Source organism: Rhipicephalus microplus, chromosome 5 (assembly GCF_043290135.1).
Source record: "Rhipicephalus microplus isolate Deutch F79 chromosome 5, USDA_Rmic, whole genome shotgun sequence".
Taxonomy (NCBI): Eukaryota; Metazoa; Arthropoda; class Arachnida; order Ixodida; family Ixodidae; genus Rhipicephalus; species Rhipicephalus microplus.
Genome location: NC_134704.1, coordinates 51,583,677 through 51,823,665, shown reverse-complemented (window position 1 = coordinate 51,823,665; position 239,989 = coordinate 51,583,677). Strand labels below are relative to the sequence as shown.

At 44.9% G+C, this 239,989-nt stretch overlaps 8 protein-coding genes across 27 annotated transcripts; 4 read left to right on the top strand and 4 right to left on the bottom strand.

Moving 5' to 3' along the window:
- Positions 1-7,610: 7,610 nt before the first annotated feature.
- LOC119174557 (uncharacterized) lies at positions 7,611-28,553 on the top strand. Of its 2 annotated transcripts, none has more exons than XM_075895440.1 (3): positions 7,611-8,335; positions 19,389-20,177; positions 21,603-28,553. In XM_075895440.1, exons 2-3 carry the CDS (start codon positions 19,454-19,456, stop codon positions 22,121-22,123), a joined length of 1,245 nt encoding a protein of 414 aa, XP_075751555.1. In that variant the 5' UTR covers positions 7,611-8,335; positions 19,389-19,453; the 3' UTR covers positions 22,124-28,553. The 2 variants fall into 2 exon arrangements, with proteins under 2 accessions (XP_075751555.1, XP_037281406.1); XM_037425509.2 differs by lacking the exon at positions 7,611-8,335 and adding an exon at positions 13,811-14,193.
- On the bottom strand, positions 28,311-32,852 carry Bet3 (blocked early in transport 3). Its single transcript, XM_037425531.2, has 5 exons — positions 32,536-32,852; positions 32,264-32,361; positions 31,900-31,996; positions 30,409-30,591; positions 28,311-28,522 (listed from the first exon to the last, which is right to left on the bottom strand). Exons 1-5 carry the CDS (start codon positions 32,575-32,577, stop codon positions 28,403-28,405), a joined length of 540 nt encoding a protein of 179 aa, XP_037281428.1. The 5' UTR covers positions 32,578-32,852; the 3' UTR covers positions 28,311-28,402.
- Positions 32,853-33,010: 158 nt separating this feature from the next.
- LOC119174562 (RWD domain-containing protein 1) lies at positions 33,011-38,703 on the top strand. Its single transcript, XM_037425527.2, has 6 exons — positions 33,011-33,170; positions 33,382-33,459; positions 33,528-33,655; positions 36,141-36,284; positions 37,284-37,470; positions 38,465-38,703. Exons 1-6 carry the CDS (start codon positions 33,098-33,100, stop codon positions 38,557-38,559), a joined length of 705 nt encoding a protein of 234 aa, XP_037281424.1. The 5' UTR covers positions 33,011-33,097; the 3' UTR covers positions 38,560-38,703.
- Positions 38,704-39,830: 1,127 nt separating this feature from the next.
- Positions 39,831-73,004, bottom strand: LOC119174559 (uncharacterized). Of its 10 annotated transcripts, XM_037425512.2 has the most exons (19): positions 72,668-73,002; positions 72,027-72,192; positions 63,597-63,681; positions 61,591-61,653; positions 60,729-60,814; positions 58,381-58,544; positions 57,686-57,763; positions 56,937-56,981; positions 55,579-55,608; positions 55,421-55,450; positions 52,015-52,044; positions 51,858-51,887; positions 49,426-49,497; positions 49,316-49,345; positions 49,153-49,182; positions 49,003-49,032; positions 48,099-48,137; positions 46,822-46,860; positions 39,831-39,883 (listed from the first exon to the last, which is right to left on the bottom strand). In XM_037425512.2, exons 1-19 carry the CDS (start codon positions 72,839-72,841, stop codon positions 39,860-39,862), a joined length of 1,245 nt encoding a protein of 414 aa, XP_037281409.1. In that variant the 5' UTR covers positions 72,842-73,002; the 3' UTR covers positions 39,831-39,859. The 10 variants fall into 10 exon arrangements, with proteins under 10 accessions (XP_037281409.1, XP_037281410.1, XP_037281417.1 ...); XM_037425513.2 differs by lacking the exon at positions 49,426-49,497 and having other exon boundaries at positions 49,316-49,396; positions 72,668-73,004; XM_037425520.2 differs by lacking the exon at positions 49,426-49,497 and having other exon boundaries at positions 72,668-73,003.
- On the top strand, positions 40,110-41,257 carry LOC119174563 (26S proteasome non-ATPase regulatory subunit 9). Its single transcript, XM_037425529.2, has one exon. It carries the CDS (start codon positions 40,242-40,244, stop codon positions 40,854-40,856), a length of 615 nt encoding a protein of 204 aa, XP_037281426.1. The 5' UTR covers positions 40,110-40,241; the 3' UTR covers positions 40,857-41,257.
- Positions 73,005-73,071: 67 nt separating the features above from the next.
- Positions 73,072-99,438, top strand: LOC119174560 (androgen-induced gene 1 protein). 4 transcript variants are annotated; one of them, XM_037425525.2, is made up of 8 exons: positions 73,072-73,169; positions 75,188-75,356; positions 76,985-77,107; positions 80,207-80,308; positions 80,681-80,796; positions 96,798-96,949; positions 97,692-97,757; positions 98,509-99,438. In XM_037425525.2, exons 2-7 carry the CDS (start codon positions 75,192-75,194, stop codon positions 97,748-97,750), a joined length of 717 nt encoding a protein of 238 aa, XP_037281422.1. In that variant the 5' UTR covers positions 73,072-73,169; positions 75,188-75,191; the 3' UTR covers positions 97,751-97,757; positions 98,509-99,438. The 4 variants fall into 4 exon arrangements, with proteins under 4 accessions (XP_037281422.1, XP_037281423.1, XP_037281421.1 ...); XM_037425524.2 differs by lacking the exon at positions 73,072-73,169 and adding an exon at positions 73,199-73,472 and having other exon boundaries at positions 97,692-97,793; XM_037425523.2 differs by lacking the exon at positions 73,072-73,169 and adding an exon at positions 73,200-73,472.
- On the bottom strand, positions 82,198-156,881 carry LOC119174558 (uncharacterized). 7 transcript variants are annotated; one of them, XM_075895437.1, is made up of 13 exons: positions 156,618-156,868; positions 142,488-147,883; positions 135,439-135,495; positions 130,649-130,787; positions 126,274-126,484; positions 124,654-124,808; positions 120,262-120,630; positions 117,807-117,920; positions 117,098-117,211; positions 114,547-114,694; positions 111,930-111,989; positions 109,997-110,112; positions 100,997-103,997 (listed from the first exon to the last, which is right to left on the bottom strand). In XM_075895437.1, exons 1-13 carry the CDS (start codon positions 156,816-156,818, stop codon positions 103,815-103,817), a joined length of 7,263 nt encoding a protein of 2,420 aa, XP_075751552.1. In that variant the 5' UTR covers positions 156,819-156,868; the 3' UTR covers positions 100,997-103,814. The 7 variants fall into 7 exon arrangements, 6 of the variants coding, with proteins under 6 accessions (XP_037281407.1, XP_037281408.1, XP_075751550.1 ...); XM_075895438.1 differs by lacking the exon at positions 109,997-110,112; XM_037425510.2 differs by lacking the exons at positions 100,997-103,997; positions 109,997-110,112; positions 111,930-111,989; ... (1 more) ...; positions 117,098-117,211; positions 117,807-117,920 and adding an exon at positions 82,198-94,092 and having other exon boundaries at positions 156,618-156,881.
- Positions 156,882-189,173: 32,292 nt separating this feature from the next.
- On the bottom strand, positions 189,174-239,567 carry LOC119174566 (transmembrane protein 135). The gene is made up of 11 exons (XM_037425532.2): positions 239,269-239,567; positions 209,251-209,378; positions 207,541-207,633; positions 205,958-205,991; positions 204,925-204,990; positions 195,882-196,271; positions 195,014-195,181; positions 192,429-192,569; positions 191,793-191,891; positions 190,844-190,911; positions 189,174-189,554 (listed from the first exon to the last, which is right to left on the bottom strand). The coding sequence occupies exons 1-11, from the start codon at positions 239,428-239,430 to the stop codon at positions 189,413-189,415; spliced, it is 1,491 nt and encodes a 496-aa protein (XP_037281429.2). The 5' UTR covers positions 239,431-239,567; the 3' UTR covers positions 189,174-189,412.
- Between the last annotated feature and the right edge of the window lie 422 nt (positions 239,568-239,989).

Genomic DNA, 239,989 nt, shown 5'->3' with positions numbered 1-239,989 from the left:
CTCCTCTATTCTTTATCCTCGTGCAACTCAGCATACCCGTCCACGGCGGCGTTTGCGATGAAAGCGCTTACCGGATTCGCGGTCTATTCAATAGGTCACAATCGACGAGTAAATTGAAGGTACGCCTCCAAGTATGCACAGGCTCAACGTACAGGACGAAGGTCGAACGCAGCCGAGAAAAAGATGCGCGAAATGGTGCGAGCTTCCACCCGACAGGTCATGCTAGTATGTCTCCTTCGATTTAGTAAACTGAAGAACTACAGCAGTTATTATGGAAAGTTCTGTGAGCACCAGTCAACCCCAGACAAAAAGTTATTACGGGACAATCTCGACAGCGCAATCATATGTCATTGAAATCATTTCAAGAGTGACTCTCAAAAATAGCCACTTTCTCGTAAAGGAATTTGTAGGTGGCTATTGTCTTGAAAGGAAACATGCAATTGTCCACTGAAGAGAAGATACCAAGCGAGAGATAAGTACATTCATTACAAGTAGAAGCGCAGAGAAGTTGGCCAGCGTGAGTCTATAGTCAACAGCTCGATGTTGGTGATTAAGAAGAGAGACATCTAATATCAAACTGAAAGCAACACTATTACTACGATTAATGCTTAAACTTACCCCTTTGTTATGGCCACCTATATGTTTTATCCTTGCGGACGTATCTGAGCTCTTGGAAATGCAAAAAAAGCTACGAGAGGTGCAGAGGCACCGCGTCGAGTGACTCGGCACTTCTTTGTGAAGCAGTCACGAGTCAACTTTCAAGAAATATTCGCATGCATGCCCCGAGTAAAATAGATGCGGCGAGTTACTATTTTTGCATTGAATAACCATTTCTTAGACATGCCTCTTTCAAGACATAAACCTCAGATCAAGCGACGAAAATTGACCAGCGTCACGCGTCAGAGGTGTCAACACGAGCGATTCAAAAGATTATCATCACGTCGCGACCTTATACCACATAACGTCATCACGCCGTCATACATAACCAGTGTGTGACGCTTGATCACATTAGAGTGACGTCACGTGACATGACGACGACATCGCGTGACGTCGTCCGGGCCGATCACAGAGGCAATGCAAAACCATGCATGACGGACCCTGGAAGTTTATTTAGCGTCTACGCGACCATGTGGAGCATTACTTTCAATGCCTACAATTAGCATGCGCCGTTGTTCAGCAACGCGCATCATTTAGAACGACGTAAGTATTGCCATGGGGGCGTGACGTTAACGAAGGCCGTAGTCAGCGCGTCCATAATGAAACTCTTTATTTGGCCGAACTTGCGGCCGGGAAACAAACTCAAACTACAGCATGGCAATGCGCGCTGTATCCTGATTGCGGCGAACACGGAGTCGGCTGTCGGTAATCTGTCCAGCGATAAAGCGTTTCCGCATTTACACATGTCCCAGACAACACAACCTCAGGACGTCCTCAGTATGCCTCCGTGAGGACAATATGACGCCCTCAGAATGTCCTCTTATGGTACTAGAATGGCGCTAATCCCGTCCACTTGTCCATACACATAAAAACCTCAGCACATCCTCAAGACAGCACTTCAGGACTTTCTCAGTATCTTTTCAGAACAACGATTGCGTGGCTGGTTCGGTACTGTGGGCAGTGATGCTACTTAGGATTTACTTGTTTTCATGATATTTCCATACGTCAAAAGAAAAACACCTGCGAGGTCTCGTGTATATATACTGTATCAATCAAGAGAGGTGACAAAACAAGCAAAGCTTGTTGACTGAAATTTATTTAACAGTAATTAATCACAACTGACAACTTTGTCAGGCATTCGAGCCCACATATAGTCTGAAAAAAGAAAAGCAGTATCAAGGCAGTCAACACAGCCCAATAAACCACGTGTGTAACCTTCCTCAAAAGTTTGACACAGTGTCCTCATCACCACGTGTGTCATGCTCAATGCACTCACTAGTGTTAGAGACTATGCTATGACAGCCTACCAGTACACTCTACATAGGCTTTGACTTGACGTGCCCGAGGTCGGGCCATGTGTCAGATGCCGAAGTCAATCCTTTCACGTTGGAACCAGGCTGCTTCGAAGCACAATTGATCGCGATTCGCTGGTGTTCCAGGCTGCTTCGTACCACACCTCACCGCGGTCGGCTGGTGACAATACATCCATGATCAGTCTGAACGTTGAGCAGCCCAGTGCACCCATCAACACGGCAGTTCACCTCCTGTCATCACCTACGACTTAGACTCTCACACATATCTCACTTTCAATCATGCACACAAACAACAAAGGACACGAACCTTCACTAGTACACAGCACCTTTTCGGACAGACCCCATTTTGACAGTCAGTTGGCTTGGAGTAGCTTGGCTACTTGACTATTCAGAATGATCACTGGTTGCCAGCTGCTAGTTCGTTATTACGCGGTACAGCGGCGTATAATGACTAATTTAAGGCTGTGGCTTTAAGAACACACTGTTTCGAATGGACATTTTGCAATACCAGGTTCAATATCTAAGACGATTAATTACGCTAGTCTCATCAAGCGGAACGCATAATTTGAAAATTTTCTGCCAAAAAAAGAAACAAACAAGGCGAAAATATATATTAACTTTATGACTGTATGAAACGAACGTGTGGAGAAAGTTTTTGCATATGAAATGCATCTACTTGGTGCGCAAAGGCTTTGGGGAATGATATCTAAGTGCTCAGTCCAATATTTTTGTCATCCCCAAAAGGTTCTTGACAGGACTTTTTCCGGACCAATTGTTGTCCTCAGAAAGCACTCGAAAAGATGTTTCCGGGTCAAGCCAGCTTGTGTCGTCCTCAGTAAGTACTGAGGTCAATGAGAACTGTGCGAGGACGATTGTACCATATGAGGACGACCTCAGGACATCGTGTGTTGTCTGGGGTGCCATCGAATATCATCATTAGCATTATCACCAGCAGCCGCGTTAGTTCCAGAACAAGCTGTAATGTTCGCGTCGTGCACGTAACCTAAGATTGCATGCACTGCTGCCAGTCATTCGGGTGTGGTTTGCGCAAGGCAGCACTTAGTTACACGTGTGATTGGGTGGTAAAATAAATATAGAAAGAAAGGGGCACGTGTGGCTGCATTATGGAACTCTCTGGCACTACAGGAAGATTTCGAGCTTTGTTCTCCGAAAAACAAACAAATAAAAAAGAATGGGTTACGTAACGACGTCTGTCCGTGACATTAATGCGTCCTTATAAAGTACTTCTTGCATCCTTGAGCAATCCAGTAGTCCTTGCGCGGTGTCGTAACGCGAAAATCAAAGTTCTCGGTGAAGAGGAGTTGAGTGAAACAAAACTGATTTGCCCCCTCTCGCCCTTCTTAAGTTGTTTTCACAAGCGCACCGTGGAAAGTTGGCTCACCACTCTCAGCACACTCAGCTGGGGTTTACTACAAGTTTTTATTTTATTCGCCTTCCTTTTTTTGTTTGTTTTCCTACAATATGTAGCACGTACGTATACCCGCTTTGGGGGATCGGTCAAGAATGCGACATTCAGACTTTTATATGTTATTTTAAGAATGGTAGATATCGATGCCGTGCCCCCCCCCCCCCCCCCCCCCTTAAACTTAAACTTGCGCAGGGCCGGTCTGACGATATCACCATTCTGTCAATTCTGCGGAGAACTATAGAAAATATTGAACATTACTTTTTTGTCATGTCGAATATATCCTCGTATTAGAACTCTACTTCTTATTACTCCTATTTCGAAAAAAGGCTTAACCATATCGAGGGATCATGTTTTAAGCTTCGGTGCCTCAGGCTTAGGATACTGCCATAGGGGTGTCTTTGTGTGTAATTTCATTATAGCTATTCAGCGAGTACCATTTTAATCTGGTCTTTAAAATTCTTCGTCATTTCAACAAGGTAAAACCTTACTAAGTTGCTCAAAATTGTTCCCATCAGGTTTATATGGCAGTCTTGAATACAAGCTTTAAAGCATAATATTTGTATATAGTTTAAATTTAATGTATTACGTATTACTTCCGTTTCATTTCATTTTTTGTTTTTTTTTGTTTCTTTGCCTACAATATATGACACGCACCCACTTCAAGGAATTGGCCAAGAATGCGACGTTGATACTTTTAAATGTTATTTTAAGAATGATGGGTGATTTTAAAAAAAAAAATCACCTGCTTCCTCTTCTTTTTCTTACCACAAGCATGATTTACTGCCACCTTCTTGAGTGAGATGTTCATTGCATGGTCATCAAAGAACAAACGCATTTAAAATTGCATTAGCAGACTCAAGTATATATTTGACTGAGGAAGGAGCACATACGAAAAAGGTATACTTTTGCTTCGTGATTGAATCTCGGACCCTCATTGTTTGACGTAAAAATATCAAACACGTTACGCAAGAACGATTTCATAAGCATCGCTATTGCCACGGGTTGTGACGTGGACGGAGGAAGCAGACCGTAATTACAAGATGAAAGTGTTTATTTAGCCAAACTTGAGGCCCGTAAACTGAAGGTCCAATTACAGCGATGCCCGCCGGCACTTATAGCGGTGTGATGTGTGGTGCGCGTTCAAAGTGCGCGCCTTCGAAAAGTGCGCGTCACGGAACAAAAAAAAAAAAAAAAAAAACAAAAGGAGAAATACCAGAGTGCACGTGCGGTGCTGCTTAAACAAGAATGACGACGTTAAAGAGCGTCAAGCACGAGGATGCGTGGCAGGACGTGAAGTAAACAAAAGGTAAAACATCCAATGGGCAGCGAACACGGAGATTTCAAGGCCCAATGGCTTGACACCACGAAACAGCAGTATCTCCAATGAGAACGAGACAAGTGGGCCAGAGCTGAAGCAGGAGCCTGAGGAGACCAGAGCAAGGGGAATTCGAGGCAGGAGTGCAAGCGGAAGGTCGTCACCGGACCGGGCGCTGAAGATGGGCCGTTGGGTTCCGGACCCGAGCCTACAGGACTTCCCCCGGCCGGGGCCTCCTGCTGTCGGGTTCCCGCTCCAAAGGACCGTGGCCATCCGGTCCTGAACTCCTTTCCAGGGCCTGCGGACTTTGGTTCCGGCAGGCGAGCTACAGCCGTCGGGCTCCGGGCCCGAGCTGTGCGCCCAACTGCTTGACTAGGTCGACCCTAGTTCTCTGACGCGTCACCACCAGCCTGCGTTCTCTCGTCACAGACGGGTCCACACTCCTAAAGCCAGAGCCACCACGTTCCGGCCTGGTTTCTCGACGTGTCGTCAGCAGCCAGCGTTCCTTCATCCCCGTCCTGCCCGCGTCCTGAAGCCGGAATCACCGCGTTCCCAACCTCGAAATCACAAGCATACACGCTGGAATGTCTGTATGCCAGTCGGAGGCGTTGCCTCCAGGCGCACCAGTACAACCACGCCTGAATCATTTCATCCTTCCCACGAACGCCTTGCTTGAGCTCGTAAGCCGCTAATCGTTGAGACATCTTAACAGAAGCGACCTCTTCAACCGAAGATGCCAAAGAGCACCAGTCGGCGTCCTTCCTCGTACAATAACCTGCTGGACCATTACTGCCTTCTGGTTCACTTTCCATCCCTTCAGCTTTCTGTATTGCTTGTTCATCAATACTTTCAACCCTTCTGCCTGGGTCATCGTGATTACCCTCATTGTCACATATAGCTGACCTACATCGCAACTCTACTCTCTGTTCTTCAACAAGTGCTTTTGCATTTTGCTCCAATATTCTTCTAAAAGCATCATCTACAATTTCCCGAGAACACAAGCCATCTCTCTGTATGGGCAAGTTATAATCATGGTGAAAAACCATGTCCGTAGCGTCTGTTGCTATCTCCAGTGGCCCAAAACAATAGGTAGCTGCTACATCAGAGCTTTCATTATGGCATTCGCCGGCATTACCTAGGAGACCTTTTATTGCTCCTTCAGCGGAGCTATTCAGAGGCAATCCTACCTCTGAATAAAGTGCGCTTGACCTCTCACAGGTTTCAAAATACCCTTTACTCTGAATGGAACGTTCTTGTTCCATGCTCACGAAGCATTCCTGCGCTTCAATAAGCTTATCGAGTCTCCTAGTCTTTTGACTGTTTACCTCCCTGTCATACTCTTTCAGAGTTTCTTTCTCTAGCGAAAGGTCATGACGAGGTACAGGGTCAGTCTCACGTAAATTCAAATCGCTCCCGATGTAACTGCTTTCAGAGCACACCTCATCCACTGGTTGACTACTCTGGCTCTCAGACCACGTATATTCAGCGTTTTCCCTCTCAAGCCACTGCTGCAAATCCTCATATTCTAGTTCCAACAGTCTCTTCTTTTCGCGCATCTCTATCTCGAGCAGCCTTTTCTTTTCACGCATTTCTAGCTCAAGCTGCTCCTTCTTAGCGCGTGTCTCTCGCTCGAGCTTCTCTCTCCTAGCCCGTGTTTCTCGCTCGAACTCCTCTCTCTTAGCGTGTGTTTGCAATGCAATCTGCTGCTTTTTAGCGTCACATATCGCAGCCCGTTCCTCATACCATACTCTAAACTCCGCTCCCGTCAGTCCCATTTTATCCGCCAACTCAATTAACTCCCACGTGTTCGTCATCGTGTTAACCGCGTCAAAAAAATCTACTGGAAAAACAAACGACTTTGTCCTGTCGCTGCGGACGCCAATTTGTGATGCGGGTTCTTGTTGCTGATTTGTTTTTCTCCCGGGCTGAGCCTCAGAGAGTTTTGTTAATAAGGACAAAGCCGTTCGGTTTCCAAGAAACACACAAAAAGTTTAATTGAAAAGTAAAAAGGCAAAGATTCCTCACAAAACAAAACACTTAATAAACAGTTGACTGGACATGACGAAACACATCTGTAAACACCCAACAAGAACGTTCAAAGTCAGTAACTAAACCTAACGTTCGAAAGGGGCTGAGTGATGGGAGTAGCGCAAGAGTATCGGTGCAGTCTCACCCACAAGTTGGTTTTCGGCGGTGATGAGAAACCGGAACGCCGTGACTCCTGCGTCAATGCGTGGGCTGGACGAGGACGAGGGAACGCTGGCTGCTGGCGACACGTCGAAAAGCCCTACCAAATCGTGATGGTTTCGGCTTGAGGAGCGTGGACACGTCGGAGACGGGAGAACGCAGGCTGGTGGCGACGCGCCCGGTCCGGTGACGACCTTCCGCTTGCACTCCTGCCTCGAATTCCCCTTGCTCTGGTCTCCTCAGGCTCCTGCTTCAGCTCTGGCCCACTTGTCTCGTTCTCATTGGAGATACTGCTGTTTCGTGGTGTCAAGCCATTGGGCCTTGAAATCTCCGTGTTCGCTGCCCATTGGATGTTTTACCTTTTGTTTACTTCACGTCCTGCCACGCATCCTCGTGCTTGACGCTCTTTAACGTCGTCATTCTTGTTTAAGCAGCACCGCACGTGCACTCTGGTATTTCTCCTTTTGTTTTTTTTTTTTTTTTTTTTTTGTTCCGTGACGCGCACTTTTCGAAGGCGCGCACTTTGAACGCGCACCACACATCACATACGGTGCAAATATGTGGTTTAATTGTGACGTAGTGCAGAACGCGCACTCATCGGCAGTTTTTTTTTTCCTAAAAAAAAAAACTTGAATAAAAGGGGGGCGTATGTGATGTGTGGTGCGCGTTCAAAGTGCGCGCCTTCGAAAAGTGCGCGTCACGGAACAAAAAAAAAAAAAAAAAAAAAAAAACAAAAGGAGAAATACCAGAGTGCACGTGCGGTGCTGCTTAAACAAGAATGACGACGTTAAAGAGCGTCAAGCACGAGGATGCGTGGCAGGACGTGAAGTAAACAAAAGGTAAAACATCCAATGGGCAGCGAACACGGAGATTTCAAGGCCCAATGGCTTGACACCACGAAACAGCAGTATCTCCAATGAGAACGAGACAAGTGGGCCAGAGCTGAAGCAGGAGCCTGAGGAGACCAGAGCAAGGGGAATTCGAGGCAGGAGTGCAAGCGGAAGGTCGTCACCGGACCGGGCGCTGAAGATGGGCCGTTGGGTTCCGGACCCGAGCCTACAGGACTTCCACCGGCCGGGGCCTCCTGCTGTCGGGTTCCCGCTCCAAAGGACCGTGGCCATCCGGTCCTGAACTCCTTTCCAGGGCCTGCGGACTTTGGTTCCGGCAGGCGAGCTACAGCCGTCGGGCTCCGGGCCCGAGCTGTGCGCCCAACTGCTTGACTAGGTCGACCCTAGTTCCCGGACGCGTCGCCACCAGCCTGCGTTCTCCCGTCTCCGACGTGTCCACGCTCCTCAAGCCGAAACCATCACGATTTGGTAGGGCTTTTCGACGTGTCGCCAGCAGCCAGCGTTCCCTCGTCCTCGTCCAGCCCACGCATTGACGCAGGAGTCACGGCGTTCCGGTTTCTCATCACCGCCGAAAACCAACTTGTGGGTGAGACTGCACCGATACTCTTGCGCTACTCCCATCACTCAGCCCCTTTCGAACGTTAGGTTTAGTTACTGACTTTGAACGTTCTTGTTGGGTGTTTACAGATGTGTTTCGTCATGTCCAGTCAACTGTTTATTAAGTGTTTTGTTTTGTGAGGAATCTTTGCCTTTTTACTTTTCAATTAAACTTTTTGTGTGTTTCTTGGAAACCGAACGGCTTTGTCCTTATTAACAAAACTCTCTGAGGCTCAGCCCGGGAGAAAAACAAATCAGCAACAAGAACCCGCATCACAAGCGGCAAACAGAGCATCGGCTGTCAATCAACTGACAAGCGGCGAAGCGCGTCGGCATTTATATACGAGTCGTCGAATATTCTAGCGTTATCGCTAGCGGCCACGCAGGTTCCAGAATAATCTGTAATGTTTGCGAAGTGGGCGTGATCGTAACGAAATGATCTACTACAGTCCCGAAGCTTCTTCTAACACTGCAGGCGCGGTTTGCACTGAGCATCGCGTATTGACGGGGCGATCACAAAACTTGGTGAATGAGCGTGGCGATATAGCGATGGAGAAAGATGTGATATAGTCCCCTTCGCCGTTCGCTGCATGTTGATGTTGTCACACCTAGTTTTGTCCTGATACAGAGCGACAGCATATAAAATAGAAAACTGATTGATTTGCGGGGTTTAACGTCCCAAAACCACTATATGATTATGAGAGACGCCGTAGCGGAGGGCTCCGGAAATTTTGACCACCTGGGGTAAAATAGAAAACTTCAGCCACATGTTCGTATTCAGGCCACAATGAAGCGTCGCAACGTTAAATGACAAGAAATTTCGGTAACCTTAATAAAAGATCGAATTTTTTGTATCACAGAAATCTTGTTTCCGGCAAGCACAGAATTAAGAATGCATCAGTGGTTGTAATAACGCGCATACAAGTCAGCAAGCGGCTTGCGCACCCTTGCAGGCCGCATTTGTTTTGTATTTGGCGGTGCCGATGTGTTTAGAATAAGCTCATTAACCATGAAGTCGTGTTCATCTATATGATGCCCGCGGGACGGCTCCAAGCTTTACCCGCAAGGTCCGTGTTGGCCCCTTCTGTAGGCTCGGCTACTTTACTCGTCGAGGCGGATGGTGGTTCCCTTCTTCGAGAAGGACTAAGCCGGCTTTCAGCCGTGCCGGTTTCCGTGGGTACGTTTGGTTTGCGTGCAGCGGCACTGGCCTCTGCACCAAATAGTAGTCCCGTAGACCCCACAGGACGGATTGTGTCTCACTGCGCCCTTGTGGTGAGGAGACGGGCCATGACCGCAAAGCGCCTCGCGCCGAGCGATAGCCCATCCGCCCTGAGGGGGTGTTGTCGCAGGCTCTCAGCCGCGCGACAGTGTGAGGGCACGGGCACTTTGGTTGTGGTGACTTAAGTTACCGCGACCGAAGGCAGCACCGCTGCCACGTTTTTGGGTACGTCCGCTTTGCGTGTGGTGGCGAGAGCTACCGTGCCGAAGGGTAGCCCCTGTGTCAAGTCCCGCTGGGCCCTAGCGGTCAGGAGACGGGCCATGACCGCAGCGCACCCTACGCGCTGCGATAGCCCACCCTGCCAGGGTACGTTTACTTTGCGCGTTGCGACTGAAGTTGCTTCGCCGGAGGATAGTCCCTTTGTCGGGCCTCCCTGGCTTGTATGCCGGGAGGCAGGCCGCGTCTGTTTGGCGCCTGGCGCCGAACGGTGGCCCCCTTGCCAGGGCATGGCCGTCTGCCCGAAACAAATCTTCCCCCCACACAACCCTGGGGGGAGGTGGAGCCGGGACAGACGTAGGATGATGATGGGTTGATGAGTTAAGTGTGACTCTGGGACAAAGCGTTTCGGCGCCGCGTCTCCTTCCTATCTGACAACGGCTCCAAGCTCTCCCATAGTAGAGTACCCTGTACTCTAAATCGTTACCCACTTTTTCTAACCCCCCCCCCCCCCAATCCACATTTCACTTGATTCATGCACGGTGAAGTAGGGCCTTGATATGCAGGCCTACGGAACGGCTTTAAGCTCTCCCATAATAGTAGAGTACTTAGTGCTCTAAATCGTTAACCATTTTTTCAGAACATCCACAGTGTGAGGCCCGTGGGACGGCTATGTTTCCCATCGTTCTAGTACCAAGTGCTCTAATTTACCTTCATCCCACCACCTCATTGTCGTAGGGACAGTTGCTTACACCTCTCCCATAGTGAGGTACGGAGTGCGGCGAGTCATCGAATAATTTCCTTCAATCAAATTATTCTTCTGCGAAATGAAAACAAAAACTGGTGGCGGAGAAAGAAGCTTTATTTTAAAAAAACACTAAAAAGTAAATGCAGGCTGTAATGTTAGCGCCGTCAGTCCAGGGCAGCGCTGTCACGGGCGGCTCGCTGGGCCTGGTCAAGCAAGGCTATTTTACTTAGCTTGTCGTCGTCCACAAGCCATGCCTCCCATTGCCGGTGAAACAAGGGCGGTTGCTTAGTAATGCGTGGGCTGCAGGCGCGTAGCCAAAATTTTTTTTTTCCAAGTGGAGGGGACCTCCTTGATTTCGAGAGGGGCACCCCCTTGGAATGGTCATTTTCAGCTCTAAATGCAACGGCGAAAAAATGTTTGAGGGTGGGGGGGCACGGACCCGCTGAGCCACTCTCTGGCTGTGACCCTGGTGGGCTCTCTCTATGTGTGTGAGCCTCTCGGTGTACTCTCATATCGTATGGCTGAGTGTTAATGCGCCTGAACACCACTGACATGTTTATCTAAATCGTCTGGTATATATATATATTACACAAATGAAACTAACTGAGAAAGTTATTGGTTTGTATGCGCCTCCAGTCCCTGCTTGGTTGGCTATCCAAATCTTTACGTGGAAGGCCGCATTCTCTTCGTTGCTCCCTTTGTTCGACAAGGACGTCCCGCGATTTGGGAATTGGTTCTACGTCCGGGCCGACTAACGCCCCGCATTGGTGCAGCCTCGAGACATGGTGTTCACAAGACAAAGGGAAGCTATTGAGCGCTTTATTGAGAGTACGCGCGAGATCATCCCAGTCGTGCGAACAACACGCGGTCGACCAGTGAGGCAGTGGTCCGTTATACTATTCTGAGATTGTGACTTCGGCCTCGATTTGCGGCAGCGTAAATCGGGATTCGCAATGCGCTTATAAGCACCGAGATATTCACCTCGCGCGATCCCTGCTATACACCTTCTCATTGCTAGTAAGATAACACTTGGTCCGCCTGCACACCCATCCGTAGCGACGTGTAATTTCAGCAGATGTCCTTCAGGCGGTGCAGGTAACGGGGGTTTACCCCGAAGGAAGTCGTTATATATAGCCACGTTAAACACTGCTACTTAATCCCGCATGATTCAGGGGTACCAGCACGACTTCTTAAGACAAAGGCAAAGACAAAGGGACATTTGTCCTCGTTTGTTTTGTTTCTTTGTTTTTTTTTTGTTCTCGCCTTCAACTGTTTCCTTTGAAGTGATACAGAGAGTGGGCGGGGGAGGAGAGAGGAAGAGGTTGAAACATTGTGAAAGCAGGGGCACCCACACCCGCTACCCTCCTTGCCCCCACTCCTCCCCCATCCTGACATTCTAAACACAAAAGATAATGAGTGTGTGTGCTTAATAAGTACTTTTACTCTACTTACATAGTTGGATGCAAACGACCATGAGATTATTAGTCCTGATTTAAACGGTGTGGTCACCTGCATGCCCTTCAAAGTGCCAGAGCTTGGAGACTCATGTAGCTGAAATTTAGAAATGAACCGTAACGTTTTTTTTTTTTTAAACAAAATTAAGCTCCTCCGGCTCTAAGTAGCCCAACGCTGGTCACAGCCTATCTGGTGGGCACTTCGCATGCCCTGGATTGGCCTGGCTTTTACCCTCTCACTTCTCTTCCCCCCCTTCCTTCTTGCTGTACTGTATATACGTGAATATGCTAGCTCTCTTTTTCTTTCTACCTTCCTTTTGCGTCTTTTTTTTTTCTCTTTCAGCCTGTTGATTTCTCTGTCTTTCTCTCTTTTACACTATGTACTTCTCTTGCCTTTAAATTTTTTCTCTTTTTATTCATCCTCTCTCTCTATCTCTGCGTACTCGTTCTTCCTCCTTACCACCTTTGCATCAGTCCTCCTCATCCTCACATCACTTTCCCACCACCTTGCTATACTTTACGCTATACTCGGCTGGCGTGCCAATACATATCCAAATGGCTACGACACTAGTCTTCGTGTTGCGAATGTGCGGGTTTGAATCTCGCCTCGCCAAGATTTTTTTTTTTTTTCGCCAGCCGTTCTCCTTCCTTTCTTTCTTTGTACTCGTTTTCTTGTAAATAAAAAGTTATTGCATTCCACGCCAGCCGAAAAATTGACGCATATGTTCCGGGAGCCAAGCAGATGAGGAAAAAGATTTGTTTTTTTTTTCTTGTTTTAAAGTCACAGCATATATTTAAGCGGATGTTGACTATTATGTTGACAGTTACGTCAACATAATATGAGTGTTATGTGAGTGTTGATCATATGTGACGGTTGCCCTTCCATTTGTATAACACCACCGTATGTTCGCATATGTGTGATTGTCGAATACGTCGTTTTGAATTATCATGTCTGATTGTCGAATACGTCGTTTTGAATTCTCATGTCTTAACTGTTATGCTAACTGCACTTCTTACGCCTGGAGTCTTGCACCCTGCAAGCTCTATGCTAAATACCTCTAAGGGATAAGAAGTAGCCGACGCCCTATTTGCCGCCCCACCGCGCGGTGGTCTAGTGACTAAGGTATACTCGGCTGCTGACCTGCAGGTCGCGGGATCAAATCCCGGCTGCGGCGGCTGCATTTCCGATGGAGGCGGAAATGTTGTAGGCCCGTGTGCTCAGATTTGGGTGCACGTTAAAGAACCACACGAGGTCGAAATTCCGGAGTTCTCCACTACCGAGTCTCTGATAATCATATGGTGTTTTTGGGACGTTAAACCCCACGTATATAAATCAATAGCCCTATTTGCCAGCATCTCCTTGCACCCCGCAATAATAATAATAATAATAATAATAATAATAATAATAATAATAATAATAATAATAATAATAATAATAATAATAATAATAATAATAATAATAATAAAACATGGAGAACACGAAGAGTGCGTGCATGTTCATGACGACGATAATTTTCTTGCTACGACACTTACAAAAACTCCGGTATAACAGCTCTGTGTTCATATGGGCAGGATTAACGTGCTCTGCTTGATCACTGTATATATTGGCTACATGATGTATTCCCCAGTATTGAAACTGCAACAGTTTCAGTATCTGCACAGCCCTGGTGCTTTATTCAAACTCCCCACGGACCTTTGACCCGTAATGACACCTCTTTTGTTTGTGTTTGTGGATTCCTGTAAACTTTTCATTTCGTTTTGTGCCTCAACAAACTTTAATCATTTCCGTTTCTTCGGAACCACGCAGCTGTACACTGCCTTCATACACCGCGCATCAGACAACGCAGCTGTTGCGTTAGTAGGCGCGCCGTCGCAACATTCGTCGCGTTCTTTCTCTCGTTCGCGTCAGTTTCTGTCAAACGGCGCCAGGGTGGAACGTTTACAATGTGCGCAACGCTGTTCCGATAATAGCTTCGAGCGTGGTATTCAGCCGGTTGCACGAACAACCGTTCGGACTTCATGAATCCTGTCTTCGTATTCACGTTTGTTTTTCATTCTCCCAAATATTTAGCTTAGGTCGCAAACTGCGTATCCTTACGAAAATAGATCGAAAACAACGAACGTCCCAGAAGTTTGCTCGAACACCCACTACAGTGCATTCTGTGTTTTCGAAAAGCTTTTTGAACTGGACAACATGGCGGGACCCGAAGGTAAGTGGCATCGCACTGTGGTGGTAATTGTGCATATGTAGTGAAAAATTAAATGCCACAAAGCTACGTTGAGCTCCTGCATATTTTTTTATAATGAGCTAAAAGGATAGCAGCAGATCTTTAGTACAAGAAAGAAAAAGTGTTAACCTGTCAAGTCTATCGGTCGTGAAAGAAAAACATGTGGACAAATCTGAGTGTCAGTCACATCGATCACTTGACTTGCTTGTGTATTCTTCGTTTTCAAAATGTTGGGCCTTCCTACTCGCGCCCGTCCACAATATTTTTTTTAGTTCTCCATATGTTGGAAAAGTTTCCCTTGCATGTCTCACGACCATTGGTCTTCGAACTTTGGTCTTCGTTCTCCATTAGCTTGCAGCATCTGTGATATTAACTTATTATTACGTAAATGCTCTTGTCACACTAATGGTTGCTGTATTTCTAGTTTTCGATATTCTTGCACCTGCTTTTACGCTGCATCTCTGTAGGCTAAGTATTACATAGCTCAATCACAACGCCGCTTTGTAAAATTAGATTTATTAGTTCCACAGATAGTGATGTTGTAGTAGTGGGCCGAACCATCACAAAAACAATTATATATATATATATATATATATATATATATATATATATATATATATATATATATATATATATATATATATATATATATATATATATATATATATATATATATATATATATATATATGAATAGGGGTATTTCAGCAGCTACTCTTATTAGATACGAAAAAGTCTAGTGGTCGCGATGATATACCAACTGTGTTCCTCAAGCGATACGCAGAATTAATGTCACATTATCTAACTATTATATTTAAGAAATCTTATATAACGCACTCACTGCCATGAGATTGATGCACTGCATTCGTCATTCCTGTATTTACAGGCGGTAATCGCAAACTGGCAACAAATTACCGCCCAGTATCACTCACTTCCGTTGCTTGCAAAATGTTTGAACACATAATTGCAAAACACGTACTCGCATTTTTGGATCAGAACACCTTGCTGCGCCCTTACCAACATGGCTTCAGGACTGGGTTAACAACCATGACCCAGTTAATTGAAACAATTCATGATTTTGCGAGTGCCATAGATATAAGACAACAGGTTGATGTGATATGGGTGGATTTCGCGAAAGCGTTTGATAAAGTATCCCATGTACAATTAATCGTCAAATTATGTCATGCAGGAATAAATGAACTCGTAATAAAATGGATTAAAGCTTATTTAACACATCGTGTGCAGGTAGTGAAACTAGATGGTCACTTATCACAACCCTTGGCGGTACTTTCGGGAGTGCCCCAAGGCTCTGTGTTGGGACCACTATTGTTTCTCATGTACATCAATGATATGAGTAGTGTGGCAGAGGAGGGTGTTCATGTTAAACTTTTCGCAGATGACTGCTTAATCTATGCCGTAATTACTAAACTAGACGACCAAATCAAAATTCAGAACTCTTTGCAATACTTAGATAACTGGTGTAAAAAATGGAAAATGGCAATAAATTATTCTAAATCTACATTTACACACATCAGCAAAAAGAAAACAATCCATTCCTTTGTGTACAGCATTGGTGAACGCTTGTTGGTAAATACGACCCAATTCAAGTACCTTGGTGTTACAATTAAGCAAAAATTAACATTGAATGAGCATATAAATAACGTTTGCACGAAAGCCTATCAAAAGTTGTATTTATTGAGGCAGAAGTTGTAGGATGCATTGCGCGACATAAAACATATTGCATATACCACCTTCATTAGGACAGTACTAGAATATTCATCCATTGTTTGGAGTCTCCACCAAGTTACTCTTAAGAAGCTAGAAAGAATACAGAGACTAGCGGCGCGCTCTATTTGTTCAACGTACCGAAGGAACGAATCAGTCACACTGATGTTACGGAGATGCAACCTAGATCCTCTTGAACTACACTGAAATAAATATAGGCTGAAAGTATTGTTTCAAATAACGCACGATCAATTGAAGATAGATAAGCTCAAATATTTACATTCCCCAGACAAAAGAAATCCGCAAACTAACCACGATTGCATCTTAAAACCATACCGTACAAATACTGACACATTTCGATGTTCTTTTTTTCCAGATCTCATAGAAATGTAGAACAAATTGCCGAACGAAATTGTTGTTTTGAAAGCTGTCACTGATTTCGGAAATGCTGTAGAAGGGGATTTACGTGATTGCTAAATTATTTTTTTTTCAGTGCCAAGTGATGTAAGCGACTTCATGTTCATAGCAAATACTTTGAAAAATGACTGAATTTTGAATTTTTATTTGAATGCTGAGTTGTTAATTAAGAAAATACCGATTTTCATTGTGAGTTGTAAACGTATTAACAAACTTTATGAACATTGTACATTCTTTATGTATGTCCGTCTCTGTTATGACCCACCATGAGGGTTGACAATATTAGCATATATATATATATATATATATATTAGTACTGTATCTATAGGTTTCATCCGCCAAAAACTGCATAACGATACGTTAGTTGCATGGAACAAGTGACAGAAATCAATGCATAAAAGCTGCGTGATAAAACTTTCCACGAAATATACAGCCTTTTTATCAGGTCCCGCTTTTCGTAAACATCTGAGCCCGCCGGCGGTTCTCGATCCATAAGAGCTCTTGGGACGCAAACATATTTAAATATCTGCTTTTCTTAGGAATTGCTCGCTCTAGAAGGAGCCGGAGATGGGAACAAACGAAACAGGGGTGCGTGAGCATTCCAAACATTTCAATGGCGTTTCGAATGTTGTCCTAATTGTTTATAGGTATTTTATCGAATTGAGTAGTCCACATGCGAGTATTCTTAAAATATGTTTCGAATGCACGATGCGCTGTTGACAGCATACGATGAAACAAGCTATGAAAGCAAAATTGGGCCCCACCTCGGTGGTCTAGTGGCAAAGGTACTCGGCTGCTGACTCGCAGGTGGCAGGATCGAATCTGGGCTGCGGCGGCTGCATTTCCGATAGAGGCGGAAATGTTGTAGGCCCGTGTGCTCAGATTTGGGAGAACCCCAGGTGGTCGAAATTTCCGGAGCTCTCCATTCGGGGTCTCTCATAATCACATGATGGTTTTGGGACGTCAAAGCAATCAATAAACCAATAGAAAATGAAATCTCCGTTATCTCGCATGCAGCTACCATTTTATACTATATAGAGCGCTCTCCATCACTCCGGCAGCGTGACTTTCATATCTAAACCCGATCACTCGCAACGAAATTTTATCCAGAAACGGCATGCGGTGATCGTTATAGTTTGTTTCTCTTATAAATACTGTACCTGCGACTTCAAAAATGCAAAAAAGTGAATACCTTCAAGTGACAGAATACACTTACCGGATGCAGTCTGCTATGCGACCATTCAAACTAAAAAATTTTCGCTTTTTTTTTCTATGTCATCCCTGCAGACGTCCAGCACCAGTGATTTATTGAAAAATATATTTAGCCTCGAAAGAAGAGCACATACACCGAGAAAAGGAACACAGATCCACAGGTCAGGCGGAGTGTTTCTTAGCTCTGTGTATGTGCTATTCTGTGGCTAAACATACCATTGAGCAAGTACCAAGTAGACAAACAAATAGTCTTGTCAAAACCAGTGATTTGGTCGCAAAGGAGCAGACAGAAAGGGAGAAGAGAGGAGGGGGGGGATAACTAGAAAGACTTCTGGTTGGCCTTCCTACAATGAAGGATTAGAGAAAGAGAATAAAAAGATGAGAAAGAGAGAGGAGGGAACAGAGGGGAAGAGAGAGAGGCAGCGAATTCACTGCACCATGTGAAACTGCCCTGCAAGTCAGAGGCGTCCACACAAGCCCCGTCATCCTCAAAAAGCACAAGAGAGCTTTCCCTGCCTTGTCACGAGCGAGAAGGGGGAGAACTATTTTAATGGAGAGCTGGAGAAGTTTGGCTCTCTTTTCACCTGACATGCTACTCGAGGCACCGGGTGATGACTGTGATAGATGCAGTGATACATATCATTAGGCAACAGAGCTACCTTTCTAAACATTATATATAGTAATAAATGACAGCGAATGTTCTGAAAAGCTATTTCTTAAATGCTTAGTTCATTCTTCCCAATGGTCCCTTCATGCTATTATTAAAACGTATTCGTCATTGGCACTAATATAACGAAAAGTTGATGTTTAATTTGATGTCAGTGTGATTACTACGTGAAAATCGTGTAGAAAATTATCAGCATTTAAGTCGATTTGTTGTTGGCACTGTTCGATTTGCATTTGATTCAGTTCCAAAAAACACAAGAAGTTCTACTAAGAATACAATGCGAACTTGTACATAAGTAAATCAATGAGTACAAGCGGTAATGAACCTGCGCAAGCCTTACTATTGTGCCTCCTTTAGAGAAAATAATTTAAAACTCCTGTCTCACAAACTCTAGACAATGCCACCAACAGAATGAAGAAGAGCACATTTAAGGGCTCGTTTTTTTTTTGTTATACACAATGTTAATAAGATCTAATAGACAATCGTGTCATGGAAAGTATTGGGGACGTTATTAAAAGTAATTGTGTTGCCCAGCCGCGGTGGTCTAGTGGCTAAGGTACTCTGCTGCTGACCTGCAGGTCGGGAAATCAAATCCCGACTGTGGTGGTTGCATTTTCGAAAGGGACGAAAATGCTGAAGGCCTTTGTGGTCAGATATAAATGCACGTTAAAAAACCCCAGGTGGTCGAAATTTCCAGAGTCCTCCACTACGGCGTCTCTCATAATCATATGGTGGTTTTGGGACGTTAAACCTTACATATCATTTCATCATTAGAAGTAATTGTAATTTAAATGCAAAGAAAGAAAAGTGGACGAAAAAATAACTTGCCATTGGCAGGGAATTAACATGTGACCTTCAAATAACGCACTCGATGCGGCAACCTTCGAATAAAGCGTTCGATGCTACACATCGGGCGCATTTCGATGGTCGCAGGTTCGGTCCCTGTTCATGGCAAGTTTTCTTTTCTTTCTTCACATTTACATTATAATTACGTCTAATAACATCCTCAATACTTTCCTTGGCATGATTGTCTGTTAGGTCTTATTAATATTGTGCATAACAGAATGAATCTAATTCTACTACGTAACAACAGAATGAATTGTAACCCAACTACATATAGCACTGTTCAGTGACAATTTACGCCTCTTTTCCCGTAGGTGCCAGCCCGGTGACTAAAGCACAGCCGCCAAGTTTCTTGTGGTCCACGGTTGCACCACTCTTTATGATTTTGGGCATGCCCTGTACGCTCATGTGCGCCGTCTCCCTTGCCATCACGCTCAAGTCGTCTTCCACCCTCGCCTTCAAATGGGGATTCGATCGATTCGTTTACAATGCCTGCACGTGCTACGGCTTCGGCACATTGGAGGCCTGGACGTTCGCGGTCGCCTTCATCCTCTACAGCGCCCTCTCGATTCTGCTGCTCGACGGCAAGGCGTACCGCGGCCCACCGACGTCCTCGGGATACAGGCCCGTCTACCGAAACTCCGGATTCACTTACTACGTCCTGTCGTTGTTGATCACTGGCTACCTTCTTCTAGAGAATGACTTTCCGGGATACGCGATTTACAGGAGCATACCGTCCCTGGTCGCGGTCCTCGCCATCGTGGGCTTCGCCATTTCGACGCTCCTGTACATCAAGGGACTGACCAGTCCTTCTCCCGGGGAACACGGTTCTTCCGGAAATGTCGTGTTCGACTTCTTCTGGGGACTCGAGCTATACCCTCGCATCGGCAAGAGGTTCGACATCAAGCTGTGGACGAACAGCCGATTCGGAATGATGCTATGGCAACTGCTCGTGCTCATCTGCTGGAAGGCCCGCGTGGAGATCGCTGGTTGGAGCTGGGCGATGGCGGCCACGTCTTTCCTGCAGACTGCGCACGCGGCTAAGTTCTTTTGGCGCGAGGATCGTTACGTGCAGTTTACGGGCGTCGTTGTGGACAGGTCAGGTGAGTGGCAATGCTGTGGGGGGATTCACGAATTCACGTATATAAAACCATGGCAAGAAAGGGAAATCTATAACAGAGTGGAGCATATCGATCAGTTCTACTGGCTTCTGAAGAAAAAAGGTTTCTAAACGCTCCCTACTAGCGCTCTTTTCTCATCGCCCCTTATTTCATCATGAAACACGTACGCGGACAGCGTCAGAACCAAACATTGAGCCTATCAATATTTCGTGCTTTTTGGCTACACGCTTGGCTTTCTGACTGCACGTTTGCAGAGTCGAAAGAAGTACAAAACGAAGTAAATTTAACTGACCATGCATCGATGGTCACGGGATGCAAGGCAGAACGGACGTGAGACTTCATGGCGAAGCAGTATAAAGGCGACAATGATGCACAACTGATATCGCTCGTATATGAACCAATCCAGAGCTTATTTTTTAACGACGTCATGTGAACAGACTGCTAGCATCACGAATTGTAGCGAAAAGACTGGAAACGCCAGGAGAGAAGAGCACGCTTATTCTTTGTTTTTCAGAGGTTGTTTAGAGGCTCTCCATTACGGATGATAACGACGACTTTCTCAATTAGGGCAACGTACCACGTCTGTGCTCATTTCCTTAATGTTCACACTGTGAGAAAGAGTTTGTTGCATCATGAGTTCGTCACAGCATTTACCATAGGCCAGCATACTAAAAAACGGAAGGGGGAGCTAGGGCATCCGGATTTCTTGCCTTTGTTCCGTATCTTAAGCACACATGGAAGAGATTTGGCTGTTAAGTCGTTCATAGTTTCTCAGGAGCAAGAAAGACAGTGGCATAAAGCATAAAGGTATTATAGGCAGCAAATAATAATGTGAGAAGAGGGATGTTTTGCTATTAAAACACTGATATGAATCTCAGTACACTTGAGCAGAGTTTCCAATCGAGCTGTTTGGTACAAAGTTGTCAACGAAGCATAGTACTCCGGCGTCTTCGGAATGCTAGCGCATGTCGCGGGCATCGGGTTTCAGTGGCGTCAGTATAAAGCACTGACTATTTTCCCAGGAAATACTCAAACTACAGCGCATGCCAAGGCAGCCAGGCTAAAACGTGGAACCTGAGGCGGCAAAGTCAGCTCCGATCAAAATCTCTTTCTTCATGTGGTCATCATCGTCATAGTCGTCATCATCACCACCAACAACAAAAACACCACACTACCATTAGCTTATGTTATTCTAGTACATGGCCAAGGCAATGATCGCTAATTTACACTGCCTTAGAAGAAATGATATTTCATACCAGCGAATTTCTTTATTTCAATGCATTACCAGATATAAGAACATCAGAACTTTCTTAAGCAAAAGCGCGAGTTCCAGTTATTGCAATACCGTTTTCACATGACCCTTACATGGCTTTTGTGATTTTTTGAATTATTATTTTGTCTACACAGGATTCTACCTATCCTTCGGTTACATGGCCTTCATGGGCCCGATATACGCCATTCCGAACTTCTACATGGTGGAACACTGCCCCGACATGAGTCCAGTGGTGGCAATTCTAGTAACGTCCTTAGGACTGGTTCTCAGCATCTTGCACACCTGGTGCGACCGCCAGAGGCAGTTGGTCAAGGACACTCAGGGCGACTGCATCCCGTGGCAATCTCCGGCGAAAGTGATTAGGGCATCGTACCGGGACAGTGCTGAACACGAAACAACAGACCTGCTGCCACTGTTGGGATTCTGGTCGATTTGCCGCAGGCCCGACTACGTACTCGAGATCCTCATTCACCTATGCTGGGCGCTACCAGCAGGAGGGAAAAGCGTGGTGCCCTACATGAGCGCAATTTTGCACGCTTGCATTTTGGCTTTCGAGGCGTACCGCTTTGAAGACCTGTGCACCAAGAAGTACGGTCAGAAATGGAAGCAGTACTGTTCCATCGTCAAGTATAAGATGATACCTTACGTATACTGAATCGTCGAAGGTCATAAAGACCTGTATTAATAGGTTTCTTTATGTTCAGCTGGTTTCATGAAGATAAAAAGAATAGGAATTGAGGGCCTCTTTAACAGTATATGAACATGAGCTTATTGGAGCATAATTATAGTAGAAAACGGTGCAATACGGTGGACAGAAAAAAGACCAAACAGGAACAGCGCTGACTACCAACAGGTGTGTTTACAATTGCTGCACAAATATAAACATTTTCTGGAACGGCAATGACGGAGAAGAGAGAAGAATTAGTTCTAACTCATGTGCAGATACCCTGATTTGTTAAATATGGTGGAACTCTCAACTACAAAGATATGATAGAAGGGGAGCTGATACATAGGAGAGTAGCTCTGTATTATTATTCTGTAGTTCATTCGAAACTATACCTCCAACTTCGCAAGTCTTCTCTCATTCGGTCAAGGATGACACTTTATAATTACGTTAAAGGCTATGAAGGTGAGCGCCAGTACTTTTACCCACCTAACACAGAAAAATGAAGCAGGGAAGGTCTGTTTATTATTTTTGTTTTAGTAATTTTCACCTGTTAGAAACAGTTCAATGCTAATCTGTTTCCTTCACATTAAGCTTCGTAGAATCAACGTTTTGGTTTCATTTTGAATTGACTCGTACAGTGCAAAATACGAGACGGAAGATAAACATACGCGCAAAGCACACTTTTGCTATCTGCAATGTTTTGACATTGTTTTTTTCTTTGCACCCAACATTTTGTGTCATAAATGTTTGTTTGTTGGAAACATGACCCTGCTTTGTCGAATATTTGCAGAGATTGTGCGAAGGCAGTTTTAGCGAACATGCTTGACGTTTTGTCTTATATCTGTGGTGAGCCAAGCCTTAGTACGGACTTCGAATGCTTTCAAGGCTCTTCATTGTCATGTTCAACTGAGATATATAAGCTACGGTGCTGCTTGCAGATTAAGTTATAAAAAAAGAATGTGTACCTTCCTACCCAACACATTAGAGGAGACCATGCCATGTCCCCGATGGTTTTGACACACCGCATCATTTGGAAATCTGAAGATCACTCATTTCTTGCGTGTCCATGTGTGTCTACTGTTATCAACAGGTGCAGCCAAACGCGAAGCATCTTGTAATATAGAGGTGCCCTGGTCGTCACACAGTCAAATACACTAAGATGCCGCTCCGTCTAGCAACAACGGCATTTACTATAATCTCACTAGCTTCATTAATGGAAAATAAATGTTGTCTTAGAAAGCAGTAGATTGCGCACGAAACCAGCAATCGCATGCACTTGCTACTTATACACACCTTAAGGAATGTGTGTCATGACACTCGAATAAGTACACAAAGCTGGCCTGCTGCTTCAACTTGTAATATTTTGAGTGCCCACACTTTTCGCTTAATGCGATGGCCTACACACTATGACTGCTGTATTTCCTAGCGAGCAGCAGACCAACGAAAGGACGCAACTGCTTCCAGTGTTCCTGATGCATTGCGATTAAGCATGATTTACACATACGTACATCCAGATGTAGTAGAATAAGTGCGGAAAGTATAAAAAATATCAAAACATGTTTTTTTTAACATCATCAGAAGTTTTCCATGCATGCTCTTTTCTTGAAGTTAGCATGATTATATCTTTTTATTGAAAAGTGATATTATTATAAGCCCTGGCAGTTTTATAAGTAAGCGTGTTGAAAAAGCGATGTGCAATTTTGCCGCTCTCCCGTAGGCGCTTTTGTGAAATAAAAGCCTGAAATCTAGGCAGGAAAACGTGTTTTAGGTAGAGTTTGAGAATTTTTATAAAGAAATCTACACCACGCAGAATGGAATGAAAAACTTTATTTTGGTCCTGCAGGACGCGCTTAGCGCGTAGCGGGCGTCTCCCACGTAGGGACCGACAGGGAGTACCTGGCGGCCGCTTCGTGGGCCTGCTGGACGGCCCATCGCTGGTCGGCGAGAAGTGAGCTCCTGAGGGACCTCTCCCACTTGCTTGAGGTAGAGTCGGGAGGAGTTGTTCTACACTCCCAGAGCATGTGTTCGAGTGTCGCTGTGTGTCCACATGATGGGCATGTGTCGCTGGGGTATGCATCGGGATAATAAACGTGAAGCATGGCAAGGTTTGGATACGTGTGTGTCTGTAATAGGCGTAGGGTTAATGCCTGCGGTCGGTTAAGTTTCGGATGTGGGGGTGGAAAAATGCGGCGTTCCAAGTAAAAGTGCTTTGTAATTTCATTGTACGTAATTGGTGCATCCCGATTGGTATCCAACCCAGCAAGATGAGGTTGCCCTGTGGCAGTGCGGTCGTTAAGTGCGCGCGCTGCATCATGGGCGATCTCGTTGAGGTTGGATAGGGCACCCGGCACCTGGCCGAGATGGGCGGGGAACCAGATGACAGTGTGGTGCTTCAGGGCACTCGGGTCCGCATTGCGCAGGATACGTAACGCCTGGTCGGAGATGACTCCGCGTTCGAAGGCTTTGATGGCCGGCCTGGAGTCGCTGTAGATGAATTCCCGTTTGCTGTCGAGCATAGCTATAGCTATAGCTACTTGCTCCGCTACTTCGGGGTTTCGGGTGAGGATTGTGGCTGAGTTAAGAGTCTGCTGCGCGGATGATACCGCGACCGCGGCGAAGGCTTGGTTGTTGCGATAGGCAGTGGCGTCCACGAACGAGACGTTGTCCGCTTCCATGTCTATGCGCTTGAGAATGGCGGTCGCCCGCGCAAGGCGCCTGCCTCTGTTATATTCGGAGTGTACATTTCGTGGTATGGGAGTGATCGTAATAAGGTCGCGGATTTCACGGGGAATTAGAGTCAACTCTGGGGGGTCCCTGGCCCTCGAGGAGAAGAAGCCGAGCTCGCGCAGAATATGGCGGCCCGCCTTGGTTGTAGTGAGTCGGGTCAATTGCACACGTTCCTGAGCTTCGGCGATCTCTTCTAGCGTGTTATGTACGCCAAGCTCGAGGAGTTTGTACGTTGGAGTGGTGATAGGGAGGCCAAGGGCTCGTTTGACCACCTTGCGAATAAGCGCATTGAGTTGATCGCGCTCAGCACGTAGCCACTTGTGTATAGCGGCAATGTACGTAAAATGGCACAAAACAAACGCGTGTACGAGACGCAGCAGGTTGTCTTCTTTGAGGCCATGGTGCCTGTTGGCTACTCTACGTACGAGTCGTATGGCATTCTCAGTCTTAGTCCTGAGCTTGTGTACTGTTTGGGTGTTGGTTCCGCGGGACTCGATGATCATGCCGAGGACCTTGATGGTGTCTAGCCTGGGTATAGTACGACCATTTCTGGTGTGGAGGGTGATACTGCGTTCCGCCGGAGGTATCCACCCTTTGGGCTTGGCACCCCGGCGTTTGGGCAAATATATCAACAGCTCCGACTTCGCAGGTGAGCACCTGAGACCGGTGTGGTCGAGGTAAGACTCGGTGGTGTCGATAGCCTCTTGCAGGGCGGACTCAATGAAGCCATCCAGCCCTGTGGAGCACCATATGGTTACATCATCCGCATAGATAGTGTGGTTTAGCCCGTGTATTTTTGAAAGTCGTTCGGAAAGCCCAATCATCACGAGGTTGAAGAGCGTGGGTGAGAGGACGGATCCCTGAGGAGTGCCCCGCTGTCCGAGCTCCACTTCTTCCGACACTAGGTCTCCTACGCGGAGGACGGCTCTGCGCCGAGTGAGAAAAGAGCGGATAAAGTAGTAAAATCGACGACCTAGGCCGAGGGCTGCGATCGCTTTCAAGATTGACAAGTGCGTTATGGTATCGAAGGCCTTTTCTAAATCGAGACCGAGTATTGCACGAGTGTCCCGAGTGTTTCCGCCATCTAGAATTTGATGCTTTAGGAGTAACATGGAGTCTTGAGTGGATAACCCTGGTCGGAAGCCAATCATGTGGTGCGGGATGTAGTCGTTATCTTCGAGGTATCGACCAACCCTGTTGAGGACGACGTGCTCAGCCACTTTGCCCACGCACGACGTGAGAGATATGGGGCGCAGGTTATCTAGGCTCGGCGCCTTTCCCGGTTTGGGTATGAGAACTGTGTGAGCTAGTTTCCAAGCATCGGGTATCTCACCCTTTTTCCATATCTCGTTGATAGTGTCAGTGAGGTAAGTGACGGAAGAATCGTCCAGGTTGCGCAGGAGCTTGTTGGTGATGCCATCGGGGCCAGGGGCTGAGCAGACTATCACTACGCACTACGCAGACAATCGAAATATAAATGAACGTAAGCACCTGTACGTCTATATGTAGCCAAACAAATTCGAGGCATGTAGCTTCAATATATCTCGTTTAATTCATCGACAAATTGAAAAAAGCAGCAGAGCAGGTAAGCCTGGCACTCCACCTCTGTATCTTTATTGATTTACTGTGCTTCGAAAAAATTTTTTACCACAAAACCAATTCTTTCCACTGATCAGGCAACAATACATAAAATTTTGAAAGAAATTTAAGAGGTCGACCAGCCATGCTTTGTTCGATCTTACGTGGAATCACCCGAGTATTAGAGTAGCTGAGGAGTCCCTCAAGGAGGAGTGCTAAGCTGTACGCTTTTAGTCTAATCACTGGACCAGTGAAACACTTATAAAGCACAGTAGACCTCTCTATTTACGCTGCCGACATCTGCATTTGAACGCCAAGCGTGAGAAGGCTTCCACTCCACGCCCGCCTTCAGAAGGCTGCCACAAAGACGTCATGCTACCTTCGTAAAGTGGGTCTGGAAGTATCCTGAGGAAAAAGCGCATTGGTACCATCTATCCCGCAAGCGTGCCGTAAAAAGGTGAAATGCCAGACTGAACGCCGTTTGCTCTTCATCTAAAGGGCGCACGTCCCAACATAGAGATGATGTATACAACAAGGAATGGTCCTGCGTATGCCGAAGTAGCACGTGACACTGCGAGAATTATTCAAGGCTTCTTGTGTAACTTCTGCAATATGTTGCTTGAATAAAAGTATGAACCGTTGACAGAAGTATTAGAATATACAAACAGAATCTGTGTGCATTATTATTATTTTTGTTAACTTCATATAGAGCGAGATGTGAGACTAAGCTGCCTGCATTTCATTTGCGACGATGTTCTCGCCAGTCTCGCATTGTGTCGCAGTGCCAGTCATAACAATGCTTGGCATGTTTTTGGTGCATCGTTCCTTAGAGCAGTTCTATCAGTGTGATGCAGTATATCGTGGTAAGGATACATGATCCATGCCACCTTCTCCAGGCGTGCATGCGTAGAGGGATCCATATGCCGCAGAAACGGCAGTGTGTACAATACAGAGAACGCCCAAACGGCACAACACCGCTGGCATGCACATGACGTGTTGATGCGTCTGTGTCGTGTGATCTTCCTGCCCCCGAGTTGCTCCGATACTGAAGAGGGCAGGAAAGGGATTTGACTTGTGAAGTCTACACTGGGCGAGTGTCAAAGGTTTAAAGCTCACCTCCTGGCATCATGCTGTCGCAGCTCGTAATGAACCAATTAAAAAATGTTTGTGGTACGAAGATGTAGCACGCAACAACTTCCAGTGTCTAACCAAAATTTCTCCGTCAACATATTTTTTTTGTTCTACACTCTACTTTCTCCTGATGACACTCCACAGTTTCTAATTTGTTTTCCATCGTCCTGCGGCTGCACAGAAGCATCTGCTGTTCCTTACGCATGCGAGCTGACGCTGAGGAGATGCCGAGCAGACGACGCGGTGCATATGAATATATGTGTAAAGGCTAACCTGCTTTTCTATTGGCTAAGAAACCTTGTAGCGCTGGCAGTGCTGAAAGAAACTACCGAGATGGAGTATAGGTTGCGCCCCATAAAGTTCGGAAAGCTCAATTTTGCTCGGTAACATGAATACCGGTCTCCAACAGTGCTCAAAATCAAAGTTTGGCATTTAATAGGATTCATAAATGCTTACATTTCGAAAATAGGCACTTATAGGAATTGAAACACAAACATCCAAAATGGGCATTTATATGCTATAAAAACACTATACAAATCTTGACCTCTAATTCATGCTCATATATGAAAGTGGCACTATGAGAACGCAAGAACCAAAATAGGCATTTGCCTACAATCCGGTCTTTAGTTATCCCTGATTGCTGACAACGATGCTGTCACAATAGCAGAAAAATGTGACAAGAGCTGACACAAGGTCAACCTTTCTGGATCTTCTCTAAATAAAAGAAAATAAAAGAGACTTATCTCAAGGAATGTGTGGCTGCTTTATTATAAACAGTTGAGGCAATGATGCACCATTACGGAAACAAAAGGGCAGTGTCTCTTTTTCTATTCAGTCCTCGCCCGCAGGAATGGCATCTTCCAGCCGTCTCACAAACTTCACTCGCAGCTCAGAAGTAGAGTCACCTTTCAGTTGGTCATGGACAAAACAGGCAACCACTTCTGTCTGAACCTGAAGCACAGATGACAAGGATTGCACACTTGCACACAAGAAGACAAACTAGAACCAGAGCCCCACTTTACATTGCAGAACAAGGTTGATGTTTTTATAATAAAGCTCTAAAAAATGCCCACAATACAACAGCACATCTAGTTTTTTTTTTATTCATTATCTTTATTTTCCAGAATTAAAGAAATATTAAATTCTGGATGGTCCCCTGGGCTAAAAGCTGTAATCGAATGGCTTCACTGGGGCACAAGAGACCAATTACATGGCAAACAAATGACAGCTGGGAAATATTTTCAACACATAAAGTGCCAAAAAAATGCTTACATAAGCAAACATATTAAAATACCCATAGAAAGCATGATAGGAAAACATTTTTTTTTCTTTTCTCATAAAACACTGTTGAACATCAAAAAATACTGACCGAATACTCAAAAGCTTCCTATTTATTGAAAAGAAATGGCAATGCTACGATTGAGAAAAATGAACTGATAGAATAAACGACACCCACAATTTCGACCGTAAACTACCCAAAACAATAGCATCATCACAATATAATAAAAGACCAAAAATTGGTGATTTGTCATACACAGCTATATACAGAAAGAAATAAGGTACAGGTTTGTGAAGTAATTGAAATGTATAACATTAGTAATTCAAAAAATATTTCATATAAAGTACTAAGTGCAGGTTTAAATAGAAGTTTATGCTTATTTAGAATACGTGGGATGTTATATTTCAGGGACTGTACAAGATGAGTTCAAAAATGTGGTATAAGCCAGTATGCTATATTATGAGCATTAATAACATGATTGTCGTACTGCAGAAGAGCAGTTGACTGAATAAATTGTTTAAATGTAGAAGAACACAAATAAAATGATCGCAGAGTGTGAAACTCATACATACATTGAATTTTAATTATACTGTGCTTGCGAAAATGTGTCAAAGTCAAAGATAGGTAGCCAGGGTTGGCAGTGTGACGAATAGCTTTCTTTTGCAAAAGCAATATTTTGTTAATGGTGCATTGAGTTGTATGCAGCACAAATTACCTACGTGAGAATCCCAACTTAAATGAGATAAAAACATCACACCGATAACCTTATGTTCTTCAACAATATTTTTTTTTGTCTATACAGATTATATATATCTTGTTTAACATTTAAAACCTTATTTCTAGCTCTGATTATAGTTACCTTCATTTTCTTAGGGTTGATTTTAAGTTTGTTTGACATGACCATGATGTAATGTTATAGAAGAAACAATTACAACTTTCCCCCAACGTATCTATACCTGCACGGGAAAACAATAGTGGCATCATCAGGATAACTTTAATAGCAAAGCGGAGGTAAAACATTTGTACCACATAAAACAAAAAACTCATACTTCCACAAAGTTTGACCTGAATGAAAAATCTGTTCTACAGTCATGCTTCTTTATGAAAGACACTCGCTGGGGCACAGTTTTCATTCCTTATACCAGATGTCTCTTATAAGCAGCGTATCATGTTCCGATTCGCTTATCGAAATAGCAGTGCCAAGTTGAAGCCTCTGCGCTATGTAATAGAAAACACACATACATCCACAGAAATTGACCCAAATGAAAGATTAGAAATCTGTCATACAGTCCCACTCCTTTCACGAAAGACATGCAATAGGGTGCAGATTTCATTTCTAATACTCCTATGTCTCTTATGCGTAGCATATCGTGTTCCCATTTTCATATCAACCCCTCTTTTGATGTAGGAAAAACTGGTGTCGTTTATACCCTAGGGTCTGTTGCATCAGCACTTTTCCTAAAGGGGAACTGTATTTACAACACGAACAGCGACAACAACTCACCATTCTGATTGTTCCTTTCACTTATTGGTTCAGTCAGCAGAAACTGCAACTTACCATTTCAAGTGCTCCTCGAATCACCCCAGGGATGATGTTGCTATACTTCAGGTTGACGTGACTCTCGGGCAACTCTACGAACTCCGTGAGCGGATTACTCTCAAGAATCAGTGAGAACTCGTCTCCTGCGGCGCTCCAGTTTGTGATGGATGGACTTATGCCTAGGTACATCTTGAAGGCCATCTGTGAAAAAGAGCACAAACAGCTTTATTAGATGGTTGCATCATTTCAGTGATTAAAGGGAAGTACTGGCAATGCAGTGCTGTTACAAAATGGTGTCTTTACCTTTTGCTAGAAGTTCTTACATACTACAATGTTCATGTGACTTTTGCGAAATATATTTACAACCCAGATCATGATAAACGAGTTTTACAAAAACCCACAAGGTATTTAAAAATTTTAAAAAAGTAATTCCTCAAGCACCTATTGCATAAAAATGCAAAAATATCTGTACAAATTTCTCACAGAAAAAGAAGGCTTACCAATTAAAGAAAAAAAAACAAATAATATCTGAGGAGGGGCATAAGTCTAGAGTGGTACCATTGATTGAATTGTGGGGTTTAACGTCCCAAAACCACCATATGATTATGAGAGACGCCGTAGTGGAGGGCTCCGGAAATTTTGACCACCTGGGGTTCTTTAACGTGCATCCAAATCTGAGCACACGGGCCTACAACATTTCCGCCTCCATCGGAAATGCAGCCGCCACAGCCGGGATTTGATCCCGCGACCTTCGGGTCAGCAGCCGAGTACCCTAGAGTGCTACCAGACAACTCATCTCAATAGCAATGAGAGTCTCCAATGTCAGAGTGAAGTTGTAAATAGCACATTAATTCATTTGCTTGAATTGTGGGCATGTGCAATCGTAATGATCTGAGTTCTGTAACATATCGAAGCCACAAGAAAATCCGTCCTAGTGGCTTCTTGCCAAAACTGGGTGGTTGTCAGTTTTTCTTTTCCCTTACGCCACAGTGAGCGATTGCACATAACTGAATTGAAAAAGCATGCCAAAAACGTTACAAGAACATAAAACGAAAGGACCATACACATTTTTTTATAATACATACACTTTTGTGACCACCAGCCATCATGCATACAAACCCAAATGGTTAGGCAAAATTATAAACATTGTAAGTGGGTCAGTCAGTGCACAGAAAACTTCGCCTATTGTACCCAGAGTGAATGTGCTCTCAGATTCTATAGAATGAATTAGAAGAGCTGATGTGACCAAGCCGTCAATGCTTGAAAGAGAAAGACTGTGCATTAGATTTTGCAGCACGTTGGTGTTTACTAATGGCCAAGTTGCTTGCCTTCGTGCGACACGTCTCTGCAGAAAACCACAAGGAATGGTTGCGAATCGATTATTTCAACATGATTAGGTAAATGAACCCCACAAGACGCAAGTTCAACAACATCTCTACATTCGTTATTGAAAAAGATTAAACAGAACACACTTACAGGCGGTAAAGTCTAACCGTGACTCTGACCCACCTGAACCTTTTCGGCAGTGTCCCGGAAGTCATAGCACCTGCCCACGTTTGTTCGAGCCAAGAAGTCTTCGATGAGCCGAAGTCCTATGTTGTAGCCCCTGAAAAACGTGAAAAAAAGTTCGTTAAGCAATGACAAATCCACTCGAAGGAGCTTTAACGGCGATCCATGGCTAACGTAGAAAGTAAACTTGTGTCATGTTAGTTTGCAGCATCTAAATTTACCAATCTCTCGCACACAATACCAAAGGCAGGGACCGTAAGCATACTTCAGTACTCTAACACCCGCTGCCTGCTTCATATGCGCATGTCATCGGAAGCTGCACGGTGTTAAAACGACGCATTTCTACACGAGTTCCCATACTCACATTCTGTCCAACTGCTTGTTAACTTCCTCGTCACTCTCGTAATCTTTCAGCATCTGAGCCACCAGAGAGCCATAGGTGAGTGTGAAGAGCTCGGAGCTCTGAAGGCAAAGAAATAAGAGAGAAAGCATTCAATTAAAATGGGCAAATCTTCAAGAAAGGCACTCGGGAATAGTCACTCCCCCCTTTACTCAAATCAGCATGGACAGCTCAGTTGAGTGCACATAAGACAAAACAACCTTATCGCGCGCAGATAAAACAAAGGCAGCTCTTACCACTTTCTTCGGATCCGTACTGCGTACAGCTTGCCGAGACATTGTTTAGACGTCAGTTGAGAGCAGTCGAATGCACAGGTTTCGAGATGTCGCCGTAGCACGCCGATTCACTCGATGGCGGTGAGGGTTTCAGCGTACGGGTGGTGTCGCGGTACTCCTGAAATGGCTTTCACAGGTGACACAGCGTTTATCAAGAAGCCCCGGAGCTCATAAAACAACAACGCTCGTAATGTAAACACAGCACACCCCCATACTTTCTCAATAGTTAGCAGCCGAACCAACCGAACGCCATTATTGAGCCTTGTTTCAGCTTTCGGCCACTAGGAGGCCAAATATTACAATTTGAAATTGTCCTTTTTTTAAATAAAAATTTCACCAGCTAACAAATAATTACGTTTTTTAAATTTTATTTTTAACGTAAAAGCGGGAAGTATTCCTAGCAAGTTTACAATATTTTTACCGCTGTTAGCGCCACTATACATTCTAAAATGGCGGCGTCCATGTGTCTTCTCTGAGGAATAACATCCGCGATTGACGGAACGCTTTAGTACCAGGTAGTACGATGACAGACTTTCAAGAAGAACAGAAGAACGAAATAGAGGCGTTAGAGTCCATATATCCCAGTGAACTCGAAAGTAAGTCGTCTCTCTGGTGCACTAGTGTTCGATTTTCATATAACCTGTTCCGTGACGCGAGATGCACAACATCCTTAACTAACGAAGGAATCAGCGCAGAAAAGCGAAACACACGTAGGGCGAGAATGTGCAATTTTTTTCGACGACTTGCGTGATGCGTAACACTGCAGTATTATCTATTTCGTTGTTTTTTTTTTTGCATTTCTCCTAGTTTTGGAGACAGAACCCTACCATGTATTCACGATCGACGTCAAAGCTGATGCCGGTGATCAGCCCGAAGACGAACAAAGTAAGGCGACGTTTGCATGTGATGACGTTTGCTTCGAGCGCAAGTTGATGTCATCGTGACTGTTCTAGTGTCTGTGAAACTCAAGTTCACGTACGTACCTCGCTACCCGGAGGAAGGCCCCTTGATTGAGGCAGCCGAGTTCGAGAACATAGAAGAGGAGGACGTCGAGACGTTGGTGACGGCACTTAAAGAACAGGTGATTACGTGTCGCCAATTGCGATTTCATTCTAAATAGGCTGTGTGTACGCGCTTGCAAATAGATTATGGAACACAGACACCTTATTGCCCGTACCTTAACAAGCGTGGTTTAGGTTAGCGGCACTAGTAGCGTACGTATAGCTCGTAACCGAGTTTGACAACCTTACGGCAATCGTATTCTTCGAAAATATACATCTTGGACCTCGTTATAGCGAACGGTTTTAGCGAACAAAATGAGAACTTTGGTTGGTAACGTTTCGTATAATGAAATCTATTCGGTTTACAGCGAAACCGAGAACGCAAAATTGGCCGCGATATCGGCTGTAACGGTGCGAGATTTAGTTCGTGAAAGACACTAAACACTGGAGGTATTATAAAGAATTAAATAGTTCGTGAAAGGCAAATTGCAGGCATATTTTTTTAAATCAATTTCACGATCACATGCCTCTTCAAATAAATATCAATGCAGACCGATTTTGCAGAATAAACTTTGTTCTGTTGAAGCTTCGCATTCTGATGTTCCTGTCTAGTTTGAAACAGTATATATTGAGACACTTAAAAATTAACTCGATTATAGCCGGTTAGGAGCCTAGAATGATGTGTGTCTGTTGCGAGGATTCATGCGAGAGCCGGATTGCCAGTTTGTTGGAGCCTATTTTGATCTCTGCTGTTAAACTAACCATTTTATGGTCCTGCTGCTACTTCAGTATAACGAGATTTGACTGTAGTAGCAATATTACACTCAACATACTTCAAAGAGCTACTTGACAAGTTATTTAGTATGCGTTAAAAGATGATTTGCAAACAGTTGCACTTGTAAGCGAATGACATGACAATCTCAGTTCAAGAAACTAACGTGGACAGCCTATTCTGTGAATGTTGTCTTCAGAACAGATTGTTTGTCTCTGACTTATGGATGTGGCAAGCATCCTTGTAATCTGTAGCAGTTTGGCACTGTCGTCACATTCAGCTTTTGTCTACATTAGCAAACAGATGTTTCAGGCAAGTAAAGCATACTATAGTGCAGTGGTAGAACACCTGCATAGATATTGCACCGCACCAAAAACTTGCTGGCCACATAATATGATGGAAACTAATGGTCAAGCTTGGTCCGATCACTTGTACTGGATTTGTCAGAGTACTGACACTAATATGTTTTTTATCTAGTTGCTAAGGCACTCGGCTGCTGACCCGCAAGTTGTGGGATGAAATTCCGGCCACGATAGCTGCATTTTCGATGCAGGCGAAAATGCCTGACGCCCATGTGCTTAGATACATGTTAAAGAACCCCAGGTGGTCGAAATTGCCGGAGCCCTCCACTACGGAAACTTTCATAATAATATCGTGGTTTTGGGACATTAAACCACAACAATTATTATTACAGACTTATTCGCACAGTTTCTGTAGAAATCGAAAGTTGCTCTTCTGTGCTCAAAGTTCTGAACGTTCCTGTTCACAGTTTTTCTACTCATTAATGAAATAAAATATTGTTGCTGAGATACTGTATATTTATAAATTATCTAATTCATAAACTTGCACTGATGTTGAATAAAAGAATACATATGAGGTAACATTATTATTATACCCTGCCGCGGTGGTCTTGTAGCTAAGGTACTCAGCTGCTGACCCACAGGTCGCGGGATCAAATCTCGGCTGCGGCGGCTGCAATTCCGATAGAGGTGGACATGTTGTAGGCCCATGTGCTCAGATTTGGGTGCTCGTTAAAAAAAACCCAGGTGGTCGAAATTTCCGGAGCTCTCCACTACGGCGTCTCCCATAATTATATGGTGGTTTTGGGACGTTAAACCCCACATATCAAATCAAACATTATTATTAAGGCACTTACATTTCTACGGTGTTTTTTTGTTGTTATTGTTGAACTGCAATTTCACTATATATTGAAAAACATCGGGACCCACAGATCACTTATTATGATACTTGTTCCTATAAGCCTGTTTGCAAGAACTGGTTTTTACCTTTGGAAGGTGGTTGTCTGGGCTTGTTGCTAATTTCTGCATTATTGCATACCACATAGAGGATTAGGGAAGAACTGCACGGACACAAGTACAATGGGTTTATACCAGCTATATCATCATATAAGAGTAAGCCTGCTACGTGTTCAAAATTGCTGCAGCTACCACTCGAAAGCACAGCTAGAACAAATATGAAAGCCACTGCTTTGGGGAGAGGAGTGTCCTCACATTTATCCTGCAAATTTTGCCACATCCTGACAAGGAAGCAATATTGCTGCCACAAGGCCCAGCATTTCAAAGCAAGCTTCAGTGACATATCAGCGTGTCAAGTTTTTCTCAGTATTAATGTCATCATTTTACGCGGAAGCAGAATGCGGGTAAAGATTCTAAACCTTGAAAAGCTTTGAGTTTTTATCACGCAAAATTTAGCTAGCATTTTCAAGAGCCAGTACCTCGCATGTCTCAACACTTCAAAAATGTTCACCACGCAGTGATTGTGTTTTCCTGCAGGTCCAAGAAAACCTTGGCATGGTCATGATTTTCACGCTCGTCTCGACTGCCACTGAGTGGCTGAACCAGCACACGGAGAGCGTCAAATTCAACAAAAATGAAGCATTGAGGCTACAGAAAGAGAAAGAAGAGGAAGCAGAGAGGGTAATGTGGTGCTCATTTTCACTGTTACCGAGCCCAGAGCCTTCAGTGTTTTATGGATCCATGCGAGTCCCGTTGACCACTTTGTCATTGAAGCATCGGCTCAGTTTTATTTTCATCCATTGCAACTATTCAAGGGTACAGCAAGCCCATATGTGTTGTCAGCAAAGGAAGGTTTCGTATAGAACAAGTGTACAGCTTAAAAACACCCAAGCTAGGGATTTTGTGTATGTGTGAGCATGTGCGTCCACATCGGTGAGGCACAATAAATGAAAAATAACGAGGGATCACATTACCTCTCTTTTCCATGCTGTTTCTCCTGTATAGTAATCGCTGGCACAGAATCACACAATGAATACAAGCACATTGTTTTTCACATGTTTTCCCAGTATGTTTGTTAGTGATACATAGGTCAGCAAACTCATTCATGACTCAACTCATTCGTACTCACTAAGACTGTGCCGTGGATCGAGTCACACATTGCTGGAGTCCAAGCGAGTAATATACATTGGTATTTGAGCCCGAGTGAGCTTGGTTGAAGAAAACTATCGCGAGTGCGAGTCCTGCTCAATAAAATTTTGGCGAGTCCTAGTCCGAATGAGTTCAAAGCTTAACGTATATTCCCTGAACAAGTCTGAGTGAACGTAACTTTTTTTTTTGTTGACCTATGGTGATAAGTCGTGGGCAATGTGACGCTTTCCTTGTGCAGCTGTTTTGACGATGCTAGATATGTTAGTGTCTTGCCGAGAGAATCCGTTCCTCAGTTGTTGTGCAGGAGACAGCACCGCCCTGTGAAAACCTTGTGAGTGAGGGGGAGGCAAGGAATTGCTGCTTTTCTAAACTGACGCAGCATTTTTCTTGCTTTAAAGTAAAAATTTTCTTTTTTTTTTCTTGTTGTCCATAAGGGCACCACACCCCGTACTGCTATAATATGTAATATGAACAACTAAAAAAAAGAAGACCTTAATTTGGTTATCTTCTTAATTTTGCTTACTCCTACAGGTCAAGTTTGAAGGCACCAGAGTTACGGTGGAGAGCTTCTTGGCTTGGAAGAGCAAATTTGACGCCGAGATGGCAGAGATCAGGAACAGGGACAAGATACTGAACGCATCCGGCAAACTCACAGGGAGAGAACTCTTTGAGAAAGACAAGAACCTCATTGACTCTGATCTCCAATTCATGCAAGAAGGTGAGTGATCTTGAGACTATGCAGACTTTATTTTTAATCCTGCACATTGGTGCCAAAACAGCACCCTGATTTTGTAAAGAGCCCGGAATTAATTTTGAATGCCTGGTGTAATTTGTGTAGGCCGCCACAATGATCCAGTGGCGAAGGCACTCTGCTGTTGACCCGCAGGTCGCGGGATGCAATCTCGGCCGCGTTTTCGAAGGAAGTGAAAATGCTTGAGGCCCGTGTGCTTGAATTTAGACGCACTTTAAAGAACACCAGGTGGTTGAAATTTCCGGAGCCCTCCACTACAGCGTTTGTCATAGTCATTTAGTGGTTTTGGGACGTTAAACTCCAACAATTATTATTATTATAATTGGTATTGTTTTGTGGGTAAATATTAGGGCACAGCAAAAAATGGGTCATTGTGCTCCAACCACTGTGTTCTGCTATTATTCTGCAAGCTACGACTGGTTGCGGCCCAAGGGAGGCCAATTCATGTAGTAATTGGTGCTAATGTATGAATGCAAATGTAACTCGTACCACATCAAGCACGCCAACTGCACTACTGTCTCGTCACATTCTGGCAAAGCCGTTGTCTTTAGCATTAGAAAATCTGCATTTCTGCGAAGGCAGAAATGGACCGCATGAGCACTTGCATACGTAAAATTTTAACACGCATTGAAAAAGCCCAGAATGTCCAAATATATCAGGAGCAGTTTACCACAACTATAATTACGGCATCTGTCATAGCATCCATATATTTTGATCAGGTGAATGGAGAACAAGAAGAAAGCTGCGTAGTGTAGTCAACCCATGCATTCTGGCTGATTTTGTGGGGCGAAAAAGACTCATTTTCGATGAAAGTGAAAATGCTCGAGGCTCGCGTGCATTTTCGTGCATGTTGAAGAACCCGATATAGTCGAAATTTCTAGAGCCCTCCACTATAGAGTCTTTCAAAATCGTATCATGGTTATCAATTGTTACTATCATGTGACTCGCATTCTCTTTCCAGGGGAGGAAGATGTCAAAGTGGACGAGTCGCTGTTTCAAGAACTGGAGGATTTGGACCTGGAAGAACTTGATGAACCTGATGAAGTGAAAGCGTGACATTAGGAGTTTGGCTATTAACAAAATTTTTCTTTTATTACACCATTGTTCTTGTTTGCTATGTAAAAATAAACTTTTCTGGCATGCACTAAACTTACAGGCAACACTGGCAGTTGAGAGCATGCATAGAATTTCAAGTTAGAATTTTTCGCATTTTTCATTCGAAGACATGCCCTACAACCTATGTGCAAGAGCCACAAAGCAACAAAGGCCACTACTGTATTAAACAAAAAGGAAAAAGAACCTGCATATCTGGTATACCAGGTGTAGCTAATCAACCTTTTATTGCAGATTATTTGCTAATTAGCAGTCATTTTATAAACATGGCGTTTAGTGTTGCCTCATATGAAACCTCTTCAATAAATGAAATGCTGCATCAAGTAGGAAATCGCTCATATCCCTGGATAAGTGCTCAATTTGAAACTCGTTTGGCAGATAAAGAACCTCAAGAAATTTATTTCTTGGGAGGTGGTGTATGGTTTCAGGATGAAAACAGAACTTCAAACAAGAGGCCAGGAATTCTTCTTAGTGGAAGCTGAAGCCTCAAGATGATGTGAATCATTTCACACGCTGCCTTTGCAATCAGTTAATGTTGCAGAAATATTGTATCAATTGCCAGATTGCAAGAAAGTGTTTATAATCATTGTGGCATTGTTTACCATACAGGTACGTTGAAGCCATTAGCTGGTACTCTGATGAATAATGCTAGGTTGACAACTTCTCTAATTTTGTGTAACTAATTTTGTGCTCAAGGCTACAACTCCTGTCGGGAAGTACGACAGCTATGTCAGGAAATAGAATGTCTGAATGAATTACACGAGAATGTGCGTAATATTGGTGGTATTTTTGGCACGCCTATTTGAACTGTTTTTTTCCCCGTTTGTAGAATTGGTGGTGTTTTTGGCATGTCTATTCGAACTTTTTTTTTAACTAAATGGAAGCATGCATTTTTTATATGTCAAGATTGCTCTATTATTGTGAGAGAGCATAGTACTGTTCGTTTGTAAACAAATTCAATTCTGAAGAGGTTAAAAGTAAATGGAAGCATGCATTTTTTATATGTCAAGATTGCTCTATTATTGTGAGAGAGCATAGTACTGTTCGTTTGTAAACAAATTCAATTCTGAAGAGGTTAAAAGTGTTGCATTAAATAAATGAAGCAGTTTATACAACCAAACCCCCCCCCCCCCCCCCCTGTAGCAAGAAGAGAGAAAAGAGCTGCTGGTGACATATGCATGGAAGACTACAAAAGCAACACACTTAAGGACCAGTTGTACAGAACTGTTTATTCTGGAAACTTTCACCACGGGAAACCAATGTTCTCCTGAAATGGCAAGTAAAAATTTGTTTACCACAACAGCAAAACAAATGTGCGGGCTCATAGATTGTTACAATAATCTGCAAGTATCAATATTTTGCGCGAACATGTGGCCACATATGCGACATAGACTAGCACAATAAAAATGTCAAACCGACACGCTAAAAACGAAACCGTAAGCAGCAGCAGCGGCATTATTTCAGACACAAGCTTTAGCTAACAAAATCCCATCGACATGGACATCGCACTATGGCGACCATCACACTTTGCGCGAGCAGCGTGCTAAGCGTGATGCAGCAGATACCGTCGGCCTAGGTCGAATTTCTTCGTCTCTTCCACGTTTCACCCGAAAGAGCCGCCAGCCATGATCGACCACAAGCAAATATTGTCGCGCCTGACGCTGCGCAAGCTGGAAATCGAGGCCGCCATCGGCGCGCAGCAGGAGATACTGAACGCCAACTCGGTTGGCATGGACGAACCCCTGGTCGACAACGAAGGCTACCCGCGCTCCGACATCGACGTCTACAAGGTGCGTCACGCGCGTCACCGCATCATATGCCTCCTGAACGATCACAAGGCGATCATGAAGGACATCGAGAAGAGCCTGCACAACTACCACGCTCAGATGTCGCGAAACGCCGCCTCCGAGAACGGCGGGGGCCCGGCGACGTCGTCTGCGGCGCACCACGAGAACGCCGCGACGCCGTCGCTACCGTTCGCGGTCGTCGCTAAGGTCGAGAACGGCTCGCCCGCCGACGTGGCGGGCCTATACGCCGGCGACAAGATCGTCAAGTTCGGCTCCGTCAACGCGGGAAACTTCAAGGACGTGACTGACATCGCCTCCGTCGTGCAGCACAGTGTGGGCAGGCCCGTCAACGTGGTCGTTAAACGCAACGCCGATTCCGTGTCTCTCGTGCTGACGCCCAAACAGTGGCACGGCAAGGGACTGCTCGGATGCATGGTCCTTCCAATGTCGTGAGAAAAAAAAAATCGCCCCGTGGTCCTGCTTAGTGACGGCGGACGAAAGCTCTGAAGGAAACTCTACGGTCTAGAAGCAACGGGCACTGCGTGTCGTATTCATCTAGCGTGTGTAATTTGTAGACCATGAAATTAAAAGCGCAGCTGAACAGTGAACACATGTACTGATCTAAGAGCAAAAATTCTCTGTTGTAGGCACTTTCATAGTGTTCAGTGTAACCCCTCTTGCCATACTGAACAGTTGTCAAGAAGCTCTGCGAAGGAGCAACGCGAAGGATAGGCTCAGTACTTATCGAGAACACTGATCACATCGATTATCAGCAATGTGACTATGCGCTCTTTTGGAACAGCAACAAACTGACGCAGTGTGCACCAATAAAGATGAAGAATTGAAGCCATGAATGAGAACTCGGAGTGTCAGCTTCACTGCAATGCTATTTCACTATAGCTTTAAATAAGCAAGCTTACTGCATTTAGGGGGGCGGTTTAAGGCTTCCCACCCGCAATAAAGGGGCTCAGCCATAACTCATCATCGGCAGCCATATCAACAGTATACACCTACTTAGGTGCACACATTACCTTACAGACGCATAGTAGGTACTATCAGCATCAAATGAAACGCGAACAGCGGAGCACGTGGCACAAGCCTTATCAATGGCATAGTGCGCACCGTCCACCAGTCATTGACACAGAAAGGCCCGCACATCCAGTGTGGCAGCACTGCACATTCCCTCTATACTGCAATATTTCTGCTTGTGTTCCCGGAATGGTATTCGAAAGGAGCAAAATTTAAAAAATACAGAGGTCAAACTACTGCAGCCGAAGGCGAGTATTGTAGCACGGTTTGTCATCACGGAGTCAATCATCACGGAAGGCCTGGAAAATTCTATTTATAGTAGACAAAGGTCTGTTTTTCATGCTGGCAATTGCACGCTGTTTCACTTTGTTCCGGTAAAGCGAAACAATTTGCGCGCGCTTTTTCGAGGAAACACTTGACATTTCCAGTTAAAATAAAGCCTTTTCGGTTCGTTTTCTGAAAGAAGCGTGTAGGTGAAGCAGCGCTGGTGAATGAGATACAACAGTCATTTGATAATCAACTGCAAACTGCTTATATTTCTCTTTATGTTTTATCGTGCCAAGACACCGTCTGCACTGCGACGCTGAAGTAAAAGCAAAAAATTGCGAGTGATACGATCAAAGGCGCTTGGCACGCCCACGATTTCCACCTTTGTCCCCATACAAAAACTAGAACAAGAACGGAGATAACGCACTCTAGGTGGATCACGCAGTGCTGCCAAACCGGATGTGCATGCCTGTCAATGGTAATGACTGGATGGCCAACACTATACTGTTTATAATGCTTGAAACACGCGCTCCACTGTTCGGGTTTCATTTGACGCCGATAGTACACTAGTTCACAAAGTGGTGAATTATGATGTAGTTGGTACTAGGTAACCTTAGCTGCAGTAGGGGCACTGCGAGAGTTATAACGTGCATAGAGGTTCCTTCCCTCACGGCAATGTTGAGGGGTGCACCGAAGAACGCAAGCAATTCTGAAGGCCTCAATCGTTAGTCGAGGTTCCCGAGAACACGTGAGCCAAACATTATAGCATGGCAGGCTGCCTAGAATTTACAAAGTTTGGAAAAGAACAGCTTCGTCTTCTCGCTACAAGTGATGCCATATACTCAAATGACTGCTGTATACGCAAATTCACAGCCATTGGCTGATTTGAGCATAGTTGGCTGAATGGTTACTCTGCCCAAGCACTTGTAATCTCACTGACAATTAGCCGTGCATTTGAATAAAGTGCTCAAGGTGGTGACACATGCATAACGTGACTTCTTTCTGCCATGCCATCTTTTCGTGCTTAGCTTCCAGCGCATTCATCGGTATGAGAGAAGAGAGAAAGCAATTACAGTGTGTGAAAAATTTCCAACTCCACTCCTACATGACAAATTCTAAAAAACTTTGCGGCGTTCGATTCTTGAGACAATTAACTCCTTTAGTGAAGCCACATAGTAGTAACTTGAAAAAGTGTGGCAGCACCCCTTTAAGCATTCTCCAAGTTTTAACGCGAAAAGTTTTTCGTGGCAAGTTCCAGCAAGAATAGAGGCATATTACTGCAGTCACAGATGCGACATCATACAAATGTACACAGGTGGGTAATGCCGAAATTCAGAGGAAATATTCACTGTGTTACCAGGGTCGTACAGGTTTTCCAAGAAAAAAAAAACGAGGATATTTAAGGTCTTTTCAAGACATGCTGCAGGTTTTTCAAGGACATAAAGTGGCACTAAAACGTAAATTTTTTTACTCTAAAAGAAAAAAATGACCAATGTTTTGCCCTTTCCATAAATAAAGGGACGTCACAATTATAAGAAAACACAAGATCTTGATAACTTCTCAACATCACCAGAATGAATGTTTACAAAAGTGGTTGGTATTTCTCCATTACAGGCTTGAAGTTCACCCACTATATTCAGAGCATGCATTACAGTTATTCAACTTATACAGTTGAATCCCTTTATAAGAGGCATGCTCCGGGCAGCAGTTCTTGTCTTTTATATGAGATGACTCTTATAAGCAGGGTACCTCGTATGTGTTTTCTTAGGAACCCGTATATTACTGTGGGTGCACTGGTGTATCTTATACCCGTTTGTCTCTTATATAGGGGTTTGGCTGTATTAAGATAAGTAAATGTATATCACCATGATTAGCCTGGATCACTTGGCAAGTCTTAAACAGTATGAAAAAACCTCACAATACATAATGACCTCTTACAACAGCAGTGAAGATTCGTCCAGCTTGGTGATGTTCACCAAACATATTCAGGACATTTAGCATTATTCTATTTTACTTATACAAAGATAAATAAATATATAGGATTCACGTGCTTAATGTCATCTGCAAGGAGCGCTAGTAACAGAGTCACCATTTTGCAGGTCTGCACCTGCCACACGGCAACCACCTTGCTTTCGAATTCTACAAGCAAGAGACTCTCAATACGTGCTTGAGTTTTTTCAATGTAGTTGGGAAAGAAAATTTACAAAGCCATCAGGGAAGCCCATAGCACTGTGCCTGAGAGGCTGGAAAGCTAGGCGGGCACAAATTTTGCCTTCACTGCAGGTCTGGCCGTGTCAGACCTGATGGCAGCGACATCGTGAAAATAAAGCATGAATGTTGCAGAGCAACAAGCTTGGTCGGATCAGTTAGCACTTCTTTTCAGCAGGCACTGGACTTCATTCCTTCGTAATACGTTCATGCTGCTTAAACTGAGCGTTTGAGCCGTTAGTTGGCATAGATGTGGTGTTGGCGTCCTGCACAACGACTCAAAGGACGTTTCGATATCACAAACGTCCTTCTATGTGCTTAAGCAGTGCGCTGCAAGTGTGTGTTCTTTTCGTGCATTCCTTGAGAGGAACGCTCACTGAATGTATCATATTGCTTGCCATTTTTCATGTGACGTTCTAATTTCTTGCTATTGCATTGAATGCTCCGCCCTTATAACGAAGCTTCAGAGTAGCTCTGCAAAATCGAACCATGTGGGCTTGCGCCGCATTACTCCTTTTCAAATGGGGACCTTTTCCTGTCAACTTGCTGGTCTGCCACATTAGTGAGGTCGCAATGTCAATATGAGAGGGCACTGCTAAAGAAATTCAAAGATTTTGAAGGACGGGGAAAAATTCAGGGACTTTCAAGCACCTTGAAAATGCTTTTTTCAAGTTCAAAGATTTCAAGGAGCGGTACATATTTTGGTGTTGCCCGACGTGAGAATTGAAACCGAATTCACAAACCAGACTACCTGGCAACTATGCCACAAACCCGAACAGATTCTTGAGTGCAAATTTGTCATGTACACTTCCTGATTTGACAGTGATTGCACCACAATCAAGAGGCCAAGCATAGCTGCTAATTCAATATGGCACAGTCAGAACTGAGTGAGGCCAGTGAGGCATACACTAGCTAAAAGTACAACGCTATTGCGCCGTACAAGCGCATGAACTATGAACTGTACGTCGTAAATTCATGAATCCGGTTGTGAGCTGCCGAAGAAAGTACGGAGATGAATCGAGACGCTTGGCGGAGATTTATACCATGCTCCGCATACCCCCTCGAAACATTTGAGGATGACAAAGCTATCTTAGTCAGCTCAGAGACATTCTACAGAGTGAAATACGTATCACTAACATTTTAGCGCAGATTCTTAAAGGACCAGTAAACAGGCGCAGACATTTTTTCCTGAATGTTACAGCACCTCTTTACTTTGCCTGACAAACCCTTGTTCGTGCAGCGAGGAAATCTCGCCCATGGGCAACTTTAAGTACCACTGAGCTCATTTATTTGTCTAAACCAGGCCTCAACAAACAGTTGTCCAGTTAATGTCAGTCCCTTTTCCCACCCACCACTACAAACACTGCATTTGTTTCTTGGCCTCACGGTGATGCGGTTCGGGCCACGCAGTTCTCGTGCGCATATTCCTCAAGCAGCATAGCAGCTGCACGCACTGCACCTGCATGACGGGTCGTCACCTTCGGCTGTGCATGACAAGGCGTCTCACCGTAGGGATCTTTTTTATCCTCTTTCCACCAACCCCTCTCTCTCTCCCCTGCATGAACCTTTCAAGGCGCACGCGCAGCATTGGATCCATCAGGAGCACGTGTGACAAAGAAAATAGCATGCGACCAGGAGTCGCAGCAAGCGGAAGCGCATTGCGACTGATTGAGCTCCCCGGTGACGTCAATTGCTGACGTCGCGTCACGTTGCCGAAGTGGGCAGAGTAGTAACGGTGCGCTTCGCCTTCCCCTCCCTATGGCAGAGGAGAGTGACAAAGCTGCTCGAGGCTTTGAAACCAGCTGGAAAGGTTGTTCTAACACCAGTAAAACTTCCTTATAGGACGTATTCGCAAGATTCTTGTGGCAGAATGTTCACATAGCAAAAGTGCGTATATTTCCATTTATTACAATTTTTGGACCTTGGGGTTATTTACTAGCCCTTTAAAGGGACACGAACGAGCAAGACAATTTTCGAGTATTCGTAGAGTATAACTTCACACTCAAAAAAAAAAAAAAAAAAAAACTCCCTTACAGCGACATAATGCTTGAAAATAAAAATGTGCAAAAAGAAAATGCGGGTGGAGACGCCACAGTGAGATTGCCACACCAAACACCGTTGCGTACTAAATTTTGAAGGTGTCTATGGGTCCTGCATAGCTTCTAAAAATACATTGGCATGTGTGGATACCATAGGCCCAGCATACGAAGTTTCAGAAAATGTTATCGCATTAATGTCACGAAAATACAAAAAAAATGTGTTTTACAATTTGTTGCATCATGCATAGAAATTTCGGCATGAAATTTAAATATCGTACTTCAATCTTGATTTTCCCTGCTAATAATTAACTTATGACAGTGAAACTTATGGAATTAGATTTCTCAGGCTGCAGTCTATCAATGTAATCAACACATTGTTGCTCTTCAAAGTTCGTTATGAAGTAGTGACATGAAATCTCAGATTGCTGCCCTAAATAAAAGTACTTGTGTTGAGAAACCTAAAACAAGCATTGTGGTACCTGGGAATGCATCAAACGTATTTTATCACACCTATGTTATGAAAACAATTTTGGTTTCGATATAGACAAGGCGCATTCCCAGTTATGCATCATAGCAGTGCGACGTCATGGGAAGACGTCGGCTGGCAACGTACTAACGAAAGGCTGTCATCTGCTCATGCTCCACGTAAATGAGTGAATCATCATTTAGTGACACTGACAGCGATCTCTGCATTTTAGGCTGCGTGCAAGACGCAGAGTTCGCAAACTCAGAAATTGTCTTGAGTCGTCGGGATTGTGTCCATTGCAGTGAAGCTGGCTTGCAGATGCCCAATGACAAAAACTTCAAAATAAAATATTTTATACCCGTTGTCTGAATCCCTAGTGTGGAAAGCGTTGATATGAAGAGTACATTACCTTTAGCTCCGGTGTCGGTCTTTCCATGAGCTCTGGTATCTGCAAGCAGGAAAAAGATGTGAAGGTGTACTCGTTCGGCTGAAGCAAGAATGTTTTTGGAAAATGACACGAAGTGCTGTGAGAATTAAAGTGGCACACTTCACAGCATGGGCAGCCTGAATTAAATATTGCTGCATTAATGAATGTTGTCAAACTACTGTAGAAGCTCCTGAAAGCAAACTGCCTCTACAAACAAAACCTGGCACTGAAATGTCAACCTGTTACAGTGGCTCAACTACACTCAAACCTCATAACAAAGTTGCATATAATACAAAAATAATTTTGTTATATCTGAAAATTCGTTATGAATGTATATTCTTAAAACTATGTCTATTGCATGATTATTTTTCATTAACTTTGCTTTATCCGGGTTCGTTTAACAAAGTGTGAGTGTACTAGAATAATGAAAATGCTATTCTAGTTAGCTCAAATATATTACATTACTGAAATTTCTCCAACACTTCATTTTAACACACATTTTTTCTTCTTAAGTTTTACACCAGTTTATGGGTGGTGTCTTAACCAAATTATAAATGCCAGGCCTGTGCAGAAGGTAAGCACAGTCACAGCAAAAGCTAGAAGAGCAACCTTTCAGAGCATTTTCTAAACATTCATTGGGTAACTGCTGCAAACACACTTGCTTCATGCCTACTATGGCATTCATAATAAACATTTTAGGGTAGTAGGCCGGCACTCACTATGCTATTTTTCGTCATTCTTCTGAGAAGCGTGGTATCCGCTAAACCATTCTGAGAAATTCTGTGCCAATTGTTCATGCAGTGGCCGACGACGATGAGGAATTATGGCTGAAGTGGGTATGTGCCACAGTTAATAGGGGAACAAGAACAAACTTTTGTAATGAGTCGGAGCATTGGACGACCCACTCGTTACACTATTCGCATTGTGCAACGACTACTTGTTCTTTCCCTGTTTTAAAACGCTTTATAAGTCATATTAACGCGATTGCTTTCCCGACACCAGGCCTGCTTAAGGTGTGTTTGCCAACAAGTCCCAAGCACCGGTGTGGCTCAGTAGTAGAATACTGGGCTGGCACCCAGCGAACCCGGGTTCGAGCCTCAATGTGCCATTGGTACTAGTTTTTTTTTTTTTTTTTAATTTCGCGCGATGTGGTTACGGACATTGGCGGCGGACAACTACGGCGCTGTGCGAGACCCCTGTTGTGATATCCTAACAGCTTTCGCTGTAAAATACAAGCAGAGATATGTTGATTAGGCTACCTTCTTTACTGGTGTCGGGTAATCCATGAGCTCTGGTGTCTGCAAGAAGGAAAAAAAGATATGAAGGTCTACTTGGTGTGGTCAAGCAATAATATTTTCGTAAAATGACACGAAGTGCTGTGAAAACAGCGGTAAACACGACAAGGGTAATGTGCATTAAATATTGCTGCGTTTATTAACGTTGTAAACTTCTCCAGAAGCTTCCAAAAACAACGGCCTCTTTAAAGGGGCTCCGCAACACATCTTGGGCATATCAGAAAATACCGCTGATCGGTAGTCGAGGCTATTGAGAATGCGTGAGCCAAATTTCATAGCGGCCAGGAATAAACAATAAATTCTCAAAATCAGCTAGAAACCACTTTATATTTTGTTGACGAATGGCACTACAGACTCAAAAATTACTGCGCCACAGGCCAAGTATCAACCACTGGCTAATTTGACCATGGTGCACTTCATCGTTACAAAAGCCGCCACAGAAGGCGAGACCTGTCCATGAATGCACGCAGGATTGTGCTGAAAAGCTGCGCAGTCGAAAAAAAAAAAGAGAGAGAGTGCTCAAGGTCATGAGGCAGAATTATGCATGGAGATACACAATTGAATAGCTGCTTTCACGGCATAGCTTCCTCCCCTGCAGTGAAACCACCTTCTAGGAGGTCGCATGCATACTAATGTACACCAGTTTGTTCATTTAAACAAAATTATCAATAATTGAAATTCAAATCAAAGCAAATTTAATACTGTAACATTCCCACAAGCTTAGCTTTTGATGTTTACAGATGCTCTTCCGATAATGGCTCGTGCTGGCATAATTACATCATCGTCATTTTTTATTGTTCTTGGTTGTGTTGTGTGTCTTGCTATATTGAGCTATCCACAAGTGGAAAATTAAAAAAAAGTTTCATACTTTTGGTGCCCGGGGCTCGTGTACCTTGACCTATAAAAAAGAAAGTTAAGATGTTAGTTTACCATTGCAAGTCTTCTTGAGTTACGAGTGATTGAACAAAGCATACTGATGCCTGCACAAAAACTGCATTGCCATAAGAATGCCGCGTACCTTCATCGCACACTCTTCAGAGTCGGGTGCCTGCAAACAGCAGCAGTGAAATTTTAAAAGCAGCATACATAAATTATCGAAATTTGTGATATAGAAGATTAAAATCTACCATAGCACATACACTAAAGCTTTCTGATGGAGTCATCTCCTTACATGTACTTACCTTTGGAGTTGATGGGCAGCGTTCCTTGAACTGCATAAAACAATAATGAGATGGTGTAACATGAATTGGAGGGTATGGCGTCTGGAGAAAGCGGAAGTTTTAAAACTCACAAACAATTTAGTAGAGAGGTCCTTGAAGCAATTTAGGTCAGCAATATCTGTAAACGGAGCACAGCTGGGCACCTGAAGAATTTTTTACCCTCAGATGAGATTAAATGTGTTCAAAGACAAATGTGAAGCCAACAAAGAAAAAAAAGAAGGCTCCAACAAACATGATATACCCTGTGTGCAGTACTTATTCCCTGACACTACAGATTATTCTGCCAAAACTAACACAACAGAAGTAAGGCTGCTTCGGATGAATATCAGAAGTAATGGAGCTCTGTGCAGTTTTAATGCAACCCCAGCAACAGCCTAACATTGTAGCCATCATGGTTATTGAACTAAAAACTCTAAGAGCATTAAGAAAAGCAGTGGTATGCAGTTTGAACAACCTCCCACATGATGTGAAATACACGAGACATGTTGCCTTAGAGGACGACAACAATTAAGTTGCCAGACTAGCGCATTAGTGCTACGGCACAAGCGCAATATTTTCATCAAACGCTGACTACATGGGACTCTAACGTCTGAGCCGCGCATGTAAACTTGTTCACTTTTTTTTTTCAGTGAAATAAACCATCAGCAGCCACAAAAGTCTGTTCATATGTAACACTTGGCAATGAAGAAGACTCTGGACTCATTGGAACTCCACCGACATCAACAAAACAACATGGCGATGCCTAACTCGTTCGACTACTCTAATTTAGCAGCAACTCTGGCTCCTGGTATGGGAGGCTACAGTGCTTCTTCAAGACTAACGACACAAAGAATGCTTCCAAGAAGCGTGCTCATCTGCTAACCCTGTGCGAGGAACAGACTTTTAACATCATCTGCACCCTTCTTCAGCCCAAGCAGCCCAACCAAGTGAGCTATGATGGCTTAGTAGAAATGCTCAAGGCTCATTTAGATCCATGGTCGCCCGAAACTTCTGCAATGCACTCTTTCAATGAAGTGACCAATAAATGCGGACGAATTGAAAAAGCCTGCCCGGATATTGGAAAAAGGGTAGAGCATCTTCAATGACGAACTTTGACAGTGATTTCAACACCAGTAACAACTCAACAGGACTCCCCAAACTCAGCCTTTCACAAGTTCAACACCTCGATGTGTCCGCGCGCAGATGTTATGACTTGGCTACGTGTATATGGCAAGTTCTTAGGGCTTGAAGTCGACTCAGGTGAGACTCAGTGGAGCCCAGTCAAACAAGCCAAATAGAAAATTGTTCAATTGTTCAAGTAGAAATTGCTGTTGCTCCCGCTACTTTCACTTTGCTGCTACAAGTGTCGACAGCCGCACAGTATAGGCAGGCAACAATGGGCATGCCGACAGTGTTGTCAGAAAAACCGCATTCAGGTGGGTGATTTGAAGTGTGCTAACATGATGCGGACCACTAAATCAGTTTTATTTCAATATAAGCCCTTTCTTCGCACAAAAGTAGCACCATGAGGTTTCGGGACTGCTATTTCAGCAATCAACGTCGACTCAATAATTCCCTTTAGTGTCCCTTTAAGTGATTGCTTTTACGACTGTACTGGCACACTAAAACAAACAGAAAGACCTTCTCATCTCGTGCGATGCTTGACCATACAGCATAGGAGCTATTCTATCCCAACGTAATGGCCAGAACAGAGAGGTGCGAAACACTTTTGCATCTCGTATACAAGGGTAGGCGGAACCTAATTATGGCTAATTGGACAGAGAAGGCCTTGCGGTATTGCTTACAGCCCACAAGCTACACAAGCAGAAGGGCGAAATTCGTGACTGACCATCAACCACTCTGCACACTGGGTCCACAGAAGCCAATGGCCCAAGTCCTCTCACCACGAATGAACAGACGGTGCATCAAGTTATCGGCACATGGCTACAGGCATGGCAAGAACAATCAGAACACAGACGCGATGAGCCGTTTACCATTACCTGAACGCCTCAATGAACCGTGGTCACCAGGCAACCTGCTATTACTAGAAGGCCTGTTGAGACCTCGTTTACGGCTACAGAGATAGCACGTATGACACAAGACAGCACCCTGGTTGTACAAGGCAGTGCAGCATGGCACAGTGGAGAAACTCACAGGTGATGAGTTCGCTCTTCACCATCGAAAAGCGACCTCACTAGCATTTAATTGCAAGTGCCTCACACTTAGAACATTGGTGATCCTATGGAGCTCAGCACGATCCCACGTCCTGGCTATTCTACATGCTGATCATTGTGACATGGTAGCCATGAATATGTGCACAAGGAGCTAAAGTATAGTGGCCCGAAATCAACAAAATGATTGAGGAAACAACGCTACAGTGCCATGAATGCTTTTACGTTGTGGGTTTGCATTCCTTGAACTATAAAAAAGAAAGTTGAAATCTTAGTCTATCATTTCAAGTCTTTTTGAGTTACGAGAAATTGGGCTCGTACAAAAACTGCATTGCTATAAGAATGCCACGTACCTTCATTGGACGCTCTTCGAAGTCGGGTGCCTGTACGTAGCAACAGTGAAATTTTATGCAACATACATAAAGCATCAAAATTTATGATATTGAAGTTTAAAATCTCACATTGTACATACACTATGACTTTCTAATGGAGTCGAGTACTTATGCATACCTTTGGTGTTAACGGGCAGCTCGCCTTTAACTGCAGAAAAAAAAAATGACATGGTATCACACGACTTTAAACATGGTTAGTCCTTTTGCAGAAAGAGGAAGCTTTAAACTCATTGCACAAATCAATAGTATGATCCTTGAAGCTAATCTATGTCAGCAATATATGCACAGCTGAGAACTATTTTTTACACTCAGCTGAGATTTAACGTGTTCGAAGACAAATGGACAAATGTGAGGCTGACAAAAGAAAGGAAGGCTTCAACACTGAATGGTTCTATCCTGGGTGCAGTACTTATTCTCTGCAACTACAGATTATTCTGTCAAAATTGAGACCACAGAAATAAGGCTGCAACGGATGAAAGTTATCAGACGAAATGGAGCTCTGTGCAGTTTGCAGAGCAACCACAGCAACAGCTTAACATTGTAGTCATCACGGTTATTGAACTAGAAACTATCAGAGCATTAAACATAGCAGCTTTCAAAAACCTCCCACATGGTGTGAAATATATAAGACACGTTGCCTTAGAAAATGACAATGATAAAGTAGGCACACAAATGCATTGGTGCTACGGCACAAGCGCAAGCTTTCCGTTGAGCACCCACTACTTTTGACTCCAACGTCTGAGCTGTGCACATAGACTTGTTCACAATTTTTTTCAGTTAAATAAATCGTCAGCAGCCACAAGTGGTTGTTCAGATGTAACACTTGGCAATGAGGAAGACTCTGGACTGATTGGAACTCCACCGACATCAACAAAACAACATGGCGATGCCTAACTCGTTCGGCTGCTCGAATTCAGCAGCAACTCTGGCCCCTGGGGATCCAGGTCTGGGAGGCTACAGTTCTTCTTTGAGACTAACGACACAACAGATGCTTCCAAGAAAAGTGCTCATCTGCTAACGATGTGCGAGAAACAGACTTTTCACATTGTCTGCATCCTTGTTCAGGGCAAGCAGCCCGACCAAGTGAGCTATGATGACATAGTACAGAATCTCAAGGCTCATTTCGATACACAGTCGTCCGAGGACTTCTGCAGAATACTCGTCTAATGAAGTGACCAAGAAATGCGGACACATTCAAAAGGCCTGCCTGAATAGCGGAAAGAGGCAAAAATTAACAACGGCAATACCATAAAATATCCCCGACAAGGAACTTCGACAGTGCTTTCAGCACCAGTCACAACTGAACAGGACTCCCCAAACTCAGCCTTTTACGAGCTCAACACCTTAATCAACCCGTCCAGCACACAAAACATCATGAATTGGCTACGTGTACATGGCTAGTCTTTGGATTTTGAAGTCGACTTGGGTGCAGCCTGTACACTCATCTATGGGTCCACATTGAAAGCCACATAAACAGATGACCCACCAAGGCTTCCGACTAACATTCTCCTACACACATGGTCAAGACGGTCTCTTCAAGTTGTTTGACATGCAACAGTGTATGTGGCACACAGCAACAAGACCTTGACATTACTGCTTGCTGTTGTCAAGGGAGCAGGTTGTAAACTACTTGGATGAAACTGACTTTTTCATCTGGGCATGAAGAGCACGGGCATCAATGACGTGCCAAACGACAAACTTGTTTCAAAGCTTTTAGTCAAATACCATTCAGTGTTTGACGAGGCCATCGCGGGATTTGTCGGTCCAGTGGTACAACTGGAACTTGTGGAAGGAGCGGAGTCAAAGTCCTAAATGCAGACCAGTTCCTTTCGTACTGCAGTCAGCTGTAGAAACTGAACTGGATCAACAGCAAAGTCGAATATTCAAGTCAACACAACATACGGATAGGGCAACACCTCTGGTACTAGCTTGAAAGAAAAATGGCTAATTGCAAATATGCAGCGACAACCATTGCACAGTAATCCAAGTATAAAAGAAGGTAGACTACCCACTTTTCACAACTGATGAAGTAAACAGCAATTTGATGGGAGGCAAAGTCATCAGCGTCCTGGATTTGGTACAAGCTTACCATCAGCTTCACGAAACGCAGGAGGCAGCACAGATATTAGCCCTGAACACGATGAAAGGGCTTAACTAAGTCAAGCGACTGTCTTTCAGAATCTCTGCAGCTCCAGTCGTTTTTCAACATTACAGCAAGACTATCTTTTCTGACATCACAGGCGTTTGTGCATACTATCTAGATGACGTGATCATCAGTGGCAAGGACTGCACAGCAGACGTGGAGACACTGAAAGAAGTGCTGAAAAGAATACGGAAGTGCAACCTTCGCGTCGGCAAAAACAAGTGCTGTTTTGCAAAACGACAAGTTCCTCTTGTGGGACACCACATCTACTACATAGGTGTCCACATCAACGAAAAAAAAACTTCAAGCCATGAGGGACGCTCCAGCACCGCACTGCAAACAAGCACTTCAATGTTGTTCCGGAATGCTGGGTTTCTACGACCGACTCTTGAAGAACAGAGCAACAATTGCAGCTGCCTCTACCAGCTCCTTCAGAAGGACACCACGTTGAGATGGGAAACTAAGCATAAAGAAGCATTTGACTAGCTTAAAGAGACACTAAAGGGAAATAACAATTTATTTCGGAATAAAACCTCAATGTAAGACAAAATCTAAAACGCCAATATTATCAACAGCACTGCCTTATTTCTGAGAAATTAAGCTAAATATATCACATTGTGTGCACCACGAGTGGAGCATTTTGGAAATGATTTTAATAACGTGAGAGCGTCTGACTACAAATAATCATTAGTAATCAAACTAGCTGCAATAAAAACAGAACCATCCGTGCACCAAGAGAGGTGAAGTCCTCTCACCACTGATGACCAGGCGGTGCATCACGTTATCGGTACATGACTACAGGCATGGCAAGAACAATCAGAAATGCGTATGCATTGAGCCATTTACCATTACCTGAACGTCTCAATGAACCCTGGTCACCAGAGAACGTGCTATTATTAGAAGGCCTGTTGAGACCTCCATTTACGGCTACAGAGGTAGCACATATGACACAAGACCGCACTCTGCAAAGATTGTACAAGGCAGTGCAGCATGGCACAGTGGAGAAACTCACAGGTGATGACTTCGCTCTTCACCATCGAAAAGCGACCTCACTAGCATTTAATTGCAAGTGCCTCACACTTAGATCATTGGTGATCCTATGGAGCTCAGCACGATCCCACGTCCTGGCACTTCTACATGCTGGTCATCGTGACATAGTAGCCATGAAGATGTGCACAAGGAGCTAAGGTATAGTGGCTCGAAATCAACAAGATGATTGAGGAAACAAGGCTACAGTGCCATGCATGCTTTTACGTTGTTGGTTTGCATTCTTTGAACTATAAAAAAGAAAGCTGAGATCTTAGTTTATCATTTTAAACTTTTTGAGTTAGGAGTAATTGAGCCCGTACAAAAACTGCATTGCCATAAGAATGCCACGTACCTTCATCGGACGCTCTTCGAAGTCGGGTGCCTGCACGTAGCAACAGTGAAATTTTTATGCAACATACATAAAGCATCGAAATTTACGATATTGAAGTTTAAAATCTCACATTGTACATACACTATGACTTTCTGATGGAGTCAAGTACTTATACATACCTTTGGTGTTAACAGGCAGCTCGCCTTTACCTGCAGAAAAAAAAAATGACATGGTATCACACGACTTTAAACATGGTTAGTCCTTTGCAGAAAGAGGAAGTTTTAAACTCATTGCACAAATCAATAGTATGATCCTTGAAGCTAATCTATGTCAGCAATATAAGCACAGCTGAGAACTATTTTTTACACTCAGCTGAGATTAAATGTGTTCGAAGACAAATGGACAAATGTGAGGCTGACAAAAGGAAGGCTCCAACACTAAATGGTTCTATCCTGGGTGCAGTACTTATTCTCTGCAACTACAGATTATTCTGTCAAAACCGAGACCACAGAAGTAAGATTGCAACAGGTGAAATTTATCAGAAGAAATGGAGCTCTGTGCAAACTGCCACACACTTTACCCCAGAAACACTTTTGGTTAGAAATGACCCCACCTCAAAAAAAAACTACAAAAAACCATACTGGTGCAGGCTGCAGACCTGTGTGGTGATGACTATTCAATCTAATAACACTCATAAAAAATTCAAGAGTTACAGCAGGTAGATACTGCTCTAACTGCTTAGACAACAACAATGACGAGCACAATAACGTATCATACATAGTTACAGACATTTACTATAACTGTATGGGTGTTTCATATGGCAGCAGGGTGATGTTCGATGCACCACCTGGGGAACGGGTTGCACTAAATAGGTCATGGTATTAAGCGGTAATTTGGATGAAGTGATGATGAAAACAATCTATTCGGGGCTATTTCTGCCAATTGTATCTATTCTACAATTAAGTGTGCAGTTCGGCTCTGTAGTCACAGATTCACAAATCTCACCTGAGCAACTAGGAAATGGCAAAGCAGGCCACTTAATTTTTCCAAATGTATAACTAAATACAAGCATTTCACTGGTTCCCACTTTGTTTCAATGTAAAAGTGCAGGTGTGAATACAGGGAGCGATCTCTGGCATTGCTCCATTACAGACCGAACCACACCCTCACTCATGAATGCAAATACACTTATTATAACAAAATATAGGCTTATATATAACGAACTAAATAAAAAAGTCTTGTAATAGATACAGAGTTAAGAATAACCTTTATAATGAATTCTCAGATATAACAAACTTGTTTAAAGTTTACAACTTGCACCCAATTACTATTCAAATTTGCTGCCACTTGGGCTGAAAAACGATTTTGTACAGGTAGTAGTATACTTAAACCTCATTATTACTAAGTGTATTACTACCAGTACAAAATCGTTTTTCAGCCCAAGTGGCAGCAGCCATTTTAAAAACCTCATGATCTCATTTTAAAAGATAACAAAACTGTTGAAGCTGATGCCGAGGAGAGTTCTGAAAAGAGTCACCTGTACAGCTGGTTTTTCTGCAAGCTCAGGTGTCTTTGCAAGAGGCTGCAATTAGAAACAATGTGCTTTAGTGCAAAACTGTGAATGACAGAGAAAGGAAGGACCTTAGACTGCCAATCAAATCTGTTGGCAAAGTTAGGCAGCATACAGTTTCAACCACACGAGCATCATTACTACGGAACGACATCAAAACAAGCATGCTATATTGTCATTATTTTAGGCAAATTATTATCTTTGGCACGTTGCCAGTGGATTCGTGCGCTTGTTTACATGTGTAATCTGTGCTTTTCTAAGAGCCTTATCATTAAAAGGCAGCAATAGGAGTCAGAGCAATGCTTTCAATGAGAATCCATTCAATAAATGGCAATTTCCCCTGGATTATTAATTAAATTAATGATGCACTCCCTGTAAACCAATGTGAATCTGCCCTTGAAAGAAGACAAAACGCTGAAGATTGACTCGGCCGCTTGGACAATTACCCGAGTTTCGATTTGGGAACCATTACAATTTCAGCTTTTAGTGTCGACTAAGACGTTCACCTGCGCCAGCACAGGAGTGCTGCAAAAAGTGCGAAGAGCAGCCATTTGGCACAGCTTGTCGCAGCATTTGTATCTTGGTGCAGTCTACACTGAATTCCCCATTATTTTATAACTTTTGCTGACAGTGAAGTGGAAGATGAAGCATCGAGTTGCCATTACTATTCAGTTGGAAAAAAAAAAAAAAGATTTTAGTGATGAAACTTGTCATACCTCGATCCCACTAATGAAGGTGGTGTTCTGTATTGGCGACCCATTCAGGGACGAAAATCTAGGTGATGCCTCTGGCTTCTGCAAAGTTAGAAAAGCTCATAAAAAACTAATAACAGCACAAGTAGTGATGAGAGCAATTAGCATATATAAATAAATGAATACTTAAAACAGGGCTAGAAATTAGACTAACAGAGCTTCTCCCAAGATCTCTATGCAGCCATGACATCCCATGAGGCCATACCGGCCACTACATGTTTCACTTTAAGTGCACGAATCTTAACAACATAAAACAAACACAAAAGCGAACATAAAAACTGGTGGGGCAAGATGCGTGTTCAAAACGGGTGCCTGGCAAGCTGTTGAATGGTGGAACTTACATTAAACATTTATGTTTTCTCGTAGATATTTCTGTAGTTAAACGTACAGAAAACACATTTTTTAAACATTTCAGCACTTTTGTTTTTTTGCAATCCCATACTGAAAGACTGCCATAGATTTCAAATCCAAACTCATCTAAGTCAGTATTCTGTAAAGCCCTTAGTAGAAGCCTTATTACACTTATTTAAGTTCATTATTCGTCATGAATTTGCCTAGGTTCACATCCCGTTGTCTGATGAAGCTCTTAAACAGCAAGGGCATTGTCTCTCTTACGACCGGTAGCCACTGTTAATAATATTATTACTATTACTACTCACCTCAGACGCAGGTGCTGCTGAGCACCTTACAGGCGACCCAAGTGCTGCTGATGCCTTCGCTGCCCTCTCAGGCCTGAGTGGCTTGTACTTCATTAAGGTTATTGTGTTATCCTTGTCTATTTCTTCGAGGTACATTTGTAGATTGGAGCTGGTCTGGAAGCGGCCTGTGCAACAAACACACGAGACAAATATCTCGGACACAGGTACGCTGAGTAACGGGTCTGCCAACACAGGTGATATATCATATTGTACTTGCGTTGTAGGTTTTACAACGATACTGAACTATCAAAGGTATTAAGTGTCAGAGACTCTGCATACGTATGAGAGAAAAAAGAAATTATGAAGCGAGAAAGACTTTCGGCATTTCGGGAAAAGTATGTAACAGGAAACCCTTGAAATAACACTGTCACCTTTATATCATAGCATCAATATCATCATTGGTCCCTGTCGTCTCGAACATCTCGCATGGCTTGAGTCAAGAGGCACACGGACACTACTTTGGCTTACAGTGGGAATGGTTGCCACACCTGCCACTCCACTCACCACTTGAAGTCACAGAGTTCCCTAAAGTTAACTACAGGGGTCTCTGGCGCTGCGATTGTTCAGCGGACATGGGAATGTTGGGTAGTACACGGATTGGCCTAGTCTTCATACTTGCGGGCAGGGGGCTTCGTTTATTGCTGTGTTTCGGTTTCGTTTCGAAGGAGAGAATGAACCCTTTTGAACTTCGTGACCCGATTTGAAATGGTAAGTGTAAAAAAATAAGGTGGTGAAGCGCAACCGCGGAACACCCCTCATTTTTGTTTCATGGGAAAACTGCTCCAAGCCACACAAACACGCACGGAGCCAGAAGTACGAAGATCCGTGTACTGCCAGTCATTCCCACGCTCGCTGAAGCACTGTGCATTGCAGTTCCTATAGGCACTAGCGCCAGAGTTTCCTCTAGTGTATATTTAGGAAACTCTATGCTTGAAGTCTTCCTAGCAAACATGTGGACAGTGGCACACCATGTCGGCAGGCTTCACACCACTTATCACGATACATTCCCTAGTGCACAAGAACATAAACGAGCACCAAAAACATTTCACCGCATGATTTACATGGTTACAGGTGGCTAAATAAACTTACAGTTACTGGTATGCAGCATTCGTGTGAAAGTCTGGTTTATTTTTGAGCTCCTTGTGTTCTTCAATCTCTTTACAGTTTCGATATTTTGGGGAAGTTTTTCCTTAAAATGAGAATTTGTATGAAAGTTGGTACGAAATATCTTCCTTCTAAAACACAAGCGTTTATTGTTGAGAAAAAAGAAAACAATTGAAGCCTACACAGTGTCAAGTAAGCTTATTTGATTGTAATAAAATATCAAAATAAGCAACAAATCTTGTTAAATATTTATGGTAAAAATGGCCAGCTATCTGCTAATAATTCACAAAAGCAAAACAAAAAACTTGAAGCATGCACAAAGTGAAATTAGTTTATTATATTGTTATAAAATATCCAAATTAGCAATAAATCTTTAATGATTGAATCTAAAAGAGGCCAGCTATATTTTAATAATTAACAACACAAAAGCAAGATTTCTGTAATAAATTTACAGCAAATGGTATTATCAACCTGACAGTTTCAATCATTTTGGCAACGATGAAAAATTTTGTCAGGTGGGTAGGCTCCATTTGATTTTATTTCATTTTGCCTAATCAGTCGATCAGTAGAAAACATAACTGAGATCAATGTTCTACTTCTCGTATATTTAATTCAAAAATGTGAACATGACGTCAAGAACTTCCAAGTATTTTCCCCTTTTTCAGCTGCTTTGGTTTAGTACTATAACAGTGACAGTGTGGAACTTGCCAAGCTCAGCCTTTGGCTCTTCTCATATTACAGGGTAGTCAATATTTACCAATAAAACTTCACTTAAACTCAATTAATTTGGTACCATTAGTATCTATACTGGTAGTGTAAGCTGGCATGTGAGCAGCACTGCAATGTTTATTTTGTTTTTTGCAATTTTTTTGGCTAATCAAACATTCTCTCATTTTTGAAGCGGCTTGATTAGAATTTCAAAAACCTAATTTACAAATAGAGTTCAAGTACCTTTTCTCTGTTCAGCAGCTTTTTTTATGTCAATCCAAATCACAGTCGACAGGTTTATTTCACTAACTCATCCCTACCATAGAATAATACAATCGCTGCACTTGGGAATCTAACCCACAGCTTCCCACTCACCAGCGATACTCAAGGCCACTCAGTCATTTCACTTCTGATCCCACTAAGCACTTTGGGATTCAAGTTTTGGAACACCTTATGCTTTTATATCCAAAACGCCACATGCAAGTGAACCAACTTACGAGGCGGAGAGCGGCTCCCACGCTTGGAGCTGCAAGGTTGCGGCAGTGACTTGGACAATTTTGAATGCCCATGGCCTGCCGTGCGTCTGAATAAAGAATCAAAAGAACAGTTAGACAGTGGGCCAGAAGTCGTGCACTGATGGAACATGCTCGATGCAAGCGTGAGCAGCTGGGTAAAATCTCGCAAGACTTCACGAGTGGACAATTAAGGCTACCTGATCACAAGGCAATGCACTTGTCAAAACCGGAGCCACATATATTACCGAACAAGCACTTGTGGCTACTCTTCAATAACCGGACATGTTTTCTCTTTTGCAAATTCTCAATTGCTTTACAAACGTTTCGGAAACATGTACCACATCAGGATTGAAAGGAACATGGCACGGACACTCGACCATTGCACAGAAATGCCTGTGTGTGCATTGCCTGCATGATACACACAGGTATATTACACAAGTAGCGCCTGCATTTATTTGAACAAGTAGCCTTGTCTTCTTCAAGTCAGCAACTCCATACTTTAGCGTGCATACGTGTAAGCATGTATGTGTAGCTCTTGTCGAATCATTGGTTCCAGCAAAACCCCGGGTTCAAGAATTCTCTTATCTCTTGAAGCTTCTATCTTCTGAATTACTTTGCCCGACTTTGTATGTTACGTGCATTTTCACCCTTTTTCAAAACACACAACACTTCTTGAATTTACTCGCGGATCACCGACATGCCTGATCAGGCACAAGGGTGGACTAGCTTTAGAGCTTACTGTGAACACAATAGGAAACTTGATTGCTGCCAGCACATTTTATTTTACACGTCAGAGAGGAGCATTGCAAAAGACAGTGTTCTGGCATCATTTCGTTCAACTTACGCATGCGATGATTCTGCGGCTGCTTTGCTGAAAGCAGGCTCCAACTTTGTCACAACCTGTGTTCTAAAAGCAAACTATCAAGGAAGAAATGCAGAAAGAAAAAAGGAACAACAAAATAAACACACACACGTACCAAGCTATCGAGAGATCTGTTTAGTAGCTGCTGGGCACTACAAGTGCACATTCTATCCATCATTTAAAAGCAACAGATAACAAAGTCAAGCAAGCAGGGTGCCACATTTCCATTTACTGCTATTTCTATGTAGGCCTACTAATGTCTCAAACCCATTTGTCTTTTACATCAGTGTCTTTTACAAAGGAGTTGGACTGTAGTAGTAATTATGAGTTGAAAGAGAATGCAAACAACATTCTTGTCGCAGCTCCTAGCTCTGTCCACAATCTCTGAATCACACTTCTAGTGCACAACCACTGTGCTACAGTGGGGGTTGTTTTTGTTTGATGGCACCACGTAGTATGAGAATGCCTTATAAGCCAAAAGCTGACTGATAAAGCATTGTATAATACCAGTTCATCAGAGTACAACCAAAGAAGCTCAGCCCCCAGAACTGCCGCGCACCCTCCCTTTGCACCAGGTGACAAAACAGTTGCTTGGGCTACCTGGTAATTTGGAATAGACATGTTTGCACAGCGCTTCTTAAAAAAGTAAAAAAAAACAAGAAAATGAGGACATAAGAAATGACATAACAGGGGCACTGACTTCACCTAAATTTTATTAGTGAAAATGCTAGAAATATATACATATGAGCACTGCAACCACATCTCAGCACAAACGCACAACCTATCGTATCCCAGCCAGATACGCAATTTCTTTTTGCACCATGCATAAAACACTACTAAATGTCCACATCTAACTTAAAAATATAATATTAATATTACAAAACCACATAAATTTCACAGGACCTTGTGATATCAGTCAACACGCTAATACACTGAAGGTTAGAAGCATTAGGTTTGCACTGGGTGGCCACCATCACGTACGCGCCTTCTTCCGGCAATAAAAGGAAGGAGGTCCAGATTTCTCCTCATTCCAACACACCATCACTCCACCTAAACTATTCTAAAACCATGGTTTGAGCATTCACTCATTTACAGAGCAGTGAAAGTTTTTCAGCCACTGAGAATACAACCTTGACATCTACCATATCCTCGACATGTTTGAAATTGTGTGAATTCTCATGCAAGTAGAGGAGCACTGCGACTCATTTAGTGTCACTGGCAACAGTTTGCTGATGCTTCAAATCCATGTTTAATGGTCCTAGGCATTTCTCCTACTACCGATATGAGCACATTCTCAGGAAAACCAGGCCCCGCCGCGATGGTCTATAGTGGCTAAGGTACTCGGCTGCTGACCCGCTGGTCGCGGGTTCGAATCCTGGCTGCGGCGGCTGCATTTCCGATGGAGGCGGAAATGTTGTAGGCCCATGTGCTTAGATTTGTATAAGTACCGTGCGCTAACCGATTGCGCCACTGGGGAATACTGTGCTTAGATTTGGGTGCATGTTAAAGAACCCCAGGTGGTCGAAATTTTCGTAGCCCTCCACTACGGCGTCTCTCATAATCATATGGTGGTTTTGGGACGTTAAACCCCACATATCAATCAATCAATCAATCAATCAATCAGGGAAACCAGCACTTGTCAGACAGGAAGCCTGCTGAACAAAGCTGTATTTTGGTGCTCGCCTACCTACATAAGATTTCACTACACCCGAAAAAGAGGATTAAGGTAGGCACTAATGTTGTATTCTCTGCACCAGGAAACCTTTGAGTGCTCCGTAAATGAGTGAATGCTCAAACCCCATGAAGTAGTGTTTGCACAACAAAACGTAGGAGGCAATTCATAGCATGCACTGTCCACACGCACAGAGGATAAGCCCACGATCATTGTGAATTCCTGGTTGCGATATCGTAATAAATCGGTAGAAGTAAACATGTAGCAAACAGCAGCTAGGAGAGGCTATAAAAAAAAACACAAATTTGAAGGATACAGAGAGCAAAGCGAATCTTCCAGTGTGTCGTTGGTAGCTTCTGTGGCTGTGTCCCGGTAACTTTGCAGAAAGAGGTTTTCTAGAGCTGCAATAGTGCAAGCATTCGAGGAACTTGTGAAAAAAAAAGATTAAGAAAATTAAAACTGCGCTTGCAAATTCAGAGGTTTTTTTTTTTTTTTTTGTTGGGCAGAAATTCTGAAGCTTAAATTTATACTATCTTAGATGGAATGATATCTGAAAATGAAAACATCAGAACCCACGAAGCATATTTCAGTTGTCTGGAAGGTTTGAACCCACAAACACCTATTTATTTTATTTAATAGATACTGCTGACACAAAGTCCATACAGGGTAAATAAAACACAGTGGTTTAACAAAAGTAAAACAATCTTCTAAGCTGAACTCGACAGCTTGGAACATACAACTGGAAAAAAAACGCAGCCAACACAAAACAACGCAAGCGTGCAAAGTTCAAAGTAAAATAATACAGTGTTCATGTGGGTAAGTTATTCCAGTCATTAATGGTGCATAAAAAACAGAATATTTGAATACTTTTGCTGCATTGATTTTGCACGCCTTCCGCCTAACTGTGTCACACATATCGACCTCTTCTCTACACCACCTGTACCTGACGGCGATTACATGGTGGCAACAATTCATGCCGTGATGCTTACGCATGGCGTCGCTGTTCCGCACACCATTTTGACAATCGTTGAAAACTGCACATGCCTTCCTATTGTCAATTTTGCCCTCACTGCCCAAATTCTTCCATAAGGCATCTCCCTGGCCGAAATTACTGCTCTAGAAGAACATACGGTTGAACCTTTCAGAGTGGATGATTGCTGCACTTCAGACCATGAACCCACTCTATCACTTTCATCAGGCGTCGACGTTGACCACATGGTACCATCAGACCTCGCTCCTGATCAAGCAGAATCCCTTTGTCACGTCCTGAAGTCCTATAGTGACATTTTCGACTTCGCCAGCACAGCTTTAAGCGGAACGAGTGTTGTTACTCATCGCATCAATACTGGTGACGCGAGTCCCATTCACCGATGTCCATACCGTGTTTCCGCATACGAGCGTACAGTCATACAACAAGAAGTCATAAAGATGCTTGCAAAAGACATAATCGAGCCCTCTTGTAGCCCCTGAGCTTCTCTTGTCGTCCTGATCAGAAAGAAGGATGGAACAAGGCGCTTTTGTGTAGATTATCAGCATCTCAACAAAATTACGAAGAAAGATGTTTACCTGTTGCCTAGAATCGACGATGCCTTAGACTGCCTTTACGGTGCTACGTATTTTTCCACTATCGACCTTCGATCTGGCTATTGGCAAATCGCTGTGGACGAGATGGACCGTGAGAAGACCGCATTCGTCACTCCTGACGGTCTTTATCACTTCAAAGTTATGCCCTTTGGTCTCTGTAATGCGCCGGCCACATTCGAAAGAATGATGAACTCATTGCTCCAAGGGTTTAAATGGTCAACCTGCTTATGTTATTTAGAGGACGTTATCGTTTTCTCGCCCACTTTCGACTCCCATCTCAAGCGTTTATCGGCGATTCTTGAAGTTTTTCGACAAGCCGGACTTCAACTAAACTCGTCGAAATGCCACTTTGCTCGTGGTCAAATAACCATACTTGGCCACATCGTCGATGCCCCAGGAGTCCGCCCGGATCCTGAGAAAATTCGCGCCGTCACGGACTTTCTTGTTCCGAAGTCAACAAAGGACGTTCGCAGTTTTGTGGGCTTGTGCTTATACTTTCGACGGTTTGTTAAGGACATCGCCATCATTGCACGCTCACTCACAAACCTCCTGAAGAAGGACACCCCGTTTTTCTGGGGCGCTGATCAAGCCTCATCTTTTTCCCAGCTGACGACGCTCCTTACAACACCGCCGATTTTAGCTCATTTCGATCCATCAGCTCCAACCGAGGTTTGCACTGACGCTAGTGGGCACGGCATCGGGGTAATGCTATTGCAACACCTACGCGGACATGACCGTGTTATAGCATATGCAAGCCGACTGCTATCTACCGCCGAGCGCAACTATTCAATCACGGAGCGTGAGTGTCTCGCTCTTGTGTGGGCAGTCGCCAAGTTTCGCCCATACTTGTACGGGCGTCTATTTTATATAGTCACCGACCACCACGCGCTCTGCTGGCTGTCCTCACTCAAGGATCCCACAGGACGCCTCGGTCGTTGGTCCCTACGATTACAAGAATACACGTTCACCGTATCGTACAAAACAGGGCGGTCACATCAAGATGCGGATTGCTTATCACGCTACCCTGTGGAAGAGGCTGCCCATACTGACACCTTTCCAGACCTTCTGTGTGTGACGCAGCTACTCAACCTTGGCCACGAACAACGCCGGGATGATTTCCTGCGAACCATCATTGACAAGCTTGAGTCAATGCCTCGCGACGCATTTCTACAAATGTTCCTGGTAAAAGACGGGATTCTGTATCGCCGTAACCTCGATCCATATGGCCATGACTTGCTTCCCGTCATACCAGCAAATCTTCATGCGACTGTTCTCAACCAACTTCATGACGCTCCTTTGGCGGGCCACTTGGGCGTCTCTCGCACATACGACCGTGTACATCGTCGTTTCTTTTGGCCTGGTCTTGCCCGCTCTGTTCCACGCTACGTCGCCGCTTGTGGGCCCTGCCAGCGCCGCAAAAGCCATCTTCCTTACCAGCTGGATTCCTTTAGCCGATCGACATTCCTATTGAACCTTTTTTTCGAGTTGGCCTCGACCTGCTTGGCCCATTCACGATCTCCAGCTCAGGCAACAAATGGATCGCTGTTGCCACTGACTCTGCGACACTGTACGCTATCACACGAGCACTTCCGACGAGTTGTGCAACCGATGTGGCGGACTTTCTGGTATATGATATTATTTTAGTACACAGAGCTCCACGCCAACTTCTCACTGACTGGGGCCGGACCTTCCTATCAGCTGTCGTTGATGAAATCCTGCGCTCTTGCTCTGCCAAGCACAAGTTTGCCACTTCGTACCATCAGCAAACCAACGGTCTCACGGAGCGCCTCAACCGCACCATAACCGACATGCTTTCTAAATACGTAGCGGCCGACCACCAAGACAGGGGCGTTCATTTGCAATTTGTGACGTTCGCATATAATTCGTGACGTCACGACACTGCCGGCTATTCACGATTCTATCTTCTATGCGGCCGAGAACACGCCCAACCATTTGACACTTTGCTGCCCTCGGTCACAGTATGCCGGCCAAGCCATCGCGCGAGCCGACCACGCACGCCAACTCGCCCGCAGCCGCCTGCAGGCCTCACAGGAGCACCAAAGACAGCTCTACGAGTCCCATCATCAAAACGTGCACTTTTCACCGGGTTCCATTGTCCTCCTCTGGTTCCCCACTCGACGTGTAGGGCTTTCTGAAAAACTGCTGTCACGCTACACTGGACCACACTGCCATTAGGTGACTGACGTTACATACGAGATCGTTTCAGCTGATTCAACAACATCATCGTCACCTTCGATTGACATCGTGCACATAGCTAGACTCAAGCCTTATCACCCTCCTTCTACCGCATCCGAGTTGCGCAAGCACAGAGACGGTGCTTCTACCGCCGGAGGGTTATGATACACAACAGCCGGCACAGCCTTTCTGCAAGAAAGAGAAAGACGACGTTGGTGGCTGGTTGTTGATGAACTGTTACCATCTTGTTCGCCGAGCACGGCGCATCGTATTTAATTTATTGAATAAGTAACCCGTAACAATATAATTATAACACAGAGATGTTTTATTTGGGGTAATTGTTAAAACAATAAAAAAACATTTTTTTTCAACACTCAGGGTCATCTCCCAATGGGTGCACCACTAGAAAATTTGACTGAGACTTCAGGTTATTTCGGTCACTAGCACGGGTGATTTTTTTTTAACAGGGCACAGTCGTCTGCAAGAAGTCTTATTTGGACAATCAGCTTAATAGAATCAAGAATTTCAGACATACAGGAAGAACAACAAAAGACTCAACACACTTCCCCGTGGTATCCCAGAAGTGATCAGCAGTCAGGTTGAGCGATGCCCGCCTATATCCACAAACTGCTCGCGATTTTTTAGGTATTCACCTATCCAAGAAACTAGTATTTCAGGACCATCATGAGATACCTTATCAAAAGATTTACTAAAATCCAAAATTAAATTATTTTGATTATAATAGTCAATAGCAGAAGCAAAACTGTGAGTGACGGAGACTATTTGTGTGTGGATTACCCCTCTCTAAAATCGTGTTGAGAGCTCGTTAAAGTTCTTCTGTCATCAAAAAAACTCACTTGGGGCTTTTGCAATAACATGTTCAATTAATTGAGCGAGAAGATGTTAGTGACATGGGACGACAGTTTTCTAAATGAAGACAATAACTTTTTTTGAATTCATATGCACCCAAACACATACATTTGAATACAAAACATCAATGGTCAATAATATTACAACCTTAAAGCTAGTGGTAACAGAAGCAAGCATATTTTACATGGTCCATATATTCGATCTTGTCTGGCACACCTATATAAAAATGTCATCCCCAGGGGCCCTTCATATGTTGACATCTCTCACACTGTGCGGGACAAGCCCTTTTTTAAATGTGCAATAAGTGCGGTCCACGAGATATTGTTGACGTGAGGTAAGTTTTATATTGGTGAAAACAGCCAATGTATCAATGGGCGCTTAGAATATACCCTTTTAATTTTTGAAGCACTGAACGGGGTCATATCGGCCTTGAAAAATCGAAGTTTAGTAGACAAATACAACTTCTTCAAAATTTACCACAGGGTGTATAAAAGATTTTTTATTTTCAGATTTATCCAAAAACATGGAGCCCCAGATATAGCCACATGTGCACAGAGAGGGGCGGTTAAGCATATGAAAGCAAAACTGAGGCCCTCTCTCAATATATATATATATATATATATATATATATATATATATATATATATTTCTCTCTACCTTTTTCTCATTCTCTCGGCCATAGCAACGCAATCACATGGTTGCAATAAATCCTTGTTCTACTGGCATGCCTGGATAGCCACATGGTTACAATGCTCGCATTAAAGCCATGGGAACCTAGGTTCGAATTACACCTCATCAAGCAATTTTTTTTTCATTTTATGTATTTCTTCTCTGTACTTCTCTGTTCCTCCATTCATTCCTCCAACACGTAGCTAGATGACAAATGGTGACATCATGCTCAGCGAGGTTTTTTTTTTTCACACACCGAACAGCCTGACCTCCGGTTTAAAGGACACTAAAGCGAAACAATGAATTAGTTTAGATGGATAAAGTATTCTCGAACTCTAGTGTCGCTAGTCTTACCATCATAAGTTGATAACTGAAGGATAAAAAAATGTTCAAAGTACCACTTTTAAAGTCCACACCGAAATATGCGTGTGTGAAATCACGAATTTCAAAATGCATTTGCCGTATCTTGAAGACAATGACTCCACGAAATTTCTCGAAACTTGGTGCCTTAAGTCTGTTGCCCCATCAGCAGATCATGCACTTCATTTTTACCTACTAGGGGCTACGTAGGCCTTAGTAAACACCATCAAAATTTGTGACGTCACAACGTTTGGTGCCAGAATTTCAAGGTGGTGTCGCTACCTTAAAATTCCGGCACTAAAAGAAAGGTGGCATCACCACCTTTTCTTTATGCATGCTTTCTCACTTGCCAAGCATCTTTTCGCAACGAGCATGGCGATTTCAGAATTGTGAAAGGGTAATTTACTAATGACAGACAAATCATTTTTCTCTTCAGAGTCCTTTTAAATAGCTTCGTATTTAGAACTCACATTTTATGTGCCAGAATCATGGCACAATAATGAGGCATGCTGTACAGGAGCGCTCCACGCTAATTTTGATGACCTGGTATTGAGAATCTGGGCACTGCACCTAAGCTTTATCCGCCTATTTTTTAACATGAAAGTGTTTTATGCCGGGTTCCACCACCGGCACGCCGACATATTTCTGTCAGAGATTTGACGTAAAATTATACTAACAGACTGCAAAAAAACGAGAAGAAATCTTTTTGGAGCAGAGCGTCGAACTAGCGATCTCACGCTTCTCGGCACGCAATGCCGACCACTACGTCACAGAACGAATTTTTTCCAGCTTGTTAACAGCAAGCCATTTATGAGAAATATTATGAGAAAGCACTTTATTCGAGACGAACTCGAGCTGGCACACGCTGATGATGATATCTACAGATGAGGACGTTATACAAATGGTGATTACACGTCCAATTGATAAAAAAGAGTCAGTGACTGTACTCACAATACACACCATTTGACAGTCCTCTGAGCTCCATAGCGTCAGTGTGTTTTCATCATCAGTAACGAGATGGCCCAACGGGCTCGCGTTTTGGGGCACTCTAGAGGTCGTCTCTTGCATTTTGGTAAGCCCTGCTTCTACAGAGCGAGTTCTCCCCTGCATGCACGCATACCAGACTCCCGATTTTGTAAAGTAAAAGGTGACTTCGCTTGCTGCCACAGCCGCATTTACGAGAGGAACACGCTGCTCACACACGAAGTAAGAATTGCGATGGTTGTTTGCGCTTGTGCTGTGTATACTTGTAGATTTGTTTCATGCATTTTTCTGTTTGAGCAGCGTACTTTAAGTGTCGAGCTGCTACAGCTGTTTGTCTGCACTCATCCTGTGTATGCTCATTTCGTGCGTGCTTTCTGGTTGAGGCGGCACTCCAAGTTTTGAGTTGCTTGCTGTTCTTTGCATGACATAACAATTTGTTGCTGTGGCATTCCCTTTTTCGCCCTTGTGGTGAGACAATGCACAATGAACGCTCAACTGTCTCTGCAAGAACACGTTTCACTTTGGTGGTATACCAATTCCTAAAAAGAGGGATCAACCGGGTTTTTTGCATAACAGCTCGTTCTTTTTACATCACCAGGAGAGGAATTCAAAGAAGGATTTTGACAGTTGAAATATGTAAGCAAAATTTATTGACTCGCAAACTAAAAATAAAAGTAGATGGTAACAGAGATTGGCCGACCTTTTCACATACCCGGTGATGTGGTTCCCTGCTTCCGATCAACATGTGCCTTGCATCCTAACAGTACTGAAACGTTTGTGCACACCGTGGCAAAGCTACCACAAGCCCCGTGGGCAGTTACACCGACAACTGAAAACTGTAGCAACACCAGCAGATAACACGGCTAAGCTGAGAATGTGGTGAAATTCATCAACATCAACATATCATCAACAACGCTAATAGCATGTTAGGATATTTACGCCGCAATTTTTCTAGAGCCCCATCGTCACTAAAATTATCGCTTTACAAATCCTTAATACGCCCCAAGTTAGAGTACGCAGCATCAGTATGGGATCCAAGCCAGGAAAATCTAATCGCTTCTCTCGAGCTTGTTCAAAATAATTCCGCTCGCTTTATCCTGTCAAACTATAACCGTACTGCCAGCATACCTTCAATGAAAAGCAGCCTTTCCCTTCCCTCTTTATTATCACGCAGGAAACTTTTTCGGTTAACCATGCTGCATAAAATATATTATCATTCCTTCCTGCGCAACGAACTCTTACCCCAACCACTATACATTTCCCATCGCATTGACCACCGTCACAAGGTTGGCATTAACTATTATCATACAAAATCTGCCACTCAGTCATTCTTGCCCCGTTCGTCCCGGGAATGGAACCACCTTCCCGCTGAAATTGCGGGTATCACCGATAACCAACTGTTCCGTGCTGCCTTAGCCAATATTGTATATGCAGAAATATCTGATGTTTAATCTGTGTTTGTGTGACCACATTGTTGCGATAATACTAATTTGTTTTGTCTTTCCTTTCCTTTTTATGTACACAACGTTTTTGTAACCATGCTACCTCATGTTATGCCTTTGTTCTGTACCACCCCCTCTGTAATGCCTCTGGCCCTGAGGGTATAATAAATAAATAAATAAATAAATAAATAAATAAATAAATTCAGAGCTTTGTCAGAGAAATAGGTAGTTTCGTCCTAGTAAAAAAAAAAAAAACATTGTAACACTAAACATTGCATAGCCCATTTAATAGCGCTCCTCCAGTCAGATGTACACGAAATGAAGTTGCAATGCACAAATTTGGTGCCTTTTTTGTATCCAGAGCAGACCTTTCATAAAACACTTCCTTACTCTCTGTGGGTAATCCTACTAGATGCAAAAACTTTCATATGACGCATAAGCTACTGATGTAGTATTAGCTACAGAAACAGAATCAACCAAGATAATAATGAAAAAATGATGCCGTCTGTAGAGCTCGATCAATATGGCACTTTGTTAGTCATTAATCTGTTTCTCTAATACACCATAGTTTTGTTTAAACAGTCTGATCGTTCCTAAATTGTAATTAACTGTTCCTAATCACAGTAAATGTATGGACTCACCAGGTAAGAGATTATCGGGTACTTTGAAACCGAGAGGTATAAGTTTTTCCAATGTCTCTCTGTTGTCGCTGTCTACTTGCTTCAGGCATTCTGTCATTTCGTTAATTGATGTTAATTTCTCCTGGATCACTTTTTCGAGCCTTAACACAACCATCTTCAGCTCGGCCTGAAACAAAATAGACAAAACAAAGAGGTGTTAATGCGCAAATACAGACCAGATGTTAATTCATCCAATGTAGCGCGTGTGTGTGTGTGTTTGTGTGTGTGTGTGTGTTTTACAATATCGGCCGTACAGAATAAACTGTGAACAGTTGGGTCGTAGTAAATGTGGGGCAATGAGACGCTGCAGGATGGCACCATCATAGCCCCGGGCTACCCTTTGATATTGCTGACCACACCTAGAACGGAGATCTGAGAGAAAAGACTCCTGTCAATATCGTGACAGCTGAACATATAGACCGCATTCATAAGCACCACTTAATGGAAAAAGCCTGAGCGGTCTGATAATCGTAAACAAACGAAAAGCACCACATCAATGAGTACGTTAGGGGATAACCACAAAATTCTAACGGGTTAGCACACAGTGCGTCAGAAAACACGGCAGCGTTGGAGCACTCAACGTGATGTCTTATAACACGCACCTCAATAAGTGTCGCCTTTTCAAAGACTTGCGTAGCGGCATTCGTGGAAGCCGATTTGGTTTCAAGAATGCCAGAAGGGCCCTGTAGACAGTTGGCGGCGTTCGGGATTTCAGCGTCAAGACAAGCAGCAAGTTCTTTCAGCGCAGCAAACGCTTGGTCCGTAGAGCCGTCCATTGCTAAAAGGATGTGAACGACGCAGCAGGGATAAACTAAAAGTGCAACGAAGAATTGAAACGGCCGACTTCGTAGCGCAGCTACGGCAAACAGCAGAGCCAGACAACACCTATGGCCGAGCCAAATCTACCGCCACTCTGGAACACAACTGAAAATTGCCAACGAAAATTCCGCCAATGGGAGTTCACCTTTTTTTGCTTACGTCACACTATTGCTTCCTTCGCATTCGCTGCGCTCCGCGGCCCGCGTCTCATCTTCGTTCATCTCCATTTTTCGTGTCCATTCGGTGTTGGTCCATTTGTATCCCAATATTCAACACACGAATCATGTAATTTTGCCTTCATGTTATTCTTTCCGTCTCCATCACTCACGTCTCGGTGCAAACAAGCAAATCCATCGCTATTGCCACGTTCAGCCACTCCTCCTTTTTTTGTGCATCGTTTTGCTTTTGCCTTTTAAAAAATTTGCCGCAGCCGGGCCACCTTCACGGTCGTTCGATTGTTCCCAATGTAATCCAGAATGACTTGATGAAATTTTCTTCGACGTCATTGCGTTAATGCGCCTCGTTTCCGCTTGCCGAGGACAACTGATAAGGGTCGTGGAAGAACCAGAGCCGAGGTGGTGTGGGCCGGTAGGTAGACGAGTTTCGTTTGACGCGTTATCATCGTGATCGTTACTTATCAGCTTTATAACAATCTCGATCTATCATGCTCTACTCAAGGCAGCTCTGCGAAATACTTCGGTAGCGCTGTTGTGCAAATGCTGCACCGTTATAGTTGCATTGACCATCGATCAAAATGACCGGCGTTTAGACCTTTTTAATGTATCAGAAAAAAATATGACTGGGCCCTGGAAACCTCTTTTATACCGCACGTCTTTAGTTAGACATGTTGTTCGTTGTGAAAGCGCGGCTGTGAGCGAATATTCGTATACACGCATGCCTAATATGTTATACCGAAAATGTTGAATCTTGTAAACTAAGCAAGCACGGCAGCGTTTCTTTCAACCCGATGTAAGCAGGAAGTCATCCGAGCGTGAGAGTAAACTAATTATGCCGGTATTTTGACAGCAAGTAACATCGAAATGAAGTGCATGATGTGCAGTGGTTCGATCGCGAAGCAGCGCGCATGCAGCCGACTGCGCTTGCTAATTACTATATGACGTTAATTGCAAATGTTTTAATGCTCAGCTGCTGAACGTAATTAGAAGCGAGGAAAGATGCATGCACCCGTGACCAATCGCGCCAAGAATTGTATTTTTTTGCTGTAATTACAATTAGCTGCAGTTTCATGTCAGTACAAAACCAGATATAGAAGAAAAAAACATTTTTTTTTTTTTTTAGTTTAGCGGGCTAGGTAAATAAAGAAAAATAATGCCGGGTCACAGGTACAAAGCTTAATGGTATTCAGAGTATAGGTGCTAATTTTGTAGCATATATCATAGCAACTTGTAGCTACATCTCGCTATTCAAAGTACTTATTTACAAAGAATTTACTTAATTTTGCTTTGTAGCAGCTTATGCATTGCGATATGCACAAATACCTGTCTAATTTTTATGTACGTGCTGTCATCATTATTCATACGTCGCCTCATTGTTGGGCGACGCGAGAAACTTTTTTGGTGGTATTACATCTAAACAATAACATTCAGACCGGGCCTAGCTTTTGAGAACAATTTCATGCAGTATCAAGTAGAAAAAAGAAATTTTTCCAGGCTTCACACTTGCAAAGTTTTCATGTCTTACATGCAAGAGGCATTTGATGAATCAAAACTACAGAAGAGAAAGGAAAACTCTGTAGGCTGAACTTCATTTTGTTTGTCATAGAAGAGACTCTGTATCTTCGAAAAGTACTTTTTTAATTTGAAATCAGTCAGATGGCTGCTGCATCACTTTGTCAGATGTACAGTACTCATGGATTCAAATGCGATGGCAAGCTTTTTTTTAGTATGAGAACTGGTACGTGCAATTGCTCAAGATATCCACGTCATGTGGCGATGCATCACCTCTCTAAAAATAAGTCAAGTTGAAATTATGATTATGCAACCTGAAATGAACACGATATAAATGAAGGTATGTGCATTACTTGGTACCCCTAAATTGATCCGTTTCAATCCACGAGTACTGTATATGTTTACTAGTTTATGCATGCAGAAACATCACCGAACTTTTTTTTAGCTGCGAGTCGGCATATGCCACATCTGTAGTTCATTTGTTCAGTCCTCGAGCTTTTTGTGCACTGTTGTAGATATTGTGGCAGGATTTCTTCAACTTTGCCGTTGCACTTTCGATCTATGTTTCCGAGTTCTATTACCTTTTATCTTTTCCTATCTTCCGAACCATTGCAGATTAATGTCCATCAGCATGACGCACTGGGGGATCAAGCTGTTTCACGTGATTGGTTTCTGCACATACGCGTACTGCATCTACTATTCCGAGGTTCACTTGGACATTCCGCAGCGGACTCCATCTCACAAGAGGTTTGGCCGCTACAAGTACCTCACCCACTGGAACTTGGTATGGCCAGCATTCGTCTTTAACAGTTTACTTTTAAAAGAAGAAAACAGGACTGCACAAAGAAACACTAAGTCCACAATGTGTTGATATTATAAAAGAACCATGTGAAGTGCATACTAACTTTCTTTTTTTTGCAGAGATTACCTTGTCTCATTTTTCTGCTGTGACTGTGGCAGAAGCATTGTGAAACAGTGATAGTTTAGAGAAACTCTGCTAGTCAGCCAAACCTAAAAGACCTTGGTCATAAATGCTCTTGCCTGCACATACGATGATACTGCTTCATATGCAGAGCACTAAGAGTTCAGGATAAAAGCAGTCACTTCTCAGTCACAAGAAGGAGTAATTGTTGCAAAGCATGCTACGCATTATAAATTGGTGTCACAGCAACAATTTATAGGTCTACATAAAAAAAATTACAAGTTGAAGTAACGAGAGAAAATCTTGGGTGATGAAATCTAGGGCATGCTAACCATCATAGTAGCTCAGAAAAAATATGCAGTACAATGTATTTTTCATGCATTTTTTAATGTGTACAGTTTTATAACATCTACCATATTTGCTTACATAGTACGAGTATTGGATAGTGTTAGATAATGTTGGGTGTCTGCTGTTATAACGCTAAAATAAAATAATGTGTGTACAACGACCCCTGCCTGTTCTGTAGAAAACGTGTACTTCATGTTAATCCATGCCAAGATCTCCTCTTTTATTAAGGCCTATTCAGTGTCTCTATTCGACTGATTAATATCTCCACTTTAATAATTCAGCTGCTTATCTTGTCTTGCTGTGATATGCTTTACTTAATTTTGTTCTTTTTGTCTTATAGTATCAAGTTATGATGAATTGGGCTAATTGGTAATTTTTTGTGAGGCTGAGGAAAGGTCATACACTAGGGCAAGGTCATGACGCTAGTGCGAAGTTGTGATGCTAATACTGCAGCCTTAGCATCACGACCTCGCAGTGACACCAAGCCTTAATCTCAAAAAAAAGTAAGTGGTGCTTTCTGCGGCACCAAGGCACTATTGCTATAGGCTTAGTGTCACGAAAAGCAAGACATAGATCAGAACTGACATGCTGTCAATGGGCACTTTAAACTAAGGAGCTCGAGTGTGCTCTATCCAGAGGACTGTGCTTTTGTAAACTTAATCATTAAAAAGCGACTTCTGGTGCATGATTACGGAGCGTGCTGTGCGTGCTCCAACCCCCGAGACGGTCCACAAGGGCCTGAACGAGAGCTCGCCCCTGCTACCGCTTTTGGTAAATGATGTGTTTCCCGCTCTCTCCTCTGATGAAATGCATTCTGCTTCCCCACTTGTTCACTCGGTGGAGCAATGTAACATTCACTACGAAACGATTTCGTACCCCCAAAAGCAGGCGGCATAAATTGCCATTAAGCTAAGCTCCACAGGCATCGCACTCGCATGCATCCGAGCGTGTTTTTTTTTGGAATTCGAAGCACATGAACTTAACGCGCCCTATCAGAGCTTATTTCTGCTAGCTGTTCTTGTTCAGTGTTCTGCTTTTGCCTATAATCCGAGTACTTTCATTTAGTTTTCAGCTCTACAGATGCATCAAGTAACATTTCTTACCTCCATCTCTATGCCTCAACAAAATGGGATCTATTGTAGACATTTCAGGGGCTCATGTTCACACTGAGCTGCTTCCTCGACTTTGCGCCGATACGGAATAAGCAACGGCTCAAGCGGTTTTACGACCACCTCTTCGTTGCATTGTCGCTACCGGTATGCATGGTGAGTTTGCTTTTTCCTTTTGTGGCATGACAAGGTGATCTGACGTCATTCCAGGCTGTTACAAAAGCAAACACATTGGGCCAATAGACCAAGTCCTAAGGATCAATTAGAGACTGATTTGAACTCTCAGTGTAAAATGTGTAATTTGTTACACGCTTTAAAACTACGAATCGCTGCAGACCACTGCGACTCGGCCAAATGCATTTTCAACCGCACATTCCCAGTGTGACATGCTCTGGCCATTTCTGATTGATTGATTTCTGATCTGATTAGCTGTCATGGGCTGTGGATTACGCCAAAGTAAAATCAGCTGGTAGGATGGCGGCACCTGTCGGAGCAGATATGAACCACGTCTGTGTTCGTCGTCTCTGTTGCCAGACAACGTGCGTGCTGCCGGGTGCACTGTGTCATGGCCTCCGAGAATGCGCGCAGCCTGTAGGTGTGCAATTTTGGAGGTCTATACTGGTAAAAGATCAAATCGTCGAGTGTACTCATGAAAGCTCTGTGATCGCCAGCGTGCCTCACGAGTTGAGGGGGCCAGGCCGAGGTGAGGAGGAGAGTATGATATAATTTTCCATAGCGGCCTTGGTGCACGGCATGTCACTAAATTTGTGTGTGAATGGTTTGTTGGTACTCTAACCTAAACGCTGACAAAACTTCAAAATAACTTCAACTTCAAACAACAGATCTGTCTAAGCTTGAGTTTTGTTCATGCCAGTCAGCCCCTTAAACTCGCCGAACTTGGGTATGTGCTACAGAAATAGGACATGCCCTATGACTCACCACTGGTTCACTGAAATGAAGCACTGTCGAATTGTACTATGTCCATTTCCTTGGGTATTCATATATGTGTGACACTGGGAGTGCTAGCATATGCCACTTGTGTCCACAACCTTGGCATAGCTCAGAGGTTCTGGGGTCATATATTACATTGGCAGCAAGACGTTATATTCGTTTACTTTCATTTCTCTCTATCCCAAAATTACACTTTCATAAAAAAAAGCTACACATAATGCCCCCTGTGGTTTCATTGGCATCACTATCTGTTGGCCTGGTGAGGTTGTGCCCAACAAAAACGGGCCCCTCGATCAATTCCTGTTGCTTTATTCATAATGCAAGATGTATTACATTCAGTTTTAGAGAAGCAAAGGACAGGACTTGACAATTAAAAAAAAAAATTGGCTACTGCACATTAGTGGCCTAAGTAAAACAGATACTCTCAAAATCTATGATGTGACACTGACATACCAGCTCTGTTATTTTGATGCAAAATTTAAAGAAAGTAAAAGGGAATACAGAAATATCCTGGAATATAAAAATTTATATCCAAAAATGTTTCTTTTGGGAGTGTGCAAATATTCGAACATTACGAATAACTAATTGAATTGTGTTCTGTTCCATTCAGTGCTTGAATCGAATAGTGCATATTCGAAATATCGAAATATTTCTTGAATAATCAGAGATGACAAAAATTGATCGAAGGAATGAGGCCCTGGAACAGCGAGGGGTAACTTTTCTTGTTTTCATTCATTCTTGAATTAACCAAATGCAGGCAGGTGATGTACCTATCGGACTATCGACGCTATATAATAATCCCAGGATAAAGGCGTTCTTGCTTAAAACTGCACTTTAGCCGAAGCGAAACTGTCATTCATCCACTACATGACACAACGTGACATGATATCAATCCACTTTCATAACGCTCATGATGATCGTAATTCACAAAAAGTGTTAAATATTTGTGTACCAGTTTTATTTTTTCACCCTACAGTCGGGAAATATTTCGAAGGTTTTAGTTTTTTCTCTATACAAGCTTGGCTCATTTTAAATCATTGTGGTATTTTTGTCGGTTAATAGTAATCATAGCATTTCTTTGCTAAATCTTGGGAAAAGCTTTATTGAATACAGTGCTGTGAAATTATAGGGTTGTTTTAAAAATTATTACCTTACCCATCTAGGGACATTTTTTTTAAGTGGTTCTTTTACTATTAGAAAATTAGTATTCAAACAGTATTTGATTTGTGTTCGTATTGCAGTTGGTGTTACTGTAGTCAATTCGCATTCGATTTGTTTGAAAAGTTTACTATTCGGACCCCCCCCCCCCCCCCTTTCTTTTTTCTGATTGCTCTTCTATGGGTCATTTATACCAGACTTTATTATGGACATGTGTAATCGTTGTTTCTTGTTGGTTAGGCCTATCGCAAATTTTTCGAACTCTGCTGCTAAATTTTTGGACACTTACAAACAAATTTTAATTTAAAGGGGTCCTGCAACACTTTTTGAGTACCCATAAAATTAATTCATTGGAAAAGCTTATCGCCTCAAAAATTCAACACCGCAAAAATTTGCGGAGTTGAAATTTGCGGCTCGAGAGCCTCTACTACCGATCGGCAGCGTTTTCTGACCATGCTTAAGAAGTGTTGCAGGGCCCCTTAAAGTGACTTACTGGCAAGATAACACCGTACAAAAAATAACAGCTACTTCATTACAGTGGTCCCAAAATAGCTGGGTAATAAACAGTGATTGTTGACTGAGGCAGCAATATATTTATCTGCTGTATCAATAAATTTATCAATGTTGAAAATAATTACAGACTTATTACTTGTTTGTTTGCACTTGTTTATGGGTAATGTTTCAGCACTGAACGTTCTGTTTAAACAGTTCCTGTAGGACTTCCAAACATTTTAGTTGCAATATTACAGCATCATTTGTTTTTCAAAATATTCCTCTTATTGTACAAGACATTGTGCTGCAATTTCTTTTGTTTTTCTTCGTTTATGCTATAGTTATTGCAACACAAAGTTGCTAGCCTCATATCCTGATTGAGCTGGCCTCAACATTTTCGAATATAATTTGAAGTTTGTTCTGCTGGAATAGCCCACAGGGACAAGAAAAATTGTAAACTAAAATGAGAAATGTTATGTATAAAAGAAATGTTACAAACAACAGCTGTTGCAAAAGCAAACAAGAATGTTTTACTGTTTTGTAACACTAAACCAGTCAGTGCGCAAGCACAGATTTGCAATGATTTGCTACCAGTCTTGCCGAAACAACTATAGATTACACTTTCATTTTTCATTGCTCTATCTCTTTTTGCAGTTTGTGACTGGATTATTCTGGTCTCTCTACTTCTACGACCGAGAGCTGATTTTCCCTCAATCACTCGCAATCTACTATCCATGGTGGCTCAACCAGTTGTCGGTGTGTATACGTTCACATAGTGCACAGCCCTTACAAGCCAGCGGTAATCTAATTTAAGGCAGCTTTAGAAGCCCTGTTTCTAACTGGATGGATGTGAATGAACCTCTGTAAAAAAAAAATGGCACTAGAGGCTAAGAAAGCACTGTAAAAGTGAGGTCTGGGTTAAGTGTTGAGCAGCAGCGGTTTGTGAGTACATGATGGAATCCCATTAACTACTGTTTTTAAATCCTCCGAGAAACCCAAAGACTGTATCTGTCCTAGTTGGAATTCAACTCCCAAGCTCAAGTCAAGTTTAACAATGTCATCTTCTATGTGTTACTTCGTTACATGTTCTTGCGTCATTGTGAACCTGGCTGCCCTTGTCAATTGCAGCACACCACCATTTCATTCTTCGCGCTGCTTGAAGCCAAGCTTGTCTACCATGCCACGCCTCCCAGAAAAGATGGATTCCGCACCATCTTCATGCTTGTCTGCACCTATGTCGGATGGTAAGTGGATGCATGCTATTCGGAACACTCACTTCTGCCGCATGGCCCAAAGAACGGAAAATCAAAGCTGTTCGGGGTTGTAAACCAGTCCCAATTGTACTTGGCTGCAGAAGAAAAATCCGGTTCTTCACTGCTGGAGCCATAGAGATAAACTTGAACGATGCAAATACTGCCACTTTGTTTGCTGTCATTATTACTTTCATCCAGTTTGCCATGGGTTGTCTAATTTGAAGTCCATTATTATGGCTCAGGTTCATACTGTATCGGGTGGAACAAAAGACATTCAGAAACGTGCTATGTGCAGACATGCATTCAGCCGCCTGACACATTTTCTGCAACACTGACGGAGTGTCCACAAATTGCCATCCGATTGAACTTGAGTGCAGATAAGCCCATAGAAATGCCTCGTTACTGACAATGATGTGTGCATTGGTTTTTACATTTATCATTACACAGTTTTAGTGGAGTGCGTGAGATAAGCACCTACCTGACTTGTGTATAGGACACAGAATACAGCACAGCACCTGTGTTGCTTGCTTTCTCTTTTCAATCAAACTTTTGCACCCAACTGAACTTGCCAAACGATTCTATGCATGCCTCCCACAATTCAAAGTTTGTTTGCTTTCTTGATGTACTGAACCAAGTATTGAATGAATTGTTAAAGGTAACATTGAAGTTTATAACTTGCTCACAGAATCTGATAACCACATCCCAGGCTGATTCCTACATTTTCACACACAAAAAAAAAGGACAGAGAGAAAGAAAATGTTTAGCTTTGATTAATTAGAGTATGTGTTCATCAGCATCTTTCTTAGCCTGTTGTATGCCCACTGCAGGATGCTGGCCTCTCCTAGTGGTCACCAATTTACCCTAGCTTGTGCAGGCTTTTTTATTGCAGGCAATGTTCCCATCCCTTGCAATCCATTTCGTTGCTAGTGGTTATTTGTCCTTCGCATTCCGTGACATGCCCAGGTCCACTTCTTCTTCCTAATGTCAGGTAGAATCATGGCTATTCATAAGTGTTCTTTAATTCACTCTGCTCTCGCCCCGTCTCTTAATGTTGCACCTGTCATTCCCTGCTCTATTGCGCATTGCGTGGTCAAGGCGGTAATGCAGGCCAGTTGGTCGTGACGGCTGTAATTCATTTTGGTAGTGCGAAAAAATAAACTAGCACCCGTCTTGTTTGTGAGTTTTCTCTCGTGTCTGTGCTACCGAAATAAATACCGGCGATCACATTGCATGGTTCTTAATAACACTTCTAAATTTTTGTTTGTTATCATATTCCTGTAACCTTAAAACCTATCTTGCACTGAACTCACATGTACATTAAATGCCTGTAAGCGTAAGTGCCTGGTAGTGTGTATGAAGGCTATAAAAAGAATGTTTACCAGACTAGTGAGCTTCCAGGTTTGACAGAATGAGTTTTTATTAAAGTCACTCATATGAAAACTTCAAGCAACAAGTGGGAACAGGAATGAACATGCAAGGTGCAAGAGTTCGACGAGGCAACATGATTAAGTGCCTGAGGAGGCATCCTCAGCAGTAGGGCAGTATGTGGCACCGGTATCGTGAAAGGTTCTCTTAGATGTACCGTGTGAATTGAAAAAGTATCTCAGTGCCAGTCTTGTTATTATCCACGATCATCGTTGTCATCTCTCCTGTGAATGGATTTCCATCTCCCAACTAGAAATTCATTGTCCAGCTTGGGCTGTTAACATTTCTTGCAGGTTAAGACTGTGCACACATTTCACGGCAACGTTAAAAAAAACTTGCATTGAGTGCTTGCAAGTGCAGATAACAACCCAATACATTGTTATCCAAATGGCAGAATCTTGGTGCCAATTTACATTTTCACCAATGGCAACATGTGCTATCCTTCGTTTATATTGCATCTGTTGAAGACTTACTCTAGCTGAGCTTCTACTCGGAAGATAGGCAGTATGATTCTGATAAAATGAAGAATGATTATCTGAGAAAGTGACGAAGCAATAAGATCCCTGTACATTGTGAAATTACTTAGAGCCGTCATTTCAACAAACTCTGAAGTAATAAAAGTGTCAAATGAAATAATGTAACAGTCGTAGACTAAAAGCATCTCAATGTCTTCAACTGTATTCCTCTTCTAAGTGCTAATGATAAGATAACTTTACTATATGACTAGATTGCCTTGCAAGTCTGCTGTCTCAAAAAAGTTTCGAATCTATCAAGCAAGCAGTGTTACAGGAAGTTGTCACAGCTTCCGAGTAACTTTCCTCTCGTTTTGTCACCATGAGCTCACTGCAAACTACCCGGGGAAACGGCATAGCAGCAAGACCCACTCAAAAGTCGCGTCGTTGCACTTTGTGGCTTTAAGCACTTTCTGGCTTTTATTCTTTGAATGTTTTCACCGCTACAATTACAGGCATGCACAACGATCCTCGCAACTCGGCATGTTGCATTTGTTATACGCAGGGCAAAGCTGTACGGCATACTTGCTCTCGAGTGCCCGAGTCGAGCCTTACTACGAAAATTTACAGTGATAATAATACTGAAGATGTCCTAGCAATCAAGAAATCAGTCGACAACTGTTAGGCCCTCTTGATGTGTATCTGATAACAAGATCACAAAGGAATGATTAAGCGATGCTTGGCTCTAAATTCCTTGTTCCCATGCAATGCAGTGCTTCGTGCCTAACAGGTTCACAGAAGCTTATTTCGCAGTTTGGCAACATAGTATTACTACTGTAAAATCTTGGTAACTATACCCAGAAGACACAAAAAAAGCGTGTTCATTTACTAAGAAAGATGTGTAAGGGTACAGCAGTCAAAAACAAAACCAGAGCTGTTTGTTCCCTTTAGACGAATTCAGTTTACTGAAATTCTACTATAGAATGTACTTCAGGTGCCTTTGAAAATCGAGAACATTACCATTTTAAGCATATCAAATGCATCCTTAGATACTTCCGACTGTAGATGCATTGCAATATGTACTTGTATGGCACCAAGTTCATAACTGAAAACTGTTAACAAATAAACATGTACCTGCTTTCAACAATGCCAGTACAGTATGTTGCCACTTAGGAAGGTGCCCTCATTATTTCTTTACATTAATGGTTCGCATTGAAATTTATTGAAATAAGCATGGCTGTATATTAAACACAATTTGATTTAAATAGCCTATATGATTCCTGCTCTTCCAGGTATCGTTTAGAATTTTAGGCAGCGCTTGTGTCATGCGTTCATTCTTTCTTGGTCCCGTTTTTCGCGCTGTTCTCCTCAGTATCTTTTAGAGTTGACAATTGCGGAATCAACAAAGCAATGCAGAACAATTCCAGAATTGTAAATCTGTTCCATGCTGTTTTTATGATACTGAAGATGAAAGAAATGGATTTAAGCCAAACGCTCAGAAAAGAGAAAAAAAAAAAGAGCACCCGAATGGAATGTTGTAACATGTATACTACTATTTTCAAATTAAGACGAATGACCTACTCTAAATGGGCATGAGTGTATGATTATGCACACAGTGTTTCAATTGTGGAGTTGTACTGGCGATCACCGTCACCGTATTTGTGGGCTTAATAAAAGCACAAAAACCATTTTAAAAACAGAAACGTTCCGGTGCTTTCTTGTTTCTGGTGGACCTCCTCACTTGTACCATTTCTGCTTCGTCGCCCTCTCCTCGTGAGCGTGCTTGTGACGTCCTGCCTCGGCGTTTGGGTTTCACGACAGCTTTTTTCGGTTCCTGTTCTTCAGATGTTCTTTCTTCTACACAAGGAGTGGAAAATGAGGGAGAATGCTGCTCGGGAAAGAGTGTACTTTCTTCCGAGACACTTTCTCGCAGCTGTCGCATAGCCAGGCGTTTTCTAAGAGGCATTGGATTATGGGTCGGCTCTCTTTGTTTCCATTCCCCGTGACATGCGAGCATAACTTCTGTGGCGGGTTCCGCCTGCGTCATCATCATCTTCACAAACTGCTTTTCGGTTTCCACCTGCACAGGACTTTCTGTGACTGCAGGTGATAGCAAGCACGTCGCGCGAATGGGTTCTTCAGTGTTAGTAACATTCAAACTCGCCTCTTGATTACCGACCAGTGTTGGAGGTGGCGAGACCACCACCTGTGAAGTCAAGGAACTTTCACCGATCAGCATCTCATCGGCATCTCTCAGTTGCAAAGGCAAGTCTTCAGTAGGCTGCTCAGATGATTTCTGGATGGCTTCAGCATAACTCGCAGTGAAAGACAAGGGTTTCAGATCTGACTGCCGTCTTTCGTCCAAGACAACCAAGGAGTCTACAAGTTGTGTTTGAGGTGGTGTGGTCAAAGGTGGCATCTGACTTTCCAAGCGAGTTTTCAAGGGCATGTTTGGTCTTGAGGTTGAATCGAGCTCCGTTTCTGGTGTATGTGTCTGATGTGAGGAACTGTCTATGATGGCAAGAGTTGCCTCCGGTTTTTTCTCACATGACAGTTCATTCAGTACAGCTTCTGTGGATAGAACTGCACCGTCCGATAACATGTCTAGAGCTTCATCAGCACTTTCAGCCGCAGAAGCATAATCCTGTACATGATGTCCAGCCAAAGGAACAACCGTGTGTTCCTCTTTGCAGGAACCTATTGTAAAGAACTCTACAGAACCTTGGTCAGAAGACAGTAAAGCTGGGTGTGCAACTGCAGAATCTATTGACTCGACACCGCCCTCCGTGGTACTAACAAACAGAGAACATTGTTCATTTGTGTTCGTTGCATACACTAGCTGGCTTGTCTCAGTCAAGTCAGAGCCTAATATAGGTGTAGGTGGAAGACCTGCCGAAAGTACAAACTCTTCAGCTGAAACTTCAATGACTGTAGCCACTTCAATGTCATCTAGCCTTACAACAGAGTGCTCTTCTTGCGTGCTTATTAAAACAGCTGCCTCAGCAGCAGAAGTGCCGCAGTGCTCTTCTAATGATGATGCAAGTTGTGTAGATTCTGCATTCGCATTAAAGTTTGAACAAATGATGGACTGCTCAGGTTGTATGACAGTGTTGTGTTGTAGACTTTCATCATTTTCACGCTTTGGTGGCCTAGCTACACCTACAGTAGCCACTTCATCTTTTGTTTGGATTTGATGCGATGGTGTGGAATGTTGCGTTGCCTTAGCAATGTTCTTGTCGCTCTGGTCCTGTTGCTGACAATAATCTGTTTCATCATGCTTCAATTCTCGACTCTGGCTCTCTTCAGCTAATGTTAGCACTAGGATTTCATTTTCATCAGGCACGGGTGCCACTGCAACTACTGCTGCATGTTTTGGAATGTGTTTTACCGATTGGTCAGTGCTTGAAAGATTGTGTGCCTGTTCTACTTGATTGGAAGAACTCTTAGCCATTGAAGGTGGTGTAGGTTGTGCTTCATACTCTGTGAAAACTTTATGCTCTTTGTGCAGCGGCTGCTTAACATCATCTCCGCTGTTAGCTTTGATTTCTTCGTTCCCACAATTTGCTTTTGCCACTTCATCTGCCACATTAACTAGTGGCATTTCGAATTTGTTTGTTTCAAGTGATACAGGCCCGGACTCGTCTGTCAGATTGCTCGCAGAAGCTCGTACTGAAGGTATGTCCACTTCGAGTACGCACATTTCCTGACTTATTGGTGCATTTCTTTCTTGAGGGTCATTTAAGTCTCTCTGCTGCACCATCACGAGCACCTGTGTGTTTTCAGATTCAGTCTTTGTTGGCAAGGCTGCTATAATATTGTGCTCAGTTACAGCACTGCTCTGCTGAGGCTGCCCAACTCCATCTTCAAGTGTGGGTGCATCAGCAGATACGGCTTCCTCTCTGTCCTTCATGCTTGCCATCTCTGTGCTTGTTTTTTCCTTTCTCCACATTAGTGACATAGGTCCAGCCTCTATACGACTTAATATTGACACTGTAGAATCGTTTTCCCCAGCACAAGATGTGTGTTCATCTAGACTGCCAATCCTGTCCGCGTATAGGGGTTCATTAGTGGACTTCTTTGCCACTGCCTCTATGGGAGGATTTTCAGAAACTTCTTGCTTATGACTAGCCCCCTTCTGTTTCGTTGCTCTTTCAGGTTCAGGGCCTTTTGATGCTGGTATTGCCCTGTCATATGCACCAACAATAGCATCCTGGAGGGCATCCATTTCATTCCTGCTCACAGCTTCACTACAGGACTCACTTCTCTGCTCTTCTGTGAGGTGGCTCCTCAGCCCAGTCTGACTAAGTGTCATCGTCGCCTGGTTCAGAAGTAATGGCGCAGTTGGACCACCACTTTCTAATTTTGGCGTTGTGGTGAGGTCACACGCAAGATCAGTGACACCCTCTTGAAGTGTGTCGCTTTTGACTTCAAGTGCATGCTTACCGATGTCATCACTCTGTTCGAACACAGTGGTGTCAACCACATCTCCCTGTATGGCTCCCGGTTGTTCATCAGTACACCTTGCACGCTGATCATCAGAGTGCTTAAGCGTTGTTGGCCTGTCTTCATGATCATAGTTCGATGTGTTCGTCTCTTTCTTGACCATTTCAAGTTCAAAGGCATCATCTTGGGGTTCTTTCTCGAGAGGGCCTTCATTTTCCACCCTTTTTGTGCTTGTGTATTCCTTGCTCAGGATGCTGCTCTCTGCTTTCACATTTTCCGATGATAACTTCACATTAAAGTCCTGTTCACTATTACTGGCTTTCTTTTCAAATTTGTTAGTCTTATGCACAGGACTTGCAGACTCGCATGGATCCTCTGTGGAGTGCCCAGGTGCATGGCCACTCACAGAGATGATCTGCTCAACAATTACGTTTTCATTCATGGAAAGTAATGGCATGCTTTTGGTCTGAACACCTTCCATTGGTTGGACAGCTGTATCTGAATGGTCTTCAGCACCAATCTCTTTGGTGGAAGCAGTACCTGATCTAGTATGAACAGCATGCTTCTCAGCTTTGTCATTCCCATCACTTTCAATTGCTTGCATCTGGTGGAAGGACAACGTTCCGTCATCTTCTCCTACTTTTGTTGTTGGTGTCTTTATTAAGTTTTCGCTGCTTACAACCACAGCCTGTGTTTGTGGCTGGTCACCTGTAACACCAAATTTAGGAACTTTGTCTGCCAGATCGCTGGCCTCTTTTATGTTATCGCTCTTTACCTCGCTTTCTTGAACACTTGACTTTTCCTCGAGCAGACATGGCAACACACCTTCACTTTGACAGCTTTGTGATGATGTCATGTCATCATACTTGGGTATAGTCGGTTCCTGCTCATACTGGCTTGTGAGTATTTCCAAGGGACCTGGAGCCATTTTATGTAGCATTGGGTTTGTCTCTATGCTTTCAGTAGGGAGACAAAGCAAAGAGGGCACGCGCACATCGTCTGCTAATTCTTCACCCTCTTCACAGCTTACAGCTGCACTAAGCAGGGTGGATTTACTGGCCTTCCCAACACGCTCTTGAGACATGTGCAATTGCTTTTTCCTGGGAAGGTCATGTTTATCGCTACCGATCTGGCTCTGTTCCAAAGATGAGCCATACTTTGTTGATTTCGCTCCTTTGTTGTCTGCTAGGTCATTTGGATTTTCAAGCTCTTGAACCACGGGCTTTCTGCTTGTTTCAGCAGAGGGAGAATTCTGCTGTTGCTGAATGGTTGCATCCTTGTTATCACTCTCAGGTAGCGGTGCCTTCACTTCAGCGGTACAGCCTCCAGGTGATGGCAGCAATGTCAATGGCACCACATTGGTTCGTTTTAAAGATGGGGAAATGTACTTGGTGTTCACAGTTACACTGTTGCCTTGTTGTGGGAGAATGCCCTCTGATTCAGATTTGTTGGCTGAGCCAGAAGTGAAGACTGTATTCTCAGGCATCTGGGTTTTGTGTGGAGGTACAGGCTCAAAAGCAAGCTGATGATATCGATGGTCACAGGAATGTTCCTGTTCATGTCTGTCACCTGCATTGTGTCTTGAATGACGTTCTGCTGGTACAGATTGTGCCGATAAAAGTTTTGCCGCCGCCTCGGGCTCTGTACATCGTTCTTTTGTCGATACTTCTTGGATAAGCTCCTGCACCTTTTGCTCTGCTGGTGGATTGTCCAATGATGGTGGTGCTGCCAGTGCACGCACAGGTGTGGTGGGTTTTTGTGCAGCACCATCGAGTTCATCAGCAGAAGACAGAGCAGACTGTGCTAAGCTTACGGGCACATTACTGGGGTTGTTTATAACATATGTTCTACGATGCATGCGCTGTTCAACACTCGCCTGTTCACTTTCACCAGTTTTGTAGATATCACTTGGTGAAATCGGTGTGCTGGCTGCACTCTCTTGTGTCACAGCCTTTCCTGGAGCTGTGTTTCTCTTTAGTGGGGTTCCTGTCTGCTCCTTGCGCTTGACGGCAGTCTGACCTTGTTGAGCCTTCACTACAGCACCCTGTGTGTGTTGGCAAGCATTGCCTATATCTTGTGATTCAGAAATCTGAGTTGCCACAATTTCTTGGTCAGTTTTCGGTGACGATCGTGCTTTGCATTTCTCTTCCTTTTGCTGAGGCAAAAGATTTTGCAATTTAGTTTGGTGGCATGGCACCTCATTCTTTGAAGAAAATGCAGTGTGAGAATGTCTTTCAGCAGCAATTTTCATCAGCAAAACATGCTTCGGTGTATGTTTGGCAGGCTCTTTGGACTTGCTAGGAGTAATGTCTCGAGTTTGCTTGTGTGGCATGCTTTTTAAACTTGGCAGCAGTGTTTTATCTTGCAGTTTAGACACTTGAGTCGCTGCAACGTTTTCACAGGATTTCTGCGACGACTCTGCTTTGCTTATTCGTTCCTGCTGCTGAGGCAAAGGATTTTCAGATTTAATAAGATGGAATGGTGTTTCCTTTTTTGTAGATGACACAGGGCAAGATTCTCTTTTCAGTGCAGTTTTAGCGTCTGAAAGGTGCTTTGATATATATTCTGCAGACTCCCTGGATTGAGTGGAAGAAGATGCACATTTAGAATCTCGCGATTGGGACATTTGACTTGTTATAATGTTTTCATTAGGCTTCAGTGACAATTCTGCTTCTAGTAACGGTTCGTGTGGCTGAGGCGAAATTTCTTGCGATTTAGAGCTACGGAAAGGCGTTTCTTTCTTTGTAGTTGATGGAGGGTGATGATACTCTATCTTGGGTCCAATGTTTGGCACCACAATTTCCTTCTGTATATGTTTGGTACTCTCTTTAGACTGAGTGAATGTAGATTCACATTTAGAATCGCGCAATTCAGATACTTGAGTTGTGGCAATTTTTTCATTGGGTTTTGGTAACGATTCTGCTTTTTGTATCTGTCCTTGTTGCTGGGGTGACATATTTTGCCATTTAGTTTGGTGGGATGGCACCTCATTCGTTGAAGAAAATGCAGTTGTGTGTGATGGTGTCTCATTCTTAGGAGATAATCCAATGTGAGAATCTGTGTTTGGTGCACTTCTTTCTACCAAAGCTTGCATCTGTATATGTTTGGCAGACTCTTTGGCCTGAGCGGAAGTGCCATGCGAAGTTTGTTTGGCACACTCTTTGGACCGGGAGGGAGTGCCATCCGGAGTTTGTTTGGCAGACTCTTTGGACCGAGTGGGATTGCCACCCGGAGTTTCTTTGGATGACTCTTTGAACCGAGTGGAAGTGTCATCCAGAGCTTGTTTGGTAGACTCTTTGGATTGAGAGGGAGCACCTTCTGGAGTTTGTTTGGTAGACTCTTTGGATTGAGAGGGAGTGCCTTCCGGAGTTTGTTTGGCACACTCTTTGGATCTAGAGGGAGTGCCATCCGGAATATTTTTGGATGACTCTTTGGATCGAGAGGGAGTGTCATCCGAAGCTTGTTTGGATGACTCTTTGGACCGGGGGGGAGTGCCTTCTGAAGTTTGTTTGGCAGACTCTTTGGACCGAGTGGGAGTGCCACCCGGAGTTTCTTTGAATGACTCTTTGGATCGAGAGGGAGTGTCATCCGGAGCTTGTTTGGCAAACTTTTTGGATCGAGAGGGAGTGCCTTTCAGAGTTTGTTTGGCAGACTCTTTGGATCGAGAGGGAGTGCCATCCGGAGTTTGTTTGGCAGACTCTTTGGACCAAGTGGGATTGCCATACGAAGTTTGTTTGGATGATTCTTTGAATCGAGAGGGAGTGTCATCTGGAGTTTGTTTGGCAGACTCTTTGGATCCAGAGGGAATGTCATCCAGAGCTTGTTTGGACAACTCTTTGAATTGAGAGGGAGTGCCTCCCATAGTTTGTTTGGCAGACTCTTTGAACCGAGTGGGAGTGCCACCTGGAGTTTCTTTGAATGACTCTTTGGACCGAGAGGGAGTGCCATCCGGAGCTTGCTTGGCAAACTTTTTTGATCGAGAGGGAGTGCCTTCTGGAGTTTGTTTGGCACACTCTTTGGATCGAGAGGGAGTGCCATCCGGAATATTTTTGGATGACTCTTTGGATCGAGAGGGAGTGTCATCCGTAGCTTGTTTGGCAGACTCCTTGGATTGAGAGGGAGTGCCTTCTGGAGTTTGTTTGGCACACTCTTTGGATCGAGAGGGAGTGTCATCCGGAATATTTTCAGATGACTCTTTGGATCGAGAGGGAGTGTCATCCGGAGCTTGTTTGGCCGACTCTTTGGACTGAGAGGGAGTGCCTTCTGGAGTTTGTTTGGCACACTCTTTAGATCGAGAGGGAGTGCCATCCGGAGTTTGTTTGAATGACTCTTCAGACCGGGAGGGAGCGCCTTCTGAAGTTTGTTTGACAGACTCTTTGGACCGAGTGGGAGTGCCACCCGGAGTTTCTTTGGATGACTCTTTGGATCGAGAGGGAGTGTCATCCGGAACTTGTTTGGCGAACTTTTTGGATTGAGAGGGAGTGCCTTCCAGAGTTTGTTTGGCACACTCTTTGGATCGAGAGGGAGTGCCATCCGGAATATTTTTGGATGACTCTTTGGATCGAGAGGGAGTGTCATCCGTAGCTTGTTTGGCAGACTCTTTGGATTGAGAGGGAGTGCCTTCTGGAGTTTGTTTGGCACACTCTTTGGATCGAGAGGGAGTGTCATCTGGAGCTTGTTTGGCCGACTCTTTGGACTGAGAGGGAGTGCCTTCTGGAGTTTGTTTGGCACACTCTTTAGATCGAGAGGGAGTGCGACCCCGAGTTTCTTTGGATGACTCTTTGGATCGAGAGGGAATGTCATCCGGAACTTGTTTGGCGAACTTTTTGGATTGAGAGGGAGTGCCTTTCAGAGTTTGTTTGGTAGACTCCTTGGATCGAGAGGGAGTGCCATCCGAAGTTTGTTTGGCAGACTCTTTGAACCAAGTGGGATTGCCATCCGGAGTTTGTTTGGATGATTCTTTGAATCGAGAGGGAGTGTCATCCAGAGTTTGTTTGGCAGACTCTTTGGACTGAGTGGGAGTGCCATCCAGAGTTTGTTGGGCAGACTCTTTGGGCTGAGAGGGAGTGCTGTCCCTAGTTTGCTTGTGTGATACACTTTTTGAACTAGGCTGCAATGCAGTTTTCTTGTCTTTTGCCAGCTTCTCTACATCTGCAGATTTTTTGACTGAAGAGCTCACCCTTCTTGATGCATCAGTGTGCTCCTTTAGCCCGCCTTGCTTGTATTCTTGTGATTTCACCATAAGCTCATCTCGTTCACCCTTACTTGTCTTTTTGTCGCCATCTTTAGCTTCAAGCTTTGTCGACAGCTCATGATCACTCACCAGCCGGTTTTCCATTGCACTTGCAGAGTGGACGTTACTACGCGACCTTATCGTGTCGGAATGTCTATTCGGTTCTTTGGGTGTAACTGAATTTTCTTTTGGCTGTTTCGGTATTGGTGAGAGTACTTCGGCCGCAAAGCTTGTTGGTAGTGCTTTAGACTCTTGCTTGGCTTCGCCGACAGCAGTCTTGTGGGATTGGTTGTGTGAACTGCTCGCCATTGTTGCACTACTGTCGGCCTGGCATCTTTCTGGAGGCTGTACAGGTGGGGCAGGGTTCACTATGATGTTGCCAAAGGTTTGACATCCCAGCACGGACTGAGGAGCAACGTTTTCTTGAATCTGTCTATGCAAGAAACTATCAGACTTGGGCTTACCGGTCATGGTGCCACCTTGTCCAGCAGTTCTGGGCTGTTGAACAGTATCTGCAGAGTCTATTGAGTTAAGCCTCTTTTCCATCTGAGGGCTGGGATTTTTCGCCTTTGGCAGTGATTGAGAGCGGGAAAGCCCTGTTTTTCTGTCACTGTCCTCCTTTTTATTTTGAACCGGTCTGGGCGTTTCTGGTGATGCTTTCTTATTCTCAGAGGAGAAATATGCAGACTCTTTTTGCGACGCGGGAATTCTGCTCCATGCCTGTTTGCACAACGAAGCGCCGTCCTGTTTCATTTCGAAGGACTGGATTGTAGCAGTTTTTGGGGTGATTTCTAGAGGCTCAAATTTAATCATAGACATTATGCTCTCCCGCCTCAACTTCTGAAGTTTTGACCTCATGTCAGTCTGCTCTGATGCCTGCTTGGATTCGACAACCTTGTCTACTTCGCGCAACACTTCCGGCAAAGGATGCTGCTCTACTTTACGAGTTATGGGAGTCCTTTCTTTGTTCTTTGATTCACCGATTCTGGTCGTCTTTTGCTGGATATCTAACTCTGATTTTCTACACGCAGGAAAAACGCCTTTTGAAGACGGCTCAGATTTTGGCAGTTTTTTAGCCTCGGTAGAAGGTTGTTGTTTACTTGGTGTCACCTCCTGGTTCTTTATCTTTGCAGTAGGCTTTCGACTGTCTCGCTTTTCTGGTTTTAGCTCGATGTCAATTTGAGGTTTCGCTATAGCCATTGTGGACGATTCTGGAATGGACTCCTTGATGTCATCCAATACAGCTATTTTGGAAAGTGTTTGTTCCGATGCATTATCCCACTTACTCGCCTTCCTTACTTTCTGGCTTTGCGGGTTGGTGTCTTGGACTGAAGCGCTTGTTTCTCCAGGCAACTGGGACTGCTGTGTTTCAGGTGGAACGTACGGCCCTTCTGGAAGGGGAATGCTTTCCAATGGAACTTCCTCAATCAGGAAGGTTGGGTTAGCATCATCACTGAATGTGTCACATTGCGCGTCGTGTTGGGATTCATCTACATTTTCACGTTTTACCTCCTCTGTCTTCGCTTGTTTGGAGTCGTCAAGTAGACCATCAGGCTCTCCAAGTGGTGCGATTGGCTCTCCAAGTGGTGGCGATTCATCCTCTGTGTGGAGATCGAGGGCTTGATCCTTGTCTTTACTGCCACCACTTGCTTGACCATCTGGTTCTGGTAGCTTATCTTCGGCTTTCAGGAGGGCTGCACCTTTGTCAATCTTGGCTGTGCCCACTTCTAGAGCCTGTAACATAACCAAATGGCCTCCATTACTATAGACTCAATCACCTTCAAGTGATTATAGTTAGTTTAATTATCGCACTGCTGTAATGGCTTCCACCTGCTACGGTGTCTCTACATAAGACATCTTAGACAGACGATCTCCCAATTGTAAAATTATCATTCTGCTACATAATCTTATGGATAAGTTAGGTAAATGCGATGTAATCACATTTAACTACCTGGAAACACTTGCTCCTATGTGGCTATCTTACAATCTGCATCAAAGTTAAAACAAAGAAATGCTCAGGCTTGTCGTATTGAAAGTTATCATGCACACAGCAAAGATATTTTTATTAGCACTTGGCAAACAATGTGCCCCCCCTTTTTTTTATATGGCTACTAGAAGCATTTATCGCCATTAATTTTTCCAAATGCATCACACACCACAAAACAAACTTTTCCACAAACATTGGGCTTATAAAGACAGCATGACAATCAGTATGAATGTACATTGTCTTTTATAAACACTGTGCTGGCACAGCAAATTGGTTAGAAGGCTTTTCGTAATATCTAAGTTGTGGTCAGGTTATTTTGTATACGCTGGAAGCCACGACTGAGGTCGAGACAGCCTTGAGCTCTTGCATCAGGCATTACACAGAGAGTGCAGTGTCTGACTGTACACAGCCGTGTGTCTCACCTTGCAGTCGTCGTAGACAGCTGAGTGAAGTCGCGTGACGACGCACATGCCGACGTCCGACAAAGCACTTGGTTGTGAGCAGAAGAGGCATTTTCACCACTCGGGATGCTCCATGCAAAGGAGGGGGTGTTAGACAACTCTGCACTCACTATCACAGCTTGCGGTGTGTACTTTGCTTGCGCAGTGATCGCCTCAACCATTGGCCTCCTTCATTTTGTATTTGAAAGGTTCACACACCGTGCCCCCATTGTTCTTAGTCAAAATGGGCAAGAGTGCAGCAGTGAATAATGCCAACGACACTGATCACATCACCGTATGGTCACTTTTCCCATTGCAGCCTTTTCTGTCAAAAATTTCTTCATATGCCAGCTTTCTCTTGGACACTCCCATCGGGAAAGGTAGCCTTGTGCCAAAGTGTCGAGACTGTGACAGGTTGTGCAACTTGTTAACTCTAGGCCTTGTTACTCTGAATTGGAATATTGCTCCTTTGTACTTACATAACTGTACATCTTGTGTTTGTCCTTGACGTAGGCTGAGATTTAAATTACCTCTGCCAGTTTGTGCATGTTAGATAGAGTTAATGTGTTGTGCATGTTAGTACAGCTGTCAGCACCTTTAACACGAATGCTCCGCCACGTGTCCTACAGCAGTTTGCTTGACACTGACACCACTACATTTGGGTTCTATTGCGAAGATGCTAGCCATACATGACGACATACCGTCCAAGCCCACCGAGGCATCATCTCTGCAAAAGTGCCCAGCACTTCGCAGCTGGCATCAATCAAACTAGCCGTGGCCACCCATCAAAGTGTTTATGTTAAAGGTGCTGACGGCTGTGCATAGTGTTGTGCATTATGTTATATAGTGTTGTACATAGTGTTAATGTAGTGGGCTAAGGTTCGCACAGTCTATTACGGATATTATTTGTTGTCCTCATTCACCCCCTATTTATCTGCAAAGACATTCTTGTCCTAAAGTAGGGCTAAAATACAATACTGCATCGTTTTGTTCCAAAAGAAAAAGGAACATTAATCACATTGTGGCTTTAGTGCAGTTTTATTTAAGTTTCTGCTTTGCTTGATTTGGCCCAAGCACCTGTGCACACAAGAGTGTGCCCAAAATTGGAAACGAGCGTAAGGTATCTTTAAAAAGACTGTGGATACCATGCTAAAAAAAAGACAGTGAGACTACTCGTGTAGTGTTAAACACGCAGGAGCTTTACAGCAACCACAATGGTTCTGTCACGCTCAACTTGAAAGATTGAAGCTTCTTTCTGGCCATAGCACGCACATTTATATGGAGATTCAAAGGCATTCGCTCGCGTGCTGCGATTTTACTGCACATTACAGAACTCTTGTTATGCAAGCATGGCACTTCCGATAGCTGATCCATTGATAGAAAATGCGGGTTTCGCCTGTTTATTTCATTTCTTTCAGTTCTCGGACCACTTTCACCAGGAATTTTATCCCGTTGATTGGTTTTGAGTAGCTTAGCATAGCAACTGTCTGAGGAAATACATTCACATCTGTGATTCTCTCCATTAGCCATCTTCGGCTCTGTAAACTTAACACTTCAAGCACTGCACTCCCAGGTCATAGCTACAGCAAATATGTGCTTACTTCCAAAATGTTTCAAAAACAGCATACATAGAATGGGCACACTGCATTGCTATTTGAAACCTGAAGGGTTCAGTTCCTTCCCTCAACTCCTTCTTCTTGGAGTGGCCATGCATAGATGTTAAGATAAAGGAGTCCGAGAACGGCCTCGTAAAAAGGTTACAATGAACTTTGTATGACAGTTTAGAAGCTTTAAGTTGGTGACAGCCTTACAGCATTTGTGGCGTTCAAAATAATGCACAGTAGAATAGCTCATCTACAGAGCAAGGAATATTTGTGCTCATTTAATAGGTATTTTAGGAAGCACATTATATGTTTTTGTTATCATGTGCAAACTTCAACTGCTTAAAATCGTGAGCGCAACTAAAGGATGGCGCAGCATGATGTTTCGGGATGCGTGATAACTCGTTACAGGATCGTCTATCTCGGAATGGTGCATGAGATGTGGGTGTACCCTGTCCTCGAGTTCATGTCACCAGCCCTGCTGCCAATCTTCATTGGCTGTTGCTCAGCCGCCATATTTGGCGTGTACATTGTTGGAGAGAAAATCAACCACAGGTTCTGGCGTGAGTACGCATTTTTTATCGGCCCACTGCATCTGTTGTCAACACACACATCGAGTCTCAGCGTCACATCAGAAGCTCTACGACAGGTTTATCGAAATGATTCCACTTTGTAAGAAGACCACGATCTGCTGCAAGGCTAATGTCATGCGTGTTTCAATAGCTTTGAAGTTAGAAATGTATGTTTGCATTATTACATTTACGACAGAAAAATAGAAACTATAGAAATTCATGTATTCGAGAAGTAGCATTGCTTTTCAGTTCAGTTCTACTTATTCTCTTTTTCTAATGTGCAAACTCAGTAAAATAAAATGTAGTTATCATTCATAGTTTCACAGTGAAGCATAAGGAATCAGGAAAGTAGTACATTTTCTCTGCATAAATGCAACTTATTTTTTTATATGAAAAGTACAAATTCACTACAACAATTCTCAAAGTGTCACCCTTGACAAGATTAGTGAATTTATAAACGTATATCTAAAGAATAACCTGGCCGTTTTATCATACAAAATTTTTTTTTTTCAACCATACACTGCAACTAGTTTTCTAGAGCTCGAGAGAAACTTTCAGAACTACATAATCATTTCTATGTGGCGAGTTTCTACATCTAGCATTCTGATGCCACGAAACAAATGCTGACTGAAAAACTGACTAGTAGCATGTAAACTACGCACATATCGCTGCAAAATATACAAACAGGGCAGAGGGTTTTAGCTGACCAATACTTTATTGTGGCCTTTTTCAGCCACCGCGCCCGTGGCGAGAGAGGAGGTATGCTCATCTGACAATGAGCATGAAGACTGATGCCACAGTAAGACTTTTGCACAAGACATCCTGCAGCGTCTATGTAAGGCACACTAAAGGCATTCCTGATTTGAGCTAAGAAGCGATAAATCGTTTACTCCAAGGGTTTTCAATCACCTGTACTGAGAACAAATCACCTTTGTCAAGAATGACACCAACACGAGAGAAATTGGTAACACCAATGCTTAAAATAATAATTTGTTTACAAATGTTTACAACAGTCGACCACTGATTGTAAAAGTACAGGGGAAAAAATAGAAAGCTGTAGTTCCAATTTTTTTTTTTTTTTTTCAATTTCTGTTGAACAGCTCGCTTTGCACCATACTGGGGATTCTCTTGCATGCTGGCGTGGAGTACCTACTACCCGTATGATACATTTTACACTTCCTTTTTCCCCTCATGTGAGGATTCAAGCAATCAAATTCTCATGCAGCCAACATGCATACACCAGAAAAAACATGCATACACCAGAAAAAACATACTCAGCACCCTTGTAAACTTGAACAAAATGAAAGAGAAAAAAAACAGTCTTATCGTCGTATCTAGTTCATATTACCACACAGCACTGATGCCAGGTTCTAACTTCAGTACCAAATTCACTAAAGTGAGGCCTCCATGTGCAAAAGACATGTAGTAGAGCAGTTACAACTTCAAGATCATGTCCATAAACTCCTTAATTTTTTTTTTTAATCTGTGTTCGGCATATTTTTTTTCTTCCTGCTGCATTGACTGAAAACATTCATTTTGATCTTTTTCAGGTGCAGCCCAAAGAAGTCATCTAGTCATGTAGCCCTTGTTGAAAAATCGTGCACCTTTATCTAGCAGTTGTTACCACGTGGCTGGCGGGTTAGAACGATACTGTTTACGTTATGGTGTTCCGCAAAATTCAATGCTGATCTGTATAGAGCATGCAAATGATTAAACAGAGGCCGTAAAATGGGGCTTTATATACATACTTTGTGAACCAAATGCAAAGCCGACAGCTGTCCATGTAGTTGTGAACGTTAGTTGAAGGAGAGATTTATGGATTAACTGTGCCAATGGCGGAGCGGTCAGTACTAGTCAACGTGCTATTAGAATGTGGTTCGTCTTACTGCGATAGCTGTTCTTTTAGAGTGTTATCACCTACTGAGCACGCCTGAGTGCCCCCTCGTTTTATACCAAAGAAGCATATGCCTCACAAAACATATAATACCAGTTTACAAGACGTCGTGAGCAAAGGGGAAATGTCAGTAGTATTGTTAGGACAAACTGCTCCAAAGTTGGTCTTGCAATTATCACTAATTTGATTTAGCACACTTAAAACAGTTGTTAGTGGCATTAACCCACAATTTTTTATCATTGAGAGTTCATTTTTCATACATCATGCTTGTTTTAGATATTTTATTGTGATGTTTTATCTTTCATCTATTAACACTATTGGGTGATGTAATGTGGGGGCATGCTAAGTGTATGGTACTGGTTCCTTTTTTTTTTTTTAATGTTTTGGCACACCTATTTTTACATATATTTTCGTTTATGTAATATTTTTCGCACCATTTTTTAACTGGACTGGAATAACGAGGTGCAGTACTCTCGTATTTTTATGGGGATCCCAAGGTGTACAATGGAGTCCTTTCCTAGAAACTTCGAGTGCAACCTCTGCTTTTATTGAGCAAATAAAAGGTTAATATGTGTTGTGTTTTGAATGACTGAATGCATCGCTTTATATCAATTTACTACGTGCACTGAGCAATTTGTTGACTTTGCATCTATAGGCAGTAGGTGTGTGGGCTTTTAAGTTGCAGGATATGCCCAGTAGCACAGCATACTGTTTAGTGTGCCAGTATGCTAACATACTGGCCATAACTGTACGCTTATCTAGCATTCAGTACGGCTCTGCTATGAAAAAACCACCAGGCCTGTATGTAACACTCGACACAGTCACAGTGAAAGCTGGAAGAGGGGCCTTCGGAGAGTTCATTATAGACCACCTTGGGGCAACTAATACAGGTGCACATCACAGGTACCCACTAGGCCGTAAATCGTAATTTTTGTCAAGTAGGGAAGTACCTACTAAGCCGTTATTAGTCATTGCCCTGAGAAGCGCAGCACCCACTACACATCTGTGAAGCATTGCATATTACTTTGCACTGTGGCTGATCATGAATTCTGGCCGAGTCCTTTGTATAGGGTTAGAAACATTTGACCCACTCGTTGCACAATTTGCATTGTGTGACACTGGGTCGTTATTTTACTTTCATACCACTCTGTATTACATATGTTAATACAATTAATGAAACTGTCGTGTATATTGCATCTAACACATCCCAGGCAAATGCAAAAAAATGCCAGACCTGCACGGCACACTCACAGCGAAAGCTAGAAAAGTGGCTTTTCAGAGCCTTTTCTAAACTCGTTGGGTAACTGCTACAAGCACACTGCTGGGTACCCACTACGCTATAATCATAATTTTTGTGTTGTAGACCAACATTCATTATATTATCCTTCGCTACTTTTTCGAGAAGCGGTATCCGCGACACAATTTTTTTTTTTATACAGTGGCCGATGACATTGAATTATGCCTGAAGTGCGTGCGCCACAGTTATTAGGTGATGAACAAGTTTTCTAGTTGGTTGGAGCATTGCATGAGCCACTCGTTATGCCATTTGCATTGTGTTATGCCTGGCTGTTCCTTTGATGCTCCAAAATGTTTTATTACTTAACTAGATTCCTTTCTTGACATCAGATCTGCGCAAGGTCAGTTTAGAAACAAGTCCCAAGCACTGACATGGCTTAGTGTTAGAATACTGGGCTAACACGCAGCGAATCCCATTGTGTCATTGGTGTTTTTTATTTAGTTTTTTTTTTTTCAATACTGGTTACGGACACGGGCGGCGGCAGACAACTACGGCGCCACGCGTGACCGGTGTTCTGATCTCATAACAGCTTTCGCTGTAACATCCAAATAGCCATTACAGCCGTTATCTATTAGTAGGCTGGCATATTTTGCCTCCTAGCTTTAGTTGAGGTCCAGCAGTCATTAGAAAGTTGAAAAAATATCAGTCTCGCATGATGTGTTTGTATTCATGGATTATTCTTTGCACATGTAAACTTCCAGCTTATCAGAGAACTGTGTTGTTTTCAGCACACGTATGATTTTCATACTGTCTATATCGCTTCATTCTCACATGTGTGTGCACATAATGGTACGGGCATTACACAATTTCTGAGAGTGACAATCTCAACCACACAAATCTCAAGACATAAGTATTAAAGATAGTTTTTTTAATGTAAAGTTTCAAACTATGGCCACAGGCACAAGCATCTTCTTGTTGGCAATGTTTGCCAAAAAAAGCCTAGTTGCTAGCAAACAAGCGCCAAGTTTGTGATGCCGGGATATCAACTTCAATGTAACAAAGCAGCACTGCACTGACAGTGTCATCGATGCACATGGCAGTGACGCACAGCTACACAACTTCAAAGGCAGCAGGAGTAGCCCTCTGCTTTTTGAAAATATTTGACGCAATATGGCTCCCTATTCAGAATGTGACATTAAGACATGCATTGCAAGCTTCACATTTTACAAACAACTTAATGTGCAAAAAAGTTCAATTTTGCTTAACTGGAAAAATCAGAGTTGTTCTACACTAGGGTAATTCTAAAACTGAGATTTTGGGTTGTGAGAAAACTAGCGGTACACAAAGCAATGAAGCAAAAATGTGTTGATATGTACACTGGACGAGGCCTATATCTAAATTACACAACTATATGCCGTGTTTCCGGAGAGACGCTGGCTGAAGAATGGCTTTAACACCTTTGTCTTGGCAAGATAATCACAGTTATTCACAAGACACCAGAAATTATGCTCAGGCTACAAATGAGAAGCCATACCAAAACGGGATAATAGCGAATGTTGCTAGTGGCATCCGTATGTCTAGAATTCTGATCATAAATACTTTTACCAAGCCCACGCCCATTGCAACGGATACACGAACACTTTTAGGGACAACAAACCATTCTCCTCACTTTGTCTCTGCCTATATCGACAGCGAGACCAATGAGGAGAGTGCCAGCGTTATTTTACTTAGCTGGTCGCGACAGCATGATCAAACCTCGTGCGTATCGCCTTCTGAACTGCTAAGCTGCTTCTGTTCATGGTGCATGCCTCAACCCTGCCGTAAGAAAACTAATGGCTGTGCGCATAACATTGGTTATTTCAAGGTACCATTGAATGTCTATTGCAAGCACAGTTAAGTGCCCACGACACCACTATCATTCCTTTTGCGTATCAGCGAAGGGCCCCTACGTGTTCGTACGACAACACGCAAACTTACGCAGCTGTCCACTTTGTCGATGATTCTGCTGCTGCTGATGACTGAATACGTCTGAGAGCTAAGTAATGAGTGGGCCTTTAAAACATTTACTTGTTGCTCAATTGACATCGTCGCGATATTTATGGTCCATTACATCAGGCGTGGACAAATATTCACGTAAAAATTTTGGCAGGTTAACACATAACCAAGCATTCATTGAAGACTGTGCACGTGAGTCTACATTACTTAGCTTGAAAACTGCAGTGAACTTGAAAAGGTGCGTTATAGGTTAGGCAAGGACAAATAAACCTCTTCCTATCTGTAATACACTTCTGCAATATTATAGAGTTTGAGAAATGAGAACAGAAGACACTTGGCCCTCAAACTGCATTGGCTATACTGCTTTTGCGTTCAGAGGATCAGCATAGTTTGAAAATAGGGTCGAACACAGGCTGCGTTACACCGAACGCACAGTGCGCCACATGTGGCCAAAATAGAATTATGCGATACGCGGGTCACACGGCACCGTGGCTTGCGCTGCATCTGCTTTGTTTCGCTGGCAACTCAAGACTCCTTGGGGGCTCCCGATAGTTTTCGATTTTATGGCCTTGGATTCGCACATGCGCCCTGGCTTTTTGGCTTGGGTTCTGGGCATGCACCCTGGCGGGTCGCAAACTTCTTGGGTCCCAAAGCTCCTTGGGGCCCCAAATCTCAAACTATCTATTACTACTAATTATGGACTCGCCAAGGTTTATACATAGTAAAAATGACAGTCAAGACAGCTATATCTATTCACATAATTAACATAAAAAGGGAACTGTCAGGTGACGATCATTGGTCGTGTGATGACTGAATCAATCATATGACGACTTAAAAAACAGAGCAAAGACATCTTGACACCCACACACAGCAAGGACAACAAAACAAATATTTAAGTTATCACAGTTGATTTCTCAAGTTTCACTCCTCATTTATGGCACTTTAATTTTTTCTACAACGATTACTTACTTCAACACAGGAGCACAAACAGGTACAGTAAATGCGTGTGATAATGATTTTCAGTGCTCCCAAGTCAGGATGTGTTCCCTCTGGCCCAGCCAAAGAGGACAGTTATGATTAAAACAGAACATGCGAGTTGACTAGACATTTAGTACATTGAACAACATTTCAGTGCAAGATCATCAAATCTAAAATAAACAAGGCATGTTTGTGGTGCTAAAGTGCTGCCAACAAGACGATGGGGGGCCAGTGATAGTGGCATGCAGAGAAGGAAAGAAAGATAAAAGTGACATTACAAAATGGTACAGTCACTATGTCAAATAAGTTTGCCTAACAGGGTTTACCGTTCCAAAACCACCATATGATTATGAGAGACGTCATAGTGGAGGACTCCAGAAATTTGAACCGCCTGAGGTTCTTTGACATGCACCCAAATCTGAGTGCACAGGCCTACAGCATTTTCGCCTCCATCATCTAAAATGCAGCCGTCGTTGCCTAACAGTTTGCCTAACTGTAATCTCACCGTTCATCGGCCACATCAACATGGCGAATTTCGCACTGTCCGGAATAGCTCCACGAGCTAACATTGCTATGACTTGCACAATGTGATGTGAAATTGCAGACTAGTTTGTCTGCACAGATAGTAATTTTAATTCAGCAAACATTTCAATGCCAGCCACCAATCTTAAAGCTCGCACTTTCAACAGCTGCGCCAACCACATTCAGCAAAATCATAAAGCCCACGTGCATCATGAAGTCGTGACGAGGCACTAATACATGAGATCTATGTCCTGCTGCGGCATCATCATCGACAGTTGAACAGAGGGACTCTGAAAGTTCATGCGACCAATGAGGCCTTTCTCCTGTAGGCAGAGCATGGCTGCCCGCGCTTTGGCGTGTTTCTTGTTGGCACTGTACTCTTTCGGCTGATATTCGATGCCATTCACTTTCACCTGGAAAAAGGAGAGACACGTGCAGATGTGCACTTTTTCTTTTTTCCCACTGCAAGATAGGCAAAATTCACAGAGCAACTTGTACTCATTCCCAGCAGCCTTTGCCGCTTGCACAGAGCACCGGATGAGATACCTTTGTGAGTTGGTGGTCGCTAATGAACCGATTGCATTATGGATTCAATTGTTCAAATGATAGCACTGGAAATGTAAGTTGCGAGGGGCCCGTGCCCCCAATAGTAAACAAAGCACTGCAACCTTAACAGCAAAAGACTGAAATACTTCTACGGGGTAACTTTTTGCACGTTTTGTGATAGAATAAAACGAAACCTCACAAGAGGGCGAGAACTGCGCAGGATTGGTCGAGACTCATCAGACGTGAGAATAGCAACCAGGAGTGGCAGTGCTGTCAATCATTTGGGCACAAAACAGGCGCAAAATGAAGGAAGGCATCACTCTGTCCAATAGAAGGATATATAACGGTCCCCGATTGGATTGGAACAAAGCGTAAGCACTAGGACCAGAGAATCAAAATAGCCTTCTTTTGTGCTGGCTTACTTCAATCTTGCACCGACAGTTAGTGAAAATTGCAACAAGCCCCTTGCCACTGAACGCCTTATGAAGTTGACACACCAGTTAGTGCCCAACCAAGACATTTACACAATAAATTGCTAAAGTCACCGTGCTGTTCAATTTCAAGCTTTAAAAAACATCATCATCATCATCAGCCTGACTACGTCCACTGCAGGACAAAGGCCTCTCCCATGTTCCGCCAGTTAACCCGGTCCTGTGCTTGCTGCTGCCAATTTATACCCGCAAACTTCTTAATCTCACCTGCCCACCTAACCTTCTGTCTCCCCCCAACCTGCTTCCCTTCTCTGGGAATCCAGTTAGTTACCCTTAATGAACAGCGGTTATCGTGTCAAGGCGCTACATGCCCAGCCCATGTCCATTTCCTCTTCTTTATTTCAACTATGATATCCTTCACCCCCGTTTCTCCCCTAATCCACTCTGCTCTCTTCTTGTCTCTTAAGGTTACACCTACCATTTTTCTTTCCATTGCTCGCTGCGTCGTCCTCAATTTAAGCTGAACCCTCTTTGTAAGTCTCCAGGTTTCTGCTCCGTAGCTAAGTACCGGCAAGATACAGCTGTTATATACCTTCCTCTTGAGGGATAGTGGCAATCTACCTGTCATAATTTGAGAGTGCTTGCCGAATGTGCTCCACCCCATTCTTATTCTTCTAGTTACTTCAATCTCGTGGTTAGGCTCTGCGGTTATTACCTGCCCTAAGTAGACATAGTCTTTTACAACTTCAAGTGCACTATTACCTATCTCGAAGCGCTGCTTCTTTGCGAGGTTGTTGTACATTACTTTCGTTTTCTGCAGATTAATTTTAAGACCCACCTTTCTGTTCTCCTTGTCTAACTCCGTAATCATGAGTTGCAATTCGTCCCCTGAGTTACTCAGCAATGCAATGTCATCGGCGAAGCGCAAGTTACTAAGGTATTCTCCATTAACTCTTATCCCTAACTGTTCCCATTCTAGGCTTCTGAAAACCTCCTGTAAGCACACGGTAAATAGCATTGGGGAGATTGTGTCCCCCTGCCTTACACCCTTCTTGATTGGTATTCTGTTGCTTTCTTTATGAAGCACTATGGTAGCAGTTGATCCCCTGTAGATTTCTTCCAGAATGTTTATATATACCTCATCTACGCCCTGATTCCGCAGTGTCTGCATGACGGCTGATATTTCTACTGAATCAAACGCCTTCTCGTAATCTATGAAGGCTATGTATAGTGGTTGGTTATTGAGCATTTCTCTATTACCTGATTGATAGTATGAATGTGGTAAATTGTTGAGTAGCCTGTTCGAAATCCTGCTTGTTCCTTTGGTTGATTGAATTCTAATGTTTTTTTTACTCTGTTAGCAATTACCTTTGTAAATAGCTTGTATACTACAGAGAGCAAGCTGATCGGCCTGTAATTCAGCCAACACAATACGTGCCAATACTGATGTTCAACTATGATATTTCTGTACGTATTTCTTCGTGCGTCGAAAGTATTTCTGAACTTCCAGCTGTTTGCTTCCTCTCGCCACTCTTGACGTTTTGTTTTGTTCCGTCTCAGAATGCTTATGAAACAGCCCCCCTGACTAAACAACCATTAAGTGCTGACATGTATCGTACTAAAATTGTTCACTATCTGTTATGTCCACAGCTACTAGAATAGCCTTTTCGTATACACAACAGTTCAATTGTACTGCAGAGGGGCAGCCGTGTTACACAGTGGTTAATGCATTCGTCTGCATAAATGCAACTGCTTGTACAAACCTGAATCGTTATGCAATAAGTAAGCCTCCATATGCACAGAAGCTTAGTAGATATTGGCAAGAGAACCAGAAGCCATAGAATAAGCACAGTTGACGACGACCAAAACCCACAGGAATGTGCCACCAACCAGGCAATAAGCTTTGGTGTACCGAATCAGCAGTTGTGCACGATACAGAGGCCTCCAAATTTAGCAACTTAAGTTTGTTGCATGCACCCAATTTGATTGTCAAAATTTTTACGTTTCACGTTCCGGTGAGGTATGGCCTTGGTGCCAACACTTTCTTTGTGACAGCTGGTAGTCAAGCCATTGTGGCAGGCAGAAAGTGCGGAAAGATGGACAGTAGATAATCATTTGCATTCACGTTCATGGTGCGAAAAAGAACCAGACAGAGAAACAGAAGGAGCACACATACATACAGGACAGGTTTCCTATCAGCAAGAATGAAAGAAAACGCATCAGTGCTGCGTCAGCCGCCTTATTCAGTAAAGAGTTTTAACAGCAAATCTTGCGTATATAAGGTGGTAAGTTTAAGTTAAGTTGCAGATACATAAGAAAGCACTTCCCTCTCAGTGCTAGCTCATTGATTGGCTTCTTGCGTATCAGTTTCTTTCCTTCCTTCTTCAAGTCTAGGCGAATTCGAGACCGTACCATTCTATGGTCACTGCATCGTACCTGGCCAACCACTTCCACATCCTGCACGATTCCTGGGTGTGCACTCATTATAAAGTCTATTTCGTTCTTATTTTCGCCATTAGGGCTCCTCCATGCCCACTTGCGGTTTTCTTGTTTTCGGTAGAAGGTATTCAAAATCCGTAAATTATTGCGTTCTGCGAATTCTACTAGTAGCTCTCCTCTGGCATTTCTAGTACTGATGCCATAATCTCCTACTGCCTAATCTCCAGCCTGCTTCTTCCCTACCTTTGCATTAAAGTCACCCATCACTATAGTATACTGTGTTTTTACCTTACTCATTGCCGATTCCACGTCTTCATAGAAGCTTTCAACTGAAGCGTCATCGTGGCTGGATGTAGGTGCATAAGCCTGTACTACCTTCATCTTGTATCTTTTATTCAGTTTAATTACGATACCTACCACCCTTTCATTAATGCTATAGTATTCCTCTATGATGCCAGCTATGTTTCTGTGAATCAGGAACCCCACTCCCAGTTCTCTTCTGTCTGCCAAGCCCCAATAGCAAAGAACGTGCCCATCCTGCAGCACCGTATAGGCCTCATCTGTCCTCCTAACCTCACTGAGCCCTATTATATCCCATTTAACACCCTCTAGCTCCTCGAATAGTACTCGAATAGTCGCTGCAGAACAGGTACTCGGCTCTTAGTGAGGAAACCAACCTTAGCGTAGATACAATGAAAATCTGACGAGTATCATTACGTAGTGTGCAGTGGAAGTTGGAGGCAGGGCAGCTAGACAGGACACTGGCAAGCTTTCCCAGGAAACGAAGAACCTAATTAAGAAGCATCAAATCATGAAAGTGTCAAGTACATCAGACAAAATAGAACTGGCAGAGCTTTGGAAGTTGATTAATAGATGTAAGGTATGCGATGTAAGAAAGTATAACACGGAGAGAATTGAACAGGCTCTGAAAAACGGAGGAAGCGTCAAAGCAGTGAAGAGGAAACTTGGGATAGGCAAAAGTCGCATGTATGCACTAAGGGACAAAGAAGGCAAAATAATTACCAATATGGATAGGATAGTTAAAATAGCGGAGGAGTTTTACAGAGATCTGTACAGTAGCCGAGACAGCCACGACCTTAATACTATAAGAACTAGCAGTAACCCAGATGACACCCCACCAGTAATGATAGAAGAAGTCAGAAAAGCTTTGGAGAGCATGCAAAGAGGCAAAGCTGCTGGTGAGGATCAGGTAACATCAGATCTGCTGAAAGATGGAGGACAGATTGTGTTAGAAAAACTAGCCACCCTGTTTACGAGGTGTCTCCTGATGGGAATAGTACCAGAGTCTTGGAAGAACGCTAACATCATCTTAATACACAAGAAAGGAGATGACAAGGACTTCAAGAATTACAGGCCGATCAGCTTGCTCTCTGTAGTATACAAGCTATTTACAAAGGTAATTGCTAACAGAGTAAAGAAAACATTAGAATTCAATCAACCAAAGGAACAAGCAGGATTTCAAACAGGCTACTCAACAATTGACCACATTCATACTATCAATCAGGTAATAGAGAAATGCTCAGAGTATAGCCAACCACTATACATAGCCTTCATAGATTACGAGAAGGCGTTTGATTCAGTAGAAATATCAGCCGTCATGCAGACACTACGGAATCAGGGCGTAGATGAAGTATATATAAACATTCTGGAAGAAATCTACAGGGGATCAACTGCTACCATAGTGCTTCATAAAGAAAGCAACAGAATACCAATCAAGAAGGGTGTAAGGCAGGGGGACACAATCTCCCCAATGCTATTTACAGCGTGCTTACAGGAGGTTTTCAGAAGCCTAGAATGGGAACAGTTAGGGATAAGAGTTAATGGGGAATACCTTAGTAACCTGCACTTCGCCGATGACATTGCATTGCTGAGTAACTCAGCGGACGAATTGCAACTCATGATTATGGAGTTAGACAAGGAGAGCAGAAAGATGGGTCTTAAAATTAATCTGCAGAAAACGAAAGTAATGTACAACAACCTCGGAAAGGAGCAGCGCTTCGAGATAGGTAATAGTGCACTTGAAGTTGTAAAAGATCATGTCTACTTAGGGCAGGTAATAACCGCAGAACCGAACCACGAGATTGAAGTAACTAGAAGAATAAGAATGGGGTGGAGCACATTCGACAAGCACTCTCAAATTATGACAGGTAGATTGCCACTATCCCTCAAGAGGAAGGTATATAACAGCTGTATCTTGCCGGTACTTAGCTATGGAGCAGAAACCTGGAGACTTACAAAGAGGGTTCAGCTTAAATTGAGGACGACGCAACGAGCAATGGAAAGAAAAATGGTAGGCGTAACCTTAAGAGACAAGAAGAGAGCAGAGTGGATTAGGGGACAAACGCAGGTTAAGGATATCATATTTGAAATAAAGAAGAGGAAATGGACCTGGGCCGGGCATGTAGCGCGTAGACAGGATAACCGCTGGTCATTAAGGGTAACTAACTGGATTCTCAGAGAAGGGAAGCAGGTTAGGGGGAGACAGAAGGTTAGGTGGGCAGATGAGATTAAGAAGTTTGCGGGTATAAATTGGCAGCAGCAAGCACAGGACGGGGTTATCTGGCAGAACATGGGAAAGGCCTTTGTCCTGCAATGGACGTAGTCAGGCTGATGATGATGATGATGAAGAAAGCAATTCGGTGTGAGATGGTGTGCATTCGCCCATTTTCTACGGTTTTTGGCTTTTTATGTTATCTTTCAATAAAAAATCAATTGATGTCAAGAGACCGTCCTGTATATGTATGTGTTCCTTCAGCGTCTCTGGCTGGTTTTTTTATTTTTTTTGTGCTAGGAATATGAATGCGAATGACTGAAACCAACTAGCCTGCATCACTGCTTTGAGTAAAGAACCTATGGCACAAGGATGACCACATGTTGCACAATACAATCTTCATTCGTTATCCTTCCTACACTCTAAGTTTTGAGTAAAAAAATTGTACACTATAATTTAAGTGACACCCTAGAGCTGAGCTTGCCTTGAATAAGAAGGTTTTCTTGTGGTCGGGCCCACTTTCACCGACGAGAGTAAAGTCGGGAGGGCCCCATCGTGACTTGATGCACAGCTCAGTCAGGGCTGACACGGGATGCTTGCCTGCGGGTCACGACCAACAGACACGAGAATAGACCGCGAGTCTCGTTATTCAGTTTCTTTCTTTCTTATAGAGAGGTACTAATGAGAAAAGCTACATCAGAATAGAGTGATGAGGTATCTTTTCAAAATTGTACTCTCATGAACCTCAAAACAAGACAGCCATTTCGGCTAGTTAGTGACCTATTTTGAATGCAGAAAGTAGGACACAGTACAGAACAGGGATTAAAAAAAAAGGTCTGTTGTGTGCCTGTGTTATCATTCTCTTCTTTAGTCCCTCTTCTGTACTACGTCCCACTTTCTGCATTAAATGTACTAAGTTGAAAGTGCTTTTTTTTTAATTGTGCACCAAAATTTCTTGTGCTGGTCTGAATTACAAAGTACTCCCTGTTTTATTTTAGCCGATTTAACTTTGCAAAAAGTTATTGAAATTGACATATTACAATTTAGTTTCTCTCCTCTGGAAAGTGATGTAGCCCACTCTTACACTAACATATTTACATTGCCTAAGCCAGTGACGTGGTCAAGAATTACATGGTTACAATAGGCCCAGGCAAGAACATTTTTATGACATTGGCAGTTTTTGGTGTTTTTTTCCCCTGCTCATTTTTTTTTTGTCTATTAAGCATATCATCATGGTAACAGCAGTTTTTTTCATTACAAGGAAGTACGATTAACTGATAAGACACAGATACTTTTCTCTTTAGTATAATCTCTTTAGGTGTATAAGAGTTTCACACAAACACACCGAGAAGGATACCTGGCAATAGTGCCCATCAGCTTTTCTCTTAAAGCAATTCAACCAATGCGGGAGTGCTGGGAAGTGCATGTATTGGCTTAGTTTAGTTGATAAGTTCACATGATTCGCAGCAGCAGCAGTGCATGTTTGTTTATTGGCCAGCAAAACTCTTGGGGCACCTTGAAAAATTAAAAAAAAAAGTCTTGGTGCAGTCAACAACATTTATCCATAGAAAAATGCAGCATGTTCTCTGAAGCACTACACTCCTGTGAACTGCCCACAACAGACCAAGCAACATCATGTGGTGAACTCATCACACGACATCATGATGGAATCACACACTTAGGCAAAGTGTGACCCCATGATGATGTCACAACAAACTGTTTTAAAGTATGATTTTGTTGCCTCGAAACACTGTTTTCCCGCTGCAGGTCTGCTGATGCAACAAAAAGGTGAAAAGATCACTGCAAATAGAAGCGTTCAACAGTGAAACGTGCTTTGTGCCACCGTGCCAAAGCTTAAAGATGTCTGGATGTGATCGAACCGAAATGGCACTAACATGGTAAAAGTTGATATGTAGACAACGTCTCCTTTAGAAGGATGCCTACAACTTGAGCTGAAGAGCTAGTTCCCGGCCCTCTTTTGTTCTGCTCCGCTCCCCGAAACAGTGTCGGCCGCGAGCACTTGCTGCGGCAACCACTTTGAACCTTTTAGCCTCCGAAATTAAAGCAATGTCTACTGCCGTGTCGGAGGCCACACGGTCGTGTTTTTATGATGGCGTCACTTCCGAATTCAGCGGAAGTAGTAGTGTCAGCTTCGAGTGCTCCTTACGGAGAAAGCACTGAACTACGAGGAACCTCCCCTCCCCATTGGGAAGCGTGCAATGTCGCAGGCATCTTTCTAGAGGATACGTTGATGTAGAGTATTACTTGCATGGGTCAGTAAGTGCCAATCCAATCCATTCTTAGTTCAGTTATTCAGTGCCAGTTTTCCCTGCGGTAAGCTTTACACGAAAATATTTAGTGACAGCCAACTTGCGAGTGACTTTGCCAGGACAGTGCTCACGAAGCTTTTTCCCTACCTCCCAAATCTTGGTGTGCAGGTGCAGAAGGGTGTTTCGTCTCTAGCTCCGACACCAGACCTGTAAGGAGTGAACAAAAGCGGCAAAACATGGGTTAAGACCTTCTCGAAGTGCATCAAGGCAAAAACAATGCAACACATGGCTTACATACAAGCACCAATACAAAAAAATTAAATCACATATATCATGATGGCAAGACAAAGTACGAAAAAGGAGTTATCCAAAAGGCTTGTTTTTCTCTATTGTACACAGCTACTAAAACCGACAGACAATTAATCGTTTTTTTTTTAGCTTGTATGTCATCACAATGGCACTAGACTGAGCTAGCTAGTTATTCATATCTTAACGTAACAGCCTAATAATCAAAAGACAAATACACACAGTCAGCTAATTAGCGTTTAAGTTCGTAGTTTATGCCACTGTTAATCTAAAATCATACTTTTCTGTCGGTTTCATTAGTTGTGCTTAAAGGAAAAAGATATTTATGGGACATTCATCAATTACAGGCAAGATGGGTGAAGTGGTGCACCCACAAGCACTTAAGAGGATTGCCATTTTTGTCACTTTCAAGAGCGCAGAATTTATCACTGTCTGAATCACTCTATAACATTATTAATAAGTCAACACAGGCAGTTCATATTTTAAAGAGAAACAAAAATGAAAGCAGAATTAACAGAATTATCACTTGTAGCAGTTGCATAAACAAAAGAAAAAGAAAAAATTGTTCTTCAGCAAGTCGTCCTAAAGACGGAGCGCTTGACACACGCAAATGAAGTCAGTGGCCTTTTCTCAAATGTATAGAGAGCCTGCTGGCACATTGCGCTGTCTCGAACATCAGAGCTGCATGTGCACAAACCTCGACAACAATTATGTAGCATTAATTTTCTCATTTTGCATGCATGAACTGACATGGTGACCAATGTCTGTTTCGTCACCATATTTAGTGTACAACGCAAGTTTTATAAGTTGATGAGCAGTAGATGGTGTCAATAAGATGAAAAAAAGCATTTTAAGAAAAGCTATTGTCCAAGGCAGAGGTCACAGCCTTTTGCGGCGGAGGGCCAAGTTTTTTCATGAAGGCAACACAATGGGGACCGGACGGTTAAGTGAGAAGAGGGGGGTTGCAGTCAACAAAAAGTATTAAGTGAACCAACAATAATTTACAAAATCAGCGAAAAAGTCATGTTTACTTTGTGCACGCATGTCGCAAGGCTGCCATTAAAAACATAGGTTACAAGTGAAAATCCCATTTGACGTTAAAGCTGCCATGGAAGCTGCCAAGGAAGGAGAAATGGGGTTGGAATCTTTATATCACACCGGGGGGCCGCATAAGACAACTGCGTGGCTCGCAGGTCACTGGTTGCTGTCCCGTGGTTTCATGATTAGCATCTGGGATGATGGAGCGCTAGCTCTCCAAGCAGTTTAGTTAAGGATCGAAGGTGCAGGACATAAAACTTTGCGGCTACTACTGTTTACTTATTTTAATCATTACAACAATGATCATTACAATAATGATCAGTTGACTGATCAATCAATTGGGTACTTGTGTGTAAGCGTGACAGGTGGCATGCATTCAGGCTGACAGATTTTGTAATGGGAGCAGACATGGTTAAGATAAAATCGTGCGCAAGAGCGAAGTGCCAACAAAGAGAAAGCACTTTGCCTTCAATTGATCCACGACTTGTGCCAATGCCAAGTGGACAGGACATGCAATGTACAGAAGTGTGATTGCACATAACAAGCACTGATACAAAACCCTCTACTCAGCAGGTTGAGACAAGGCAGTTCAGATGGTTCCTAGTGTACAATCCAAATTGGCTGAGACCCCTAGAAGCTGTTCTAACATCTAACCAAGCTCCAATGACATGACTCCCGCCATATACACATTCAGGGTGGCAAAGCCGAAAGCATCCATTTCTCCTAAACAGATCCTTTTAAAAATTGTAAATCTAGCTTTCCTGCTATGCAGTATGCAACCAATGGCGGCTGGTCACTTACTGCAGTCACTTAGGTCACTTAGCGCGGATTGTTTACGCTACGACGTGGAAAATGTAGAGTTGGCTCTCTTAATATAAACACACTACATAGACGAGCCCCAGCACGTTGAACTAGGTCCGCCTCTCCACTCGAAGCATAACAAGTGCCTCCATTACTTGGGGAAATATCCAGCGCAGAGAAGCGCACTTGCTAATTATGAAAAGGGTCGATGGTCGCCACTCGCCAAGCAGTGCATGACAGTGCTTTCGTTGCGTAATTGCAAGTTTCAAATGAGTCCGTTCCTGTTGCTTGTAGAGCGCACATGGCTCAGATACCCTGTCAAAGTGTCAATTTGGCGAGCTGGTTATGCAAAAAGAGGAATTTTGCGCTAGACAGCATGCACCAAAAAAATGGGGGATGAACATGAAGCATGAAGTGCTTTGCGAGCCATGTGGCCTTCTTTGCCAGCAGATGCTCCGTCACTAGCTCGGACACAATGTTAGCGACTAGCCGGAGACACCGTAAGAGATGAACCTGCCGGAATTCTGGGGCGTAGGGGGGGGTCTCCAACCTATGATGCAACTCACGACGCTACACGAATGCCAGAAACTCTAATTGCGGAGAAGCGTGGCTTATGTACCTCTTTTGTCGGTCTTGATGCTGGGAAGCAGAGGCTCTAAAGCACCCTCTTTGTTTTTTCCGAGGCCTTCACCAGGTGTCCAGCCCATCTTGCGCAACAAGTGCATGCCTATGCCCTCAGCCACAGGTGCTGCTTTCATAAATTGGTCCTGGGCATGCATTGTGGGGAAGGCACTGTTACTACTATTAGTATACAAGGTGTTTTGTTTTAGACAATACAGATTTTTAACAAAAAAGAACCTATAGCAGTAAGGCTGCTGCCATTTTCACAAACACTGCATCAAGGTGGAAATACCGCACCACAGCTGAAATGGCACTGTCGTCGCTGTCAAAAACTTGTCAACATCTTAATCATTGACTTGAGGGCAGTTGTTTATATTAGAATGTAGTAGTGCGTGACAATTCATGACATGCCCACTTTCAAGAAATAGCAGATGTAGAATGTAATTTGAGATATTCGTGATTGAATTTTAAGAGTGTTATCGAAATTGATTGCACCCAACGCACATGAGATGCGACCACTCTGTTACGTCATACCGGATCTACCAATGGCAAGGATAGATGGAAAGTCGTTTAATGAGAAATGTGAAGGTGCAGGTCCTCTGTGGGGATAGGTGAAATTTTGTCAGACTGCGACAGTCATTAGCAGTGTCCTAGGGTTTCGACTCATTTAAGCAGCCGTCGCTCGTGCTAAGGTGGTGTGTAGCCAGTGATGTAGTTTGTTACTCCATAAATCACCTTTATCAGCCCACTCCGACTCCCATAGTCTGCATAGTGTGTCACGACCGTATCTCTCCTTAAAAAGTGGCCAGTCATTTCACTTGCACCAGCAGATCGCCTTATCTTTACATGTGGTATTTGATGCTTATCGGTTTTTTTTCTAGCTATGTGCAAAAAAATTACGTCAACCTTTTCTTTCTTTGTGCAGCATAAAACTCGGGGGCAGTCACTGCAGCACTTCTTGCAGACAGGTGAAAGAGTTTTTCGTGCCAGCTTGTAGTTTAAGGAATAAACAGATAAACACCACACATTGTATCTAAAGGATAAGCTGTCTACTGGTGCATTTCAGAATGCTTGCCGATATCCCCGACTAGATGTGGCTTCCGCGCACCTCGATTTTATTTCGTCACTTCCTTGTCTCAATTAGTTCCAGTACGACCCAACAGAGTGGTCACACTTCATGTGCACAAGGCACGATAGTTTCCATATCGTCCTTAAAATTTGACAAGTACATCAAGTCGTGTGCGAATTTTTTGATCTCTAAAAAATGGGTGTGCCATAAAATGGCATGCACTACAACTCCCAATATGAATAGCTAGATCAGTAATTAAGAAATCAATTAGCAAGTTTTGGTTAAATAGTGGCAACAATGTCACTTCAGTAACAGTGAAGCATTTCTACATCGACGTAAAGTGTATGTGCGGAAATGACAGCAGCCTTACTGTTATAAGATTTCTGCATTGTCCTAAAAAGAAAACACCTTGTATAAGAAGATACACACAAAAGAAAAGCCCCAACTCCGGCCTAGTGTAATGTTGCAAGCTGTGTCAGACAGCTGTGTCAGGGGCACACAATGCCATTACTAGAAGCAGCTTTTTTATGGGGTGTGAACAGCTTGCTAGTCACTAATGGATGCATTCTAGCACACGCTAGGGAGGGGAGGGGCACCCTACAGGGCATACTACAAGGAGCCTGTGGATATGTACACTTATGTCAACGATAACAGGCTGATAGCTGGTGGCTACTGTTCTTCCAGAAGTATAAACGTGTGTTGTGGCACAACAGCCACCACTGTGGTGCCCAAGCACTTAGCCTATTCTGCACAAAGCATGGCATAAAAGGGATTGCCAGACGCGTGTAATTACCCGAACTGAACCCCTGCCAGATTTCTGCTCAGAGTTTACAAACAGCTGTCATTTTTTTTTTAATACTTGCACCTTAATGTCATGTTCCAGTACGTCTACTAGCCCATTTGGTTAGTTTTTGCCCAAAAAGCAATGCATCGAAAGGAATAGGAAGGTTACGTGGTGGCCTCAAGCTCCTCACTACAAATGTGCACAGTCAATACCTGGACAACATGGCAGTGTGAAGGTGCATTGCAGTGTCCCCTTATTGACACAATGAAGTATTGATATTGATGCCGCGGAAAGGTGGCACTACCTGCCGTCATCGCCAACAGATGGAGCGACAATTCTTCACCACCAGAATTGTCATTTGTAGCAGTGTTGCTGGAGAGTATGCATGCTTCAACTTTTCAGTGGAGACTGGCACGTAGAGCCTTCAAATTTGATCTTACATCAAATCTGCCGTGCTACATGAAGTACAACCACAGCGATGCATCAGTGCAAGTTGCAAGATGCATATACTTGATGGTGCTCATTTATGTAACTGTCTGCTCCAGATGAAATTTTTGCAGGTGTTGTGTTGGCTTCCAGTGCATAGCGCACAGAAATCGAAAAGTAATAACAGCTCAGCGGTTAACAGTTACTAGTTGGCATCTACATATTGGTTTCACAGGCTGCTAGAGACCCATGTGTCTCATTGTTACATACCTTTTTAACCCAAGCTGGAGAGGGCCCAGACAGCTCATCCGGAGTCAGTGGCTTGAAGTCTATTGAACCTGTGTATTGGCCCGGCTTTTGCTTTGATGCTACCCATGCCTGGAACTGTTCGCAGAAATTAGCCAAACTTAGCCCCCATGCATAAAAACAGCTCAGTAATGCAAGGCTTTTCGGAAACACTTTCCAAGTATGAGTTATGCAGACCCCACTCCTAACTAGCGCAGTTTAAAGTTTGTATTTATTCTTCAGGTTAACATTTAAGTTCTGCAACAAACTTGAATGTTTCGCAAGAATGCATGATGCTTTTCCGTGTTATCTTCTTCACTCAATGAAACGAAGGTTTCAAGCCTCACTTCCAAGGACCAGATCAGAACGACATGGGTCTTCACTTTGCATCTTCAAGTTGCTGCCTCATCCTCTCTAAACAGACTGCATGAGCCCATTTTCAATTAGGTGACGAAGTTGTTTGTGGAATGTATGTTTGTTTTTAATTTTTAGGCAAAAGTGCCTTTTGGAAGCCTTTTTATGAAAAGTCCACAACTTTTCCTAAAACACTTAGCACCCCTTATTTCACTGGCTCACAAAGGCCAATTTTGTTATTCCTACAAGAAGCAACTAACCTGCTTGGGTTTTGGCAAACGCACAGTTGGAAAATGCTCTGTTAGCACGACCAGTCAGGCTGCATCCCTAGGACACCTACCTCCTTGTGGCAGTCGTGGTAAATCTTCATGGCTTCCACATCCATCGGATTCTCCTTCAGGGCCTTCATCGCTTCAACACGACGACTCATTATCGTTGCAATGTCGAGGCTCTCCTGAGGCGGAGATGGGAGGGGCACACTCGCACTGCACACCTTTGCTTTCTCTCTATCTCTCTCTCTCTCACTCGCTCACTCACACACTCGTCACTTCTCCACAGTTGCACATCTAGTGGCATTAGACCAGGTGGAACGGAGTAACCAGCGACTGGATCACCCTCGTAAAGATAGGGCGAGGCAAGCTCCCAAAGGCAGCAGCTTTGAGCTTGCTTAGCGCAAGGTCAATACTATCATTGTCATCATCATCCACAGATTATGTTAGGTGCCCCCCCCCCCCCTTAAGGCGCATTCTGTTTACATGACAGTGCAAAAGCCCAATGCAGAAATAATAATGTTTTAATAGTATGTGTTCATGACATGTTAATAGTATATTAGTGGTTCTAAAATCATTAGCCGTCAGCCACACTGACACTTATGAGTGTGAAAAAAGCGATTGTCGTTGGTATAGTTATATGTAGAGCCCGCCGAAAGTGTATCGAACTCATCTTGTGCACGTACATCTTGTAGGTGTCATCATGATGATAATGTTTCCAAATGTGCTCGAAATCAAATCTGATTAGGTGACGTATCACAAAACACAATGCTTCGTTCATGTCCGTTTACTGACGCTGTTCATTTTAAGCACTAAATAGCAAATTTCTGAAGGTATCTATCTGGTACGTAGATCTAGGAATAGTATCTTAGGAGATACTTTTTAAAACTTTGCGAACCTTCCTGGATTTTGAATGAGTGCAGTCTCCTGGATTGATTAGGATTGCTTTGAATATTTTAACGAATACACACGTCATAGCTGTACTAATGACATGAATGCTTAGATGTTTTCTACTGTGCATCTGCCTAAATCTGGAGTTATCATTTGGTCATCGCATGTAAGAACTTTAATGCATACTCATAAAAATTGCATAATTAAGGTATAACTTCTGCGGTGGATAAGCACGAACCTTATGTGGCGACACAAGCTGCATAAAAGTAAAACCAATTGCAGGCTATGTGTGATTGTACGTGTGCCTTTGCTGTTCTCGCCTTTTGTGCTATTTGTCTACATGCATTGCCCTTGGTTGTGTGCCATAATTTAGTGAGCTGTTTTGCTAAAACATATCTTCACTTTGGTTGTGCTGTTGTATCTGTGCAGCCTTTATTTTTGATACATCACCTTATCTTGCAGGTACCATTTCTTTGTTTTTTTTTTCTTCAAAATTTGATCTTAAGAACACTGTCATGAGAGGTTATAACAATGTAGTTTCAACGCCACTGTATTCCGAAATGCAAACAGCCACACACCAGAGGCTTCAGCATAAAAGAGCATGGCAGTCTAGAAAGATGACTGCCGCTATGCCAGCACCTCATGAAGTGCAGTTTTGTGAAGCACTCCTTTGATCTTCTTAAGCAAACAGAGCGGTGCTCTCTTGCAGAAAAAGTAGCGGGACACGAGAGTAGCAGACGAGAATGCAAGGTTTGAAGCCGCTGCTTCAGAAAGTCCACAGGAGGAGCTTCCAGAAACTATTTTTCTTTTTAACAAGCTAGCAACTGTATTTGGGATTCATTCCATCGGAAAACAACTTGCATGAGTGTGCAATGGTAGTTGTGTTGCAGTTTAATGTCTACACAAGCTAGCGTCGCTCTGTAGAACACATCACTTAATACATGGCAGTCGACAGAAAGGCATTTTGTCATAGATGTGCACTGCACGGGAAACCCACGCGTTTTTCGAACCACAGAAAAAAAAATTGTTTGTGCCCCTGCAAGCTTGCCACCAGACACATACAGGCGACACATAACTACGCCCCATTCCTTGCGGGTAGAGTAGCGATGTTCACCGTCTTGTTAACTCTACATAAGTAGTGCCGACAAAGTATGCCAAGCGGCATGGAAGAGATAAGACACGCACTTATAGCAAAATTTCTTGCTTTCATCCCCACCCGATTGATGTACGCGTTCAGTATAGCGCCTTTATGAATAAAAATTTACCTTATGTTACAGCAAACTGCATCTGGTCCCAAATCAGCATTTCTTTTTTTTTTTTCACACATCTCTCGACCACTGGCATGCAAAAGACTAGTAATAAAACAAGCAGGGAAGTCAGCGAATGTCTACATCACCGACGTTCCAGCACCCAGGACGGCATGACGAAAACTACGGCCACATTTGCCACATGTACCAAGCCCGACCAAACCTTACGAGCAGAAAACAGCTACATTCCTTCCATGCCCTGCCACCAGAACAGTGCACTTCTCATAAGCCCGTCAGGAGCACCACCAGACAAGCCCAACGAACGACAGACGACCACTTGCCCACCACAACGTCACCAGGGACAAGCAAACAGCTGAGAGGACCCTACCGGCGCTGGGTCTGGCGGCTCCGTCACAGTCGAAGAAATCACCGCCGACGAGACGGGCAGCGGAACATCCTCCACCTGAAATACAGGCGGAGTGGCAACATTGGGCAGCGGGGAAAAGGTTTCAGTTTTGGGCAAAGGAGGGGGCATCAGGGCAAGCGGGGAAGTGCCCCCTTCCGTCGAAGGAGCGGCACTGCTCTTGGCGGCCCGAGCAGCCTTGGGCGCCGGCGCCGGCTCAGTCTTCTCCACGGGAACCCACTCGAGCTCTTTCACACGGTGCTGGTTGCCGCTCGAGACGGGAAACTGTTTGTGCAGGTGCGCAGCATCGGCCACCTTCTCAGCGAGCGTCTTCACGGGAAGATTGGTGGCATTCTGTGGAGGAAAGCGCGTGCTTAGCCCCAAGCACCGGGGGATGGGGAGAAGTGTCATAGGAAGGGCGAAAAGATGAAAGGAGGGAGACAGAGCCGCAAGGGACGCAGGAATATAGTAGTGTGGCAAGTAGAGAAACAAGCCGAGCACACGGTGTCTTTTTCTCGAGTGTTTGTGAGCCCCGCACAAGCAGTAAAGAAAGGCAACAAAATGTCAGAGCACAAGTTTATTAAACACATGCAAAAGGGGGTGGCGAAGTCCAAAACATTTTTCCGCAGCCCAATACATAAAACAAGAAAGCCAGGAATCATGTCGTAATCGCCCCTAAAAGGGCTCCACCAGTGACACCCGCAGTGTGTTGGCGCAAAGGTCCATTCAAGCGCACGTAATGGCAAGTCAACAGCACTGTACAACACAGCAATTGTCGAATACAAATTGCTTTCCAGATGACCCGTCATTAAGCATCCCTCTTCCCACCCACGTTGATGGGACTCGCACAATGCCGACACTTGAAGGACGTTGCCGCCATTTCACCTTGCTACCGATACCAGAGAGAGACAGTGTGAACAAGAAGTTATGACCGTTTAAACGCTAGAAGTGATTAGGCCTTCACACCTGCTCTGATGTGCAAAGTTCTGTGAAACACATCACACTTACATATGCACTTCATATTATGACACACGCACATTTTTACATGCAAGCAAGTGAACTTGCAGGTGAACTTTCTTTTTTACGCAGACCACATATAGAACAAACTACACATTGGATACAGTATAAAGCAAAAAGTCTAGCAGAGCGTACTAAGCAATGTTGCAAAGACCAACCTATAAAGACTACTGACGTCTGAAGCACCAAAAATGATTAAATCAAAACAAGCCATCCTTGCAAAAGGAGAAAGACGCCAAGCTGTCTATAAAGGAAAAAGTTTCTGAAAGAAATCCAAGTACTTGAACATTCGGTTCAAAACACAGCGAAGCAGATAAAACTGAAATATATAAGTGTGTGAAGAGCATTTCTAAACAAAAAAAAAATGACTCAAGGCTGCCTAACAAATTTGTCATTACAGAGGACCTTTGATAACTTCAAAGAAAAAAAAAAAAGGAAGCTAAAGAAAACGACGCATCATACTTTATTGGGCTGCACATAACTGAAAGATTAAAATAACAAATCGTACATGCTCTTGCTGATTGATCGATGATAAAAACCGATGTCAATGACATGTACAGTGTTACAAGCACAAAATAATCAAATAGGCACTCTCAGCATAAAGTCACAGCAATCCACTGCCCTACAGAACAGCAAATATTGTTCGGACATCAAGCCATTGTTGTTCCAAAGGATCAAAGACAATAGACAGTAATATAAACACACACTACATTATGTCAGATACTGGAAATACTTATCTCACTGGCGATTAAGTCTACACGCACTCGCAAAAATAATGTGTTGAGAGAAAGAGGCCAATCACTGTACCTATGACAAGATCGCCTGTATATAAAACAGAAAAATATGACTTTGCAATAATGTTCAAAGGAGACATTGAATCGGCAGCACTCCATCTACCAAAGTGTTGGGCACTCCTGAAAATATCCATGAAGTATCAACCAACATGCACAATTTTACAAAGTGAATGGAAAAAATCTGAACCAACTGCTGGTGATGGATTCTCAAGTTTACGCTGCCTTCTCCTCTACACCGGAAAATGTCGCAATCTGAGTGTGGGTACTATGCGGGAAAAAATGTACTGCTTGCAGTACATCCCAAACATGGTCAGTAACATATGACTACGCTCATGTCTAGACGAACTTGCGTTCTGAGCACATCTTCACAAAGCCATAGCTCGCAGGGCACCGAAACTTGGACACAAGCCTTCAAAATAGCCACATTGAAATGACACAGCCAGTAAGACTAGCTACAGCGATAGTACAGCACATTGTCATACCTGCGGACCACAGACAGTGTTTTTCACTTGCCATTGCAGCAGCCCAAAACCTCGTTGCTTCTTCAGGTTGCAAAAGTTGGTTTGATACGAAATTTGATTTAAAAAAAAAAAAGAACTAGGAGGGCAAATAAGCTGGTATCGGGAGTTGTACCGACGAGGACTTGCCAGCGTAAAATGCATTAGGAAGGTAGCTTTGCGGGTCTGCTATACTGAAAAGCACTAGCCGACGCATGGCACTGTATACCTCTTCATATAGCTGCCCAACAGTGGCTTACTATGGAAGTGCAACTTTTCAGGGCATTTTACAGCTGTTACTGACCAAGCTTAGAAAACTTCGGATCCCAGAACTACTTGGCGTTCTTCATACTAGACGACATCATTCTATACGTTTCAATTATGCAGCATCAACAACTGCTTGCCTCATAACTTCTTCACTGTCTGCATCCACTTAAACGCAACAGACATACACTGACACGCGGTGTCTTTAGCGACAAATACACGCTCAATGAGGTGTTTTCTGCAAATACCAGAAGCAAGAAACGCATGGCGCGATGCGACAGCAAGCAATGTGGCTCCTGAAAGGGGGTTCACCCCCACTGTCTAAACTTGCAAGAACATGTCTGCTGAAACTTTATTTGATGTAGCATGCAATTAATCATCATCCATTAGGTCACATGAAAAACTGTACCATGTGCACTCTGCTTTGAGCGAAAAAATGCATGGGATGCACAAACCACAGCTCCTGCAGGCCCAATGCAAAACGCATCAGCTGCATTTCTAATTGTATTGATTTCGAAACTACGTTTATCACATGTACTCGCAGAAGCTCAAGCTGCAGGCGTCTCCAAACATAGCCAAGCTTAGTCAAGTTGTCAGTGTCGACCTAGGTAGCCTCAGGCAGACGAACCATATCTTCATGTGGACATGTATAACCCACACTTTCAAATGCAAGACTACCAAAATTTTGGAGTGGGTGTTGTTTGACTTTACTGTGGTAAGCAGTCAGCAAGCTACAAAGACTTTGCAACTTGCGACACATACGCATATTCGTAATGGGGGCTGCAGTATAATGATGTGTGAAACAAAAGCACATGATGACCAGGTACTTGATGCATGGAGAGATTTTGCAAGTTGCTCTGACGTGAACATTTGAATTAAAGACAACAGGACCGACATGGAGTTCATGCCTGTACTTTTCAAATGACGCAGTAGGATGACAGCCATTCTTTGCTGCATCACGGTCAGTACTACTATACTTTCGAAGCATGACGTCATCGTGCAGCCCCACATGCCAATGGCACGACAGGCTTTGCGCGTTCCTTTCTTCTCTGCTGTTGTTGCATGGGCAATGTGCTAGCCCGTTACATTGTCGAAGTAACTATACTTTAAAACCCCAATGCAGCCATTTATGCTTTTCCCCAGTCTCGCAAGTCTGACAATGAACTGAATGTCTAAGAACATCACATGCACTACCCCTGGTGACAACGTAAGGATTCAGCACACACGCCACCCACTCAAAACCATAGTTCCCCAAAAACACTGATACTGAAAGGAGTTATCCTGCACGATGACATCATCGAAATCAGTGAACACCAATTGGTTGGGGCATCAATAAGACTTCCGTCTCAAATGAGAGCAGCGTATTCGCCACTGAACCCTTACGTCGCCACTAACAGAAAATGGGTCCTGTTGGGATAGCACATCCAAAAAGAGGACACAGTGAGGTAAAAAAGTCAATGACACAAAATTTTTAATTGGTTCCGAAAGACAAACTGTCTCAAGTTCTTTTTTTTTTTTCGTTTTCTTTACATATCCAGGACACAGGGAGCTTCGTAGTCACTGAGGGGTAATAGCAGTGAAATTTTCCAAGGTGGACCGAAGGGAGGTAAACAATGTGAGGAGGGTCTCCTAACCTATTGATAAAAATGATGCCGCCACAACAACGACAGAAAGAAAATGTCTCTTGCTCATCAGCCTGTTCTAGCGCATGAGTCATGTTTTTTTTTTTTTTTTTCATTTCTGCCCCGTCAGTGATAGGTGATCGCCCGTATGGAATTGTTTTCATCGGCGTAGTAGGTACTTACAGGAATGTTAAACCTAATCGGGGGCGGAGGTTCCTTCAGTTTGAAAGGGTGGTGGTGTGTTTGCTGGAACTCTTCGGCCACTTCCTCTGCTGTCTTGGGTTCCACTTCGCCAGCGTACTCGCGCTTTTCTTCATCGGAGATGGCCCGGCAGATTTCTGCAAGAAGAGACAGAAAGAAATAGAGGAGAAGGCAGGATAAAGAGTCTGTTGAAACACGAGTTTAACTAATTAACACAGACAGCAATTCACAAGTCACTGTACCAACAGAAAGACTGGAGGCAAAGGATTCTTGGCGAAAGACCCATAGGTCAGCGAACTCCACTCATGAATCGACTCACTCGCACTCAGACTCAGATCAAGCCGAGAGTCTGAGTCCAAGTGAGTCCGGGTGAAGAAAATTTTCGTAAGTGCGAGTCTGAGTGAGTTTGACCCAGGACACTTTTTGTGAGCCTAAAGCGATGCGAGTCCAAAGCGCAAAACATATTGCTTGAGTGAGCTTGAGGGCGTTCCACTTTTTTTTTGCCAATCTGTGTTCCTATCTACTCATCTACAGCATTATTATTGGCTTTAACTGGACTAGCATTAGTACATTCAAGTCTCATGATAATGAAGTTGCATCTTCTACGAAAATAAGTTCGTTACATCCAAAATTCTTTATACTAAATGTATAGTCCTAAAACCATCTATTGCAAGATTATTTCTAATTCACTTCGTTATAACAAATACTTCACTATATCTAGGTCCCATTATATCGAGGTTTGAGTGCAGTTAAACCCCTTTATAAGAGGCATCCTCTAGGCACACTGTTGTCTCATATACCCATTAGTCTCTTACATCAGTGTCTCTTATAAATGGGTTTGACTGTATTCTCGTCTACTCACATATATTCCTAAACAGCATCATTCATACACCATTTCAATATTTACAGATCAGAAGGGTGAATTATGCAGCGGGGTGCCTTGACTCCCCCCACTTTTTCACCAACTCTAAAGGCTGAAAAAAAAAAAAAAAAAGAAAGACTATCATCTTTAAAAAACTTTCATGAGTGTGAGTCCGAGTGACTCTGGCTTGAGAAACTTTTGGCGAGTGCAAGTGGGTCCAAAGCGCAAAATAGATTCAATGAGCGAGTCTGAGTAACTCCGCAGGTTTTGCCAACTTATGGCAGACGACGTTTCAGTTTCACTTACCCACAGCATGCTGGTGGCCATGACCAGACACTACCACTTATGAACATCTTCATAATTACATCCAAACCATTGCTTCTTTTGCAGCTGTCTGAACAAACAAACACCTTAAAAAATGTGTAGCGTGTGGTCCATTGTGAGCCATCAAAAATGTATCCCAAGCAGAACAACGCAGCAGCTGTGAGGCCTCCTGTGCCACCTACACAAGGCTTTTCTCAAGAAAGCTGAGCCAGCTCGGAGCCAACTAAACCCAGAACATGCCCCAAGCTATCAAAAAACATTCCTGAGATAACTTACGCTGACTCAACCAAGCACTGCTCACGCAAGTCTACTTCGATGCATTTACAATTCTCACACTCAGCTGCTCCATCCGTTATCCCTGCTCCGAGTACGTCTTCTTCACAAGTGCTCGGAAGCGTGGCCATGCAGCCACTCACCAGTGAGTGCAGCCAGTGACTTTTTGATCTTTGGCGGCTCCTCGGTCATGCCGAGGGTCACGGCGGGGCCCGTGCCATCCCCCGACTGCGCCAGGGGCAAAACAGGAGGCTCACTAGGTGGTGTCGAAGTTGCAGACGAAGCCACGTCCAATTTGGCAGCCATCGATGACCTTGGATCAGCTGCGGCTGCCGCCACTGCTGCAGCCACCACCTGTGGGCAACATAAAATGCCTCCTTACAAAACTGTTGAATTCCAACAGTCTGCGAACAAATTCCTAATGAGGTTCCAATGACATTTATCAATGTTATCATGTTTAGTTTCTGAGGACATTAAAACTAATTATCCTGCAATTGCAAATTTTACAAGAAACCTTAGGAGAAAAGATTTGGAGAAATCGAATGGCCATCACAGGAAGTTTCATTCAATCTCATAACTTAGAGGAACCTTAAACACTTATAGGGCCACTCACCAAGTCCCACAACAAATTTTAGTTAGACAGTGCAAGTTGTTGGGTGTCCGATGAGGAACATTTTGCCACAAAACTTTTTTGAATCTGTTCATTACAAGCTGAGAAAACTATTTTTTTTTTAAAGCGGCACGAGACAAAAATGAGAGGAGGCGAGCTCGAAACCCTTGCCGCTCCTTCGCAAAGCCTTTGCAAGCTTCCTACCCTCACCGGCATCCGACCAATAGGTCACTTGCACATGACGTGCCCGAACAAACCCAATTCCCGTGCACGCGAGCGGCGTTTCTTTTTTTTTTTCTTTTTTGACCATCGTTGTTTCAAGGTGTACTGCCTGTTTCTGCGGGATAGTTTGAAAACGCTGGCTTAGACGCGGTAGAATAGATGAGCAACATGAGTGCATGAACGCGAAGAAGCGTTCCGCGGCTGTCTACTCGATTGCTGACCACGACGACACGAACACATGCAAAACGCCAGCACATTAGCCCCGCACCTCGTTGCAGTTCACAGGGTAAAAAATGGAAAAAAAATGATGCTTCCATTCTCTTATTGCATCTCATTATTTATGTAGAGATTTATTAATCTCTTCACGCAACAAATACATAAACTATGCATGTCGTGTCAAGTAATTTTCGCCATGTCGCCGGTGTTGGCAACGTCAAGAGCACTGTTGACTACGTAGAGCACCAACGTCACTGCATTGTTGTGTTCGTAGGGCCATTCATACGCGCACGTCATGCCCTCATTCTCTGGGCACGCGCCCACAAAAGGAAGGGGGAGTAGCGTTCATCTTGAAATTTTAACCGTTTCCGCGGTGCGTAGTGTTGCAAATTTTGGCAGACATGATCGTGAACACCTCATCTATGCATTGCGTTTGTCAGCTTAAAATTGTTGATTGATTGATATGTGAAGTTTAAGATCCCAAAACCACCACATGATTATGAGAGACGCCGTAGTGGAAGGCTCCGGAAATTTCGACCACCTGGGGCAGCTCAAAATTGTCAAACCTGGTGAGTGGCCCTTTTGCATTCACTTCAGATAATCACAAGTGTAGTCCTGTCTACATTCTGTTAAGACACACAACAACTATACAGCCAACCCAAAAGTCTGCAATTCACCCTGGAGCTTTTGCAGAGTACAGCTAGGATTAACCAGGAATAACGAGCATGCAGGCTCCAACTGAGCAGACGAAAGCAAGCAGTGTTTCTAAGCAAAGTTTCGTGTTCACTGAAAAAGTTCATGCTGGATGGCTGAAAACGTGAATTAGTGTGTCCTATAGGCTACCACATATGCTCTGTGCATCTCTGTCAATTCTGCAGAATGCTGCTTGAATATATTTCAACTAGGTCAAATAGCCATGTTGCTTACAAAGTTCTGTTGCTGTTACTTTGCTGTGACATTAAGCACAGCAGACTGAATTACTAATATATATAGTTATAGCAGTCAGTGCTATTCTTGGTTGGCATATCTCCATAGAATATTAAGAAGCTTGCTTTTATTGACCACTTATAAGCCGCACAAGAATGACTAAATATCTGCAAAGACTCTTAAACTAAGAGAAGCAGCTTTTGAGATTTTTGCTATGCCTTGATGACTGAAAGACTTGGCAGTTTGCAAAATTATGAGAGTATTATTAAAGCTCTGTGACTTACTAAGCAAAAAGGCTGCAACGCAACGGTGGTTCTTGAAGTCACTTAATTAAAAGAGACAAACTCGGATTAGACTTCATTGTTGTCTAGTACATTTAAACTACGACTCCTGCACGCTTTGTTGCCGATGTCAGTATGAAAACTAAGTCTATTCAATGTGTTCAAAGAAATGAAGTGTCTCCTTTAGCACTCATCTTCGTGGTACCTTAAAGAACCCTGCAACGCTTTTTCAGTATGGTCAGAAAACAGGGCCAATGGGCGGTCGACGCTCCCGAGAACACGTGAGCCAGTCATCAGAGCGCAGCACGCAGCCTGGAATTCCCCACAATTCTCATAGTCATCTAGAAACTGCGCCCACTTCGCTCTACATATGATGCCATATACTCAAACGAACGTATCGTATACACAAATTCACGGCCATTGGCCGATTTGAGCATCGTGAGCTGCATAGCTACTGCGGCTGCTGTGAGAGGCTGCCGCATGCCAGCTCGTGCTCTCACAGTCACACTGTAAGTAAGCCAAACATTTGAAAAAAAAAAAAAAAAGAAAGTGCTTAACATCATAATGTGCGTGTGACAACTTCACTTAATTTGCAGCACGTTCGTCGCGACAAGCGAAGACAGAATGCAATTACGGCGTGTCAGAAAACTAATTCCACTCACACTTGACGGGTTCTAAAAATTTTTTTGCAGCGGTCGATTCGCGAGGCAATAAACTAGTGAAGCCATTCGACGGTTAACTAGAAAAGTGTTGCAGGGCCTCTCTAAATGTGTACCTCCGAAAATGTTCTATTTTCTGAAACAGAGCAGTCACAGCAGACCAGACAATCCAGGAAAGGTTTTCAGAGATGAATACATACCTAGCAAAAAGAGAAAAGTGAAAATTCTTATGGAAAAATGTCCTCGTGTTGCAAACAGACACTGGTTCCGTGGAGTCACGAGCACCCATGACAAAAAGCCACGGTATTCGAAGGCTACGCCTCAGACCACCGAGCAACAGTAAAAAAAAAAAAAACACTAAATCACATTGTAGATACCTTTTCTACTGCTAGTACCCCAGAGGCCACCAGTAGCAGACAAATGCTATGTTTCGTTCACGCTGCATCCAGAATCCTGCAAGCACAGTGCACAAAAAAGGCGCGCAGACAACACATAGTTGATACCCCTTCCCCGATCCCACAACATACAGCACCGAAAAGTCGCCAGATCACATCCATTGGAACAGTTCATTCTCAACAGGTAGGCCTTAAGACACTCTCAATGCAAATCCTTTATAAAAAGTGTCTTTGCGAAGATACAATAGCCTAAACTCAAAGGCGTTAGAAATGGTCTTTTTAAACTTTAGAATTTTTAGCAGATGTATCAATGCTATAATTAGAACCTTCACATAGTAAAAGCTCGCTATATATGCAGTATTTTCTTTAAAGGGGCCATGACACCCAGTTCTTAATCATAATTTATGTTATGTGGGTTAATCCTTCCGCACTCACAAATAAGCTGGCGAAATTTTAGAACATTTGGTCAAGAAACCAATTTAGATTTGAATGATATTATTGGCCAATGAGTCTGGCTACACTGGCACACTCGAGAGCCGGGACATAACAAGCAGTTGGCCAAGTATGCGCCTGCGTTCCAGCAAATAATATTATTCCATGACAAGCTGTGCATCAAATTTAGATATTTTAGAGTTCCTTCAGTTCGGTACAGAAAGAGAACGATCTGTGGCTGAAACTTTGGCTGAAACTTCGGTAGAAGGTGACAGCTCTGCTTTTTCGAGCTCGGGACATCACACGCGCCATAGCAAAATGGTGGTCGCCGGCGCTGGGCAGGGTTTACAGCTGGCCACTTCTAGAACTTGTTTTCCGAAATATTCCTTTACGATCCACTTTGCAGACTTGTACAGGCATATTAGATCCTCTACCTCTAGTTTTTGTTGAAAAACACAAGTTGTTGGGTAACCATGTCATGGCCCCTTCATTCCAACAGCAACTGTTGGTTGAAAATGCGGCAATATTAGCCCCTAAATTAACACAAAAGAATTGTCAAATCAGTGGTCTGCGAACAGGAAAAGCAGGCACGCGCACTACAACGATGGACTTAAAGCTCTCAAACCAAACAAATTCATTCCTTTATAGTTATTTACTAGACCAACCATACGATTTGGACTTCGCTACTGCGCTGCTGCAGTGTTCTCTCAAACTGCTCATTTGCTTTCACCAACAAGTGAATGGCGGCAAGAAGAAGCTCAAGCGGGCCAGCTCACTTTGACAGTCGCGTTCACGGCCGCAGCCGCAGCCACAGGGAGGCCCTTGGCAACCACACCGCGCTGCAGCATGGCCTGCATGTTCTTGCGGGCAGCTTCCAGCAGCTGGGCCTTGTCTACCTTGACCACCGAGGGCTCCCTAGAAGGAATACAATGTGGTAAGCAAAGGCGAGCCTTCTAGGAAAACTGGGAATCTGCGAAATAGGCATTAAAGGCCCATCACACTGGCAGACAGCTTTTCTTGGCAATTAAGCGGGGGCTACAGGGCTGAACTGTTCAAATGCTACCCCTAGTGAATGAAGTCTCACAATTACGTCTGCATTTGCTACATGAGAAATTAAGTAAAGCTCCCGTTCTGTACAGGAAGCTCTTGGAGGCAGGACACGGCGAGATTATAATTGGATGTTGTCCGCATTTTTGGCACGCAGGAAAAAAATCACGCCTTTCACTGTACCCCAAACGCTAGAGGCGTCTGTGTCCTCTGGTGAGCTTCAGTCTCACTCTTCCATCCACTCGCCTAGATAAATTGCGACAAATGTTACCTAGGAATGGTCGTAAGCAGACAAATCAAATGCTATGCTACGCTTATGCTGTGCAGTGATCGCTTTCCACAGCTGTACAAAAGGACACCAAAACAAACTATTTGCGTACAAGTACATAAGCAGAAGCTCTAGTCCCATAGCTTTCCCTTCTCTGCCAATAACGATTGTCCACGAGTATACAACCAAGTTTTAAGACTGCGTGATAAGCCTATATAACATAGATGGCTACAACTTACAATGTTCGGAAAAGCCCCACCCAGATGACCCAAGAGTGGCTGCCGATTACTTCCACGGCCAAGAATTTGTCCCACTCATGCACTCATAGGACCAACAAACTAACTGCATGACATTTTGTACTATTTAAGTATTTGAAAGCTATTTTGGTAAGCTTACCACGTCAGCCTAGAATGCGCTCCCACTGGCGTAGAGTTGTGTGCATCCACTTCAAAGGAAAAAATCTCACAGACTTCTAAAGTTATATAATACTACAGTTTCAGATGTCATGATTAGCAAGTCACTACAGAGCTTATTCTTACGTTTGAAATAAAAGCAGAAGCGCCACAAAAAGCTAGCACAGATAGCTCGTTCTGTATGCTGAAATTCAAAAATTTCAAGTCCAGCATTACCACTTGCCAATGACAAGGGCACAGTCTTGAAGGCACAACTTTCAAGACCAATCCCTAACCACTCCCTGATCTACAAGGTCATGTTCTACAGCAAGACTTCACAGATAGAAACATAAAAAACAAAATAGTAACACAGCAATTCTCGCCCTCTGAGTTGTATACTGTTGAAGTACAGTGAGTGATCTGCTTGGTCCCACTTTCAAGTAGATCCAAACTCTATCACACGTATTGCCATCGCTCACTCGGCACAGCGTTCTAGTGTTTTTGTTACTGGTTGAGTTAAGTTGTGTTGTATGACGTGTTCTGGGTTGTTTAATCTTTGTTATGCCTACTGCGTGCGTCGTCTGGCAGTGCCGCACAACTTATCAGAGTGAAACAACAATCGTGGCGGCTTCAGCGCGCTGCGATCGAAACGGTACGATGAAACATGTCGAGGCATAGTATTAAATGGACAAGCAGGGTTCTGAATACACACGCAGTTGAAAATTTTCGAAAAATGTTTCACAAGCCTTTCAAGTGTCTGCTTTCCTGTCATGTTATTGATCTAAAAGAACTACCCTGTGTGTACTAATATACAAGTTAGGCTAGCTAGCCCACATTCATTTTAAAGGCCTTCAGTAGTAAACATAGATGAAAGAAGAGAGTGCAGCCCAGTGGTGGTACCTCCGTACCACCACTGGACTCAGGCGTAATCCCCCACGACTGAATAAAAGATTCTTTTATGTAGATTTTGTTGCCAAACTATTCAACTAAAACCATTATCATCTAGCCAACGAAAAATATTTTTTTTCTTCTAGTGAAGCTGTCTTTTTTTTTCATGGTAGCAAAAGAGTTAAATGGCAGTAACAACTTTATCAAAAAGTTAAATTTCAAGGTTAACACAAAAATCTTTCCATATCAACCATTCATGTGTCATTTCCTTGCTCAATAAGTGTGACTTCTACAGACCACAAAGCTTCTAAGAAAACTGCAGAGTAGGGCAATGTCCTTTTAAATCCTTTCATTTTTATTTTTTCACAGATAAACTGTAAAATAAATATCTACATAAGAACAGGGAGTCAAGACCAAGCTAACAGTCCCTGTTATTATTCATCCTTGATCTCTTTGTGCGACATAAAATAATGACAGACAACAGGATAGCCCAATCACTACTAAAGCTGATAGTTGTAAACCCTGCAGAAATGAAAGCACCGCTAAAGCTAACACTGCGTAAAAGCGTTTCCCTCTTGCTCAAGCCTATCATAACCATTTAACAGAACGGCGCTGGCAATCAAAGCATGCAAAGTACAATATTAATACAAGTGTTGAGGTGCACTACTATCATATTACGCTTTACAGAATTGACCCAGTATACAATCAGAGGGCCATATTTAGTTACACGTTCAAAAATCTGCAACACAAATTTAGGGCATCTCGTCACACACGTCATTCTCACACATATTGACAGAATGTTGCTTAAATGATCGGTCATGTTTTTCATTAGGTTGCAACCTAACACGAGAAAGGCCAACAATGACACACAAGCATACTAGAGCACTGCTCAGTTACCTGTTACGGTTTGACTACTTCGCCAAGTGCATATCGAATTTGAGCGATTAGTCACTCAATCCATTAGGCAAACCGCGTGCTGATGTTGGCAACTTCACGGCGCAACCTGCCATTTTTTTAAATAACCTTTTATTCAAGGTTTAACAACATCACTAGTTCTGCTTGCTTGAATGAGTAGTAGAATACATAAAATGGCATGGTGCCTACTCTACATCAGTAATATTAAACTTCATTCTTGCTTATTCCCGAGGAGAAAAAAGTTTCCGCTACATCAGGAGTGCAACAGCCAAAATACAATTTGGAGAAATTTTCGGAGCAGCAAAATGTTACTATTGGAGCACGAAAATCCAAATTTGAAGCAGGTTACGGGAAACATGATTGATTGATTGATTGATTGATAAGTGGGGTTTAACGTCCCAAAACCATTATATGATTATGAGAGACGCCGTAGTGGAGGACTTCGGAAATTTCGACCACCTGGGAGGTTACGGGAAACAAGACTTAATTTTTTATCCCAAAAGACCAAATTTGGAGCAGTATGAAGAAGTGTTACCTTCAGAAAAAAATATGTACAAACCATTCAACATGCCCTAAATCGTCCAGTGTAAGAGCACTGCTATTTTAATAAAACTTGTATTTTGAACAACCTCACTGAGCAAAGGATGATAACATCCACATTTGGATTTGGCGCATCCAACTGTGAATTCAAATTTGGTCAGCCAAGCTGGCAACATTGATATACAGGGGATTCGTAGGGGTGGCCCAAAAAAAAATGGAACACAGTTTTGTTTAGGGTGCCAGAAATATCATACACTGCTCCAAATGATTACGAGCAACTTTTTCAGGTGTCATCGATCCTACTAGAACTCACAATTATGTGCCGTATACACGCATGAGCAATTGAACAAAATGTGCTGTTTCATGATTAAAGCTAAAAGCCCCTTCAAAATCATAATGCATTTTTCGCAGGGCACCGGTGTACTGCGGCAAAGGTGGATTAAGCAGCGTTCTGCACGAGTTGTACAAGTCATAAAACACTGCTCGCCCCCTCCCCCCACCACCATTTTTTTGTCCTTTTTTGCGGTGGGATTAGGTTTCGGGCACAACTTCTTGGCTCGTTTGCAAGGTGCATTCGACCAAATAAAGAAACAATGGCGTGCACTTGTTGGCCCGGCGATGGCACCGGACATCTATCACCGGGACAATGCAACTTCAAGACAGAACAACCTTTTACCTATCGTTGCTATGGCAACCAAAGTGGTCACTGGAAACGCGATTTCCGCAGCGCGTCAAGTCTGTTCGCATGCGAGAAACGTGGCATACGCTTCCAGGTTTAGTTGTTAACATGCCATAGATATGTTTGCTTACTAAGAAGTTCATTTTTTCCGCGAAGTGTTGGTGGCTACAGCAAACCTGTTTTGGTGGCTATAACAACTCCGCCGACCGATCCGCAGCCGTCTGCAGACCAATGGCACGCAGCTTTGTTAATTTATCTGGTCGATCATGTGTCATGAGTGCCCTGACTTAATGGGAATATATCTTAAACCACGCTTTACAATTAGAATCTGCGTGCTTGGATTGATTGATGACGCAAACTCCATGCAGATAGCCATAGTGGGCGCCATTACAGGTTGAAATTAGCGCACCCGAGAAAACTTCGAGGCTGGTCGGGCATTTTGGCGCAGCGTGGTGCAATTCCAGCAAATTTCATAATTTTGGCACAGCTCGGCGCGAAAATTGGGGATTGTATCAAATTGGCGCAATTGGCCCAGCTGTTGCACCCCTGCCACATACACAACATTGCCATTACACTAGTTACCCACCAAACTACGTCATTTCCATGAAAACAGTAGGCGGCAATCCCTTACGAGAACAGCCAAAGCACAGGCCTCATTAGGCAGCATTCACTGACAGCACCTCAGAAGCATATAGCTGGTTATATATTAGTAATACAACGAAAACATGTTTAGATTACAATGTTATTCATCAAACCCAGATAATGGCAACTGCTTGCCACGCAAGAAAACATTTTCAATGAATGCCAAATATTCCATGTGTGAAAAAACTCGCCAACCTGCTCTCCCTGTTCCTGTGGTCTCCTTGCTGGTCACTGTGGCCTTGTGGTAGTATTCTGTTGGCAAGTGATCCGGTGTAAAAAAACACGACACCCAAATCCAAGTTTTCTTTTTTTCATTTCCCCCAATTGTACATGTCCCATTAGTGAACTACCACAAACAACGGGTGATGAGAAATTTCTGAAAAAAGTAACAATGTACATACGTATGTAAAATATGCGCAAAAACAAACGCGGTTATGTTGGAAATGTTTGCTATGACCATGAGCAGCGAAAGCAAGGTTAGAAAAATGAGCTACGTCAATGAATGCTTAGATGAAAGGAAGTCTCCACTTAAAACTTCACATCAGCGAAATGCCTTTGTAGTGCGAGAGAATGAACACAAATGCACCCACTTACACACACAGACACCAGAAAACAGTGTACCTTACCCCCCCATTTTCCCGCAAACGCTTACAGTATTCTTGGATTCTCAGAAAAGTGGGGAAGTTTAGGACAGAAGGCTGAGCTAGGTGGAAGCAGAAGTTTTTTCCAAAAGACATATTTTGTTTTTGTTTTCACAAGTTTAGTTTCTATACTTTTATAAACAAAAAAATCTTCTATAAAAAATTAAGTTTGTAGTTAATCTCGAAGTAAGTTAAAATCGCCTTTAAAGAGCCCAAGGTGTCAAAAATTACCAGGCCTGTGCGGAACACAGCACAATCATAGCAAAAGCTGGTAATGTGGCCTTTCTAGGGCACTCTCTTTAAACACTCTTTGGGCACCTCCTACAATCACACTTGCAGGACAACCAGTACGCCATAAATTATCATAACTTTCGTGCAGTGGGGAGTTGTCCACTGTGCCATCAATAATCATACTTCGGATAAGTGTGGTACCGGCGACACACTTACAAGGATTTATGCACACTTTGTTGATACTGTAGCTGACGACGACGAATCATCTCCGAGGCTTTCGTAATGGTTTGAAGCCCTAGATGATCCAATGACTCGTTAAGCAATACACATTGTGTGACGCCCATTTGTTCCCTTGCTGTTTGTAAAACAATTTTTACACATATCAACGCGATTCCTTGCCCAACATGAAGCCTGCCTAGGATCAGTTTGCAGAGTTTCAAGCACCGGCATAACTCAGTGGTAGAATACTGGAGCGGACATAGAGGGGGCCTGGGTTCGAATCCCATTTTGTCCTCTGCATTTTGGGGGTAAAGCACCGGAGGGCCGCGGCATACACCCAGCATACCTTTGGGGTGGCCATTCGATTACAGTTGCTTCTGTTAACGGCACTGCTGGGGTCAGACGGCGCTCACTTGCAGCGCGCACCCCATTTCTCTCGCACTCCGACCAAGGATACGTGTCGCTCACCGCGAATGAACACGAGGCTCAACAGCAAGCACTGAGGGGCTCGCAACGCCAAAGCGGCGCGAAGGCGTCGGCAAGTGAACCCGGATTTCAGAGCTCACGATGCGGCGGCGAAACAACAACAAAGGCAAGCGCAACCAGACGCGGTGAATGCGCGAGAAGTCGTGGCGTGACGGCAAATGAAGGCAAGCGAAACCAGAGGTGGCGACAGCGCAGCAAGTGGCAGCAAAACGACGAAGGCAGACGGACCCGGAGTTGAGAGCTCGAGAAGGTGAGGCCAAACGCAAGAAGCATACGATACCACGACGTAAACAATGCTGACACCTGCTTAAAGTGCGAATTCCACAACTGCAGGTTTGAACACAGTTGCAAAGTGGGCAATTGGTTTGTGGTTTGGTAACAGTGTCACCAAGATCAAGAACATTGTCACTCATTGTATGATGTAGAGTGGGCAATGTACAGGAATTCACAGTTATCTGACGATACCCAATGCTCTGCCAACTCGTAATCATTCACTCCGTGGATATGCAGCGATTTTTTTATTCGGTTAGTGCTTTCCTTACTTCGCACGATAGTGGTTACGGACACTGGCAGCAGACAACTACAGCACTAAAAACAATTCTTGTTGTGATCTCATAACAGCTTTCGCTGCAAAACTAAAGAAAAAAAAAAGCTTATTGCCTAGGGTCTCCTCGAAATTGTCACCTTGCTCTTCCCATTGCATTACGCATGATAGTTCACAAAATCCGCATGCTTAAAATAACCATGATTCCCAAGCTTTAATACTACATTTGCCACACAGATCAACTTTCACTTCCATACTTAAAATGTGTTTCTGTCAAGCTGCGATTTTGTGTGGCTTCTTGAGTTTTGACATCATGTTTTTGATGATCTTGATTGCCAGATCGGGATAAAATTTTTCACATTTTTTTAACACATGAAGAGTGCAATTACCTTCTTTGAAACATGATATCATATATTTAGTTATGAACTTAAAGCAAGCGACCGGTATGTGCTGAACTTTTTAGAACTTCTCACTTCACAATTTTTCTGGTTCCTTCAAGTGCTTAACGCTTACTTTTCTGATAAGTAATTGCATTCTACAGTTAATGTGCAGCAACATCGGCCATTAAAGGCTAATAAATATATCCTAAGTGGCAGAAGAACTCTGTCCAAAAAGAGCTATATTTTCACATTGTCATGGTACAAAACAAGAACTATGCAACTTACTATCAAACTGATTGCATACTTTAAATCCGCATAAAAACTTATGTAAACAGCAAAAATTTCATTGGCCTAGGCTGAAGATTGAATAGAAACCTTTTTTTTTCCGAGTAGCATCTTCTTTTAAAGTAGAAGAAAGTAATGCGTGCAGACAAAACATGAGAGAAGAGAAGCCGAGAACGAAAACGTCATGTGCTTTTGCGCAACCCCGGGGGTCCCTCTTTTTTTGGGGTGTGTACACAAGTGCACGCTTAAAGGGGCCCTTCCGACACAAATCAAGCGTGTTGTTTTCATCGTTTCTTCTCGAACTGTTGAATGCACGGATACCTTGCTAGAGTCCTTCTAGAATTATTCGTCAACTGTTATTAGTATCTGTAAACCATATGAAGAACTCGAATGCCCAATAAAAAGCTTTGGCCAAGTGTTTACAGTCTACTCTGTTCAAATCAGTGTACCCTGACGATTTTAGCAGCGACACTGACTGAATACAATAGTGAACACTTGTTCAACTCTTGCAGCAGAGGAAGGCTGAGTAGTGCCCCGCATGTTTCGCAGCAGAAACAAATTAGCAAAGTGCGACTATCATTGACTTTTTTTTCCAAGTTGTTTGGCTGCCAAGTTGACTGCGTGTCACTCCCAACTCAAGTAAAGCATTCTATGGTGTTCCTGTGTCCAAAATGTGAGTGGAGCCAACTGTTAGCAGTTTCCAGCTGCTAAAATGGTCACACGCTTAACGGTGGTGAATTTTACAGGTCAATGCAATGCAACTTATAAAATTTTAACCGCGAAGCTGTTTACCTCAAGCCCCCATATGCATTAGCCACATGCATTCTCAAGGAGGGGTATTCTAGAAGGCTTGAATCCATTTTGGGAACAAGTTGCATGAACAGGAATGAAGAAGGGTAGAGGAAATAATGACAGTGTGGTGACTGCACCCATCACAATGCAAGCCATAGTACGAGAAGTCCGAAGATATAAGAAATTAAGCACCTAAGAGATTATCAGTGAGGCATACTAAGTACTAGCCAAAGATATACCTAAAGTGTGTGCAATGCCAGCCATAAAAGAAGTTATGGTAACTGCTTCCTTACTTGCAGAAAATTTCCTAACGTTTACTTCTCACAACTTCAAAACGAATGTGTTTTAGTTAGCTCATTAAACAGAACCTGAAGGGACAAAGAAAATGTGTTTTGTTTAACAAGAGTTCTGTTTACTCAGAGATTAACTAGAGTGGAGAATCTAAGTATGAAATGAATCGTGTCAGAGGCAGTACTTTCCTTTAAGCAGCAGTTCTGTTTAACAGATTTCCATTTACAGAGAATCCAGTGTATTTGTACCAATATTACCTGACAAAACGCTAGATCAGATAGTCCCATTCACACCTTTCTTCTTTAAGTAAGAACTAGCCTCGGTCGTTAGGCCATTTCAGTGCAAATGGCCAAGTTTTTTTTATGCGTGTTGAAAGATGACGCTCAGTAAGACTGAAACATGTGAAGAAAATGGGGAAGAGAGATTGGAGAAATCGGCTCATCACCTGTTCCGAGCTAGCACTAGCTGACAAGAAAGCTGGACTACCTAGAAGTTTGTAACATGTCACAAATATTTGTATGTCGTTTGCATATTATTTATTCATTTATTTATTATTATTTTTTCAGCTCAACATTTAAGCAGTCATGTGTGTTGCAAGCAAACCTGTGTTTCAAGAATAACATTTTGTAAATTTACATAAGTGCAGCATATTGTCTTTCTGAAACAATAAATACAGTAAGCAATGGGTTTCGAATTACGGCATTGAGCACAAGAGGTCTAGACAGTTGAAAAAGCCCAGCAAATTCCATTCGCAAGAATATAATATATTGACATTTAGATGTTCAACTATCAAATGATACAATGCAAAAGTGCTTGGCACAAAAAGATATGCACATTGAAAACATTGAGGAATGGTAGGTAGCGCCCTGGCTGAAAAAGCCGCAGCCAATAAAGAGGCCAGGTGTATCGCATGGTGTATCTCCATGACAGTTAACTGTATCATGACTCAAGGTTTATCTGCCATGAAAGTTAACCGATTTTGACTAGTATCGAATAACCCTTACCTTGCTCAAGAAAAGCACTATTAATATAAGCTGCAGCAGTGAACAAACTAGTGTCAACCTTGGAGAACACAGCTTCATAAGTAATGGCAGCTAACTCTGTAAAGTACATCTCTAAACAAAATTCAGTCAATCAATGGCATGCATAACCACGTAACGTGAAACAACTTTCACTGTCTCTTATTTTCTAATTTCAACCAAAAGGGCACTCTTGTTCTCCTTTTCGGAAAGCGGCAACACTAAGCAGATCAAAGAAGCAGAAGGAAAATCTTATGAGTTCATATCGCAGCAGCAACAGAAGCGTACATTCAATGCTGCCTACATCATGCCTAAATAAACTTGTTCTAACTGTACGTTTCTGTCAATTATGCTTCGATGTAAGGGGCATTTATGAAGAGGGTGTATCTGACCATAATGACATCGCTAACAGCTTATCAATGTAATCTGTCGATGGTGTTCTTATGTTGGCTATGCATAAAAGATGCACAAATAAATTTACCCAGGCTTTTGCCTGCCGGATAACTCGACTGTATGATCACTAAAAGGCAAAGCTGTGATTCACCCCTGCACAACCGTGATCACCTTTGCTGACCTGCATTCTAGGTGCATGTCTTGCAGAGATTTACCACATTTACTAGATTGTAACGAGACTGCAATTGTAATACGAGGGGCGACTTTTCACCTATCGAGGATGAAAACATAGTTATTTCAGTGTTCGATTGCTACGTGAGGGTCATCAACTTCAGGTAGCAAAAATCTGGCAAAAAAAAAAAAACCACAGCATATCCACAAAGTGAATTATGATAATTGGGCGAAGCTCCGGGGATCATTAACCCCCATACATTGCCCACTCGATGATGCAAAGACGTGACAAGTGTGTATAGTAATGTTGTTTATTAATCACAATGCGCATATGGCGTTGACATGCCCATAGGGATATTCATATGAAAATCCTATCCGCAGAGTGTCACGCCGACAAACGGGGGCCATGGCTTGACCCTAAGGAACTTCGCTCCTAAAGCTTGTGTATATTTGAGTGAGTACGGTACAGCATCACGTGCTTTCCAAGTTCTCGCTCATCCACTCCCGACACAGCATTACCTGCCAAATGCTTTTTGTTTTACTGTGACCAGAACCAGAACACTGACTACTCACGTTTGATCCTGAATCCACACCGCAGCAATCACTTAACGCCAAACCCATCGAAGTTCTTTCCCAATATTCCTTGAGCCATAGCTTCAAGTTAAAAAGTACACTGCATTTACAGAAAATCATCTTCCAGCCCTGCAACTAAAGTGCCAATAAGAATCATCGTAAAGGCTTAACCCATTGGCTGCCAAATATTATGTGCTGTACAGCTCCTCATTTCTTAGAGGCATTATTTCCATGCGTTTGACCCACGCAGACCATTACACATTCGATCGCAGCAATGAATATTTCAAAAAATGCTAAGTTAAATTCAGAATATGTAAACCCACTTTCAGTTTTAAAAATTCAGAATATGTAAACCCACTTTCAATTTCAGAACCCCAACAAGCAGTCACAATTTTTTTTTTAAATGTTTCAAACAGTCAGAATTATAATCAGATGCACAGTGTTCTCACTCATAGCTACTGCATTTTTTATTTCAGCGAGGGGGTAGAGGAGGAGGCCCTTCTATGCACTGGTTCCGATGCAGCCACAGATTTTATCTGACAGGATTCGATAAAATCAATGAGGACAATATGGCCCTTGGATTGATTAGAGTCATGTATGAATTAATATTTTTGCATGTGGGCACCCAACACTTACCAACCGAGAACAACAGATTAGTATTACTTTAAAAGGTACCCACAGTGTCAGCCCAGCGACATATATAAACTTGCGCAGAACATATGCGCAAGTTTATATGACTATGACTATGCTGACATCATTGACCTTGGTAATCCCCCCCCCCTGCCTTTGGGCTCATGTGCACCTGTTCCATTTTGGCAGTCAATAGGTTAAAGCTGAAATTACAGTTACACTTCAGAACACTGTAACACTAGTGTGCAATGCTTTAAAAACTACCAAGAGGCAGGCAACCCTCCCCTGTGAAGTGGAACCAGCCACCAACACAATGGAACCACTCCCACATGCAAAGTACAATTACGTGAAAAAGTGCTCGGTGCATGAAGCACCAAATGTATTACAGCACAGACCACCGCATACATTTCAAAAACAGAGAAGTATTGGCTGGTTTTGCACAACTGATCCACAAGACACCGTAGGACTTGCATAGCACATCATAATGCCTCCTAGTTATAACGTGTGAGTGCAAGTGAAAATATGTAAAACAGAGAACAATCCACAGAACCAGGGCCGGACAAGGAAGCTGCAAGTCATCACGACATACCTTTCACGGCTGCGGCTTTTCCTTTTCCGTTCTGGAGGGCTGTTGGTTCTAGAACGCCGGCGGCTTCGGCTGCGACTCTTCTTACGTGGAGGCGGTGACCTCCTTTTGCTCACACTTCTCTTCCGAGGACTTCTGCTCTTCTTTCGCAACCGTTCGGCACTACGCTTGCGCTGCAGCTCCATGGCTCGGCTCCAGCTTCGTCGTGGACGGCTCCTGCTACGAGGCCTCCTCTCTCGGCTCCTTCGCCTGTCTCTGCTTCGACTTGGGCTCTTCCTGTCAAGGCTTCTCCTCCTTTCTCGGCTGCGCCTCCTGTCCCGGCTGAGGCTGCGCCTCCTGTCTCGGCTGAGGCTCCGCCTCCTGTCTCGGCTGAGGCTCCGCCTCCTATCTCGGCTGCGGCTGCGCCTCTTGTCTCGGCTTAGGCTCCTGCGCCTATCTTTGCTTACGCTTCGCTTCTTCTCTCGACTGCGGCTTCTCCTCTTATTCCGAATGGGGCTTTGCTTCCTGTCTCGGCTGCGGCTTCTCCTTTTGTCTCTACTGCGACTCCTTCGCTTCTCACGACTGCGACTCCGCCTCTTTTCTCGGCTGGGACTTCGCTTCTTCTCTCTACTCCTGCTTCTTTTCCTCTCCTTGCTGCGGCGACTTCTGTCTCGGATAGGGTTCATCCTCCTCTCACGACTTCTGCTTCTCTTTTTTTCTCGGCTCAGGCTTCTCTTCTTCTCTCGACTGTGGCTCCTTTTTTTCTCCCGGCTGCGACTCCTCTTTTCTCGACTTTTGCTCCTTTTCTTTTCTCTGCTGCGGCTCCGTTTCGAGTCTCGGCTTCGTCTTTTCTTCGCTGGACTTTCGTCACGTGTCTCCCTGTCAGGACTGTCTGGAGAGGTGCTTCTACTTTTGCTGGGATCTTTAGAAGCGCCCCTCTCTGGACTCTGACTTGAGCTTGATGATGATGACTCTTTCCTTGTTCGAACTCTTTCAATGGAGGATGTGCTTGATGGACTCCTGCTACGACTCTTACGTCCATTGTCTGAGGTACTCCTTGTGTCGTCACTGTAACTGGTTTCTTTAGCTTTGTCGCCTGTCGTCGTACTTGGCTTCTTTTCACCGTCGTCATAAGAATCCGAGCAGGCAGATGGGCCTCGCACAGAGGATGAATTAGCTCCACTTTTGTTTTCTGTGTTCAAGTCTCCAGAAAGTCTGGTGCTTGTGGGTCGCTCTTCTGGGAGTCCAGGGCTTCCAGTTGAGCTGGACACTGCGCTTTCACCGCTTGGGACAGTAAGCTTCTCATAAATCATCTTGTCTCCTTTACTTGTACTCCTATCTTGCCGGTCCTGCTGCGGTTCTAGGCTTTTACACACAGTCATGTCCATAAGAGAGCCATTACCACCAGACTGACCTTTAGTGCTTGCCAATAACATGTCCCCAGCCAAGAAGCTCTCTTTAGAGCTACTGCTACTCACAACTGGAGTGTGAAGTGATTTGTTGTCTGCTTTTGTTCCCAACGATGAGCTAATATCAGAGCCAGCTGGTAGATCTCGCTCATCATCCATTTCATCATGAGAGTGCTGTGCTTCCTTATGTGCTGGAGAAGTTCTGGCTTCATTTGGGGGAAGTGGTCCATATGGAGCATCCTTATCCTCACCTTCCGTTTCTGAGGGTCGTTGCTTCTCAAGTTCTTTCTCTTTCTCATCATGTGTACGGTCCTCACCTTTGTCATCTGCATCAGGTTCATCAGTTTCAGACATTGGCGATGCTGCCCTGTTATCTTCAGGCTTATCATCTTGTGAGCTAACACTGTCAGCATCACTGCCCCTGCGTGGCTTTTTTTTGACTGGCGAAGATGGCTTCGCTTTGCTTTTTCTTTCGGGGCTGCTGTCATACTCACTGCTGAGCTCGTTCTTATATCGTTTCAGGATCAAGCCCGCCCTTGGCGTCTCTCTGTCCCTAGACTTCCTCCTGCTTGAGTCTCTCCCTTTGCTCTGGCTTCGCCGCTGACGTACCCTCTCTCTGCTTTGGCTACGCCTTTTGGTCTGGTCGTGGCTGCGGCTTCTACGAGACCTGCTGCCGCTTCTCTTTCGAGCTGAGCGTGTTCCACTGCGCCCAACACTCGTACGCCGTTCCCGGCTTTTGCTTCTCTTACAGTCACGGCTTCGGCTTCTTCTTCTGTCCCGGCTTTTGCTCCTCCTCCGATCACGACTTTTGCTTCTTTTTCGCTCACGACTTTTGCTCCTTTTTCGTTCTCGGCTCCTGCTCCTCTTTCTGTCCCTACTCTTGCTTCTCTTCCTTTCTTGACTCTTGCTCCTCCTTCGCTCCCTGTTTTTGCTTGGCCTTCTTTCTCGACTCTTGCTTCTCCTCCGCTCACGCACTGGGCTTCTCTTCCTATCTCTACTCTGGCTTCTCTGTCTATCCCGACTCTTGCTCCTTCTGTCACGGCTCTTGTTCCTTTTACGGTCAAGAGTCTTGCTTTGCGTCCTGTCTGGGCTAGCGCTCTTTTTTCTAGCATGGCTGCCACGTGCACTGTGACCTGGGCTTGCGCTATCACGTCTGTCACAACACTCCTTCTTTGTACTTTTTTCCTCGGGGTCTGCCCGGTCATCCTTGCGCAGCTTCTTGATGTCGCTGCTCGGGCTTGGAGACTCGCTACTCCGTGATCTTTTTGTGGTCGCCTGGTTCGGACTGCGACTTCTAGATGAACGAGAGCCTACTCTCTCCTTGCTGCTGCTGCGACTTCGTCCCTCTGCTGGTGAAGAGCTTCTGGACGAGCACTCTGATTCGTTACCATCCATTGCTTCCTCTGCTGCACCTACACGTGGAGCTGTGCTTGCAACTTCAGGCTTTTTTGTGGGAGATGGAGGATTCGATTCACTCCCAGGTGGTCCACTAAGCTGTGAAGCAGTGCCAGTTGAGTCCACAGAGTCGGATGATTGATTACCACGGCCCTTTTGTGGCTGGGGTGGGTGCTGGTCATGCTGCTGCTCATTCATATGGGCAGACTTTTCCTGCGGAACTGGCAATGTCACACCCGGGCCAACTTGACCGTGCCCTGGCAAACCCGTAAACTGGTAAGGAACATGTACTGGCATCACAGTAGCCGAATACAGTGCCCCGCTGTGCACGTTTACAGGTGGCGGCAGCACAGTTGCAAGAGATATCTGAGGTGTCAGCTTTGCTGAAACATCATGAAAAGCAGATTGTTGTGCAGCTTTTGTAGCAGGGCTTGGCAAAGCAGACAGTTCTTCAGCTTTGTTTGTGGACTTGTCAGGAGCAATCAATGGTGGATCAGCGGATGGCTGCACCGTGGCCACAGATCCAACAGCACCAACCCCATCTTGCCTTCCCTGCAAGAGGCCCTTTTGTGCGGCACTTTCACTTGTATTGACTTCTCTAACAAAAGGCCTCACCTGGCCCACAGGTTTGGTTACTTCAGGCTTCAACCAAGGGGGCGGTGGTGGTGGCTGCAATTCAGCATAGGTCCAAGGAATGGCAGCTCTGGCGGGTGCTCCCTTAGCCAATGTCTCCTCAGACGTAGGGGCCTTCTGCAGTGGCACACACTCTTGCAAGGCCTTGGTTTCAGTCTGATGTCGAGAAGTGATGGAGGGTGAGCTGCAACGTTCATCAGAAGGCAGGCTCTGGCTGAGGCAATCCTCCGCTTCAAGCTCGCCACCAGAGGACAGCGAGTCTGAAATGTCCATGTCCTCTAGTTGAGTGTCTTCAGACTGGGCTGCAGGCTCTGCTGGCAGTGGCACTTCCTCAAGGCTGTTGTTTGCTGGTTGGCTTTTCTCGTTCTTGCCAGCAGCACCAGAGCCTGTCTCAGGCTGCGAGGGTTTTGTCGTTGATTCCACTCTGTCGGGGCTTGGCTCCTCATCAAGACTAGCTTCTTCTTCCTCAAATGGTCCATAAAGAACCACTTGGTTTTTGCCGCCATCAACGGAACTTTCTTTGTCACTCGCTCTGTCCTGCTTTGTTTGCTCGTCTGTCGATTTCGATCGTTTTTCTTTACAGTCTTCATCAATAGAGCTTTCACTGCTCTTATCAGGTGTTGAAGGTCTAACACTAGAGGCCTTCTCTTCACTCTTTTTATCTCTCTCATTAGACTTGCTACGGTCTGAAGAACTGTCACAACTGCTTGAATCATGTGAAGAGCGCCTTTGTTTGCTCGCCGACCGTTTACGGCTGCAACTACGACTTCTCCTCTCTCTTTTAGGACTTTGACTTTTTCTCTTATGTCCTTTATCCCTGCTTGTACTTCGTCGAGAATTTTTAGAGCTATGGCTTTGACTACGGCGACCTCGATGCCTACTCACTGACCTTTTGCGGCTTCGGCTCCGCCTTGGTGGTGATCGACCACGACTTTGCTTGCTTCCAGACCACCCTCGGCCACGGTTTGGGCTTGGGCTGCGACGACTTTCAGGTCGTCTTGGACTACGGCTGCGATGACTTTCAGCACGCCTCGGGCTACGACTGCGACGGCCTTCGGTACGTCTTGGGCTGCGGTTGCGAGTAACTTCAGAACGTCTAGGGCTACGGCCACGAAGACCTTCTGAACGCCGAGGGCTACGACTGTGACGGCCTTGAGACCGCCTTCGGCTGTGACTACGGCCAGTCGATCTTTCAGGACTACGGCTCAGCCGGCCGCGGCTTAGGCCACGGCGCTGGATTCTAATGGGACTTGACCGTTTTGGACTACGGGAGCGACCTCGTGATCGGTCATATCGGCTGTTATCTCTACTCTTGCTCCTTTCTCGTCTTAAATCCTTGCTCTGAGTGCCACGTCGGCTCCTGCTGGAACTGCGAGCTCTGTTTTGCCGGGAAAGTCGAGGACTCTCCCTTTGCGAAAGACTTCGGCTACGACTTTTGCTCCGCTTGTCTCGGTCATCTTCAGATGAATCAGATGAGCCAGACGATCGACAACGCTTTGTTCTGTAGCTTCGCCCTTTCTTTTGTGTTGGTTTTTTAGCTGGCTCTGCTTTTGAAGCACGGCTAGCAGGCCCTGCTGCAGATGCGCTCTTGTGGTCATCATCCGAACCGGAGCTGCTAGAAGCCCGCTTGCTCCTTTCTGGAGAAGTAGACACACTTGACCTTCTAGATGTTCGCCCAGTGCGTTTAGCTTGTTTAACATCATCCTTGGTTGCTGGCTCCTTCTGCTCAGTGTCACTTTTGCCACCAGGGTTTTCATCTTTGCATGTGCCGCCCTTGTCTTTCGACAACTCATCTTGCATCACTGCAGCATCTACATTTGAAGAGGCACTAGTGTCTCTACGCTTGCTTTTGCTCTTCTGTTTCTTCTTTGGCTCTTTGTCAGTGGTATCTGACTTATCCTTAGCCGAGTTTTCCTTGTCTTTGTCTGCCGTTACCTCCACCCAGCAGTCATCTGTACTGGAGTGAACCCGTTCCTCCTCCTCCTGTAAAGCAACATAAAAGGCCAAGTGAATTGTTTCACCTCAACACATCAACACACTGCACCCAACCAGCATTCTGCTCTAGCCAATATCACATGGCAAAAACAGGTTGTCTGTGCCAAATGCAAAATTCGTGTATGAAAGAAAATGATGCCCCATTGATGTAATGGCAATACAGTCTTAGGACTTAACAGTGACTCTTCAAGAAGACTTCTTTCCTGAACAATGCCCGGCTACTAAGTAGATCCACAGTTACAGCTTAAAATTCAATCACTCAGCATCTGTTCTGCCCGAGGCACGAAGTAAGATCAGACATGACTGCCAAATTAGTTCACCTGAAAGGAACACGTTCTGCAACACTAGGTCTGCCTTCACAGCAAGCTTGCCGCATGATACCACAAATGATGAAAAGTCGCAGAGGAGAGATGCTAGTCCTCGAGCATAGCTGTGGGCGTGTGGGTCTGCCACTGCTATAGCAGCGCATGTGCTTGCCTACTTGTTCTGGGTGCTGCATGCACACCGCACCCCGGCAACGACGGCCTCTCGTGCGCTCGTGAGTGGAGTTATTTCTACATGCCTTGACAGACGACACTGCATGTTGTGAGTTGTTGGCTGGGAGCGCAAGAAAAAAAGAAGGCATGTGTGAAAGTGTAAAGAGAAGCAGAGGTAGAGAGCAAAATTATCTAGACGCTCTAGTCTGCATAGCGCCGTATGTCCCAAGCAAATGTGTGTAGCTGCAGCAGAGTCGGCGCTTCTCTGTCATATTGAGCTCCATGGCCCAGGCCACAAACGTGCTCAAAGCTACAGCCTGATAAACACTGGACTCTATCGCGTAACACTCCTACCATCTTACAGTGATCAGTGATCAGTCATCTTACAGTGACACATATTGCTAAGACTGGGCTGCGTAACAGACTAGTGACTTCAAATCAATATAATAAATAAATGATAGATGCACCAGTAAGGAACATAGTTAGCTGTGTACAAAGTAACCCTAAACCTGTTTGCTGGCAGTCTATAAACTCGGCATTAAACCAGACCTGCATGTGTGTTTGGTCAGCAAACTCTCAGGAAACACTAAATGATTATGCGTACATGTGATGCAGACACAAAGGAGCACAAGACATAACCTCTGAACTAAGTCCTATATATTCTACTCGGCATTAAACCAGACCTGCACATGTGTTTGACCAGCGAACTCTCAGGAAACACTAAATGATTATGCGTACACGTGATACAGACACAAAGGAGCACAAAACTTGACAATTTCTGAGCTAGGTCTTATATATTTTACTCGGCATTAAACCAGACCTGCACGTGTGTTTGATTGATTGATTTGTGGAGTTTAACGTCCCAAAACCACCATATGATTATGAGAGACGCCGTAGTGGAGGGCTCCGGAAATTTCGACCACCTGGGGTTCTTTAACGTGCACCCAAACCTGAGCACACGGGCCTACAACATTTCCGCCTCCATCGGAAATGCAGTCGCCGCAGCCGGGAATCGAACCCGCAACCTGCGGGTCAGCAGCCGAGTACCTTAGCCACTAGACCACCGCGGCGGGGCCTGCACGTGTGTTTGGTCAGCGAACTTTCAGGAAACACTAAATGATTATGCGTACATGTGATGCAGACATAAAGGAGCACAAAACTTAACAACCTCTAAGCTAAGTCCTATGTATTCTACTCCGCATTAAACCAGACCTGCACAAGTGTTTGGTCAGTGAACTCTCAGGAAACACTAAATGATTATGCGTACATGTGATGCAGACACAAAGGAGCACAAAACTTGACAACGCCTAAGCTAAGTCCTATATATTCTACTCAAACGCAAGTTACACTTCACGGGACAGCAATGCAGACAGTTATTGGGTGCTCTCCCGCAAATGGCCACAAAACTGAACCGACTCGGAGCTCATCAGCAGTTTCAACAACAACAAAAAAAGTCACACAGAAACATCCCGACAACATCCCCACGATTCCACAGCACATGGGTAGACATGGAAATTGTCTAGATGCCATATATTTTGTTATGTAACCACAATAGTAAGACACTGGAGACGATCAAATGCTTTAGTTGTAGTGTGATGATGCTATCTGTTTTCTTGATTAGAGATGGCATGCCTAACAGAAGTTCATTGGAGAATAAATGGGTGAGCAATGAGCAATGAACTACTCAGCCTTCCAATCAATGCATTGGACTGTTCACGTAGCTCAAGCAAAATGAAGACGGGGCAAACTTGTGACCCCTTGTGGCCTAAGTACAAAAAAACACAGTTATGACATGAACTAGTGTGTCGTGCTCATCTATCATTTCACTTTTTTGCCCACTAACACGTCATGTAGCCACATGAGATGGGTAAATCAAAGGAGCAGTGAAAAGAAAAAAAAAAAGGATTGGGAGCATCTGCCAGATTCCAACCAGCCTTAAAAGATGTCTAAAAAACAAGCATGTGTTTCTCTTTTGATGAGTCACAAAGTGTGAGCAAATATTTTAGGATGTGATCGGATCTTATAAACCATTCATCTCTATTGCAAGATTTGGATTTCTACAATGTTAAACAAGTTGCCAGTGCTCAGCTAAAAATAGTGCTGTGTAAGTAGCATCCGACTGTAATGCAGTAGTCAAGTGCTAATCAACACATTATTATGGGCTATTGATAGTGAAAGTAACTTCTCACATTTAAGGACAACAAATGGTTATCTTTAGACTGCTTTTTTATTTTTAGCTACTGAACCAGAGTGGTGAAATTTAATGTAGAACTAGGATAGTCGGGAAGTTTGCAATTGCTCATCATAACATGATAACAACATATATTGTGCACACTGCATAACATATTGTGCATGTTGCAACAGTATCAAACGTTGAATTCTGCTTTTTTAATACCAAACAGGTCGCCTCACTAAAATGGCAGTCTATAGACGTGAAATGTGGGTGGCAACGTAACGGCAGAAATAGATAATTTTTACAGGTAAAAAGAAGGCATTGAAACTACTGAACTGTCCAAGACTGTCTTTGCTTGCAATATGTACTTCAGTCAGCAGTTGAAGTTGGGGTAGGGCAGTAAAAGGAGAGACAGAGGGCAGAGGATGGAGAAAAGTAAAGGACAGAACAAATGAAATTCCTGCACAGTTAAGCCTATGGCAACATCTAGTTGATGCGGTGGTTCGCTGTGTATTATGGACCTTGAACAAGGAGCAATCACTCACAGTACCCCGCCGCGGTGATCTAGTGGCTAAGGTACTCTGCTGCTGACCCGCAGGTCGCGGGATCAGATCCCGGCTGCGGCGGCTGCATTTTTGATGAAGGCGGAAATGTAGGCCCGTGTGCTCAGATTTGGGTGCATGATGAACCCCAGGTGGTCAAAATTTCCGGAGCCCTCCGCTACGGTGTCTTTCATAATCATATAATGGTTTTGGGACGTTAAATTCTACATATCAATCAATTAAATCAATCACTCACAATAATAGTAAATCATCTTTAAGTGTGAATTATAACAAACTGTTTATATTGTAATGACTAGAAGTGGCATCGTGGCTTGGAACTTTATTCTAGGGCACTCATTACTACTCCATGGCATGAAAGACAAAGTGGTAGTCTGTGGATTTAGGAGTCTTCTACTCAGTTGTCATAATTAAAGCGCAAGTATGTTTATGCGATCACTGACATCACATCACTGCATAGAGAGAATCGAATCACTGCATTGAAGAGCACACACCATTTATTATTCGAGACAAGAAGACGAAAGACAGAAAAGGAAAGTGGTACACACCAGTCGTCGTGAGTACCACTTCTTTGTGCCCTTTCTTGACTGGTTCATTCCTTAAACACCATGAACCAAACGACTCAGACTTTAACCTTATTTATTATTGCCTACGTGCGTTACTATAAAGTGAGATTAAATTTCTTCCGATGGATGTCAAGTTGCGGTGCACTGAATGTTCCGTCAAACATGGCAGTGCACTCAGCAAAGTGAGTGTGAGCCACAATGTGTAAAACATTTATGTGAACCGAACACATAATGAAGGTCCAACAAAGGACTGAATTCGTTCAAAGCTCCAGCCACTAATTGACAGAGCTGGCAATAAGAAGTTGTGTGCAAAAATATAGACACCATACCCAAAGAGCGTATTAAGACAGTACAGAGGATGCGTATTTCTTGAGTATTATAGCCAATGTGCAACTGCTGCTGAGAATAGTAAGTTACACGTTAAGACAAAACAGCATGGACAGTAAAGAATGCATTGTGCTGCTTATGTTTTGCACTACCACAATTTAACACTGCATTCTACCAGCACAGTGTCTCGTGAACACACAATGTGCACCTCAGAAAAACTAGCGGTGACAAGAACTGCCGAGGCTGCAACTCTACGAAAGCAGACAGAGCAACCACCAACATTGCACCACAACCAATTTGCCAAGATTGCCAGCCGTCCAACAGCTTACAGCAAATTCGCACTACCAAAAAATTACTGATACCTCTTGTCCTGAGAGAGCCAGTGAATATCTTTCTCAAACTAAATATAATTAATGAATTGAACTTTATGTGCGAGTAAAATTTAGGGGATTCGGTGATGCACTTTCACGGTGGAAAAGTTATATATCTTGGAGATCGTTGAGAAGCAACTCTGGATTTTAAATATTTAAATGTTAGGCCATTCTGTCAAAGTATTGCATGCACATTTTTAGTAGAAATAAATTTCTTGTTAGCTAAGAGAGTGACAAATTCCAGCAGTCCAAATGATGAATGTTGAATATACCGTGGGAAAACGTAGACCAGAAATGCCATGCTGTAACACCTTGATGATCTTGAGAGGTCAATAAGAGGCAACGTGGAATGTGGAAGTCAAACAGAGTGGGAAGTTTTAGTGCCGCCTTCTTCCACAATTCAATGACAGGCTGTCACTCACGACCTGGATAGACTATGCGTCCCCTCTGCAGCATCTTGGGACACGTGTATCTTGATTGCCGAGCCACACCGTCAGAGGAGAGAAGGCAGATTGGCCGCAAAGGCTACAGAATGATTATACCAAGGGTATGGTCTCCTGCAGCACACAATCCAGACTCTTAAGCGGCGCCTAAACTTCCCGCGAAGTAGTGGATATCGAACTCTCGCATGAATTGAAAGTTGAAGCATGTGAAAGAGCGCCCGAATTTGTGCGCACTAAAAAGTAATAAATATGCTGGCATTTTACTTGGCATGCAGATAAAACACCCCAAGTTCAAAGGCGGTTCACTTCATACACAATGGGAAGGCATAACTCAGCAAAAAGCTATTAGTATCGAGTCTTTCTCCAGCTTCAGATCAAGTGATAGTAGCTATAAAAATGAAGCCAAGCCAAAGGCACCATGAAGCTTAAGGAAGAGAGACATATTGAATCTTTTCAGACTGAGAGCATGTTATGGACATGCATATAGTCCACTTGCTTTCAAGAAGGCTGTAATTGCTTACACAATTGCACAACTGTAGGCTGTAATGACTACAGTTGTGGTGATGGTGATGAAGCTCAAGATACGTAGTATAATATATTCCACCATTGCCTTGCTCATGCACTATGGAAACGGGAGACCAGAAAATACAAACAAGCCCTGCTTAAAGTTTGCATGTATTGGCTTCAAAACTGTAAAAGCTAATTCAAAGAATAAGGTTTTCAATTTTCAAAATAAAGTACACATTGCCTAATGGCCTCTATTTCCCATAAACATTAATGGCCCTTAGCAAGTTTGTAAGGCCAATCTACAACAAAATGAAAGCTAGCTCCTGCGTACAAGAAAGCTGATCAACTTGATTGTCATTTGCATGACACTGCTAGAATGTTGTAACTTATCAGCATTTCTTGAAGGGACATTGAACAAAAAATTTGAAAAACTAACAAAACATCAAAATTCTACTCAGAAGCAACTGTTCCGATAAATAGAGTCAATTTCCCGTATTTTTGAAGTGATGGCTGTATTTTTGACAAACTGTCAGCACGCGACTGCAGGTTAGCACGAGCCATGATGTCACAATCGCCAAAGCGCATGTAGGATGCATGTGTTTATGTCCACCTCTTTCTCTCACCTCTCCTTTTATGCCGCTATCCCTATTCCACAAAATCGCTGTTACTTTACTCCAGCAAAGAGCATTGTGCACCACTTTTGCTGTTCGTGCCAGTTTTGGAAGATGCAGGGGAGCGGAACGATTGCCATTTTTTGGGCGTGTTGGTAAACGAAACTTGAAGACATATTGCGTGCGAAAAGACAGGGACATAAGAGAGACGACAACACAAGAGCATCGTGATGTCATCTCTCTGACATCTCTGTCTGTTAGCGCTCAATATGTCTTCAAGTCGAGCGAGTCAAGAAAAGCGGGCGACGGCTGGCTTTGTTGATTTGCCTGTATCGGGCGTATGCGACGCCACTTTCGCTAGTTGATGGTGCGGCCGCTAGACGCGGCAATTTGTGAAAAACGCACTGAATCCACTATTTTCCTGTAGTTCCTGGCTGGAATTAAGGGTGTAACTATCTATTTCGGGATGCAATCTTTTGATTTGGTTGAAAACATTGGCAGCGAAAATTCTGTTCAGTATCTTTCTAACTACTGCTTGGGAAATGAAGCTTGGCAAATGAACCTTGCTTTATCTGCCAATAAACCAGTTTAATAGCCTGCTTTCATTATCAACCACAATACCAACAGCACATGATATAACTATCAAAAGCAACACCAATGGGGCTGCCCATGCTGTCGACCGACACAAAATCTTCTCAAACTTTCCTCATTTGTAAACACAGTTGTGTGTCAACAAGTACTAGTCATAATGGCCCTGCCAGAAAGCATTTGCAAGTGCCAAAACTTTGTTTGCAACAAGAAAGCCATGCATAATACCATGCATAAACCATAAAAACCATGCACAAGCACTGCATCACAGGATGGTATGCTACAGTGGCAGTAGTGTTCATACTCTGCTGTTCTAGTAACTATTTTACACCAACAGAACCTTATAAGGATATGGCCTCTAAAAAAAAATAAAAGCAATAGGAAAAGTGACTGGACCTCATTCACAAGTATAATTTCACTAAAGCATACTGTTAATTATGAAACGATGGTGACCCAGAGGTGGATAGTTGTTCCTTCTTTTTTTGCATATACCTAGTTTTCACATTTATCACCTGTTTGGCTCACTTAGCTTATCAGTGAGAGGATGTCATAACTACCAAGCAAGTGTTAAAAGTCAAGCTATTTCTGTCCCGAATAAGGAAAATGTTGGAAAACTGTGCTATGCACTTAACTGTATCAAAACAATCGTACATGATGCAAGGATTTTTGATAGCATGTTTAGAAGGCAACAGTAACAGTTCTGCTGTCTTCTATAAACGTTTGTCTACATTTTGATTTTTTTTTGGGGTTTAACGTCCCAAAACCACCGTATGATTATGAGAGACGCCGTAGTGGAGGGCTCCGGAAATTTTGACCACCTGGGGTTCTTTAACGTGCACCCAAATCTGAGCACACGGGCCTACGACATTTCCGCCTCCATCGGAAATGCAGCCGCCGCAGCCGGGATATGAACCCGCGACCTGCGGGTCAGCAGCCGAGTACCATAGCCACTAGACCACCGCGGCGGGGCACGTTTGTCTACATTACAGAGGATGTCGAATATATTTAGCACCCACCATTTCTGAATTTACAACAATATGCCTCATTGCAATCACTTTTCATCCATTGAAGGTAATGTTAACCGAGCACCACACCCTTGCGAATGGAAAGATCTGACATCACTGTGGCCAATGCGTCGTATCATCGCGGTGGGAGCTCATCCGTACAGAGGTAGCCAGAAACTGTTTTGATTGGGGGGGGGGGGGGGGGGGCGCCACCTTGATTTCAGGAGGGGCACCCCCTTAAGAGGGCCATTTTTCGCAACCGCAGGCAGAAAATATTCAGCGTTATCGTCACCTTAGACGCCGCGTTGTCGGAATAGGACGTCAGAAACTGCGCCTGTGACGTCACGAGTAAGCTCGCTTCACCAAATTAAAAGATATGTACGTTTGGAAGCCACCCACTGCGTTACGATTATTCTTTCCATTTATAATATGAAGAAGCTTCAAGCGGTCAGCTAGCTTCAACAGTAAAGGCATACCAAAATCAGTTCGAAGCTGTGCCACAAGCAACGTAAACAGCGAGCTACGCTAACGTTATGCGTTTAAAGAGATCCCGCATTCAAGCATACACACTGCATTAAAAAATATTTCCGCGGAATTGGCCTCACTAATTATCGCGCAAAGCGTTACGGACATAAAACTCCATAGAAATGTTTCGAAAGCACCCATCGGTCGCTCAGATAAGCTGGGAAAAAGCGTTGGAAGACGGGTCATCACGATTATCGCGGCACCCTGCGACGCTCACGATCGCGGCTGTTCGGGTCCCCAGGCACGAAACCGCGGTTAATACAGCGTTCATAAACCGCAAACAAGGGAATAAGTCGCTTTACCATCCGCCCATTTCGTAGCATGGCAACGGTCGGGGTTTACCAGCAGCCACGGCGCGCTAAAAAGCGAAAAACAGTGCGGGGAAAATTAAAATAGCACCAGCAGGCCTCGCCGCCGAGCAGCCGCCATTTCGACTGGGACGACCGAAATGCTGACGTACAATAGCGCATTGGCAGTATTCAGCGTTATGTGATAAATCTCCGGCAACGCGGCATTCGCGGCGCAGGTCAATTAACGACGCCATTCACGGGAGGGGAACGAAAACACTCACGTTCTCTGAATGAGCTTTTCGGGATTTGTGTTTTTTCTTCTTTTTGTGCTTGCGCTTCTTGGATTTCTTCGACTTGGAGCTGTGCTGCGAGTCTGAGTGCTTCTCCTTGGCCTCCGCATCCTTCCCCTCGATCTTCTTCGTGAAATAGTCGGCCAAAATGTCTTCCACTCTGGTATCGTGAGGCAACGAAATATCCTCCATACTTGTTTCTGTACGAGCAGCACGCTCACGCGCGATGGCGATTGAGATTTTGGCTCGTCCGCGAGCTACATGGTTGCCGGAACAGTTCGGTCATTGTTCGGTTGCAGAGGAGTTGATAGGCTGTTTTGTGTAGGTTTATTACGACAACTTGGTAGCGCACACAAACGAGACCAGGTAAGAAGGTTCACAAACAAGTGCAGATTTTAACTCATGTTAAATCATAGAAGAAATATATACAATGAAGCACGAAGGTGGAGAGGGTTACAAAGGGATCCAGTATTAACCGAAATTACAGTGTAGTACACTGTAACCGAAATCAATTAAGTGTCGTCCAGAAATGTAAGCCCACCCATCGATCATGACACGAAGATTATGGAAAATGCTGAAGCCTTTTTTTATGTGTCACTTCATCCTCCGTATCACTTTAAGATTCTGAGATTGCGTTTCTAGGCGGCTTGATTTCGGTTGACCCCTCCCTTTATAACCCTCTTTCTCAACGTGTTTCCTTGTAATTATCTCTCCTGCAATTAAACTTAAGTTTCAATCTGGGCTTGTTTGAGCACATTCTTACTTTGTTCCGCTTGTTTGCGCGTCCAAATCAAGACCAAGTTGTCATAATGAATGTTTCGGTAATGGTCCCTAGTGTATTTCAGGGACCATAGTTCGATCTGCCTGGACATAAAACACAAAGTGTTGTAGAAAAAAAAATACTACATCCAGCTGGAATACTGTGGAAAACCTGCAGGACAGTGAAACCTCAGTGATACGATCACGACTCGTAGTGATTTTCAGGTGATCCGCATTTTTCTGTGGCCCCGGCCAAGGCGCATTAGCCTGCAATGTATTCTACCTATAGCAGCGGCATAAATCATGGGGCGGAGGCGGCGGGCGGGGGGGTTACAGGGGTATGCTGGGGCCCCTCTACTGTTGAGGCCGAGGGGGACACCCTTTGCAAGTGTGCCCTCTTGAGATAGTATTTGAATTGAGATGCAGTGGTGGCGTAGTGGTTAGAGTATCAGCCTCGCGTGTATGTGGTCCATGGTTCGAATACCGGTACCGCGCAATTCCCCACAAGATAGAGGAAAAAGTTATTCGCGCGACACTGAGGGCAACTATAAAGTCGACATTGATTCTTGAAATAGCGGTCAATAAACCTTGAAGTGTTACAAATGTGCCAGGGAAGGGCTTACTTTTTCAAAGGAAATCCCGTTTTAGTGGTCCACATCGGGTTAGCGCACTTCAAATTACGCGCCTCAAGAAGAGTAACGTCTCTCTCATGTCATTGTTGCTAGAGTTACTGTATATGCTCCCAACCTAAAGGTAGCATATACACTGACTCTAATTGTTACCGTGAACAACGCTCGCGGCTTTACTGCGCAGCCGCCAGCACTACTAGCAGCAGAACGAAAGCAGCAGGAGCCACAGTAGCAACAATGGCCATTGATCAATTTCCTGCCATTGGCTCCGAGATGATAAAGGAGTTTTGGTTCAACTGGGCCCCGCTAGATGGCAAGACCTGTCCAGTTTAATACCCACGAGACGGGTGGCGTCGGCGAGACAATGAATCTGAAGCACGGGACTGCTGCTGGACTCGACGGGAGCAAAGCTGACGACCAGTCTCTCACAAACGCTCAAAATAATGAACAAAGACCGGGAAAGTGGAAGAAAAACAAAAAGGCTGCTTGCCGCTACACACCCGAGGTCCTAGTCGTTGGTGATGGCAATGCTCCAAGAATCGCGGGTGAGCTCCGAAGAATCTGGGGCAACAGTGTGCTCGTGAGGCAGGTCTCGGAGCGCAGGATGACGGCGGACAAACTGCAGCACCTGCTTCAGAGCCGCAGTGAAGGGGAAGGCCACAGCGCACAGCTGGTGGTCGTGCACGTAGGGGTCCACGATGTTCTCAAAGGAGTGCAACATGGAGATATTGCCCAGAACATCCGGCAGGCGGTGACACCGTATGCGAAGAGGCTGGTCATCTGCTCCGTCCCTGAAGTTAACACGAGAGGCAAGGCAACGCAGGCAAGAGCAATGCTCCTAAACGCAGAGCTAAGGAAGATGAGTGGAGCCGTAAAGGCAAAGTTTGTCGACCTCTCTAGGATGCTGGCAGGAGAAGGACGACTAGCCCAGGACGGCATTCACTACCTGGCACATACAACACGTGAAGTTGCGACCCAGCTGGTCCAGGAGACACGAAATTTTTTAGGACTACGCGAGCCTCACGGGAACAGGGGCAAGCCAACTCGCAGACCACCTCCAAATATAGGATCGAGAGTCCCCATGCCCGCCCTGGAGATACATTCCCCATCCCCGGAACCACCCAAGACCACAAGCGTGACCACCCACCAGGGGGAAATCAGGGCCGATGTACGGACCACCCCAGGGCAAACCCTCCGCGAACACACCCAGCCGGTTTACGCAGCAAACATGGCACAGCTAGCACCTTTGAGCACACCCCGTCCACCGGGGACGAGTTTGGCTCCGCCAACATGGGGGCCACATCTGGGCACTGCACACCCTACGAAGACCCCGTGGCAAGCATTCAGGCTCAGCGCAAGCCCCGAGCTGTATCAAATGGTTGGGGAAATGGTCCGCCAGCAAATGATGCGCCAAATAATAATGCCGAGTCAAACCACCCAATGATTCTGAAGAGCCGTCGAAGACACCACCACCGCAAACGCACAACCACCAATGTAAACGTTGGTTTTCTCAATCTTCATGGGGCGAGAAAGGCAGCTAAGTGGGCTGAGCTGTATAAGACGCTGAATAGCGAAAAGATCGCTCTGTATGGTGTGGTGGAAACTCACCTACGAGAGTTGGAAGAGCCACCAGTTGACCCCGAATGGCAGTGGGTGGGCTGCAATCGTACAGGGGATTGCCGCAAAGGAGGCGGCGCTGGTGTGCTGTGGCGCAGCAATACAGCCTGGATGCCAATGAAGGGTCCTTGTGCCGAGCACATTTGGGTTTCTGGGACTATTCTTGGTGAGCCAGTTCTCTTTGGTGTGGTGTATTTAACGGTGGCTAGTGGACCACATGACGGTAACGACAAAGTCCTACAGTGTATCATTGAAGATGTGAAACGGTGGGGTGCAGACCGCGAGGTGTTGTTGATGGGAGACTTTAACGGACACATCCCGGCCACTGACGGGTACTTGGATTACAATGGGAAGCTGTTGTTGCAATGTGCGGAGCAGCTCTCTTTGGAAATCGTTAACCTTCGCACTGACTGTGAGGGATGCTTCACATGGTGCGCTCGTACCAGCCGCTCTACCATAGACTATGCTCTGGTGACTGCAAAACTGGCCGCTCGCATAGCACAAGTGCATATTGATGAAGAGGGCCAGTTCAGCCTTGGAAGTGACCATAATCGCATACGGCTGTTGTTCTCTAAGGGCGGCTTTCGAACAGGCTGCATGTCACCTCCACCCAGGCGTGGCATGTACTTGCCGAGCAAGTCCGTGGAGAGGGTCGCCAAGGATTTTGAAAGTAGTCCTCAACGGCGGGAATCCCGCTCGTACAGTGAGTTCATGCGCGCACTGGACGCTGTAATGCGTACCCAGATGGTCCAGGAGAGGCCGGGACGCAGGCCACAGAACCCATGGTGGGACAAAGAAGTGGAGGTGGCGTGGAAGGAGCGCCGCCAAGCAAATCGGGAACATCGAAGATTTGTCAAAGGCCTTGACACTGAGGTATGTGCAGAGAAGTGGGCTGTGTATCTGGACCGTAAACACAAGGTACAGACCCTGATTCAGTGCAAGATAGCAGACTACAACCTTAGGCTGATCCAGTCCATCAGACAGGAAGGAAGATCTGCAGCACACAAATTTTGGACATACATTAGGTCCTTGGACAGAGCCGCCCCCCCGCCACCTCCTCTCATAGATGCGGCAACGGGGCAACCAGTCGGAGAGCCCTGTGAATACATTGCACAGCACTTCTCCCGGATTTTCGGGACCTCAGACTTGAATACAGACACCACCCTTAGTAAAGAGGAGGCAATCAGTCCTAATACCGAACGCCCCCCAAGCCAAACAGAACCACCCTGGGCCCTCTCAAGGTTCACAGTTGAACGGGCGTTGAAGCGGATTAGGGCTGGAACGGCCACTGGTCTGGACGGCATGCCAGCGCGCGTACTAAAGTGCTTGGGAGAAGACTCGAGGGAACAGCTCGCAGAGATCCTCACGGCCATCATCGAAGGCGAGCCCATCCCTAAAGAATGGCATGAAGGGAAGGTGATTCTTATCCCCAAAAGGGGCGGAGATGCGAGGAACATAGAGGACTACAGACCAATAACGGTCACCAGTGTTATGTATCGCTTGTTCGCGGGGGTCATCAAAACATGGATGAGTGGCTGGGCGGAAACCAAGGGACTACTGACCGAGCTTCAGAATGGCTTCAGGCCAGGCAGACGTCTGGATGACAATCTGTTCGTCGTCACACAGTGTGCAGAAATAGCTCGCAGGGAAGGGAGAACGCTGTTGTGCTGCTTCCTCGATGTTGAAAAAGCGTACGATAGCGTGCCGCACGGTCCTCTCTTTGCATGCCTGTCTGACCTTGGACTGCCCCGGCTGCTAATCTCCACTATACAACGGTTGTACAGTGACAATGTAGTGAGTGTGCAGTTGGGTGCCATAACTACTGGCCCAATTCATGTAAATAAGGGTCTGAGGCAGGGCTGCCCACTGTCACCATTGCTGTACATTCTATACGCATCCAGAATAGAGCGGGCCTTGTTGAACTCCAACCTCGGATTCAGCATGCGTTTCAGCACAACTAGTGCTGAAGAGAACTTCCACCTGCCTGGTTTGGCATTTGCAGATGATCTGGTGGTTATGGCAGAGAGTAACCAGGAGTTGCAATCCCTCCTCGACATCTGCCAGACGGAACTCGCGAGTCTTGGACTTCGATTCAACACTAAGAAATCGGCGGTTGTCCGTCTAACTGGAGGGAGTACCGATGCAGCAGCGTTGACTTTAGGAGGAGAACTGCTGGCCACACGCAACGATTACAGATACCTGGGCGTCACCCTGTGTGTGGATGCAGCAAAATATAGTCTACACGAGACTGTGATTCGACAGACTGCGTTGCAGGCTCAACGAATCCTTCGTCGCCGATGCCTATGGGGTTGCAACCGATTTCAGATGATCCGGGACCTGTGGAAGATGGTTCACGTGCCGGGCCTGACGTTTGGAAACGCGGTAGTGTGCATATCGCCAACGACACGGGAGTGGTTGGAGCGTCAGCAGAGAGAGGTCGGCCGTGCAGCGCTCGGTTGCCATTATCGAGTGGCCAACGAGGCGATTCAGGGAGACGTCGGATGGTCCAGCTTTGAAGCTCGGGAAGCCGCCAGCAAGATTGCCTATCGGGGTCGTCTCACGCTCATGCGACGCACTCGATGGGCGCGCCGCGTGTTCGAGTACCTTTCGGCAACATGCATGAGGACTGACTGGACACGACGACTCTACCAGCTGGAGAAGAAGTATGGCTTCTTTGCAGAAGCCAGTCCTATTGAAACAGCAGCCAAGTGGACGGTCGAGGTCCGCATGCGAGTCAGAGAAGCAGAAGAAACCCGATGGCGAGAAGCTATGGAGGCGAAGTCCACTCTCGAGTGCTACAGGAAACACCAGGACAGCATCTGTGGGTCGCGCCTCTATGACAATAGCATTGGCAGCAGCCTCCTGTTCGAGGCGAGAGCTGGGGCTCTTCGCACTCTGGAGTACCGCAGAAAGTTTGATGCCACTGTGGTCAGCAACCTGTGCAGAGTTTGCGGCGTAGCGAGTGAGACACAGGAGCATCTCGTCCTTCACTGCAGGAGTCTCCCAACTTCTCAGGTGGAGGGTGCAACCCTCCCACAGGCGCTCGGGTTTCAAAGGCTTGATGAAGATGGAAGCAGCGACAATGGGGGGGGACGGTACGCGGTCGCAGCCACGAAAAGGCGGCTTACTGAGTGGTGGGCAACTATACGGCGGACTTAGGACCTAGACCACTGTGTGCGCGTCTCTTGCCTGTGTCGTTCAAGAGTGTGGATCCTTTTCTTGGTCCTTTCTTTTTTCTCTGTGCTTTTTGTTTTTCTTTTCCCACTTTTCTTTTTGAGGCCAGGACACTGAGTGTGTTCCCCCGTTGCAAAGGGGCCGGCCGCCATCACATCATCATCATCATCATAAGCACGGTTTTAACCACAACTCCAAAGGAAATCTTATTTGAACTTTTTATGTTCGTAACTCGAGAACGCTCTAGGTGTGTAAATCTCACCAGGACACTGAAATTTCACTCTACGTGTGAAAGTAGCGCTGCTGAAAACTTGCCCAAAACTACCCTATAACGCGGTGGCCACTTTGTCTGCAAACATTCCTGGCTTTTCTGCCTGAACCGTAGCAAATGATCCGCGGGGTCGAAACTATCTACGGCCTAGCCATCCTCCAACTTCTCGCTTTTGTCACACCACACCTGTAGCTTCAACAATGCTAATTATTTGCCTTGACAGCTGTCTGCTGCTTATTGTGAGAGGCTGTCGCTCATTTTCAGCAGCCCTTCAAGGAAGATGCAAAAAGGTGCTATTTGCTTTCTCGGCCAAGGATCAGCGCCTTCAGTTGTAGTATGCAGAATGCAAGGTGGACGAGGTCACTGCTCGGGGTCACGCTCATTCACACCCCGCTTGCGAGTGGCAGGTGTCCCACTACGTGCGGCCACGTGGTGAAAATATGCCTCTACTGAACTGCCTTTACGTGCTATCTGCACATCGGACGCATGTGCAGGTAGCACGTAACGGCAGTTCGGTAACAGGTGTGTCCACAAATTGGTCACGCTGACCTCCACTTGCTGTACTGCCCCAGCATTACCTCATGTATTCCTCGAAGCACGTCTGTACGAGGAATTTTAGAAGCTACCGAGGCCTTTTCACAGGGGGAAAAACAAAACAAAAAAAAAACGTCGCCACGTAGAGCCGCGCGTGCGAGTACAAAGGGTGGCGCGGCTTTCTGGAGTACGCTGAGCTAGCAGTGCGTGGTCAGAGTTCAGCGTACAGTGAAAAAGTATTTGTACGAGGCACTGAACATAACCAGAGTTCATTTCTGTTTACAACTGTGCTTGATCGATCGAGCTACTGGGTGATACATGACCGGGAAATGACTACAGTGCATTCAACTTCCATTTTTTTTTTTTCACTAAAGATCGACTATATATACAGTGTGGAGCGGAGCTGACTTGCACATTTCAAATTGTTGATGGAATCGCTGATGGCTATGGTAAACGACACAATTGGTCATATTAATAGACACCAAGTTTTTGCTTGCTTCCATATATAATATATGCCTACTTAAAATGTTACTTCAGTAAAAACGAACAGGTGAAGCCAATTAATGTAGAATGGGCTTGAATCGTACAGCTTTCTCTGTATTGTAGTCATTGCGATCCAAATGTTAAAACAGTAAACTGGATGATGGAATAAATGAGTAAACTTATTTTAAAATTCGTCTCGCTGTTTTATACGAAAGGAAAACTTTTTATAGACGTTTATGTACGTTATACTTTTTTCACATATATATCACGATTACTACCACCCATTTAAAACAAAACGATTCACGTCCTCTGTGTCTTCCGTGGCCTATTATCCATTCGTTTGCATTAATGTTGTATAAACGAACGAACTCTGGTTATGCTAGTTGACTACGTACGTACCATCCCGCATTTAGGCTGCTGCCGTTATTCCGTATCACAGAGAATGCACATGGATGGCGTGTACACAGATGTCGATTTTGTGTTGTACAGTGATATATTTTGTCTATTTGAGCAGTGCAGATGGAAATGCACGGCAGCCAGCAGAGGCGACAAGGATTTATAGCTAATACATTTTATGGGAAACAGATCAATCCTGTCCCTCAGGATTAATGTACACAGCCAGCCTAATTCCCTTAATGTAAAAAAAAAGCTTTTGCGAATAACAAGAAAACACCACGTAGATGAGTTTCCCAACACCATAAATGAAAACCCGTTAACAGTGGTTTTGCAGCACAAATACCTTGGGCTAACAATAACCTCTGACCTTATGGGATTGCCATGTCAATTAGATTACCAACGGGCACTTAAAGGGGCCCTCTAACACTTCTTACGACTTCTAAGTTTTACATGCTTTTCTAGCTAGTTACGTACACTCACGGCTTAAGAGATAATTGCCGCAAGAACGGCAGTGATAGGGCCATGCAGTGCAAAGCTATTCAGCGTAGAGATATCAAAATACAATGAAATGGATGCTTACCCTCAACTCGATTTTCGCGGGCTCACCTTACCGGGTTTCCCTCGCCCTCTGACGTCGAAAGGCTGCCCAATTAAATTAACTGAAAGCCATACCGTACAGGAATATCGCATGAAATATTGACTGTTACGTCCAGCGTATTAAGGACGCCGTTGCGATGGTAACAAACAACGTGGTACTTGAAGAGGGAACGACACGTGCTCACGAACGCTTCTATAATGTTTGTAGCTTTACTGATCTTTCTTTTTGCAATGACGTATGCATATTAACGTTCTTACATTTTTTTCTTTTAGTTTCTTCAAATGACGGTTTATCACAGCATATATGCCGACGACATTACCCTCTGGATATATGATGGCAGCGATGGCTCTATAGAAGAACGGCTACAAGAAGCGGTAAACGTATACCTACGCGGAACAGGGCTTTCTTGTTCGGCGGAGAAGTCCGAACTCCTCCTATACCGCCCCACACTCAGTGGCAGACCACCCAAACAGTATAGTACAACAAGCTCATACACAGGCATTACACTGAAGACGGCCGATGGGCGCGTCATACCGACAGTCAATAAAATACGGGTTTTAGGACTTCTCCATGGTTGAAAGCAACGGAACAAATGGTGAGGCAATCCGCAAATTAGAAGCCAAAGTTGCGCAAACGATCCGACTCATTAAAAGATTAAGTAATAAACATCAGGGCATGAAGGAATGTAGTATTCTCCGGCTTATCCACTCTTTCGTGCTCAGCCACATTGCTTATGTCGCTGCCTGCAATCGATGGTTCGCGGCGGAAAGAGCTAAACTCAACGGGCTCATCAGACGGGTTTACAAACAGGCGCTAGGGCTTCGGCACTTTATCAGCACGGAACTTCTTCTTAAAGTAAGCCTTCACAACACGCTTGAAGGAGTAATTGAAGCGCAACAGATCTCGCAGTCCGAGCGCTTGAGCAATACGAAAGCAGGCCGCCAAATTCTCGACAGTGTCGGCATTTCTTACCACGCACAGCATGGTATCAAATATGACATACCACGCGAAATTCACACTAAAGTCAGGATAACACCATTGCCAAAGAACATGCACCCTGAGCATAACGAAGGTAGAAGAATCAGTAGAGCCAGAGTTATGCTCCGTACTTATGAACGCAATAAGAAGGTGGTCTTCGTCGATACAGCGCGCTATCGAAACTATCGCCGTTTTGTTTCTGTAGTCGTAGAAACAACCAGCACTTCAATCAATACAAATCACGTGGATACGGCAGAGGAGGTCGCTATCGCTCACACCGATGCCCAGTATATTATCAGTGATTCAGCAGTCCAAAATTTTGCAAATGGTAGGATTTCTCTAGCAGTGTTGAAAGTCCTTACTGAAGGCAAAACCCACTCTGACGACCAAAATGCATGCATTCTCTGGTTTCCCGCCCACACACCCTTTCTCTCTTCTCTTTCATGATCTGCTTTTGCACAGGGGAACAACAATACGGCTTGCTACGGAGTGGCTCCTCACAAGTTAGCTCGATATCGTGTTCTATCACCATCGTGTTTCCGGGATGGTCCAAAAACACGTCTTCAAACTTGGAAACAATCCTTCTCAGTTCCTCCTTCTGGACTTCACTTAACCTAGGCTCTAGGTTCAACTGCTCCAAGATTACCTCCAATCCCCTTTCGATGACATCACTATAGAACTCAAAATGTCTGCTCCCTCTTCCTCTGAAGCATTCAAAAGCAGATTTACGACCGCTTGACGTTGAACGTATGGTTTCATCATGTTACCGTGGTAAATTTTGTTCGGCCGCCTTCCTAATTTCACTTCATAATTGGTATCAGAAAGCTTCAATATTACTTTGGCGGGCTCTTCCCAATGAACCTCAAGCTTGTTCTTTTTGGACGGCCGCAGCAGCATTACCTGAATACCAACTTCAGAGGTGCGCTTCTTCGCCGATTTGTCGTAGTACTCCTTCGACAACACTTGTGCAGCCTTCATGTGGCTTTCCACAAGATCTTTCGTTTTTCGAAGCCTCTGAAGGAGGACTAGAACATACGCAACTACATTAGGGTCCTCATCGAATCCCTCCCAGGACTCGCGTAGCATTCGCAATGGTATTCTCAAACTCCTGCCATGCACAAGCTCTGCAGGGCTAAAACCAGTGCTCTCATGAAGAGCTGATCTCAAAGCGAACAAAGCGGGAGGAATACACACTTCCCAGTCACATTTGTGCTCGTAGAAAAGAGCTCTCAGTATCCGTTTCAGAACGGAATGCATACGCTCTACCGCATTAGATTGCGGGTGATGTATCAAGCTGTGCACTACTTTAATTCAACATTTATCCATTAAGGTAGAGGTAAGGCAGCTGGTGAAGACACTACCATTATCGCATGGAATTTCAGAAGAAAATCGGACGTGTGCAAACATGGATAGCAGTGCATCCACGACATGAGGGGAATTGAGCTCCTTAAGTGTTATCGCTTCCGGAAATATTGTGGCCACACAGAGAGTCATCAGGATGTACCGACAATCCTGCCTTGACTCTGGCAGTAGCCCGACGATATCAATTACTAGGCGGCGGAAAGGTTCTGTTATAATTGGCACAAGCTTCATGGGTGCCTTCCACTCGTCCGTGGATTTCCCCGCTCTCTGACAAGTGTCGCATGAGCGTACAAAGTCTTCGATATCCTTCCAGCATTTCGGCCAATAAAACTCAAGGGAAACTCTAGCCTTGGTCTTTTTTTATCCCGAGATGTATCGTCGCCAGTTCCAATACTTGGCGACGATACTTTTGTGGCATCAAGAGCTGCTCATACTTGCGACCTTGCGCATTTGTGTAGCTCCGATACAGGAGCCCTGCTTTCTCAAAAAAAGAAACATTCTTTTTTTCTTTTTTTCCAAGTTTACGCTTTCCATTTGCGCTTTAATCGAAAGGTCCTCACGCTGCTCTCGAATGAGCGTCTCTCAATCAACCCTCGACACCTTACTCCAACTTTCAGCTACAGGCGAGAGCGTTGCACCCCTCTCGCTTTGACTCAATGGCGCCATGTCGTCTCCCCCTGCGACGGAAACCGCGCCAGTCGCTTCAGCGACGGGCCGCTCGAGTGACTGCTCACATGACTCACACGGAGCATTTTCTCTCTGAGGTTTCGTCGACTCGCCGCCAAGGTCACTTGATGGTTCACCGCATTGAACAAGATCAAGCTCCTGCGAAAGCTTCCGCGCTTGCGATCGCGTGAGGGCCATGTACGCTTAGGGAAGAACGATTTACCCTGCTCTTTGAGAAGCTGCTCTGAGTTGTTAGAGAAAAAATAAGGAAAACTATTGGGAAGCGCGACAGACACAGCCGCTTCGGTGCGAAGCTTACCGAACGGGCCTTCAATGACAATCGTAGTGATTGATAAGCAAGCACTTTGCTCCTCGGCGACTTGCCTGATCCACGCGCATTCTCCTGTAAAGTCATCCGGAGACACCAATGAAGGATGGACAACGTCCATGGTTGCCGCTGAGTCTCGAAGTGCTCGACACGTTTTCCCATTCATACTAATTTCTTGGAGATACGGCTCTAACAACCGCATGTTCTTTTCCTATTCTCTGATTGTTGCAAAAGCAAACTTTTGCTTACAGTTTATCGCGATGTGCCCTTCCCTTTTGCAGTTGTAGCAGATTAGCGGCTTCCGTGATTCAAACGCCCGTGTAGTATCAGTGCGTTGTTTAGGAACCTCACTCGATTTCTCCGCTTCCATTTGCCCTTACCCTACAGTGTCCTTCGTAAGAGACGGGTCCTTCTTAAAATTACGGTGCGGAGCGGGTTTCCGTTGATCAGGTTTCTTTGAAAAGCCCCCTTTCCTTTCATCCTTTCCAACGCGCACTGCCCTGCTATGAAACTTTCGGCGAGTATAATACTCCTCAGCTAACTCTGCTGCCTTGTTTAGCTGTACTTCACCGAGTTTGTCCTGCAGCCAAAGCTTGACATCCTCCTCGATGCAGCGGTGGAATTGCTCTAATGCAATGCATTCCACCACTTTATCGCGATCGTCATAAACACCTTCGCCCTTATTCAATTAAATCGGCTTTAAGACGAAACGCGAAGTCAACGTGTGACTAATTCCCCTTTTTAGCATACCGGAAACTTTGCCTGAAAGCCTTGGGTGACAACTTATAACGTCTCAAACACTTCCTTAACCTCGTCATAGCTCTCAAACGCTTCCCTCGACAAGCAAGTTATCGCGTCGGACACTTCGCCGGGAAGAAGAGCTAACAGGTTCTGCGCCCAAAGAGACCGCTCCAAAGCATTTCGCTCACAGACGTGTTCAAAATTGACGACATACTTTGCCATGTCCTCGCCTACTACGAACGGTGGCAGTTGGTCGCTAATTCTCTGACCGCTGACCTGAACTGTCGCAGAAGCTACGCTAGGCGCCTGCGAACACTGTAGTATTGCCAATTCTATTCGTTTCAACTCGAGGCGCTCCTGTCTCTCGGCTTCCTCGCGGCGTTCTCGCCTTTCAGCTTCTTCACGTTCGTGAGCTTCTCGCCTTTCAGCTTCTTCACGTTCGCGAGCTTCTCGCCTTTCAGCTTCTTCACGAACTTCTCGCCTTTCAGCTTCTTCACGTTCGCGAGCTTCTCGCCTTTCAGCCTCCTCGCGGCGTGCTTTGATATCCAACCAGGCCTCATCGACTTCATAAGCCGACACTCCCTCATCCTTCATGATCTCAAGGATCCCTTGCTTTCGTTTCACACGGCCCAAAGTAATGCCGAGTTCCTCACAAATTTCGATGAGTTCCTTCACTTTAAGGTTCTCCATCGTTCACACTAGCCTCTTGCTGTTTGCCCCTGTTAACAATTTACTTGCCGTACCCACTATAAGTCAACTAGCAATACGCGTAGGCAATTTTTCACACTCCCGTGTTTACACCCTCCGCATCAACTTTGGTTTCAAAGCGCTTCGACTTGGCTTGAAACGATCAAAGCTCCCTCTAATGCTTCACGCAGCCCTTCTCTAAACTACTATAACCTGTGCTAGAGTAGTCTGGTGAAATGAGGGGAAAACATCAGGCGCTCACCGCATCGATGTCGCTGACGCCGGCCGATCCTGCAGCTGCCAACCGCTGTTACGAAGCGCGCCTCCGACGACGTTACGAATGGCGCCACGAAATCCCACCGCTGCCACCACTGTTACGAAAGATGGCGACGCCAACACGGTCCCGAAGGCACCACTGCTTCGAACTCCGCCGGGAAGGTCACCAGCCGTTTGGTAGCATAGGTTTCTCAGCTCGCGACTGCTTCTGCGCAGAGCTGATAGACGAGCGGACGAGACGACGGCGAGTTAAACAAGGTTTATGTACAGCATCTATACAGAGGCGTTACAAGTTCGGCACTGAGGCCGACAGCTTAGAGACTCGAAGAGCCGAGCTCTCTTCTCTGACACAGGTCTGCTGCTGGCGACGCGCCGCAGGGCTATCTTTATATGCACCGGGAGGATTCTTTGAGTAACCAAATGTCCAACCAGAAGCGCCGCTGGCCGTGAGGTCAGAATCCTCCAAATGGGTCGCCGCTGGGCCGCGTCATTTTCATCGAATCCCGGGAGCCGCTGCGCTGCATGTGGATGCACCCACGGACGAGTGACGTCGCCACGCATTGCGTCAGACTCGCCAGACAGGGAGGCGCCGATGGCTTCGACGGGCTCGCTGTGCGTGCGCGACAGAAAGGCACCGCCGCGTGATGACGCTGTTGAGTTGTTCGCGTCAGGCGGGCTCGCGTGCTGGCCTTGACACAGATTGACTTTTTCAGAGGCATGAACGTTCGGTGTAGACTCGCAGGCATAACAGGGGATATACTTACCAAATTCAACGACATTACCCAACAATAAAGACTTCAACGACGGGAATACTCCCCGCCTCACTTCAAGCTCAACCGGGCGCAGTCCGTTATATGACGGCAATTACAAACATGCACCTACACTGATCCCGTAATTACGAAACACATTTACCCCGACTTGTATATGACCAATTCCTGCAAGTATTGTAGTAATAGGGCCACACTAGCACATATTTTTTGCAGTGCCTAGCCCTAAGCCCTAATTGGCAATATGAGAGACGCGGCCTCCAATGAGGACCTTCGGTAGCGTTTGCGGACCGCGCTGCTCAGCTCAGGGCTAGATAATCAACTCTGGGTGATCCAGCAGGCCAAGGAAGCTGCTGAGAGACATGGTCTCACAGCCAACTCCTAGGCGGGAACCCAGCCCGGTAACCTGCAGGAAGCGAATAAAGTTGTTCACTCACTCACTTCAAATAACGGCGGCCGAGGCGTCGTCCGCGCGTTTTTTTTTTTTTTTCAGCACATGGCGTCCGGCGCATTCTTTGACCAACTTTGCAGTTTTCATGCTGGGAAAGACGGAGAGCTTTACTCTCTGTCACTTTGAGTGAAGTATCCTGCTAATAAAAATAAATTCAATAGTAATCACTATAATGATGCAATGCCGCGATCACATTTAACGTTACATTTATTCAATTGCCGTAAAATGGGGTTACTTTGTGACTGCAGGGGTTACTTTGTGACACGCGCTCGGTTTTCTTTATTTTATATCTCGCGCCACAACCAGGCGCCGCCGAAAAGCTATGAGCCACCCAAGGAGGTTGTTCTAAGTATAACCTCCTTGGAGCCACCCAACAAGCTCGCCTAACATGCTGTGCCATCTAGCGGCAGCCGGCGGAAGTTCCCGCGCTCTGGAGCCACTCTAGACGCCCACGTGGTTAATGGTGTTTTAGCGCGCATTGTTGAAGCACCGTAAACTTTGTGTTCTCGACCCGTCCGCACGCGAAAAACAGCGATAACAGGTATGCACTTTTGATTGTTAATATGTAGGCTAAAATAAACTGTAATCAAAATTTATTCACGTCATGTTTGTTTAAGGTTATAGAAAGAAAACTGAAATGTTCATACTTCGCGGGGTAACTTTGTGACACGCCAACTGTCACAAAGTTACCCCACTCTGTTTTGAATTTATATTATATGTTGTTTTGTTGATTTTGCAGCATTTTCGAGAGATGAGGAATTATAAAAGGAAGCTTGGTGCCCGACCGTACCAAAATTATACCCAGGAAACGTTGAATAATGCCGTTCAGTTGGTCCTCTCGAAGAAATTGTCTTTGAGGGCAGCATCTGAAAGGTTCGTGAGTACTATTAAACATATTTCTTTTTCTTGTTTGTAGGTCCTTACCTACGCATTACAGTTACCTATGTATTATGTTTTGTTTGTTTTCCTCTTAGGTTCAATATTCATCGGAACACCTTGTGGTTGAAGACAAAACAGGCTCATGGTTTAGTCGATCGTCCGGCGCAAAAAGTTGGTCGTCAATCTGTTTTTACGGAAGAGGAGGAGAAGAGGTTTATTGCTCATTCAATTGCAATGTCGTCATTTGGCTTCCCAATGACAAAGTTTGACTTGCGATAAGTAGTGAAGGTGTTTCTCGATCGAACGGAAAGAAAAGTGTCAGCTTTCAAAGGTGGCAACTTCCCCGGTAAGGAGTGGGCAAACTCTTTCATGAAACGTCACAAAGATATTCTCTCTGAACGCGTGTCAAAAAACATCACATATGCAAGGGCCTCGACGGATGCAGAAGTGATTGACACGTTTTTTGGCCATCTCGAGAAAGAGCTAGATGGTATTCCGGGTGAAAACATTTGGAACTACGACGAAACAAATGTACAGGATGATCCAGGGAACAAAAAAGTGATACCTAGAAGAGGAGCTAAGTATCCAGAAAAAATCCGAAACCCATCAAAAACCTGTACTTCGATTATGGTTTGTGGAAGTGCTGCGGGAGAGTTGGCTCCGCTTTATATCAATTACAAGGCAGAAAAGCTTTGGTCGACATGGACAGAAAAATGGACCAGAAGGGGCCCGGTATAATCGAAAGAAATCTGGTTTGTTTGATCACCAAGTTTTTGAAGACTGGTTCATGTCACTTATGCTGCCCATATTGAAAAAACAAGATGGTCCAAAAGCTCTAATCGGGGACAATTTGAGTTCCCACATTAGCCTCGAAGTGCTTCGTCTGTGCGAAGAAAATAATGTAAAGTTCATCGCACTCCCACCGAATGCGACTCATCTGCTGCAGCCTCTCGATGTCGCCGTTTTTCGTAGCCTGAAAATAATTTGGCGTTCACTTTTGGCGGAATGGAAAGAGTCAACCTCTGGAAGCCGCTGCACATCCGTACCGAAAGACTAATTGCCCGGTCTACTAAAAAAATGACGATTAAATTGCAAGAAAGTATTGAAGCGAACCTGAAGTCAGGATTCCGGAAGACCGGGATTTTCCCCCTTGACAAGACCGAGGTTCTCCAACGGCTTCCTAAATCAGTCCTCGAGGAAAGCTTGAAATCCATGACAGACGTCGTAGGGGATGTCTTCTTGGAGGAATTAAATAAAAAAAGGAAAGAGGTGACTGGAAAGCGGGTCACCAAGAGGAGGAAGATGCTCAACATCCCAGCGGGGAAAAGCATATCGGTCGCCGAAGTAGAAGCCAGCAGAACGGGAAAACCGACAACTGGAAAGAAGGGCAGCTCTTCCTCCGGTATCAGAGCTAGACGACCTAGGAAGAGGTCTTCTCTTGAGAACGACAGCGCAGAAGAAAGCAGTGACAGCGAATCGTCCTCAGATGGTCAGTATGGCGACAACAAAAGGTGGTCAGAAGAAGATACAAGTGATTCCGAGGTACTCTCCGGAAGTCTTGACAACCTATCGGACACAGACACTTCTAGCACTTCCGCGATTTCAAATACTAGCAACGTCCCAAAGGTCCGCTGTACGGGTTCCGGAGAAAGCACTTTCAAGAAGGATGACTTTGTCGTAGTTAACTTCGAAGGACAAGTTTTCCCTGGAAGAGTGACGGAAGTCAAACCTGAGGGGTACATCGTCAGCACTATGGAGAGGACCAAAAAGAATTGGAGATGGCCGGACCGCGAAGACGCTATTTTGTACTCAAAAGAAGAAATTTCGTACACAATTGAATCCCCTAGGCCGGTAGGCAAGCGAGGCATCTTTGAGGTAAAAGATCTTGATTGAGGTTGGGCACGTATGAACAATTTGTAATACAATGTAATGTTTCCAGAGCAGAAACCAGTTGTAGATAACGCAAATAAACGTTTGATGGGGTAACTTCGTGCCAGACCTTTTTTTCCCTATCATATTCAGCCACAAATAACGTTGTCACAAAGTTGCCCCACACGACGGGGCAACTTTGTGACAACTTTTATTAGCCGTCTGTGTTAAAGATGCGGATTTGTAGAACATACCGTCGTGTGAGGGGAAGTTTTAGCAACGTTATGCCACTATTCATTCGCGTTTATGTGGATTATTGTTCAACGAGTGAATGAAAACGTACGAAATTTGTCACAAAGTAACCCCATTTTACGGTATATGGCGGCATCCTTCCGGCGTCATTTTCGCTCGCAGTAGTTCTGGCGAGCGCCACTACGAGTTATGCAGTCGGCACCGATGTTTTCAGGACTAAATTACTAGCTTATAATACACTGATTATATCAGTATTAGATTATGCTACTCCAGCGTGGTTTTCATAAACTAGTAAACTAATAGCCATTATAGAAGGAGCACAAAAGTTTGTCAAAGGTACGCAGAGCCATAGAGTGTGTATATTAGGAAACCCTACGCGCAGAGCAACGTGTCGTTGCATGGCGCAAGTTATGCGGGTGCTGTTAGAGGTGTGCGCCGAGGGGTCGGCGCGCCACCACCGACAGTTTTTGCCATGAAGCATAAAGTTTCATATAATATTACTAAAAAAAACTCCATGCCATGACAAAATGGTTTTTGCTAGGCCGCCAACGCCAACCAATTGGCGCGCCGCCGCCACCGCCGTCAACGTGCTCTCTGGGCGCGTCATTTAAGTATGATTTTTTTTTTCAGCTAACCTACGTTTATGTTGCATCTTCTGTCACCAGTCTGGACTTTCGTAATTCTGCCCACTTCGCAAACGCATCTAAGTTGGTTCACCTGCCATTTCAAGTTAAATAGGTGGATTATATAGGTATAAAAAAACTTGTCGAGTGCTTCTAGTAATGTTGGGTTAGATTTAAAATACTTTTGAGATCACTGTGTTTCAGTGAATACCGGCCAATGACAGCGTCAACGGTGTCGTTTGGCTAGGACTGTTGGCATATTCTAGCTGACGAAAATATGTAATATGCGAGGAGCGCGCTTTGAACAATGATGAAAGAGGTTGAAGGTCGGTACTGGAATATTCATAATTTTGCAAGCGATTCGAAGAACAAAGGCTGTTCAAATGCGAAGGGTGGGGGGGGGGGGCAGAACTGGGGACGGACAAGGGTAGAAGCGCGATGTGTGTGGAAGATATGGTTATAACTGGGGAAGGGCTTGCTGTCAAGTGCATATTTACAAAAAAAAAAAAAATCTGTTTAAAAACGTGGATCTCATGCATGGCATTTAATGAACAAAAAAAAGTGAAATGACAATTAGTATACGAAATTCTCTATCGAACAGAAACGATCCCCTTTGTATCGGCAGGTCGAGCAAGATGAACAATATTGGACGAGATCGTGATCACCATAAATTAAGTTTGTGTAAACAGTGACGTAACGCACAGAAGATGAATGCGGACAAAACGCTGAAACGTGGGCTTGTATTTTCAACGTGTTTTGTTCTGCATACCATGCGATGCTCCACGCCGCACTATCACACTAATCTGCCTTTCCTTCACCAGTTTTTATCTCGGACTTGATTCAACTAACTATATAGATGCCGATTTGTCACAACCGTGTTTGAAAAAGCACACCACATATGTAGCTTGCTCGGCGAATTGGTTTATAATTTTTTTTTGAAGAGCAAACTAAGGAGCTCCCCCTGAAAGGACATCGAGCGAAATGTTTATGGCGGGAAGTCCATGTACCAAAAGCGCAATCATGACAGCCGAGGCGTTCAAAAGCTGCACACCTAACACTACAAAGGCAAGAAGCGTGTCAAAATGGTACAAACAGCGCACTTCCATGATTGCCACGTGCACCTGCTATCTAGCAACTCGAATTCCTTATATAGCTGTAAGGACAACTGAAGGATCACTTACACATGCGTTGCACTTTGCCCTTTCTTGTTTTCTTTGAGGCTTCAAAATCTTCACATTCAATCTATTTCTTTTTTGCCGATGACACTGATATATTGGGGACGCAGAGACTATAGCAAAGAGCTCAGTTTTGTGCCTGAAGGATCTTCCCACTGCCTATAGGTGTAGAGAGAGAGAGAGAGAATAAAATGAGGGAAAGGCCGGGAGGTTAACCAGAAAATTAAGCATCCGGTTTGCTACCCTGCACTAGGGGAAGGGCGCATGTGGAAGAAATATGGGAAAGAAAGGGAAGAGGGAAATAAACGCGCGCAAGAAAAGAAAAGAAAAAAGAAAAGAAAAAAGAAAAGAAATAAGAAAAAGAAGAAAAAATAGAAAAATAAAAAAAAACATCGAGCGAAATGTTTATGGCGGGAAGTCCATGTACCAGAAGCGCAATCATGACATATTGGCTGAGGCGTTCGGAAGCGTCACACCTAACACTACAAAGGCAAGAAGCGTGTCAAAATGGTACAAACAGCGCACTTCCATGAATGCCACGTGCAGAAAGCTGCTCATACTTGCGACCTTTTTGCCTATAGGTGTAACTATAGCCTCGACCCTTCTGATCTCTGTAGATGCGGCCGCATGAGAAAAGGAATTTTTTTTGAAATAATTAAAATGAAAAAAAAAAGATTGAATGCGAAACTTGTGAGGCCCTTGAAATAAAAACAGAGTGGAGTGTCATGTGTGAGTGATCTTCCAGCTTTCCTCAAAGATAAAGAACTCATGGTATAGATAGCGGGTACACTTGGCGTTGGTGTACGGCGCCAATAGAGTACGGTGTTTAGTGTTCCAAGGAAATCAGCTGCTTATACCATCTTGAAACATTTGTTGAAAAAAATGTATGGTTAATTGAGCAACTGTGGCGTAGATAGCCTTTTTAAGCAAGTGCTTCTGGTTAATTTGTGTAGGGGCTTTCTTTTAAAAAAAAACATTTAGTTTTAAGTACAGCACTTGTCTTTCCTGGTTCTTACGCTGCATTCGTGTTTTTTGTTGGTTTCTTCTTACGTAGATTGGTAAAAATCATCCCTATTATCGTCATGTGGGCATAGCGACCATCCTTCCACCCTTTCTCATTCTCCCATATTTCACCATCGTGAACGTACACAAAAGGTCTTCATCAACGCCTGACTTGAACGAGAGATGTGTCCCGATTATAAGTCGGCAAACTCAATGACGAGTCTATCAAAGGAATTGAAAGACTCCGGCTGAGGCGTGAGTCAGAGTCTGAGTGAGTCCGAGCCTCGGTCCGAGTGACCCCGGCTGAGTTTTACCACGGTGGGTCTGAGTTCGAGCGAGTTCGATTCAGTCAAGTTTTAGTTAGTCTGGTTCCTTGTGAGTCCTATGCGAAAAAAAAAGACTTATTTAACGAGGGCGTCTTCTTATTTTATTGACCTATGCTTACAAGCGTTTATATAGTCTAATTTTATGGCGTGCCTTGTAATTGTGTATGTGCCAGCTTGTAAGGTCACAGAATAGATTTTCCAAAATTGTAAACCTGTCTAATTCCCCACACCCTTGGAACTCGTTCCAGTGAAGGTCCTTCATAAAAACCACTTGCTCATATCTTTGATTAAAATGATAACCTTAACTTAAAAGCACGGTATGAAACGGCGCCATAAAATGCACCACTGAGATGAGATATCTACATTAAAATGCTAACATGACTAAAAAGCTAATGTATACGGCATACTACCAAGGTGCACAGATATTTGTAAATTTGTTTGCAGTGTAATTGGTAACGGAGCTTATGCCGTTCGCGCCAGCGTGGTTTCACAATTTCAAGTTTGAATTTCGAACAAGACGTTAGAAGTTTCCCCTAAAAAAACCCGTAATTTTTGGTGATGTAGTAGTGATTTTATGCATCACACTGGCTTCAACTTTAGTGCTAATAGGTAATGCGTTTATAGAATACACCGTACGCAAACTATGACAAAGTATAATGAGCAATTTATGCTCATGCATGCTACAAAACACGTATGATCTTCTCGCAGAGAAGAACGCATAGCGAATTGCGATAATAACGTGAGAAAAAACTGTATAATTATCCATAACTCTATTACTGTGTATCTAGTGTAATTCACAATTGTTCGAAATAAATAAATAAATATGGCTTTAAGAAGGCATGGAAGCGGGTTGTGCAGCATGTTCAGGCACAGGTGCAACTCCCGAGAATTCCATTACGCAACATCTTGATTTTCATTGAGTTTGATCTACACTCATGCACCAAATCAGTGAGAATGAGCACTGTATTTCACCTTCATAAATCATGCGGCTTCCAAGGCGACAGAGCAGCACGATTCGCGAGCATCGAGTGCCCATTCGCTCTGTCCTGCATTCAACTGCTTGTCCTCAGATGCCGCTTCCGTTTTCGCATGAATAAATGTGGCGATTGGAAAACTGCGGAGTGCAAAACAAAATACTCACAAGAACGAGAGAGGCGGGACGGGCGCTTGTAAATGCCCGTTCGATGTATTGATTTGCGCTAAAAACGTTTCCAATAGCAATGCACCATCTCGACGAATTTCAAGTTAAAAAAAATGTAGTGACAACACATGCCATCATATTTTATATCATTTCCAGCCATGTGATTTGTTGAAAGCTTTCCGAGTTGATTCCAAGGAGGAAGGGGGCAGGAACGCACCACTCCCGCCGTGCGCGACGCTCAATCACTGGCAAAAACAAATTCCTTCAAACTGTAATGCTGTCAATGATTTTTGTGACCCCCCGAGGAATTGAGGGGCTTCTAAACATTTGCCAGAACGCCTGCAGCTCAGCAGTCCATACAAACACAACATAGCAGCACCCGTTTTTTGTATTTTTCTTTTTCTTTTTTATTCGAATTCCTATCTATTCATAGTCAGGTTTTACACGCGGAAGCACTTTCGGTGGTTCCTCACCAGTCATCGTGTTCGTCCAGTCTGTTCTGCGAAAACCTTGACGACACGGGCGTTTCCCAGGCTCGAGTTACTCATACCTGCAGCTTTTGCCTTCTTTGCATGCCCCGAGGAATGCAGACAGGTTACAAAACGCAGCAACGAGCTCTACGCTCCAAGTTTAGGCAACACCACTGGTCTAGGGCGTGCAGCACAGATATCTGTATTATTTCAAAGGTGGACATTCGGCAGAAATCTTCTTGGTTGGGATAACAGAAAAATGAAAAAAAAAACCCAGAAAACTCCAGCCAATATTTATATTAAGAAACCCTATGTTTGGAAGCCTGATCGGCTTTTTTCTTCAGGAATGAGAAGACCCAAGATGTTTGCCACGACTCGTTGCAAGCCTGGAAGTAGAAGGAGGGTGTTGTCCCCAGTGATGCGGTCCGTTCACTTTCTGCGCTTGTTCACTATTCATTTGACAGAAGTCATTCCTGTGCTGCCGCATTTTTTTCATGGAAATACTCGGTTTGGCCGGCGCATGCGATCTTGCACACGACGCCATGCGCTCTTCCCGCAGGTGCAAGGTCTTTGGACCAGCGGATGAAACTGCCGATGGCGGTGGAAGGCTTGTGGCGACGTCGACTACTGCCTTTTAAACTTCGATGGCGCCCACGATGTAAGAGATCGACTCGTGACGTTGTTGCGGTGCGGTTGGTGTCACATTCACCCCTTCTTTTCTCTTACGGAGCGTTCTGAGAGTAAACGCCTTTATAAAGAACCGTTGGTGCCGACGTCACGGATCATTTTCTCCCTTTCACTGCTGTGGTGACAAGTGGGGATTGGATGATTGGTTATTTTGATTGGAGTTTTCACGTTTGTTCAGATTTCTTTATTCTTGCCCAAGAAAGGTGATTTCGAACATTTTTGTACGTTTATGGTTGCTTTTCAGGGGAAGCTCGCGGTAACTGATCTGAGAGGCCGGTAGGATTAGCTAAAACTCGCTGCACCCACAGCCCAAAACAAAGCTTAGCGCGAAAGGGGGGGGGGGTGGAAAACGAAGAAGACGAAGGCGCTCGAGCCTCTGCTGTGCTGCTGTTACTGTTCGTCTGTGGTGGGAGGTTTTCTCTGCTGTGTGCGAATACATAAGGGCAACAAAGAGATTACCCTGTTAGCCTATTGTTATTATTTACGGCTACGAGACTACCTGAATGCCTGACTTAGCACACTTGATGATCCTGCCGCCCGGTTCTTGGCCGATCCCCCTTTGTGGGCGAGTGCCAGCAAAGCTGAAGGTTCATCATCATCATCATCATCGTCGTCTGTGGTTTTTAATCACTTTCCTCGTACTGTCGCCTCCGTGGCGGGTGCGATGGCGACAGCAAGGACGGATGCTCCCCCCCCCCCCCTTCCGCCAAGAACAAGATGTGACCTGCAAGCGTCAAATAGGACTGGTGCGCTTAAGCATCTGAACGTGGCGCCGCCAAGGACATCGAGCTGCTCTGACGGGAATGACATGGAATCTGACGGTGGATATGCTGAGACCACGAACCGCCGCTTGAAGAGGAAGCTTCGCAGGACTTCAAGCGTGAGTGACCTCAGTCACAATGCATCGTCCTCTCCACAGACGTGCACGATTGCTTACGTCCCTATCACTACTACAGGCAACCTGAATTCCCTGAATAGACAAGCTCTCACGGCGTATCTTGGAAGGATAGCTCCAGGACAGGTAAAAGCGGTCCGCATTAATCCCAGAAGGAATATACTCGCTGTTGGCGTTTCTACACGAGCGAACCTCAATGCATTGAAGGCTGTGACTCAGATGAACAACATACCCGTGCGCTCCTTCATTATAAATGGAGGCTGTACCATTGCTGGTGTGATTTCTGATGTGGATAAGGATGTCGATAGCAGTGATTTGTTAACGCTGATATCCTCGACTGTCAATATCGCAGACGTACACCGTTTTGGACAAGCGAAATGTGTGAAGATAGTTTTTGAGGGGGACACATTGCCATCGCATGTGAAAGTGGGTTATGTGAGGCATCCCATCTGCCCGTACGTACCTAGGCCATTACGGTGCCACAAATGTCAAAACCTTGGACACGTTAGCGCTGTGTGCGTGAACAGGTTGACTTGTCCCCGCTGCAGCGGAGATCATGAGTCGTCATGCGGGATATCTACCCTGAAGTGCTCTAACTGCGATGGCCCGCGTGAGTCGAGGTCGAAAGATTGCCCTAAAATAAATACTGAAATGACCGTGCTTAGGAAGATGGTACCAGATCACTCTACGTATAGAGAGGCGGCTTCTAAGGTGCACCATCGCCAGAGGCGCTCTCGTAACCGCAGGCGGAGATCAGCATCGACAAGTATACGAAAGCCTGTACTGCCTGATGAGTCAGCAAGAAATCCTCTTATATCTGAAGCGGTACCTCAACCTCGAGTCACACCTTTGAAGAACGTGGCGGATAATACCTCACGGCCTTCTCTGCCGCCTCGGAGTGCTGAAGTGCAAGGACCAGAAAACAGGCATGAACATGAGGCTTCGTCATCAGATGTGCAAATCAAAGCAAACCTTACGCAGTTGATCCGTGCTTTGCGAATGCTGCTTGTTGGTGTCAAGACGTCTGTTTCCAAGGCTGCGATGCAAATTCTAGACGGACTAGAGCCGGTGCTTGGTGCTACCTAAAGCCAACAAAAAATCATGGCGTCAGCAGCCTCATCGTCATCACTGAGTGAAAGAATTAGTCATTCTGTTATATTTCAATGGAACGCTCAAGGGCTACGAGGTTCGCCTTGGAGATCTTAAACAGAGAATGCTGAAATATCGATTACCTGTTGCTGTGATATGCGAGCCGAATATGACTTCACCATTCAGACTGTCTGGATATGAACAATTCACTTCCCAGACTAGTGGAAACCCTAACAAAGTCATACTACTCGTGCGTTGTGACCTCACGTATTCCCATAACCAAATACCTATGCATAGCAGCAATTAGTACGTTTACATCACGTTGAAGCTAAAAGGACGTACGGTATCGTTCATTGGTGGTTACATTTCATTAATCGGGAGATTTGACGGTGAACACCTGAAACTTGTAATCGACTCGAGTCAAAGACCTCACGTCATCGTAGGTGACTTCAATGCACATCGCCATCTTTGGGGCAGCAGCATCATAAGTGCTCGGGGAAGACAACTCCTAGACTTCACAAGCAACAATGGCCTTCATATTCTAAACGACGGATCACAGACATATCTCCGTGGCTCAACGTACAGCGGCTGTCTCGACTTAGCTATCGCTTCTCGGTGCCTTTCAACATCCACCGCCTGGTGCGCAGACGTTGAAACATACGGTAGGGATCACATTCCTACTTACATACAACTACAGTGGTATACCGGCGTTGCAAACATTCGAAGGCGATACACAGATTGGGAGGCTTTTCAAGAAGAGCTAGGAAAGTCTTGTAGCTCTATATTTTCTCCGACAGAAATTGAAGAAAGAATTGCCACAGCAGTACAGATCACTACACGAGTTGTCACATCATCTAATTCCAGGAAGCCGGAAGGCATTACAGAAACATATGGTACATTTGATATTAAATAAAATATTAACATTTACTTCTAAGTAAAAACAATACAATGTGTAATTTAATAAGGAATAATACCTAGCAGACATAACATCATCGCTGTGAGAGTAAAAAGAAATGAAATTTCTTGTGATACATAGCTATGTGAACAAACGGGGTGTGCTGAAAGAACATATATTGAATATGTACGCTAAAAACAAATCATTTACGGAACGTTTGCCAGTCTTCTTACATCTCCATGCTGTTCTCTCAGGCATTACTCTTAAGAGTACTGAATTTCAGCTAAATAAGCAGAGAAGACTCGGTAAAGTATCCTTTTTTTAATTGTTGTTTTAGTTTTCACGTCGCCGGCGCCGCTGCCGTGCGCCGCCGCCGATCATTTTGCCCTGCGTGCGCCGCCGCCGCCGACTCGGAACGACCCTCACGCCGCCGCCGGTCGAAACCGCCTCGGCGCACACCTCTAGGTGCTGCAGAGCACAGAGCGAGTCCCCCCCCTCCCCACCAATCGTACGTCTTGGCTAGCTTTTGAGTTTCGTCGGAATGATTCTGTTGTAGTTAACGGGCGCACAAAGGTCACTGCAACCGTTGCATAGCCTCCATTTACTAAAAGGGCGGGCTTTTCAGCCACAGTGAAGTAACAACTGAGACGCTTATTCGCGCTAATTTGTACCTGTGAGTACGTTTCGTGCGTCATGCACAGAGCGAGTCCCCCCCCCCCCCCAATCGTACGTCTTGGCTAGCTTTTGAGTTTCGTCGGAATGATTCTGTTGTAGTTAACGGTCGCACAAAGGTCACTGCAACCGTTGCATAGCCGCCATTTACTGAACGGGCGCGCTTTTCAGACACAGCGAAGTAACAACTGAGACGCTTATTCGCGCTAATTTGTACCTGTGAGTACGTTTCGTGCGTCATTTGTGCGTGAGAAACGCGGGGCACGTTTTGATCTGCTTGCTTTCGCGTTGATTGCTTCACCTTCGCGGTAAAGCTAGGAGTTTTTAAATGCGAAGCATTTCTTAGCGAACTTCAGCGACTTTGAGCGTATCTATCTATCTATCTATCTATCTATCTATCTATCTATCTAGCCGCTTACGTTTTGGGGATCTCGTAGTCAATCACCCCCTTAACTTGGCGTGAACCAAAATTAGCATGGGAGGGTAAGATGGTTTGACGAATACTACACGCTGGTCAAGACATCAATTATGTCACAATCCCGTCGCGCATGTCGTCAAACACTTCCCGCCAGACAGTGGCACATACCCACGGGCAGGTATGTGCCGCTGGTATGCGGGTATGTGCCACAAGTGATTTACATACGGTATCTTTTCAGGAAGGACGAGAACACACATGGGCAATTTTAACGCGCGAGCGTTAAGAAATACCCGGCATCGGTAGCGTCGACCCGACGAATGCAAATAATAAATGTCAGAGTCCCAGCTGGAATCGAACCCAAGCATTTTGCGTGGCAATGACGCATTTTACCACAGAGCTACGCCAGGTCTCGGAACTACTTTTCAAATAGACGCCAATCTTCGTGAAACGTCAATAGTGGTTGCAGTGCTGCTTATCCAATTTTGTAAACATTACATATGTACTCCTTGTTTTCCGTCACGTCTAGTTAACGTCAATTGTGGTTAGCTGCCATGCGCTGAAGTTGATTTATCTTGCAGTGTCCAGGGCCAGCGTCCTCGCGAGCATCAGCGCTTCATATAAGCTTCTTGTGTCGCTAATACGCATGTTCCATTTGGCATCGTTGCGCAAGTGCATACAACTGGTTATGTAAATATTTGCAACTCTTCAACATATGTCTGTGCGTGCACAACATTTGCACATATATATAGAGTCATTTCATGACGTGTCACTCAATAAACAAATTGTAACACGGTCACATTCCCTCCGCATGCTTCGCATAGCGTCGAGTCCCAGGTACACGAGGTCTGCCGATTTTTTCTTCCTGTCTTTTTCATTCCCATTCTGCCATCCCTTGCGCGGTGTTGTGGAGGTGTCCTTTATAGAGACACACAGTAACGACGTCGCACTTATTCTTTCCAATTTCTTTCAAAGTCACTTCAGCCCGATGGGTCAGGGGGAGGGGGGCAATACCTGGCAAGATTCAGGGACTGTTTTCAGCAGCGATCACCGGGTAGGCGCTGCGCCGTCCACCCTACTCAGCGGGTTGACTGCTGTTACGTCTGCATAGTCAGATTCTTGTTCTCATTATCGCATGTTTTTTATTGGCCATCTTCTCTCGTGTATTATCTCACCATTGTGCATTTATTCGTCATATGTTTTGATACACGGTTCCTTCCCGCCCCCGCCACGGTGGTCTAGTGGCTAAGGTACTCGGCTGCTGACCCGCAGGTCGCGGGTTCAAATCCCGGCTGTGGCGTCTGCATTTCCGATGGAGACGGAAATGTTGTAGGCCCGTGTGCTCAGATTTGGGCGCACGTTAAAGAACCCCAGGTGGTCTAAATTTCCGGAGCCCTCCACTACGGCGTCTCTCATAATCATATAATCATATGGTGGTTTTGGGACGTTAAACCCCACATATCAATCATCAACGGTTCCTTCCCGTTGCTTATTACCTTGAGACCGGTAATGCGCGCGTGGGTGTTTACTTTGCTTAGATGCACAGTGAATAGAATTTTGTGGTACCACTGACAATGTTTTAGGTCATGTGCAGTAATTTATTTAATTTCTGGCTCGTAAGCTACCGCTAAGTACTTAGAATTTCCGCTTAGATTTTAGCGGTGATTTGATTGTCAGCCATGTCTTACAATTACCTAACGTTTGCGAACCAAACCCACCTTTGGTGACCTTGATAAACATGCGGAAGGAGTTGACTCCTCTGTTGCTAATTATCCCACGTACATACGTGCTCCTATATAATTCAGTTCCCACTCTTAATCTCGTTATTTTTTTCTGTGCCACGCCAACTAACATTATCTTTTTTTTTGTGCATGTTCATCTTTATTCCGGCTTTGACGTTCCTTTAGTTTACATCACTAGTACTTTTTCGTTGATTAGTCGCCGTTCTTGCTCAAAAGTCCGATATCATCCGGGAAACTCAAGAACAACTAACATACTATTCATTAACCCTTATTCCTAGTTTTTTCTTGTCCTAATTTTCAAATATTTATTGATAATTTGCCGCATATAACATTAAAGAGACTGCAAATCTTCCCCTGAACCCATCCTCGATCATGTTTTAGCGCTCTTCTTGACGAATGCGGTGGCTGCAGTATTGTTTTAGATGATGGACATTGTCTCTACAAATATTAAAGGAGCACTGACATCAAATTCACTCATGTCAAGATTTTTGCGTTAACGAGTAGCTATTGACCCCCTAGTAGCGACTCGCGACCTAAAACGCATTTGAGTGACGAATGAGTATCTGTAATATTGATTAATATATTCGCTATCGAACGCGGTTCAAAATGGGTGGAAAGCCCGCCAAATTCTAGTGCTGGCTGCGCTACCTCGAGGCCAAGTCGAGGCCGCTGCACCGCCGATGCCACTTTCACAAAAAATGGTGACGTCACACTGGCGTTTCGTCTGCTATGAGCGCACGTACAGTCAGTCCAGCTGTGCCTCTGAAAGCTGTAGACATGCCTCTGTCGCCAACATCGTCGTCCTCGCCATCGTCGCGGTCAACATCGGCAAGTGATGATGGCAGTGACCTGGAATTGGGTATCGCCGCGATTCGCGACAATCCTTATTTGACAAGCTCCGCGTTAAATGCAATGTATTTATCAGTCCCGGCCGTACTGTCGGAGCTCAGGAACACCAACTACGCACCTCATGTCGCGGACGTTTGGCGAGTGGATCGCTGCTTTCAGCTGCAGCATGACACATGGTAGGAATAGCCCCGGCCTCGAGGAGAGGCCTCGTACTGCCAGTGAAACCCAACTGGTTCGCCAACACAGGATGTACCCTGTAGCAGCTCGCCGCAAAGTGAAGGGGGCAAATGCGGCTGTTCTTCACAGGCGCCCAATCCCTCTATCCAACGGCGCGTACGAAGTCAACTCACTGGCTGCAATGATGTTCATGGCTTGAAAGGGCATGAAACGCCACGCACTTACCGCTTTTTCCACGCCTCGACGTGCAGGTTCTCACTGGGCAGCGGCTCCCCAACATTATGGGACGTATTGTCGCTGAATGATCGAACTCGCAAATAAAATAACTTCGACGCGACGGACGCCATTCGAATTTGGCCAAGAAGACCTACGCATACCAAGTGATAGAATGATGGGCACATCTCGATCTTGAAATTCGACGTCAGTGCTCCTTTAAGGTGTTTCTTTATGGCATCATTAATCTTGAACTTCAGTTGTGTTCAAGATTAATACATACATACATGTGAATGAATTTATTTTGATCAGTTTGCAAATGTGTTCAGCAGGCTTTTCATCTTTTTTAGTTATGTTGGATACAATATCCACTTTTATTCTCATCCTTGCATGGGTATGAATGTACACTAAGACCCCAATAGAGTAGTCGTTGCGATTACGAACATTTTCCTAATACGGCGCCACCGATAGTCGATGAATACCGTTGCGTCGCTCATAGACCTTTTTAGCGCTGCTGACAATATGGCACACAGCCATTTCACTTTATAATACCTGTGCCAGCCTTTTTACGTTACTGTAAGCACCGAACAATTACCGCCGGTGTATTCCATGTAATCTGGCTACGTAAGGGACACAACGCTTCAGTATTAATTTACTACATGGTAAACCTCCATAATAACGTATGCTAGCGGTCACACCGGTGGCCCCCGACGTCAGCGAGGTCAATAAAATTCTAGCGTGGCCCAGCTTAAATAGGCTTAATAACGGCTAGCCGTCATCGGCCCAACGCTGGCAAGCCCTCATCGAGCCCAACGCCGGCAAGCCCTCATCTAGCCCAACGCTGGCAAGCCCTCATCGAGCCCAACGCCGACTAGCCCTCATAGGCCCAACGCCGGTAGCCGACATGGGACAAATGTGGGTCAGTCAAAGTAAGCGCGAGTGTGATTTGCCGACATGGGGCCAATATTGTGGCCGCCGTTTAACCGAATGCGGAACGAGATTGGCCCAATGCCGGAGTGTTGTTGCCTGGGCTGTTTGCAACCAAAGCTGTCATCGTTAAACCCCAGTTCCTTTCGGGAGCTGCATTCGTGACGTCACGTACACGCTTTCCACGTAAATGCATACACCTATATGCGCACGCACACAAGAACCACAGTAACGTACGATCGGCACACACGAAATGTCAAGGAGATGGGTTATGTACAAGTTTATTTCCTCTCGTGTGTATATACAAAAGCGACAAGACATCGCCTATCGCGAAAGGTACAGCCGGGTTTAGCTGTCGCCCATTATATAACGCAGCAAAATTTACAAACAGGAAGGAAAACAACAGAGGCGTTCTTACAAAAGTGCTTCGCGCCCTCACCCTGCAAAACACCTTGTTCATAGCGCGCTTTAAAAACCCCCTGTTATCGACAACATTCTTGCGATTTCAAGGCCTCTTGAGCGAGAGAGTCTGCCGTGCAACCCTTCGAGAGGCGCACACGTCTGTATGTCCTCACACCTGGAATATGCAAATCTACTTCGTAAACGGAGCCTCAAGGTGAGCACAGCAAGTTTGGTAAGACGACGAATACTACAAAAAAAAAAGTATCGTGATGGCCATCCTGATTAGAGCTATTTTCAATTTAACACCAATTAGATGGAGCGCAGCGAATAGCCGGTTTTTGTAAGAATCGACAACCGGTGTTGAGATGGCGGGTGTTGTTATGGCCGATGACGGTATTTAGATGTCAAAATATAAAGAAGCCAAGAAACTGAGCTTGCGTGAATCGTGGAGGTACAAGGAGTCGATACTTTCGGAAATTTAAATTATCTTTCCCGCAGCATGCGCCAGTATGCGCACGTGTAAAAGCATATTGCTACAATGATATATTGCGATGACTCCCGTGACGTTCATTAAACACTTCTTGTCTATTGTTCTCCCTTGTTCGTCGCCCCCTTTTTTTTCCCCAAGTGTAACACGCGGAGGAACAATCAACGCAACAGTCGGAAGTTCAACGATCGTATGCAGCTGGACTGGACTGCGCAATCACTGTCCTGTCCGGCCGTCTTTCCGGCCATAGGCATGCGTGGAGTTCCGGATTCGGTGGGGAGGGGGGTAGAGGCGATGTTCTTTCACAGCGTCCCTCTACACTCTTCTCGTACACTTACACTGAGGTCCTAACGATAAAAACGCGGTGAATGACGAAGTGGCTGCCCCCCCCCCCCTAAGGAGTTGGGAAGAGTGTAGTGTTGTGCTGCCACCCTTTCCCGCCCTACCTTATCGTGCGCAGGCTTATGGTCTGCCGTCTCTGTGAGGAGGTCGGAGTGATGGAAAGGGCTGGAAGACCAGGTGAAAGCAGAGAGTGTATCCCCCCCCCCCCTTTCTCACAGACCTCTGTGAGGCACTGCAACAAAAAAAGGGGGTGGGTGGAAATCACACGTCCCGAAAAAGCGTACAGAATGACACTCCTAAAAAAGTTCCAGTGAGAAGAAAATATTATAAAAAATAAACATTCACATACGGCTATTTCGCAGTTTGCACATTCCACCAACACCAGATTCTCGAGTGGTCGCAAACTTATTGCGGTGGAATAAGAGGCTTCGCGACATAACTGCAATACAAAAAAATGGAAAGGGGGGGGGGGGCTGAATGAGAACATTCATTTAGCCATATCACACATTATTTCTTCTTTCTTCCATTTCTGGCTATTCGTCAAAACGGCACCCAGATGAGGACCGACTCTTGAAACCTGCGCGTGGTGAACTTCAAGTCCAGCTTGGGCCAAAAGTCATCGAACAGCTTGGAGGAGTGCACGCCGAACATGTCGTACACGTGGCGGTTCAGCAGCGAAAATCTGAAAATGCAGAGAAGGGAAGTTATACTTCACGGTGCACCTGCACTGTGTGACCATAAAATCTCGAAGTGGTTAGGCCTCTAGTTGCATAAGAACATATCATAGCGTTGCAAAGCGACGGCGCGAACGTGTCGTAAGGGCTTAAGAATATTATAAAAAGTATGTCTTCGGTTGCCACAAACAAATAGGAAAAAAGGTGTGCGCTTCCCAAAAAAAAAAAAAACTGTTTATTGGTCGACTTTGCCCAATGAACAGTTGCTGTAGAAGCGTACACCTGTTTTTTACGTTATTCTGCGCAATAGCGTTTGGCACAGTTGTTAACCTAAATGCTGGCAACACTCTGGGAAATTTCGGAATCTCTGACTGTTCTAGACGCGGAGCAAAAGAATCTGAAGTTAGAGCATTAGTGAATAATGTGCGTTGTTTACGATGCCCCCCCCCCCCTTTTTTTTTTCAGGAAATCTCAGTGTATCTCAATAACAGTTTTGCGACTCACAGCTACAATTACAATAGGTCTCATTGTAGAGATCTAGTCAGAATTTCGATTTCACGCGATTCGTAGACTCCGGCTCATCCGAATGTTTTCGACTTAGGCAAAAAACAATTTTTTTTTTCGCGATTTCGCGAAGCTGATAGTGGTTGCGAAGCTTTGGGTACTCGAACAGCAGAACACCCACAGGGAGAGGAATTCAACCCCGCCTCAGTATTTTTCAATTTCGCTTACGAATGCATACACGAACACATACAAATGCACGCGTGAACCCCCATAAAATATAGTTGACCCCCCCCCCCCTCCGAAAAAATTTCCGAATACGCTCTTTCCGGGAGCCACCGTATTACACACCCTTTACCAGCGGTGGCTCCGAGTTTATTAATTACGATGTTTAGGAATGTTTGATTGTTCTGCTGGTGCGCATACACACCTTCATGGTGCTTCGAAATTGCCGTTTTGTTTACGGTACCTTACTAGGGCTGATCGCGCGAAAATGCAAAAACACCAGCGTAACTTCGATTTAGGCGCACCTCAGAAAACATTAGGTGGCCAGAATTAATCCATCGGGCGGCCAGAAATAATTCATCAGTCGGTCAAAATCAACTCCCAACTACGACCTTTCAATGAGCCGTTGAGTATATGCGTATTGCAATTGATCCTATAGAAAAAGAATATTCAAGACGACAGGTTGACGCACAACTTGTGGCATCCAAGATGGCAGACACGATTTCAGCGGGAATGCCAGGTATACTACACAGTCTAGCTGAAACGGTCGTACACTTGTTTTGGGACGTACCTGCCGCACGACAACCTGTTGAGGAACGTCCAGTACGTCGGCCTGAGATTGTGAGGTTCGAAGACCGCCTGGTGTACAGTAAAAAAGAAAAAAAAGGAAGAAGAAGAAGAAAGGATGTACGTGAGTTTGGATGAAACACGTGGTTCCTAGCTTCATTAATTAAGTGCGGACCACGCTAATTTCATTTCACTATACCCCTCAGGGCCAGAGGCCTTACAGGGGGGGAGTGGTAGCAACACTTTGAAACACACAAAAAACACGAAAAAAAGAACAAAAATACTATAAAAGTGCACATGAAACAAAGGAGCAAAATGTGAACTATTAGTGAGTTTAGAAAAAGCTTGAGTATACAATGTTAGCTGCGGAATTACGAAACTGTTCATGATGAAAAATGTTCACAACGTCCACGGGATTGCCATTCCAATCACGACAGGTTCGTGGCATAAATGAATGATGTAAGTGCGCAGTATTACACGAAACGAGTCCGACTTTACAACGATGGTCTGTGTGATGCGATACATGAGATGGCTCAGGGATGAGGCGATCGCTTATAGTGCAGGGCGGTGATACGTTTTATGAAACAAGGCAATGCGTGGCACGTTTCTGCGTGACGATAAATGACGGGTGGGAAAGATCTGATTTCATGGAAGTCGCTAATATTTGAATACCATCGTCAGAACTAAATAGGGTTGCGTGATCGGAAAATCGTGGCCCGAACTGCGAAGACAGCGCAAATGTAAAACGACCCCCGTAAAAGAAGCAAGGTGTTAGATACTTTACGGTATACAGCAGTACATATGGAATGATGCAATGCTATATCGCAATGCACAGAGGCACATCACGATTTGATATTACGAGCTGCAAGACACTTGGCGGCCACATACAACCGGCATAGTCTCAATCGTCATTAAATGCAGCACCTTATCTTCGCAATCTTCATTATACTCACCGCGTAAAAAAGCACCGCGCAGGAGACAGAGTAGAGGAGAACCGGCGCGTTGGGAACGCACGGAAGAACGCCATTGTCCATGCCAGCCATGTAGACGTTCTGCAAATGTAAGCGTACCAGACAAGAAGAAAAAATATATGCATTATTAGTTATGGGACATTGAGAAGTAGAGTGGAACCCAGACAAATCGAATTTTCTCTCCACACCGGCAAAGCAAAGCTTTTGAAGTGAAGTAAAAGAAGTGCAAGAAAGGAACCTTGCAACAGTGCTATGACTTCGTGAATTTCTACGGCACCCGCTAATGGCTGTCTAAACGTTTTTAAAGCAAGCGAACAATTGTATTGCACATTACAGAAGCCGAAAACCAGCTTAAGAAAGCTTAGATTTATAAAGTTGCAGATATGTTCCTATTTCCATGTAGTAACCCATCTGTTTGCGCAAAAAATACATACAAATGAGACAGATTGCTGTCTCTTGGGAACTCTACGCAAGTGTATACAAAGGAGGATTTAAAAAATCATCCTGGCGTAGACGCAGCTAAAGAAACAAAATTATTACTTGGCCAGCTGCTACGCAGGAAATAAATCACAAAACACGCAACAGCCTGGTGCTCGCACCCATGCATTCGATTCTCACCTCGACGAGCTTCCAGACTAGGTAGAGTGCGATGCTGGGACTTGGGTACCAGAACATGGACAGGCCTGCCAGAAGACCAGCCGGCAGAGCGTGCCAGTCACTGCGACCATCGCCACTCCACCGCAGCAGGCAGCTTACTAGCTGGAATATAATTGGAGTGGGGGCGGCACCGTTTTCACCCCATTTCGTGGTGCGCGAACGTACAAAAAAGCACGGCCTATTATCAGCTTATGCATTAGCGTACACGAGCAGTCCTGACAGCCATTTTCAGGCCATAAATACTAGAGACCACATTCTGACATTTGCGGAATGGACTCTGTACAGTCTTGCTTGAGTGTTCAAGAATTGCACATGACCGACAACTATACTTCACACGAACACAAATAAGGTGGACATAGGAACGAATGGCGACACTCTGATGCCTCACCTATATATTTACAGTGTGTAGAAATCGTCCAATATCTTAATTTTCTTATGTTGGATTCATAAGACTGTTCTGCAAACCCTCACCCATCCATCAAAAAAAGTGCGTGTTCACTTTATAAATGTTTTCATTTTACATTAACCTCCAAGATTCACTTACCCAATCATCAACAGGAGTCTCTGCCTGCTACCGTTAACGCTCACTTATTTGTCAATGCACTCTTCTGATTAATTTTCCTGTTCTCCTACGTATACTAGAGCTCAGGCCGACCTCTCGTTCTTCTAATAAATTTCTCCTTCTGATAAATGCAGACAGCGCCCTTGGGCTGCCTGAGTAGTGAGAACCTTGAACACTAAAGATTTGCACAACTGGTTCGAACGAGAAAAGATATAGTATAGGGCCCACTTGGCGACCCCCTCTCTCCAACTGCACTGCAGTAAAAGTGTGGCAACGCAAAGACACACACACACACACACACACACACACACACACAGAGAGAGAGAGAAAAGGCGCCACGAGCCTTTGCACTGGCACTTCATAATAAGTTCGACAATAGAAGAACTAGTCCAAACCAAAGTACTGCTCAAACGATTGTACTGCAGTTTGTTGTAATGATCAATTACCTTGGTATTGCACGGAAAGCAAGACAAATGGCTAGACAATACACAGAAAAGTATCAGTGCATACACATGCTTGTTCTTTTCACGACATTTTCTTTTTGCTTCGTGTGCTGCCGCAGGACAGAGATAAAAGATAAATTAAGTGCGTAAAAAAGCGCCCAACGGCTTATCTGTGAGCTATACACAAGCAACAAAGGATTAAGAACAATTTTTATGTTGCCCTTTTTTTAGCGCGAAGTGTATTGGATCTGATCCCAGAATGGTCAAGTGGGAAACGCCGCGAGACCTGTGTAAACAGAGTTCTTCCATCTGCAGAGAATATACGAAGTCGTATGCTCGCATGCTGCAAATACTGAGAGCGCGGGCAGTTCGTGTTCGAGCACGGTGGTTTACTGCGCATGCGTGCACTTCGCGCGCATGCGCCACAGCTCGACCTGGTCTCCTGTCGGCCACGACAGCAGCGCCGCTTTTCACCATGCAACTCCTCCTACGGCTTAAAGGGAAACTAAAGTCAAATATTAAGTCGAAGTTGACTGTTGAAATGGGGGTCCAGAAACCTTGTAGTGTTACTTTCGTGCCAAGGAAGGGCCTATTTTTAAATAAAATCACATTTTAGTTCTACGCATCGGGTTAGCGCACTTCAAATTATCCGCCTCAAGAAGCGGTGGACCGAAACGACTCGCGTCACTGTTGTCATGCATAACGGTGCCCAGCTTAACTGCGCTACTAGCAGCAGACCGAAAGCAGCGGGAGCCACAGCAGCAACAACGGCCATTGATCAATTTCCCGCCTTTGGCTTCGAGAGTGCAGACGCTTTTGTTTCAACTGCGGCCCGCTAGATGGCATTACCTGTCGCGTGCAACCACGCGAAAATTGAATTTTTGTACCACTCGCGCCATTCCCCATAGTAACGTCCGGCGGTTTTTTATTCCATGAATCAAACAGAAACGGTCAAACAACATTTTATTGCGTCTCTCGATGCACGGAAGTACTAGTGATTAATTGTAGGCGGTCCGTCTGATGTCATCGGGATAATTTTGAAAATGCCCCACTGCAGCGCTTGTGTTCTTGTGCATTTACATTTAATTTCTCGGTAAGTGTCAATATTAGTTTTAAATGTTGTCATACATTGAGCTTTCCTTCTGACGTAAATTGTTATTTGACTTTAGTGTCCCTTTCAGCAGCACAGAACTTATTGTTGCTGGATAACAATATACATATTGCATTTTTGAGAACAGGCACGCAAGAAAGCGTCAGACTACGCGACCTCGTTCAGCAAAGGGATCGACCCCATGTTCCATAATCCAACTTCAAGGCCCTTCCGCAACAAAACACTTTTTTTTGGTAATTTAAGGCATAATTTAAAACTATAAATCCTAGGCACAACGCGAAAAGAATGCTGGAACATTTTCGTTTTTTTTTTCATCTCTACTACATACGATTCAATCACACGTTCTGGTTAATTGTCGGTCACTTATATTTATTCGTAAGCGAGACCCCACATCAGCTTTCTCTAGCTCCCAAGCAAAACTTTCAAGTACCCTGTAGATGCCAGCGAAGGAACCGAGGAAGGCGCCCAGCCAGAGGTTGTCCCGACGGAGGAGCGTCGGGTAGACGCGGCTCACGTCCTGCGCTAGGTGACGTCGGGCGGCCACCAGCCGAAACAGCACCCGCAGGCCACAGCCCAGCATGAAGGAGCGCAGGAAACCCTGTGCGAAGAAGAAGTGCACGATGATGATGATGCTGAATGGCGTTTTATGGTGCAAGGACCAGTGATGACCATGTACCGCTAAATCATCAAGATGCCACACGTCACATTCAGAAAATAAACATCACCAGAACCAGTTTATTCCACCGTATAACGGCGATGCACTCTTAGAAGCAAACACTGAGCACTCGCTAGCTGCGCGCGCCTTAGATGTGTATGGCTGCTTACTGCATGCCTGTCCAAGGCACGAGGCCACAGTTGCTGACTAAAGCACGCATCTTACTTAGATGGCTGCAGGCATACTACATTGACCACGATTGCCCGAAATCTGCTGAAAAGAATGGAAAACGCACGATGAGTACACACACAGTGGAACTGACTGTGTAGGTACAAGCGTCTCTAGCCTAAGCAAATGTGAAAATCGGGCGAGTTGGCATAAGTAGCGTAAAAAAACACATTGCAGATAGAAGAGGCACGTGCACGCCTAATCACTGTCTTTTTTGCGATTCGCATCTACGTGACGTTTTGTTGCATTGTTGCAATAAAGTTCAGAATGGCTCTCTAACTTAACCTAGAGCGACCACAAGAAGTAAAAGCAAAGCTGGTCAAATGTCAGAGCTACGCACTAGTTTTGCAGCAGTGACAGCCTCTCCAGCGAGTTTTTAATCTCTCTGTGTCAAATCAGGTCAACCATAACCAACCTGGAAAACGTGCGCCGCGCATCCACGCTTGTGACCGCACGACCAGTGCCTGGCGTTCAGTCCCAGCGCGGTGAGCCTCTTCTGCATCCACGACCCTTGGTCGTCGAGGAGACGAGACACGTAGTGGACGAGCTGCCAGGCCTTCTGCTGGGCCTCGCTGCGAGCGGCGAGGTCCTCGGGAGGACTGTCCACCCCGGCGCGCAGGATGGGCGGCGTGGGCGAGCTGCCCGACGAACTGGGCGTGTGCGAGCACGAACCGCGGGGCGACGACGAGAGTACTTCCTCGCGACCCACGATGAACTGGAAGGCCCGGCTCACGGGGTCGTTCGAGAAGCCGCTGCGCCGGATCACGTACAGGAAGAGCGCGGACGCCACGCTGAACAGCATCACCTGGGAAGACGAGGACAACAAGACATCACAAAGCAGGACGAAAAATAATGGCACACGACCGTGGGCCCTTCTTCATACTCAGAAAACTTTTAGGTCGATGGGCGACACATGCTTTTCAAAAGCGTATATATTAGCAATCAACAAGTTAGAAAGAGGTGTACTTAAAAAAAAGAGTAAAGTAGTATGTACAAGCAAATAGCTAGCAACTGCAGTGGTTACTTGGAACTAACTAACATTTTGGAACCTGCTAAAAACCTACGTTAAAAACGATTACCGGCTACAACCTTTGCTAACTTTGTGCTCTCTGTTTAGTACCTGCGTTAATAGACATGCAGTATATAGCTCAATCCAAATAGGTAGTAAACGCCGCCGTTTCTAACGGTCTTACTACATTCTTCCCAACTACTTATTCTAAAATAGTGAGAACTTATGGTATTCAATTGTGACTGGAATCAACTCGATATATCATTCTTAATCAGAAAAAGACAAAGAAAATGCACATGGATTAAGTGTCGCAAACCGAGCGCTCAAAAAGGGCGCGCCGCCAAATTCTCGCGATAAAGCGCGGGAGAGACGCCTCAAGGTCAACGATAAAAGAAAAAAAAGAAGAAAACAAGCATCCAAAGACTCCCCGGGCGCGCGTCCCTCTCCCTCGGAAGCGTAGGTGCGCCGACGAAACCTCCTCTCAACGGCGCCCGAGCAAGCCCTAGAGAGTTCTCGATGGAAAGGGGCGTGGTGATGCAGGGTTGCGTCATCTTTCGCGGACGGCCCTCGTACCTTCTCGCCCTCTCCCCAGCCTTCGCTGCGTATCGCGCCAACGAAATGATGAGAACTTTCTGGAATCTCGCGCGGAAGGTATTTAATCGAGCGGCCGAGATGGGAGATCAGGAGAAGAAGGAAGTTAGCGCCAGAGTGCGTAGGGTATCCCGCCGCGTCTGTCGGTGAAGGTTTTGTCCTTAGTGACAAAGCAGGAGAAGAAGAAAGTATGCGCCAGAGTGCGTCGGGTGTTCCGCCTTGTGGGCGAAGCCTTTTGTCTTCCGTGACAAAGGAGGAGAAGAAGAGGATTTCCACCTGAAGGGCGAAGACTCGAGCTACAGGCAAGAGTGTGTGTCTACCGCTATCGAGCGAAGACGCGTGGCAACAGCTGCGTGTGGGAAGCCGACGTGTTTCCGGCGAAGAAGTTTGAAGCTTGGAGAGCGGCCAAGTGAAGACGCGAGGTTTCCTGGAAGAGAAACTTCGGGGGCAGCGGAACGACAACAACGCTGGACTTCGAGTGAGTGATTCTCGGAAGAGTATCATGCAGACTTTTGTTCCAAGAACTTTGGACTGAATAAGTTTTCTAACTCTTTAGTCTTTAAGTGTCTTGGTTGTTCGATGCATGCAACTGCATTGTAGTGCGTATTGTTATCTGTGTCCGTTGTTTCGAGTGTGGCTGATTGTACTGTGTAGTACATTGCTTGATTGGTGACATATTGCATTCAACTATTGTCGAGTTTGCATTCTTGTGTATCGTTTTGATCTGCCATAACTGAGAATATAATTTTCTTTTGTTTATCAACTCTCGGCTCTGACTTGTTCTTTGGGCCACAGCCGGCGTCCGCTGGCGCGCCAAATAGGACCACTTCTAAATTGTCCACGCTGTCGTGGTGCGGTTCGGAGGGCCGATACTTCGGCCCTTGGAATTAACCCGGCGATCGCCTCCGTAATTAACGGGACCCGTGACATTAAGAAAAAATGAACATTTTTTTAGGTATACCCTACTGCGATATCCACACATCAATCTGCTATCGTGAAAACAAAGTACCATAACGTAATTAACTATATGCAAGTGCTATAAGCGTTTTAGTACGCAATTTATTTGAAGAAATGAAGACATGACAGGAAAGTGTGAAATAACTCAAGGTAATCAAAATTAATCCGGTCTTCCTCACTACACCGTGTCATAATAATATCGTGATTTTGGCACGTAGAGCCCCGCAAGTAATTACAGAAAAACCTCAGTTATATGAGTCGCGCGGGATCACCAGAAATATTCGTGATGATGATATGTGGGGTTTAACGTATCAAAACCGCCATATGATTATGAGAGACGCCGTAGTGAAGGGCTGCGAAAATTTCGACCACCTGGAGTTCTTTAACGTACACCCAAATCTTAGCACACGCGCCTACAACATTCCCGCCTCCATCGGAAATGCAGCTGCCGCAGCCGGGATTTGATCCCGCTACCTGCGGGTCAGCAGCCGAGTAGCTTAGCCACTAGACCAACGCGGCGGGGCACCAGCAATATTCTTATCATCCGAAATTCGTATCACACGAAAAGATGGAAAATTAGTACGAGAGTAATGAAAGGTATAGCTTACGTTTCAAGTTATTGTTTCTTAGATTCATATCAACGTCACCAAAAGCTCTGAATGATTGATTGCCTGCAAAGGCTTCAGATGTCATCAATTATTCCCGTACACGTAAATACGTGTCGCGTGTGCGTGTGCAAATTATGAACCAGATACGTTGTTAGCCGTTACAGGTAACAGCTGCTTGCTAATATTTTTACGATTTTTCGCATGACGCGAAAGTACTGCGGCACAAGTGACTCAAGGACCGCTTTGCATGCGATAGATCAATGCTGGAGAATACACTGACTGAGAAGGAAAAAAAAAGGATGACAGCTTTCCCACTGTCTTAGGCGAGTGCGCACGCGCACATTCACTTAAGTTAGCGAGGAGGGTACCACAACACACACCCACCCACTGTTGCGACTTTGGATAGAGTGGTCCTGACCGGAGCCATCCTAGCCTCAGAAGATGACAAGTAGAGGAGCCGGGGTAGGTAAGGACGTTTATATACGATGTTAGCATGTTCAAGGTAGCGTGAAACAAGCAGAAAGCAAAAAAGCATCCCCTAGCATCTCGGCGCTCACATTTCATATCCTGGGTCTTCCTATGATTCCTTGCAAGGGAAAACAATTGAGTCTACGACACTCCAATCATACCATCGTCTTCCTGTCTGCCCCCGAAGAGGGGAAGTCCAATACCTCTTTCCTCTCAACCAGGAAAAGGGGAAGAGGCAGCCCAGTTCGTTGCACGGTGAGAGATAAACCCCCACAATACACGGCACAACTAGCCTGGTGCGACGACGGGGAGTCTCAAGCCCAGAGATGACTCAATGGAGGCATCGCTTCCGGGCAGGCCGCGGTGTGCGAGAAAAGAAGACTTGAAGGCGCCAAGGATAGCGAAGCCGCACAAACTGCACATAGTCATGTCTAGGTTGATTGATTGATTGATTTGTAGGGTTTAACGTCCCAAAACCACCATATGATTATGAGAGACGCCGTAGTGGAGGGCTCCGGAAATTTGGACCACCTGGGGTTCTTTAACGTGCACCCAAATCTGAGCACACGGGCCTACAACATTTCCGCCTCCATCGGAGTAGTCATGTCTAGGGAATCCGTCGGTCGGGCGTATCTAAAGGGTTTTTGGCAAGGCGAGCCGACGACCCTGAAGAATTCGCCGTACTGCTGTGTTGACGCCGCTTCGGAATGTTGCTCTCGGCTGCTGAGAACTGCTTGGCTAACGACAAGTTCGCGACAAAAAGAGCCGGCTACGTGGTATTGCACGATATTCTGCAACCGTCGCCGTATGAAGGAAAAAGACCCCGTGGAATTTGGGCGAGGCATAACACACACACACACACACACACACACACACACACACACACACACACACACACACACACACACACACACACACACACACACACACACACACACGTGTGTGTGTGTGTGTTACTACTAGAAAACAAAGCTACGACAGAGTCCGGTCACACTAACAGATGCCGTTCGTACGTCCGACGCTTTCTATTGTTGTTAGCTTGTTTCTACAACTGGTTTAGGACGAAATTCCGTCATTTTAACTGCTCAACTGACTTTTACCCGTATATGCTAGTACATATATGCATATAACTTTGTTAGTTCTGTTATGTATTGTCAAATTCATCCGCAGAACCGTTCTTACATGGGGTACAACCGCGGTTGTGGTGGGCGAGAGAGAGAGAGAGAGAGAGAGGAAGTTTAGAACATCCAGTTTCTTTTTTTCAGCTGCCGCGACATGACTGGCGAGATCAAAAATACGGGTGAAAAGGTTGCTCGCAATTATGACTGACGTTTTTGAAGAATAGGCTGGACTTGAGTGTGCTAATCAAGCCGCGTAGCTTATTGCTACTGCATAGGAAAATGTTATGCTGAATTCCAGGGAGTGGGGAGGTAAGAAGGGGGGGGAGTGAGCCCCGTAACTGTCTCTCAGGGGGAGAACACCTCAACAGTAGCTCACGAGGGATGGGGGTAAGGAGGGATTAAAAAGGATGGGAATTAAATGTATAGAGGTAAAGAGAGAATCAGGGAGGAAGAGAGAGGCACAAGGACAGCCGCATAAGGAAGTAGGGAGAAGATAGGAAAGATGGAAACGGTCGCAGAAGTCCCAGGACGGATCAGGCACTGCGCCGTGCTCCCGGCAGGGCTGCAGAAATTAGGTGCCTTTCTCCTGTTCTAACCACTACCACCAAGTCCGAGGACGGGGCTTCCGCGGCGTCTGAATAGGCAGCTCTAGCACCCAACTGAAGTCTTTTCTTCCCTACCTTATTGTGTAACCCGCACCCCGTCTCTCGTTACCACGGATTATGGCGGGGGCTGCACCGCTTAGCCGGAGAGGGTCTGTGGCAGAGCGGGGAGCATGGCTGAAAATGAGGTGCAGGTGTGCAAGTTTAGCCGGTGTCGCTGCGTCACCAGCGCGCGCGTCACCAGCACGTAACCTCCAGAGGCGAACCAATAGCGCGCGAGCAATCCTGAGGCTGGCACTGGCGTCCTCCTCGCACTCTTTCTTTTCCCTCTTTCGTGCGATGCGGGGCCAGCAATTCCAAATACGCGGACGGCGTACCACTCGGCGAGATCTCTTGGCGTCAGGAGGCTGGATTTCGGGCTGACCGGTCGCGCGCTCCGCGCGCTTGCGACCTCCGGCGTCAGCGTGGCTCTGGCCGACTGGGCTCGCCCTACGTCACCTCCTGCCGCCGACGACCTTCCACCTCCGACGACAGTGCAGCTCTGACTTACTGGACTTGCTCTACGCCATCCACCGACGCCGAAAGGAGCTCTCGCAGGTGCGCCCCGTCCTCGGACTCCAGTGACCGTGCTCCCATCTTTCCTATCTCTTCTATCCCCTCATTTTGTCGTCTCTCGCTCTGGCTTACCACCTCACGTCTCTTCCTCTCTTCTCCTTCTTCGGCTTTCCTACATCTTTACTCCTATCCTTTTTTATCCCTCCTCACCCCCATCCCTCGTGAGCTACTGTGGCGGTGTCGCTCACTGAAGCAGACAATAACGGGGCTCACTTTTCTCTTCTTTTCTCTTTTTTAAGAGTCACTTCTCTTGGCGTCAGGAGATGCATGGCGTAGAGTGAGCCAGTCGACTAGAGCTGCGCTGTCGTCGGAAATCGCGGGGGCACAACCGGTTGGCACGAAATCCAGCGAGCGAGTCAGGGGCAACCGCCTTCTGCTTAGACACCACTCTGGACGCTTATGTGTATTGCACGCTCTCCAGACCCACCCATGCATAAAATGCCGGGAAGCAGAGCGTAGGGTATCTAAAAATCATGAATCATCTCCCCGAAGGGGATCCTGATGGGATGCGAAGCAGCAGCGGTGCACACGGCGTTGACCCGGTTGAAACGGGCGTCGACGCGGGTGCTGGAAATACGGTTTCAAGCGAAACTGGGTGTAGCATTTACTCAAGTAAACATTTGTTTGAAACGCAAAGACGCGGGAGGCGGGTTGGGTTCCGAGTAAGTTTCATCGCATATAAACGACCTGAAGGAGTGTTTCCACTCGACGTGCCGTCGAGCGTTGCGGGAGTGGAGAGGGTGAAGCGAGAGAGAAGTGTGTTGCGAGCGGGCGGAGGAACCGGCAGCTGCGGCGAGCGTGCTGCGGGTAAGTGACGTCCGCGCGAACCTGCGAGGAGAGCGTGACGTCAACGCGCAGATTCGGTGTGACCTACTTGGCACCTCTCCAACACCTGCGGCGAGGGAACGCGTTGCTGCGCGGTCGTACGGACGCACGGCGTTAAACACGCGAGTCAAAGAGCTGCTTAGCATCTAAAACAATAAATATATGGCATTGACCGTACTTTTTCGGGCTCATAATGATGATGGTGATGATGGCGTGATTGTGTTTACAGACACGGGTCGTTAAGCGCCATGAATAAGCAATTTTTTGGGCTGTGCGTCGCGCAACAGAGCAACAGTGTCGTAACGATCCGCAGAAAAGCCGTGTCTGCTTCCGGGATGTCGCCACAAGTGACACCGAGAAATGGTGCCGGTACCGCGGTGACCTTTTCCTCGATGGCCTCTCCCCTTGCGAAGGCGACGCGTCAGACGGCAAGCCAAAAACCAAGAAAAACGGTGGCTTTGTCTATGTGGTCACGAAGCGCGATCGAAGAGTGTTGCACACGCAGGCTATCGGTCCCGCCTCCTTTAATCTCGGTCGGTCATCGCACTTCGCGATGTAAGTGACCGGGATTGCGCGAGTGACGCAAGAAGAAAACTGGTCTCCGGAGCGATCATTTCAAAGTAGATAAATAGCATGGACTAACAACCGTATTCCAGAACTTCCCTCGACGCTTCACCTTAGCTTGAGAAAGTCGATGGTAACGCCGTCTCTAGGTCGCTGCATATCGGCGATAATCTTCAGCGATTCTTAAGAAGCGCAGCGTCATTTTAAGTCGAGCAGCGGCACAGTGATCTGCGCTGTCAAGTGAAAGACGAAATTCGAGTCGAGGATCGTTTGTGAATACGGGGGTTAATAATAATAACTTTTTTAATGTTTAACGTCTCAAAATCGCCATGCGAGACGCCGTATATTGGAAGGCTCCGGAAATTTCTACCGCCTGGGGTTCTTTACCGTGCACCTAAATCTAGGCACACGGGCCTCAAACAGGTTAACCTCCATCGAAAATGCGGATGCCGCAGCCTGGATGTGATCCCGCGACCTGCGTGTCAGTAGCCGAGTGCTTCAGCCGCTATATTACCGTGGCGGATGTGAATACGGGGTGCACGCGAAGAGCTTGGTGTGCGAAATTGAGGGTAAAAAAACTACTGACGCACTCGGTCAATGACTATGTTTCTAGGTAGAAAGTGATCTAGCTGTGGGAGCATTATATATACATTATTTGCGCTCCATCTTCTTCTTCAGTGATGACGACGATAAGCACTATTCACTATCCGGTAGTCAAACAAATGAGGGGCAAACGTGCGTCTGAGCGACAGTCGATGTGCAGTTCGCTGGGGAAAACTTTGCTAATGCGTCTCTTTTACGCATGCGTCGACGTCAGGGCAGCAACTGTAGCAGTTGTTAATACCTTCCCTATTGAAACGATCCGTATGCGATGTCCAATAATTCCGTGTGTTTCCGTAAGAATACATATGTTTCCTATATATTTTCCATATATTTCCGTAAGATTCTTACGGAAACATACGGAATTATTGGAAATCGCATACGGATAGTTTCAATAGGGTTAGTTGATGCGTTCAGCGACAATATGTGCACTGTGCAGTAAACCAGCACAGGAGTCATGCGAGTTGTACGTACCTAGTAGTTTTTCTGCCTAATTTAAGCTATATCGATAAGTATACGTGTTTGCAGTCAGATGAAAAGGCGGGCAGACATGCACCGATAGGTGTTACAATTAACAATTTCCGTTGTACGTACACTCTGTGGTACTCATCACGTGAGCCTATGGAGAGTAGCAATCACATGACATGGCATCATTGACTCCCTCGCCGACTCTCACTCACTCAAACTTGTTCCCGAATTAGCATACGAGAGCTTTCACCACTGGCTTTCGCCGAAATACTTCCACCGCCTACGAGAATAGAACCGGCGACCCTCAGCAACGAAACACCGCTGTGTCCGAGTCACCTCGGAAAGCGCCTGCTTGCTGTCTCGGCCCGTACACCCAACCGCAAAAGTTTGCGGGACGCGAAATGTTTGAGAGAGCTATCTTCTCGCTTTCTCATAGGATCATCAGCATCATCATCAGCCCACAGCAGGACAAGAGCCTCTCCCATGTCTCGCTCGCCAATCAATCCAGTCCTGCGCTTGATTTTGCCACGTTATCCTCGTAAACTTCTCAATATCTTCTGCACACCTAACGTTTTGCCACCTCCTCGCGCTTTTGCCTCCATTTGGAATTGAGTCTTGCCTTCACGCTACGCGCTCTGTCCACGCCCATTTCTTCTTCTGGGAGCGTAACCTCGAAATAAATGTCCCAGCCTGTAGTTGACATCACAAACTACCAGAAAAGCATTGCGCAATTTTGTGGATCCAACTTCCCATAAACTTTGACGTCAGGCGTATATGAGCCACCATGGACCCGCGTGTCGCCCAAATTCGTGCTCGCAGCACAGCGTAACATCGTTTGCGACACGTCGAACTGCAACATCCTCTTCTTTTTCTCTTCCTCGACTTGCGCAAACGGTTTATTGCCCCACGGGCGTCGTCGCATAGCGCCTGACCTCCCAAATAAATTGCAACGACACACGCACGCGAACGCTATAGCAGCGGCCGCGGAGAGAGAGAGAGAGAATATGGGCAGGCGACTGCGACCACTTACCTCGCCACGCTTGATCGGACGGAAATCCTTGCGGGAGACCCTCATGCGGAAGATGGTTTCCGAGGCCTGTGCAACACCGGCACGGAAGCGTGAGAATCAGTCGCCCTCCGAATAAGCTCGCGGCAGTATAGTTGTACAGTGAGGCATAAAAAAAAAAAAATCCTTGCGAAGGGGCTGTGTCGAGCCGAAGTTTTGACAAGGCGGACTTGTCTTCTTCAAGACCATAGAACAGAGCTGTGCTAGCCAGAACTTCGGGTCGACACAACCACTGTTTACGAATTTTTGAATAAAAAAATTCCATCTCCCTCTTCCTGACATTTTTTTTGGGGGGGGGGGGGGCTAGTAAGACATTTCAACACTTGCGAGGTTAACTAAGTAACCGCTAAAAAAATTGGAACATTAACGGCCCCAGACGGACGCTCGGATACTCTATGATGGCACACGGAAGGTGCGCCTTGCTAAATGGGATGACAAATACACACCGACGCATACTGGAGCCGTTAGAATCTGGAACACACGAGATGAGGTCTGTTTGATATTAAATTACTTGCTGCGAAGAGGTTTAGGTTTGTCACTTTCTTTATATGGCATTTCTCTTCTTTCTGCAGCGAATAAGCCCGAGACAAGGTAACCCTTTATTTTCTTGAGATACGCCGTATAGCACTTTCAAGTTTTACCTTTGAGCTTTGTCATTCATGTTTTAAGACCTAAGCGCGATCACATTTTTTTTATATTTATAGGTACTTCATTAAATCTTTCTATTCATAAGAATAAGAGCCTTCCCGTGCTGTTTCTGTATCAGCTTTATCAAAACTTTATCAGCGCAGCTGATAAAGTTGTCAAGAGTCAAGTCAGCTAACTATCCGAGTTGTCGATTTCGTCAGTGTGCCGAGCACAGTCCAACACATCAATTGTGATAAGCTCAATTTGATGCAATTGAAACTCGGCTGTACGCTATTATGTGAGAAATGTTACTGAAAAGGCCATGGTTGCGTCCTTCCGTTGTATATGGAAAAAGAAAGTTGCTACTTACGATGTTGCAGACGTATATGGCCAACGCTTGCCTCCTGGAAAAATAAGATCAAACGGAGGAGCATGAAGTATAAAACGGAGTTTTGCCGCACATGCTGGTAGCAAGATAACGTACTTTAATACAACGATGCAGTTAAATGAAATATAAAGCCACACATTTATACAGTGACGATAAAAAATTTGGCATTTCAGGCACGACCTAACAGGAAAGAAACAACAAGAAAAATTTGCAGACTCCACGTACAGTGGAAATCGATAATATGTGAAGCACGAAGAAGAAAGCTTGATATGTCACTTTAAAAACAGGCCAACATTACAAGGTGAAGGTAAATGATGCCGTACATGACTTCCGTGTCATGATCACGTTTGCATGTGTCGTTTATCTTCGTCATCTATTCACGTCACGTGATACCAAATTTGGTATATGTGGGGCTAGCGAAACGGCTGCAAGCACGCTATTAGCGTGGTATGTTGTCATGTTCTTACATGACAGGAGTCTCAGGATTATCGTGTTTGCGCCAGTCATATTTCGTCATCAGTTGACGTCACGTAACACCAAATTTGGTATATGTGGAGCTATCAAATCGGCCGCGAGCGCATCATGAGCGTTGCATGTAGTCATGTTACATGACACGCATCTCACGTTTATCATGTGAACACCATTATCATACCTTCGTGATCCATTCACGTCCCGTAATACCGAATTTGGTATAAATGGAGCTAGCGAAACGGTCGCCAGCGCACCATGAGCGTGGCATGTAGTCATGTTACTTGACACGCATGTAATCATTATCATATTTGCACTTGTCACATACCTTCGTCATAAATTCACGTACTGTAATACCGAATTTGGAATCATGTGACGCTAGCGAAATGGCCGCGCACGCATCACGAGTGTGGCATGTAGTCATGTTGTTAAACGACACGCATGTGATGATTTTCATGCTGGGGTCTGTCGCTTGTGTTCGCCATGCAGTCATGTCATACCATACCAGTTCTGCAACACGCCATGTGAACGAAATCACCGCAAGAGCTGCAGGACCATGAAATGTAAATCATGACATACATGTCATAATTTTCATGTTATGACAAGTTAAATATGCTCGTCATAGAGTCATGTTATGCCATATCAAGGTTAGTATCGATATCATTATCCAAACGACCACGAGAGCTAAAAGCCGTAGGCGGATAGATAGATAGATAGATAGATAGATAGATAGATAGATAGATAGATAGATAGATAGATAGATAGATAGATAGATAGATAGATAGATAGATAGATAGATAGATAGATAGATAGATAGATAGACGCTCAATGTCGCCGAAGTTTGCTAAATGCTTCGCATTTAAAAATCGGTACGTTTCACGCTAGATGTGTCTTTATGGTGTCATGACGCCGATTGTACTGCGTCTGAGGACGACACCATAACCGTTGGCAAAACGAGAGACACGGAATCTGAGAAGATATAAACTCTTCGTCATGCCAAGCCAAGTAATGGAATTCGGGCAAAAAGCTAAGACAACGCAACTGAGCGCTGAATGACATTGTGATTTATGAAGCGTGCGCACAAAAGTGCATCTCACCTGCTCTTGCGTTCAATTAGGATGGCCAGAAGGCTGGCCAGGAAACCCGGCAGGTAGGAGGCATTCAGGAAGTTGAACCGCCCCACCAGCCTCCTGTATTGCACATACGAGCACCATTAAAAAGCGCCGTGCATCATAGCTATGCAACATAGCTAACAGGTGAACACCGGTCAGAGCTAAAAGCTGCGTATTTCAGATCTAGAATTCCTCGACACCAGGAAGCTCTGTACCATCGACTTCGTTTGAACACAGCCCATGGAAGCAGCTTACGGTATACCGTTTAGGTCAAGAAGGTTCCTTGGCTTCGGTCAAGCGGAAAGTCAGTGCTGTATACAACAACAGCGGCTCAATCGAAACTGTGGAACACATTTTATTTCAGCGTCCAGCGTACAGCAACGAGCGTGCGCCCCGTGAATATTGCAATTTTTTATCATGCTGAGAACTTTATAATCTTACTGCATCTTAGGCCCTTTGGCCTGCCTCATGCAAGAGAGGCGTGCGACTAAACTTCTATTCACGTATCCTGGTGTGCATAAGTCAGCTGGACAAACTTTAGCTGTAACTTGCATGCACACAGTGTACAAGACTCGACCGGCGGGCCAGGAGACTGTCTCGATTTTAATTTATTTTCATCCTGTTTTAACATAATCTTACTTTTTTTTCTCTTTATCTTCTTGTCTTTCCATCCTCGATACCTTTCCCCACGCCGGCTTAATTGTTTGCCTTTCAATTAAGGGCTATCTTTCCCTCTCTCTGCATATGTGCCGTCTGTTCGCTTCTGTATTTGTCATTTAGCACTGCACTAAACGTGCTAACTCACCAACTGGCCCGAATTTCGATTTTAGAACACCCTCTTACCAGCACGGCATGCTGTTGCTGTGGTACAACATCCGATCGCGTTTAACTAAAATTGAAGCCATTCTTTGAGGCCAATCGAGTTGAATTGATTGATTCGTTGATTTATTGATATATCACGCAAAACAAAATGTGCGATGAAAGGCGTCAGCGGAGCGGTTCCGGACAACTTTAGTCACAGCTACTCTTGTGATAACTTATTCTCCTCAATACAATCTGGTCTGCCTAACATTATCCATTTTACGAACTGCAAAGTGGCACGGCCAGACACCACGCTCCTTTATTACAATATCACTACCTTTAATATAAAACCCATTCTTTTTCCCCTCTCTCTCGTATTTTATTGATAGCGTCTTGATGCTTCCAGTGAAAGGAGCTGCAGTCCACTGGCCCGGCGTTGGTGCTGCTTGCAAAAACCCCATTCACTTGCACTTGGTGAACCTCCCGCTAGACCGGTGCCTGTTTTTTGCTTGAGCATGACAGACACAGCTCTTTACGAGGTCTCAAGAAATTTTATCGAGCCAATATCGCGGAAATACGAAAAATACAATGTGCAATTTCTTACGTCACGCGCGGAGATTACGACGCGAAATTCGAAAATGAGACTTAAACCTTGATTTCATCCGCAAATAAAGAATTTATGACATTGACACTTACGACATTAGAGTTCTCACAGTGTAGTTTATCAATATAAAAACTCATCGTTTCTTTTTAGTGTCCTTTTAAAGAAACTAAACGTGATATTTGATTAGCCTGCAATAATAGTATGCAATAATGACATTGAAAACTCAATGGAATCGGGCTTTTTAGTAAATTGTTTTTTTAAGGCTGCGCGAGTAATTAGAGGTTACGCACCTGAGCGAGCAGAAGACGGCGATGAAGGCGAACGCGTTGAAGCTGAGGAAGAAAGACGAGATGAGGACCGCCTGGAGCGTGCGCTTCACTGCGGTGCCATCGTAACGCTTGCTGTACACCAGGGAGGCCTGCGAGGAATGTGTGGTCCCGTGAGTGAATGTGATAAGCTAACGCGAATTCAACACATTTAGAGATTGAACGGTCTGAGTAAAGACAGTCAGGAACGACCGCCGTGTTGATTGCAATGTTGAACGCACAGAGAAAAAAATTGAGCAGTTTCAACGCCCATTTTGTTCGAGACTATTATCATTTGATGGAGCTGTTAGAAAAGTGTCACCGTAATGTTTCAAAAATCGCAACCGTACAGCATATACTTACCAGAGCATGCATATCTTACAGAAGGTGTAATTTACTTTATTTATTTATACAGTACTGCTAGCCTCTAGCTGAGGCTGTAAGCAGGAGTGGTAGTAACAGGTAGAAAATAAAGTGAACAAATCGAGATTCAACGCTCGTGGCAATAAAAAAGAAAAGAAAACAAAACAAAACAAAAGAACACTCAAGATAAACAAAATGTAAACCACAATTGCAACTTATCAAGCACTGGTATGCGGAAACCAATTGCAGAAAAATATAACCGTATTTCTGTTTACAAAAAAAAAATGATATGCGATAGCCGTATCACGTGAACTAAAAGGGGTTTTACAAGAAAATGGTTATATAGCACTCCGCAGAAAAACGATACATATAAGTGTTATTTATTTATTATCTATATTATTTATTATATTTATTATTTATTAGATTTATGGAAACTAAGTGCGAGATCGGGCTGGTATAGGTTATATATGACATGCATCATAGTACCATTTTTTTTTTTGTTGGACGAGAGGCGTAAAAGACAAATACAAGAGGTAACTTAGTGTAAAAGTAATCGTCGACAAACTGAAAAGTGAGACCAGCGTGCACGATTGAAAGGCAAGACCCATATGCACGACAGACACGCGTAAAAAAAAAAAAAGAAAAGCGTTTCGAACTGCACCCGATGGCGCGGAAACATCGACCTCGTCCATCGAAACGTCGCCATCGGCCTTTCACTCGACGCGCGATTAAGTCGAACACGCATGCATGCCAAACGCCCCCGACGTGCTCGAACGCGCGCAATGCATCTGCGGGAACGAGCATATCGCGCTGAAGACGTGCGCGGCGTATAGGCGTCTTCACGTATACATTTAACCGGGGGCTTCCTCTTCAGTCGCTTCCACCCGGAAGGGCAAGGCAGGAAAAAAGAAAGAAATGACGAAGGAAGGAAGGAAAGATAGCAGGAACACAGGCAAGAAGGGGACACGTCTTCGTTATCGGCGCCATCGGCCCGTGCAAATGTTCCCCGCGCGAGCCTGTGAAAAGATGCTTGCACTGCAGCCGCGCCCGAGAACGTCTTCATATTGCTTCATTGCTTCGTTGCACGCTTTATGTTTCCGCAGAGTCGTTCCCGAGACGAGCCTGTGCTGATTGAAGAGGTTCGATAGTTGGTGGCGTGGCGGCGACCATGGTACATTATACCATTTGCCCTCGAGGTAATCGTGCCCCCCGCGTGGCTTAATAACCTAGATGGGGGCCAACGCTTACCCCATGTATACGTTTAGTATGTTACGACCACGCAGGCTTTCTGTGATAACGGTTGCCGAAGGCTCCCTCCCTGATGTTGCATTGCGGGAACTCTTCACTTCTCGTCTTTACTTCGGGAAAGTCTGGCACCAAAGGCACGTCGTGGTGAGCAGCACGTACGAACAGCTCACTTTTATTATCTGCGTATCAGAGGTGTATAGTGAGGGAGTGAGTGAGTGAAAACTTTATTTTGTCCACAAAAGGCGCGCGAGTTAACTCGACGTCAGCTGGCAGAATTTTTTTCGGGGGGGAAGGGGGGGGGAGGTCGGTTACTTTTATTATTCGAAGTGGTGTCTCCGGGCGTGCAGATGTTATTGAGTGTCATTTTGTGCCATGTATGTCATGGGGAAAAAAAGGGGGGGGGGTGGCGGGACCAGTGTGCCACTTTTCGGCTACGCCACTGCGTGATATATTGGAAAGCATGTTGTCTGTTTGTCTTTACCAACAACAGGGGAGGTTGGTAGGGGGCGCTGCGATGGATCTTTGCGTAGAGTTCCTGTATATGCTACCTTTAGGTACCTATAAAGGTAGCATATACAGTAACTCTATCTTTCCTCACCCCCCCCCCCACTCTCTCTCTCTCTCACTGAATGTGAAACTTTGCGCATGCCCCTGGCAGTGGCGTAAAGTAAACGAATACTACAGAGACACGAACCCGAGACGTGTACATTTTTGCCGTAGGCCACGGACGATTAGAGGTCAACTGAAAGTGAGACAAAGGGTGCAGCAATTGGTGTCATGAAATCATGGCTCATACACAAGGAAGTAAAATTAAAAGAACGCGTTGTACGGGTGGTTCCCGCTTTCGTTCCTCGTCTACTTGAATGTTTCGCGCAAACTTGACGGGACTGTGCATACTCTTTTCTCCAACTTACATTACTCTCCTTCTTTCTCAGATCCTACTCCTCCGGAATAGAGTATCAGGATAGAGCATATATATACTACCATTCAGTCCGACCTCTCTGCCTTTCACTCTCTCTATCTTTCTCTTCGTCTCTTTCGGACACATATGAGCGCCGCCACTTTCGGCTGTTAAACGAATATATTCCGATTCTGGCATATATGTCGACATGAATTAATAGGATTGTCAAACGACAGAAACAGGATCCTTTTCACACATATGCGTTCACCATATAACTCGTTTGGTTGTTAAATATGGTCCATGATACGCATGCATTTGTAAGATAGGCGACCCCGTGACAATACAATGCACGTTTCTAAAGTTACTTACAGAAATTTCACGTGCATGATAATGTTGTATAATTAGAAAAGAGCATCGGTACAATATGTCAGGTTCGAAAATAGATGCCGATACGACACGAACCCGTTTTTGAAAAGAAAAAAATATTCAGAACTAAAAAAAAATGATGTCGTTACCCTAGTCAGATACCGTATCCAGTGCGCAGATAGGTATTAAGAATACCTTCGACACATTTTGGGAGATCGCTGCGATGCTACGGAGATTGATTGATATGTGGGGTTTAACGTCCCAAAACCACCATATGATTATGAGAGACGCCGTAGTGGAGGGCTCCGGGAATTTCGACCGCGATGCTACAGAGACTTTTGTCATTAAAGTGATCATACGTTATGACAAATATGACGGTAATAATTATAACGATGTCTAACGACCCATAGATCAGTATTTCCATCTCTTTCGTAAGCACGCAACCTTCTGAACCAACATTTATTAGTGTGTACGCCGGCTGCCACAAACGCGCTCATCAAGCCCTTCCTGGGGTGGGTATGTAAATTAACCAACGTAGTAAGTCACCGATGAGACCAAGGTCTGCGCAAGTATTATTGCCGAAGTCGGCGTCTGCGTAGCACAGTAAGGTCGTCACGAATATCAAGGAAATTTTGTACATATTTGTATGCTGACGGGCGTCGCTCACGGGTAAGATTTGTCTCGCACTGTTTCCTCGTATGCCAGCGTGAATATGATGTGCGCTTTGCCGATTTCCCGCTTGGCGTCAGGTTCACGTGTATATCCCATCAGTGTAAACGCAGCGTCCTTAACGATATCCTTCCTTGTCGCTGCCTTCGCTTCGTAAAGTACACGATGAAGTTATGTCGCCGGTTACATTTCCTTTGCTAAGGTCGAGAGGAAACGAGCTGAAATCGATGGATCACGAGATGCCTGGAGAGGTGACCAACAATACATGGTGTTCCAGAGTGACAGAACGGTCCTTCTAGAGGAAGTCCCAGCTGAGTGTAGAAAAGCTGTAAGGAGTCATGTCGAGCTATAGGCTGAAAGATTAGGCTTGTATGTTAACTAATTCATTTATTTATTTCGATTACCCTCAGGGCACATAAAGGCGTTACAGAGGGGGTGGGTAATACAACAAAAATGCAGTAAAAGTAGAACATAAAAATACAAGTCAGTGAGAATACATGTTTAGCAACGAAAAGTTATTTAGGGCGCATAACATAATCTGTGAGTGCAGTTTTGAATGATAATGCGTCTTCAATGCAGGCGATGGAGGAGGAAAGGCGGTTCCACTCGGCAGTGGTTTTTGGCAGAAAGGAGTCAGAATTTGCCGTTTGTAGCAGTAAATAAATGTTTTGTACGTAAGTAAACAACGCATATGGATGGATGCATGGATGCATGGACGGACGGACGGACGGACGGACGAACGGATGGATGGATGGATGGATGGATGGATGGATGGATGGATGGATGGATGGATGGATGGATGGATGGACGAATGAAGCTATGAGCGTCCCCTTAATAACAAGACGGTGGCATGTGCGCATAAGGCTTTACAAAAAAAAAGGTCTTTTTTTTCTATTTTCTTTTCATGTTGGACCTTGTCTGACGTTTCTACTTCGATTAACTTGGTATTACAAAAAAAATGAAAAATTTCACCACACCATTTTCTGTCGCTTACGGCAGAATGTCCTTTTTTAACATTTATTTTTATCCTTTCTAGATTTTTGCCAGCAATACTCTAATCACTTCTTGATTTTATCACGGGCGTTTAAGGGCGTATCTACAACCCAAAGCTCCATGCAGGCTCGTGCGAAAACAAACATACACCTGCAGGTGAATATCTCCGCATTCAATAAGAGCAAGCTTTCGTCGTTGCTTTACCTTCGCCACAACATGTGCATCGTTTTTACTCTTCCCTGAATCTCGCTTCATTACTGCGCGTTCCAAGGCAATCCAATCTCGCTTCGAACCGTAAAGCACCGAATTATTAAATGCATCCCTCCAAACTTTGTTTTTTCCCCGTTCAGTAGTCCCCCAGAGCCATTTTTATTTTGTTTCTTTTTTTCACCGCTATAATCTAGTAAACGCTCTCCACCTCTCTGACTATTCGCTTAACGCTCTTTGTTGTCATACCGCTCATAACCATGTATTTACTAGTAAGCCTCCCTAGTTTTCTCTTTTTGTTTTTCTTTTTCCGCTGTGTACAAACGCGAACCGCTTCTCTGCACATCTGCTCTCTTTCAACTTTTATGTTGAATTCCAACGACGGAGTCGGAGCAAGTTTTTCTGCTCCTTTAAGAGCAAGTGTGTTCCAATGACACAGTGAGAGCGAGAGTCAAAAGTTCCAATGAGAGAGCCGGAGGGGATTCAGAGCGGGAGTCCCTCCGTGGAGCAGGAAAAACTGCTCCACCGAAATCGGTGGAGTGGACCGGAACTCAGCGTGACGCATTTCCTTTGACACGTTTGCCTGCTTGGGGGCGCGGCTGGCGCGGCGCGAGTTGTGTTGATAATGGCGGACGGCTCGGCTACCTCGGCAAAGCGTGCGGCAATGCTTCTGCTACTCGATAGCGACAGCAGACGTCGTGGACAATAGCTGTTGCACGCTTGGCGTGATATCCATTCCACACAGGTGAATAGCGCTGAACAAGCAAACGAACGATGCGGCGATGCTGGTAAACCACGCGCAAGGTATCCTGGGTAACGCGGCAGCTTCCGCCTTGCTCCAGCAGAGCGGGTTGTGTTCCGATGGCGGATTTGGAGGATTTGCTCTACGCCAGAGTCGAGTGCTCGCTCGCGAAGTTGGTCGGCTGCACCGACTCCGCCATTGGAATTCACATAAGTCTCTAGCCCCTAGCATTGCCTCCAGTCACTTAAGAGAGAGGGGGAGGGGGTGCAAAGTCAGCCCCCATACATTGACAGAATAGAGAGGCGACGTTGCGACAAACCTTCGCCCCCCCCCCTCCCCTCCCGAAAACGACGCCTGCTTAGGCTGATTGGTATGGGGTTTAACGTCCCAAAACCACTATTTGATCATGAGAGACGCCGTAGTGGAGGGCTCCGGAAATTTCGACCACCTGGGGTTCTTTAACGTGCACCCAAATCTGAGCACACGGGCCTATACACCATTTCCGCCTCCGTCGGTAATGCAGCCGCCGCAGCCGGGATACGAACCCGACTGTTTAGGCTTATGGTCGACATCGAATCAAGGCGTATTCAGTGAGAAAGAGCTGGAATGTATTGCGATTATTATACTATATATGATACTGCATTTTTGCGCATGCTCCCTGTGTTGCTTCAATAAAATTCAGTAGTCAGTGCAACGTTTGTATTGCCTTTCTATATTCCCGCCTCTTCGTGCCCTGTATGAATACTCTCAACATTCGTGCCTATTACATGGATTGCCGTCTTATGGAAGAAACGATTTTGGCAACATGCATATTAATTCACCTCGCAATTACAGCCAAATAACACTTAGCAAATGTATACATGAATGCCACGGCATTTACTTAAGTAATAAAAGTACATCGATGTTTCGGTTGCATCCTCGTGAATGACATTTCTAAAGAACGTTTGCGAGAAGATACCCGTGCAGGTAAGCCAGCTAATTCTCACAGTTTCTTGTACCTGAGTAAAAACTCATTACATTATTTAATAATAATTGCTATAGTTTCGTGTGCTTTTTATAACTCATTGGGAACATTGGGAGTCTCGAGACGATGTTTAGTAAGATAAATACAAGCTAAACATTAATAACGCTGTTTACAGCAGACGGAAATGATAAAATTCCGGAAAATCTCAATAATTCGGTATTCTGTTCTCCGCGGTTACTCGCACATCCTGCAGTGAGTCGTGCTCCCTCTGTTGTGATCGGCCCTCGATGACGTCACTTGAACGCGTAGAAGGGTATCCAGAATCGGTGACCACACCGCAGTCATGATATACTGCGAATTCGTTGGGGCCGTCGGCTAGCCTCACCAAAATCCCTTTTGACACGCACGACCAACGTATACCTAGAAAGGGTTGCTTTGCTGTACGGGCTGCCCAGAAAAACGTGGTCACCCCTGCGTTGCTTGGGTCGTCGAAATGCACCCGACAACGAGCCGAGCACCGGAGAAAAACCCACGAAGACGTTTTCTCGCGTTCCAAGGTCACACATCATGTGCAACGTTGCGGAAGCTAACGAGACTTCTTGCAGTCGACGCGTTCGCAAGAAAAAGTAGTTCACTGTGCTTACCACATAAAAAATAATTTTGCTTTCATTAGTAGGACAAGCAGTAATTGAAGACATCATGTGGCTGAGAAACAAAGAACGCCGTTGAACGTATGTTATTTTTATGGCTGTATAGCTTAGTTTTCCCGTGACGTCACATACGGGCTCTCTACTCTGGGTATACGTCACGATGGCGACCACCTGGACTTTCAGTGTCAGTGCAGGATAGGACACCACAGGGTCGTTCGGTACCCGCGTTCTTTTGTGCTCTCCCCGCTTTCTTTTGTTCGCCAGTCGAGTCAAAGGGGAGCCCAAAGAAACGCAAGAGAAAACCGACCCTATTCGGATGTCACGCGAGTGACCACGAAACGCGCGGAGTTACACGTCTTGCTGGCCGAACTTCTTGCATAGCTTCCACAGCGTTGCACCTGATGTGTGAAACGGAGTATATAGTATGGCGGCTATTCCTAGTTTTCATTTCCCGCGCACTGCGGCAAGCCCGGCAGCGGTAGAGTCAGTGGAAAAAATTTCCAGTGACTCTAGCCAGCGACGTCTCCCCAATGAGTCATCTCTGCGCACCAGATTGGTGGTTGTGGCAGTAGTTAGAAGAGGAAAAAAGCACCCAATTTGTACAGCCCAGTTCGGGAGCACGGCGCAGTGCTTCATGAGATTTCCCGTCATTGCACTGTGTTGTGTAGTGTATTGCGTGTGTTTTTCCCTCGCCGTACGTCGAACTGGGCCTTTTGTTTCCTCTTTCCTGGGTTGGGAAGGAGGCGGCGTTCGACTTTCCCTCTTCGGGGGGGGGGGGGCGGATATCAAGACGACGATTCAATTGGATTATCTTGACCTCAACTGTTTTCCCTGCCGGGAATCTTGGGAAGACCAGGAGATAAAAACGCGAGCGGAAGACGTTCCAGGAAGTCTTTCCTTCATTTTTTTCGTGTATCACGCTATTTAAATAATGCAAATATCTGTAAATAAACGTTCCAGCTTGCAGTTCCGGCTCCTCGGTTAGCCTTCGCCCTGACCCTTGGATGGCTCCGGGAACCAATAAATTCCCCCAGTCGCAACAGCTCCACACAAGCGCACATTTTTGGACTAATTATCCTTCTGACACTTTTTTCGTGAATGTAAAAGAACTCCAGAAAGGTCGTTTGAATAGGATGAACGGATCCATTGGAAAAGTATAGGAAGCAAAAATAGCGAAAAATCGGAAAACGCGATTCGTATATGTATACGGGGTCATACACTGTTAGAAACAGTCTATACTTTTGGCTTCTCAATGTCGATTCCACGAGTCTTCGAATCGAGAGACGTCGAAAAAATGCGCGAAAAATCATAACGCAAGTCCTTAGAGCTCGCTAGATATAGTCGACTTAGTAGATTGGACGTTCTGGATAGAGAGCGCGAACGCATTGGTTGCTCAGAGTGAGCAGCCAATGAGAGACGGGCGCAATTCCACCCGCCTTGTGAGTGGCGGCAATGCGACTACAGCGTAAAGTAGTCCTAAGCTTTCCCTTTCTGCAAGGAAGAAAAAAGTATGCGCGTGAAATTTGCAAGCAGCAAAAAAAAAAAAAAACGGGGGAGGGGGATTACACGTATGTTGACTAGACGAAACCACGGTAAATCATACGATTACTCGCTTAGGACTTAGCTAAAAGTAAGGATATTTCATAAGTGAACATACCTTGATGATGTCACCAAATGACTGCGCACTCCACGAGTGCGGTTCACTCGCTCTAGCTTTTAAATTAAGCTCGAAGAAACGTCGCCCAGTTTTCTCTACTTCGACTTCCTTGTATCTCCTCTACACGAACTTCCCGAAAACGTAACCTATCTCTCTTTCTCACTCTGTCCTCCATAAGTTGTGTTCCAATTTTTTTAACTTATAGTTCTCACGTAATGAAGACAAAGTCGTACGATTTATTTCTTTTTTCAGGCGGAGTGTCTGGCAGCGATCCGATAAACCCATCTAAACTAGCTACACGTGCGAGACAAGTGTATCAGCAGCTCGTGTACGTTCTATGCATACCCACCTCCATAACCTACCATCGCTATTATTTACTCTTTCTCTAAATTCAATGTTTTTATATATATATATATATATATATATATATATATATATATATATATATATATATATATATATATATATATATATACCTATATAAGAACGTTTGGACAGCTTTCTGTATGCGCAAGTTACGTTGCGGTATACGTCATTGCAGTGCAATATTTCAGCGACATTCAATTTATAGTTACATCTCTTTGCCTTCAGCCCTCCTCTTTTTATTTCTTCTTATCAGAGGCGCATCTAGCTTGTCTGACAAGTTGATTAGCAAGCAAGCCCGTTGGCTCTCTCTTTTCCTGTTGTCGTGCGGGAAATTAACTCGTGGCGCACCGCAATGGCGTAGGACAGCACAGATGACGAGCGACTGAAGACGGCCTTCAGATGGTGGAGTCTGTATTGCGCCAGTGGTGGCCACGTAATTACGCTTCCCATTACGGCATACAACGAGCTTCGAATGCCTACGTCGCTGCCCAACATTTCCAGACTCGTATGGAGTTCGCCAGTCATGTCTATTTTTTTTTTTTCGAGCCGCTCGCTTTAGAAAGAGCGAAGCACGTGAACTGAAAGGGAAAGATGAACGAAGGAGATGACTCCATGCCCATACTCAATATGAAATTCAGTGAAACCGTGAACATCGGTTTGTAACGACCAGAGACTCATCGTAGAAGATACAACGAACGACACGGCATATGCATTCTCTATTTTTTTTTTTAGTTTGTCTCCGTGTTTGCGCGCCCTATATGAATTCTTCTACGATGAATCGTGAGCTCGACCTCGCTTCATACAGTCCGCGACATTTCTGTGTGGAACACGTGAGCGCGGTATGCTGCTGGCATTTTTTTTCCCTCATGCGTGCGTTTATGTGTAGCGCCATAACTTAAGGGACAGTTCGTCATCAGTAACAGCAGCAGCACGCCTCAAAGACTTTCAGCGATAAAATTGCGATAAGCCCGACGTTCAGGCCCTCGAAGAGAGCCGCACTGCATATATATATGCTAAACACGCGCGTCAATCGTTCAATTCACTTCGCAAACACATAGTGAGTAAGTACTTCGTGGAAAGTGGGAAACCACGCTCGTCGTTTTCTCGTTATATTGAAGGCAGCGTGATTTACATCCTAGGCTAACCCTGAAATGTAAAAGACTATAAACAAAGCAAGATGAATAAAAGAAGACAAGCGCGCAGGCGTGAAGAGATCGTCGCATCCGTGCGAAAGCCATTCCGGCGTTAGATAGAGAACACGGACTGCTTGTGCAAGCAGGCGTGCACGCGCGGAACCCATTTTGACGCGGAAGCCTTTCCGAATGGTACGGCGCGCAGCGCCGTCACAGAAAGTGAAACCTTGCACGCACACACACGCGCAGACGGGCGAGCAAAAGCTGCGGGGGAAAGGCTTTGCCGTGCACGATATATTTCTGTGCGCACTGGTGCGTAGAAATCGTGTCCGAGTGAGAGAGACTACTTTTACATACGTCTCCTGCTTACCTGCCTACCTGCGTGTGCGGTACTTCATGCCCACCTACATGCCACGCTAAAGGTGTGCAACGCCACGACGGTGAGGTATACATGCGAATGCTGAATTCAAAAGACTCACAGCGGTCGTGAGAAGGGAACACGATACGGTCTTCATGCATTGGCCACTTGCGGTGACACTATAGCCAATAACAGCCATAGCCCTGATCAATCCAATACGGTACAGGTTAAGAGAAAACGTTACAGCCTTGAAGAAGTCCGTTTGTCGAAACGTTGCCTCCGGAGACACGTCATGTTCCGAGAAGAATTTTTCTTTTCTATAGCCTTGAGCATGCGCTTCGAGGAAGGAACGCATGCATGTCAGATAAGCATATATCCATTGCACGCACTAAACGCCTTTACGAAATATTTATACACCCTAAAAGGTGTATGAATGGTTCACATAGGGCGTACAAAATGCTTTTTATACACAATATCAGCAAGCAGTTTTCACCTCATCCGTGCAAGTCTTCGGGCCTGGCCGTGCAACCGACCTCGAACGGTGGATTCAAGAACCGTTCTGCCATTCACCGTTACACTTCGCATACACAAAGAAAACTTGTGCGCGCATTTTGATACCACAAAACACTATGCATTGAAGAAGAAGGCTTTGGAAATGATATAAAAACGCTGTATCAAGTCTCACGCTTATCAGCACCCCTTTTATGCCTTCAGATTTCGAAACTTAATAGATACTGGAAACCGTGTTTCTACCAGCTGCCAAGTAAGCATGCCAAAAAAAATAACAATAACCAGCGCACATATATATGTCCAAGGCAGAGGCCACAACCAGATGCCAAATTGCGGTGCATTGTACACAAAACGCTATCTGAGGTGTTTTTTTTTTTACCTGCCTTCATTTCATTGAAGGAATTAGGGCTCTGCGCGCGGTACGAACAGAACAGCATTCACAGTAAACCTCAATTGACAGTGGTCGTGTACAACGTTCAAGGCCCCCGAGATTTCGCTTGCTGCGTGTGCTTGGTGTTTGACACATGCACGAATGGATACTCAGAAACACTCGTCTCAACGGGTGTAAACGCTGCAACGCTCCCCGATTTACCGATGAGTCCCCTCTGAGTCGAGATCGGTGGATCATATATTTGCTATTCACTGATCTCGCAAAGCACAGCACTCTTACGCGAATCAGAGAATGTGCCCGCCTTTGGTATAGTGACCGCGGGGGTCGGCTGCAGACGGTGCCGGCTTGTAGCCCGTCTCGATGGAGACGAAATGTATACTGCGCCGTGTCAGTGCACAAGACAACCAGACGGTCGAAATTTGGGGAGCCCTCCTCTACCGCGCCTTTCATAGCCCCATCGTGGCTACGGGCACGAAACCCCGGATATTATTACGAATCAGAGATGTATACCTTTTTTACGCTGTCTCTCTTTCCACAGCCTCAACTGCGTTGGGTGCACGTTAAAGAACCCCAGGTGGTCGAAATTTCCGGAGCCCTCCACTACGGCGTCTCTCATAATCATATGGTGGTTTTGGGACGTTAAACTCCACAAATCAATCAATCAATCAACAGCCTCAACTGCGCTCTCTCCCACACGCTATTTGTATATAGTCTCAGTCTCTCACACGTATGTACTTTCTTTTCTCTCTTCGTGACTGTAACTGTAGCTGAAAGAAGAAAAAAAAACAGCCTCAATAAAAAAAGCAGGATGGCGCGAAATACGGCAACTGCCTGCACATGAACTTGCGCGCAGATAAGCACAGCAAGCTCAAGCGTCTTTCGCACGCGGATACGGCGCGCTTCCGCTGCAGGTTGGCGTAGTACGGGTGGACTCGTCCGTCTTGTATCATGCCTTTTTCTTTATACATTTCAGCTTGCCTTTTGTTTTATCTTTTTCCTCTCTTCTATTCTTGCTCAAAACTGCGCGCCTCGTAATTGAGGTGGCGATTCCTAAAACCGGCTAAGGTGTATACACACGTGCGCGTTTTCTGAGCATTGTTCCCTTCTTCCGGCTTGCTTCCGCGATTATTCTTGCGCTGAATTGTATTCCTCGATCCTCAACTTTCGTGGAAACAGTCCTCGTTCATATTTTCTACGTTGACTTTTTTTTTTACTGAACGAACAAGCAGCATCTTATTACGTCTCTCGATGCACAGAAGGTTCTTTATTTAAGGAAGCTAGTTCGATTCATCATCATCAGCCTGACTACGTTCACTGCAGGACAAACGCCTCTCCCATGTTCCGCCAGTCAAGTCGGTCCTGTGCTTGCTGCTGCCAATTTATACCCGCAAACTTCTTCATCTCATCTGCCCACCTAACCTTCTGTCTCCCCCTAGCCCGCTTCCCTTCTATGGGAATCCAGTTTGTTACCCTTAATGACCAGCGGTTATCCTGTCTACGCGCTACATGACCAGCTCATGTCCATTTCTTCTTCTTGATTTCAACTATGATATCCTTAACCCCCGTTTGTCCTCTAATCCACTCTGCTCTCTTCTTGTCTCTTAAGGTTACACCTACCATTTTTCTTTCCATTGCTCGCTGCGTCGTCCTCAATTTAGGCTGAACCTTTTTCGTAAGTCTGAACCCTTATTGTAAGGCTAGTTCGATTACTAGTGGTTAATTGTAGGCGGTACCTCTGACGTAATCGGGATCATTCTGCGAATGTCCTATCGTAGCGTATGTGTTCTCGTCCTTAATTTCTCGGGAAGTAGGACACTGCTGTTGATATTGTTGTTTTATACGTTGTTATACACTGAGCTTTCACTCTGACAGTCTCTTTAGGATATATATATATATATATATATATATATATATATATATATATATATATATATATATATATATATATATATATATATATATATATATATATATATATATATATATAGAGAGAGAGAGAGAGAGAGAGAGAGAGGGGGGGAAACAAAGGTTGCATGCGTGTCTCACATCCACATGATTACGGCATCTGAGCCCGTAATTTACGACGCCAGTGGGGCACACAAGCGCTGACCCACATTGTGTCCGGCGTGCCAGCCACCTCCTGGCTCGCCGAGATGGGTTTACAGAAGAAGATGTCCAAGATCTACCGAAATTTCCAAACGTACAATGCAATTGCTGTTGGCCCTCGCGTGGCGGCAAAGAACATGGTTTATCTACGTGTATTAGGGTGCGATGCAGCCCATAGAATGAACGCCGGTGTTTTTTGTGTGTTTTTGTTGTTTTTTCTATGCCACATCCTTGTGTGCGCTTACAAACTTATTTTCATTAAGCTAGCAATCGACAAGCCCACCACTCACTTTCTTTAATTACATATGGCAGTGTAGTACACACACACATTATATATATATATATATATATATATATATATATATATATATATATATATATATATATATATATATATATATATATATATATATATATGTTGGTACATTAACTTGTAAATTAGTCGGTACATTAGTTCAGTACATTTGTTTGGCACGTTATTTCAGCAAGTTCATTTGTGCATTATTCGCCCGTCTCACATGTTTGTACATTCATCTCGCACTTCGTACAAACTATGGACCACTGAGCCAAAATCGAGTGAATATAGTTAAATGACACTACAAGACAGATTAACCTAAAAAAAAACTGCACTCGCACAGAACAAATTACGACCTGCGGCTGCTGGTCCTTCCGCTTACTGGCGTAAACTCGCGAAGTTATATCCACCTTCCGCTCATTCGCTACGCATGCAAGTTCCGGGGCAAAACAAAGCCGAGCTGTCTCATTAGGACGATTCAGGGTCGTTGTCCCAATTATTGTTGTCACATGAAGAGGCGAATCCCTCATTTGTTGGAGCACCCTACAACTAAACGATGTGTTTTCATTAAAAAAAAAGTGGTGGAGTATTACACCCCGAAACCATGAAATTATTATGACGAACGACGTATGGCAGGGGTCCAGCCATTTCGACCACCCGAAGTTCTTTAATGTGCACCTAAATCTAAGCTGATGAGTCTTTATAGCATGCCTCCATCGAAATGCGGTCGCCATGGCCGGGATTCAATCCTGCGACCTTCTCGTCAGCTGTCCAGCAACAAACACTGGACACAGCGACGAGTTCGCCATGCTTTCAGCTCTTTCACACACTTGGTTTGGTACGTTCCTCATTAACGTTCCTGAAGAAGGAAAGACTTATTCATCCTGTATAATCAATATCCATGGCGTCGATGCCTTTATTGAAACGATCCGTATGCGACGTCCAATAATTCCGTATGTTTCCGTAAAAAACTTACGGAAATATACGGAAAATATATAGGAAACATATGTATTCTTACGGAAACATACGGAATTATTGGACATCGCATACGGATCGTCTCAATAGGGATAGTGCCGTATTTAGAGGTGCTGCATGCATCTGGGTAATTTGACGATGAAAACAGGAAAAGTTTGCCCCCGCTCTTCCCACATCCCATTCCTTCGAGAATGCCTCGTCGTTGCTGTTGAATTACACAAAAACTACTCGGAAAGTATCCGGTACTTTAAATGGGCGCTGTTCGATTCGACTACCGAATCAAGTAGAACGCTATTCGATTGGTTGTGCGAAAATTTTCGAGCATTCGCGCAACCGCTCAGGAAGGTATTCTTTCGTCGTTGTCACTACGTGGCGTTGCCGCTTTTGCACGCTCGAGCGGATCGAGCCAGCAACCATCGCACGCACGGTCAGAGCAGACCTTGCGCAGACATATTTTGGGGGCGCAGTGACCCGATCCGACCCCGCCCGACCCTCCTGACGCGACCTGTCGCTGGCTCCCCGCACGGCTGACGCTGTCTCTGTATTCAACCTTTCGGAGTACAAACACAGAGTACACGCATAAACAAAGGTGCCCGGCCGACATGTCCGATGATGAACTTGACCTGCATAGCGCGTTAGTGCAATGACGTGGAATGTCGTTAATTTGATGCTGTAACGGGACGTGCCCGATTGAGTCGATTCAATTCTGTATGTTGATACCCCAGTCAATTAGCGTTCGAGAAAAGGCGCACAAAATGTATTTATGTTGAGTTAAGAAGAATCGAACGTTTAACAACAGCAGTTAACCTGAGATGCTCGTAAATTTGACCCCTTTTCCAGTCCGACCGTTTTAGAAAGGCGGTACTAATAGCTTCCCGTAACTGCAACTAACCTACTATTCGTTCTTACGGAGACAATGCCGTCGTTAGCTTCGCCAATACTCCTGGCCAATTCCACCAGAGCCTTTACTTTCATATAACCAGCACTGACTAACATTGGCTTCCTTCGGCCAAACGATGCATAATCAGTGTTGGCTACTGCGGACTACAACATAAGAGCTTAGACATTGTGTTCAGACTGTTTGCTCTTGGGGGAGAGAATGGACAAGGGGGGCAGGTGAATATGGAGGGGAGATAGGTCTGTTGCGGCCCTCGGGCCGCGCACTGCCCCCCCCCCCCCCCATCCTCTTGCACTGGCCCGTGTAACAAGACGAAATTGGCGCAAATAACAATTGGAGGCTAGAGGACAGCAGTTTGCATGAAGGAGCGAACACAGGCCGCACAGTTATTCCAGAATAAGTCGAGAGGGAATGATGCGCACTACGTCCGCTGCCATCGTCCAGCAGTGAAGCTGGGATGATGATGCAAGACGGAGCCGATCGAAAAACAGGCACACCACCAAACTTCTTCGTCAATCGCTTTGTGTGAACGCTTTCGCCGTCCTTCCACAGCGTCGGGCCAAACAACAACAGGAACAACGGCAACAATGCTGCGGACACTGCACGCGTTTTGCCCGAGAAAGTGATTCTCGGTCATCAGCGCTCAGGCGTGCATACCATCTCGTGAGCGAACTCAGTCAGCTCACGCTGACTGGCTGCCACAAACATGCAGCGAGTCGCTTAACCCAGATGCGCAGGCAAAGAGTCTCTCTCTCTCTCTCTCTTTATTTTCTCTTGGGCTCTCTGCCCACACCACACGATCCCCCTCTCTTTCGGCATTTCTTTTCCGGTTCTGTATAGCAGCAGCTGTTCGGATGTGGACCACGCCGCCGACCGGTGCGAGAGGCCGCGACCGGCTTTCTTCCTTCCGCCGGCCGCCACCCCGTGGCGCTCTCGACAATCGGGAGTATTACGTAGTGACCCTCTTTGCCGCGAAGGCGACGCCGGCCGAAACGGCGTCTTCCAAGCAACGCGCCGGCAGCCCCGGCTTCCGGTGGGCCCGCAGCGTTGACAATCCAGGTCGCCCGGAACAGAAACACGCTCGAATATTCGTCGTTTGCGAAGAACTCCTGTTCCATCGCTAGGCTATGTGTTACTATAGAATGTCCCGGTTAACGTTAATCAACATATTCGATTATTTCTATCGAAGGCGATGCATGCTGTCGTGTGTCTTTAACAGATCCACCTAGTGAGACGGAGCCCTGAAGGCGTACAGCTGTGCACAATGACTGTTGCGTGAGGGGCAGCCCCCTAAAGGTGGGAGGAAGGGCGTCAAGTCTACCCACACCTTCATTCAGTTGAGCCTGCCCCGCCATTGTTTATAGTGCGGATTCCTGGCCATATATGTTTTAGGGGCGAAGCGCCTTATAGGGTCTCGGCTTGTCGTCATGCCATGCCATCGTCACAGTCCATCAATAACAGGCATGCGCCGCGAAAATTTGTAAATCCCTCAACTCGCTACCGGTCCGTATATACTTATGCATACTACGCGTTAAATGTTCACCGTTACTGCCTAAGACGTCACGTTCGGCTGAGCAGTGGTGTTGGAATCCCCGACGATATTTGCCAAGGCGTTCAAGTTTCTGATTTAAAACCACAGACATAAACGTGTATCTTTGCGGTAAAGCCATCCATTTGAAAAACCACTTATTGAAACATGTCTGCAAAGTGATGGTCCGTTCGTGGATCGGTGGCGAGTAAAGCAGTAAATAGTAAACATTTTGCTGTGGGAAACAACGGCGCACCCTGCATGCTTTGCCCCTCGGCAGATTACACGTCAGCGGAGCTGAAACACCCTTTCTTTGCGTAGCGCTTCCTCCCAACTTGTTGACGATAATTGAGTTAGAACGTAACATTCAAAGAACCAATGGAAGGCCGCCGTGAGAAGGTCATCGCTTCATTTTCAATTTTGCGTTAATTGCAAAATATTATTTTCTTCAGAAACCGACCAACCGGAAGCTGGGAGGGAGCGGGAGCTGCGAAGCATCACTTGGCTCAACTAAAGCCCCCTCAACTTTGTGGAGAAACATCACATGCCTGACGGGACACGAATCACTTCAGACCGAGTTCCAACTCCCGACTCTACACTGAATCCCAACTGCAGAGCTGACGACCGAGTCAGCTGACCACAGTGGTTATAAAAAAAGTCGTCAATCACGAACGGTCGCGCGTACCCGTATAAACGCTTCACAAGCCCCACGCACCCGTAGTACACACACCGCCCATATACAATACAGTCCGGGGAGCCCCCTCGACCGTTCGCCTCTCGGCCCGGTGCCCTCGGAGAGTAGGCGTGTCGTCATCGCCAACTAGACCAGAAGAAGAAGCAAGAGGTACGAGGTCCGTGCAGCGCGCTGTCCCAGGTCAACCCCGACCAACGTGAACGCGTCCTCTTCCAGCACGTTGGCGGCTGCCTCGTTCATTCGGCCCGACGGCATTCGGCAAGAGCATGTAGACCTGACGCGTCAGCTCGCGGCCGTGAGGCAAAAGCCAAACAGGAGAAGAAACGTGTCAACCATTCATTCGAGACGAGGTCACGCCGCTCCGCTGTCGTCCTCCCGGAGAGCGAAGTCGAGGAATAGAATGTGCAAGTTCGACGAACGAAGCCAAGCGGCTGACAGACATCCCGCTCGCATGTTTGTGCAGGGCACACAGACGCACGTTTGCTTGCGCGGCGCGCACGATTCAGGAGTTTACGTCTTAAGCTCCACTCAGCCCCCTTTCATTTCTTTCTTTCTTTCTTTCTTTCTTTCTTTCTTTCTTTCTTTCTTTCTTTCTTTCTTTCTTAATTTCTCTTCACCAGGGGATGGTGCTTCACGCGAACGCGGACGAAGCACTGGCTGGCATCGCGACGAAGATTTTTCGGGACAGGCTTAATTTGGTTAATATATGGGGTTTAACGTCCCAAAACCACCATATGATTATGAGAGACGCCGTAGTGGAGGGCTCTGGAAGTTTAGACCGCCTGGGGTTCTTTAACGTCCACCCAAATCTGAGCACAGTTTTTGCTGGATGAAACTGAAGTGCTGTCAAAGCAAAGACAGGACCACGCGGGAAATCACTGAAATATTTTTTTTTAATTTGCAATTGTGCTGACTCATGCGTGGCGAGGCATTCCTTTTGTTTTTAACGGCCGATCTGTAATCTTAACGAGGTGTGTTTTAGTGTTTCCACTAAATATGTGTGTCTGACAATAACCCCTCAGTTGCTAAAGTGAGAGCCCATCTCGTGTTCATTTCTCGTCTGTTGTTGCTTCGAGCAATCGGTCTTTAACAGGACAAGAGGGCAGTTCAGACACAGTCCCACAACAACATCGTCGTCTTCATTCTGTCTGCGTCGTTTCTGCACCCGTGCCTGATGTACCTTTCTATACCCGTGATAATATCAATTTGCTGCACGACAGAAAAAGCAACGCAGTTTTATTAAATTTATTAACAACAAAACAAAGGGGCGCTTAATAGCCTTAGGCGGAACCGGCACCTCTCTTATCCCCAGTTAAATGCAAAAATGATTTCGCAAAAAGAACCCACAGAAGCGATAGATAGTGCAAAAAATAAACAAAAGTTACGTTGTCTTACGAGCCAAAACAGTGATGTCATTACGAGGCAAGCCTTGACAGAGGACTGTGGATTAAGTTCTAGCACCTGTAGTTCTTTCACGAAGCACTTCATTCTAATTGCACCATTGCAGGGCCGTAGCCAGAAATTTTCCGGGGGGGGGGGGGGTTAACTAATCTTTATGTCCGTAGGTGCATTTTTATGTGTACGTGTATATACATACAAGCAAAATTGAAAAATTTCGAGGGAAGTTTGAACGCTCCCCTTGGCTGCACCACTGCACCAGTGCTCTTGCCTTTTGCCTTAAACTAAATGCGACCGCCGTAGATGGAAATTGAACACGCTGCCTGGACTTATAGCAGCGCGACAACCTTCCTGCTAAATGAAAAAAAAAAAAAACAATCCGTGAACAGGAGATGTGTGCTCAAGTCGAGGTTTCGATAAGTGGACTTTATATATGACTGCGCGCCGCGGGAGGCACAAAAACTCGAACGAGCATTATTCGCAGTTTCGTTAGGAACGTTAACAAACCGCAGTTAGTGCAACAGACCCGAAGCTCTAATTTCGCAGTCATTAGATTCTGTGTGTATACCTCAATAGCAAAGCAAAGACAAGCATATTGAAACAAGATGGCGAGTTCAGCTATAGTTAGTATACGGCCTCGTCTTCAGTGTGCATCAAACATTTTTTTTTTTCACTTAGAAAAGCTTCCGTAAAATAGGAAAGCTACACGCCTTGCGTTACTTGCACAAAAAACTTTTCTCTCAATGCTATAGACGATTCCCACAGTGTTCTAAAAGAAAGAAAAAAAAAAGCGGGGAGGGGGGAGGTGTTTCGTGATGGGCTGTTGACCTGGTGACTCGGTGTGCCGGACCTGACGAGGTTGCGAGACTTCGACTCGCATATGCACACGACTCGCCGGGGTGTCTTGCCGATGCAGTGGTAAACCGGGACTTCAGACAAGGGGGCTACGTTTTCCGCGTTCAGGACAGACGTGCACGACTGAACTCCGCTCGATTTGGACGAAGGATCCCTTCCGGACACCGCGCAGATCTGCAGTAGGTGTCGAGCCACGTACCCATGCACGTCTGTAGAGCACCCGTGTTCCGCTAGGATGATGGACAAGCCGGCCACTCGTGCACGCGTCAGAATCGTCGGCACGCACACGAACACGCAATGTGCGCAGAACAGGTTTCGTGCCCGACTTCGTGGAGAAAAGAAGACCAGAAAGACGAAAAGCGTCGTCATCGTGCGTAGCCGTCTCTTTGCCATTTGCAGAATCCTTTATGCGTGTTATGCAAACCGTGGCAAAAGGCTATGTTCTGCGCAGTTTCCGCTCCTTGAGTTTCGCGGCGTGGTGTTTGTTGAAAGACCGTTCCAAGTTAGCTCCTCAAAAGCCTCTCTTTGCCATCTCTTTTTTTTTAAATTTTGTCTCCTCTGCACGTTGATTACTACCGTAGGAACCTGTCTATAATACAGGAACGCCCAATGCGAAAGACACTTCTGCGGTAAGTGGTCTTCCAGACAAAAGCGACGAACGATAATCTGCGCTAGTTCGTAATTAATGTACAGTAGTCATCGCGGGCACAACGGGATAAAGATGAACCAATTGAAACACAAACATAAAATCAACGTTCAAACTTGTTTTTTGCTTTTGCTAAAAAAACAACAACTGGCTCGTCTCTCAGCCTGTACAATACGTCATTTTTTTTACCTCGGCGCACACAACGTTCCGTCTTATCTTCCAAAAAATAGAATAATTTGCACTAATGAATTCACAATTATCTTATGACGCGCAACTTAAATGTGAGGCACGCCGACTACGGATTAATTTTGACCACCTATAAAGTTATTAAGTAAGTGGCCAGATGTAAGCACATTCAACGTTTTTGTACTGCATTTTCACTGAACTGCTGCCGTCGCAGTCGAGAATCGAACCCTCGAGCTCTAGACCAGGTTTCTGCGACATTCCCCATGGCGCACGATGTGAGCGGACGTGAAAAAGTGTGCTAGCGTCGTCTCTACGAAAAAAAAATATGTACACAACAACGATTTTTGAAATGGTTCCAAAAATAAGTACATTGCGACAAAATGGACACGATCGAGTATAGCGAGGACGTTAAAGGGACACTAAAGTTAGTTTAGACTGAGAAGTTATACACTGAAAAATCTAGTGTCGTTGAGTTCATCATCATAGGTTGATTAATAGACGACGAAACCAGAAGTATCAGAAGTAATCCATGTCTGATGTATCACACTTATATCCCGCCGAAATCTGCGATGATGACGTCACGGATATTTCAAAGTATCTTTTCGCATATCGGCCACATTGGTTCAGTGAAATTTCCTGAAACTTGGTATGTTAAGCATCTGACCCTGTCAAAAGACGGTGTACTTGATTTGCACCAATTATACACCATTTAGGTCTTAGTGCACGCCATCAAAATATTTGACGTTAATTTTTTTCTGAGTGTTTTTTCGCTTATCAAGCCTCCTCTCAATGATAGCGTGGCGTTTTCGGTATCGTGAAATACGAATTTATTGATACGACCAACCGCGTCTTTTTTTTTTTTTAGTCAGAGTCGCGGGGAAGAGGTCAAAAGGGGTACACGTTGATCTCCTTGGGTTTCAAGTTCAGGGAAGTCGCGGGTTGTTTTTTCTCTGTTTTTTGCTTTGGCAGATAAAGCTGTTGCTAACTCTGGACTTTCGGTAGAGCCTTCTACCAACGTAGTGGGCTTTGTCCAGTCGGACTGAAAAACGCGTGCAAGCTCACATACAGGGAGACAACCCCCCCCCCCCCCCCGCCTTTTTTCCCTCTCAAACAGGATGTACCCTTTACAGCACAAAAACGAGGGCAAGCAGGGAGCAGTTGAGTAAACTGGAAGGAATGCCGCCTGCAGACAGACCTGTGTACACGGAATAATCATGAACAGAATCTGTACTGCACGTAGTAGTCGTAAACGCGTACCCACTGCAAGACATTCTTCCCCAGATGTTCCAGGAGTTTTGAAACGACCGAAAGTGAGGAGTTAGTACAGATGCGTGATAAAAAAAAAAGATGATGCGCACGAGGGCATAAGAGAAGTTCCGTGTTCTGGTCTCCTGCGTCCGTGTTTGGACGCCTACACCTTTTGTCACGGTCCAGGAGTGTGCACGGTGTGACACACAAACAGCCTCACAAGCTGTACAGGACTGCTCCGAACAAGGGTGACCTCGTGGAAGCCGGAGACGAGCATCCCAAACTCAATCCATTTCTAAACCACCCTCTCAAGGGGGTGAAGATTTCCTCTGACCAGCAGCGACGGCCTGGACGGTCGCGTAGCACGAGCAGAGGAGACGGTCCAAGCCATAGGGTTTCTGGAATTGCGAATTCTTCCACAGAAAGTGAACAGCTCAAGGAAACAAGGAATATATTTTTTTTTACTTTTCCTCCCGTCTCTGCCTCCTTTCAACAACCTGGTTCTGGCCCTGAATTTTAGAAGTGTGGCAGCTTGGGCCGGTTGGTATGACATGATAGTTATGGCGCGAGAACAGAACGACGACACAGAGACAAGATGGACACGTCTGACAACGGCACAAGATGGACACGAAGGACACGAACGCTAACTTCCAACCAGTTGGAAGTTAGCACTGGTGTTCTTGTCTCTGTGTCGTCGTTCCGTTCTCGCGCTTTAACTATCGTCTGGCCCTGCAGATACGCGCTGTATGGAAAATCAAATCAGTGCACGCCAGCTGCGCATTGTGGATGCTTGGGAGTTTAGCAAACAGAGCCACTCTAAAGCAGCACGTTTTTTTTTTCAGTAAACTTGCTGTTTAGCAATCTATCACCCTAAACCAGAATAATCCCATCTGGCCAAGAGCAAATCGATAATTAATTAATGGAAAACGTGGTAAAGCAACACAGTGGTCCGGATCAATTTTCCCCGACTTCAACGTGCATTTGCTCGGCTGGTGTGCATAAACCTAACTAGTCGCCTGCATCTTGCCTCTATGCAAATGGAAGCATGGAAGCCCGCGCATACCTCTTGAAGACCCAATGACCCCTTCCGGGGACGTGGTGCTACTGCCCTCTCGACACGTTGGGTCCAAGGCGTCGCGTTGACTGGTGGCACTTCCTCTCTGTCTGCCTCCCTCCTTTCACGGCATTGCGTGTCAACGTGAAGCTCGAGGGCAGTTCATTGCGGCGGAGGGTTGCGTAACAGAGAGACGCAGGAGTATAAGTACAAAAAGTCAGAGCCCCCCCACCCCCCTCCACTACGGATGGCCGTCCGACCTTGCGTAACCTGCGAGCCAGTCGCACATAACCGGCCAGTTGAAGGTACTGCAGAAGCACGATTTTTAATAGGCCATCTGATACCCCACAAGAGTTCTTATTCTCAGGTGGGCTTGGTACATTAAAAAAAATTGTAGCATAACGGCGCGAAATTCGAGGCCGTGAAACGCACACAGTAGACATAACACTCACAATCAACAGTTTCTTTCTTTAAATCGACGAGGCAAAGCATATATAGACTAGAGAACATCGAAAATGGGCGCCAACTGCGTTGTTTTCTCGCCTTCGGCTGCCATCTCATGAAAAGCGCTTTTCACTGCATGGTGTAAACTGCTGACCGTTATTGAAATTGACAATTTCGGCGCCGGTCCAATGACGCGGGAGCGTTTGTGCCCCCCACACTCAATTTTTTCACTGTCCTACTGACGTTATATGTTGTCTTCAATGAAAAAAAAGAACACTATTGTCAGCGTTGCGTCCCGTCTGTTTAACTGTTCCATATTTTGCGATGCTCTGCCTGACTAATTCCCCGATTGCGTGACAGAGAATAAACTTGCGTATCTACAGCGCTAATGACGTGAAAAATATCCCCCTCCCCAACACACATACAACCGGATAAATACCACATTGCCAAGTTTGGCTGGTGGGACATCTCTGCAGTGCCTAGATATAACATGTATTCTGTGCTTTTCCTTCAATAGAGACATATTAAGAAAAAAAATCAAGTATTTGGGGAGTATATTTCTGCCCGGATAAATAATCGTCATCTGGCTTGCTCACGTGTTTTTCCTTCTTTAAACCTCGGCACTCGCCACTTCCTATGAAAAATGCGATCTCACGCTGAAAGCGCACACGCAGTTGGCTGTGACTGCCAGTGATAACCCAAGGAAAGCGCACGACATAGATAGCAACCGCTGGGGTTTTAGGCCCAGAAACAACGACATTATTACACTTCAAGAAAAAAAATAGTATGTGTGACAACATTTGGGTAGTCCTGACCTGCTAACTCTTGTGGGCCACACGAACCTCAAAAGGGAGTATAATGAACTCCCAAATGCAGTTGGCGTGACTCTTCAAAGAGAATGATACACGTGGCAAGCCACAACTCTTAAAAAAAGGAGTCAAATAAATTTATCTCTCTCCCTCTTCTTTTGGCGAAGGGGCGAGGCCACTTAGCACCACACATTGTCCCTCCGTCTGTAATAAACCACCGCAAGGCGTCTACAGCAGATGTAGAAACCAAAACATTGGTGAACAACAGAAAAAAAAATCGATAAAAAGGCTGTTGACCAGAACCATGGGCAGTCTGAACCATGGCGCTTCTAGACCGGCCGTGCAAAGACAAACAAAATAAAAAGCCGCAGCAGAAGAGAAACACCCATCGATAAAAGCGGACGGCAGAACGGAATGTTAGCCTGGACAAAATAGAAGGCCGACAGTTGGCCCGAGACGCGAGCTTGTGGCACGAGATGCGAGCATGCGCTGTGGGGGTGTAGACGCGACACCGCCGACGCCAGATTTGCGAGTACGTAAATGCATTTAAAATTCCCGCCCTCGTCTGCGCATTTAATATCGTATTGCACCGAGACAGCCACACGCACAGAATTAAATGGTACCGCCCGTTGGATATGTTCGCGAAGGACAGCAATGAGACGAGGTTCGAGAACACGCTTGTTTGGTTACTTATGGCAGCCAGAAACTATATATTGGCCACGGCAACCCTTTGCACAGAAAAACATAAAAAAGAGCGTAGAAAAGATATAATAAAAGAACAACAATGGAATGAAGTTATATGAAATGTAGTTATAGCCAAGCAGTGGTCGCCAAGGCAACAGTCGGTGGAAACAGCAATGCGTGTTTGGGTGACTTTTGACGACGACACAAAAAGGCTACCGAAGAAAAAAAATAGTACAAAAAACATAGGTCAAAGAAGGCTTCTAAGAAGGCAAGGTGCGGGGCCCTGAAGAAGTGTCGAGGCACGCTCGCTTTCTGCTGTCAAGGTCACCGTTTTTAAGGGAAAAAAATATTCCACCGTGGCATTCGGTTGTGTCATGGACTAAGGCGAAACACCGAACAAGTTCCCCACCCCACGCCTCCTCACTTTTCTCAACTTCTTTTTTTTTCGTTTTCAACCTTTCTTGCGCTCCAGAATCTTGCAGCAACTGTCGGAACATTTGAAGAGCGTCTTTTTTTCCCTTGTCACAAAACATGTTTTTCAAGCGAGGATACCCTCCGGTTTATTGCTCGGGACCAAACCTTTACCTAGAAAGGGTTGCGCGGGGGGGGGGAGGGGGGCTAAGCTCGTTCAGTATTTTGACGGCAATCTCGAACAGGCCAGACTTCTCATTTCCGCTCTATTCTACATTGATCAGCAACTGACATATACATAAGCACGTTGGACAGGCATCAAAGCGCTTATACAATCAACGCCAGAGGGACCTATGTATAACAAAGGGGCCGTACATCATGGTTTATATACATAACTTTTAATCCTATTCTATTAATCCCTCCTTAACCCCATCCCTCGACAGCTACTGTTGAGGTGTCGTATTCTGACGCAGACAGTTACGAGGCTCACTTTTCTTTTCCCTTAAAGAATCACATAAGAAGAATACATATCAGAGTATATGCAACAGAGGGTTATGCACCACGGAATGCGCTCAGGGAGTCAAAAGGGGCGTACACCAGACACAAGCGTCCGGAACCGTCTTATGCACCGAACTGCGCGAAGCACCTTCGGATAGCATTTCGTGCGATCGAAAGCGCCGGGACACGTGACCAACGCAACCGCAGCGGAAGCGTGTAATAGTATAAGCGATCACACTTTCGGTGGAGATATGAGCACGTATTCGTTACGCAACACCGAGAACTCCGGGCAACACCATTTTTTTTTTTTCATGCTCGTTCTTCGCGAAGCCATTATAATTGCAGATACACGAGCGGCCTGCTTGCGCGCTGACTCTTTCGCGTGGCATGTATACACGAGTGCATCACGATAACGCAGCTATTACACACGAAGGAGCTTACGTAATCCCCGCTACGTGCGTTGCACCGTGCCTGTAAGGAGGGCACAGGAAACACAGGCGCGTCACTAAAGCCGTGGCAGTGAACGTCAACACAGCCCTTCCACTTGACCGACTTGGGACAGGGTCGCCGGCTTCGCTCATTAGAAGTAGGGCAGTACTAGTTACAACGGCCTTTTCTTTGTGTGTGTGTATGTATGTGTGTGTGTGTGCGTGCGCAGTTACTGCTGAAGGTTCGTTACGCTGAAAATTCGTGAACGCGGAAGCTTGTCGGTGATAAAAATGTACCCTTGAGTGATAGCGCCACGACGCAGATTATCTCGTCCGGTGTTCAGATGTAACGTAATTTCAACGGAAGCGATATTATATTCAGCCTGTCGTAAAAAATATTGCACAAAAACTAAAAAGAAGAGAAAAAGATACTGAAGAAATGTTACCTTGGGGAATATCGATGTTAAGAAAGAAAAAAAGGTAGCGACGTGAAATAGGTTGGGTGCAAATTGAAAGAAATTAGAGGCGGATGCTCAGGTGATCAACACGAAGCTCGAACAAGGAATGTTTCCTAACCACATGGTTTCGACAAGAGAATTTATCCTTTGTGAGGGCAACAGTTACGTTCCTCAGCAACGTTTACGTGCGCGGACACACAAGAGAGTTGTTTTAATTCGCAGAATGATGAACATCGTTGTTTTAATTGACATAATGATGAACACATCGTATTACTCTCATCTTTATCTTATCTTACTGATGATTAAGTGGCATGATTTAATACTGCGGTCCGCCACGGTCGATAAGTGGACACGACAGTCACCGGTTCAATCCCGGCCGCCCCGTTCACATTTCGGTAACGGCGAAATGGCAAAGGTCCGTTTACTGGGTGATGCCCGGTGAAGAACACTAGATGGTCGAAATTTGAGGAGTCATCCACTGTATACCTCGTAATCACAACGTGGTCTTGGCACGCAAACTGGCATATATATTTATTTTGTAGTAACGCTGAAAAGGAAGACTGAATCTTTGGCGCGTTATGGCAACATTCCTTATTCAACCACCGCCATAGACACTTTCTTTCTTTGTTCGCGATATGAAATGTGAAGCAGCATAGAAGTCCGGCAGCTTGGGCTAGTTGGTATGGCGTGACGATAGTTATAGCGCGAGAACAAACTCGTGTCCTTCTCTGTGTGGCGTCGTTTTGTTTTCTCGCGCTATAACTATCGAGAAGCAGCAGTTTATGTGAGCGTTCTAAGCGCAAGAAATTTAAGAGCACGTAGTCAGGCGGTTGACAAAAACGTAGTCGTGTTACTCAATACGAAGTTAAATAAGAAAAAACTTTTTATCCCGGTCTAAATTTGTGCCTGTATTGCGTGTCGTTTCTGTACATTTTGAACTGCTCTTCGAAACAATTCCATAAAAAACATATTTTCTTACAAAACTTTGCCTGATGAATACTTGTACCTTCATATCCGTGCTGACCTCCTTTAGAGCCGACAGTGTTAATAAATGAATGAATTACATGAACATTTCTCGAGCATTGGGTAGCGTTATATTCAAATCTATTTTACGGGACTGCGCAAAAAAATATCAATATCAGCGTTATAATTTCCGTTTATTCAAATAGTATACTTCAGCTGTAAAGGTCGGGCGTGATAAGTAAGCAATGACCATTATTTCAATTGAAGGCACTATACTCGCACGTGCTTTCGGCGAGGACGTTCGTAACGCGAGAAGTTGATAAGCGCGGACATGACCGGACGAAGATGTGGCATTGACGCCTGCTCGATGGCTCCTTATTCTATTTGCGAGCCTTTCTTTGTCACAAGAAGGGAGACGACTCTCACTGCGACGCAAGCTGAGGCATTACGAGTGCGCTGCATTGTCAGCGTCTTATGCGAGCGCTATGAACTGTTCGTATACCACCGCTGTAAGCTAACCGATGTGGAACCTTGTGCGGCCACGGCCGCCGCCTTGATTTGTCAACCGCTAAACAGTTTCCTTTCAAACGGTAGGGGCTTTTAAGAAAAACGTGTTTTTTTTAGGACACAACAGAAAATGCGTCGTCGCGTGCGATTATTTTTGTGAAGCCCACGTCGCTAAAAAGCTTGCTTTGCGTGAGTACGCTAACGATAAAGGGGCAACCTTGACGATGCTGCGCGCATTGCCGTGAAAAGCGAAATATAGTTTGCGCCAACGCCTTTTCTTTATTTACTTTCCTTTCGCTGCGCAGATGATTAGTGCTTCAACATCCGGGTTTCCCTCTTTCTTGATCTTATGTTAAAGAAGTGGAACGCAGACCACAGAGTACTGCTGCGCGTGGGAAATCAGGGGTAAATCTCTGGTCTACAATCACCACGCTACTATATGAATAAAAAAAAAGCCAAAGAACAGTGAACTGCCACGGCCGCTGGACCGTGGTACTGCACGGAAACGACGTTTGACAAATTTTGCAAAGTATGGTGGCTTATTGGTAATGCCCATTCTGTTCAGAAAAGCGCGCCTGTAATTACGATTTAAACAGCTGGTGGGCGTTTATATGCTAATAAACCCAATTAGGATTAAATTATGTGGCACGCCGTAGTTAGAGGCTCGGAATTTTTTTTCTTATTGTTATTGAATGTGCTGGAAAGCTGGCTGTGGTTACTCATCTCACATTACAGGTGACATCGTCAGTACAAAATTCGCACGTCGTTGACGCCCTAGAGCTAACAACTTTGCAGCACCGTAGACGTTAGGCAACCACAAAGGGTAATTAGGAGCGATTTTTTTTGCACTTTTTCTTTTATCTGTACGACTATAGAGATACAAGACGTTGAAAAACCACACTCCATTCAACTGCCTGTCAGGTCATGGTAAAATCAAATCACAGAGGAAGTTGCGACCCAAAGCTTGACGTATAAAACAGGCAAAGAAAGAAATGAGTCGCACTAGCCGCGGGAACCGCAATGAAGATAACGTGCGAGTACGTGAGAAAATAGGAAGAGAGAGAATAATGAGCGCTCGGCCGCAGGATTTCAGTGGACCACGTTCTCGCTCCTTATCTTTTTTCCCCGGAAAAATTGCGTGGTGCACATACACATAACTCATGCTCGTTCCATATTTCAACGACACGCCTACAGTTATGCAGGACCCCCCCCCCCCCTGCTTTCGAACACAATTCACTATTACCCATCCCATTCCATAAACAACGCATCCGTGCGCACGTGCAAAATGCTATAATGTGGGGTCAGTACCGATCCGCCGGCGGTCGACCTACCGACCCACAGTATCGGCCCCGGAACAAGGGTGTGCCGGTCTTTCTTTTTTTCTCAGGTCATTGACTCACCGCGTACAATGGAAGGTAGATCTTGAGCGACTCCCTGAACGCGTGCAGTCCAACGTAGACGGATGCGTCGACGCAGGACGGAGTCCAGGTGTGGCCGATCTCGTAGCAGTTGTAGGGCAAGTGGTAGTCCAACAGTTCGGCGTACTTGCTGAACACCGCCATGCCGTCCGAGATGCACACACGCGCGCGCTCGCGTGCGAGAGGCACCCTATATCCGAGTTAGTGAAGCCGCGGCACCATTTGAAGTCCCGCCACAAACGAGGATCGCAAGCCTGGAATGCACCTTCGCCGCTGAGCTCCCGAGTGAAGCAGTGCTGCCGCTGCAGCTGGCGAAGGATGTGCTGACAAGAAAGCGGCGAGCGGGTGGCGTTGGCCGCTCGCGTTTCGCGTCTCGCCGCGAGCACGCGTTGGAGATCACACGGAGGGAGGGCGTGCGTAACCAAAGTAGAAGGTCACATCTGATTGGCCGTCGGCTGCCCTCAAATATGACGTTTTCTCTGACGTCATGGCCATTTTGTGTTACTGGACGTACAAAGTATTGTAAGAAACACAGTAAGAAAACGACCAAAGTGGGTAGTATACAGCGCCACCTTAAGTAATGGTGACTCATTTGCGGCCATAGTTTGCACTTGCTGTACGTGAAAGCATGACCTACTACACTCCTGACCTGTTCAGATAGCGGGGTTCCTATGGGAGCGCGTGTCCCCGCTCTCGTTCAACC

Bases quoted from the DNA above. Each gene is read 5' to 3' on its own strand.
- LOC119174557 (XM_037425509.2), top strand. The intron at 20,178-21,602 runs GTGAGTGGCAAT...TTGTCTACACAG, and splicing joins CGTCGTTGTGGACAGGTCAG to GATTCTACCTATCCTTCGGT.
- Bet3 (XM_037425531.2), bottom strand. From the start codon at position 32,577: ATGTCTCGGCAAGCTGTACGCAGTACGGATCCGAAGAAAGTG. The intron at 31,997-32,263 runs GTGAGTATGGGA...CACGTTTTTCAG, and splicing joins AACAAGCAGTTGGACAGAAT to GGGCTACAACATAGGACTTC. The intron at 28,523-30,408 runs GTAAGTTGCAGT...TCTGTGCTTCAG, and splicing joins TTCGAGGAGCACTTGAAATG to GTTCAGACAGAAGTGGTTGC.
- LOC119174562 (XM_037425527.2), top strand. From the start codon at position 33,098: ATGACAGACTTTCAAGAAGAACAGAAGAACGAAATAGAGGCGTTAGAG. The intron at 33,460-33,527 runs GTAAGGCGACGT...TGACTGTTCTAG, and splicing joins TCAGCCCGAAGACGAACAAA to TGTCTGTGAAACTCAAGTTC. The intron at 33,656-36,140 runs GTGATTACGTGT...GTTTTCCTGCAG, and splicing joins TGACGGCACTTAAAGAACAG to GTCCAAGAAAACCTTGGCAT.
- LOC119174563 (XM_037425529.2), top strand. From the start codon at position 40,242: ATGATCGACCACAAGCAAATATTGTCGCGCCTGACGCTGCGCAAGCTG.
- LOC119174559 (XM_037425512.2), bottom strand. From the start codon at position 72,841: ATGGACGGCTCTACGGACCAAGCGTTTGCTGCGCTGAAAGAACTTGCT. The intron at 72,193-72,667 runs GTGCGTGTTATA...ATTTTGTTTCAG, and splicing joins AAAAGGCGACACTTATTGAG to GCCGAGCTGAAGATGGTTGT. The intron at 46,861-48,098 runs GTAGCCTAATCA...TCCTGCTTGCAG, and splicing joins ACCCGACACCAGTAAAGAAG to ATACCAGAGCTCATGGAAAG.
- LOC119174560 (XM_037425525.2), top strand. From the start codon at position 75,192: ATGTCCATCAGCATGACGCACTGGGGGATCAAGCTGTTTCACGTGATT. The intron at 77,108-80,206 runs GTGAGTTTGCTT...CTCTTTTTGCAG, and splicing joins TGTCGCTACCGGTATGCATG to TTTGTGACTGGATTATTCTG. The intron at 80,797-96,797 runs GTAAGTGGATGC...AACTCGTTACAG, and splicing joins GTCTGCACCTATGTCGGATG to GATCGTCTATCTCGGAATGG.
- LOC119174558 (XM_037425510.2), bottom strand. From the start codon at position 156,818: ATGGAGGATATTTCGTTGCCTCACGATACCAGAGTGGAAGACATTTTG. The intron at 126,485-130,648 runs GTGAGCTGGCCC...TGTTGCCCACAG, and splicing joins CCGTGAACGCGACTGTCAAA to GTGGTGGCTGCAGCAGTGGC. The intron at 120,631-124,653 runs GTAAGTACCTAC...TTTCCTCCACAG, and splicing joins CGATTAGGTTTAACATTCCT to AATGCCACCAATCTTCCCGT.
- LOC119174566 (XM_037425532.2), bottom strand. From the start codon at position 239,430: ATGGCGGTGTTCAGCAAGTACGCCGAACTGTTGGACTACCACTTGCCC. The intron at 205,992-207,540 runs GTGAGATGCACT...TTATTTTTCCAG, and splicing joins CTAATTGAACGCAAGAGCAG to GAGGCAAGCGTTGGCCATAT. The intron at 190,912-191,792 runs GTGAGTATAATG...ACTGTACACCAG, and splicing joins GCGCGGTGCTTTTTTACGCG to GCGGTCTTCGAACCTCACAA.